General features: G+C 45.2%; 5 protein-coding genes, 1 long non-coding RNA gene and 2 other non-coding genes across 22 annotated transcripts in view; 3 read left to right on the forward strand and 5 right to left on the reverse strand.

Moving 5' to 3' along the window:
- Positions 1-5,120: 5,120 nt before the first annotated feature.
- Ddrgk1 (DDRGK domain containing 1) lies at positions 5,121-17,257 on the reverse strand. Its single transcript, XM_052723022.1, has 9 exons — positions 17,149-17,257; positions 15,961-16,167; positions 14,689-14,801; positions 14,393-14,494; positions 10,928-11,050; positions 10,543-10,581; positions 6,460-6,516; positions 5,908-5,956; positions 5,121-5,558 (listed from the first exon to the last, which is right to left on the reverse strand). Exons 1-9 carry the CDS (start codon positions 17,237-17,239, stop codon positions 5,392-5,394), a joined length of 948 nt encoding a protein of 315 aa, XP_052578982.1. The 5' UTR covers positions 17,240-17,257; the 3' UTR covers positions 5,121-5,391.
- Itpa (inosine triphosphatase) lies at positions 17,196-33,462 on the forward strand. Of its 4 annotated transcripts, none has more exons than XM_052723023.1 (9): positions 17,196-17,309; positions 21,784-21,841; positions 21,935-21,999; positions 22,696-22,769; positions 24,449-24,480; positions 26,087-26,202; positions 27,328-27,381; positions 31,485-31,561; positions 32,838-33,462. In XM_052723023.1, the coding sequence occupies exons 1-9, from the start codon at positions 17,196-17,198 to the stop codon at positions 32,944-32,946; spliced, it is 699 nt and encodes a 232-aa protein (XP_052578983.1). In that variant the 3' UTR covers positions 32,947-33,462. The 4 variants fall into 4 exon arrangements, with proteins under 4 accessions (XP_052578983.1, XP_052578985.1, XP_052578984.1 ...); XM_052723024.1 differs by lacking the exon at positions 17,196-17,309 and adding an exon at positions 20,486-20,618; XM_052723025.1 differs by lacking the exon at positions 27,328-27,381.
- Positions 33,463-36,887: 3,425 nt separating this feature from the next.
- On the reverse strand, positions 36,888-60,078 carry Slc4a11 (solute carrier family 4 member 11). Of its 7 annotated transcripts, XM_052724539.1 has the most exons (20): positions 51,965-52,217; positions 50,782-50,844; positions 47,090-47,254; positions 46,955-47,004; positions 46,470-46,701; positions 46,308-46,389; positions 45,734-45,857; positions 40,810-41,010; positions 40,641-40,734; positions 40,422-40,547; positions 40,229-40,342; positions 40,011-40,143; positions 39,679-39,752; positions 38,784-39,042; positions 38,492-38,598; positions 38,235-38,403; positions 37,976-38,149; positions 37,605-37,800; positions 37,363-37,532; positions 36,888-37,254 (listed from the first exon to the last, which is right to left on the reverse strand). In XM_052724539.1, the coding sequence occupies exons 2-20, from the start codon at positions 50,825-50,827 to the stop codon at positions 37,185-37,187; spliced, it is 2,586 nt and encodes an 861-aa protein (XP_052580499.1). In that variant the 5' UTR covers positions 50,828-50,844; positions 51,965-52,217; the 3' UTR covers positions 36,888-37,184. The 7 variants fall into 7 exon arrangements, with proteins under 7 accessions (XP_052580499.1, XP_052580498.1, XP_052580496.1 ...); XM_052724538.1 differs by lacking the exon at positions 51,965-52,217 and adding an exon at positions 53,291-60,078 and having other exon boundaries at positions 36,888-37,532; XM_052724536.1 differs by having other exon boundaries at positions 36,888-37,532; positions 51,965-52,240.
- A 127-nt stretch (positions 60,079-60,205) lies between these two features.
- Dnaaf9 (dynein axonemal assembly factor 9) lies at positions 60,206-203,267 on the reverse strand. 3 transcript variants are annotated; one of them, XM_052724534.1, is made up of 37 exons: positions 203,093-203,267; positions 187,298-187,377; positions 186,107-186,226; positions 180,845-180,969; positions 179,410-179,506; positions 177,571-177,677; positions 172,987-173,064; positions 168,809-168,907; positions 166,332-166,387; positions 164,802-164,937; positions 156,701-156,782; positions 155,664-155,700; positions 143,747-143,831; positions 142,546-142,622; positions 139,369-139,413; positions 138,689-138,734; positions 130,655-130,769; positions 128,089-128,159; positions 126,237-126,287; positions 124,954-125,041; positions 108,901-109,004; positions 101,828-101,974; positions 100,004-100,092; positions 98,959-99,057; positions 97,977-98,094; positions 95,333-95,421; positions 94,166-94,324; positions 88,816-88,941; positions 86,922-86,959; positions 76,505-76,640; positions 73,794-73,880; positions 67,992-68,098; positions 67,574-67,657; positions 66,183-66,385; positions 64,776-64,841; positions 63,678-63,771; positions 60,206-63,147 (listed from the first exon to the last, which is right to left on the reverse strand). In XM_052724534.1, the coding sequence occupies exons 1-37, from the start codon at positions 203,173-203,175 to the stop codon at positions 63,035-63,037; spliced, it is 3,537 nt and encodes a 1,178-aa protein (XP_052580494.1). In that variant the 5' UTR covers positions 203,176-203,267; the 3' UTR covers positions 60,206-63,034. The 3 variants fall into 3 exon arrangements, with proteins under 3 accessions (XP_052580494.1, XP_052580493.1, XP_052580495.1); XM_052724533.1 differs by having other exon boundaries at positions 143,747-143,834; XM_052724535.1 differs by having other exon boundaries at positions 67,583-67,657; positions 143,747-143,834; positions 203,093-203,266.
- Positions 203,268-204,985: 1,718 nt separating this feature from the next.
- LOC128102763 (U1 spliceosomal RNA) lies at positions 204,986-205,150 on the reverse strand. The gene has a single exon (XR_008215524.1). It is a non-coding gene; the product is annotated as a U1 spliceosomal RNA (small nuclear RNA).
- Positions 205,151-246,016: 40,866 nt separating this feature from the next.
- On the forward strand, positions 246,017-246,178 carry LOC128102786 (U1 spliceosomal RNA). Its single transcript, XR_008215541.1, has one exon. It is a non-coding gene; the product is annotated as a U1 spliceosomal RNA (small nuclear RNA).
- A 19,957-nt stretch (positions 246,179-266,135) lies between these two features.
- On the reverse strand, positions 266,136-269,974 carry LOC128101893 (uncharacterized). Its single transcript, XR_008215218.1, has 2 exons — positions 269,806-269,974; positions 266,136-269,217 (listed from the first exon to the last, which is right to left on the reverse strand). It is a non-coding gene; the product is annotated as an uncharacterized LOC128101893 (long non-coding RNA).
- Positions 269,975-270,029: 55 nt separating this feature from the next.
- Positions 270,030-287,160, forward strand: part of Atrn (attractin) — a 150,002-nt gene continuing 132,871 nt past the window's right edge. For 3 of the 4 annotated variants that reach the window (XM_052725495.1, XM_052725497.1, XM_052725498.1), the window contains exon 1: positions 270,030-270,573. In XM_052725495.1, the coding sequence (XP_052581455.1) occupies positions 270,053-270,573 (521 nt within the window). In that variant the 5' untranslated portion in view covers positions 270,030-270,052. Of the gene's footprint in view, positions 270,574-278,697; positions 278,907-287,160 lie in introns of those variants that run through there. The other variant, XM_052725496.1, reaches the window with a different exon arrangement.

Genomic DNA, 287,160 nt, shown 5'->3' on the forward strand with positions numbered 1-287,160 from the left:
GTCTGTCTGTTGGGTCTGCTGACTGACAACAAGAATGTAGAGCTCTCAACTACTGCTTCAGAACCTGCCTGCCTGCTGCCATGCTCTCCTTTATGATAATGGACTCACCCTCCGACACTGTAAGCGAGACCCCAATCAAATGCTTTCTTTTATACAAATTGCCTTGCTCGTGTATCTCTTCACACAGCAATATAAAAGTGACAAGAGAGCCAGTATGATCTACATAGTGAGTTCCAGGGAAGCCTGGGTTAGACAGACAGAATGAAAACAAGTAAACAAATAGGCCCGAGAATGTACCTTAGTACAATGCTTGCCTGCATGCAGGAGTCTTTGGGTTCAATCCCTAGCACCACATAGACTAGACATGGTAACTAACACATGCCTATAATCCCAGTACTCTCATGGAAACAGAAGGATCAAGGTCATCCTCAGTTATAAGCAAGTTCAGGGCCAGCCTAGGCCATAAGAGATCCTGTCTCAAAAAACAAACAGGGCTGAAGAAATGGCTTAGTGGTTAAGAGAGTTTCCTGTTCTTCTGGAGGACCTAGGTTTAGTTCCTAGCTCATACACTGGGTGACTCCATGGATACTTGCAACCATATGATGCACAACCACACATACAATAAATCTTTAAACAAACAAAAAAACAGGGCTGGAGAGATGGCTCAGTAGTTAGGAGCACTACTAGTCTTGAAGATGTCCTGAGTTCAGTTCCCAGCACCTATATCTAGCAGTCATAGCTGCCTGAAACTCCAGCTCCAGGGGCCACTGCTGGCCTCCGTAAGTACCCGTACACACACACACACACACACACACGCACGCACGCACGCACGCACGCACGCACGCACGCACGCACGCACACACACACACACACGCCATTACAATTGCCAGCCAATGTAGTAGCTCAAGCCTTCAATCCCAACACTCAGAAGGCTGAGTACATGCATTTGGTTATATTGGTAGAGTACCTGTTTAGTATACAGAAGGAACCAAGTTTGATATGAATCACCAAAACAAACAAAAACCAACCAATCAGACATACATACACACAAACACCCAGTTATGCACAATACTTAACACTTACCTAGATACTCACTCTTGGCCCTGTACTCAATGTGAAAGAAACAAGGCTCTTTAAGACTCTTTTTATTTCTTTCTCTCTCATTTTTAGGTGCTGGGGATAAAATGTAGGGTCTTACATTAAAGTACTCTAATACTGAATTTACATTTCCACATCTACAGGTTCAAAGATCTGTTCATGGAGCCAGGCATAGTAGTATATAACTGAAATCTCAGGGTTTGTAAGGTGGAGACAGGAGCATTAAGAGTTCAAGGCCACCTTAGGCTGAATCTTAGTAAGATCCTGTTTAAAATAAACAAAAATTAGATTTGTTGATGAGCTGTAAAATCAAACCACCATTGGTGTGCTGAAAACTTAGCTACCACTGGCAATGAAATACAATAGACAAAAAGCATTATGCACCAGAATATAGTAAGTGATGTACTGTGAAATGTTTGCTTCAGCTGCCTACAAGAAGATATGCATGTGTTACATAAGGCCCTATCTAGAAACAGAACAAGTGTTTAAAATATTTATATAGTCATATTGATGGGAGGGGGGCATTTAGGGTTAGGGAGAAACCTGGAGCCAGATAAACCCCCAAGAAGTCACAGGATGACCCCAGCTAAGACTCCCAGCAATAGTGGAGAGGGAACCTAAATTGGCCATCTACTCTAATCACATTGGTGACTACCCTAATTGTCATCAGAGAGCCTTTATCCAGTAACTGATGGAAGCAGATGCAGAGATCCACAGCCAAGCACTGGGTTGAGCTCTGGGAGTCTTGCTGAAGAAAAAGTGGAGGGATTTTATGAGCCAGGGGGGTCATGACAGGGGAACCCAGAGACAGTTGACTTGAGTTCATGGGAGCTCATGGACTCTGAACCAACAGTTAGGGAGCTTGCATAGGCCCTCTGCATGTGTATGACAGTTGTGTTAACTTGGTCTCTTTGTAAGGTTCCTAGCAGTGGGATCAGGACCTGTCTCTGGTGTTTAACTGGCTTTTGGGAACCTGTTCCCTATGCTGAATTACCTCATAGCCTTGATGCAAGGGTAAGAGCTCAGTCCTGCCTCAACTTGATGTACCAGGCTTTGTTCAAGCCCATAGGAGGCCTGCCCCTTTCTGAATGGAGATGGAGGAGTGGATGGGGGGGTGGGTAGATGAGAAGTGGGGGGGGGGGGTGGAGGGCAGGATGGGAGGAGAGGAAGGGAAACTGTGGTTGGTATGTAAAATGAAAGAGAAAAATGTTATTTAAATAAAATAATGAAAAAAATTATATATGAACTTTTTGTGTATGGTGCTAGAAATCAAACATGAGATTCTATATGAGATGTATCTACAGCCCTAATAATTTTTAATTAAAATCTTAGAAATCTTTAACACTTAATGTTTAAAAAATTCTAAGTTGCTTATCCTAGCTGTCCTGAAACTCACAGAGATCCAATTGCCTCTGCTGCCAGAGTGTGAGACTAAAGGTATGTGCTACCGGCCCACCTTATCCTTCAGGTTTTAACTAAGTAGTTGTGAAAACAATCTATACATGTTTAGCAAAACATTAGCTACTTATTTGGTGAACTGTTCATTTAGTAAGTTTAGCAAAACATTAGCTACTTATTATTTGGTGAACTGTTCATTTAGTAAGTTTATTACATTAACAGACTAAGTACTAAATAATGAACACATAATGCACAAAAGATCATATGCCTTTAGGAGCTGGAGAGATGACTCAGTGGTTAAGAGCACTGGCTGCTCTTCCAGACAGCCTGGGCTTGATTCCTAGCATCCAAATGGCGGCTCCTGTTTGTAACTCCAGTTCTAGGGGATCCAACACTTTTTTCTGGTTCCATGGGCACAACATGTATGTGGTATGCAGACAACACACACACACACACACACACACACACACACACACACACACACACACACACACACACAGTTATAGGCTTTTCTTTTTACACCAAGTCTTTGGAACATCAGGAATTAAAGGCTGGGGCCAGGAGTGTGGCAGTGCATGCCTATAATGCCAGCACTTGGGAAGCTGAGTCCACAGTATCCTAAATTTGAAGCCAGCATGGGCTACATAAGACTCTGCCACCACCACCACCACCACCACCACCCAAAAAAAATTTTTTTAGAAGATGTCAAAGAGCTGGGCGGTGGTGGCGCATGCCTTTAATCCTAACACTTGGGAGGGAGAGGCAGGTGGATCTCTGTGAGTTCGAGGCCAGCCTGGTCTACAGAGCAAGTTCCAGGACAGCCAGGGGTATGCAGAGAAAACCCGTCTTGAAAACAAAACAAAAACAAACAAAACAAGAAAATGTCAAAGATGTGCTTTCATCCTACTTCAGGCCTTGGGGCTTGGTCCGGAGAATGGCTTAGCAGTGCCAGAGCTGTATCTTGCCACCTAGACACAGATGCTAAGGATGGGTTAGATGGAGGTAGGGTACTGGAGGGGCTGTCTTGGTCTAAGAAGCCTCTCTTTCTGGAGATTTGATTTTTTTGTTATTTGTGTGTGTGTAAGTGAATGTGGCTGAATGTGTGCCATGGAGCATGTGTGGGGGTCAGAGGCCAACTTTCTGGAACAGGTCTCAATTGCCACTTGCTGAGGCAGTCTTCCTTGTTTCTGCTGTTATGCTGCATATTCCAGGCTAGCAGCCCCCCAGTTTCTGGGCTCTGCTACCATCTCACTGCAGGAATCCTGGGATTACAGATGCGTGGTAACATAACTAGCTTTGCATGTGGTGTTAGGGATGGAACCTGGGTCAACAGGCTTGCATGGATAGTGCTTTTACCTGCTGAACCATCTCCCCTGCCTCCACTGTGGAGTCCACATCTTCTGGGCTTTCAGCCTCGCTGCCCTTTGCGAGCTCCTGCTGATGTACTCTGATGGTATCAAGATTCTGCCTTAACTGGCCTTGGGTGTAGTCAAGGAGGAGAGTATTGAGAACCCTCAGGTTGTTCTAATGTGTAACTAGGAATGGTAACCACTGATGAGCTGACTCTGTCAACTATGCCTCTCCTACCCTACCTCTTATGGTGGCCATCTGTATTTCCTCCTCCCTTACTGAGACTAGGTTATAGTTGCCCTCACCAACAATGGACGCAGCCCTTTATTCACTGACTAGAAGTGCCTACTGTCTCAACAAACAAACAAACGAAGGAGGTTCTACATGGTAGTGTATGCCTTTAATTCTAGTACTTGGGAAGTAGAATCTGGCAGATTCCTGTGAGTTCAAGGCCAGCTTGGTCTATACAATGAGCTCCAAGCCAGCTAGTGAGATCTTGTGTAGGCATGCATGCACGCACGCACGCACACACCAAAGCAACAAACAAGAGTCTAGAGAAGAGGTGGTTCAAAGGTGAGGAGTAGTGGCTACTCTTCCAGAGTACTCAGCATCTACATGGCAGCTCACAGCCCTTTATAACTCCAGTACCAAGGGATCTGATGCCCTCTTCTGGACTCTGCAGGCATGCACATGGTACACACAAATCCACACAGACAAAAACACCCATACACATAAAATAAAGTAATTTAAAAATGTGTCACATCCTCAGCACAGTATGATGGCCACTCCATACAGAGCCCACGGGAACCAGAGCAAATGACCCTCTAAGAGAATCGCATCTTCCATCCCACACCCACTTCTGAGCATATGTTCCTCATATCCTCCAGTGGGTGGAATCACTCATATCACTTGGATTCAGGGCTGAGTTCATGTGATGTGCTGTCAGAACAATTACATCCAGCCCAAATGGGCCTTCTTCTTCCTCTCCCTGCCTCGAAGGAGCTAACCAATCTTTCTTCCAGAGACCTCCCTTTAAGAGGATACACAGTGAGATCTATGCTTCCAGGTCTCTATCCTTGGCATTTCTCATTAACTCTTCTCCCCAGGGCTCTAGACTCTACTCAGAACTCCTGGGTCTGTAAATAAAATGGTGAGACTTCCTTCATCAACTAGAGGAGATATAGCCTGAGAGACTCTCCTATATGCATTTTTCTCTTTACAAAAATCCAGGGAGCTGAGCTGGCAGGGCACAAAAAAATACAGTAAATGTGTAATAGGTTTTTTGTTTGTTTTTATGAAATCACGAATGGGACTTCTGCCACCTTATAAGGGACCTCTCACCTCTAAGACACATCCTGAGGTCTAGATTTCACTGCTTATCTGAGACGGCAGGCCAGGCCTTCTACACCAAGCCACAAGAAGCTCAGCAGTGCTCACAGGCCTTTAATCCACAACTTTCTGGTCATATTTCATCCCTGCCCCAAGATGGCAGGTAAGGACGGTGATGTACGTAGGCCACATGATAGAGTCAAGTAGGGGCTGGAGTCAGACTGAAGCCTGGGCAGGAAGGTCCTGGCCCCAGGAGATGAGGGAGTTGCTGGCCTGGGCAAGCTCAGTGATGGACACCCGGCCCCGCTGTCTGATGAAATTGGCCACGGCAGCCAGCTCCTCTGGGGTGATGTAGATGAACTTGCCCCGGTCGTCAATCACACCTGTGGGGACATGCACGTTGTAGGACTGAGTCCTCCGGGGCTTTCCCTACCTAACCTGAAAATGCCATTTATTCCTGTCAGCTCTCCTGTCAGCCTGGCCCTTCCTAGGTCTATCAAATCCCATGTAGGTGAGTCACACAATGCTTTTTTCATATTCCTCATTCCATACTTAGACCAGGGCTTCTATATGTCATCCTTATAACCAAGTCCAGTTCCTCAGTGTCCCTCATCACATATCCCTCCCAACCTGGAGAGGCCACGTGGCCTTTGGAAGAAGTCCCGCAGCCTTCGGTGGTCACACACTCCCCTAGGCCAGGGCTGTATACACAGGATTGATTCTCATTCTCACCTGTTAGCGTCCCCTCGCTGAGGAGGTCTTGGATGCGGTTTATGGTGTCCTAGGAGGAAAACAAGTCTCAGAGTTTGTCTTGTGGCCCCCACGCCCACAGCCCCATTGCCCCTCTACTACTACAGTCCCATTTCCCCCCCTCTCTCTATCATGCTTGTCCCCTGGCTGTGACCATGCTTCCCTTTAGTGGGGACTCTTGGGTGGAGGGGCTCTGTCTGATGCTAGGATCTGCCAGCTCTCTTCAAGGTGGAAAAGAAATAGTGGAGATGTCTGGCTGCAAAATAACCTGTTTACAAGAGGTAACTGGATCTGGGCTGCTTCGGTCACAGGGAGGCTGAAGTATGGCATTTAAACTTTCTTTTTCTTTCCTGTTCTTGTCATCTCTGTAGAAATGCAGGATTCCAGGAATGCCAAGAAATTCTTACACCCTGTTCACTCCTGGTTGAGACAGCCTGGAGGAGCACCACAACTTACCAGATTCAGGCCAGCCCCTACTTGCCACACAGACCTTTTAGCTATATTCTACATTCTAACCCATGTTCCAGGGCTTACCTGAGTCCTCAGACCCATATGGAAAGCCAGATCTTCTAAAAGCACAACCTTGGACTGCTACAGATAAAAGGAAGAAGAGGGATGAGGCTGAGACCATGTGGCCAGCTCTAAGCCAGTAAGATGCACTGTCTTTAAAAACAAGGTCGATACATTCCAGGACAGGCTCCAAAGCTACACAGAGAAACCGTCTAGAAAAAGCAACCAACCAAACCAAACCAAACCAACCAAACAAACAAAAAAAAAAAACAAGGTCAATGGCACCTAAGAAATGACACCCAAAGCTGTCTTCCAGCTTCTACATGCATACACACATCATTTTTTTTTTTTTTTTTTTTTTTTTTTTTTTTTTTTTTTTTTTTTTAGTTTTTTTGAGACAAGCTTCTCTATGTAGCCCTGACTGTCCTGGAACTTGCTCTGTAGACAAGGCTGGCCTCGAACTCAGAGATCCACCTGCCTCTGCCTCACAGTGCTGGGATTAAAGGTGTGCACTACCACTCCCCCGGCACACATCATTTTTTTAAACTAACATTTTAAAATTATTTAGTGTGTGTGTGTGTGTGTGTGTGTGTGTGTGTGTGTGTGCGACAACACACATGTAGGACAGAGGTCAGTGCTCAGAAGTTGGTTCTCTCCATTCACCATGTGAGTCCCAGGGACTGAACTCAGATCTTGAGGTCTGACAGCGAGTGCCTTTACCTGCTGAGCCATCTTGCCAGCCCAAACTTTGGTCTTTTTTTTTTTTTTTTTCCCCCTGGTTTTTCAAGACAAGGTTTCTCTGTGTAGTTTTGGTGCCTGTCCTGGATCTCCCTCTGTAGACCAGAGGCTGGCCTTGAACTTACAGAGATCCACCTGGCTCTGCCTCCCGAGTGCTGAGATTAAAGGCGTGCACCACCACCACCTGGCGGGTCCTTTTGTTTTTAAGCTCTTAAAAATAAAAAGTGGTTACCTAAGTCAGGTGTTGTGGCACATGCCTGTAATCCCAGTACTTCGAAGTTAGAGGCAGGAAGGTCAGTTCAAGACCATTTCTGGCCAAGTACTGAGTTTAAGGCCTGTCTGAGCTACAAGACTCCATTTCGAAAAAGAAAACCAAACCAAACCAAACTTCTTATCTAGACCTGTATTTGCCAAGGACCTGCCAGACAAGGCATTGAGAAGGTGCAGAGATGGGGCTGGAGAGATGCTCAGTGGTTTAGAGCACTTGTACTCTTGCAGAGGACCCAGGTTTGATTCCTCACACCCACATGGTGACTCACAACCATCCATAACTAGTTCCACAGAACTCCAGGAGCACGGGCATTCATGCAGGCAAAAACATTCACATACATTAAAAAAAAAGGGGGGGGGCAGAGTTGAAGGAATAGTAAACAAGAGAGACAGTTCCTACCCCTGAGCTAAAAGCCTGTCTGGTGAACAGAAGTAAACAGAAAAGGAAAGGAAAGATAGCAGGCCTGAGGTCTTTCATAAGGGCCCATGGAAACTCACTCCTCTTTTGTGTTTCCCATCCCTTTAGACTAGATCTCCATAGTCCTGACATGTCTACACTTCTTTTCACTCATCCTCCTCATACTGTCCAAGGCCTACCCCTCTCTCACCTGGAATGGCCAAATAATCATCACTAGGGCTGGCAAGATGGCTGTCAGTCAAGAGCTTGTGTGCTTCCAAGGACTGGAGCCCAATCCCCAGAACTCACACAGAGAAGCTGGGCCTGACTGGAAGTGGCAGTGCGTGCACTCAGGCAGAGGCAGAGGCAGAGGCAGATGGATCTCCAGAGTTCAAGTCTACATAGTGAGAACTTGTCTAAAAAATAAACAGCTGGGTGTGGTGACATTGTGCACTTGGAACCTCAGTGCTGGAAAGGCAGAGACAGGTAGATTACTGGGCTCACCGGCCAGCCAGTGTAGCCTGCTTGGTGAGTTCCAGGCCAGTGAGAGACTGTACATCACCCCTCTCCTTGGATAAAAAAAAAGGTAGACAGTACCTGTGGAACAAACAATACCCAAAGTCCCCCAAATAGGTGCATATCTACGTACACACACCAGCACACAGGAGCACCCACACAAACACACCAAGTAACCATATTAACGGTGGAAGAAGTGCCAGGTTTCATGTGCTGATCTCACATCCTCAGGAGAAACTTGATCCCAGCAGCTCAGTCAGGAGTCACAGCTGGGTCTACACATGCATCTGCCCCCACCTTTACCACATATAGCATATGCTTTGAGAGAGGGCGGTCCTTTGCATTTCCGTGAAATCTTCCACAGCAAATGAGCTGGGGGAGTAATGACATGGTGGCGCCTCCTCAGCTACATATGGCATGTGACTTGTTGGAATGGCAAACCGTATATGCAAGCAGGGATGCGGGGTGGGGGTGGGAGGGTTGGGAAGGATACAATCAAGAGGCAGTTGGACCAGGGATTGGACAAACACAAGGTGATCTAGCCAGCAATTTCTACCTATAAATCAGACCAGGCACTAGGTTCTCAGTAGCAGCTTGGAGCAGGACCATCGTCATCTCCTGTGGTGCCTGGTTTCTGAGGATCTGGCCTAAGGGTACTACTAGTGTCAAAAGTGTATTTGAACAAACAGATATACTAGTCATGGCAGAAAGTGGAACAGACGTCCTTAGTGTTCACATGAAGGGAGCTGTGTGCAGAAACCTTCCAGTTCTGAAATTCTGTCTACAGGGCCTGACCCCTTGGAGTGAGGAAGAGGGTGGATGGAATGAATTTCACAAGTCCACTTCCTTCCTCAAGATGGTAGCTCCAAGAGAATAAGCCAGCACAGGCTGAACAAATTCCTAAGCTCCAAGAGTTTGGAGAACATCAAGAATGGAACCTCACCAGGTGGTGGTGGCTGATGCCTTTAATTCCAGCACTCAGGAGACAGAGGCAGGCAGATCTCTGGGTTTAAGGCCAACCTGGTCTACAGAGTGAGTTCCAGTACAGCAAGAGCTAAACAGAGAAATCGTCTCAAAAACAAAACAAAACAAAAAGGAACCTTCAGGGAGCCACGAAAGCAAGAGCCAAACCTACCTGGAAACTTCCTTCTGGCCTCTGCAGAAAAGAGGGCAACATTGAAGCTGACCTCTAGATCCACCTGGGAGGCCACGTGAAGGAAGCGCCGCTTCCCGATGTGTAGGTAGGGACAGCAAGCTCTCAACAACAGTGGGACAGTGTGACAAACTTTGCCCAGGGCAGTGTGCCAGGGCAGAATGCGGGCTTCATCAAGGGGGAATGCTCACAAGCTAAGGGAAAAGGACCCTCTGGGAGATGCTATCCATTCTCCTCTTTAGGGATCGTGGGCCCCAGACATGTGCCCAGCCCCTCACTGCTGCTGGGAGACATCTAAACCCTGCTCTCTTTTAGGAGAGGTGGGGGAGGATTACGCAAGCCCCAGCTTCTTGGCAGCCCCTGATACCTCCCCCACCATCGCCCCCGCTCCCTCTGCACTTCTTCCCTCAGCTGCCTCTGCACCTCTGAGCTGCACTTGAAAACCTCTCCCCTTCTCGCATCCTTTGTGGGAGAGAAGTTGCTTAGCAGCAAAGCAGATCAGGATGTGCTTATGCAACCCAGAGCAGCATCAGGGCAGCCTGTGAAGTGGCTATGGATGATGGAGGGACACTGCTAACTGTCCTAGGTTACAATGCAAACACCATCCTATTTCCTCCTGAAGGCCCGAGTTCCCAGGCAGGACCACAGAGCACAGGACCTCTGTTCCAATTCAGTGGCACCTCGGTGCGACAGAACTGACAGCAAACACATGTGAATTGACTTCAAAACATGATGACTCATTGAGCGTGGGGTCTGAAGAGCAGAGGAACTGTCAAACCAAGAATTAGGAAGCCATCAGAGGCTTGAGCCTCCCACACAGACCACTGTCCTTCCCCACCTTCTGGGTCTGAAGGGAAGGGACTTTCCTAGCCAAGAACCAGTCGCTCAACCTTTCTGAACCCCATGCCCATTCCGGTCCAGGATTGAATGAAACAGCCCCTGCTTGGTCCTGAGAACACATACAAAGCACACATAGACACTTATGCACACTCACATGGCAGGAGAAGATTCCAGAGTTCTCTGAGCCGCTTACCTTGATGTAATTGATGAATTCTGTCAGGAAGCTGTGAGTCTAGAGGGAAGAGAAAGCAGTGAGCATCACCCCTGGCTCACACACAGGGTTGTGTGCCCGGCCCTAACTATCTCTACTCCCTGCTCACCTGCATGCTGCCTGCTTGCAGCCTGTTTTGTGTTCTCACCCATCACCTGCTTTCATGAGGGGTAGAGCCTCCCAGACTAAGGGACGACAGGACAACGTTCTCTGCTGAGACCAAGGCTACAGTCACAAGGGCCTACACTTACAGGCACCCAACCTGCTTCTCGGTACACAGCCAGAAGTGTCTAAGATGGTGTGGATAGCCTTGGAGAGAACACATGCTATCCCTGTGGCACAGGTTTCCCAGGAGTGGTGGGCCCACCTGCTCCTCGGTCATGGTCTCGCTGACACCTTCCTCCTCTACCACGAAGGCTTCCTTCAGTTTCAGGTACTCCTCATGCTCCCGCCGGGCCTGCTCCTCCCGAGCCTTTCTCTCTTCCTCCTCCTGGGGACACAGAGAACGAAGAGGCAGGTATTTGGGGCAGCTGCCCACTCACATCTGTTCTGGTCTCTGCTGTCTCTGCAGGACACAAGCACATACAATCCAGAGACAGTGCTAAGTCAAGACTCTCGCCCTTTGGTCTCAAGCTAAACAACGGGCAGGCTCTCCTCACCAGCCCTATCAGCCCAGAAATGCTGCTCAGGCCCTGCCCCTGTCCCCACACTCAGGAGATAATGCAGGAAAAATATCCTGAAAACACTGCCACAACTTCTCCCTGGTCATGTCCAGACACAAACAAAGAGCAGATTCTACTTCCTACTGCCCATGCACACAGCCAGTCCACTCTACTCTGGCTTCTGAATCACTCGAGTGGGCAGCCTCACCTGAAGAACCAACATGACTGCCTCGACGGACGTGGGCAGGCCCACCTTCCAGCAGCAGCCCAGATAAAAAGGGCATGTCAGAAGAGACTATCTTGCCTTTTGCTCATCTCGTCTCTTTGTTCACCTCCCTATTGCCCATGGAGGCCAAAAGTGGACATCAGAACCTCTTGAGTTGGGGTAACCAGTGTTTGTGTGCCACTTGATAAGGGTACTGGGATCCAAACTCTGGTCCTCCAACAGAGCAGTAAACACCCTTACCCACTGACCCTTCGATCTAGAGCCGACTCTCCACCTTCTAAATGCAGCAGAGCAGTGATTTATTTCCAAACAAGTATGAGGAGATGGGGAAGAAATACTAAAAGCATGCAGTAATAACTCAACGGTGGAGCACTTCCCTGGAGTGCACCGGCCATGTTCAGTACTCAGTACTGGAAAAAGAACAAAACCTAACCCCCCTAACCACAAGACAGACACCAGTCATTCCGGCACTCCAAAGGCGGAGGTAAGCAGAGTACCACAAGTTCGAGGACAACTCTCTGTGCTATACAGAGTTGAGGCCTGCCTTTACATGGTAAGACCATGTCTCAAAAACAAAACAAACAAAAATAACAACCTCCCCAAAACCCCCAAAACAAATTAATTGATTAAAAATAAAAATCCGGTTGGAGAGATGGCTCAACAGTTAAGAGCACTGGTTGCTCTTTCACAGGACTTAGGTTTGGTTGTCAGCACCCATACGGTGGCCCTTTTTTTTTTTAATCTAAAAGACAAATAAATAAACTAAAAATAAAAATCAGTCAATCCAAATCAAGGTACAATCTACAAGTACTTTCCCAGTACCCTTCAAAGCTATCAAGAGGATAAACAAAGAAAACCCGACAATCAAATCCCACAGAGGCCTAAGAACACATGATAAGTAAATGAAATACAGCACGTTAGATATGACCCTGCAAAAAAAAACCCCCAAAAAACAAAACAAACAAACAAACAGACAAAAAACCCCTTAGGTTGGACAGGATGGCTCAGTGGTTAGGAGCAGTGGCTGCTCTTCCAGAGGACCTAGGTTTGATTCCCAGCACCCACATGGTAGCTCACAACATTCTGTAACTACAGTCCAAAGGAATCTGATGCCCTCTTCTAGCCTTCAAGAAATACACAGGCAAAACACCATATACATAAAATAAAATAGGGAAAAAATTAAAAAACAACAAAAAAAATACTAGGGCTGGAATATATATAGCTCAGTTGGTAGTGTCTTTGCCCAGCAAACATGAAGCCCTGGGTTCAATTTCCATCTGAAGCATGGTGCATGCCTCTCCTCTCAGGGCTTGGGAAGTAGAAACAGGAGGAAAGGATATCCTTGGCTACACAGCAAGTTCGAGGCCAGCCTGTTGCCTCAAAAAACCAAAAGGAAGAAAAAAAATCTGAATAAAGTGTGACACTTAAGGGTGTGTTACTATTGCTTTGAGAAATGTCCCAGGATCTTACAGTGATGGGGGGCTGCTGAGGAACCTCAAACAGGGAGAAAGCCAGAACACTGAAGGGACATCAGGCATGACCACTGCTCAAAGGTAAAGAACTTCCGGGTGGTGGCGGTGGCGCCTGCCTTTAATCCCAGCACTTGGGAGGCAGAGCCAGGCTGTCTCTGTGAGTTTGAGGCCAGCCTGGTCTACAGAGCGAGATCCAGGACAGGCACCAAAACTACACAGAGAAACCCTGTCTCGAAAAAACAAAAACAAACAAAAAAGGTGAAGAACTTTCTCTACTTATGCCTCCCACTGCCACTCCTCCATGGCCAGGTTTCCTCCAGACACACAGAGTTCTAGAACAGAGCCAGCCAGAGCCCTCTTGTTTTATGTACCCTACATGTTTGCGCTTTCCCCTTTCTTGGAAACCAGGATCTAGAATAATCTGGCAGACAAGGAGCCATTCACCACCTTTCTACGTGGCTCCAGTGCTCCAAGCACCACTCCTGTGCCAGGCCCTTGACGGACTGCGGATAACCGCAAGGTCCCTGAGACCTAGAACTGCCCTGTGTCTCCATCTCCTTTTCTCTTTGGTGCTTTCTCTGTCCAGATGCTTTGACTACGTTCAATGTTCCTCAAATGTTCAGTCCTTTAAGTAGCTCATAGTCACAAGAATCCCCAGCTCTGGGCTGGAGAGGTTGCTCAGCAGTTAAGAGCATTGGTCACTCTTCCAGAGGACCTGGGTTCCAATCCCAGAACCCACATGGTAACTTACAGCCAATTGTAACTCCAGTGCTAACGTCCTCTTCTGGCCTCTATGGGCACCAGGCACACACATAGTGACAGGGTGAACAGACATACATGCAGGCAAAACACCCATACGTATAAAGCTTGTTTTGTTTGTTTTTCTGAGACAGGGTCTCTTTATTTAGTCCTGGCTGTCCTGGAACTCAGATATCTGCCTGCCTCTGACTGGCAAGTGCTGGGCTGGTCATGTACCACCATGCTTGGCTTTTTTTTTTTTTTTTAACCCCCATACATATAAAATGAAAAAAAAAAAAAAAAAAAGAGCCAGGCATAATGTACATACCTTTAGTCCCAGCACCCAGGAGGCAGAAGCAGGTGGATCTCTGAGTTTGAGGTCAGCCTGGTCTCCAGAGTGAGTTCCAGGACAACCAGGACTATACAGAGAGACCCTGTCTTGAAAACAACAAAGACCCTGAGTTCAAACCCACAGTGCTTCCACAGGTGAGGCCAGGGGAAAGAATAAACCAGGGCAGGCCCTTGTGCTGGATCCACAGCCCATCTTCTGTTTTGGAGACAGGAGGCAGCTAGTTAATCCAAGTTGACCTTGAACTCAAGGATCTCCAGCCTCAGCTTCTCAAGTGCTGGGATTACAGGTGTGAGCCACCACCACACCCAGTGCCATGGGGAACTACCTAGGAGAAGGCTAGGTAATGATGGGTCAGCCCACACCGTGTCTGAGTCAATCTCACCTTCTGCTCTTCCTTCAGGCGAAGCCGCTCCTCCTCCTTCTTCCATTCGGCCTCACGCTGGGACTCTAGGCGTTTCCGTTCCTCACGTTCAGCCTCCTCTGCCTGGAGAGAAGTTTCTATAGGTACGGCTCCCCTTCCTCTGGCTAGTCTGCCCACCCCCATGCCAGGATATAGGCTAAGACTGCAGGAGACAAAGCCAGGTGGGCAGCAAATGAACCCCAAGGGCAGTCTGTCACGGGAACTAAAGGTTGGGCCCTTTCCCACCCTCGGGAGCTATGCCCGGTCCTCTCGCTTGCCTCACGCTGGGCTTTTCGGGCCTGTTTTTCCTCTAGCTTCCGTAGTTTCTTGGCTCCAATTTTCCCTGTTGGGTGAGCTTCTGCTGGCTTCTCAGCGCCTTCTTCCTCCTGGGCTGGGTATGGTCAGACAAAAACAATTTAAGTCCCAGACGGAAAAAGACACCCCAATCACCTTCCTCAAGGGATGGATTGGCGGGGATGGAGTGCGGTTTCTACCTTCCTCTGCCTTTCAGAAACATCTACCATAAATGTGCATGCACACACAAGTGTGGGTGTGAGAACATACGCATAGGTACTTGGGGAGTTGGAAGGCCATGGCGACAAATGAGACTTTAGATACTGCACAGCTGTAAGAAGATGTCAACACCTGAATGTTTGTGGACTGCAGGTGCCTGTACCTGCAGAGGTCCCTGATTTCTGTCTCTGTGCCAATCCTTCTAGGGAAGGATGGCCTTGTGGGTAAATGTATTCCAACCATAAATTCAACACCTTCCATGTTCCAGTTAGGAACTGATGGGCTCCTTCAACTAGGATTCTCCGTTTATCTTAACAGAGCCAGACTGAAAAAGTAACCCCAACCTCAGGACTGTTCCAGAGCCAGCTGAAAATTAATAATACTTTGATGCCTAAACCTCGGAGTATATGACCAAAATTTGAGACAGGAAGGATGGTGAAGAGAAGGTCTCTTTGCTGTTGGCGTGTGCTGCTTTTGAAATAGGTATACAACCCAGGTTGGCCTGAAACTTGCCATGCTCCTGCCTCCATCTTCTGAGTGCAGGAATTATAAGTATGCACCACACATCCACTAAAGGGCTCTTTTTAAGCCAAAGGGGCTAATAATACCAAGGCAAAAGTCAAATCAAGGCAAAAGTCCCAAATTCGCCTAAATTCTGAGTAAGGTCTAGCAACCTCTTCTTCATACTGAAGCTAGACTTCAAGTACCAGAGAGGAGACACTCTTTCCCATAATCCTAAGGACTTTGTGAGACTCCCAGTAGCTAGCATACGGACGTACATGTCAACAGAAACGTCTCTATTTCCAAGCATTTATTCTAGGGTTACAGATAATCCCATTGAACCAAGACTGTCCAATGGAGTAGGGATTGGGCTAAGAAATGCTGACTTTGAGGACCAAAGTCCAGGCCCAAGACTCTGGTTCCACCACTAAATGTCCTCCTTACACTGTGGATTCATGCTCCTTGCCCTTATCTAGTCTGAGGGACTCATTAACCCCTTCAATACAGCCTCCTCTCCCCAGGCTGGGCCCTCTCACCTGGAACAACAGCTTCATCCTCGTTCTCATCCACTTCTGCCCAGGCCGCTTGCTGGGCTCGACGCTGGGCCTGTAGACGGCTGCCCAAGTCCCTCCGACGCCGGGGCCGGCCTCCAGTTCTCTGCTCCTCAGACTCCCGGGGCCATGGCTGGGCTACCTGGCCTGCTCCTGCCCGCTCTTCCTCAGTGTGCAGCGGTTCTCCACCAGCTTCGGGGAGGGAGGGACCACAACACGGTCAGGGAGGCCATCCTCTCGATAGTGGAGGAAAAGCATCTTGGGAGTCTCATCCTCTGCTCAATCCTTCCAGACTGTTGCTGCCCATAGCACACTGTTCCAACTTCGGTCGGTCAAGGCCTTTATTACTCATGCTTTGGTCTGATGCTATAAGCTTATTCCTCAGTTCCTACCCGTCTTAACACCTTTATTTCCTATACACTCACTCCCCTCCCCTTTGCGGGAGACCTGTTAGGATACTCTAACCCTGAGGTTTACAGATCTCACTCGATGCGCACTGCAAGACTGCATTTACTTCTTGCTTGATACTATGCTATAATTTTATAGGGTACTCCGACCAGGGAGCACATTTCACAGTCAGGGGCTGAATCTCCCCTCCCTGGAAGATTTGTCGGCTATCAGCTTGACCTCAGCTTCTCTCTCTTCTGTCCCTGGAGCACAGGAGCTCGGAAGTAGCTTATGGGGGTCTGGCATCAGAGACATACAGAAACTTCCTAAGTATACATGAAGTGTTAGTAAGGAAGACTGCTTTGTGCCAGGCCAATGACATGGCCTTCTGATCCTGGTGGAGGGGAGGCCAAGCAGCATGGGTGCCTGCCCCCTTTGGCGGGGAGGGAGATGCCTTCAGAGCTTCCTGAGGCTGCCTCGCCCTCCAATTCCTAGTAGGCAGAACACACTGGGCAGGAGTAGAAAACCTGCTGCCTCTCCTATTGGTGCAAGAGCAGAACGGCTGGCTTGGTTCCCGGGTAAGAGCGCCTAACCCTGGGCTCCGCACTGGTTGCGAGTGCATCCACATGCGCGTGCGCAGAGCTGTCGGCGGCCCGCGCACGAGCTCCTCGTCAGCACAGCGCGGCCCGTCAGGGCATGCGCACGGGCGGCGACGCCACGGCCTACCAAAGCCCCGGAACCCTGAGAAACGGACTCCTCCGGCCCGGGGACGGCGGCACCTCCTACCTGCTGCCGCCCGACCCCGGCTGCGAGTCAGGAAGAGGATAAGGCCGATGAGCAGGACCGCCGCCGCCACGTACACCCAGGGCCCCAGCATGACGGCAGACAGCCTCGCCGGGAAGCCGGCGCGCCCGCGGGACCCGGATCGCCAGGCCCCGCCCACTCCCGTACGCCCGCCCAGCCGCACGCCGTGCTCCGCCCCCGCCCCGGGGTGACCAGGGCCTCGGTTAACCCGCGGGTCCCGGCTGCCACGCGTGCCGGTCACCCCAGCGCTCGGGAAGTGGAAACCCGGAGACCAGCGTTTCAGGGTCGTCTTTGGCTATATAGCGACAGGGAGGCCAGTCTGGGGTTAAGAGCACTGGCTGCTCTTCCAGAAGGTCCGGGTTCGGATCGCAGCACCCACACTTTCTGTGATGTCAATTCCAGGGGATCGGATGCCCTCTTCAGAGCTCCTCGAGCATCAAGCACGCACGTTGTACACAGACATACATGCCTGCAAAACACTCAGGCACACAAACCCTTAAAGAAAGAAAGTGGGGGTGGGTAGATGGGCATCAGTTAAGCGGGATTGTAGGTTGGTAGTAGGCCCTTAGTTTGATCTTGAGCATTGAAAAAAGGCAACATGAGTGTTAATATCTTACTAATACTGTAGTTTAGGCATCTATTGCGTTATTTTCTGTAAGTTTTGCATATTTTGTCATTTCTTTTTCAAATGTTGATAAACCTAGAGCCTTCCAGGTGTTCGGCAAGTGCTGTTTTAGTAAGCTGGATCTCTAGTACCTACATTCTTTGTATTTGGAGATTTAAACCCATGTTCTCATTCAGGCGAAGGCTCTGCTGTGAACTTTTCTCTCAGCCCAGGCCCTACATTAGTTGTTTTGTTTTGTTCTGAGACCGGGTCTCTGGTAGCCTAGGTTGACCTCAGACCTGCTGTGTAGGAAAGGATGACTTGGAACTCCTGATCCTTTTACTTCATCCTCCCTAGTGCTTGGGTTAGCTGGGATGACAGGTATGCACCCTGATGCCCAGATGCTCTCCCATTTTTTTGTTTGTTTGTGGGTAGGTTGTTTTTTTTTGAGACAGTCTCATTTTATAGCTCTGCCTAGCCTATAACTCACTCTATAGTCAAGGCTAACCTCAAACTCACAGGGATCTGCCTGCCTCTGCCTCAGCTGTAATTAAAGGCATGTGCCACCACAGACCTGGCAGGCTCCTGCATTTTTTGACCAATACTACTTTACTTTGTGTGTATGTGAGTGTAGTATATATGTGGACCAGGTACTAGAGGAGGTCAGAAGAGGAACCAACCCAGATCCTCTGCAAGAGCAGTAAGCACTCTTAACCACTGAACTATCCCTCCAGCTCACATTTTAAAATTAATTAAAAAAAAAGTAAAATTGGCAGGATGGATGTAATAAAAATAGATGTTGATAATTATTGAGAGTTGGTTTGTGGGTGTTAAGGGTTCATAATAATTTCCTAGGTTTTTTGTAAGTTTGAAAAACAAGTATTTTGGCACATATTTTTATATTTCTGTCTATAACTGCTGAAGAAATACTTGCGTTTCTAACTACTGATTTAAAGTAATAACACAACCTGGTGTGTCGGGCTAATGATCTGGTCATTGCTGATGCAGTTACTGCTTGAAGATCAGACAGTGCAGAGGTTCCAGGCAGAGGTATCAGTTGAGAACCTCACCTGACTCCAGCTTCATTGTGTGTCTGTCTGTCCTTTCTTCATTCCTTTACCACCCTCACCAGGGGCCTAGGACCCAAGCTGCTTGGGATGTGGTTGTCTGGGATTATTGAATGAACTGACCACACTACACGGTATTTATCAGTGCTTATATCCAAATCTGTGACAAGCTCCTAGCCAGAGGCTGGAGCTGAGGCATTTAACATTCAAGAAGTCACCTTGGCTTTTAAAACCTCCTCTGCTCCTCCACCTTCCTGAGGATTCCCATTGGCTTCACGGAAGAGAAGACAAGTACCATATAGGGAGGGCTGCATACTCAACCCAGCCTTTCCCAGTCAACTCTAATAAGCCACAAGTCTGCCTCCCCACTGTGCAACTGAGGAAAGATTTTTGGAGAACATAGCTGTGGCTATTCTGCGAGGACAGTTCTAGGGTTTAAAAAAAAAAATCATTAGTGGCTGGGCATGTGGCTCAGTGGTACAGTGCTTGCCTAAGTTCAATAAGCCCCCAAGTTGCATTTATAGCAACATACAAATACCCAAGACTATAAGAGACCGATACTATTAAGGTAAACAACCAGGCCTGATTAGGATTCCATTATTTGTGTACTTCTGGGGTCCAAAACCAGGACCATGTCCATGCTATGCAAATGTTCTACCATTGAGCTACAGCCTTGACACAATATACAGCCCAGGCTAGCTTTGAACTCATGATCTTCCTGGTTTAGTTTCAGAGTGCTGGGATTACAAGTGTGCACCGCTTTGTCTAGCTAGCATCCCGAACTTCTTTTTTTAAAAGAAGTGTGTGTCTGTTTGCTGTACATGTATGCCTTCGGAGGCCAGAGGAAGGCAATGGATCCCCTGGAACTGGGGTTACAGACAACTGTCACGTGGGTGCTGGGAACAGAACCCTGAAAGAGCAGTCTGTGCTCTTACCCGCTGGGCCATCTCACCAGCCTGAATGTAATTACAACTTGTAGAGAACCTAGGTTTGGTTCCCAACGTCCACATCAGACAGCTCAAAACCACTTGTAACTCAAGGTTACAGGGATGTGACACCCTCTTCTGGCTTCAGTGGACTCAAATACACATGTGGTAGGGCTAATAGGGGCGTTCTAATTTCCTTGCTGTGTTCCCAATGCAGAGACTGGGCTGAAAGAAATGTCCCTGGAGAAGGGATGGAGTTTGATAAGCAGGACAAGAGAAAAGGAGTTGAAACACTAGCTCCCAAGCCTAAGAGATGGGTAAATGGCTTGGTTACGCTGTTTTAAGTTCGCAGTGAAGTAGATGGAGCTAGCCGGGGAGATGTGGGGCTGAAGGTAAAGTTAGGACAGAAACCCAGGCTTGGAGCCCTTGTCTAGGAGATAGTTTTCCATGACAGAGTTGAGGTTGCGAGGGGCGCACACCGCCCAGGACACAGGGCTAAGTTGGTCATGGCGCGGCTTCTCGGCTCCCCCTCGTCTTAGCCCGAGGGATCCGTGGCACAGGATCCCGGCGCTGAATGACCTCTCCTGCGGGCAGCGCGTCCCTAGCGCCTTGCGCAGCAGTTCTGCGGGAATCTCATCGGCCGCGGCCGCCACCTCGCGGTTGCAGGCAGCCGCAGCCTAAGCCGTGCTTTGGGTTTCAGGTAGGGCCGGAAGTCGGGCTATCTACTTCCGCCTCCAGCGTTCCCCGCATAGAGCTTCCGGGCATTCCCGGCCGTCACCAGCCCATGCAATGGCCGCTTCTTTGGCGGGGAAGAAGATCGTGTTTGTGACGGGAAACGCAAAGAAGCTGGAGGAGGTGTCGTGGGGTGTGGGGACCCTCTAGAAGGCGGGTGGAGATAGGGCTGCAGGGCTTTCCTCACCAGGGAAGCCCGGGAGGGGTGAGGAACACCGGGAGTTGGACCTTTGGGGAACGTGGGTTAGCCCCAGTGTGGACAGGCTGGGCTTGGGGAGAGATCTCCGTGGAGTGCGGCGCCTTGAGGATTTAAGGTTTTGGGTTTTGTTTTTTTTTTAATTTTGAGATTTATTTATTATGTATTCAGTGTTCTGCCTGCATGTGTGCCTGCAGGCCATAAGAGGGCGTCACATAGTTGTGAGCCACCATGTGATTGTTAGGAATTGAACTCAGGATTTCCAGAAGAATAGCCAGTGTTCTTAACCCTTGAGCCATCTTTCCAGCCCGATTCAGGAGTTGTTTATTATTATTATTGTTATTATTATTATTATTATTATTATTATTATTATTATTATTATTATTATTTTGGGGCCCTGTAGTCCAGGTTAGCCTGACCCAGCTGTGTAGCCAGGATTGACCTTGTTCTTGACCTTCCTGTCTCCCAGGGTCTGGGTCTACCTGCATGCCCCACCACACCCGTTTTGGGATGAGCTGATAAAGTCAGCAGACTATGAGAGCTAGAGTGGTGGCATCTGTGACAAAGATCGCCCCCTAAGTCCTAAGTTCTGACATCTCTCTGCCGCAAAAGTGATGGCAAACAGGAAGTGTGTGGGGTTGATCCAGACTGAGTAGTTCACACTCCACTGTGGTCCATCTTAGGCACTTCCCATATCTGAAATGTGTAATACCTCATAAGATTCATGACTGACCACAGCATAATAAAAGGCAGGTTAACAAACGAAAAACACAAGTTTGTCAAAGCTTTACACAGCTTTTAGAATGAAGACCCAAAGACTCGTTTTCTTCTGACTGTAGGTGCCTTGGATCTAACCCAAGACTTACAGAATTGCTGTCACTGTCCTACTTCTGAACTATACTCCTAGCCTGAGAAAGCTGTTTTCCTGCCTAAATTTGATGAAGCATGACTATAGAAAAAATTTGATAAGCTCTAGAGGACTGATGGGAACATTACCCAACAAGAAAGTGGAGGACACCTCACATAGTAATAGGGAATTAGTGGGGAATTGTTAGCAAACCGTGTGACAGATGTTCTTTCATTTTGGAACAGGTCATTCAGATTCTAGGAGATAAGTTTCCATGCACTTTGGTGGCACAGAAAATTGACCGTATGTTTCTGTTTTAATTTTTTAAAAGTAGTTTGATTTAACTGTCTTGCTGTGTCCTGACTCTGTACATCTGTATATCTTTCCACTGACCAGTGCCTGAGTATCAGGGAGAGCCGGATGAAATTTCCATACAGAAGTGTCGGGAGGCCGCTCGCCAGGTACTTAACCATTGTGGTCCCCCAGTCAGTCTTCTTGTGGGCTTCCAGGGCCTGTGCCTTGTGGGAACAGGCGGAGTATAAAATAGTTTGTTGGGACACTGCCTCTTGTATTCCAACGCTTGCCTCTCTGATTCTTTTTTTTTTTTTTTAATTTATTTATTATGTACACAGAAGAGGGTGCCAGATCTCATTACAGATGGTTGTGAGCCACCACGTGGGTGCTGGGAATTGAACTCAGGACCTCTGGAAGAGCAGTCGGTGCTCTTAACCTCTTAGCCATCTCTCCAGCCCCGCTTCTCTGATTCTTAGTTCTATACATTCAGCCATACATGTTCCCTATACAGATCTACCCCACCCCAACCCTGTACTCACACAGTTTACAGAACTGGGAAGGAACACATGGAATCCGGCTTCCAGCTGATTTCTATACTCTCAGTTTACAGAACTGGGAAGGAACACATGGAATCCGGCTTCCAGCTGATTTCCAGCACTTCATTGCTCTGAGCTGAGCCAGTGCTCTGACGTCCACATTTCTAAGCTGAAGACAAAGAGCTGAGTTGTGTGGCTCTTGATGGATCTATACCCACAGCTCTCGCCCTCTGCTTGTTGTGGTCTAGGCCCCAGCCTGAGCAGACGCAGGGTTGGGAATGAAGCCTACCTCTGATAGAGTCTCAGGGTTGTATGTTTGTGTTACAGGTGCAGGGTCCTGTACTGGTGGAGGATACCTGTCTGTGCTTTAATGCCCTCGGCGGGCTCCCTGGCCCCTACATGTGAGTACTCTACTACACCTCCACCCCGCAGGGCCCCATCCACAAAACTACCGGAATAGTAAAATGATTAGTTATATGACGTTATGGGTCATTCACTATCTTGGCATCAATACCAAGGAAGGATTACAACTATCAAAGGTAGGACTGAAGATGGCTCAGTAGTGAAGAGTGCTTGCTGCTTTTCCACTGACCCAGGTTTGATTCTCAGCACCTAAATCAGGCAGCTTACAACTGCCTGTAACTTCAGCTTCATAGACTCTGATGCCTCTTGCCTTTGTGGGTACCTGCACTCACATACACACACCACACACACACATACACATGATTAAAAATAACAAATCTTTTTTTTTTTTTTTTTTTGTTTTTGTTTTTGTTTTTCGAGACAAGGTTTCTCTGTGTAGCTTTGCGCCTTTCCTGGGACTCACTTGGTAGTCCAGGCTGGCCTCGAACTCACAGAGATCCGCCTGGCTCTGCCTCCCGAGTGCTGGGATTAAAGGCATGCGCCACCACCGCCCGGCAAAAATAACAAATCTTAAGAACAAGAAAAGAAAGAGCTGGGCATAGAGGCACACGCCTTTAATCCCAGCACCTAGGAGGCAGAGACAGGCAGCTCTCTATGAGTTTGAGGCCAGCCTGGTTCACTTAGTGAGTTCCAAGCCAGCTGGAGCTATATAGTGAGACCCTGTGTCAAATAATTTAGGGGGCTGGAGAAAGGACTCAACCCTTAAGAGTGCTTGTTGCTCAGTCATGAGGACTGGAATTTACATGCCAGCATCCACATTCAACTTAGAGCTCCAAGGGATCCAAGAGGTACCTGTACATACGTTGTGCATATACATTCACATAGATATGTGTGCACATACACATAAATAAATCTTAAAAAAGAGGGGCTAGAGAGATGGCTTAGCTGTTAAGAGCACTAGCTGCTCTTGAAGAGGACCTGGGTTCAATTTCCATCACCCACATGGTATCTCACAACCTTCTGAAGCTACCTTTCCAAGTAGCCTGACCTCTTCTGCCCTCTGCAGGCACCAGGCACACATGTGGTGCATATACATGTATGTGGGCAAAACACTGATATATGTAAAATAATCCTGGTCAAAGCACAACAGGTGGGTGAGGATGTAGTGCACTTGTTAGAGTGTTTGCCTTTATTGTGTAATAAAGCCCCGCGTTCAACCCTGTCCCTGCGTGCACCAGGTGAGCAGGCATGGTATAGTGCACGCTCACAATTCCAGCTCTTGCAAGATGGGAGACAGAAGGAGCGAAAGTTCTGGGTCATCCTTGGCTACATAAGGAGTTCCTTATGTAGCAGGAAGGGGTAGCCTTCCCGCTACAGCCTCGGTATTTGCCTCGTCCCCACTGGGGTGCTTGCCTTCCTTTGCATACCGAGCCTTGTGTCTGCTGCCTGTTTAGCTCCATTTCCTCCTGTTAGACCCCTCTTTCTCTTTCTCTTCCCTTTCCTTCTGCCTCCCTTGCTCTCCCCTCTTCTCTTTCTCTCTGCTGCTGAGCTGTACTCCCAGCCTTTGGGTTGTTGTCTTAATTTTGACTTGAGACGTTCTTTTTCATTTCTCTGGCATTTGGGAGCTCTGGTCCCTATGGGTGTAGGCCAGAGCAGGTGATAGGAAGGTAAGTCTGCTCTTGTTCTTGGTACTGACTCTCCTTTCCTTCTTTTGCAGAAAATGGTTCCTAGAGAAGCTAAAGCCTGAAGGTATGTGTCCCTGTTGTCTCTTCCCATGGGCCTTTTGGAATTGAGCCTGGGAGGAGTCCCCACTTAGTCATGGCTGCCCTAGGCCGTCGGCCTCCACTTTCATCTCCGTTGGCGCACTGGTTAACAGCTTTCCCTGTGGTCCAGAAGGCACTGTGGTGGAGAGCTGGGGATCGGTAATGAAAGCTTTGAATCTGAGGGACCAAGGGGTTAGTTGATTCTGTTGTCAAGGGGTTTGACCTTAATGACTGTAGTTCTTTGCTTCAGCCATGGGGCCATAGTTGATTCTGGTTGTCAAGGGGTTTGACCTTTATGACTGTTTGTAGTTCTTTGCTTTAGCCATTGCCTAGCCTGGTCTTCAGGGAGGGAGCTACCTCTTCTAGGTCCAGGAATCTATCTTTTCACTCAGGAGTGTGTGCCAGAATGTTCCCTCTTTAGGTTTTGGGGTTTTATTTGTTGTTGTTTTGTTTGTTCTTCAAGACAGCGTTTCTCTGTGGAGCCTTGGCTATTCTAGAACTCAGTCTGTAGACCAGGCTGGCCTTGAAATCATAGATCTGTCTGCCTCTGCCTCCCAAGTGCTGGGGTTAAAGGTGTGAACCACCACCACCTGGACCTCTTTTGTTTTTTGTTTTTTTTTTTAAAAAAAGCACTTGAAACCAGGCACAGTAGTGTATTCCTGTAATCTCAGCACAGGAGGCTGAGGCAGGAGGATCCCGAGTTCAAGACCAGCCTCGGCCACACACAAGACCCTGTCTCAAAAAAACTAAATGGTCTGGAGAGATGGCTCGGCAGTTAAGTGTGCTTGTTGCCCTTTCAGAGGTCCCAAGTTTGGTTCTCAGCATCTACAAGGCTGCTTACAGCTGTCCATAACTATAGTTCTAGAGGATCTGGCATCTTCTGGCCTCCGTGGGCACTAGTGCACATGCATGTGGCCAAAACACTTATATATGTAAAAATAAGTAGATCCTTAAACACAAAAGCCATTTTACTTTTTGGAGCAATCTTGTGTCAGCAAAGTATATAGGTACATGCCTGTGATCCCAGCACTAGGGAGGCTGTGGAGTCCAGCCTGGGCTACAAAGCAGGATTCTGAATTAAAATGGTAGTCTAGGCCTCTAATCCTGAGAGCTGTAAACAGAAGGATCAGAAGTTCATCCTCAGCTGTATAGTCAGTTAAAGGCTAGCCTGGACTACCTGAGATCCTGGGAGTGTATCACAGTTAGTAGAATGTTTGCCTGGCGTACATAAAGTTCTGGATTCAGTCCCTAGGGCCACATAAACCAAGTGTGGTGGTGCATATCTGCAATCCCAGCATTCACTGGGTGGAGGCAGAAGGAGCTTATGTTCCAGTACAGCCTGGGTTACAAAGTGAGGTCTAGGCCAAGCTGGGCTACATGACACTTTGATCTCAACAAAGAACCTTGTTTTAGTTTGTGTCAGAACCCAAAGAGAGGCTTCAGGTCCCTCTTGGGGACTAGAATGCAGCCCTTGCAGCCTCTCACTCCAACATAATCCAATCTGGAGAATCCTTCCACACCCTTGGGCTTCTGGAGTAGGGTGGGGACTGGACAGCGTAGATTCACTGAACCCTCTCTAAATCTTTCTGCAGGTCTCCACCAGCTCCTGGCCGGCTTTGAGGACAAATCAGCCTACGCACTGTGCACATTTGCTCTCAGCACTGGGGACCCAAGCCAGCCAGTCCTCCTGTTCAGGGGCCAGACCTCGGTACGTACCCACCCGAACAATTCTGCAGGTCACCAGAGGACTCTGTGGCTTAAATAAATGGCTGCAATATGCTGAGGAATGAAAGAAGATGGTAGAGGTAGCGGGAGCTTTGGGGCACTCTGCTTGCTGGGAGATACCGCAATTAGGAAAAGGCCAGTCCCCAAACCTATGTGACCCTAGCCTTACACACGCGGATCTTGCCAGAGTAGGTCCTGGTAAGATGCAGGTGCACAAACTAAAGGGAACTACTGTCCTCAAAGCCAGAGCTACAGGCCAGCTTGCTGAGATGGCCTTGTTCCTCTGCCAGGACAGAGTCTCCTCCCCACTCAGGGTTTTGAGAAAGTCTCATTTATCCCAGGTTGGCCTTGAACTTGCTGTGTGGCCAGGATGGACCTTGAACTTCAGATCCTACTGCCTCTATCTCCAAGTGGGCATTGTAGTCCTGTGTCAGCATACCCACTCTGCAGTGGACCCCCACCCCTTGTTGTTTTGTTTTTGTTTTCTTTGAGACCAGGTCTCTATTATGTAGCTATCAATATCCTGGAACTCACTATGTAGATCAGGATAGCCTCAAAACTCACAGAGACCCACCTCTGCCTCCCAAGTAGTCGTATGCCACCACACCTGGCCTACAGCTTCTCGTGGTTGTCTTCCAGCCTTTCTGAATTTTCTTGTTCACCCAAAATTGTAATGTTTGTTTTGTGGTGGTGGGATGGAAGTCAGAACTTTTACGTGCTGTGCAAGTGTTCTACCATGGAACTACTTCTCCATCTCAGAATTTCAGTTCTTCATTTCTCTGCCAGTGGCTCTTCAGCACCTCCTGAAGTTGCCTGTCAGACCTGAGGTGTAGTTGCTTTTCTGAGCATCCACCAGACCACCCTTAAAGCTGATCAGGATAGTCTGCCTTCTAGCATACACTGTCCCTCCAGCCGAGATAAAACCTAGTTCCCCAGATTGACTGTATATAGATGCTTTGTGTTATTTTGTTCAGTTAACTGTTTTGGATAATAGTAAAACAAAAACAAAACACAGACACAACATAAAGCCATCTTTTTTCTTTTCTTTTTTTTTTTAATTGTGTGTATGTGTGTATGTCTGCATGTGGGTATGTGCACATGAATACAGGTGTCCAAGGAGGCTGGAAGCATCAGATCCCCTGGAGCTGGAGTTACAGATGATGTGAGCTGTCAGATGTGGGTGCTGGGAACTGAGCTCTGGTCTTTGGAAGAGCAGCAAGTGCTCTTAACCACTGAGTCATCTCTCCAGCCCCACAATGCATCTTAACTGTCGTTCAGTGTACTGTTAAGTGTATTTGCGTTTACAAGGACTACAGAGATTTTTGTCCTTTAAGTCTGAAACCACCCATTTTAACAAGCCGCTTCTTCACTCAGATGCTACCGTTTTACTTCACACTTCTAAGAGTGTGACTACTTTACTGTTTTTATTTTTTATTTTATGTGTGTATGGATATCTTGTCTGCCTGTATATTTGTTCACAGCATGTAACATGGTGCCCATCAAAGCCAGGGACAGCATCGGATCCCTTGGAACTGCCGTGTGTGTGTGTGTGTGTGTGTGTGTGTGTGTGTGTGTGTGCGCGCGCGCGCGCTGGAAATTGAACCCAGGTTCTCGGCAAAAGCAGCCAGTTTTTTTTTTTTGTTGTTTTGTTTTTGAGACAGGGTTTCTCTATGTAGCCCTGACTGTCCTGGAACTTTCTGTAGACCAGGCTGGCCTTGAACTCATAGAGTTTCGCCTGCCTCTGCCTCCCGAGTGCTGGAATTAGAGGTGTGCACCACTGTCTGGCCTCCCCCCTTAGTTTTTTGTTTTTGTTTATTTTTGAGACCGGGTCTCACTGTGTGGCCCTGGCTGGCCTGCCTCAGCCTCCTGAGTACCAGGATTCTCAGGTGCTCACCACCACACCCCGACTTCAGTGTTTGCTTTTTGTGTGACTGATTTAGTTCACTTAGCAAGACATTCTCAAGGTTTGCCTGTGTTGTAGCACAGCAGAGTTTTGAGAGTTTTAAAGGCTGAACATTTTGTTTTATATACTCTATTCTCTTTTTCTTTCTTGTTTTTTCTTTCGGTTTTGAGTTAGGTTGGCCTCTAACTTACTGTGTAGTTGAGGATATCTTTGAGTTCTGATCCCTTGCCTTCTCTTGCCAAGAGCTGGGAGTACATGTCCCTCCCCTGTTCTACATTTTCTTCATTAGTTTCTCTGTTGACAACCTTCAGGATCTTGTGAATAATACTGCTGTGACCCAGGAGTGCGGAGGAGTCAAGAGCCTGTTTTCAGCTCTTTTGGTTACACATGTAGTGAGTGGTAGGAGGCCGGTTTGTTTCACAGCCCAGTTAGATTGTTCGCAGTGAGTTGTGCTGCCTGTGGCTTTCCCAGAAGTCTCCAGTTGGCCACTTCCTGCAGTGACTAAGTAGCAGCTGCCTTAGACCGGCTGGTACTGCCGTCCCTCCCTCTCTGGTCCTGCTGACCAGCTCCCGGTCTCCTTGAGGTGGTCTCGTTTCTCCATCCTGTTCTGTTCTCCGGGTGGGCTCGTTGTCTTTGGTGTGCTTGTTACACACTGTCAGGTGGCATGGGAACAGCATTGTCCTTGTAGTAGCCATTTGCCTTAAGACATCCGTTGTAGGAGGAGGAGTCTGGGTTTGCTGGGACCTCAGGCTGAGAGTGTGGACGGCTGTAGTGAGGCTCCGAGTCCTTCAGTCGTTGGCTTTGGTCACATAGCTCCCCACTAGCAGAAGCATAATTTCCCTTTGGCACTGTGTAACTTGGCGTTTATTTCTGTGTTTAACCTACATTATTTATAACCGTCCTTGTCACTGTCCTGTGCCTTCTTCTCCCCCAACATACCAGGTGCTAGCATGTGGAGCCAGTTCCTCTACACACTAGGCAGGCACTCTATCCCTGGCCTCTATTCCCAGCTCCTCCTTTTTTGTTGGTTTTTGTCTTGAAACAGGGTCTTGCTGTTGCCTGTGCTGGTCACAAACTCACCATGTAGCCCAGATTGGCTTTGAATTTGGAGTACTCTGTCTCAGCCTGGGAGCTGGGATTACAGGAGTGTGCCTGGGATTACACCTGCTTTAGTGTGTCTGGCTTTGTCTGGAGTGTAGTGGTGGTGTACTGCCCGGGTCTCCTGCTAACCTAGCTCTCCCCTTGAGCTTCATCCCTGATCCAGAGCAGACCTGGTATTGATAACATGGCATTTCATGACACTGCTTGTCATCGTTGTGACATTTTCACGGTTGTATGTGTGCCCTTCCCCCTTTCTTTTCATCAGGCTCACTGTGTAGCCCTGGCTGGCCTGGAACTTACTATGTAGACCAGGCTGGCCTTGAATTCACAGAGATCTGCCTGCGCCTGCCTCCTAAATGTTGGGGTTAAAGGTATGTGCCACCTTGCCCTGCTAAGCTAGTTGCTCAGACCATTCTCAACCTTATAGCTGAGGATGACCTTGAACGTCTAGTCTCTACCTCCAAGTGCCTTATGCATACTGGGGAGCACAGCAGTACCTAGCCATGGCCTCAGTTCTGCCCTCTATTGTAAGAAATACCATGAACAGGGCTGGAGAGATGGCTCAGAGGTTAAGAGCACTGCTTGTTCTTCCAGGGGTCCTGAGTTCAATCCCCAGCAACTACATGGTGGCTCACAACCATCTGTGATGAGATCTGGTGCCCTCTTCTGGCCTGCAGAGATATGTGCAGACAGAACACTGTATACATAATAAATAAATCTTTAAAAAAAAAAAAGAAAAAGAAATACCATGAACAGTTCAGGACCCTTACCTTCCTATCAGGAGCAAATTTTCTAAAATTTTTATTTATTATTAGTGTGTATGTGTGTGTGTGTTGCATGCATTGTATGCATATCATGTTGCATGTGTGGAGGTCAGAGGTTGCCTTTTAGGAGTTGGCTCTCGTAGCTACCTTGGGATCTAGGGAGTGAAATCAAGTAGTCAGTGCAACAAGCACTTACCTACCTGCTGAGCCACCTTTCCAGCCCCATGTTTTCTGTCACATTTTCAAAGCTGGCCCAGCTTTTCTTCGGTGAGGTTACGGTTTATCAGAACTACAGAAAGAAGGTCATCGCAGTGGTATCGGTAGGCTAGTCAAATGCAAAGTTCCTCCTCCCAAGCCTGCTCTGTGTCCTTTGCTGTGTATCTGTGTGCACATGCATGAACGTGTGGAGGCCAGGGTACAACCTCAGGGTGCTGTCCGTCTTGTGGTATTGGTTTTTTGTTTGTTTACGAGTTCTCACTGTGTAGACTGAGCTAACCTTGAACTCATAGAGAGCCACCTGCCTCTGCCTCTTGAGTCCATCTTGGTTGTTTGGTTTCTCAAGACAGGGTTTCTCTGTGTAGCCCTGGCTGTCTTTGACTCACTCTGTGGTACAGGCTGGCCTCGAACTCACAAGAATCAGTCTGCCTCTACCTCCCAAGTGCTGGGATTAAAGGTGTGCACCACCAGCCGGGCGGTGGTGGCGCACGCCTTTAATCCCAGCACTCGGGAGGCAGAGCCAGGCGGATCTCTGTGAGTTCGAGGCCAGCCTGGGCTACCAAGTGAGTTCCAGGAAAGGCGCAAAGCTACACAGAGAAACCCTGTCTCGAAAAACCAAAAAAAAAAAAAAAAAAAAGGTGTGCACCACCATGCCTGGCCCATCTTGTTTTTTGAAACAGTCTCCACTGGCCTGACTTGCTAAGTAGACTAGGTTGTTTACCTTCCCCTGGGTTACAGGCGCTACACCACTCTACATGGCTTATTTAAAGTTGGTTTTTGTTTTTGTTTTTGTTTTAATGTCGGTTCTGGGAATTGAACTCAGGTCCTCATAATTATAAGACAAGAGACTCACCAGCTGAGCCATCTCCCTAGCCTCCTGGTTTTTTTAAGACAGAATCTTGCTATGTAGCCCTGACTGGCCTGGTAACGGAGCAGTCCTCCTGCCTCAGCCTCCTTAGTGTGCCCATTACAGGCTGTCCCACCCTACCCAGCTATTGCTCTAACCTTACTTACTGAGGTGCCAACAGAAGTTTATAGGAACTGTGGGTCCTTTGTACTGTTAAACATTTTGAGTAATTCAGGTTTAGTCAGATTCGCAACTAAACAAACTCACTCTGGTCCAGTACATCTCCAGTTACACACCTGCCCTCCCTGTTACACACCTGCCCTCCCCGTTACACACCTGCCCTCCCTGTTACACACCTGCCCTCCCTGTTACACACCTGCCCTCCCCGTTACACACCTGCCCTCCCTGTTACACACCTGCCCTCCCTGTTACAGGGCCAGATCGTGAAGCCACGAGGCTGCCGGGACTTTGGCTGGGACCCCTGCTTTCAGCCTGATGGATATGAGCAAACGTAAGGAGCCCAAACTTCCTCCCTGGAGCGTGGGCTTGGGTGGGCACCCTGCCCATGTGCAGTCATGCGGATATGGTAAGGCAAGCTTTGTTCCAGCTGAAGCCATTTCCGCTGAATGGACACAAGGAATCCAGGTGGCCTAGTCCATGGCAGGGCAACACAGATATCCTAGGTCGTGCTCCTAGCTCACTTGGCCGTCTTATGGCCAGTGGCTCCCATCCTCTGGCCCTGCCTATCAAGATGCATAAACCTTGTGGTTTTGTGGGCTGACACTAGCTCCATCTGGGCTGGAAAATGCATACTTTTGTAGCTGCTGTTAGACATGAGAAACCCACACAGTAGTATATGTTCTTAGCACTTCACATTGACAGCACCCTTTTATTTGTGAATATTTGTACATTGTCATTGCTGGATCAGGCTTTCCAGACTGTAGCTCCCCTGCCCAGCACCTCACAGGCCTGAAGCAGCCCTGGTCAGCCCGTCCTTGGGTGTCAGGAGTGTCCTCTGATGTGCTGTCTGCTTGGGCGGTCACAGAGCACTTGGAATTTAGTTAGATGAGGAGCTGAGTTTATTTTTGTTCTGTTTATTTATTTTGTGTTAATGGGTGCTTTGCCTGTATGCCTATCTGTACACCAGATAACTATACTGGCCAGAGGTCAGAAGAGTCTGTCGGGTTCAAGGGACTAAGCCATCTCTCCAGCCCCATTTGTATTCGGTTGTAATTAACTTAGCCACACGTAGCTAGTTCTGAAGCCTAAAGGCAGGGTGTGACCTCTCACCTGTCTAGTAGTGTCCTCACACTGACAAAATTGGCCCCTGGCCAGCTGCCTGGCTCTGCAGCCCACAGTGCTGTTTGATCTGTCAGACTCCATTGCTTCCACCAGACACCTCTACCTCATTCTTGTCCACACTTCCCTTAAGAACTTACGGACACACTAGAGCGATTTCAGCTTCTCTCCAAGCCCATGACTGGGCGTTTCTATCTTACAGAGGAATTTAAAACTGTTTGGTCTACCAGGCTGAGGACCAGGTGGCCCATTGCCTGCTTTCCTGGCTCTCTCATTGTGGAAGGTCATTTGCTTGGGCTCAGACATGGAGTACTGGGGGCCTGACTGCCCCTTGCCTGTGCACAGGCTCTCAGTATGTTTTTTACCTACAGGGACCCCCTCCCCTGCAAACAGAATCATTGGGCTTGGGGCTCCAGGGTGGCAATGGGGTGCCCAGCCTCCTGATTTCTGGATTCTCTGTTTTCTGAACTGCTTCTCTTTCCTCTTAGGTATGCAGAGATGCCAAAGGCTGAGAAGAACACCATTTCTCATCGATTCCGGGCCTTGTTCAAGCTGCAAGAGTACTTTAGTGTGACTGCTGGGGCTGGTGGCCACTAGGGTCGTGGGTGTGGGGAGGATAGTGCAGAACTCCCCAGGAGGCAGGCACTCCTGGCTAGTGTTTCTCTGGGTTGCGCTTTACCAGGGCATCCAGGCACATCAGCAGCCAGGTCCGGAAGGGCAGTTTGCTTTGCACAGGGGAGCTCTGGGCCAGTTGATACTAAACTCTGGCCCTTTGGGATTCAAGAGTTGCCTGTGGCCTGGCATAGTGGTGCACACCTTTAGTCCCAGAATTTGAGAGGCAGAGGCAGACAGATCTCTGTGAGTTCAAGGCCAGCCTGGTTTACATAGTGAGTTCCGGGACAGCCAGAGCTGCATAGTGAGATGCTGTCTCAAAAACAAAACAAACAATAAAGCAGAGTTGCTCTTGCAGCCTCTGGGATCCTGAGAGAACTTTGGGTGTCACACCTCTTAGCTTGAGGGTTGGCAAAGAAACATACAGCCTTTGATTTTAGAATGCAGCAAATGTAAATTCTTGAAGGCATGTTTCCAAAATAAATGGTATATTTGTTTTGAGCCTTGTCTGTCTCTTGAGTTCCTTTGACAGGTGGGAAGCCATCTTGATGGATGGTCAGAGGGGTAGTTCTGTACAGAGGATGCTCACCTGCCTGGATAGCTGGCATACTACTCCTCTCCTTGAGTTCTTGTTCTTGTGAATCGTGGGCTGTCCTCTTGTCTATGTCAAGGTCATGCTGGGGATAGGGGCTAGGAGGCAGCAGAGTGTATGTTTTGCCATTATAGGTTGACAGATGACCTGAGTTCAATCCCAGAGCCATGTGTGGAGAGAACTGACTCTCACAGGTTGTTCTCTGACCTCTATGTATGCCATAGAGTGAACCTTGCCTCCACATACACAGATAAGTGCTAAAGGTCCTCTGTCCTCAGAAGCCTGACAGGAATCCTGTTTAAGCTGCCTTGTTCCATCATGTGCATCCCCTCTCCCCAAGACATTCCCTGGGAGACACTTGAGGGTCAGTGCCTGCCTTGCAGTTCCTGAAGTTGTTTCTTGAGGAAGGGTATGTTCAGGGACATGAGAGGAGAAAGCAGGTTTCTGTGTCCCGGGCACTTCTGGGGGTATTCTCTCTAGTTTTTGGCCCCCAGACTCGGCAAGGTGGCCTGGGGTTCAGCCATTATGATAAAGGCATTTCTCCTGACCCCAGGCAGGGCATGTGGGTGAGTAGAGGACACCATTCTTCCCCACCTGTCCCGCTTGCCTGTCCCAGCACACTGGCTCCAACATGGAGTACTGGGGGCCTCTCTGCCCCTTGCCTATGTTCTGGATGTGGCTTTCTCTTCAGGGAATGCCCAAGCTACTGAGGAAGTCGCCCCTCCCGACTTGAGTTGCAGATTGGATGGATAGGTGGGTGTAAGGGCAACCTGGTGTTTGCTGCACAGCTCCTTCCTGAATCTCCCCCATTTTATTTGACCCATCCCTGTAAACAGCTGTGGAGAACATACTGTACCCGACAGACACACACACACACACACACACAAGCAAAATTACACCTCGGTCTACCCCTGCAACTATGGTGTTGCCGCGCTCTCCCTAGCATGCCAGCCTGTTGACTCGCCAGGTCAAGTCCAAGGTGGGATTCCTTTTGTCTCCCATTTCCAGTTTTTTTCCCTTTTCAATATGGTGGGCAAACACGGGGCCTCCAGCATGCGAGGCCTTCTGCAGAGCCGCAAGCCCGGCTCTGCCGAGAGGTCTGAATCTCTTGCCGTTCCTCGTATACCTTTCCTCCTCTTGCTGGTGTGCTGGACCTGCGTGTCTTAGTATGGAGGGGTCTTCTGTTTTCTCTGGGGTGTCACCCGGCATTAGCTTTTGTATTTATTTTGTGGTGCTGGGAACCAAACCCGGGGCCTTGCACAAGTCAGATAGCTAACACTCAGCCCTGGTTTGTCCACAGTTGGGGCAGTGCCCTCTCTCAGAGGTGACAACACAAAGATGGGTACTTGGGGGGACAGAATGACAGCAGACTTTAAAGTGCATCACCCAGAGTTAGCTCCCCACTTCCTCATTTTGAGACGTCAGTTCAGGACTTCACACCATCACTCTGTCCATTCTCTCTAGAAAGGGTGTGTTACACAGAGATAACACAACTCACTGACAGGCATATGAGTGCACCCGAAGGAGCCACCATGGAGGTGTCAAGGCCAGGTGTTGCTGTGGGATTTGTGGGAGGGAACTGTATGGCTGGGTCAGGCACAGTGATGCCTGCCAAGGTGACTGGGAGAGATATGCAATCACCTGTGTCTGAAAATGCTAACGAGCACACAAAAGGTCAAACTAGACGCTCCTAAGAGCCATAGGAGGTTAACTGAGAACCCCAGTGCTAGGAGTAGGTTACCTCCCACAGAAGCCCTTGAGGCCCCTAAAACAAAAAAGGTTTTTGCCACAGTTGCTGGTTGCCTTCCAGAACTTAATGACAAGACCCAGTTGCTGGAGAAATAAAGCTAGGACTGGGCTAAAGTGTCCCCTCCCTGAGAGCTAGATCCCGTAGTGCTGGAAGTTTCTGCTGAGGATGCTGAGGAGAATTAAGCCTCAGTCCTGCTCAGCTGTGGATCCTGCATGCTTCGTGATGGAAGTGCCAGGCAAGATGCGCTGGTGCATGGAGTGCACGAGGATGGAACCAGCTTTCTGATTGGACTGGAGGCCCGCTTCACAGGGAGGAAATTCACATCTGGATAGAACCAGCTTTCTGATTGGACTGGAGGCCCGCTTCACAGGGAGGAAATTCACATCTGGATAGAACCAGCTTTCTGATTGGACTGGAGGCCCGCTTCACAGGGAGGAAATTCACATCCGGCACAGGCAACCGTGACTAGGGAAGTCCTAGGCTCCCGTGGAGAGCACGTGCTCTCGACTGGAAAGGTGCTGGCCCATGAGTTTCCTACCACCATTTGGACAGTCTTCTGTTCCTGCTTTTGTCAAGACTTGCCAACAGCTGTGTTCCAGAGACAGAGGAATGACCGAAGGGCACAAGGGTTCGGTACTTTGGAGAATAGTCAGGCATCTCTGTCATACCCCCAGCACTGCCCCAGGCTCAGGGACTCTCGAAGAAGGAATGTAAGGGCTGGAGGAAGACGTGGCGAGTACTCTGTGACTGTCCTCCAGGCCCAACAACTGCTAAGAGAGATCAGTTCACCACTTGGAAAAGATCATCCCAGCTGGGCTTGTTGACTGTTAACAGCCTCCCAGAGAGGTGCAGGGATCTGGAGACCCTCACCCGAGTATCCAGCACCCTCTACCACTCATACCCAACTTCACCCTAAGACGTAGCCTGGGCTAGGGGTGGAGTATACGCAGGAGGGACTAGTGGAGAGAGGCTCCATCGGTGACTCTGGGAAAGTCATCATCCCTGCTAGGTAAAGACTTCCCATATGGCCTTTGAGGGGGAGCACCCCACTCTAAGTAACCCCTCACCTAGTCTCTGTAAGGAAGAACAATAAACTGTCGTTGGGACCTTAGGGAAAGGGGTAGGAGTGGCTTAGTCTCCCCCGGGAAGGAATTTTAGCAACAATGCCAAGTGATTAAGCTGGAAGTATGGCATCTTCTTCCTCCATCAGACTAATCAGCCCGTCGCCCAGTTCTCTCCAAATCACACACTGGCACGTACAGGGCGCCCTGTCCTCGCCCCTAGCCATATCCTGAAGCCACTCTGTTCACCACACCGCACCCTGCTGTACCCAAACCCTGTCTCCTCTGGGTCTTTGTTCCCAGAAAACATCCCTTGCAGGAGCCTCTCAACAGGATGACACAAAAGTCTACTTTGTCTGCGTCTCACAGTTGGGCTGGTGGAGATGACGGCATATAGATGGTACTCAACAAACATCGGCCTTTTATTCTCCTCCCAGGGGGCGTGTTTTCTGTCCCCAAGTCTGGGAGAGCAGCAAAGATGGAGGTAGCATGTTGGAGCACAGAAACAAGACTTTGATTGCATAGAAACAAGACTTTTATTCACTAATGTGCACACAGCAAGTTCCTTATACAATCAAGGAAATGGGCTCTCTCCTGGGCATCAACTCTTTTATCAAAAGAAAATCTACTTTTCTTAGCTCCACCCTGGCAATGTCCCTGACCCTAAACTAAAGGTTAATGGGGTGAGCACACACCACTGGAAACCACAATGCCCCGGGGCTTTAGGCCACAATGAGGACGGGCCAGAGCCACAGGCGGCTCACACCTCCCCTTGCACTGCCACAGAGCAGGCCTGAAAGGATGGGGAAGGTGGCCCTGGTCAGGGTCTGTGCTCAGCATCCATGACATCCAAGTACTTGGCTTCAATGATTCGGGGTAGCAGATTGTAACTGCAGAACAGAGGGAGAGGCAAACTGAGTGGTAGATGGTCATAGCAGGTACCCACTGAGCCCAGCAGCGGGCTGCACCCTCCTGACAGCCACCCAGCCTGGTCATACCGGATCGGAATCATGGCAATCATGATGAGAGGGAAGACCATCTTCATGTAGGGCAGGGAGCTCATGCCGAAGGCACAGAGCAGCAGCAGCTGCAGAATCTGCAGGCCTGTGAAGTAGTGGATCTTCCTTTGGGGCACTCTCCGGACGTAGTGTGTGGGTGGGTATGATGTCTGTGGGCAGCAGCAACCAGGAAGTCAGGGGTGGCTGTGTTCCCACACCCTCTCCCGGGCCCTGGCACCTACCTGCTCCTTGAGCAGCAGGGCCACACGAGAGAAGAGCTGGTTGCCATCCAGGGAGGTGAGCGCAATGTAGAGGAAGAGCCCATAGAGCACAGGCTTGGGGATCCACTGCAGGGGGAAGGGCAGCAGCAGCAGCGAGAGACCCACCAGGACACTGGCGCCCAGCGCGGTCAGCCGGGTCTCCTTAACATTCACTATCCTGCGGGGCCGGAGCACAGGGCTACGTGTGGGTCTAGCTAGGGCGCTACTGCCTCTGAGCCCTTATCTCTAAGCCACATCCTTTCCTACGTCACATGGAGCCCAAGGTTGTCCCCCTCTGACCTTCAGGTCTACCTGGCGCTTGCCCTAGGACCCCAGGGACCACTCATACTCACGTTTCATAAATGTGCCCATTTTCCACACGTTCCTCCACTAAGGCCAGTGCCCGCACATGCAGCGGGGAGTGGGGGTAGGCGGCGTGGATCCAGGGTAGCCCGAATAGAGACAGCCCCGTATTGATGATGGCGAGTAACAGGAGGTCCCAGTGATAGGCAGTGCCCTTCACCAGCCTGACAGAGACGGGCACACATGGACAGAGTCCTGTTGGCTGTCAGAAGTCCGGGACCCTGCCCCTCCTCCCACAGCCCCCAGTACCTGTTCTCTGGTGCATTGACCAGGGCAGCCACCAGGTTCTGCTCAATGAAGAAAAGCAAGGAGAGCAGGAAACCAAGACCCATGGCGCTGCTGATGGCCTTGAAGGACAGAGAGCGGATCTGTGCCATCTCAAAGAGGCTCTCGCTGGGGTTGTATCTGAACTTGCTCACTGCAATAGGGGACAGGCTTGGCCCACTGTTCCCAGGGAGCGAGGCCATGCCATGCCACCCCCAGCTCCTCCGCCCGTTCCAACTCACTCTCAATGTCCTGGAAGCCATAGGAACTGATGAGGGAGAAGGCGAGCACGGCGATGGGCAGGGCACAGTCAGACAGGGTCTCACGCACACATGGGTGCAGGTAGGGGCTGGAGACGATGGGTGCATCAGCGGGGCCGGGGGGGTGCTGGCTGGCCCGTGCCTCCCACCCGGGGGCCCCCTCGTTTCTTTTCAGGGGGTCCTGAGCTAGAGTCTGTATAACCTAGGCGGCTTCAAACTGGAGATCCTCCTGCCTCTGCCTCCCAAGTACTGGGATCCAAAGGTGCCCCCTTACCTTTTCTTGAACTGGTAGAGGGTGTAGCCTAGCCAGAGTGTGCCCAGCATGATGAGGAGGCTGAGGACTGCCGTGGCCTGGCCCGAGTGTGTGCTGCTGGGGCTGCTGGCTGTGGCCATCTCTATGGTGCTGTCCCAGAGGCTGGTGTTGGGCGCACTGTGGAGGCTGGTGTTGGGGCTTCTGCCAACGCCCAACAAGCTTGCCAAGGATGAAGTTCTTTTTGTGTGGTAGTGGTGACCATAGTAGTACTTCCAGAAGACTGTGGGACGAGCCAACAGGCCTAAGCCATCTGGGATCTGGGAGGTTGGAGCCTAGCTTCCTTATTGATATAGGGTGGAGGGGTGTCCTAAGGGAGGTGGGGATACTGAAGGGAAGGAAAGGGGCCATAATGGGAGAGAGCTTCTAAGGGGAAACAAGGGGAATAGGAGAGAGCTCTGGCCTTCTCAGTCAACCAGGAACCGCCTGTCCGTCCGTCCGTCCGTCCGTCTGTCTACCCTTTGTCTCCCAAGTCTGCTACTGCCTCTGCTGTAGCTGACACCGTGCCCTGCCTGGCCCAGTGCCTCTGTCCCCTCTCTGGCTTTGCCTGGAGAAGCTCTTCCCCTTCATCACCGCATGGTGCTGCTGCTGTGCCAGCCACAGCTCCTCCAGCACCTCTGCCACAGGAAGAACAGCCTTAGCTGGACACCTCCTCCTCTGCCCTGTCAAGCACAGTTGAGAGCCCTCCCACCCCAAGCAGGCCCCTCTCTGGGTCTGCACTCAGTTTTGTTTTGTTTTGTTTTTGAGATAGGGTCTCACGATACAGCCTTAGCTGTCCTCAAACTCAGAGATCCGCCTGCCTCTGCCTCCCGAGTGATAGGATTAAAGGTGTGTGCCGCCACACCTGACTTGTACTCACTTTTGACCATGCCCTTGACGGCATCCAGCACAAACGTGATGGAAATGAAGAGGGCAATGATTTCCTCTGTTGACCTGCAAAGAGGTGATATGCCTCAAGATGTGTGTGTGTGTGTGTGTGTGTGTGTGTGTGTGTGTGTGTGCATTGGGGGGCAGTATTTAAAGAAAAGGTTTCCCTGAGCTCTTGTATGGACCATCGCCATCAAAGAGTGCTCCCCCACTCTCAATAAGTCCACCTTGGCCTACGGAGAGCACACTATCTATTCTGGGGTTATAAGGCCTTGGCATGAGGCTGACCCACACCCCCAGACACTGCAGCCCAGGACTAGTCACCTCTTAAAGAGATTCATAAGCAGGCTGAGGTTGAGGAAGGCATAAAGCGCGAGGAAGAAACTGTTCCACAGGCCCGTCCATGCATAGAAGGAGTTGAAGTCCAGGTTGTAGTCATCGCAGATGACTCGGATCACTGCAGACAAGGGGCAGGATGTGCAGTCAGGGCTGGGATGGGCTCCAGGGCCTTGGCACCATCTCCCATTTCAACCCCACTGTACCCTGGATGTAGATGGCCAGGGGCGCGGTTGTCAGCAGTATTACCAGTGGCTGCCCAGAGAAGAGTGCATACAAGAGGCCTCCGATGCTCTGCCCAGCTATGGTCTTCTGCACATCTGTGGAGGTGGTAAGTTCAGGGGTCACCCCAGCCCAGGGTCCTGCCTGGCACATCCCTACTGCCCCCGAGCCCCTCACCGATGGCTCCGTTCGTGTTCTCATCATTGAGGGATCCAAAAGCAATCGTTGGCAGGAGGCAGGCAAAATAGAGGAAAAGCGTGGTGGTGACGTATTTGCCCACAGTCTTGCCTTTCCCGATGAGGCCTAGGAATGCAGGACAGACAGCATTTGCTGCAGACGCAGGACACGCGCACTGGCCTCATGGCCTGAAAGGCTGAGGTCTGGCTGGGCACCTACCATCGGTGAAGTCCAGTGGGTACACCGGGAACCTGTGCATGATGTCCACCCAGATGCCCTTTCCAAAAGGGAAAAAGTCCTTGCACTTGGGGGGCTGGGAGAAAGGGCAGAATGTGTTAGTTCTGGTTGACCCGCGCCCCTGCCACCACACCCCACCTCTATTCTGTACCTGATGGTGTTTGTGAGTATGGAGGGAGCTCATGCTGTGGCCCTTGGCTCTTGGCATCATGGTGAGCAGCTGTCTTTGGTGCACCAGAGCCTCCTTGAATTCCTCCTCTGTGCGGGTCTTGAGGAGCTTCTGGCGGAAGGTGATGTCCGAGAACATGGTGGCAAAGGTGCGTGCCACCTCCATCGCAGTCTTGGTGCTTTTCTGGGAACAGAAGGGGGTACGGTTACACCCCCAGCTCCGGTAGCAGGGGAAAGCCTGTCTTTGCCGAGTGCCATCACGCACAGGCAACCGGCAGCAGGTCCTGTTTCCCTAAGCTCAGACATGGATGCACCTTGCCACTATTCCTACTGGGAGCTGCTGTGGATCTCATGGTTTCCTTTTTCCTTTTTACCTTTTTTTTTTTTTTTTTTTTTTTTTTTTTTTTTTTTTAAAGATTTATTTATTTATTATGTACACAGAAGAGGGTACCAGATCTCATTACAGATGGTTGTAAGCCACCATATGGGTGCTGGGAATTGAACTCAGGACCTCAGGACCTCTGGAAGAACAGTCGGTGCTCTTAACCTCTGAGCCATCTCTCCAGCCCCTTTTTACCTTTTTTATTTGGTTTTTCCAGACAGGGTTTCTCTGTGCATAGCCCTGCCTGTCCTGGATCTCACTCTGTAGACCAGGCTGGCTTCAAACTCACAGAGATCCACCTGGCTCTGCCTCCCGAGTTCTGGGACCAAAGGTGTGCACCACTACTGCCTGGCTCCATTTTAACATTTTAAAATAATTTATTTATTCATATCTTATGTGCATTGGTGTTTTGCCTGCATGTATGCCTGTGTGGAGGTGTCAGATCCTCTGCAACTGGAGTTACAGACAGTTATAAGCTGCCATGTGGGTGCTGGAAGAGCAGTCAGTGCTCTTAACCACTGAACCATCTCTCCAGCTAGTGTTTTTCTTTCTTGTTTGTTTGTTTGAGATAAGGTCACATTCTGTAGACCAGGCTGGTCTAGAACTATGGCATTCTTCCTACCTCAGCTTCCCAAGTCTTGGGGTTACAGACCAGTCACCATGCCTGGCTTAGTATTTTTCTTCGAACTGAGACATTAACATTGTCCTGAGCAAGAAAAGGGTTTGAGCACAAACATGAAACCACATGGAGCAAAACTGCCAAGGGCCGTGGGTGTATACAGCAGGTGACAACTAGCGTTTGACAAGTCGACCCACCAGACATAAAACTCCCTGATGGGGAGCCCCACCTGGCAAAGTCGTGGGGTCACTGGCTGTGGAAACTGGTTGTTTTCTGTCTGTGACTTTCTCAGGTGCACCATTAGACCTCCCTATAAGAACGGCTGTGGGCTTCCTTCCACAGTCCATTGGCTGTGTGTTTTACATCTTTGGGCATACGTATAGCTGTGGATGATCAGGTTAGGAGTTCTGTGTAAGCTGTATTAATTCTGATGTATAGAAATAATACCAGGATATTCTTCTTCACTGACACAGGAAAGTAACACTATTCTCAGTCTCAAAGACAGCTAATTTTAGACTTCAGAACAAATTCAAAACAGACTAAACTGTCCTTGCAGAAAATACACAAAGACTAATTCCCAGGTTTTGTTTATTGCTAAAGCAAGGCCAGGCTGTTTACACTGAGATATAGCTCCCTGCAGCAGCTCTCTTTCTGCCATGGACCCCGACGGCTCAAGGTTCAGCCAATTGTTTACTGTCTGGGACCCCTCACCAACTTAGAGCTGCGTGCATGGGTCAGTGTGACATAACCAGCCTAAGAGAAGCTACGTGACTTATCTTGTGTATTGAGAATGGGTAGGGCCCTGAAAACGTAACTTACAATTGTCCAGAGTTTGGCTGTGGGAGAGCAGCGGTGGTGTGGAGAGATGGCTGTGTAGAACTGCTGCAGAATGTGAGTGAAGTGTGTGTGTGTGTGTGTGTGTGTGTGTGTGTGTGTGTGTGTGTGTGTGTATTGCTGAGTGAGAGATGAAGAAGAATCATGAGAGAAGTGTGAGGAAGTGAGTGGGGGAAAGAGTGAGTAAAGAGTGAGTGCATAATGTAAAAGAAGGCGTGTGAGTGAGTGTGAGAGAGAGCTGTGTGAAAGAGCTGCTGCTACACAGAGGAGCTGTGCCCGGGAACTGTAGAAAGCGCTGTATGGTGACAGAGCTGTGTAAATGAGATGTTTAGCTGTGGCTGGGTGGAGATTTGTAGCCGTGTGGAGACAAAGAAGATGAAGCTGTATAGAAAAGAGATGTAGAAGAGAAATGTATGTAAAAGAAAGATGTGTAGCCATGTGAAAAATACATACGTATGTAAAGATATGTAGCTGTGTGGAAAGAGTCAGAGACCATTCTTTTTTTTTTTGTTTTTCGAGACAGGGTTTCTCTGTGTAGCTTTGCGCCTTTCCTGGAACTCGCTTTGGAGACCAGGCTGGCCTCGAACTCACAGAGATCCGCCTGGCTCTGCCTCCCGAGTGCTGGGATTAAAGGCGTGCGCCACCACCGCCCGGCCAGAGACCATTCTTAAGTTGAAGTAAAAGAGAACGTTATCATCAGAAAGCGTGTGTTTCCTTATTTCCCCCTCAGATAGAAAAGGTCTAGCCCTCCGATACATAAGAAGTTTTCCTAAACCCTGGCTGCCTCCGTGGATTTTCTTGCATTACCCTGGAGGCGGCCTTGGAGCAGGCTCTCCATAAGGTTACCGATACAAAACACATTCCTGATGTCTGTTGGCTTGTCTGACGTTGAAAGGGGATCCAGGCCCATCACACCTTATTCTCTTACCTGACCATGGTCAAATGTTAGGAGTTAGATATGAAGTGTCCCCCTAAAGACAGTTGACCCCCAGCTGATGGGTCTAATCATGGGGAGGTAACTGGGTTCTGAGGGCTCCGACCTCATTGATGGATTCATGCACTGACATTAAAATTTCATGGCATTACTGAGAAGGGGTGGAAACGAGAATGTGGGCCTTGGTCTGAGGAAGCAGGTTGTTGGGAAGTGCTCCTTAGAAGAGGGAATCATTTCCCAGGACCTTTCCCCCACTTTTGGGGAGATGCTGGGGACCAAGCTCGGAGCCTCATGTATGCTCTGGCAGCCTGCTGCCGCTGAGCCGTAGACACAGTCTCTCCTCGTTCCCTCTGCCTTTTGGTTGCCATGAGGTCATCAGCTCTGTTCCCTCATCATAGCACTTCCCATCACGACATTCTGCTCTGCTCCAAAGCCGTGGAGCCGGCCGCGGACTGAAACCCTGAGCTGAAGTAGACCTTCTCTCCTTCAAGTCGTGTCTCTGAATTCTCAGACTCAGGGCAGCAGCCCAAGCTGCGCCTACTGGGTGTTCCTGAGCAGGAACTCCACGCTGGGTGCAGCCTGACTTGCCTCAAGTGATACGGGTACTAAGGCTATTGCCCCTTCCAGCTGTTCTGGCCACACTGCCGGCTGCCACTCCCTCTAACTCATGATGCGCAGCATATCTATAAGACTACTGGCAGGGAAGTAGTACCCAGAGAATCCGGAGAAGGTATCCCGCACCAGAGTCAGGCAGTTATCAAAAAGCTAACGAGCCGGGCGGTGGTGGCGCACGCCTTTAATCCCAGCACTCGGGAGGCAGAGCCAGGCGGATCTCTGTGAGTTCGAGGCCAGCCTGGGCTACCAAGTGAGTTCCAGGAAAGGCGCAAAGCTACACAGAGAAACCCTGTCTCGAAAAACCAAAAAAAAAAAAAAAAAAAAAAAAAAGCTAACGAAAAGGGATGTTGTGGAGAAGGCCTGTAAAACCAGCACTGGGAAGGCAGAAGGATACAGAGTTCAAGGCCAGCCACCAGTCTGTTTTAAAGAACTAAAGGAGGGTAGAGGTGTGGGTCAGTGATAGAGCACCTGCCCTCATGTGTACATGAGGGCCCTGGGGTCCATCCCCAGCCTTGGGGACAAACAGTGCAGTAGCTAATGAAAGCTTAAATATTAAGGCCCTTCCACAGCTTTGGGCAGAGAATTACAGTTCCCTATTCAGGATTTTAAACCTTTTGCCTTATTGAGAAAACTCCTAGACTGGACCAGCTACAGCTTCCATAAAAGCAGGGTATCCAGCCCGGGTGGTGGTGGTAGCGCACACCTTTAATCCCAGCACTCGGGAGGCAGAGGCAGACCTCCATGAGTTTGAGGCCAGGCTAGTCTACAGAGCAAGTTCCAGGAGAGCCAAGGTTACACAGAGAAACCCTGTCTCAAAAAACAAAACACACACACACACACACACACACACACACACACACACACACACACACAAAAAAAAAAAAAAAAAGAACAGCAAACAAACAAACAAAAAACCAAAAAGAGCGAGGTATCCTTGCCCAGGTAGCATAAGGCCCAAGGAGCGCAGCGGGTCCTTGTCCAGCAAATCATGAAGGAGGAATACCGGTGGGAAGGCAGCCAAAGAATGGCCCAACGCAGCCGGGCGGTGGTGGTGCACGCCTTTAATCCCAGCACTCGGGAGGCAGAGCCAGGCGGATCTCTGTGAGTTCGAGGCCAGCCTGGGCTACCGAGTGAGTTTCAGGAAAGGCGCAAAGCTACACAGAGGAAACCCTGTCTCAAAAAAACCAAAACCAAAACCAAAACCAACCAACCAAACAAACAAAAAATGGCCCAATGCACGTAGTCATTATATTGGGACTTGAATCCACAGCCTTGGACATGCTGAGTCCACGCCTTGCCACCACCAATCTACCCTGCCAGCCGCCTGAATTTGGCATTGTAAAAAAGCATTTCTTTTCAGTAAGAAAGCCAACTTTTTGAGCATTTCCAGGGAAATTTCAGATGCACAGGGACTTGGCAAAAGCATCTCTAATAAACATCGGATAGAGAGGAAGAGCAGGGATGAGAAGCCAGGAGAGATGTTTCCAAGGTAACGGCAGGGCAACCTGGAGCCCGACACTCACCATCTTGGGCGGGGCCAGCACCAGAATGACAAAGCGGACCTCACAGGAGTTCTCCCCCCAGTTCTGTGGTCGAACCAGGCGGCTGATGCACACATGCCTCTTCTGCAGGGCCTTCATGGTGCAGCTGGGTGACAGAGGAGAGGAAAAGGACAGCTGCCACCCTCAGGTGCGGAGGCTGCCGCCACCCTGCGGAGCCTGCAACGGAGGCTACCAGGGGAAAACAAAAAGACCGCATGGGGGCTGGAGAGATGGCTTGGCCGTAAAGAGCACTGGCTGCTCTCGCAGGGGAGCAGAGTTCAAGTCCCAGCATCCACCTGGTAGCTAATAGCACATCAGGAACTCTGGTGTCTGTGGCATGGATGTGGTGCTCATATATACATGGACACACAATACCCACACACATTTAAAAAAAAAAAAAAAACAAGATCAACTAGGACAGAGTGCCTCTATCCTCTTGTCCCAAACTGGAGGTGCCACCACAGTTGTGTTACTTGTCTCTGCAGGGACATGAGACACCTGGCTAGCGCCAGGGTAACGGCAGGGGACCAGGTGTGGGGGTAGGATGGTAACTCACATGATGCAGAGCCATGACTGCTGGTACTGTACCCCTCTGACAGTGGCGGTGACTCCCTGGATGGTGTCTGACAGCAGGTGGACTAAGGACGGAGGAAGGGACACAGGAGAGTCAGCTGCCCCAGCCACACTGTCACGTGCCAGGGCAGGGAGAGGGCCTCACCTTTACTCTCCATGGGGGCCCCCGCGTCTGTAAAGAGCTTGGCCATGAGCAGGTCCAGGTCACAGTCAGGTTCCGCGTGGTTGGGGTCCTGGGCGAAGCGGTTCAGCATGGTCCGAAGCACGTCATCCAGGGAGGTAGCTGTCTCGTTCAGGATGATGCTGGCCTGGGCCAAGAAGCCATCCAGGTCCCGGTGTGCACGGACCTCCTCCTCAAAGTTCTTTAACTTCAGATACTGTAGGGATGCCAAGTGCAGACCACACAGCCTCTGAGTTAGACCATTGTCTCTCTTGCCCCCACATGCCCTCCATAATGGTCTATGAATGTCCCTGCCCACCAGGAACAATATATCTAGGAGAGAAGGTTCGGGCTTGGGCTAGTATGAGAGGAATGCCCAGGAACATGGGGACAGCGTGGCAGATATAGAGGAATCAGCTCTCTTAAACCCTACCTGGAGACCCAGCACAGCCCTGCAGGATGGGCCTCACCTTGCGGGAGGTGTGTAGGAGCACACAGCCACCAGCTGCAGCTTCTAAGTCTAGAGGAACGGGAAGAAAGCTCAGGATGCTGCCCCAGCTCTTCAGGGCTCCTTAGCAGCGCAGGGCCACCTCAAGTCCCCATACCAGATTTGGAGGGCTGCACCTCGAGGTTGACATTGACAAAAAACCGGATGCTCTCGCCAGACACGATGGAGGAGTTGACGGTGTCAAAGACCTCGTCCCCCAGGCTGTCTTCCCGAACTTCAGGGGTATCATCCGTGTCATTCCTGAAGTAGCCCAGAGCTGCCGCTGTCACCGGGAGAGACCATCTATCAGTGCTACACATCATAAGGTAGGTTCTAAGTCCCCGGCATGGGTACTTCTGCTCCATCTCCTGAGTGCATCCCTGATGGTAAGAGGCCTTCCACCAGTCAAGGAGAGAGCTTTGGTTAACAGAAGCAGAAATGCTGGTCCTGCCTGGCCCAGACAGCCGGCACACAGAGCTGAAGGCCCTGCCCAGTGATCTTCTGTACCATTTTTCAGCTCCCCCCTCCCCCGCCCGAGACAAGGTTTCTCCATTTTTTCAGCTTTTTTTTTTTTTTTTTTTTTTTTTTTTGGTTTTTCGAGACAGGGTTTCTCTGTGTAGCTTTGCGCCTCTCCTGGAACTCACTCGGTAGCCCAGGCTGGCCTCGAACTCACAGAGATCCGCCTGGCTCTGCCTCCCGAGTGCTGGGATTAAAGGCGTGCGCCACCACCGCCCGGCTCATTTTTTCAGCTTTAAGAACCAGGGCTCTGCTGTAACTGTATCATTCTGACCCTTCAGCTTAAATTTAATCCTAGCATTTGGCAAACAGAGGCAGACAGATCTCTGTGAGTTCAAGGGCAGCCTGGTCTACATGTAGAGTTGGAGGCCAGCACATGCCTATAATGTAGAACTCAGGAGGCTGAGGCAGAAACATCAAGAGTTTAAGGCTAGCTTGGGCTACACAATGAGGCCCAGTCTAAACAGGAAAACAAAACCAACAAACAAAAACAACTTTAAGGCAACGCCGCACACCTTTAATCCCAGAACTCAGGAGACAGAGGCAGGCAGATCTCTGTGAGTTCAAGGCCAGCCTGGTCTACAGAGCGAGTTCCAAGACAGCCAGGGCTGTTACACAAAGAAACCCTGTTGCAAAAAAACCAAACCAAACAAACAAACACATCCAACTTTGAGCAAGTGGCTCATTCCTGTAGAGCCCAGCACTTGGAAAACTGAGGCAGAAAGACTGCATGAGTTCCAGGCCAACCTGGGCTACATTTCAAAATATAAAAAAGTGGGGCTTATGAGATGGGTCAGTGGTTAAGCACATGCTGCTTAGTCACGAGAACAGGAGTTCAGATCCTGATCCGACACCAGTGCTGGGTAGCTCACAAACGCTTCTAACTGCAGCTCCAAGGGACCCGACATTGTCTTCTAGCCTCATACACATAAGCACTTACACAAACACACGCTCAAATAAAAAGTCTGTATTGCCGTGCGGAGGGCAGTGGTGGCACACACCTTTAACCCCACCACTCAGGAGGCAGCAGGCAGGTGGTCTACGGAGTGAGTTCCAGGACAGCCAGGGCTACAAAGCGAAACTCTGTCTTGAAAAACCATGTACTGAACGTGTGTGTGTCTGTGTGTGTGTGTGTGTCTGTGTGTGTGTGTGTCTGTGTGTGTGTGTGTGTGTGTGTGTGTGTGTGAAAAATAAACAAAAGACTGCTTTCTTTCAGAGTTCTCAGGCTGAGAACCCCAGGGAAGGTGAAGTTGCTACAGATCCAAATGACCCGCGCTCCCACCCCACCCCTGCCTCACTGGTACAGGGCTTCCAGTCTCTCCTCCCAGGGAGGGCAGGTGAGACTGAGGGAAGAGCATCAAGGCTGAGACTCAGTTCAGCAGTTGAAAATACCCAGGAGGCAAGAAAGCCTGCGAACCAGCCAGAAGATAGAAGGTCTCCTTAGTCGGGTTCCCACCACGCCCCTTCCAAACTGCAGCAGGAACTCCTGAGCACAGGAGTTGCAGTCACTCCTGCAGGCTTCCACCACCCTAACATGCAAATGTCTCTTTTCCCTGCAGCCCTGAAAAAATCACAGCCTGAGCCAGCCTGTTATCCTTCCTCTAGGCCAGTCTCAGACTCTCTCCATCTCTCCCTGGGCCAGATAGCTAGGGCCATAGGCATGCCCACTCTTGTTCTATAAGCTAGCTAAGTGTCTCTCCCTTCAGGGCCGTCCTCAGGCTCATTTGGCACGCTCTTCCTAGAGCTCGACCTCTTTGTCAGCCCAGCCAGAATCTCTCTCAGACCGACCTGTAGCTCCACATTTGGGGACACTTTTAGGAAAGAGGCCTTTGTAAGCCAGACCCCACTAGCCACTGACAAACACCTGCACAGGGACAGGGACAGGGACAGGTCAGTGGCATGTCCACACCTGCCAGCCAGTGACTTACCCTGACTCACTTCCACTCCTGCCCTTCAGCTTCCTTTGCACATCCCAGGCCTTGTACCTCGATATCCTGAGCTCACGACCTGATGATCACCCCACCCCATCTCCAGGCCGGGGACTACGGAGCCAAAAAATCATCCTCCTTGCCTTTACTGTGGAGGACATGGTAAACACCCTCCTTAATGCAAGCCTGCCTTATTTAAAACTACTTGGGCTGGGGAGGAGAGCCAGGTAGCACAGCCCTGTTAAAGAGCCAAGAGGATCCAAAGTTCAGTTATCCTCAGCTACATGGTGAGCCAGAGGCCAGCCTGGGCTACATGAGACCCACCAGCCAGGCTCAGTTTTGTTTCTGCAGCCATTCTCAATCCAGTATTTCCTTCTCTACCTGGAGCTCTATCTTTTCTTAGCCTTGGCTCGCCGACCCCTTAGGTCTTTGCAGGTTACCACGCCATTCTCCAGAGCATAGCTACAAAGCTCAGCTGCCAGCCAGCACCTCGACACAATGAGTCCTCCTGCCCTGGGCACCTGGGTGAAAACACGTCACCAGGATGCCTAAACACTGTACCACTGAACAACACAGGAGAGCTGGGGATGCAGCCCAGTGTGTGTAGAGTATGTGCCTAATGTGTGAAACCCAGAGTTCAAGCCCCAGTACCCTATAAACCCGGCCTGGAGGTGAAAGCTTGTAATCTTTTTGTTTGTTTGTTTGTTTTTCGAGACAGGGTTTTCTATGTGTAGTTTTGGTGCCTGTCCTGGCTCTAGTTCTGTAGACCAGGCTGGCCTCGAACTCACAGAGATCCTCCTGGCTCTGCCTCCTGAGTGCTGCGATCAAAGGCGTGCGCCACCACTGTCCAGCCGGTAATGGGAAACTCAAGCTCATATTTGGCTACATAGGGAGTTTTAGGCCAACCTAGGCTACGTGTGATTTTTTTTTTCTCGTACAAAACCAAATTAAAAAACAAAACAAAACACAAAGAAACCTTGGGCAGACACAGATAGGCAGCATGGACCCAAATGCAGGGAAGAAGCTGGAGCAGTTGAAGCAGGGAAAACTGCAGCCTCTCTCTCCGGGGTTAAATGGGGACAGTCAAAGCGTGCATAGCATGTAGTCTAGCCTAAAGCTGGCCAGACACGCAGGGCCCCGGAACAGGGGACCACAGGAGAAAACAGCAAATGGTGTGGCTAGCCATCTGCCCACCCAGGACTTCAGCACGCCTATCAGCTGCCCACCCAGCAAGCCACACAGCCTCCAGAAGGGCGCTAACCACTCCACGGGGCTACACAAGTGGCTTCTGCCGCGTACTTGTTGGCAGACGAATGGGTTGAGTTCCCTAGAGAGTTCTGATCATGGAAGCTTTCTAGATACACACCTGAGAAGTATTCACTGGAGTCCTCAAGGTGTCCATTCTGTGACATGGCCAAAGGACAGTCTTCTACAAGGAAAGCCAAAGAATTGACACCAGCCCCATGGACCACCCCCGGACAGTCTCCTGTACCCTCTTCAACTCAGCCCACCCCACCCCTGCTGACTCCTTATCCTTCCTAGGAACGCATATCAGGCCAAGAGGCAGGGGTCCGAGTACTACGGAGGGGACCCTGCAGTATCTGGGGAGGCCAGTCTTCATTTAGGGTGCTAATCCCTTAGTCCGTCTACTAGGGACTGACTAGGTATGTGAAGGGCGCGAAGGGTGCTTTCTCAGGTCATTTCATCACTAAATCGTCATCAGTACTCAGCTCATTAACCCGAGCATCTCTGACTGAACCGAATCCAGACAGCTCTGGAAGGAAGCAGCTAGAACCCGCCACGCCCAGCACTTTGGGGTGAGGGAGTGTCCATGAGCCTCTCCTCAGATCTGCCCTGGTCCCAGAGGCCACACATGCCCATCTCCGGAGCAATTTTCCCGTCCTCCCCAATCGTCAGGGGGTCCGCCTGGGGGACCGACCCAGCAACTGCCTCCATCCCATGGCGTCACCGTGGTCCTGGGCCGCCAAAGAGGAGCCATTGACCCAGAAAGAAGGGGCGGAGTGGGTATGCAGAACACACTGAGGTTTGAGGTACTATCCGGATGTTTGTGCGAGGAAGGACTCACTGGAGGGGCCGCATACGAGAAAGGGACGTGGTCCACACTCGCGGACCCTGAGAATGAGGGGATGGGCAGGATTCGGAGGCACTAGGGGAGGTAGCGGAGGAGAACAAACCACACCCAGGAGCAGGTGAGCCGCCGGCCAAACCCGGCTCTGGTGGGTGACTCCAGGCGGTGGCGCGCACTCGCAAGCGCCGCCCTGCCCACTTCCTAGTTCCCCACCCTCCGCGTCGCCGGTTACGTTATCTTTCATTCAAGCACTGAAGGTGTGTCTAGACGGCGAACGCAGAACAAGTAACAACGGGATGCCCACGGCGTGCCCGGCCGCCCCTTGCCGCGAGCACCGGGGACCCGGGCCGCCTTCGGTGGAACCCTGCCGCCGGAGGCGCGAAGCCGGCACAGCCTCTCGGACCCCCGGGTCTGCGCTGGAACACACGCCTGCCTGGTGGCCGCGGCCCGGGCTTCTCACCCGGGACTCCGCCGTTCCGGGCGTTCCGGGCGGGCTCGCGGAGGGGAGCCGGTGACACGGTCGCGAGCCGCGCCGCGGTCCTAACCGTGCGGCGGAAGGCCGCTTCCAGCCGAGGTCGCGCCCTCACCCGCGAGGTCTGCTCCCGATCGGTGGCGGCTCGCGTGCGCAGGCCCAGGCGTCGTGGAGCGCGGGCCCGGGAGGGACTCGCAAGCGTCGGAGCAGCCCCCACCGCACTACTCGATCGCGCCCCGAAGGTCCCCGCGCGTCCGCTTTAAAAGCGTGGCGGGACTCCGCCCCCACCTTCGCCCAGCGCCACTGCCAGCCACGCCCGCGGGCTTCAGAGCCGCCCCAACCCGCCCTTGCCGCGCCCCCCGCCGCCAGGGCGGTCCCCAACCCCCGCCCACGCTGCTTTGTGCACTTGCCCGTGGGCTAGCGCCCTAAGCCGCCCCCGCTCCTCCTGCCGGCGCCCGCCCTGGGTTCCTCATCCCTCTCTCAGGTTAAGTAAGAGGCGGCCTGGTCTCTGGAGAGCGGGTTGTGGTGAGTTCTGGCAAGTACGAGGAGCACCTCTTTTCCCTCACCCCACTCCAGCCCCCCACCACCCCCGCCCGAATCTTCGTGGCTTGCAAGTAAGTGATTCTACGGTACGAGGCCTGACTCTGGAGCACACACCTAAGCAAAGCACCATTCTCCAGCCACCCCTCTGCCCCTCCGCGATAGGCTCAGCACAGCGTTCTCATAAATGTCGCTCTACCGTGAAAGGGGGCATGCAGGGCAGGGAGGCATTTGGAGTGTTGCGGGGATTTGTATATTGATAGGTATGATGAGCCAGGCTGGTATTAGGAGCGAAAGTGTGGAGGGCATGGAAGTCTCCACTTCTCACACGCACGCTATTCCAGGATCCCCCGCTCCCAGAACCCCGATGACTCAGGGAGAGCCTCATGCTGCTTTTGTTGGGGTGAAGCAAGCCCTGGGAGGAGAAGCCGCAGGCCATGTCGCTCCACCTATCCATAGGACCTCCTCTGGGTATCTTCTCACTGGAGCTCCAGCCCTATAGACGCTCGCTCGTGGAGTTGCAGGATGGGGGTTCAGGAAAGCTGAAGAACCAACCAGGTAGGATGGCAGGCCCGGGGCCTGGATCCATCTTTCACCCCAGGCACTCTCTCCCAATACCTGGTTGTTCTAATCCTGCTATTCCAGGAAACCTCTGGAGACTGGAGGGGGAACAACTTCCCCAACTCTCCTGAGGAGAAAGGGACGCATTGCCCCCGTGCATGCCTGTGACCCCCTCTGCACCTGACTCTGATTCAGAGAAACTGAGGCTCTGACCTTTCCCGCTTCAGCCTGAGGCCGTGTGTCAAGACCGGTTTCCTTAAGGCTTTCCCACCTGCCCTCTGATGAGCAGACCCGAGGCTGTGGACAAACAGATGCTAAAGTCTTCCTGCCTTTGCCTCACTGGGTGATGATATGAGCAGGCAGGCTGAGGGACCCCAAAATACGCACACACATTCTCATACCCCGCCCCAGCCTCTGACGTCACTGCGTTCTAGGCAGTGTCTAATGACTTTCCAAGCACCTTAAGCTCTGCCTGCCCGTTGCCACTTTTAGAATCTGGGGTGAGAAGCAACCATTTAGTATTTCATTAGAAAAAAATAAAACCAACCAGGCAGCGGTGGGGCTCACCTTTAACCCCAGCACTTGGGAGGCAGGGGCAGGCAGATTTCTCTGAGTTTGAGGCCAGCCTGGTCTACAGAAGTGAGTGGACAGCCAGGGCTACACAGAGAAACCCTGTCTCAAAAAACCACAATAAACCAACAAAGACAGATGTGGTAGCACATGCCTTTAATCCCAGCACTCGGGAGGCAGAGGCAGGCGGATCTCTCTAAGTTTGAGGCCAGCCTGGTCTACAGAGCAAGTTCCAGGCCAGCCAGAACTACATAGTGAGATCTTATCTTTAAAAAAACAAACAAACAGGGGGCTAGAGAGATGGCTCAGTGGGTAAGAGCACTGATTGTTGTTCTTCTAGAGGACCCAGGTTCAATTCCCAGCACCCACGTGGCAGTTCACAACTGTCTGTAACTCCAGGTCCAGGGGTCCTGCTTCATTCATACCAATCAATGCACATAAAATAAAGCTAAATTATAAAACAACAACAACAAAAATAACAAACAAACCAAAACCAACAAAGCATAAGGGTGGAGAGACTGCTCACTAGTTAAGAACACTTACTGCTCTTGTAGGGGGCCTGGGTTTGGTTCTCAGCACCCACATGGTGGCTCACGACTACTTGTAACACCACTTCTGATGCCTGTACCCCAGGCAAAGGCAGAGGCAGAAGGATTAGCAAGTTTAGGATCATCTTTACCTACACAGAGTCTGGCACCATCCTGACCTCTAGAGGCACACACAGCGCATGTATGTAATATGCAGGCAACACATTTATACACATAAAATAAAAATAGGTCAAAAAATACAATGTGACTCGGCAGGTAGAGGCTCTTGCCAAGCCTAACAACTTGAATTCAATCCCAGGAGCCCACACGTGGAAGGACGGAGCCTACTCTCTCAAGTCGCCCTTGACCCTCCACATGCCCCCTGGCACATGCGTCTCTCCAAAGAATAAAGAGCTTTCATAAATAAGGGGGGGGGGGACAGCTTCGAGAAGGCTCGTTGTGTAGAGGGGCTTGCCATGCAAGCCTGGTGACCTGGGGTCAGTCCCTGGAGCCCACGTAGAGGTGTGTGTGGGGGGACTGACTCGAGAACTGCCTTCTGAGACAGGCACGCAGCTCCTTCAAACCACAAAGTCACCGAACTCCCAATCAGATCCAGGAGCACATGCTGCCTTTTCAAAACAGCTTGAATTGGGCCCATTTGCAGCTCCAGCCATGTCTACTCTGTGGCCGTCTACCCAGCATGCTCCTGTCCCTCTGTCAGCCACTTTTCCTTCTGGTGGCTTCCCTCACTGGTGGCCTGGGGAAGTGGGGCTGTTCTACAAGCCGGCTGCAGCCGGTCCCCAGCCTCATCCTACACCACCTGCTCCTGGGGATGTTACTCTACCTGCAGGGACTGCCACAGACCCTCCACCATGACCGGCTCCTTCCTGCCTCGAAGCCTCAGGAGCTTTGACATGACCCATTCACTCTTCAAGCCTCAGAGACTTTTCGTTCATCTTACCTCCTCAAGTTAAACTCCTGCCTTCCCTGGCAGACTCTCTTGGTCCCTGGGTGGGAACACTGCCATTCATTCTTTCTACCTGTTGTCTGGTTCCATCTCCCTGGCTACATGTGAGCACCTGACAGCAGGTCTGTATGTTTGTCCTGCAAGGGCACAGCGTGGGAATAAAAGATGCGTAATGAACTGATGTTTTGAATACCCGTCAGTGTCTCCCTATATGCATATTCAGTCTCATGTTGGGCTTTTATGTCTAAATGGCTTGTTAGGGAAAGAGTCTAAACAAAGATGAAGCCAGTTCTGGCCTACACCTGTCATACCTGGTGGTATTTCAAGCCAATGATTCCTTCACTTCCACTTAGGTACAGCTTGCCAGCTGTACCCCAGGCAGAGGCAGAAGGATAAGCAAGTTTAGGATCATCTTTACCTACACAGAGTCTGGCACCATCCCGAAATACGTGAAACCCTGTCTCAGAAACAGTGTCGGCAGGCATGGAGGCACAGGCCTTTAATCCCAGCACTCAGGGAGGCAGAGGCAGGTGGATCTCTGAGTTCGAGGCCAGCCTGGTCTACAGAGTGAGTTCCAGGACAGCCAGGGCCACACAGAGAAACCCTGTCTTGAAAAAACAAACAAGAACTAAAATAAACAGAAACAAAAATGTTAAAGTGGAGATTTGTGTGTGTGCGTGAGGGGGATTTGTGGATGTGCACTTACAAAGACAGGCACTTATGTGGACAGTGACAAGCACGGAGGCCAGAGGTCAACCTTGCCTGTTGAAACTGAAGTGCTGTCTACCTTGCCTTTGAGAAAGGTCTCTTATTGGTACCTGAGGTCACCAGTTAAGCTAGGGTGCTTAGCTGGTCAGAATCTGGCTGCCTCCACTTCCCAGTCAACAGTGGGTTACCAGTCCAAGATAGGATTTGTTTTTTACGTGGGTGCTCTGGAGAGAACCTGGTCCCCCGTGCTTGCAAAGCAAACGTATTACCGGCTGACCTGTCTGTCTCCCCAGTCCCCGGAAATGAGTCTTTTCAGCTAGAAAATTCCATGAAGATTTCGTCTCAAACGGAAAGTCTGCCTTATCAATCCATCTTTCCTTTTTCCTGTGGTCCTGTTTCTCTATTATTTGTACATTCACCCGGGCATGAAACTTCAGAGATGCAATTTCTCAAAACGTGAAACAATGAGAAGGAAAAACTTCAGCTTCTTTACTGACACAGGAAAAGCAGCAGTCACTGTGGGGTAGCACACTCAGACTGTCAGCTTGGTTCTTTTCCCCTTTGCGGATTTTCACTTACAGGATGAAATATAAAAATCTCTGCGCCTCACACCATCTGTTTTAAGCCGATCTGATCAATTTAGCAATTCAGAGAGTCCTTGAAGAGGGAGAGGAGAATAACTTGTTGATCAACACATTTATTTTTCTTCAGATTTTTGGAGGATGAAACATGTCTGGCATTGTTTCAGAACATAGTGTTTTTTTCCATTTGGGCTTTTTCCACTTTTACCTTCAAGTCATCCCCTTGGCTTTATCTGGTCACTGTCTTGTCATCAACGGTCCCTGCAAAATGGCTCTGTTTGGTACACTTGTTACCACCCCCCACCTGGAGCAGCAGAGGCCCCTGCCTCCCCCAGATAAGTCTGTTTTAAAGGGAAAAAGATTGTCCAGTAGGCTCCCCCAGGACACTGGTGCACTGGGTGTACAAGTGAATTACAAAGTCAAGTAGTGGTGGCCTTTTCTCTATTTGTGGGGTGGTGGTGAATTGTTTGACCCAGGCCTATAAGACCCTGGCAGGCTGGAACTCGCTATCTAGATGAAACTGGCCTTCAACTCAGAGATCCACTTACTTGTGCCTCCCAAGTGCTGGAATTAAAGGCATGTGCCACCATGCCTGGCTAATTTTAATGTGCAGAATACTAACAATTATTTTTGTATTTATTGCGTGTGTTTGCCTACATGTGTATCTCCACCATGTTGATGCCTGGTGCCTGTAGAAATGAGAAGAGAGCGTTGGATCCCCTGGGACTGGTTAGATGCTTGTGAGCCATCATGTTGGTGCTGGGATTTGAACCTGGGTCTTCTGCAAGAGCAACAAGTGCTCTTAACCACTGAACCATCTCTAACAGTCCTCGCTATTATGTTTTGAGACAGGGTCTCACGTGGCCCAGATTGGTTTTAAACTCTGTGCTGTGGAGGATAACCTTGAAGTCCTGGTCTACCTTCCTCTGCCACCCAAGTGCTGGGATTACAAGTGTGTGCCACTATACCCTATTTATTCAGTGTTAAGGGTGGGACCCAGGACTTCTTGCATGCTAGGCTAGTACTCTTATCAACTAAGCTGCAACCCTAGCCTGAGAATTATTTTTTGATGTGTCTGTGCTCATGTGCATGCATGTGTGTGCAGGCCAGTTGGAGAACGTTTCTTTCCCGCCCAACAGTTCCCAAGTAACTGACATGGAGGCTGAATATTAAGTATAAACCCTCGGCCAATAGCGCGGGCTTGTTACTAGCGAACTCTTACATTTAAATTAACTCATATTTCTCATCTATGCTTTGCCAGGTGGCTTGGTACCTTCTCTCAGTACGGCATGCTCATCTTGCTTCTCTTCATCTGTTCAAGACACCTCAGCTCTGCCCTTCTTCCCATCATTCTCCATTTGTCTCTCTCACCTAACCTTACTCTGCCTGGCTCTAGGCCAGTCAGCTTCTTTAGTAAACCAATCACCGTGACGTACATTCAGAGTGTAAGAGAATACCCCACACAGGCCAGGGGACCGCCTTCCTCTGTCAAGTTCATCAGTGCCGAGCCCGATAGTCTCTTACCTCCTGGAACTTGCCAAGTCGGCTAGGCTGGCTGACTGGCTGGCTCCATCTCCCAGAGCTGGTGTTCTAAGCACGTGCCACGACACCCAGATTTAATTCTTTTATTTTTTATGTCTTTTGAGTGTTTTGTCTGCATGTGTATCTGTGCATCACTTGTGTGGCTGGTGCCTGTGGATGCCAGAAGGAGGTGTTGGATCTCCTGGAACTGGAGTTACAAATGGTTGAGAGCTGCTATGTGGGTGCTGGGGATCAAATCCAGGTTCTCTGGAACGGGAGCCATCTCTCCCTAATACTCTAGATGGCCGAAGAGCCACCTCTTCGGCCCAGATTTTAAAACTTGAGTTCTGGGGATCAAACGGAGGTCCTTAGACTAAGCCATTCTGAGAGTTTCATACAATGTATTTTATTATATTCTCCCCCCTTCCCCTCCTACTCACCCGACTTTATGTTCTCTCACTTGAAAAACGAAAATGAAAACAGAAAGCACACACGTCTTGTGCAATGACTTGTCTGGTCTGCTAACTCCTCCCGCCATAGTGTAGTAAAGACAAAGGCTCATACAGCCAAGGCTGACCTCAAACTCCTGACCCTCCGGCCCTGTTACTTGGATTACAGGTGTGTACCACCCTGTCTAGCTTTAGAATGTTTTTAAAGTTTTCCTTTCCTTGGTCAGAAGTCATTATAATCATCAGCACAATGAAAAAAACAAACAAAAACCCCTTGCTTTCCTAATAACTTGTACTAGAAAAGACTATCAGAAAACAATGTTTATGAAAATCACTCGGGTGTATCTGACTCATAATTAAGCTTTGAAGTGGCTTACTGGAGATGTGCAATGGTGGCCTAGAAGCAAGCCCTGACACTTACGTTCCTTCCCACCCAATCTTCCTGGAACTTGGGCCTCTAGTCTGCAAGATGTGAGGCAGGAGACTTGGGGGCACGGTTACTGCTGTGACCCTTTCCCCCGCTCTACCAGACTTTCCGTGTGCTGTGGCATTAAACTCCCAAGCCCTCTGCTACAGCCCTCTGCACCGCTTTAGAAAGCCAGCCCTTAGCTCTTCTTTGGGCCATCGCCCAAAGCTGCCCCCGGGGCACTTTCCTTTGCCTCAGGTCCTGTGGGTATGACAGGAAGCAGTAGCTGTAAGGAGCAGACTGCCTGGAGAGCTGTCCCTCTACGGTCAGCTCTTTTCCCTTGGGGATGAGAGGGCAGATGAGAGCCATGGGAGGCCGGGGCCATGTGGTCCCAACCCCATGCCAGTTCCTGGTGTTCCTCTAGTGCTGCCAGTACTTGGGCCAACTTTGGAAGCTCTTTAGAGTCTGTGCTTCCACGGCCCCACTCCAGAGGCTCTTCCAGACTCAACGAGATGAGGCCAGTGTCCCTACTGCTGTGCCAGTTACTCTGCCTGTTGGTGACTTAGGGGCTCGAATTGAGAAAGTGAGAGTGAGGGGCAAGCCCACAGAGCTTGTAAAGGGAGCTGATCAACCTGTGAAGGCACTGTTGGTCAGGGTTGGGTGAATAAGCATGATGACACATGCCTATAAACCTACTACTTATGAGAACAGAACAATAAGGAGTTCTAGGCCAGCCTCTGTTACATAGCAAGTTTGAGGCCGGCCTGGGCTACAGGACATCCTATTTCAAAGAAAAGAACAGGGCTGGAGAGATGGCTCAGCGGTTAAGAGCACTGGCTGCTCTTCCAAAGGTCCTGAGTTCAATTCCCAGCAACCACATGGTGGCTCACAACAATCTGTAATGAGATCTGGTGCCCTCTTCTGGCGGGCAGACATGGGGGCAGAACAGTGTATACATAATAAATAAATAAATGTTAAAGAAAAGAAAAAAAGAGAGAAAAGAACAACAAAAAGGAGGGTGGAGGGCCTGGGGGTGTAGATGATTGATGGAGCCATGTGCCCAGCGTGATCCACCCTGAGCCTTGCAAAAAAACAAAGCAGGAGGTGGAGAGGCGTGGGCAGGGAGCCCTTGGGAGGTGGGGGTGGGCACTTTTCTTTGGGACAGTCAGTTTTGTGGACCTCGTCTCCAGTTCCTGGGGCTCCTCAAGTGTATAAGGGTGGGTGACTGTGTGATGTGAGTTTTACCCTCTGTGGGGATTCCAAGTGTGAGCTTCAAGGGCTCTTCTCAGCAGTCCTAGCCAGGAACATCCCAGCCAGACTGAGAAAGTCTCCATCCAGTTCCCAGGGCTCCACCCTCCAAAGCCATATCAGGGACATGGGGACAGGCAGGGACAGAGGCAACTTATTGAGTGAGTTTATTGGTCCTTAGCGTTATATCTTAATCTCCAAGGGAAATTCACAGACACAACTGCAGATAAAAACATGTAAAATAATATAAAAATAAATTGAAGGCTACTTTTATATATTTACTGAATTAAGTAGTGTAATAAATACTATAATAAGCAAAAAGCTTCAATCACACAATTCAGTTTCACTGAAGTTATAGTAGTGTTTGTAAATATGAATTTTAAAATTTAAGTTACAAATATTAAAGCATTGAAAAACTAGTATAAAAGTGAATTTTGGCACGTAAGCGAGCTCTTCCATTAGTATTCGACCACGGACAATGAGAAAGCCGCTTCCCACCTAATTTTTTGAGGTACAGCTATCCAACTAGTCAGCAGCATGGCTGGAATACTTACAGTTACAGTCTGTGAGTTGAACTCTTCCCTTTTGAGAAGCCAGAGCTTATTACTGTGCAAAAATTCTCCAAAATCCTAACAGGATTTAGGAGGGACATTTGTATTGATCACAGCCTAAAGGGCTAGTACCCAGGCCTCAGGTCAAAAGCCTGAGGGCTTGGTGGGGCTAACTTGCCTCCAGTATTTGCTTCCTCCCTCCAGTCAAGAAGGGGAGCTCCCACATGAAAACAAACAACCCATAACCTCAGTGACCTCACCACTCTCACACTCACTCCGGTGATCAAACTGAAGCTGCTAACAGGAACGCTGGTAGAAAGCATGTAAGCCCCTGGAGGACTCTGCCTGTCCTGGAAACTGATCCCTACAATCCCTGCTGGGTCCCCTGATACCTATCCACGTCCAAGATTAGAGGCTGCAGCAGTATCATGGCTCTCCTCTGGAGATAGCCTCAGAGCACACTCTTGGACCCAGATGAATCAAGGGGATGCTGAATTCCACAGTCAAAGTCAAGAGACGGCAGGTTGTAGGGAGCAGCACAGGAGAAGCATGGTCCCCTGCTAGTCCTCAAAGAACTCACAGTGTGTGGTTGCTGGGCCCCTCCAGACTCCCAGTAGGCTAGGGAGTATCTAACTGGAGGCTTCAGCTAGCTTTGCCTTCTTGGGGCAAAGAACTTCTGAATGTTCTGCCTTTTCTTCAAAACCACAGTTTTATATTCAAGTTGAGGTAATCAGTTTTCCCTCGTAAGAGGAATGGGGCAGTGGGGCAGGCTGGTGAAAGCACATTTCTATGGACAATGGTCAGAAACCAAGTTCACCACATAGCGTGGCCCCAACCCCTCTTTAAAAACGCTTTTGCGCAGCAGCCAGACTGCCAGGCCAGAGCAGCCAGAGCTCTTGATCTAGAGCTTCCACTGAAAACTTCACAGTAACCCTGCAGGAAATGAAATGGCCTGTGGTTCCCCCCGCCCCCCAAAGGAAATGAAATAGCTTTGTGGTCCCCCTTTCCCTTTATAAGGCTGCTAGCTCAAATTTTAGTTTTTAAAAAGAGCTTGGTGAAGATAAAGGAGCTGTAGTAACTCATTGCTTATTAATCAATTGCACTTAAGATCTATGCTACTGAACCCCAGCCAGAAGTCAGGGATTTCCGGACTGGAGCTCAACAGGAGGGCCCTGTCACCAGTGTATCTTGGAGCTGGGATTGGAGCGTATGTGCCTTTCTCACGAGCTTTTCTTAATGCAAGATTTTTTATCCAATGATACTTGTAATTTGCTTTGTTTGGCTTCAATTTTTTTCATAATACAAGTATATTTTATTGACAAGCCTTGATTATTACTTTGCTTTTTGCACCAAGAGCTCCATTACCAGGCACTCGACCCCATGTGCTCCATCCACCTCACCTCTCCACTGTGCCAGGGCCCTTCCTCAAAAGCCTCTCTACATTACAGAACACGATGCTGGCTTCACCTATGTGCTTCTTCCTAAGGCATGCAAAAAGTCCATGAAACTCAGAAAACACGTATAGCCCAAGCAGCAGAGGCACTCAAGTCCTAGTAGACATCACCTTTAGTGAACTTAGGAAGGTCAGTCTTGGGATGCAAATTAGTTTACCTCTGCTGTATGGTCCAATTAAAAAAAAAAAACCACTGGAGGGGATTCTAATTTGGACATCTGAATTCTTGAAATTCCTGGTCCTCAGGAACCAAGTAAACAAATCCAGGGGCAGTTTCAGGGGAGGTTTTCTGAAATGTATTGCCTTCCATGACGGGGGTGAGGAGGCTGGGTGTCAGAGACCAACAGCCTTCCGCCAAATGATTAGACCTTGGGCCCAAGACAACCAGTTGCAGGATATTCACCTTGACCGGGAGGTGAGGCACTGCCAGGGCTTGGGCAGCAGGCCTGCTCTTGTCTCTGAATTAGAGACCAAAGTGATGCTACCGGGGAGCTCTAGGACCAGGCCCATGGGAATGCTGCTGCTATTAACTCAGGAGCCTCACACTTCCAGAAAGCATCCGATCATGCTTCCATTCATCCCACAAAAGTTCTCTCATCCAGAAAGCATTGTGGATCTCTGCCTGGCCACTGTTTAGGCAACCAGAGGTCCTTTGAATCCCAGCACATCTACTGTGCAAGCCAAAGGCTTCTTTCTCCTCAGCCTCCCATGGTGTTCAGCAGTCCAAGGGAGAGTCTTTATCAGACACCGGAGCTGCTGGCCCACAGGGAGGTGCCAGCTGCTCCTCCTGTGCACAGCCCCACTCAGTGGTACACACAATGCCTTGCAGGATGCAGAGCGAAGAGAGAACAAAGACAACATGTACTATGGCAGGCACAGGCCAGGGAGGACAGAGACAGCCCCTTCAGGAGGGGCCTCAGGAAAGATGGACACCCATTCATTCATTCATCTCTGGTGGGCACAGGCCCAGCTTTCTTTAGGGCTTCTGTTCAAAGAGGTCACGGTACTCCTGCTGCTCCAGCTCGCGGTTGTACCTCTCGATCTCCCGATTGGCCTCCTCCACATAATCATTCATGAACTGGTCCATGACTGGTACCTGGTTAAGGAGGTGAGCCTGGAAGACAGGAAGAAGCACTTCTCCTAGCGGGACCTGGCGGTAGGTGAGGCATAGGGAACCAGAGTATCTAACACAGAGCATCCCAGCTACAATGAGGGGAACAGGCATCATCAAGGGCTAGAGCCAAGCTCTTGGGTTTTATCGGCACGCTGACGCTTGCTAGTCTTGCATTTCATCCTGCCCATCTCTTCACACATGGACTGCTGTAACAGGCCATCTTCACTTTGTATGTCATGACCCCGTTGTTAGCCAAGCTTCCTTCCAACCCCACTTCATGGTGTGGAACAGTACAACTGCTCAATAAAGGGCAAATCTAATGCCAACAACTTTAAAAGGACAGCACAGATGGTTCCTGTGGGATTTGTCCCTGCGAACTCCCCCAGTCTACAGACCCTGCCTGCACCTAGGGCTTGCTGTGCTGGTCCTAGCAGATACCCACTTTACAGGAGAGGCTTGCATCTCCCAGATTTTCACACTGGGACCAAACTGTTTCCAAGGATACGTGGGTGAAAATCGGTCTTGTCCCCAAAAAAGTTAACAAACTGGGTGCCATTGTAAAAGTAGCCTGCAGGTAGGGGATCCAAGTGGCGTTTCACCTGTTGGAAAAGAATCCTGTTGAATTATCTGACAACTTTTTATCATTTATTCATTCAAAACAAATAAACAGAGCTGGGCATCGTGGCCCACACCTTTAATCTCAGCACCCTGAAAGCAGAGGTATGTGGATCTCTAGGAGTCTAAGGCTAGCCTGGTCTACATAGTGAGTTCCAGGCCAGCTAACTAACTGCATAGGTAGCTCAGTAGAGTACCAGCTGTTCTTTCAGAGGATCCAGGTTCAATTCCAAGCACCCACATGGTGGTAGTTCACAACCATCTGTAACTCCAGTTCAGGATCTGACACCCTCTTCTGGCTTCTACAAGCACCAGGTATGATGCACAAACATTGGGACTAGTGATGGCCTATTATGGGGCTTGAGGAAGAGGCTTAGGGGTCAGTCTGCTATGAGTAACGCTCACCCAGGAAATCTCATTTTGACCTTAGGATCCCATAGCCTTCCCATGAACAGCTGTCTACATGGCTTTCTTCTGAGCCTCAGCTGACTTCTGTGTGATATATCTTTTTAAAAAAATAATTTATTTAAGTTTATCTTATGTGCATTGGTGTGAAGGTGTCAGATCCCCTGGAATTGGAGTTACAGACAGTTGTGAGCTGCCATGTGGGTGCTAGGAACTGAACTCAGGACCTCTGGATGAGCAGCCAGTGCTCTTAACCCCTGGGCCATCTCTCCAGCCCCCTGTGTGATATATCTTAAGCAGAGATCTTGTAGAACTACTTGAGCAGGGTGAGCAGGCCAGGCCTCCCATTATCCAGTCCTCTTACAGGTACCAGATCTCTTCCATCTCATCGACAGGTCACAGCACACGTGGCCACTCCATTTACTGAAGCTACAGGGTTAGCTTCTTGACCAGCTTCCCTTTGTGTCCCGAGAGAAGCAAGAATGCCAGGACATCCCACAAATAGTCCCTTACCCTAGGAACCCAAGACAGCACTACAGATCTAGGACAAGCCAGGGAGGGGAAGCTAGGGCAGGCCACTCACATGGATGTTCTTGATCTCCTGCTGGGTCAGCATTCCCCTGGTTTTCAGAGCTTTCCTCTGAGGCTTCTATGCAGACGTAGAGAAAACATACATTTCAACAGAGCTGAGGGAGCACCAGGGTAGCTGAAGGCTCAAAGGAGTTTGGGGGCAGGTTACATGTCAAAGATCCCAGAAGAGGGAAGAGCATATGAACCAGCTTTCGTAGACATGCTATCTTGCTTGTCTACTCCCCTGAGGAAACTACTTTCCCACCACAGAGCCCTGCAAGACAGCTGGGAACAAATGGTAGAGAGCCCAGTGCTTTGCAAATGGGCACAATCCTGCCTCTTGTCAGAGTCTTTTTTGTTTTGTTGTTGTTTGAGACAGGCTTTCTTGTGTAGCTTTGGAGCTTTTCCTGGATCTCACTCTGTATCCCAGGCTGGCCTCAAACTCACAGAGTTCCGCCTGCCTCTGCCTCCTGAGTGCTGGGATTAAAGGCGTGCGCCACCACCCGGTTCTTTTGCCAGATTCTTATGCTTAAGCCACAACGACAGAAAATGGAAGCCTGAGGTTTCACAGTCTAGTAACATTTAAGACCTTATCCAAAGCAGGGAGTGGTGACACACACCTGTGGTCCCTGCACTTGGGAGGTTTAAAGCAGGAGGATTAAAAATGTGAAGCCAGCCTGGCCTACACAGTGAGATCCACCTAACCACCTCAGTCAAAACACCCAACCTCCTAAAAAACACCTCCTTAAAACAAAAGCAAAATCAAAAACAAAAGAATTTACCCACATGAGGCAGCTCACAGCTTCTAGAAGACTATCATCAATGGACAAGACCCAGGACCCCAGGTAACTACTCCTGGACTTCCAGGACGAGGCAGACCACTGAGACCGCCTGCACTTAGGACCACGGCTTCTGGGCTGGAGGGATGCTCGGCAGCACCGAGCACATTCTTCCAGTGGACCTGGGGTTGACTCCAGCACCCACAGTTATCTGTATCTCCAGTTCCAGGGGATCTGACCTCTTCTGGCCCCCACAGGCACCAAGCATGCATGTGGTGCAGACATATATGCAAGCAAAACACCCATATACGTAAAATAAAATCAAAAGTACACAGGGCCAGGCCTTTAATCTCAGCACTCCAGAGGCTGGAGGATCTCTGTGAGTTCAAGGCCAGTCTGGTCTACATAGTTCTAGGATAGCCAGGGTTACACAGAGACCCTGTTCAGAAAAACAAATAAAAAAACCCTAAACACAGAGCACAGTACTGCCACATCTGCCTGGAGCTTGCCCCACAGGCTGCTTCTTAATCCCCAAATGTCCCTATGAGGTGTAGACCAGTGGGTGTCCGGAGGCGGCCAGGGTCAATGGAGTGTGCAGGTCGTATGTATCTGGGTTCAGCTATGTTGGCTTTGCGAGTCACCTGCTTAGCTGACTGTCGGAGCCAGTCTTTGAGGCTGTCTTCCTTCAGGGAGCAGCCAATGAACACAAGGTAGCATTCTGGCTGCCCACTGTCTTGAGGTGTGCTTCTTGAGTTGGGGGGTGGAGTGGGTCCCTCCAAAACCGGCATAATGCTCAAGGAATTGGTCAAAGTGTTGTGGCAGACCTCCATGGTCTTTTCAGAATCTGCACAGAGAACACATTTGTCCCTGAGACCAAATCCCAAAAGACTGCTACACTGTAACAGTGTTGGCAGGTTGACAGATTCCTAGAACTGACATGATGGGTAGTGGCAAGTTGGAAAGGATGAAGTAGGAGTTATGGCTTGGTTGGTGTGGGCGATGAGACACACACTGTTAATGGGGCAGAAGGACACAGCAGGAAGAAGAGGCTTGTAGGCAGGATAAGCTGGCCATCCCCATGGCGTCTGCAAGGCTGTAGGAGAGGCAGCTGCACTGACAGGAAAGCCCAGGAAAGCAGCAACACTCCCCACCCCCCACCCCGGGCTGAATGCAGCGTCTGCCTGTGACACCCAGGACTAAGCACCACCCAGCAGCCTGAGGAAGGAGGCTGGGGAGGTGGCTGATGCTCTTCTAGAGAACCTGGGTTTGAGTCTCAGCACCCACACAGTGACTCACACCACCTGTAACTCCAGGTGCAGGGGATCAAATGGGCACCAGGCACACATGTGGTACACACATACATGTGGGCAAAACATCCATCAATGTAAATAGAACAGATTTATAAAAGAATGGAAGAAAGCAGGGACACACTTTAGCTGGGCTTCAGAGGCCTTGTCCTACAGCCCAATCTTCGGACTCTTGTGGAGGAGCTATATACTGCTCACTGGAGCTCCCTGCTCCAAGATTTAATGGCACCCAGCAGGATCCCATCATCCCTTCAGCTGTAACAAACTGCTGTGGTTCTTCTTTTCTGCCTCTGGACTTTGACAAATGCTGCTCTTTTTCCTTGGCCTTTGCTCCTCTTCCTCAACAGTGAGCTGATGTGTTTGAGGTCCTTTCTGACCTCCGTCCTCAGAAAATCAACGGGGTTATGAGGGTTCCAGGGGTCTAAGGCTTACTAAACAAAAGGGAAGAAAACTCAAGAGTTCCAAGACTTTGACCAGATTGGGAGCTCTGGTTTTGTCAAGTCTGGGAGGAGGGCTAGGAAGAGGCCATGGATGACTCAAGGGTACGGGGTGGAGGTCTTTAGAATGTGGCAATCAAGGAGATGTGGAGAGTAGCCCAGGGGCAGAGGGCAGATTCTCCACTGTAGAAGAGAGGACTGGGCCAGTTGGTTCTTGGAGCAGAGCAGTGCCAGAGAAGCTAAGAGCTCCTACCACAAGCCGTGAGTGCCCAAGCTACCAAGACTCACCCCATTTACCTGAAAACTTCACTTTGCCAAGGATGTGGTAGATATTTCCAGAGAAGGGACTTGGCTTGATGGAAGACTGAATTGCTGGTGGAGGAAAAGGATAGAATGTCAGCTACCTGGACGCAGAGGCCAAGCTTAGGCCAACATAGCTGGACAGGTCAGGGTCAGGAGAAGGGCTCAAGGTTCAGAGCTGCCATCTCCATCTCCTCCCGCCCAGGGCCTCTGCCATTATTCCCTCGGAGTGATCAAAGTGTGGCCACACACGGTCAGAACTGGGGACGCTGGGCTCATCAACCCCTACCTGCTTTTGATCCTGACAGTATGGAGAAGCGAAGACACCATGGATGATGACTGAAATGGGACCACAGGGAGGGCAACCCTTTCACTGGGGTTGAACCATGTCCTAGCCACGGCTCACCTTTACACTTGGTCACAAAGCGGGTTTTCTCCAGAGGTCGGTCAAACCACACGCAGATCTGAACCATTAGTGGAAAGACGGATCCGGAATCAAATTTACCTTCATACCTAAAAGTATTTTTTTTTAATGTAAGAACAAGTAATTTTTTTAAATTCTTTGACAGATTCATGTATATATACAATAAGCTGTAGTCCCCTTTGCCCCATCTCATCCATTCAGTGTTTGGGGGTTCACTGTTATATTCTATCTTGGGATGAACTGTCCATCATTTGTTTAATCCTCTCACTAATACACTATTTTGTTTACAGTATATTTTTCTTTTTTTCTACATGAGCTAGGGTCTTATCTATACTAGGTTGGTCTCAGATTTGCTATGTAACCGAGGATGACCTTAAATTTCTGATCCTCTGGGCGTCCATCTCTTAATTCAGGGACTAAAAGCATGGAACACCACACCTAGTTTACATGGTGCTAGAGGCTGATTGCTGTGTTTGTTTTTCGAGACAGGGTTTCTCTGTGTAGCCCTGGCTGTCCTGGAACTCTAGCTCTGTAGACCAAGTTGGCTTCTAATTCAGAGATCCTCCTGCCTCTGCCTCCTGAGTGCTGGGATTAAAGGCGTGCACCACCACTGTTCGGCTAAAGCAGTTTCCAATGTGTATACCTCTGCTTTACTGTGAGACTGGAAAGCATGCTGGCTCCTTGGGGCAAGCCCTTCCTGAGAACACAGGTCTAACTACTCTAGACTAGCAGGAGCCAAGGGCCTGAGGACTCCCTCAGACCCACTGACACCAGGAGTCCTTCCAAAGCCAGCAGGAGCCACTCCTACCCCATTCCCAGCTTTGGACTGGAGAGTCACCTGCTTCAGCTTCCAAACCAGCTGAATTACTTTCAACACTCCAAACATGCCCATCTCACAGTGGTTCTCTGGAAGGGACTAAGGAGATGGGATGCCACTGCTGTGTTTCTGTTTCTTAGATTTTCAGCTCAGCAGTCACACTGCTTGTCACAGACCCATTAAGAACAGGGCTAAACTCAGAGCATTAATTGTGTGTGTGTGTGTGTGTGGGTGTGTGTGTGCGTGCATTTGCCACAGTGTACACATGGAGGTCAGAGGACAGCTTGCAGGAGTTGGTTTTCTTCTTCCACTGTGAGGGACTCAGGGACTGAACTCAGGCCACAGGGCTTGGTGGCAAGTTTCTTTAACCACTGAGCCATTTTGCTAGCCCTTTAAAAAGTTTGTTTTTTAAGACAGGGTTTCACTAAACAGCCCTGGCTGTCCTGCAGATTGCTGTGTAAATCAGGCTGGTCTCTAACTTACAGATCTACCTGTCTCTGCCTCTCAGTACTGAGATCACAGGCTCTCACCACTGTGCTCTGTCTCCTTGTGAAGTTTTGTGAGACAGAGTTTCATGGAGCCCATGAGAGTGAACTGGAACTTACTATGTAGCCAAGGATAATCCTGAACTCCTAATCCTCCTGCCTCTACCTCTGATTACTGGGATAAGTGTGCCACCATGCCTTACTTGGAATAGGTTTTTCTCTTTCTTGCTTAAAAAAAAAGATTTATTTTTATTCTATATGTACATGTATTTTGCCTGAATGTGTGCATTTGTATCATATGCACTCTGGAACTGGAGGTTACAGAGAGCTTTGAACTGTACCACATGGGTGCTGGGAATCGAAACAGGGTTCTCTTCAAGAGAGGCAAGTACTCTTCACCATTGAGCCACCTCTCCAGCTCCCTAGACTTTTCTTATTTTTCCTTTTTTTGGTTTTTGTTTTTTGAGACAGGGTTTCTTTGTATAGCCTTGGCTGTCCTAGAACTAGCTCTGTAGACCAGACTGGCCTCAAACTCAGAGATCCACCTGCTTCTGCTTTCCAAGTGCTAGGATTAAAAGCATGCACAACCACCAACTTGCTTAGACTTCTCTTTAAAAGTAAAAATATCATTTATTTTGTGAATATATGGGGGAGGTACATTCCATGCATGGATATAAAGGTCAGAGGACAACTTGTGGGTGGTTTCTCTCCTTCTACACGTGGGTCACTGGCTTGGTGGCAAGTATCTTTACCTGCTGACCCATCTCAACAGCCCAGCCTTTTCTTAAGTATGTAATTATGCTTCCCAACTGTCACATTAGGCCTTGCTAGGTCTTCTAGTCTATTGTATTTTTATATTCATTTCCTTTATTATTTTTGAATTCTGGAGACAGTACTTCTATATAGTATAGGCTGGCTTACTCAAACTCCCCATCCACCTGCATCTGTTTCCTGCAGGCTCCAATTACAGGCATGTGCTATCACACTGTTTAGTGCTGCAGTATTGAGTTTATAGTCAGAAGTATTTCATTCTTGAAGTTTCTTTAAAGTTATATGTTGATGCATTTGCACAGTGAACGTGTCCCCTCGCTATGTAAAATAGTTATTTGAAGACTATGGGCTTCTCTGATATTTGAATCTATCTGGGAATTTGTAGGGACACGGGGGAAAAAAGCAGCATTTCTATCCTAAGAAGAAATTATTCCACTAGGGAATGTGGAAGTGGAGCTGGTAAGAACAGAGGGATATGGGAGGGAGATGGCTAAGATCTGCTATGATGTCCTTAAATCAAAGCCAGCTCATTCTGAGGCGGAGCCTGGCCCAGGTGGGAAGGAAGGGAGAACAGTAACTGTCATCCTGTGAAAGGCGCCATGTCCCAGGTCCCAGTCCCTTAGTGTGAAGACAAAAGGGAAGGCATGAAGGTAGCTCCCAAGGACTGGGGTTCGAACTTCGCCATCCTGTCTGCTTTTTTTTTCTTCTTTTCTTTTGGTTTTTTTTTTTTTTTTTTTTTTTTTTTTGAGGCAGGGTTTCTCTGTGTAGTCCTGGCTGTCCTGGATCTCACTCTGTAGAGATCAAACTCACAGAGATCCACCTGCCTCTGCCTCCTGAGTGCTGGGATTAAAGGTGAGTACCACTATCACCCAGCTTCTTTCTTTCTTTAATTTACAATTTTTCTTTCTTTAATTTTCTTTTTGAAACAGGATCTCATGTAGTATAGGTTGGCCTCAAACCTGATATGGAGCTGAGGAAGACCTTGAGGCTCTGATCCTCCTTCACAGATTTATGGCAAATACACCACATCCGGTCTTAGTGGCGCTGGGGCTAGAACACAGAGCTTCATGTATGCTAGGCAAAACTCTACCAACGGAGCTGCGCCCCAGCCCCTACTACTTGCTTCCTTTTAGCTAAGACATAATTATTTTGTTTAAGCACAAGGACACACCCACTATTTAAGGAAGTATGATCAGAGCTTTCTTCTAAGAATATAGCTGAAAACCTCTAATTTTTACACAACAACCTGAGGTTATATATATTTTGAGACAGGGTCTTTCTGGCTTAGAACTCGGAGTGATTCTCCTACCTCAGTCTCCGAAATGCTAGGATTACAGACTTGGGCAAGCAACTAAACCCAGACCCTAAACTGAATTTTTTTAAGTCATTTTGTTTTGCTTTTATAGCATAGTGCAATCAGTTTTTAAATTCATGTAAATAATCAGTGGTAGAGGGGATTGTGTGGAGGATGACTAAGGTGCCTAGAAGAAGTCAGGTTAATTCTGGCTAAGCGTGAACAATGTCTTCTAGTAAACTTTTCTTCTAAACCTACAGGAAGGAAGTAATCATTGGATGTAGGGATAAATGCTTCCAGGACTCCAGAAAATAGGTTCTGGGGTGAGAGAAATTGCTCATTGTGTAAAGTACTTGCCACATAAGTGTAAGAACACAAGTTTAGATCACCAGCACGCATGTGAACCAGATGTGTTGGCATGTGCCTGCAGCCCCAGTGCTGGGGAGAAGATAGGTAAATTCTAAGGGCTTGCTGGCCAGCTGATGTAGCCAAACATCAGCTCTAGGTTCAGAGAGACATTGTCTCAAAACACAGAGAGGGACAGGGGAAGACACCTGAAATTGACAGCTGGTTTCCACATGCTCACACACAGTCAAGTGCACATGCATGCACACACGCACACACACAAAGAGAGAGAGAGAGAGAGAGAGAGAGAGAGAGAGAGAGAGAGAGAGAGAGAGAGAAGGAGGAGGAGGAGGAGGAGGAGGAGGAGGAGGAGAAGGAGGAGGAGAAGAAGAAGAAAGGGAGGGAGGGAGCGAGGAAGGGAGGGAAGAAGGAAGGGTCTTAGAGCTAGATATGGTAGCTCAGGCCTTAATTCTGGCACTCAGGAGGCTGAAACAAGAAGATTGTGAGTTCAAGGCCAGGTACATAGTGAGATCCTGTCTTAAAACAACAACAAGAAGCAGCCTGGCACAGTGGGCCAGCCTGTAACCCAGCACTTGGGATGAAGGCAGGAGGAGAGCAGGGAAAGGTCGTGGAGATACGGGGCTGTCTTGAAAGTAGGCTCTGGACTCGGACAACCTGGGTCTGAAATCCAGCTCTTTCAGTCACTAGCTTTAACTTGGACAGGTCACTGGACTTCTGCCTCTGTCATCTGTAAATGTGAACAATGGTGGCATTTATTATGTGTTATGCTGATACGAAATAAAAAATCCGAGACAGGCAAGTTCTGAAGCAGCACTGCACGGCAGAGCTTCCTGCCATCATGGGTGTGCTGGCTCTGTGTTGCCAGTCCTGTGGCTGACAGGCACAGGCAGCCACAGTTAGCTCTAAACTTGTTTGAGTTTTATTAATTTATATTAACATTATACTCAGAAGCTGTGTGGCTAGTCGAAAGCAGTCTTAAAACAATGCCTAGCCCCAGGGCTAGCTCAGGTGATGATGGTATTAGAGTAAGATTACGGTGGACTTGGCAGATCTCTTTTCTTCTCTTTGTGGAGAGGTTCTTGAGCTGGGAAATGGCTGCAGAGAATGGTTCATGATCTCATTAGCAGAAGCCTACCTACTCTAGACGGCTGACTATCTACTCTAGACGGCTGACTACCTACTCTAGACGGCTGACTACCTACTCTAGACGGCTGACTACCTACTCTAGACGGCTGACTACCTAGTCTAGACGGCTGACTACCTACTCTAGACGGCTGACTACCTAGTCTAGACGGCTGACTACCTACTCTAGACGGCTGACTACCTACTCTAGACGGCTGACTACCTAGTCTAGACGGCTGACTACCTACTCTAGAGGGCTGACTACCTACTCTAGACGGCTGACTACCTACTCTAGAGGGCTGACTACCTACTCGAGACGGCTGACTACCTACTCGAGACGGCTGACTACCTACTCGAGACAGCTGACTACCTACTCTAGACGGCTGACTACCTACTCTAGAGGGCTGACTACCTACTCGAGACGGCTGACTACCTACTCGAGACGGCTGACTACCTACTCTAGACGGCTGACTACCTACTCTAGACGGCTGACTACCTACTCTAGACGGCTGACTACCTACTCTAGACGGCTGACTACCTACTCTAGACGGCTGACTACCTACTCTAGACGGCTGACTACCTACTCTAGACGGCTGACTACCTACTCTAGACGGCTGACTACCTACTCTAGAGGGCTGACTACCTACTCTAGACTGCAATTTTTTACCTGGGGAATCTAAGCCTTCGTGCTGTGCCACCAAGAACCACTGTACTTGGTGCCTGCAGGATGACCCCTGAATTGCAATGTTCAGAGAGGCTCAGAATGTGGAGCACTGGCTCTTGGCAAGGCTATCAGGGCAGGGCAGTTTATTCCAATTAACACATCTGACTCTTGTGAATCATATATGGTATTGTCATTTCTGCTCTTTCTTCGCTGTAGATGTGGCTCACATTTCCTTTTCAAGCTACTATTCAGTAATGATACTTGCCAGCCCGGAAACATTAAGTATCGAGAACGTAGCATCTGGGGACTTGAAAAACTGTTTTCTGAGAGAATCAGCTCAATGTCTTCATTCCTATAAAAACACAGAGAAGCAGAGAAGACACAGGTTAATTAGGATTGTCAATGTTAACCTCTCCACACATGCATGCATTTTTTTTCTTGACAAAGAATATGAATATTGGTTGTATGTGTAACAGTTCATTTCTAAATACTTCAATATGTATCTTCTAAGAATAGTTTCTCATAGGCAGAGACAGACAGATTTCTGTGAGTTTGGTCTATATAGTGAGTTTCAGACCATTTAGGGCTACATAGAGAGCCTGTTTCACAACAAACAAAACAAAACAAAAACTGCCCAAAAAACAAAACAAAAAACAAAACAAAACTTTCTCTTACAGGACCATAATATACTTTTTTTTTTGAGACAGGGTTTCTCTGTGTAGTTTTAGAGCCTGTCCTGGAACTCATTCTGTAGCCCAGGCTGGCCTCGAACTCACAGAGATTCACCCGCTTCAGATGGGATGAAAGGTGTGTGCCACCACCACCCGCCTCACAATATACTATTACACCTGAGGAATCTAGTACTATGATCAGCAGTGGTAAATGTAGAATATCAGGTCCGACCCAGGACTCACTGCATCAGAAACTTTCACCTCTGCTTTCTCAAGGGCTGGGATTACAGACATGTACCACCAAGCCTGGTTGATCTGGTGACATCGATCAGTACCTAGGTGATGTTGTCTTCACTGACTCACAGCAGGGAGGTGCATGCTATCAGAGTGTCCCATTACTGTTTTTGCTGTTTAATCATTTGGTCAGCACAGTGCCTGCCAGATCTTAAGACTGTAAAGGTGGGGGCGGGGCTGGAGAGTTGATTCCCAGCACCTGTTATCCTTGCAGAGGACCGGAGTTTGATTCCAGGATTCCATGGTGGCTTACAATCATCCACAGTTTTTGTTCCAGGGGATTTGATGCCCTGCTCTGATCTTCCCAGGCACCAGGCAAGCACATGGCACACAGTCATGTCTCCAGCCCTCCATTTATGTCGGTGTGTGTAACCAGGGACTGGATGCAGGGTGTTGCACCTGCTAACAAGCATGGGCCACTACACCCAGCCTTTCATATGGGTGCTGAGGATCAACCCGAGGTCCTCATGCTTATATGGCAAGTACTTTACTGACTGAACTATTTCCCTGATAACAAAACAATATTTTTTTTACATTTATTTTTTGTGAATGTACATGTGAAGTTGACCTCTGGCTTCCACACACATGCCCACAGAGATGCACTTCCCCAGTGCTATTTAAAGGCATGTGTACATGTGAGGCCATGGTATGTGTGTCGACGATGTCAGAGGACAGCTGTAGGAGGCAGCTCTCTCATTTACAATGTGGACTCCAGGGTCAAACTCAGACTCTCCTGCTCGGTGGCAAGTGCTCTTCCTGCTGAGCCATCTTGCCTGCCCCTCAGCTGGTTTTTGTTTTTTTGTTTGTTTTTTTGGTTTTTGAGACAGGATTGATTTCTCTGTGTAACAGTCTTCACTGTCCTGAAACTCTCTTTGTAGACTAGGCTGGCCTCGAACTCACAGAGATCCACTTGCCTCTGCCTCCCAAGTGCTTGGATCAAAGGCGTGCGCCACCATCGCCCGGCTGGTTTTTGTTTTTAAGACAAGGTTCTAGGTAAGTAGCCCAGATTGGTTTGAACTTGAACTCATCTTGGCTTCCCAAATGTCAGGGATTCAGAATGCACATCATGTCCAGCAATTTTTTTTAAATACAAAAGGTATTTACATGGTTTAAAAAACTGAAACTATATAAAATACTGTATTCCTTTGAGTCTGCAGCAGAGCAAATCAAATCATTACATAATGAGCACTTTGCTTTTTTACAAATTCTCTATTATTAGTTTGCAGTCTGGACCAAGACCATGAAGTAAAGTGAGCATTTTTCTCTATTCTCTATGCCATCTCTCTCACATCTTAACACACGGACCGTTGAAGACAGTCCTGACTTCTATTATTCAAAGTGTGAGAAAGAATCTGTCAAAACAAAGTAACAAAGTGTCTCAAAACATTATAGGATAGTGATAAATGGGGTCCTCTTGATGACTTTATTTCAGAAAGGTGTGGTGGTTGACTTTAACCCCAGAGCCTAGTAAGCAGAGCTAGGTGGGTCTCTCTGAGTTCTAAGCAAGCCAGAGACGCAAAGTGGGACCCTACATCAAACAAAAACAGCATTTTACAGGGCTAGAGACATGGAACAGCAGTGAAGAGGACGAGCTGTTCTTCCAGAGGACCCTGGTTTAATTCCCAGCACCCAAAAGATAGGTCACAATATCAGTAACTCTAGTTCCAGGGGATCTGACACTCTCTTCTGGACCCTGTGGGCACCAGGCATGCATGTGGTATGTGGTATACAGACATACACACAGGCAAAACACCTACAAACATTTAAAAAAGTAGCAGTTATTATTTTTTCATGTGTGTGTGTGTGTGTGTGTGTGTGTGTGTGTGTGTGTGTGTGTGTGTGTGTGTATGTGTACATCACACATGCATGTGGAGGTGAGAGGGCACCTTACAGTAACCAGTTCTTTCCTTCCACCATGTGTGTCTGAGATACAGCGGGAAGACCCTGGGAGCCAGCCAGGTGCGGAACCGGAAAGAGGCTGGGCACACAGAGCGGAGTCTGCACAAGTTACCTTGTAACCATCCCATTTTCTGCAAGAATGAAGGCTGCACTAGGGTTGGCAGCCCTGATGAGGGCCTGCAGCTGAACAAGGAGAGGGTGCCTCTGCTCCATCGTGTGACTGGTAAACACCACATTATTCACGAAGCCTGAAGAAGAAAACCAAAACGTATCAGCCTTCAGAGTCTTGACTGGGGCTGCAGGCTCACACAAATGTGGGCCTTTGCCGCTCCTACTGACTACCTCGGCCACCATTCTTTTTCCCCTTCTAGGAACTGCCACATCTTAAGAGTGAATGCTTAGCTGCTTTACCTCCTAATCTCATATATTTTTTTTTTAAAGATTTATTTATTTATTATGTATACAGTGTTCTGTCTGCACATATCCCTGCAGGCCAGAAGAGGGCACCAGATCTCATTACAGATGGTTGTGAGCCACCATGTGGTTGCTGGGAATTGAACTCAGGACCTTTGGAAGAGCAAGCAGTGCTCTTAACCTCTGAGCCATCTCTCCAGCCCTTGTTTTGTTTTTGAGACAGGGTTTCACATTGTAGCTCTGGCTGGCCTGGAACTTACTATAGATCAGAATGGACTTCACCTTGTGGTGATCTTCCTGCTTCTGCCTCCTGAATGCTGTGATTATAGATGTGTGCCACGTGGCTGGCTTTTTGCTTTTTGAGACATGGTTTTACTAAGATGCAGCCTACGCTTGCTGGAAATCATTATGTAGCCCAGTGTGGCCATGAATTCACAACAATCCTCCTGACTCAGGATCCTACATATTGGGATTATATCTTGAGCCACTAAGTCTAACTGCTATTCTCTTTTTCACCCTCTCAACATTTATTATGTGCATTCGTACATGCACTGTAAAAACTGGCATGAGTTGGCTCTCTCCTTCCACCATGTGGGGACAGAAATTGAATTCAGGTCACCTAGGACTGGTAGAAGCAACCTTGACCACTAAGTCATCTCACAGGCCCCCAAACTAATGTAGCTTCTCCTAACTCAATTTTCTGGTTGTTACTTGGAGTTCTTTTGTTTGTTTGTTTGTTTTTGGAGACAGGGTTTCTCCGTGTAGCTTTGTGCCTTTCCTAGATCTCACTCTGTAGTCCAGGCTGGCCTCGAACTCACAGAGATCCACCTGCCTCTGCCTCCTGTGTGCTGGGATTAAAGGCATGCACCACCACCGCCTGGCTTACTTGGAGTTCTTGATCAAAGAGCTTTTCCGCATCCCTTACATTTAACCTAATCAGAAACTGGTGCCATCTGCCTTCAGCAGCTCAAGCCACAGCCATTTATTACCACCAAGCAGTCACTACACATTAGGTGCTGACAACTATATTCTCAGAGTTACACAATTCCAAGATCAGTGTTGACACAGATGTTCATACAGTGACATGGTAAAAAAAAGGGAGCCCATGTAAGGATCTGTAGAATGGGAAATAATGACAACATTCCACAACTTTATAAAGATGTAAAATTCACAAAACTATGGAGAATTTAGTAATCAGCAAAGTTATTACCTATTCTAGCATAACTATACTTCAAAATTCAAACCTATTTTTACAGTTATAAATATAGTTTATAAAGTTTTTATTGATATAGACTATTTTTGCTATAACATTAATGCTTTTTGGGAGGTGGGGTCAGGGTCTAGCCCAGGACATCCTAAAACTCAGAATGTAACTAAGGATGACCTTCAAGTTCTGATCCTCCTGCCTCTACCTCTTAAGTTCTGGATTATAGGCATGCACTGGTTTATGGGGTGTTAGAGATCAAACCCAGGACTTCAAGCATGCTAATCAAGCATGCTACCAACTGAAACAAATCTAGAACCTCTTCAATTGCATTTTTTGTTATTCAGTGAAATTATTATTTTGGTTTTCGAGACAGGGTTTCTCTGTGTAGTCTTGGCTGTCCTCGAATGTTCTATGCAGATTAAGTTGGCCTTAGGTTTATAAGAGATCTGTCAGCTATTCAATAATTTTTATTTATATTGTATTGTGAAAATTTCAAATAGGGGGCTGGAGAGATGTCTCAGTGGTTGAAATCATTTGCTGTTCTTGAACAGGACCCAGGTTTGGTTCCCAGCACCCATGACGGCTCACAACCATTAGCAGACAAGCACATGGTGCACAAACATACACACATGCAGGCAAAACACTCACAGAATAAAATAAAATGAAAACCATTCAAATAGGTACCAAACTATAAAATTATAGCCCTATCCTCTGGTTTTAAGAGTTATCAAGGGCCGGGTGGTGGCGGCGACGGCGGCAGCGGCAGCGGCGCACGCCTTTAATCCCAGCACTCGGGAGGCAGAGGCAGGAGGATCTCTGTGAGTTTGAGGCCAGCCTGGGCTACCAAGTGAGTTCCAGGAAAGGTGCAAAGCTACACAGAGAAACCCTGTCTCGAAAAACAAAACAAAAAAAAAACCAAAAACAAACAAAAAAAGAGTTATCAAGGGGCTGGAGAGATGGCTCAGAGGTTAAGGGCACTGGCCGCTCTTCCAGAGGTCCCAAGTTCAATTCCCAGCAACTACATGGCGACTCACAACCATCTGTAATGAGATCTGGTGCCCTCTTCTGGCCGGCAGGGATACATGCAGACAGATCACTGTGTACATAATAAATAAATCTTACAAAAAAAAATTATCAATACTAGCTGGGCATGGTGGTGCAAGCCTTTAATCCCAGCACTCAGGAGGCAGAGGCGGTGGATCTCTGAGTTTGAGGCCAGCCTGGTCTACAGAGTGAGTTCTGGGACAGCCAGGGCTCCACAGAGAAATCATGTGTGTGTGTGTGTGTGTGTGTGTGTGTGTGTGTGTGAGAGAGAGAGAGACAGAGAGAGACAGAGATAGAGACAGAGAGAGACAGAGAGAGAGAGGAGAGAGGAGAGAGAGATTATCAATACTTAGCTAATCATATTTTATCTATCTATACTTTACCCTTGCCCATCTCTTGCCCCTCCCTCTACTGTGGTGAGCTGATGAAGTCCTGAGTGAATGTGTCAGTGACAAGAACATGGCCATGCCAAGAATCCCAATGCCTCAGACCCAAGAGAATGGCAGGCCTTCTGTGGGTTAGGTTCAGAGGAATGGCAAAGTCTTCCTCTGGCCCAAGTATGGTTGTTACAAAAGATTAGTCATTAACTAAAACCAGTTGACTGCAGCCTCAAACTGCTTCTCTACAGTGCTCCTTCAAAGGTTAGCCAACCCACCTCCTCCTCCAGCTGTATACAATAAAAAATTATCTAAAACCAGTTGACTGCAGCCTCAAACTGCTTCTCTACAGTGTTCCTTCAAAGGTTAGCCAGCCCTCCTCCCCTCCAGCTGTATACAATAAAAGAGCTGAGTCTCTTGGCTACTAGTGCATCTGCGCCAGAACTCATGGCCACCTAACCCCAGCTTTTCTGTATGTTTATCTGCTCTTTCTTTATTCTCTCGTTACCCAAGTCAGGATTCTAAGACACAGGTGCCCAAGTCTTGGTGCCTACTGGATGATTTTTTGAAGTCGATCTCATAAATCTAAATATTTCATCCAAAAATATTTCACCGTGTATCTCTGAATAGGACTCCTAAAAAATGGCTAACGGTAAAAATAATAAACTAAAAAATAAACATAAAATATCCAGTCTATGTGTAAATTTCTGCTTCAAGAATATTTTGCTTTTTATATTTTAAAAAGACTTCTTTAACTTACATGCATGAATATTTCATCTGCATGCTTGTATGTGTACTATGTGCATGTCTGGTGCCGGCAGAGGTTGGAAAAGGGTGTTGGATTCCTTGGTCCTGGAGTTTCAGATGATCGTGAGCCACCATGTAGGTGCTGGAAATCCAACCCAAGTCCTCCAGAGCAGCGCCGACCCCCCTACCCTGCCCACAGGGTTTTTCTGTGTAGCCCTGACTGACTGTCCTAGAACTCACTCTGCTGGCCTCGAACTCACAGATCCACCTGCCTCTGTCTCCTGCGTGCTGGGATTAAAGGCATGTGACACTACCATCAGGCTCGCAGCCAGGACTCTTAACTGCTGACAGTATCACAAGACAATGAGAAAAAGGCTCACAGGAAGTTTTCTGTAATATGTATACAGCCAAAGACTATCAAGAATTAGGGCTCACTTACCCTAGGACTGAGCACAAACCTGCTTCTTAACCTTTAGGTTCTGAGACACTAGTCCTGTTCTTAGTATCTGTTAGTGCAAACTCAGGTTGGCTTTGAACTTGCTCTATAGTTGAGGTTAACTTTGAAATCCTCTTCCTTCCACCTATGAAGTGAAGGGGCTATAGGTATGCACTGCCATACCTATTGTTTCATCCATTTTATTTTAATTATTTAGTTGGTTTTTTTTTTTTTTTTTTTTTTTTTTTTTTTTTTTTGGTTTTTCGAGACAGGGTTTCTCTGTGTAGCTTTGCGCCTTTCCTGGAACTCGCTTTGGAGACCAGGCTGGCCTCGAACTCACAGAGATCCGCCTGGCTCTGCCTCCCGAGTGCTAGGATTAAAGGCGTGCGCCACCACCGCCCGGCTTTATTTGGTTTTTTGAGACAGGGTTTCACTTTGTAGCCCTGGCTAGCCTAGAACTATCATCACTCTGTAGACCAGGTTGGCCTTGAACTTACAGAGATCTGCCTGTCTCTGCCTCCCAAGTGCTACGATTAAAGCATGTGCCACCATGCCTGGTTTTATTTTATTTATTATTTATTTTTGGTTTTATAAGACAGAGTTTCTCTGTGTAGACCTGGCTGTCCTGGAATTTGCTCTGTAGACCAGGCTGGCCTCGAACTCACAGAGATCTGCCTGCCTCTGCCTCCTGAGTGCTGGGACTAAAGGTGTGTGCCACCACCTCTCAGCTTTCCGGTTCTATATTTTTTATTTAATTTATCTATCTATCTATCTATCTATCTATCTATCTATCTATCTATCTATCTATCTATCTATCTATCTATCTATTTTTGGTTTTTTCGAGACAGGGTTTCCTCTGTGTAGTTTTGTGCCTTTCCTGGAACTCACTCTGTAGCCCAGGCTGGCCTCAAACTCACAGAGATCCACCTGCCTCTGTCTCTCGAGTGCTGGGATTAAAGGCATGCGCCACCACTGCCCGGCTGGGAGGAGGTCTTAAATACAGGCTTACAGCACAATGGGAGAACCCGGGAGGGCAGAAGTTCCCTACCGATGTTTTACAATCTTGCATCTAAGCTGTTAATGCCCATTATGCAGGATACACAGACAAGGATTTTTCCTTAAGCATTCAGGAGGGTGGAACCCGGCAGGGAATTAGCATAGGGAGGATATCAAGGTGAAGGTCAGCAAGCAAGGCAACAGTTACCCAAAACGGGGACCAGGGCCCTACAGGTCCCCCTTTTACTAAAAAATGAGCTTCTGACTTAGGTTGCAGGTCACCTTACCCGTCATAGAGACGCCTGTCTGGTTCTATATTTTTAAAGATTTTTATTTATGTGTATTCCCCTACATGAATTAATGTGTACCATGTGTATGTATTCAGGAGCCCAAAAGAAGCCAGATGTTAGATCCCTTGGAACTGGAGTTATAGGAGGTTGGAAATAACCATGCAGGTTCTGGGAACTGAACCTGGTCCCTCTATAAGAGCAGTAAGTGCTAGTAACTGGTGAGTCATTTCTCTGGCCTTTCTTTTAACTTTTAAATTTATGTGTATGTGTGTTTGTTTGTATTTCATGTGTGCAGTGCTCATGGAAGCCAGAAGGTGTTTATCTGGGGAGTTACAGATGGTTGTGAGCCAGCACCAAATAGATGCTGGGAGCCAAACTTGGGTCCTGTGGAAGAGCAGCAAGTGCTCTTACCCACTGAGCCATCTCTTCAGCCTGTTTCTTTTATTTTAAAAGGTTCACATTCCAAAGGCTACTCATACTCCCTTTCCATCCCAAACCTTTCATGTTAAGATAGACTTTCCCCTGCCAGTTCTAAGGAATGAGGGTGCACTGGGGGTACCTGTGTGTTGACACTTCATTTGGAAGGTCACTATGGAGGTTGCAGAGGAACATCAAGGGCTGGCCCAGAAAGCCTGATGCCAGATCCCCACACCTTGGTGCAGCCACAGGAAGCCACTGGAGCCTTTGGAAACAGAGTAGGTCGAGGTCATAAGGCCATGCCCAAAATGTGGCACCACAGGCAAGCAGATGGAATCCCTGAAGTCTTAGACATTCCAGGACTGGCAGACAAGGGAGCCAGACCCTGTAAGGTGACTGTGAGGTTACCATGGGCAGAAGAAAAGAACAATATGGTGGATCTTGTAGTAAGGAGCTAGGAAAAGCTAGGAGAGATCTACAGAGGCCTAGAGACTATGATATTTCCTTAGCCAAAAGGGCAAGTCCAACTAGTACAAACCTGCCCTTCTCAGCAGTGAATACCAGGGTCACAGGCACAGTCCTGGCCTGCCCCTTTTCCTGCCCAGGTTGTGGGGTTCAGTTAGATGAACCCCATCTGAAATATTCTGCTTGCTATACATGTACTGTATGGACATGTAGGGGTAGGAGTCTAGGTCAGGAACTGGGTACAGAAAAAGGGCTTCACTCCACAGCAAGAGAGCCAAGGATTAGCTCCAGCATTCCTCAGCCCAGCTATGTAAACTGCCACCTGCCAAGAGGAAATGCCATCTGCAGGGCAAGAGGAGCCACTGTCTGGCACACAGGCCAACAAGCCATAGTGAGGAGGAGTTCCACCTTACTGGGGTCAGGAGTTTCTTTCTGCTCTGTATCAAAAGTGAACGCCAAGACTGACCAAAGTTACAAGCGGGGCTATAGGCAGGCAGTCTAGCCTGACCTGTTCCCAAGAACAGAGAAACATCTTTGCTGTCTGGCTACCCCAGACTAGGCTAAAGACATTCAGCAGCCCAGGAATAAACGAAACTACCTTCTTTTCTCTATATACACTTCCAAACGCAGGGAGTTAAAACACCTTCACTTTGCTTTAAGTCAGTATTATAATGAGCCTTGCTAAACATAATATGAGCCTCTGCTATCATTAAATGTGCAGAACAGTAAGAAAAGAAACTGTTCCCTATCACCCAGGTTTATATAAGACATATCACCTCAGACTACAATACAATCCTTTTATCACTGTAAAATGGTCCCTGGTTGTTGGGGCTGGGGGAGAACCTGGGAGCCTGAGTCACGAACAGGAGCAAAGAGGTAATAAGCTCCTTCAGGACATGAAGTACTTGTCTCCTGGTGGCAGATCTCACTTCCAAGACAGCCACTGAATCAATAACGAGAAGGGAGACATGCGTTTTTTGTTTTTGTTTTTAATCTCCTGCCCATCCAAGGTGAGCCAAACCAGCTAGGTCAGAGTCCTGAAGGCCCAGACACAAATGGAAGATAATTTACCAAGGCACTAAAACTCCTGAGTTCCTTGACACATAATTTGGGTTGTGTGGCATGCACGCCTTTAATCCAGCACTAGGGAGGCAGAGGCAGGTGGATCTTCGTGAGGTAAGCTTGGTGTCTACAAACTAAGTTCTTGGTAGCCAGGGATACACAGAGCCTGCCTCAAAAATAAATAAATAAACAAACAAATAAATAACCCCCCCCCAAAACCCCCAAACAAACCAAAAAACCAACTTATGACCATAATGTCATCTGCCCACATGGTAGCAAGTACAAACTCTGAGACAAATTGCCTTTGAACAATGTACTGGAAGGGATCACTACTGAAATGTATTACCAAGTGCCCAAGGGAATCCAGCCTGCCTGCCTCATCCTGGAAGGATGGACACTAAAGGGGTTTTCTGGCTGAGATACCGGCCCAGAGCTGTTCCAGATTCACGGATGATGAAGACAGATCATTTCCTCAAGACTCTCTGCCTGGGGAACCTACCATCCGTGCTTATGCTTCACAAAGCAAAAGGGGCAGGTGCTGAGGGGACAGTGTCACGGAGGTGGCTCCACACTGACAAGAAGGAAGGGTCAAGGAAGGTCAGCACATCTCTGTAGGTTCATCTGTTTTGTGTTTGCTTCTTAGTTTATTTTCCAAGACAGGGTTTCTCTGTGTAGCTCTGGCTGTCCTGGAACTCACTTTGTAGACCAGGCTGGCCTCAAATTCAGAGATCTGCCTGCCTCTGCCTCCTGAGTGCTGGGATTAAAGGCGTGCGCCACCACTGGCCTGGTGGTTTTGTTTATTTTTTGAGATGTGATCTAACTCTGTAGCTAAGCCTGGAACTTGTGATAATTCTCCTGCTCCAGCCTCCCGAGTGCTTGGATTGTTAAGTGTAAGCCACCAAGTCCAGTTCTGTAAGCAAGTACTACCAGCCAAGCAAACACTTCCTCTATTTCCTTAGAAGTTATCACTGTCTGAATCAGTCACCATTGCCCAACTGTTAGCTCTAGAATCTTTCAGACTTCCTCTATCAAGACTAGTGGCCTTTTCAGCCCCCAGGCTTATTTTCTATTTTTCAGCAAATAATTCAGAAACAAATGAACAAAAACTTAAAAAACAATAACAACAACAAACCAAAACCAAGATCCCAGGGTCTTGCCTAGCGATGGAGTTGCACACCTTCAATCCCAGCATTCAGGAGGCAGAATTCTATGAATTCAAGGACAGCCTACAGAGCAAGTCCCACGACAACTAGGGCTACACAGAGAAACTGTATCTGTCTCAAAAAGCCAAAAAAGAAAAAGAAAAAGAGAGAGAGAGAGAAAGCGACAGACAGACAGACAGACAGACAGTAAGGGGTCTCAGCCAGGTGTAGTGGTACACTCCTTTAATGCCAGCACTTAGTAGGCAGAGGCAGGAGGGTCTCTGTGAATTCCAGGCCAGCCAGGGCTACAGCAATACCCTGTGCCAAACGCCTACACCCCTCCACCCCACCCCACCCCCACACGCACAGGCACACACAGAAGACAATCTCACTATGCAACCCAGATGTTCCCACTACTAGATGACAGAAATGGCAATTCTTTGTTTTTTCAGACAGGGTCTCACTATATAGTCCCGGATTGGCCTGGGACTTACTATGTCTGGCTTCTACACAGATTCACTTGCTTTACTAACTAAGATTTGACTTTGGTTCTGACCTATCTATTCAGACATTCATGTTGAGGTCACTGGTGCCCTTCACACTTGCAAAACTAATGATTTTTATTTGTTTGTTTTGTTTTTTAAATCATCCTTGAGGTCTCTGCAACATTAAACAAACATAACTGATTTTTCTGTCTTTGATATTTGAAATACTGTTAATTCCTATTTCATCTTTCAGTCTCCAGGATTTTCCAATCCCCTTCACATCTCTGGCCTTCTAACCTTTTCAACTCCACATCTGGATTTTGACTATCTGTCCCAGCCTTTGTCTTTGATTATGGCTTTGAAGCCTAGATACCAAGGATCAGAAAGCCTCCCATTCCAGTGTCTCTCTTGTGCTTTCTTTTTTTGGGGGGCAGGGGTTTGAGACAGTTTTTCTATCAAACAGTCCTGGCTGTCCTGGAACTCACTCTGTATCTCTTGTGCTTTCTATTCAAGGACAGCTATCTTCAGCTTTTCTAATCCTCTACACTAGAAAACAAGCATTCTGAGTATCTCTTTTCCAACTTAGGCCCGACAACTAGTTTGTCAACAGATCCTACCAACCCAACCTCCACAAAACCTAAATCTACTTGGACTACGCATTAGGGATGAACCCAGACAACCTTCATTCCACCCTGCTGATGCTGAAGGCAGGCATGACAGCTTATACTAACCTGGCACTTGGATCAGGAGTTCAAGGCTAGCCTGTGCTACATAGTGACTTAGTGACTTGAAGCCAGGTTGGACTACATGAGATTCTGTCTCAAAAAAGCAAGGGGACTGCTACTCCTACTCCCTCGTCTACCAAGTTCGACAAGACTTGAGTCCTCGGCCTCATGCTGGGCAGCAGCCAGCTCAGCTGTTTGCCAAGACAGTTCTGGGGTGTTGTTTTTGTTGTCCCTGTGGACCGGCAATGGGATCAGCAGGGCACAAGCATGCTGAGGACACCAAGCTGTTTTCCCCTATCAGATACTTGCTTGCTGTGGTGATTCAGGAAGCTCACCTCCCTAAGTATATGCCCAGTCAGCTCCCCACTCCCCCACGCACCTCCCCTGATAGCACTGAGCATCTCAGCACCACTGCAGGAATTTATAATTTATTCTGGATCTCCAGGACCCCTAATGACCTTGCTGATCCAGAGGTTCCATTTACTGTTCATCAGCAGCAAGGCCAGGGCAGGGGTGCTGCTGCTGTGGGAACTACAGCATCAAAAGAAAAGCTCCTGAGGATGTGTCTACCCAGCAGGACACAAGGAAGTTGTCAAAGTTTTCCTTGGACCAATTTTGTATTGTATTGTAGATTCCAGAAAGGTAACAGCACAGAGAAAAGCCTACTGTATCTGAACAGAATGTGATGGGCATATAAACAGGAAGTAAAACATACTGCTTACCTTGTGAACACTGGTCAAGACATTTAGGAAAGAGAAATCTAAGGAGAAAAAAAAATGTATTTCAAAACCATTTATTTCAGAGTCATCATTACTTCCCACAAAAGCATAAAGCTGACCGATAATTAGTCAGGTGGTCCTGAGCATTGAGACCTATAGTTATCCAAGACATTCATAGTTTTGCACCGAAGTTCATGATCCACAGAAATTCCTACATGGCAGCCGGGTAGTAGTGGCACACTTTTTTTTTTTTTTTTTCGAGACAGGGTTTCTCTGTAGCTTTGGAGCCTGTCCTGGACTAGCTCTGTAGACCAGGCTGGCCTCGAACTCACAGAGATCCATCTGCCTCTGCCTCCCGAGTGCTGGGATTACAGGTGTGCGCCACCACCGCCCGGCCCAGTGGCACACTTTTAATCCCAGCTCTTGGGAGGCAGAGACAGGAGGATCTCTCTGAGTTCGAGGCCAGCCTGGTCTACAGAGTGTGTTCCATGGCAGCCAGGGCTACACAGAGAAACCTTGTCCCGAAAATAAAAAAAATTAAAAAAAAAAAAGATAATTAAAATAAGAAAAAAATTAAAATTCCCAACTATTATAATGCTCCTTTTAGAGAAGCAGCTACCACTAATGAGTTTCCTCAAGTTCCCATAAGTATGAACAACATAAAGCAGTTAGACATGATTTTGCTGTTATCTATTAAGATGAGGGGAGTAGGTGGAGGGTTAGTAGGTAGGCTGAGCATCTTGCCCAAGGCATTCCACACAGTGGGCCTGAGGCAAGGTCTAGGTCTGTCTGGGTCCATGGAGCTCCATGGTTCCCAGATCAGCAAGTTAGATGCTTAGGAGCACAAGCTTCATTCTTTAATTAATTTTATAAAATAGCTGGACAAATACCATGTGAACCAAATTTGGTAACTCCTACTTTAGGCTGTGAATCCAGTTCCCTTCCTGACTCTCATAATTTAAGATTCCTAGGAAGAACTCTCATGTGCTACCAATAAGACCAAAAGACCAGGAACAAAGAGAGGGCTAGCCATACCAGAGGCTTTGACTTCAGAGTGTGTGTGATTATATAAGCCACTGAATCACCTGCTGCATAGCATATACATTCCTGGAAGCGTCTGTGTCTCTAAGTGCCTGTGACTTTGGGTGCAATCACTTAGGCCCTTCTTGGGCCCTGCCTCCTTTCTCACTGAAGCCCATGTCAATTCACAAAGATTTCCCACAAGGCATCACACCCTATCACAAGGCTGGACACGAAACCTCTGACATGGGAAGGGGCCAATAATGCTGATGTCAAAACTGGAGGAGACAAGTATTTAGAACACATGGACTTGTATGTTGCCTTAGTTACCTTTCCATTGCTGTGATAAACCAAGGCAAATCATTAAAAAAAAAAGTGTTTAATTGGCAAATGGCCTTAGAGGGCTAGAGTCCATGATGGAGGAACAAAGGTAAAGTGGCAGGAACAGCTGAGAGCTTGATCCAAAAGTACATATTGATATAAAACTAGGAGGCAGAGGTAAATTACTAGAAGGCAGAGTACTGTGAATCACTCTAGTATTTTGAAATCTCAAAGTCAGTGACACACTTCCTCCAACAAGGCCACACCTCCTAATCTATCCCAAACAGTTCCATCAACTGGGGACCAGGCATTCTAAGATATGAGCCTGTGGCAGGCCATTCTAATTCAAACCACCACAGGTGGTGGTTTATCCTGCTCTGCGCCTTTTTAGGACTTCATACAAATCAGAGTCATGGGGTACTTACTGCGTACACCATGGGCTGTGTTCCACAAACCAAACATGTGTAAAAGCCTGTCTCATTCTAGTGGGGAGGGAAAATGACTACAGTTCTCTTCAACACCACATCGTGGGCTGGAGGTGGTCCTAAGTGTCTACCTGTGCTCCATGTAGCAGCTCAGGGGTTCCACACACACTGTGACTGCACCAATGGTGAAGTAGGACTTGACATTTGGGTCTGGGTGAGTCTGCAGGGCCTGCACAACGTCAACGATATCTGTGTAACTAAAGGGAGAAAACACATGGTTAGCTTCCTGGTTGGGGCTAGAGAACAGGAGAACAGGGGAGCACTGAGTGGCTGAGTGGACGAGGGCTGAAGACCCAAAGCGGAAGGCTGTCCCAGAGTTCCTTGGTGGTACCTCACTTTATGATCCAGAGCCCCTAAAATCCACAGCGTGCTTCTTCATCCCCAAGTTCTTTTGGTTCCCCTAAAGGGGAAGAGTGGGTGGAAGAGCCAACCTACTCTGGAGATAAGAAGTGACTGTGTTTTCTGGTCAGAACTCAGGGGCTCCTGCCAGACTCTGTTTTCATTAGTTCTTTCCTCTCCCTCCCATCTCACAAGGTCATCAGATCTGTCAAATACCATTTCTAGGCCCATCTTCTGCCTGGAACTCCCTCCAATCTTATTTACAGAACCAGTCTGATGTCTTCACTTAGGAGCGAATGTGTTTGTAATCCAAACCCTCGAGCTGGTTCCTCCCAGGTTCCTGTTATTCTAAGCCCAGGGGACTTCACTCTTTCAGACACTGGGCCAAAAGATCCGTGTCCTCTTTGACTCCACTTTTCTCTTACCCTTCAGCATACGCCTGAAAAGATCACTGCTCACACTCCCACTGGGTCCAGAGTGCACCGTACTTTACCTAGGCCACCCCAATGGCCGCCCAGCTGCCCCCCTACTTTTGTCCTGCCTCACTGCCAACTGTTCTCAACACAGAAGCCAGAGGGATCTGCTAAGCCCTTTGACAGATCACATTACTGCTCTGCTCAAAACTGGTTTCTGTCTCAGTGCAGAAGCCGAGCCCCTTACTGTGGGCCAGGCAGCCCTGTGCCATCTGACCTCTCACAGCGCAGGGGGAATGGCATTACTTCTCCTATCCCTTCCCCTAATCCAAGCACTTTGGCCTCCTGGGTCCTCTCTGGACATGCCGGGCATACTTCTACATTTGTACTCTGCTCCCTCAGGCTGGGATGCTCTTTTCCTCTGGTATCTGCCTGACTGGCTGGCTTCCTTCTGGTCTCTGCTCAGGTGGCACTCGGTTGGTTTTTGTGGTGCTGGGGATCGAACTCACAGAGTGTTGCACATGCTAGTTGAATACTGAACCACTGAGCTATGTCAGCTGGCACATTATGGAGACATCTTGGGTCTTCACATACTGCAGTAATGGTCATGCTCCTTTGGACACCTGTATCCCCTCCCCCAGTTTGTCTGCAAAGCACTGACTGTCAGCCACAGTCTCTCCTTGTTCCTTTGTTTTCTCTGTGTGCATCTTTGGTCCCATCTTCCCTCATTTATCTGCTCACTGTCTCTGCAATAAAGTGGCTGTTCAGTGCTACAGCTTCTGAAGCCTAAAGCAATACAGATCAATAAAGGGGACATTCGACCTCCAGCAGACCCTGGGATGACTCTGAGGGGCCTCTTCACCTCACAGGGGACAGTCCTGTCCCAAGGGACCCAGACTATTACCAAAAGTCTATGGAGGGAAGTCAGACCCGAGGGCATCTGGCAGATCAGAGGACCTGCGTCTGTGTGGGCCTATGGAAGAGCAGTGGGAGGTGGGGGAGTGGGTGCAACCTGTCCGAGCTGTGTCCCGAGTTCCTACACGCGACTCACCTGTAAAAAGGCCCTTGGGTTGTCCCAGATTAGAACATCATCCTCGGTCCTGCCCAGCCATCAGAGCTGCAGGGCAGACAGGGTGTGCTAAGTTCTAGTTTCTCACGGGCGTCGGGCAGCTCCAGGGGTGTTTACTTACTTATTTATTTTTATTTTATATAGGCTCTCACTATGTAGCCCTATGGTGGCTTGGAACTTGCTACCTAGAACAGGCTGCCCTCCAACTTGTGGAATCCTGCCCCAGCCTCCAAAGTGCAAGGATCCCCAGCCTGGTCACTCTGCCTGGCTTGCTCAGTGAGCACTACCTAGGCTGTACTCTGGCTTCTCTACCGGGGCATCTGTGTGTCTATTTCTAGTGCAGTGCTTGGGTAGGCCTGGGTGCAGGGGAGCCCTACACACTGCAGGCTCTCAGAGCAGCACCTTTGAAAATAAAGGATTTCTGATGGGGAAGAACCCCTGTGAGTTCAGGGCTAGTCTAGCATGGGCAAGGTAACAAGTGGGTGGTTAACCAAGGCAATGGAGCAAGGCCTGTCTTTTTTTTTTTTTTCAAGATATATTTATTTTATGTCAAGATGTAAAACTTCTGAAAAAGAAGAGCCTTTTATAACCACATCTATTTCCCTTCTGCCTACCCTATCCCTAAAAGCTTGGGAACTACAAGTCTGATTCTTAAGATTAAAAGAGCACTCTAGGACCTGGGGTGAGGTCTAGCTCAGTTGCTAGAGTGGAAGCCACAGGTTCAATTCCCAGCTTGTATAAACTGGGCATAGAGACACATGCCTGTAATGCCAGCATTTGAGATGCAGACCAAAGTTCACAGTCATCCTCAGCTACACAGTAAAGCTGGCCCATGAGAAATGAGACCCTGTCTCAAACACAAAACAAAAAATAAAAACCCTTTAATTCCATTTTTGAAACAACCGTTTTATTCAATGTCAAAGCTCAATGCTACTTTCTCTGAGATGGAAAACAGGTAGAAACAAGCCTCCCTGGAGACTAAAGAAAACTCTACCCTACATATCACAAGTTCTTCTCCAAAGACATGCTGATGGGGGCGGGGGAGCTGGGGAGATGGCTCATCATCTAAGAGTGCTTGCTGCTCTTCCACAGGTCCTGAGTTTGAGTCTTAGAACTTACACTGCGCAGCTCACAGCCATCTGTAACTCCAGCTCCAGAGGATCTGAGCCCTTCCCTGGCCTCTGTGAGCACTAGTATACACATGACATACACAGATACAAAAATGATATACACATAAAAAAAACCCAAAAACCAGGACTGGAGAGATGGCTCAGAGGTTAAGTGCACTTGCTGATCTTACAGAAAATGTGGGTTCAGTTCCCAACACTACATGGTAGCTTAAGATTGTCTCTAACTCCAGTTCCAGGGGGATCTGACACCGTCTTCTGGTCCGCATGTGGACACTGCATGTACATGGTATACGTATATACACAGAAGCAAAACACTCATACTCATCAAAAAAAAAAATCTTAAAAAACATCAGAGATATACTGATGAAAATAGAAGCTGGATTTGAAAACAAGCCAAGTGTTATGGTGAATATCTGCAATCCAAGCACTCTGTTGGCTGAAGCAGGATGATCACAAGTTCAAGGTCAGCCTGGACTACATAGTAAGATGAAAGAGGGAGGGAATTCTTTCGTTTTTTAAGATTTATTTCTTTATTATGTATACAGTGTTCTGTCTGCATGTTTCCTTACACTGCAGAAGAGGGCATCAGCTCTTACTATATAGATGGTTATAAGCCACCATGTGACTGCTGGGAATTGAACTCAGGACTTCTGGAAGAGCAGTCAATGCTCTTAACCTCTGAGCCATCTCTCCAGCTTAGGAATTCTTGATATGAAGAGCCCTTGGCATCTTCCTTTACCAACAACCTCAATGTCTAGTGTCAAGGAGTTGTATAAACTATAAAGCAGGTAACTGTATGTTATCTGTTGGCTCTAAAAAAAAAATGGGTCAAATCTATAAGTGCCTTAGTAAAGAGCAACAGCATTTAGCTGTTTTTGTTTTTTTGTTTTTTTTGAGACAGACTCTCATATAATCCAGGTTGGCCTCAAATTCCTATAACCAAAGGTCGATCTTTCTGCTTCCATCTCCTAAGTGCTAGAATTATAAATGTGAGCCATCATGGCTGGGCTTAGCCATTATTCTACCTATTGGTGTCCTTCATACCCTGTGGTGAATATTGGGTGAATGCTGGGTCTATGCTGCATGAGCTGGTTCTAACAGCAGACCAGAAGCAGCTAAATATCCAATGTTTTTACAGACTTGTAGAGTCAGAGATAAGGAATCAATAACATTCTCTAAAATAATGGATCATGGAAATGACCTTGGCTGTGTATACTGACAAGCTGGCAAGTTCTCTTCCAGGTCCCCACTCCCAGTGACTCTCAGTTCTGGCAAGGGCAGAACAGACGGTGGTGATGCTGGGCTGACCCACTCCTCTGACTAGCAGAAGCAACAGAAAACCTCAAGAAAACAAGTGGCTTCAAGGCCCAATTCTCCCTCTGACAAGCCCATGGCCTAAAGGGCTGACAGAAGGGAAATGAGACGGGGTCAGACTGCAACAAGGTCCATCAGTGCAGGAAGGTCCCAAGGGGCACACTGCCAGTGGACCACCATCTGAGCTCCTTCCACGTCCCATCATTACAGCCAGGAGTCCAAACAGAGCTTTGGATCTGCGCCTATTCTTAACTGGAAACACTATTATTGTGAGAACAGCACAAAACTTCTTTATAACCATAACACCAGAAACAAGCCCAGTCCCTGTTCTGTTCTTTTCTGGGCCCTGATGATAAAGGTCCAGGTGCAAGGCGTTCCTCCATGGAAGGCCGGTGAACAGGAGTGGCCAGAGCAGTGGCATAGACTCTGCCAAACCTCCCTTCTCAGCTGGGGAGATGGCTCAGTGGGTAAAGCATCTGCTCTGCAAACATGAGGATGTGAGTCGGAATCCCCAGCGCACAGGTGAAAAGAAAAGCAAGACATGGCTGTGCCCACCTGAACCCCAGTGCTGCGGGAGACGGAGACAGGAGCTGCCAGCCTAGCTCCAGTGTCGGTGACAGATACTGACTCAAAGGAGTAAGACAGACAGACAGACAGCAAGGATACAAGAAGCAAAAACATCCTATGTCCTCTTCTGGCTCCATGGGTGATGAGTACACAGGACACACATTCATACATACACATCTACATCACACACACACACACACACACACACACACACACACACACACACACACACACGCACACGCACGGGCAGGAATCTACCTTTCCTCTGACAATAATGGTACTTATAGGGACTTCAGAATAAGGCAGATGAGGCTCCCATACCTAGATGGCAAGGTTTAAAGACTATTCTCAATCACTCTATGAATTACTGTAGAATCTTTACCAGATTCTCTAATTCCTCACCTCTTGGACATACTACAATATGGAAGCCAAAATCAAAGCATGTGTAGCTATCAGTTACCCTCAGCCACAGTATGGCAACAGCATCCTGGCCTTTCTGAGGAGTATCGATAGCATTAGGGCACAGATAAAGTAACAATAATGACAAGGTCCCCGTCCTCACTTCTATCGCCAAGTCTCCATCACTCACCCTTGTAACACCACCAGCAGTCTGGTCTTCTTGCGGATGTAGGCTGACTGTCGGGCAGAGCGGTTCTGTTGGGCCTCCAGGGCACTGGAAAGGTATTTTTGGAAGTGGGCAGCATGGAAACATTCAGAGCTGTCCATGATTTGGCGGTATACCATCCATCTGGAAACAGCAAAGGTAATCTTAGCATAACGCTACATATGGCCTGGTCTTGGGAAGCTCAGTTGTGGATTTAAATACGACCAGTACTCTCAAAGACATGCTGCTATCTATGGAGAGAAAGCTATTGTAGCATCACAGAAAAAGACAGCAGTCTCTAGCTGGGTTAGAAGCCCACTATCCCAAAACCAAGATCCTTGGATCTTTTTTAGGAAATCTCCGTCCACCAGGAAAAAAGACAGGTAATGTATAATCAGAAGGCCTCAGCAGTGAGAAAGACTTCTGACCTGAGTGATTTCCTGAACAAAATAGCTTCAGTTTCATGCTTGGTAAAACTAGTAGGAAATGGGTAAGGTAAAAAATTCAGAATGTTTTAGAGCAAGAGCCAGGAATGGTGGCACATGCCAGTAATGCCAGCATTCAAGAAGCGAAGCAGAGAACTTCAATGAATTTGAGGCCACCATCTCAGAGAGACAGAGGCATGGGTGGGGAGAGGGAGCAGGAGAGGAAGAAAGAGAGAGGAGAAACAGAGGAGGGGGAGGGAGAAGAGGGAGGAGAAAGAAGGAGATAGGGAGGGGGAGGAAATGGGGAGGGAGTGGAGAGGGGGGAGGGAGACACACACACATACACACACACACACACACAAGCTGGGTGTAGTGGCTCATGCCTGTAACATAGCACTTGGAAGGTAGAGGCAGAAGGGTCAAGAGCTCAAGGTCATCCTCAGCTACAGCTACAGCAAATTCAAGGCAAGCCTGAACTATAGGAGACTCTACCTCCCAAATAAAAAGAATGTTTATAGGACAAAATCACTAGATGTGAGGATCTGGTTAACCTGTCAACACTTACTAAACAAGGCACTAAGCACACTGTATCAACCGAGGAGGTGATAGATGACTGTTGTGCCAACAATGTCACACCAAGTGGCAGCACATGAATAACGTTCCCCTATACCAGGGCAGCTGGGCACACAATCTCTTTCCCCAAAGCCAAAGCAGAAACCGCACTAACCTGCCGTACTCCTTATGCAGAGTGACCAGGAAAGCACAGAGCTTGCTAGCGTGACAGCCAGGGAGACCAGTTACAATGCTGATGATGACCTACATGAAAGAAAAGAAACGTCTCATGGGTTTCCAGTTCAACTAGGGACACTGTAAGAGGTCAAGACAACCAGTCTTCAGAGCAAGGCTTTGTGGGTTTGAAGTTCAGCACCACTTTTCACTAGCTCCTTGATCCAGAGTGAATGACGAAGTCTACTGTTCTGGGTAGGGTTTTCTTTTTTTTTTGGGGGGGGGGGGGTTTGTCAACCTGACAGGAGCTAAAGTCAATGGGAAGAGGTATCTCAATGAAGAAAGTGCCTCCATCGGACTGGCCTGTAGGCAGGTCTGTGGGACCTTTTTTTGATTGCAATCAATAGAAGGCCCAGCTGCTGGGAGTGCCCCATCCCTGGGCAGGTGGGCCAGGGTTCCATAAGGAAGCAGGCTGAGCAGGCATGAGAGCAAGGCAGGAAGCAGCACCCCTGTGGCCTCTGCTTCAGCTCCTGCCTCCAGGTTCCTGCCCTGACTTCCCTCGGTGACAGAGTGTGACTTGAGAGCTGTAAGCTGAAATAAGCCCTTTCCTCCCAAGTTGTTTTTGGTCATGGTGTTTTACTGCAGCACTAGAAACTAAGCTAAGACCTACTTACCTTACAGGGTAGGTGTGAAGATTCATGAAGTTCACTTATGTAAATAGTAAATAAATTTCTATGGAGCACTTCTAACTGTATCACTTGAAAGAGTAAGCATTTGGAGAGACTAACTTGCTTAAGACCACAGACCTCTACTTAAGGAGACACTCAGGGATATTACATGTTACGTTTTTAGGAAGCAGAAAGGCAGTCTGGGAATAGAACGTCCCAGCTATACTGGTGTGGAAGCTGGTGAGCAGAGGAGCTAGACTGAAGATGTTTCTGTGGGGCTGCCTGTGTCTCCCAAGACATGCTGTCTGTGGTGAGACACAACTCCCGGGCATGATAAGCTCTCTGAAAGCCTCTCTTGGAGGAAAAGAGGAATCATTCCGACGGCCCTAACTGCATTACAGCAGCACACAAAACTAGGTCCCCTCAGGTAGACAGTCTAAGGCCATTTACAGGATTTACTGAACGAGGAAGAGTAGCAGAGGAGGACAAGAATCATGCGACCACAGAAGGGTTATTACAACGACAAGGCCCAGGAAGGCCTGGCTACAGGAGAAAAAGGTTTACTCTATAGCCCAAGCTGGCCTAGAGCTCTATGCTACCCAGGGTGGTTTCAAAGCTGCTGTGATCCTCCTGCCTCAGTCTCCTGAACATTGGACACAGGCCATCATACCTGGCTGTATGTTTTATTTCACAACATGTGAGACCCCTCAAGATAGGCCCAGACATAGATAACGGACACTAATGCTAAGCCTAGAGACACTCAGCGGCAGCTGGTCACAGAAGCACAGAGACAGCTGTTGATCTCTTCTTTTGTGGAAACCCAAGCTCTCCTTCCATCCTGTGACCAAGGCTGCTCTACTCTGTCCCTTTCTGCTCCCTGCAGAGTACAAATGTAACTCACATTGTCTTCATTCTCCTACCCTAGCTGTCCCCATCTGCTTCCCTACTCCTCGGTGCCACTTCTCAGTCCTTTAAATCATACAAACACACTCAAATATTCTCTCTCTCTCTCTCTCTCTCTCTCTCTCTCTCTCTTTCTTTCTTTCCTTCTCTTTCTTCCTTCCTTTCTTTCTTTCTTTTTTTTTTTTAAGCAAAATTAGAGTTTATAAAGAAAAGACTTGAACAGATTTAACACAAATGGAAAGAAAGAGAACCGTCTACGGTATACATCTAAGATCATGGGTGTGGACCCTTCCTTCCTTCTTCCTTTCTAATTTATGTATTTAGGTGTTTTGACTGCATGAGTGTCTGCACACCGTGTGTATGCAGTGCTCTTGGAAGCAGAATCCCCTGGAACTGAAGTTATAACCACCGTGAGTGGTGGTGCTGGGAATTGAACCCAGCTGCTCTGGAAGAGACCAGCTTCCAAATGCTGAGCTGTCTCTCCAGCCCCAGATGTGGGCTTCTTAAGAGCCACTCAGCCAGGTACTCTTACTTAGAGGTCAGTACTATGGCACCTTTTAAGTAAAATATCACAAGGTAGGCATTTATTTTATTCTATTTGCATCGTGCTATCTCCTTTAGTAGATGGGCATGTTTTAGACTTCCACAGAAACAAACTATGATATACAGCTTCCAAAGGGATGGTGGACAGAGTCAAGTGGAGAGAAACCTGAGGCAGGGGCACATTAAGGTCTATTCTGGGGAAGAAAATGCCTAAAGTATCACCTCACCCTAGTGACTGTAACATGGGCAGCCTTCCTTCGATTAACAGCACGTGTCATCAACTGCTAGGTTAAGTCATTGTCACAACCAGAAAGAAGTGACAGCCTGAGAACACACAGCAAAAGTTTAAAAGACCTGGAGAAGCAAGACGTCAGAGTTGGTCAGTGTCGTGGGAGTCTGGCCTGTCATTCTACAAAGAGGGTTCATGAATATCGTTATCAGTATTCAAGGAGGTGAGCACACTTATAAAAGGACTCCATCTGTGCTCCTGTGAACTGTTGTAAATTCTCAGCACATTTGGCCAACCTCTACCTTGTCACTTTCTAATCCATGAGCAGGGTTGATTTCAGCTTGCTGCAGCAGGTCTGGAAGATGGGTCCGCATCACAGGCTCCTGACCAACGCTGCTGATAGCAAAATGCTGGAGAAACCTAGAAAAACAGAGACAATTGTCATATTAATGTCACCAGCCTTGCTTGATCTCTCCAGTCACATTAGTGATTTCTTACCCAAGTGCTAGTAAGCCTTGAAGAGATTCTTTCTAGGCCAGGTGGTGGTAGCGCTCACCTTTAATCCCAGCTCTCAGGAGGCAGAGATCCCTGAGTTTGAGGCCAGCCTGGACTACAGATCAAATTCTAGGACAGCCAGGGTTACACAGTGAAACCCTGTCACAAAAAAACAAACAAAAACCAAAAAGAGAGAGAGAGAGAGAGAGAGAGAGAGAGAGAGAGAGAGAGAGAGAGAGATGGTTCAGTGGTTAAGAGCATTGACTGCTCTTCCAGAGGACCTGGGTTCAATTCCCAGCACCCACATGGCAGCTAACAACTGTCTGTAACTCCAAGATCTGATACCCTCACACAGACTTACATGCAGGCAAAATACCAATGCACATAAAATAAAAATAAATTTAAAAATTAAATTGAGGCCGGGTGGTGGTGGTGGTGGCGGCGGCGGCGGCGGCGGCGGCGGTGGTGCCGCCACACGCCTTTAATCCCAGCACTCGGGAGGCAGAGGCAGGTGGATCTCTGTGAGTTCGAGGCCAGCCTGGTCTACAGAGCGAGATCCAGGACAGGCACCAAAGCTACACAGAGAAACCCTGTCTCGGGAAAAAAAAAATTAAATTGAAAGAGAGAGATTCTTTTATGATATGAAAGTGTATATGGCATATCACTACTACCCTTCTCAGATCTGTAAGAAGCTTTAAATAAAGGAGCTCAGGAAGGACTAATACTCAGGTCTCTGACATTTCAAAAGCTGCAACAGTAAACATCTGCAGCCAGATGCACAGAACTCACCACTCCAACTCTGGGAGTTTGGCTGAGAGCAGCTTCGGAGAGCTCCACTCCTCTGCAGGATGGCTCAGGGCACTGAAGAGCTTCTGTGCACTGGAGTGCCTACAACACCAAAGGCTCACATTAGTGTTGCACCTCCCACAGCAAAGGCACTTTACACAACTAGTTCTGAGGCTTCTAAGCCAGAGACCTTAACAGAGCCAATACTTCCAAAATAGGCACCCCACAGACGTAAACAAAATATGGTACCAGTGCATGACAACTGGTATGCCCACAGAAGAAGGTTGGCCTCTTTTTTTTTTTTTTTTTTTTAACGATCTCAGGTTTTAATTCTTAGCTGTAGTGGTTTGAATGAGATGTCCCCCATAAGTCATGGGCATTTGAATACTTAGCCCCCGGCTGGAGGCTGTTTGGGGAGAATAGGCAAGGGTGGTCTTCCTGGAGGAGGTACGTCTTTGCTCTCTCTGCATCCTGTCTGTGATTTGAGATGTGTGAGCTATCACCTGTTGCTCCAGTCATCAGCTGCCTCCACTTCAACATCATGGACTCCTTAGCCCAAACAAATTCTTCTTTCTATAAACTGCCTTGGTCATGTGTTTTATCACAGTAGCAGAAACCTAGATAAAACAGCAGTGAATTTCCCCCTTCCCCTCTACTCTCCCCAGAGTCTCATGTAGCCCAGGCTAGCCTCTAACTTGTTATATAGCTGAGTATGATTTTGAACTTCTGATCCTCCTGCCTCTATCTCCCAAGTACTGGGATTATAGGAATATACCACCATGCCCGGTTTATGCTAGGATGGGATCAAACCCATCTTGCATGCTAGGCAAGTGCTCTTCGAACTGAGCCACATCCCCAGCTTGGATTTCATCTGTCTGGCTGTTTCCCCAAGTACACCCGCTACCTGCATGCTGGCAACAAGGACATGACTATTGGCCCTTTCAGAAGCAAAGACCCCTCGGCATTATGTAACGTGAGTCACCCTGCAGAGAAAGCACACTCACAAAGAGTTGGGAATTGAGCACAAACACTGGAGAGAACCACTTACAGCCTCTTTTGTTCCACAGATAATCCATCTTCCTGGATCACTTTTAAAGAAAGCCCTGAGTTATCCTGCTGTTGCCAGGAGGAGAAGACCTAAACAAAACAGAATTTAAACAAAGAACACTTTAAACCCAACAACAGGATACGGAATCCACATGGGATCTGATGACTGTTGAAAATCAACACTGTCAGTGGAGAGAAAAACATCATCACAAACAAGTATGCTTCAAAATTGAGGCCGGAAAGCAATTTTGTTCAGGGTTTTTCAGAGCCAGAAATGCCTCTTTGGGTTCCTGTCCTCAGAGACTGTGACCTTCCAGAGGTCAAAAAGCCTGGAAGAAGGTGTCAGGAACACTGTTCTGACTTCAAGAGCATGTTCCTCCCTGGTGACAGGAGCACAAGGCAGTGGTGGCCTCAAAAGAAACTGCTGCTTAGAGGGACAGCTGAAGGGATTCCAGAGGCTGTGTCTAGGGGCAGGAAGGCCAGCAGGAAAGGCTGTGCTTAGAGGAGGCAGACTGTGTTGAGAACCCTTCAGAGACAGTCCTCCTTCCTGTTCCTCTGTAGTCTATGACTCATCGTGAAGAAGGGGCCCTGCTTGGAAGCTGCCGCCACCACCACAGCCTTCCAAGAACTTCTGCCAGTCGTGATGCTAGACTAGCCATTATTCAGCTTTGGCTACTGGGTGGTCTCTAAGCGCATCACACAATTCATCCCTCCCCACCTTTAGAAACAGGGTCTCATATAGCCCAAGATGGCCTCATACTCACTATGTACTCACTATGTAGCTGAGGTTAATCTCAGAAATCCTGATCTTCCTGCCTTTACCTGTAAGTGCTGGAATCATAAGCATGTTATACTACACCTTGTGGGGCCACAGAATTCTTGGTAAGTTCCTTCCACCACAGAATATGAACTGAGTATGTATAGTAAGCTTATTATCCTGCAGGGCCCTTTGCAAAGGCAAGAAGGGAATTGCAATCCATAGGGAAGGACAGCATGGGGTGGGATAGAGCTCTAGCCCAGTATGTAGGCTTGTTATTTAATCAAATAGCTAAAAAGGAAATAGATTTAATTGGGGCTTAAGAGGGGACAAGCAGATTTCATTTCTGTAGGCTCCCACCACTCAAACACCAAAGAGATTATTAAAACACTTATCAACTATGCTCTCATTCTCTGTCTTCTCAACAGTGTTTTTAATCTTTTTGTTGTTATTCATGCTTTTAGAAGAGTATCTTATATAGCCCAGGCTAACCTTGAACTTCTGATCGTCCTGCCTCCCCTCCTAGGTACTATGATTACAGGTTTTCACTACCACACCTGGCTTGACTCTCACTTGACTCACACCACTATTAGTTCTTTCTAATTAAAAAAAAAAATTAGTTTTTATTTGTATAGGTGTTTGCCTGTGTGTTTGGTACCACATGTGTACACTGCCCTCAGAGGCCAGAAAAAGGCATTGGAAGCCCCAGAACTGGAGTTACAGATGGTTGTGAGCCACCATGTGGGTGCTGAGAATCAGTCCTTTGCAAGAGTAGCCAGTGCTCTTCACCACTGAGTCATCTCTTCAGGGCCCCCAATCCCCACGTTTCTTTGAGAAAGGGTCTTATCATGTGGCTTTATGCGTCTTGGAATTCACTACAGAGACCAGGCTGGCCTCAAACTCACAAGAGATCCACCCGCCTCTGCCTCCCAAGTGTTGGGATTAAAGGACTAAGCCACCACACCTGACTTTACATTACCATTAGTTTGTTATAAAACAGTATCTTACTATTTACGTTGCTAAGGGAAAAGAAAGTGGTTATTTTGATAAGTTGATAACTAATGTTACCTCTGAGTAAAATGCTTGATATATCTTTGACTTGGGGAAAAGAGCAATCATCAGAAAATTGCTTGGTCCATGGAACTGAACTGGGAGATGAGGAAGTAGAGAGCCTCTGAAGTCGATGAGCAGGGCGGCCACTATGCTGGTGGAATCCTAGAGGGAGAGAGGAGCATCAGAAGAGGATCCAGCTGCAGGACTTCAGTCCCACCAGTGCCAGCACACACAGGACCGATTGCTTGTCAAGTACTTCCACAGAAAACGGTTACTGAATTTAATCACAACCATGCTCTCCAGCTCCTAGCTACAGGAGATATTGGCACTCTTTATTATTATTATTATTTTTTATTTTTGGTGGGGACATGGTCTCACCAAAGGCCAAGCTAGCCTTGAACCCACAATCCTCCTGCCTCAGTTTCCCAAACAGCTGGGATCAGAGGCATGTTTTGTCATACTGACTTAGATATATATTTTCCCAAAGTGAAAATGTCATCTCAAAATTCCTTCTAAGGTACTGTTTTAGGGAGGATGGGGGGAGATTTGAGACATGGTCTCATGAAGTCCAGGTTGAACTCAGTTCACTGAATTTCTGATGGTCCTGTTTCTAGTTCTCTGGCTGGGATTAAGGCTTGTGTCATCATTTTCCCCCGGTAAGGTGTTAATTTCTTATCATATATAGGATTTCTGTCATCTGGTGGGTTGTTTTTCATTCTTTTCAGAGTCTCCTCTGATGTGCAGAAGCTTTTAAAATTTATCTTTACTTTTTGGAAAGGGTTTTGCTATAGAGCCTAGACTGGCCTGGAACTCATGGTGAGTCCCTTGCTTTAGCCTCTCAAGAGCTGGGATTGCAGGCATATGCCATCATACTCAGGTAGCATACTTATTTTTAAAAATCATGTGAGCCAGTGAGATGGCTCAGCTGGTAAAAGCGTGTGCTGCCAAGCTTGATAAGCGGAGCTCAATCCCTGGAGGTCTTCATGGAGGAGGGAAAGGATCAAGTCCCACAAGCCTTTCTCTGACTTCCACACATACCCCACATTAAACCCCACCCCCGGGAAATAAATACAAATGTAACTAAAATCATCGTGTGTATGTGTGTGTGGGTGCATGCACACCACAGTGCACATCTGGAGACTAGAGACGGCGGCTCCGGGGAGCTGGTTCTCCCCACCATGAGGTATGGTCTAGTCATCAGGCTTGCACCGCAAATGCTTTTATTTATAAGTCATCATCAAGAAAACGTAATGGTTTTTAAGATTTATGTATTTCCTTTATTTGTGTTTTGCTTGCATCTATGTCTGTACACCACATGAGTGTCTGGTGTCTAAGGAGGTCAGAAGACAGCCTTACACCCCCTAGAACTAGAGTAAAGTGATGGATGGTTGAAAGTCACCATGTGGCTCTTAACCACTGAGCCATTCTCCAGCCTCCAGAAACCTTTATTTATTTATTTTTTAAAATTTTATTTATTTATTTATTTATTTTTTCCCAGAGCTGAGGACCGAACCCAGGGCCTTGAGCTGGCTAGGCAAGCACTCTACCACTGAGCTAAATCCCCAACCCCCAGAAAGCTTTATTTTGATGAAATTCAATTTGTGCAGTTATTCTTCTGATGTCTGTGCTTTTGGGGTACTACACAAGGAATCAGCAACAAATCCAGTGTCATGAAGCTTCTTCCCTGCTGTGTCTTCTAAGAGTTTTATTGTTCCAGCTTTCATATTTAGGATTTTGATACATTTTGAGTAATCATTTTTGTACTTAGTATAAGGGTCCAACTTCCTTTTTCTGGTGTGTGGATATAGGGCTTCTCTAATATCATTTGCTGAAAAGACTATGCTTAGGGCTGGAGATAGTTCAGTGGTTAGGAGCACTTCCAGAGGACCTGAGCTCCATTCCCAGTACCTACTTTGTAGCTCAAACCATTTGCAACTCCAGTTCCAGGGGATTCAAATCTTCTGGCCTCTGTAGGCATCAGGCACACATGTGGTGCACAGACATACATGTACACAAAACACACATACACATAAACAAATACATAAATGTTTTTTTTTTTTTTAAGATTATACTTTCCTCAATAGACCATTGTGAGTTTCAGGCCAGCCAAGGCCACACAGACAGACCTTGTATCAAAAAATGAAGCAAAGAAAAGAGAATAGAAGAAAAAGAAGGGAGGATTTGAGTTTGGAGTCTTGGAACCTACACAACAAATGCCTTGGAAGGCTCAGATCCTTGGAGCCAGCTGCTAGCAAGGTGATCTGTATCAATGAGTTCTGGCTGTGATTAAGATACCCTGCCTCAAAAGATTAAGGAGGGCCCAGCCTTTAATCCCAACATGCAGGAGGCAGCAGCAGAGAGGCAGAGGCAGCCGGATCTCTGTGAGTTTGTGGTCAACACAGTTCCAGGACAGCCAGGGCTACATGGTGAATAAGAGAAGAGGAAAGAACTGAACAAGACACTTGCTATAGACCTCAGGCTTCCACATGCATGCCCATGCACATCTGCATATACCCATGTACCCATACATACACACACACAAAAAGAAGAAAAACTAGTTCTAAAATAAATGTTTATTGAGTTTGACTGCTTAATGGTTGGTCTGTTTCTTTAAAAAATTATTTAATGGAGTGGGGTGCGGTGAGGCATTCCTTTAATACCAGCACCCTGGTGGCCAAGGCAGGCTGACCTTTGTGAGTTAAAGGACAGCCTGGTCTACATAAAGGTGCAGCCCACCCTGAGCTACACAGTGCAACCTGGTCTCAAAAACACGGAAACAAACTCAGTTTAAGGTTAAAGTAACCTAACAGTGTGGTACAGTAAAACAGAACAGAGTCTAGATTATGCCATTACATATGTAGTCTAATTTTTTTTTCTTTTGAGACAGGGTAGTCCTGGTTGACCTAGAACTCACTACAGAGACCAGACTGTGCTTGAACTAGAGTGCTGAGATTAAAGGCCCATGCCACCATACCCAGCCTCAGGCTGGGCAAGTACTTCAACCACTCAGCCATTCTAGCCCTTCTTTAGAACTCTTTGTTTGTTTAGTTTTGAAACATATGTGAGAGACAAATTTTAAGTTTTAATTACAATGCCTTAGAGACCCATGGAAAAAAAATGGCTCTGATCTGCAAGCCCCTTGCCCAAAGACAGATAGTTCCTGAAATGCTGGAGGCTGTTGTTTATGGGAGATAACAAGCCAGCCACATGTTTTCACCCTCCTAACCAAGTTTGTCTGACCCATCTGCACCAGATGTGCTTGCTCACATGTGGGCGGGAGGTTCACAGGCAGGAAATATGTCAAGATATATGCTTGTCCCTGATTGGAAATGCAATGAATTATGGGTTTTCCTTCTTAAGCCCTTGCCATTCTTGATTCTGGGCCATTTCCCAGAAACCCAAGTATGGACCTGGCCAGAGTCCATCCACCTGGCCAGTACTTAATTAAGCGTGCTTCAATTTTGAACTTAAACTATGGTAGTGATCTTACTCTCAACCAGTGGAATTAATATTTTCTGGAGGCCCCAGCGAGATTCAGACCACCCGCCTAAATTCTGAAGCTAGATGTGATGTGACTAACTGCTTCAAGCTCTTACCACTGTAACTTTCCTACCACAATGAACTGTAACCTGTAACTCCTTTCTTTGCTAAGCTGCTTTTTGTCAGGTATTTGTTACAATAACAGAAATGAAACACAAGGTCTCTCTTTATATAACCCTGGAACCCTGGAACCATGGAACTTCCTACATGGACTAGGCTGGCCTCAAACTTGTAGCCTCTGCTCCTGAGTGCTGGGTTATAGGCATTCACCACAACATCTAGAGCTCTTAAATATTTCCTAAGCTTAGAAAGTCTGCCCCTAGAGATTAATGTACATTTATTTTTATATCTTTTCTACTTATGAAATTTTAAAATATTTAATTTGGGGCTGGAGAGACGTTCAGGGAGTAAAAGCACTTGTCCACAGCCTGATAACCTGAATTTAATCCCAGGACTCACGGTGGAAGGAAGGACTGACTCCCGAAGACTGTCCTCAGACCTCCATGTGTGCACTGTGGGTTATGAGTGCCTTTCCCCTACCAGTAATAAAGCTGAAACTATTTAAATCTATTAGACATCTGTTTTGATTAAAAAGAGATTTATCATTTTTTTTATTCCATGTATGTGTGCATGTCTGCATGTGAGTGCAGTTATCAGGAGAAGCCAGAACAGAGGTTGAATCCTCTTGGAGTCTGAGTTAAAGGTAGTTGTGAATGGCTCAATATGGATACTTTGTTCCATGAAAGAGCAGCAAGTGCTTTTAATCACTGAGCCATCTCTTCAGACCCTCCTCTGAATTTTTTTTAATGGGGTAAGAATTGACTTCCACAGTCAATTCTTCCATAGTACTGCACACCTTTAATCCCAGCACTGGGGAGGCAGAGATAGGAAGATCTCTGTGAGATTTGAGGCCAACCTGGTCTACATAATGAGGTCCAGGACAGTCAAGGCTATGTAGAAAGACCCTGTCTCAAACAAAATAAAAACAAAACAATCTTCCCCCAAATTAGCTAATTTTGCTATCCCAACACTGTTTTTTCATTTCCTTCCTTCCTTTCTTTCTCTTTTTTGATTTTTTGAGACAGGGTTTCTCTGTGTAGCTTTGGAGCCTGTCCTGGAACTCACTCTTTAGACCAGGCTGGCCTTGAACTCACAGAGATCCACCTGCCTCTGCCTCCCAAGTACTGGGATTAAAGGTGTATACAACCCCAAACCTGAGCTTTGTTTCTTTATTCTTTTTGTCTGTTTGTTTTTAAAGATTTTTCTTTATTAATGTTTTGTCTGCATATATGTATATGTACCACATGTGTGCCTGGTGTTCATGGAGGTCAGAAGACATTAGATCTCCAGTGAGTTATGATGGTTATAAGCTGACATGTGGGTGCTGGGGACTGAACCCCGGTCCTCTACAAGTGCTCTTACCTGCTCAGCCATCTCTCTGAACCCATTTGCTTGTTTTTTTGTTTTGTTTGGTTTGGTTTTTGGTTTTTCGAGACAGGGTTTCTCTGTGTAGCTTTGGAGCCTGTCCTGGAACTTGCTCGGTAGACCAGGCTGGCCTCCAACTCATGATGATCCTCCTTCCTCTGCATCCTGAGTGCTGGGATTAAAGGCATGTGCCACTACCACCTGGCTATACCCATTTCTTTACTCTTAAAACAAATTTTTTTTTTTAGATTTATTTATTTATTATGTATACAGAAGAGGGCGCGAGATCTCATTACAGATGGTCGTGAGCTACCATGTGGTTGCTGGGAATTGAACTCAGGACCTCTGGAAGAGCATTCGGTACTCTTAACCTCTGAGCCATCTCTCCAGCCCTCTTAAAACAAATTTTTAAAATTTTATTCATGTGCATGTCTGAATATCTGCCATGTGTTCACGGTGTCAGAATCCCTAGAGGTGGAGTTACAGGTGGTTGTGAGCTGTCATGGTTGTGAGCTGACATGGGTACTGGGAAACAAACTCGGGTCCTCTGGAAGAGCTGTGAATGCTCTTAACCACTGAGCCACCTTGCCAGCCTCTTGAGCAGTTTCTTTTTAACTTTCTTTTTAATGTATTCTTTGTCTTTCACATCATGCATCTCCATCCCATTCATTTCCCTATCCCTTTGTATCCGCCCTCTGTCCTTGCAATCTCCCCCATAAAATAAAATAAAATTTAAGAGAAAAAAAAGAAAAGAAAAATCCATCTCGTCATGGAAGCTGTAGTGTGACACAGTGAGTCCCACGCTCACAACTTCTGGGCTGGCCCACCCACACCTCTGCCAATGGGGTTGCTGAGTATTGTTTCTTAAATGACTCGTACTTTCTTTCTTTATGTTAGATGACTATTTCTTTTTTATTTTTATTTTTGTTGTTGTTGTTTTGAAGACAGGGTTTCTGAGTAGTCCTGGTTGTCCTGAAACTCACACTGTAAAGCAGGCTGGTCTCAAACTCAAGAGATCCACTTGCCTTTGCCTCCCAAATGCTGTGTGTGATTAAAGGCATGTGCTACCACTGCCTAGTTGATGTTAGAAGGCTATTTATAAGAGCTAACATCAAAACTCTTGGGATGGAAAGATGGCTCAGTGATTGAACAGTGTTTGCTGTGCTTCCAGAGAATCCTAGTTCAGTTCCCTACAACCCATGTTAGACAGTTTATTACCATCTGTAATTCTAGCACCAAGGGATCCAATGCCCTCTCCTGGCTTTCATAGGCAACTGCACTCATGTGCACATACCCACATACAGCCACATTAATTCTTAAAAATTAAAAAAAACCAAAACCCTCTCTTATCGAATAAGGCCATCCAATCTGCCTAGCTGATGTGCCCACATTTCTGAACAGCTTTTAGGACAGTGGATTTCTGCTGAAAAACGGTTGGATCTGCTGAGCCATCTAGCCAAATCACTTCACTCCACCTCTGTTCTAGCTGCCAAACAGCCTTTGAGGCTGAGACCAGACAAAGTGGAAGGCCCACCCTGTACTCCACTGTTGCACTGAGAGAGACTGGCTATGCTCTGGCCAGTGAGCACAGGATGAGGGAAACTCAGACCCACCACCTTCTCCCTAAGGGGAAGAGTAATACTGGTGTAGACTGGTAAACAATGATGGTTCTTAGGGGACCATGTTTGTAAAGATAAGAGGTTAAACTTGAGTGTGTGAGAGGGAGGTATTAAACTCTCATGGAGAAAGTGAGCAATATTTACCTTTTGCTGCACATACAATTCTTTCCTGTTTATGGGATATGTTAGAGTCCCATCAATACCACAGGATGAACCTTCCAGTTCTGAAGTGTGAGCCTTGGGCTTATGTGAGGAGCCACTTGAGGTCTTTTTTAGCTATTTTCTACTGTCTTTAGGATGACTGACTTGGGCATGGGGCTGGCTCTTCTGACCCAGGCCTTATTAGCAAAGCATAGAAGTGTTCTGAGAGTATGCAGGCCTCGTCACCCTGCTGGCCTGCTTCAATGGCTTCTGTGGTTCCTGACATCCTGTCACATGGTAATGGAGAAGGGAAAATGAAATGTATTTTAGAGCATCAAAGCCAGGGGTTGAAAAACCACATACCCCATCATAGAAGGAAATAGAATTCATGTGATCCTTGGAAATGATGATACTTCCATGATGACGGTGAGAAAACAGAAGGCCGCCAGAGAAGAAATGCACATTGCCTAGAAGAAAAAGAGTGCTGGTCAGAGCTGGAGTGATAGATTCTTGGGCCAGATTTCAGTGTCTTTCTTCTTCTTCTTCTTCTTCTTCTTCTTTTTTTTTTTTTTCCAGAGCTGAGGATCGAACCCAGGGCCTTGCGCTTAGCTAGGCAAGCGCTCTACCACTGAGCTAAATCCCCAACCCCCCAGTGTCCTTCTTGAAGGTACTAGAGAGATGATGTGACCTTCCTGGAAGGAAAGGAGATATTCTAAAGAGAGACACTTATGCCCCAACTATTGGAACAATGGATCCCAAAGAATTAAAATTTCCCAAGTAATCTCATGCTGGGCAAGAAAAAGTCTGCAGTACTGACACCAGTCAGAGAAGGAAACTGCCTCCCAGGAAGAGATTTCACACACTCTGAGAACTTATCCAGCAGGCAGGCTAGACCAGAGCTGAGACAATGGTAAACCCATGACAAGTGGGATAGCACTGTGATCAGGACTGTCAATCAAGCACTCTTTTGCCTTCTCTAGTTACCTTCTATTTATCTTCTCTTTTTGTTCTTTGAGGCAGGGTTCCTCTGTGTAGCCCTTGCTGTCCTGGAATTCTATGTAGACTAGGTTGGCCTTGAACTCAGAGATCCAACCTGCCTCTGTCTCCCAAGTGCTGTGATTAAAGGCATGTGCCACAATGTCTGGTTTCTTGTTCACTATTTAAACCTAAACCTCGGGATCAAAATGTAGCTCAATCCTCAGTGCCTCATAAAACTGGATGTAGTGTTGGTCCATGCCTATAATCCCAGGACTCAGAAGGCAAAAGCAGAATGATTAGGGAGTTCAACATCATCTTTGGCTATACAGTAAACAGAGGCCAGCTTGGACCACATAATAAATGAAAAGACAACTAAACTAGTAAGTTTAAAAAACAGCGCTCTCTCTCTCTCTCTCTCTCTCTCTCTCTCTCTCTCTCTCTCTCTCTCCCCCCTTTCCTCCCTCCCCCGCCCTCTAACAAAACCAATGAAACAGAAAACCAAAATACCACCTTGAACAGAACCAGGAACATAGACTTGGGCATCACTGTACTCCATGATTTGTCCCTTTTTCTAATGAGACCATATGGGATCCATCTCTATTCTCTGCTTTTTGCTACTACCTGTCTCTTTAATTGGTGTGTTGGGGTAGGTGGCCTAGCCTGGCTTGTGTGGTAGCTTGCTGTGTCCTTGAGAGCAAGGGAAAGAAAAAAAAAATGAGGACATTGAATATGAATGAACCTGACCTATCGCTCCTGCAACCCACTCCCTGATTAGCAAGAGACCTTAAAAGGACAGAGAGGCTGCTATATAGTTTATTCTCTCCCAAAATGCTTATGGGAGACCTTGCTACATTCCCAAGTGGCTATCCCTTCCTCCACATCTGGGTCATCTTTTTTTTGTTGTTGTTTTTTTCTCTGTGTAGCTTTGCACCTTTCCTGGAACTCACTTGGTGGCCCAGGCTGGCCTCGAACTCACAGAGATCTGCCTGCCTCTGCCTCCGGAGTGCTGGGATTAAAGGCATATGCCACCACTGCCTGGCCCTGGGTCATCTTTAAAATATCACCTTTATTGGTTATTTAAACAACCAATAAAATTGTAAGTTCAATTACATAGGAGACTGTAAGAAATATTTTTAAAAAAATCAGGCTTTTTATTATACACTGTAAAACCCTTATGGAAAGGGATTCAAATCTTTTTATCTTTCCCTGGTAAGGTCAAATGTTTTAATCCTCCAACCGGGTAAAGTCTTTGTTTAGGGTTAGACAAAGGCCTGCTGCATTTTCAGAACCTAAGTCACTTCAATGTCGGACTCCTCCCCCTTTCCTTCATTTCTCTTCCGATGACTCGTTAAAAATTAGCCAATCTCCAGCAGTTAACTCTGCAGCTCACACACAATTGAGCCTGTACAATAATGAGTATTCAGAGATGGGTAATACCTGGGGGGCGCTCACCAACCTAAGACAGAGCGCCTGTGTGGCCTGGGCAGGCGTCTCCATGATGGGTAAGGTGACCTGCTGACGTCCCACGCAACCTAAGTCAGAAGCTCATTTTTTAGTAAAAGGGGGACCTGTAGGGCCCTGGCCATTTTGGGTAACTGTTGCTTTGCTTGCTGACCTTGACCTTGATATCCTCCCTATGCTAATTCCCTGCTGGGTTCCACCCTCCTGAATGCTTAAGGGAAGCTCCCTGTCTGTGTATCCTGCATAATGGGGGTTAACAGCTTAGATGCAAGATTGTAAAACATCGGTAGCAAACTTCTGCCCTCTGGGAATCTCCCACTGTGCTGTAAGCCTGTATTTAAGACCTCCTCCCTCTTTCAATAAAAGGCATTCAGCATTAAAAAAATAAATAAAATAAAATAAAATCCTTTATAAGACTAAAAAAAAAAAATTAGCCAATCTCAAAAGGCTCTGAGGTTAGTCTTTTGAGACATACCACCTGTGTTAGAATAAAAAGCAAGCAACGTCCTGTCCCAGTGTGTGGCTAGCCTGGTTTGGGCTACTTACTTTGTGTGACACCCAGAATATTTTTTGCTTCTGGCAGAAACAAAGAAGCAAGCCACAGGAAAGCACTGTTTCACTGAATTTGTTGCTGAATCCCCATTCCACCCCCTGTAAGACTCTGAATGACATGGTCAGGATAACTCGGAGCTGTTTTCTGAAGATGTCCTGACTCCTCACTGGGGCTGCAGAGACCAGGCTTTCACCCAATGACTCCAGTAGCAGTAACTGGACACCACTATCGGGTATACTTATGTAACTGCATGCTGATCCTTCTGCTGGGGGAGGCTCAGATAACCTGCAGAGCCTCAAATGGAGAAAGGAAGCACATAAGAGCTCAAACAGAGAAGAAGCACATACAGTTTCTGCAGAAGGATGCGGAAAAAAAGAGTGACTGTGGCAGCTCAGAAAACGCCTATAATTCCTGCATTCTGGAGCTGCGGTAGGAGGACTGCCAGGCGTTTAAGGCTAGCCTGGGCAACATATGAGTACAAAGCTAGCTAGGGCTACATAGAACGATGTCTCTGAAAAACCGAAAGGAAAAAAAAAAACCCAAAACAACAAGCATACAAACTGTCAGTTGATGTGGAGAAGCAACATTCACAGTCCCTTACTGGGCATCTTCAGAGGATAGATCTTAAAATAATTTGATATATCTGCTCCATTTGTGAAAAAAAAAATTAAAAAATCTCCCTCACCTTGTAAAATCTGTATGCAAATCTTTTAATCTCCACCACCTGGTAAAATTTCCTTACACAAAGCTCCCTCCGCATTCCCAGAACTTGATAGAACTTGTCCCCTCCCCCTTTTCTATCATTTCCTTTGTGCTGATTTCTTTTAAATTAGCCAATCTTGAAAGACTGTGAGGTTGGATTCCAGCCAATCAGAAGACACAGTGACCACCTGTGTTAGAATAACAACCAAGTATGCTTCCTGTTAGGTCTCAAACCCTGGACAAGCCTCACTCAGTACCTGTGGCTCCTCCCAGTACTCCTTCCCCCTTCCGGACCCTAAACCTCTCCCTCCCAGGACTGGACACCCACTTCCCTTCCCCCAGCCTGATCTATAACTCAGCCATTCTGGCTAGCCTGGGCTGCCTCTCTCGGTTGGTGGCTGCTCTCTTGCTTTACCTCTCCTCATGGTCTGGGTTAGTCCACTAGCCGTGTTCAGCAGGGGCTCTTCCTCCATCTCCACACTCTAGGAGGAGTCATGGCTTTCTTTAGCTCATTTTTTTCACTTACTTCCTAGCCCAGTTTGGTTCTGTACATCCTTTTTACAAAAAGATATTGCCTTGCCAAGTTGTTTTTGCTTTCTTTGTGTGGTCCTTTATGCTACCTTGGGATTAGTCTCTGTTTCTAACGCATTGGTGAGCTCATAAATTCTCTTTGTCCAGGTTTGGCAGGAGTTAGCTCAACCCTAAAGAGATCATATTGCTCATCTAAGGCCCAAGAAGACATAATGGGTACAGTTATTTTACAAGACCTAATAGATGCTTTTTTCCCCTCTTTTCCTTTCTTTTGTTTTTAGATTTATTTTATTTGATGTGTATGACTATTTTGCCTTCATGGCTGTATGTGTACCACATGCATGCTAGTGCCCACAGACGTCAGAAGGGAGGGTCAAATATCCTAGACCTGGGTTACAGATGGTTATAAGCCATCATGTGGGTGGTTATTGCTCTAGTCCCTGGAAACTTTCTTTTTGAATTTTTTCTTTTATTTTTATTTGATGTGTATGAGTGCTTGCCTGTATGTATGTGTGTACACCACATGTGTGCAGTGGCTGAGGAAGCCAGAAGAGGGTGTTAGATGCCCTGGGACTGGAGTTACAGATGACTGTGAATGTGGGTGCTGAGAATTGAACCCAAGTCCTCTTTGATATTTCAGTAGACTAAAGTAGAAGAGACAAATTATTAGATACTGATTTATTGACTTATTTAGTGATTTACTTAAAGCATTACTTGCACTGCTCATTTCCAAGCATGACTTCATTTGTTACCTAGAACAGAGTGACCTAGAGAAATAGCTGAAACAGTGGGTCACTGCCCTTAACAACCTGACCACAAAAGCTTCAAGCTGACACCAGTCAACTAATACATACACCTTAAGAAAAGAAAACAACAACAACAAAACAAGGATTCCAACTCAGGTAAGGCAAAATTCCTGTCTTATGAATGAAGCTTTAAGTAAGACCGAGACGTCAGGTGTGGCGGCACACACCTTTAATTCCAGCACTCAGGAAGCAGAGGCAGGGGGTTCTCTTGTGAGTTCTAGGTCAGCCTGGTCTAGAGAAGTGAGTACTAGGTCAGCTAGGACTACCTAGTGAGGCTCTGTCTCAACAAAAGAAAACAAAACAAAACGCCTAACCGAACAAAAGAGTCAGATGAAAGCGTAAGGTAAAGAGACAATGATTGGTGACTGAGCTACAGCAACAGCCCCTCATCGGCAGGGCCTTTGGGGGCCACTGTGCCGGGGCCTGCCCAAGTCAATGGTTATAATCATATTCTATATGTTCAAGAATCTGGAGGAACTACATTTGCTGGGTATATGAAGGATAATTTTTAAAAGATTCAAAATGAACTTTTAGAGATGAAAAATACAGAAATACATACCAGGAAAGATCAGTGGCATTATGCAAGGCACAAGAAAAGAATGTCAGAGTTCAAACCTCTGGGTTCCACAAACTAGTTCAGGTGGAGAATAGCCGGGCAGTGGTGGCACACGTCTTTAATCCCAGCACTTGGAAGGCAGAGGCAGGCGGATCTCTGTGAGTTCGAGGCCAACCTGGGCTACAGAGTGAGTTCCAGGAAAGGCGCAAAGCTACACAGAGAAACCCTGTCTTGAGAAAAAAAAAAAGAGGGAGAGAGAGAGAGAGAATAGCTTTGAAAACAAAGGCCGTGCTGCTACAAAAGGAGAGAGACCGAGTGACTGGGCCTGCAGTGGTCACATCTGTTCTTAAGACACAGACAAACTTTCTGGTCATCACTCTGTGATAAACACAGGCTAACAGCCATTTAGATAGTATTTACATGGCACCAAATGACCTAGAGATGATTTCAAGTACAGGAGCTGTTTACAGTACAGAAGTTGTATGCAGGTACGATCCACTTTATTTACGGCACTTAAGCTTCAACAGATTTTGATGAAGATAGAGGTTTTCTTTTTTTTGGGGGGGGCATGTTTCAAGACAGAGTTTCTCTGTGTAACAGCTCTGGCTGTCCTGGAACTCTCTTTGTAGACCAGGCTGGCCTCAAACTCACAGAGATCTGCCTGCCTCTACCTCCAGAGTGCTAGGATTAAAGGCGTATACCATCACACCTGGCTAGAACACAGAGGGTTCTAGAACCAATACATGAGATGGAAAAATGGACAGACACAGAAACAGGTACTATATGTTGTATGACATGTGGTGTGTGCACCACCACCGCCAGGCTTTCTGTACCTTCACAGTAAGCCTACTCTTCGAAAGTGTTTGCTTTTGGAGACAGTATTCTACTCTCAGGGGAGTACTGGAGATCAAGCTTGGTAGGCCAGACACTAATCCAGCAGAGGAGAACACCTTACCCCCACTACTACCTTGAATTTGCAAACATTTCCAATGAAAGAATAGAGTAATTAAAAAATATCAACAAAACACCAGATATACAAGTACCAATGCCAAAACACAAGAAACAGAAAAACCAAGGCCAAAGGACCCCTCCAAAATTACTAATCCTGGTAATGAAGGAACTGGATGAAACTTCTAAGAATCCAAAAGACTGATTAAAAATATGTTCAAAGAAATCAAAGTGAAAACAAATGAACTCCTGAATAAATTCAAAGAAAACACAAATAAAGCTGAATGAAATAAATAAAATCAATATAGTATAGGAACATGGAACTCAATCAAAAGAAATACTGAAAAAAATCAAATTAAAAATGAAAAATTCAGGCAGAGCCAGGCGGATCTCTGTGAGTTCGAGGCCAGCCTGGGCTACCAAGTGAGTTCCAGGAAAGGCGCAAAGCTACACAGAGAAACCCTGTCTCAAAAAACAAAACAAAAAAAAAAAAAAAAAAATGAAAAATTCACTGGGTGAAGTGGCGCACACCTTTATTCCCAGCACTAGAGAAGCAGAGGCAGGCAGATCTCTGTGAGTTCGAGGCCAGCCTGGCCTACAAAGAAAGTTCCAGGACAGTCAGGGATGTTATACAGAGAAACCCTGTTTCAAAAAACAAAACAAAACAAACAAAAAAGAAAAATTCAGTAATTCAAACAAAAAAATTCTATGGAAAGTCTTGGCAGTAGAGTGAATCAAGAGAATGATGGGAAATCAGGACTTGAAAACAAGATGAAGAGATTGAGACATAAATAAAGACCAATTAATTAGAAAGCATAATCCTCACGGTGAGGCAGAGACTGTAGGATCTCTGTGAGTTTAAGGCCAGTGTGGTCTACATTGTGAGTTTCAGGCTGGCCAGGGCTACATAGTGAGACTCTGTCACAAAAAATGAAAACAAACCCAAAATTAACCAACAACCAAACCCCAGGAGAATGAGATCCAGAGAGCTAACTCTTCCTTTACAGCCCTTTGTGTACACAAGAGAGGCCGTTTTTGGCATAAGGAGCCAAGAAAAGCAGCCTCAAAACAACCCACCACCTGTACTTTGCTTTTGGACTTCCTAGCCTCTAGGATTATTATTTAAGTTACTCAGTCTAGAATGTAGTAGAAATCTAACTTAAGACAATGTGGTATTTTCTCAAGGACAAACTGAATAATGGCACAGAACAGAGGGGCCAAATAAATAGACTTGACTTATAAGAACCACTGGCACTTGCAGATCAGTGGGGAAAGAATCTTTTAGTCAAAGATTGTTGTTGGGACAGGTGCTTATATCTCTTTATTTTAAATTGGCCTCTTATCACATACCACTTTCAAAGGTCAATCCAAGCAGAAAAAAAGACTTCAGAGTTAGAGGAAGGTCTAAAGGAAACTCAGAAATGAGCTATAGGAGGATTTCTGGCGGTTAGATGAAAGCCAGCATTCCTCAGGAACTTATGAAGCTGGTTTCCCTCTACCAAAAGGAGCCATTACCCTTACCTCTGGCAGAAGGGGCAAATGTCTACCTGTGGTGCCTATCAGCACATCAAAGTGCACGCTGGCCTCCAGGCTTCCTCAGCATCACAAGGACCTGGTACACATTTCAAAGTCCACAACAGCATCCTAGCCCTTCTCACCTCCTTCCTACCCTAAACTCCCTCCAGCTCCAGGCCTTCCCTTCCAGCTACTCACTGTCCTTATTACCCTGCTATTCTCATTATGCTTTCTCTCTGCTCGGCTCCTGCTTCTCTCACTGTGTTTTCTCTGTTCTCTGTGCCCTGCTATTCTCTCTCTCACAGATAGCCCTGGCCATGTCCAGTCTGCTGTCCACGTTCAGTCTACTTCTTTTTCTCTCTGCTTTGGACTTTTCTAGATGCCTCTGGCTGTTCTCTCTCTCCCTCCCTCCCTCCCTCCCTCCCTCCCTCTCTCTCTCTCTGTCTCTGTCTCTCTGTCTCTCTCTCTGTCTCTCTCTCTCTGTCTCTCTCTCTCTCTGTCTCTCTGTCTCTGTCTCTCTCTCTCTCTCTCTCTCTCTCTCTCTCTCTCTCTCTCTCTCTCAAATCTACAATAAAAACTTTCACTTTAACCACACAATGGAATGGTCATATCCTCAGTTTATAAACTTAGGAGACTTTAACATGAAGTCAGTCTGCCTCTGCCTCCCTCTCCTCTGGAAAAGGTTATGTAGAGGTAGCCCAGGTTGTTCCAGAACTCATAATCGTTTATCATAGCCTCCAAACTGCTACAATCACAGGTGTGCACAACTATATCTATTTAAAACTTTTTCTGCTTTCAAAAATATTATGAATAGGCCTAGGGATGTAGCTCAGTGGTAGAGCACTTATATGCAGAACACTCTGGGTTTAATCCCAATATACAAAACAAAAAAAATGCCATAAATAAAAATCAAAGATGGTGGTATAGCTTACCACTTGCCAATCATTAGCAAGGCTCTGGGTTCAATCCCTAGCACCCTCTTTCCTCCCTCTAAAGGGAAAAATTAGTCCAGCTAAAAAGTGTCATTTAAAAAAAAAAAATAGCCGGGCAGTGGTGGCACATGCCTTTAATCCCAGCACTCAGGAGGCAGGTGGATCTCTGTGAGTTCGAGGCCATCCTGGTGTACAGAGTGAGATCCAGGACAGGCACTAAAACGACACAGAGAAATCCTGTCTTGAAACAAACAAACAAACAAACAAAAAACCCAAAAGCCAAAAAATAAAGATATACCACAAGGTTAAAAAAATATTACCAAATATAATCTGACAAAAAATTAGTCCTCCAAATCTATAAATAATTCCTAAAAGTAAGCAAGGAATTTCTAAAAGAAACTGAAGACACAAGCACAGCCAATGAGAATGTAGTCAATGCTCACTAACAATCAGAGACACACAAAGTTACTGACAGTACAGCACAACATTCACCCCGAACGCCAGAACTCTGCACCCTACTCATCAAAGCATGCCTTGGTACAAGCTCTCCAAGAACAGTCTAGTCTCTTGGATGAAGGTTGTGTGGGCAACATCCTAATCCCCACATCTTGCTGCTCTGTATCAAATTCTGGAGAGATTGGGATTTCTGTAACTAAAAAGAGGCATGTAAGAATTCTAAGAACTGGCCAGTCATGGTGGTTCACACCTTTAATCCCAGCACCAGGGAGGCAGACTCTGTGAGTTCAAGGCCAGCTACCACCACCACTCCCCACCCTGCCACAAAAACTCCCCACTGTACTGCTGCAATAGTAACAAACAAAAGAAACCTATAAACAAAACAAAGGATCATCAAAAATAAAAACGAGGAGCTGGAAAGATGGCTCAGAGGTTAGGAACACTTTCAGAGAACTTGAGTTCAACTTCCAGTACCCACATGTCAGCTCACAACATTGGTAACTCCAGTTCCAGAGGATCTGATACCTTTTTCCAGCCTCCCTGGGCATTAGGCATCCACATGGTGCACAGACATACATGTAGCCAAACATTTATACACATAAAATAAAAATGTAATGCCTTATTTACATATGAAGGAGTACTTGGAGCTATGAAAATCAATGAACTATATGAATACAACTGTGACAGGTGAAAGTTTTAAATCTAAATTGAGTCACTTTATATCAACCCTTCCAAAAGGTAAATAATGTCAAATTATGAAGGAAGGACTTTTACACCTGACTGCTTGGTAGTGGCTATCACAGAAGAGTGCCAGAACCTGAGCTCCTAGAGTCCACTGCAACCTTAATAAAAAGTCCTTCTAAAAGGAATCTACCCAGCAACTGTCTGTTCGACCTTGAACTGACACCAGTTTGTGATTAATCATCAACGCCACAGCTGGCTTCAGAATATCTGATGTAATCTTCCTCATTTTTGTCTTTAAACATGTTCCCTTGTCTCAGCCTCCTTGGACACCCTAGCAGTCTGCTGTGCCAGCACATCACTGTGACAGCAAGTTCTGCTATTCTCACTGCTGTGCTGTTCCCAGATAACACAATCTGGACAAACTATAGAAGCATAACACCAAACCCAAAAGCAAGCTCCAGGTCAGCACACACAGTGTGATTTTATTTGGGTTAAGTTAAAAACAGAACATGTTTAAGGATATGGGTCTATGAGTCTAAAGCAAGTTTTAAGGATTAGGTACTGGGCAGCCTGCCTGGCCAAGGATAGCAGGGCCAGAAGACAAGGGCACATGAAGGACAGAGTGAAGGGAAAGCTGAATAGCAAGCAGCCTCAGGACAGTAAAAGCCCCTGGCTAGGGAAGGGAGGAAGTACTGGAGCTGGAAGCAGCTCCTGGGGAGGACGTGCTATTCTCAGTCCTAAGTACTCTGGAGGGAAGTCATCTGGCGGAACTGCTGTCTAGATCTGGTGTCCTGCAGATGCTGCTCCAACTCAGACCACAACCATAGGCGAGTGTTCCCCTTCAACAGAGCTCAGGATTTGACCAATCACGATGAGGAGCTCAAGATAAATACTGTTAGGGATGGAGACACACCAATTTCAAACTCATCCTCTTCCAATTAGAGGCAGATTTTAAGACACTAACAACATTTGAGTATCAAGGCCTTTCATCTTTGCAATTCCCCCCTGCAAAGCCTGAGAAAAGCCCTAGGCACTTTGTGTTATTTTCCTTTAAGAGAGCCTCCTCTAGCAGGATAGAAGTATATGCCTATGATCTCCTGAGGCATCTCAAGTAACAGAGTGTGTTCAAGGCCAGTCTGGGAAACTTGGCAGGACCCTGTATCAAAGTAAAAATCAGCAGTACTACAAACCAGGGCACACAGCTTAGTGAAGGGGTTCCTGCCTAGCACTGTAAGGCTTTTCGGGTCAAGCTCTATACCACAAAGGGGTAGTCTTAAATGGCACCAATCTAAAGCTCAGTTAAGCCCTTAATTTTAACATGGTAACATGCTTAATACACAGAGTAGGGAGACTTGTTAACATTTTCTGCTTCTATAGATTGTTCTGCAGCATGAACTGTGTAAACTTAGGTAAATGTGAAATGGAAGTTTTTTAGGGGGGAAGGAAGGCTGAAAGAGGACTTCACTATCCAGCCTTGGCTTGAATTTACTATGTGAACAGGTTAGCCCTGAAATGGTGACCCTCTTACCTCAATTTTCCAAGTGTTGGGAGCACAAGAGTGTGGGATTACAAACATATGCCACCATACCCAGTTTAGGTTTAAGATCTGAAAATGATGTGACCGGGTTGGGGAGTGGCTCAGTGGTGGAGTGTTTGCCTAGATACAGAAGAACTAGAGTTGTGTAGAACATAAACAATGTGACTAATAAGGACCCAGAAATTTCTAGTTGTGCTCTTCATTCTTAGGCAGAGACTAGATACATTAAATCTTGTTGGGTAACACGATACAATGCAAAATCAGTTTTCTAATAAGGCTCTTTGCTGAGAAGGTACAAACTAATTTTGGCACATATCCCTATGAATATTAAAAATGGATCAAATATGACATTAAACAACACCTCTCTATTACATCTATAGCTTGCTTTGAAAACACTACACAAGGCCTGGAGATGTAGTTCAGCTGGAAGACTGGTTGTCTAGCATACATGAAACCTTTGGGTCACAGCATGGTGGCACATACCTACATCCCAGTTCTTGGGAAATAAATGTAAGAGGGGCAGCAGTTCACTCATTCTTAGCTATATAGCAAGTATGAGGCCAGTCTGGGCTAAGTAAGACACTGTTTCAAAAAACCCAGCAGAGCAGAAATAGGTGGATATCTGTGAATTTGAAGCCAGCCTGGGCTACACAGTGAGTTCCAGATGAGCCAAGAATACATAATGAGTCCCTGTCCCCCAAAACAAAACAAAAAAAAAACAAAACGACCCAGGGCTTGGGAAGTAGTTGAGTGATATAAAGCTTGCCCAGCGTTCATAGAGCTTTGGGTTCAACCTCACCCCACCCCCAATCAAAACAACATGTTATACAATGTGAGTGTAGTAGCACACATCTGTATCATCAACATGTGGGAGGCAAAGGTAGGAAGACCTCTAGTTTGAGACCACCCTGGGAGACAGGAGACCCTCTTTCAAACCCAAACAACCCCAATACTCCCTAGACATGATCTTGCTCCAAGGTTAGCACTATAGTCACATGACATGACTTCCACAATGCCCCTGACTCCCAGGGCTTCAGCAACAGGACTTGGAGGAGCAGAAATGAAGGGCACAGCACAACTCCCCAGCATTCACAGGTTGAAACCACAGCTCTGTGGGCTTTGTCTTCTGTGTGAACGGGAATGATGAACCAATGATCTAAGAACAGGGAGAGGAATTTGCCACCAGCTAAAATATTTTCACTAAGAACAAACCATCCAGAAAGAGGATTTGCTTTGTAGAGCTGAGGAATTTGTGAGGTCAAAGTTCAAACTCCACAGAAACGCTATCTGTATCCAACAGCAAAGAACAGGACACACAAGAAAATGTTATCTGTGGGGCTGGGGTCACAGCTCAGTAGCATAGCATTTGCCTAGCGTGCATGAGGTCAGATCCCCAGCCAATCTGTCTATCTCCCAGACACCCCCCCCCCCCCCCGCCCGCCAGAGAGAGAGAGAGAGAGAGAGAGAGAGAGAGAGAGAGAGAGAGAGAGACAGACAGACAGACAGACAGACAGACAGACACACACACACTCTTATTCTGAGGAAACCAAAAAGGAGCAGGGAAATGAATTCCATGAAATCCACTTAAGACCAGTATGTTTTCAAGAATTTTTCCATCAGCAAAAACACAGCCCACACTGAAAGGACAGACTATGAAAATGAAAGAAGGATGCCGAACTCCCAGAATGCCACTGGCATGAAGCAGGTGCACGAAACGATGAAGCTACAAAGTAAGGTCTGCCTTCTGTGGAAAATGGAAGGCTGAGAGACTGTGGCCCAGAGTGAAATGTAGAGCTCTGAAGGCTGGGATGGCAAGATGGCTCAGTGGTAAAGGAGGTTGCTGCCAAGTCTGATAATTTGAATATAATCTCCAGAACCTATGTGGTGGATGGAGAGAACTGACCCCCCTAAGGTGTCCTCTGACCAGCAATGAACGCTGTGGCATGTGCACAGTCATGCACACACACACAACAAATGTTCAAAGCCAGAGAGTCCTGGGACCCAAGGGGGCAGAGTTGAGACACATGGGGAATTATTTCTAGGTCCTCAGTCCTAAGGAAGGAACCACAGAGGTGTGGGGAAAAGAGCCTAGAAGGAAAAACTAACAGCTCAGAGGGCAGAGCTGAGAACCACAAGGAACAATCCTCAGGTCTTGACAATAATCAAAGACCTAGAATTTGACCACCTGACTAGACACCCCCACACCCGTGTAGTGGGTACTAAACCAAGGCAGCTGAACTCAGAGCATGCTGGGCAAGCACTATGTCACTGAGCGACATCCCAAGAATTATTTTATTTTATGTATATGGAGTTTGGTCTCTCTGTACGTCAGTGCACCATATGTGCGCCGTGAATACCCTTGGAGGCCAGAAGAGGGCATGAGACCCCTGGGAACTGGAATTACAGACAGTTGGGAGCCACTACGTGGGTGGTGGAAATTGAACCCAGGTCCTCTAGAAGAGTGGCCACCGAGCCATCTCTCTTGCCCTTACTTTTATTGAGACGGAGTTTCACTAAGTTGCTCAGGGGCTAGTCAGGAACTTGAGACCCTCTTGCCTCACCCTCCTAAGGCTGAGATTAAAGGCGTGGACCACTAGACTCGGCTTGCTTGTCCAGCTAGACTTTAAGGCTGCTTTAGGTTGGTGACCTCTTCTCCCTGATCAACCCTCCCTCCTCTGAACCTGAAGTGCAGGTTATCCCTGACTAGTTCTGTCTTGTCTACTGGGAGAGCAAGGAACAAGTAGTTAGTTCTTCAGTTTCATAAATCCACAAAGAAAACCTGCATTTCAGACCTGTACTTGACTACCGTCTTGATCCTGATCTATACACGGCTCAGGTGTGTCCAGCCTGTTCCCACTGCAGCACAACTGCTATCTGTAAAGGCCATACCTGAGAACCATACAATCAAGTCCCTGGAGCCCATGAAATGTGCAAAAAGAAAAGTCTCAATGTTTGCACTAACTTCATGAGTCTGTGTTGGGCTATGTTCACAGCTCTCCTGTGTCACATGATGCCCCATGCACCACAGGCTGGACATGGCTAGATCTGTTCTGTTTTTAAAAAATAAGGTTTTTCGGCCTGGCAGTGGTGGCAAGTGCCTTTAACCCCAGCACTCGGGAGGCAGAGGCAGGCAGATCTCTGTGAGTTTGAGACCAGCCTGGTCTACAAAGTGAGTTCCAGGACAGTCAGGGCTGTTACACAGAGAAATTCTGCCTCAGAAAAACTAACTAACTAACTAACTAACTAACTAACTAACTAACTAACCAACCAACTAACTAAATAAGGTTTTTGATTGTTTTTTTTTTTTTTTTCTCTCTCTCTGTCTTGTTTTCTATACAGGGTTTCTCTGTGTAGTTCTGGCTGCCCTGGAACTCACTCTGCAGACCAGGATGGCCTCAAACTCAGAGATCTACCTGCCTCTGTCTCCCTTGGATTAAAGGTGTGTGCTACCAACCACCTAGCTAAGGATTTATTTCATTTTTATTTATGTCTATGTGTCAGTATGTGCATCTGAGCACAGGAGCCCTTGGAGGCCAAAGGTACTGGATTTCTCTGGAGTTAGAAGGGGTTGTGAGTCATCTGACATGGGTACTGGGAATAGAACTTGGGTCCTCTGTAAGAGCAGTAAAGCACTCTTAACTGCTGAGCCATCTCTCCAGTCCCTGGAGATGATCTTGATGATGGGATTTGGAATATCTGAGCCCACGATATTTAAGACATTAACTGTTGCCATAAAGGGGTGAGATGCTTGCAAGGGTGACTATATTTTGCATAAAGAAAATAGTGTGAATCACAGAAGCTGGAGGGCACACTGATGCGAGAAAGATTCAACACAAAGTCCACTATTGTTGTGGAGGGTCCAAGGGAGGGTCTGAGTCCAGTCTCCACCTACCAGGAGGCATAAAATGGGGGCTTCATCCTATAAACAAAAGGAAGTGGTGGACCAACAATTTAGATAGACTCTTCCCCCAGAGCCTCTAGAAATGAGAATCAGGTCTGGTTGATCTTTGATTTGGGCCTCATTACACCTTGAACTACACAAGCCTGCCTGGTGTTCTTCTAAGACGATTTGATTAATAGTCCTGTAGGGTATCAAACTCACTGTGTAGTCCAGGCTGCCTTTAACACATGGTCAGAGCTCATGCCTCCGCCCCCATCCCCATACTAGGATTACACTCATGTGCCACTTGGTCCTGTTTGCCTAGGCTTTTGACTTGCAAAACTTGGAGTTAATAATGAGGCGTGTTATTATTTTTTTTCTTCTTCAAGACAGGGTTTCTCTATGTAGCTCTGGCTGTCCTGGAACTCACTCTGTAGACCAGGATGGCCTCGAACTCACAGAGATCCACCTGTCTCTGCCTCCTCAATGCTGGGATTAAAGGTATTAAAGGTGAGCACCACCACTGCTCAGCAAGGTGCTGTTTTAAAACATGAAATCAGTAACAGTTTGTGACACAGGAGAAAACTGTAGGTCTGTGGCTCTATGCTGGAAGAGCTGCCACTCTGGCCACCCCGAGAACAAAGCAATGGCAGCAGAAAGCGGGCCACGTGCAGTTCTGGTACAGACCCATGCTCGTGAAGCCAGCACAAGCTTCCTTATCTATAAAGTAGTCGAGCCAAAGGGAAACGGCTCAGGCAAACACTTCCATGCCAGCACATCTTTTCAGAGAGCAGGTGTATTGTTAACCACAACACTGTGCTAACGCCTGCAAACAAGGGACTGGGACACAGCCAAGAACACAGTCACAGCTGCTTACCTTCCTCAGGCCTGGACTGTGGACTGTTGGAATAAAGATACGCTCCTTTTCCTCCTGTTAGCAATGTGCCCAAGAAACACTCGTCCCCCTTTAAAAACATTAGCAACAAAAATCTGGTGATTTACAGCATAAAAACTCACAGAATCACAGCTCTTATCCATTTAGTCAGTTAAAAGGTGAGTCAGATTTGAATATACCAAACATATACCATGTGCTTTGGCATCACCTGGCGTATTACCAACATTGTGAGGGTTTTTTTTTTTGTGACAAAGTCTCACTGTAGTCCAGGCTGGCCTGGAACTTGCAGTGATCCTCCTGCCTGAGCTTCCTGACTATAGTGACGATAGGTGTGTACTGCCTATCACACCTGGCTTCTGTACCCTCCTTGTGGTGGTCTTGTTCCAGTTGACTGATGTCTGTGTAAAAGAAGTCACCTTCTCTTTGGCCTAACACCTTACCATCTCAGCTTCTGTGTAGGTCAATTTGGATCTGCTTCTAATAGTGCTCAGGACAGGTTGGGGGAGATTAGACAGCTCCATGGTAGGGGTGCTTGCCTAGACTGCTCAAGGCTTTGGATCTGATCCTGCATGCTGACTTAAAAAATATACAGGGAGATTTTTAAAAACACTAAAAGTCTAGGTAGAATCCTTCACTTTGGCCTCTGTAAGCATTTTCTTCCCTCAGAGGCCTAACAGGAAGTGGAAAATGCTAACAGGAATCGAAGACGAAAAGTACAAACTCTTTTTTGCTTAGCAGTTAAGAGGAGATATTTTTAAAAAATAATTAAAAAAACTTTATGTATTATGTGAGTGTTTTGTCTACATGTATGTTTGTGTACCATATGTATGCTTGGTGCCCTTGGAGGCCAGCAGAGGGCATAGGATTCCCTGGGAGTTGTTATAGATGGTTGTGAGCCACCCTGTGCCTTCTGAAGAGCAGCCAGTGCCCTTGACTGCTGAGCTCCAGCCCCGAGGTGAAGTATTTTATCATCACAAATTGCTTACATTTGAGCCATCTTACAGAAATATTTACTTCACGTACACGAGTGCTTTGCCTGTATGCACGTATGTGTACCACCTGTGTATCTGGTACCCAGGGAGGCCAGAAGAGGCACAGAATCCCTTGGAAGCGGAGTATGAACAATTATGACACCACGTGGGTGCTGGGAACCCAACCCAGGTCCTCTGCAAGAGCGGCAAGTGGTCTTAACTGCTGAGCCATCTCTCCAGCCCCCATCTCATGTTAATAATGATGCAATCACTGGGAGCAAAAATGCTGCTTACCCTTGTTGCTTGCAGGGTTTTCTCAGACAATTTTATTTCATTTTCTTCTACCTGTATCCAATGGAAATGAAGAATTTTCAATTTAGTGCTTCAAGGATAGAACCCTGCTGTTTCTCCCTAGGTGTTCTTCTACCACATCCAATCCTCTCAGGCCCTCACATACTGGCAAAGATGCTGCTGGTCATCAGACCTCAGGCATGGGGCCAAGGTGGATTTTCCTGCTAGAGCCTCAGGCCCAGCTAATGAGCCTCAGATACATGGAGAGGAAGCATAATCTCCACTTGCATTTCACAGTAGAGAGAAAACCACTGCATAACGAGTGGGAACATACTGAAGTATTTCCAGAGTGTACTGTAAGGCAGGGTCTCTCTAGGTAGCCCCAGCTGGTCTGGAACTATGTAGACCAGACTAGCTTCAAACTCTTAAGAGTTCTGCCTGCCTCTGCCTAGTGAGTGTTGGGATTAAAGGTGTGTGCCTGGCCAGAGTGCACCTTATTTAGACATACATGCTAGAGTATGACACTTTGTTCTCCCCTATCTACATCAGAACTGCAGAAACAGATTCTAAAATAGGTACCAAGACACTGTCTTTTAAAGGCAGGCCTTACTCAGTCCAGGTAGCTCTAGAATTCACTATGTAATGCTATACAATCCTGGTGAGCCTCAGACCTGTAATCCTCTGGCTCCAGCCTTCAGGGGTGGGCTGACAAGTATGTACTACCATGCCTGTTCATGGTATGTAAACTGTGTGTGTGTGTTGTGTTTAATCTCAAATGACTTAGATTTAATTACTAGAAGCAAACTATATGTAGAGCTTTCAATAAATAAGAGTTATATGGCTGGATAGCAGTTGTGCACGCCTTTCATCCCAGCACTTGGGAGGCAGAGATAGGCGGAACTCTATGAGTTTGAGGCCAACCTGGTCTACAGAGCAAGTTCCAGGACAGAGTTATATGTCAGTGCCCTCTGCAAACTGAGACTTCCCTTCAACCTGGTCCTTTTCTAACAAAGATATCTGCGGTCCTCCTGAATACAGTTCAGGAAAAGGAAACTGTAGGTTGTGTGTGTTGAAGTCAACTAACCTACCACTCACTCCTGGCCAGCATTTGGAATTTTGCTTTACAAGCTTGTCTCTGGTCACTGTCCTTATTTTTGTGGTCTGAGATGCTGTCATCAAGGAATTCATGTATCCCTACAGTACTTAACTGTTAAATACAGATTCCCTGCTGACACATTTTCTATGTCCCAAAACACTCTTCTGGGAGTGGTGTAGAGCACTGTAGCCCTAGCATTGGAAAGGTGGAGGCAGGAGGATCAAGGCATCCCTGGCTATAGAGTGAGAGTTTGTGGCCAGCCTGAATTACATGAGATTGGCCTAAAACAAAACAAAACAAACAAACACCAAACCAAAACAACCACAAAACCGAACTATATTTCAGACCAAGCCTCCTCAAAGAAAATGGGACTTTTCTACATGTAGAGAGGCACTTAAAAAATAGAAAAAATAGCAGCAATCCCTCTGACCAAAGAAGGAATCAACTTCTCAGTCTGTGAGACCCTGGACAGGCAGAGGTGTTGGTGATGGTGTTGAAGAGTTGGAACTAGTCCCTGGCTATCAGCCTAAGCTCAAGTGTTCTCATCTACAACGGGAGGGCGTTAATGTCTTCTCACAAACAACTTTGTTCCCTTTTTTGAATGTTTCTAAGACTATGAGTGGGTTCTATTCCTAAATAAAAGCTAGATCACAATCTGACAGCCCTCCAGGGACTCCAGAAAGAGGTTCCTCCTTAAATCTCTGCCCCAGAGTTTTCTTGGTTTAGGTCCACTGTGACTAGCGAGTGCATGATACTAACCAGCCAGGAACAGAATCTGGGGATGGCAGCTGTCAGGACAATGTAGCTGGTTTCTGGGGTAATAGTGCCACCTGTAGGAAGACCAAAGACATGCCAGTTATGCCTAGCCACCTCAGTCCACCTTGCAGGCCTACTCTGAAAGAAAGGGCTCCTGTTAGCATTGAGTCTGGTGCCCCCGCCCCCACACACGGAGCTACCCCATCTGGAGATAGGGAGACTAACAAGATGATTGTGAAAGGTTGCTGAGTATCTTCAGAATGCAGTGAGTGTAAATGAGTAATCATGAATTAGTCCTTTCTACCTTTTTTTTTTTTTTTTTTTTTTTTTTTGGTTTTTCGAGACAGGGTTTCTCTGTGTAGCTTTGCGCCTTTCCTGGATCTTGCGCTGTAGACCAGGCTGGCCTCGAACTCACAGAAATCCGCCTGGCTCTACCTCCCGAGTGCTGGGATTAAAGGCGTGCGCCACCACCGCCCGGCCCTTTCTACCTTTTTTTATCAAAAAGTACAGGTATTATATATACCCAGTAAAGCTACATCTACCATTACCAGGTTGCTAGCAAAGCTGGAAGGCAAGAGCCATCTGAACCCTTTGACATGACACAGAGCTATGGGATTTGGAGTTTGCCCTGCAGGGTTTGATCTTGCTTCGGTTTAGTACTTCCTCACTGTGCCCTGATTCTTCCTTTATGCAATGGTAATGTATATTCTGTGCTACTGTATGTTGGAAGTATGTAATTTGCTTTTTGATTTTATAGGACCTTACAATTAAAGAGATTTCCTTGAGCTGGGCCGTGGTGGCACACGCCTTTAATACCAGCATTCAGGAGGGGGGGGGAGGGAGGGAGGGGGGGGGGGGAGGGAGGGAGGGAGGGAGGGAGGGAGAGAGAGAGAGAGAGAGAGAGAGAGAGAGAGAGAGAGAGAGAGATTTCCTTGAGTCTGAGAAGAGACTTTGAAATTGGACTTTTTTTTTTTTGGTTTTTCGAGACAGGGTCTCTCTGTGTAGCTTTGCGCCTTTCCTGGAACTCACTTGGTAGTCCAGGCTGGCCTCGAACTCACAGAGATCCGCCTGGCTCTGCCTCCCGAGTGCTGGGATTAAAGGCGTGCGCCACCACCGCCCGGCTGAAATTGGACTTTTAAGTAGTGCTGAAACTGAAAGACTACGAGGACTTTTGGAGTTGGACTGAATGCATTTTTTTTTTTTTTTGAGACAGGGTTTCTCTGTAGCTTTAGAGCCTGTCCTGGACTAGCTCTGTAGACCAGGCTGGCCTCGAACTCACAGAGATCTGCCTGCCTCTGCCTCCCGAATGCTGAGATTATAGGCGTGCGCCACCCACCACCCGGCTTAGACTGAATGCATTTTGATATGGCCAAAAGTCTATGGGGGCCAGGAAGCAAAATGCTGTGGTTTGAGAATAGCCCCCATAGGCTCATATGTTTGAATACTCGGCCCCTAGTTGGTGGAACTGTCACAGCAATGCTCCAGTCACAGCTATGCTGCACAGTCACAGCAATGCTGCACAATCACAGCTATGCTGCAGTCACAGCAATGCTGCAGTCACAGCAATGCTGCAGTCACAGCTATGCGCACATGCGGTGAGCTGCTCTACAATGAAGAGCATGAACAGTTTGACAGTGTGGTGAGAACAAGATGGACGGCAGAATTAGGGAGAGGGTGGAAAGCTGGGGCTAAAGGATAAAAGACCAGAAAGATCAGTTAAGAAAAACCGCAGGTCCTGATAACTGGAAAAGCTCCAGAGAGCTGGCAAGTGTTTAAGGCTAAAGTCTCAGACACCCCAGGCTTGGGAGCTGTGACAATGGCAACTGTAACAGCAGAGGAATTCTGACCCCTTGGCCCACCAGGTGCTCTACCACCGCTGCAAGGGGCTAAGAAACCCCAATTTTCTAAGTCTACCTAGGAGACGACACTTGCAGAGTGCAGGGTCCTACTTTCCTGGCTTCTGAAATTGCTGCTCACACTTGGGAGAACTGGAGTTCTGCTACCCAAGGCCTGTAATGAGGGCTCTTCCACTGGAGAAGGCCTTTGGGGCTGGGGCTGCTGCTGCTGCTGCTGCGGCTGCTGCGGTCAAACACTAAGATTTACAAAAGCTGCCGAAGCACTTGATGGACTCTTATGCAGCCATGACTTCTGTTAAGGCAGAACCACGGCTGGTTAACTGGTGACAGTACCGGCATCACACTTTATCATCCTTTATAGTTTTCCTTTTGACCAACATAAGGAGTAATAAGTGGTATCTAACTTTTACCTTATAAATTGTTTCCTCTTGACCATTATTCAGGCTTCATATCTTCATATACGTGAATCAATCTGCCTTATTTTTTTGTTTTCTACTTTTGTGAATAGTCTGTATTTTTTTGCCCATGCAACTACTGAATAGCATATTTTTTCTTATTAATTTATAAGTAATATTCACTAATTAGAATATATACCATTTGCTTTTGTAAGTAGTTTAACATATCCATCAGTTTATGTCATCTTTGGTTTAATTTATCGTTTATTTTATAAAACCTTTCTCAAGGTTCGCTTTCCAGACACCACACACACTTACCCTTTTCTTTAACCAGGATCCGAGACGTCAAAAATGACTCTGAGAAGACCACAGATCCCAAGCATCCTCCTCCTCCTCCCAGCAAGTCGGGAATGTCATAGACAGTCATACTAGCCTGTGTCAGGGAGAAGCAGGGCCAGAGCCATTATCAACCTGGCATTTCAGGGGGAGAGCCACAAGAAACAGACCAGACTACTGCTGTTCGGCACACGGCAGAGGTGCTGACAATCTGAGGATCTATGCTGAAACCACCGGGAACTGAGAAACGCCTTCAGGCTTTCCACCAGGTGATCTTTGACTTGAGACTGCACAGGCTGGAAGGACAGTAACTTTATGTTCCTATAAATTCCCTCAGATTGTCATCCTCCTAAGGAACAACAAGGTCTTTCTTCTTTTCTTTTTAAACTTAAAAATGTTTTTTATGTGTCTGCTGTGTGTGCGCAGGTACCTACAGAAGCCAGAAGAGGGTGTCGGATCCCCTGGAACTGGAGTTACAGATAGTCGTGAGCCACCGCACATAAGGGCTGTGAACTGAATCTGGGTCCTCTGCAAGAGCAGTCAGTGCTCTTGACTGCTGAGCCATCTCTCCAGCCCCACAGCCTTCTCTTTCTTTCCTTTTTTTGTTTTTGTTTTTCGAGACAGGGTTTCTCTTGTGTAGTTTTGGTACCTGTCCTGGAACTCGCTCTGTAGCCCAGGCTGGCCTCAAACTCACAGAGATCCGCCTGTCTATGCCTCTCAAGTGCTGGGACTAAAGGTGTGTGCCACCACCGCCTGGCTTTTTTTTTTTAAAGATTTATTTATTTCTGTATATGATGCTCTATTTGCACATATGCCTGCATGACAAGAAGAGGGCATCCAATCTCATTGTAGATGGTTGTGAGCCACCAAGAGTTGCTGGGAATTTAACTCGGGTCGTCTGGAAGAGTAGACAGTGCTCTTAACCACTGAGCCATCTCTTCCTTCTTGATAATGACCGGCTACAGCCTATAGAGTCAGAGGTGTTTCTCCCAGGCTTTGGAACTCCCATTCACTTCACTCTCATAGTATCACACTTTCAACAATCCTGTGGTTTAGGCTTCAGTTCTCTCTCAGCGAGGCAGGAAAGGTGCTGGTGAAGGTATTTATTACGTTGGTATACACGTCTGTCTCCATGGGTATTTATGAGTGCAGCACAGCTGCAAATGATCATTCCAACACAGCAGAGCCTCCTGCCCTCTTAGCCATGACTGGACTCACTATGATTTCAGTTAGGCACGGCCAACAGTGGAGGAAAAGTATGAAATGGTCAACTCCAGAAATGAGCAATGCATGGATTTTAAACTGTATTCCATTCTGGACAGAATGATTACATTTGATGCTGTCTCACTCCACCTTGCTTAGGATATGAATCATCCCTTTCTCCACAGCACTCACAGTGCATACACTACTTATCTGTTAGTCCACAGCCATCTGAGTTATCAGATTGACTTGTCATAGTGTCATAGTCAAGTAGGTTTTTTGTTTTTAGCAGAGCTAAAAAAATATTTTAACACAGATTGAGGCACGAGGGTTAAAAGGGAAAGAGGGGCACTCAGAAAGAAAAGTCAGACATATAAGCAGATCTCTGTGAGTTCAAGGTCAGCCTGGTCTACTTAGGAAGTTCTAGGCTAGCCAGTAGTAGATAATGGGCTTCTCTAGAGTTGCCAATTCTAATTTACTTAAAAATTGACCCTGCACTGGTTGTGGTAGTACATGACTTTAATTCCAGCACTGGGGAGTCAAAGACATGACGATCTCCGTAAGTTCAAGGCCAGCCTGGTCGACAGAGCTAGTTCCTCACTATGTCCTGATTCCTCCCTTTGAGAATAATAATGTATATTATGTGGCATTGTATGTTAGAAGTATGTGTGGTGGTTTGAAAGAAAATGGCTCCCAAAGGGACTGGCACAATTGGGAGGTGTGGTTTTGTTGGAGTAGGTATGGTCCCGTTGGAGGAAGTGTGACACTTTGAAGGCAGGCTTTGAGGTCTCCTATATGGCCAAAATACCACCCAGTGTCTCAGACCACTTTCTGTTGCCTGCAAGCCAAGATGTAGGGTACTCCACTACTACTCCAAAACCATACCTGCCTGCACACTGCCATGTCCCACCATGATGATAATGGACTAAACCTCTGAAAATGTAAGTAAGCCACTCCAATTAAATGTTTTTTCCTTCCTAAGAAGTTGCTGTGGTCATGGTGTCTCTTCACAGCAATAGAAATCCTAAGACAGTATGTAATTTGCTTTATTTTACAGGAGGTTCAATTAAGAGATCGCCTTGAGTCTCAGAAGAGGTTCTGGCTTTTAAAGTCTTGAGACTAAAAGGCTATGGTGGTTTTTGAAGCTGAACTAAATGTATATTATGATATGGCTGTGAGACTACTACAGGGACTGAGGCGTTCTTCATCCTCGCAGACATCTGAAGACTTGGTCCCAGTTGGCGATTGTTTGGGGAGGACCAGGAGGTGTGGCCTTGTTGGAAAGTATGTCACTGAGGGCAGACTTTGAATTTCAGAAGACTTGTGCCATTTCCAGTTAGCTCTTTCCGGTTCCTGTTTGTGGACTGAGATGTGAGCTCTCAGCTGCGGTTCTGTGGCTGCCCTGCTGCCCTGCTCCCCACCATGATGCTGGTGGGGTGGACTATTATTCACCCAAACTCTTCCTTCTGTAAGCAGCCTTGCCCATAGTGTTTTACCACAGCAACAGAAACCCTAACTGAGACACTCACTAAAGTGGACACTTGCTTTTATGGCTAGGGTGGCTTGGCCAGAGACCTCTTGAGATCTACCTGGCTTCGTGCTCCCAATGCTGGAGTTACAGAGACATGAAGCCATGTCTGGCTTTTCCCACAGGTGTTGGGGATTCCAATTCAGGCCTGCTAGCAGAGCAAGCACTCCTAAACACTGGGCCACCATCTTCCCGGCAACTCTTCATTTGTTGATTCTTTAATTAATACCTCCCTTCTTATCTTACCTTTCTTCCCTCCCTCCCCATTCCTCCTTCACTTCACGACTTAAATATTGATACGTTAATCTATTACTTATGTTTCCACAGCAGCAGCCTGCCTCTGCCGCCAAGGCAGTTACGTCATCACCTGGCGCCAGGTGCCTTTCCACCACCAGCTATGCGACATGTGCGCCCCTTAAGAGTGCCGCCAGGCTAGCTCGCGCTCTTTACCTCTCCTGTCTCTTTTGCTTCTAACTCCTCTCTTTGCTGTCTCTTTCCCGTTTCGTCCTCTTTCCTCTTCTTCCTCTTGTCTGTCTGTCTGTCTGCCTGCCTGCTCTCTTATGTCCAGGCTCCGACATGGCCTTTTCACTCTTCCACTCTCTCCCCCTCCCCCAATAAGCCTCTTGCACTAATTCTGTTGCACGTGTTGTGTCTGCCCATCGAAAGGTACCCACCTCACCTCATCTTTTTATTTATCATTACAATATACATTATATTTTCTTCACCCCAGTCTCCAAACCTCATAGGGGACATGTAGTGGTTTGAAAGAAAATGGTCCCCAAAGGGAGTGGCACTATAGGAGGTGTGGCTTTAAAGTAGGTGTGGCCTTGTTGTGTGTCACTGTGGAGATGGGCCCTGAGGTCTCATATGCTCAATCTACACCCAGTGTGGGACACAGTTTACTTTCTGTTACCTGCAGATCAAGATGTAGAACTCTCAGCTCCTTCTCCAGCACCATGTCTGTCTGCATTCAGCCTTTGCTTCCCACCATGAAGAGAATGGCCTGAACCTCTGAAACTGTATGCCACCCCAATTAAATGTTTTCTTTATAAGAGTTGCTGTGGTCATAGTGTTGTTTCACAGCAATAGAAACCCTAAGATAGAAGTTGGTACCAGGGACTGGGGAGTTGCTGTGATAATCTTGACTATATTTTTGTTTGAAGGAACATGGACCTTGGGACTGTGGATTAGAAAAGCAGTTAAGGGCCATACTAGTAGGTACATGGAAGACAGTGGTGCTAAGTGTGATTTGAACTGTGGGGCCTGGATCAAGAGTTTCAGAAATGTTGCCTAGAGATTGTTCTTGTGATATTTTGGTGAAGAATGCGGCTTTATTTTTTTTTTTTTTTTGCCCTTGTGGGAAGAGTCTGCCTGAGGCTAAAGTGAAGAGTTTTGGATTAATTCCATTTTCAGAAGAAATCTCATAACAGCCTAGTATAGACTCTGTTGTGTGGTTACTAATGTTAACTCTAATGAAGATATATAATGAAAAGGAACAAGCTGAACAAGAAAAAATATTTGAGGAGAAAAGGAGCACCAGAAAGTGGAATGGAGCCAAGTACTGTATTCAAGGAAATAAAAGAGATAAAAGAGATTAAGAAATGGAATAAAGGGAGTGGTGACCTCAGGGCAAGATCCCACCCAGCTAAGTTGCCAATTTATAAAAATGAATTAAAGAAAAGCTTAGAGCAGGGTGTGGTGGTGCACACCTTTAATTCTAGCACACCTTAAAAATAAAATTTCTTTTCTTTTTTTTCTTTTTTTCTTTTTGGTTTTTCGAGACAGGGTTTCTCTGTGTAGCTTTGCGCCTTTTCCTGGAACTCACTTGATAGCCCAGGCTGGCCTCGAACTCACAGAGCTCCGCCTGGCTCTGCCTCCTGAAAATTTCTATAATGACATCTGGTGCCCTCTCCTGGTGTGCAGGCAGAACACTGTATACACAGTAGTAAATAAATCTTTAAAAATAAAATTTCTGAAGAAACTAGGAATAAACAGCCTCTGCCTCCCATATGGTAGGATTAAATTTACAAGATACACAATAGTGTGTGTGTGTTTGTGTGTGAGAAATGAACATGCTGGGAAGGAAATTAGGAAAAGTATCTCTCGTAATAGCTTTAAAAAAGAAATAACCGCCGGGCGGTGGTGGCGCACGCCTTTAATCCCAGCACTCGGGAGGCAGAGGCAGGCGGATCTCTGTGAGTTCGAGGACAGCCTGGGCTACCAAGTGAGTTCCAGGAAAGGCGCAAAGCTACACAGAAAAACTCTGTCTCGAAAAACCAAAAAAAAAAAAAAAAAAAAGAAATAACCTAACCAAGGAAGTGAAAGACTTCTACAAGAAATACAGTAAGATGCTGAAAAAAGAAATTAAATAGAGACACTAGCTGACTAGACTATGGGAAGACCTGTGCAAATGCTACTAAAAATAACTACAGATTCGCCATAAAAACTCTGATGACCGGGGTTGGGGATTTAGCTCAGTGGTAGAGCGCTTGCCTAGCAAGCCCAAGACCCTGGGTTCAGCCCTCAGCTCCTGGGGGGGTGGGGGTGGGGGGGGGTGGGGGGGTGTTGGGGGGGTGTTGGGGGGGTGGGGACTCTGATGACAGGCCTGTGGATTTAGCTCAGTGGTAAAATGCTTGCCTAGCAAGCACAAGGCCCTGGGGTCAGTCTCTGGTGACAGGAAGAAAAATCACAGTGACATTCTTTTTTGTTTTTCGAGATAGGGTTTCTCCGTGTAGCCCAGGCTGTCCTGGAATTCACAGACATCTGCCTGCCTCTGCCTGAGCCACCATTGCCCAGCGACAATGACATTCTTCACAAAACTAGAAAAACTAGGACAGAGCAATGGCCAGGCGTTTTAGTTTGGTTTCTGTTGCTATGAAAACACCAAGACCAAAGCAACTTAGGAAGGAAGGGTTGATTTGGCTTACAGGTCAGTCCACCATCAAGAAAAGCCAGCGCAGGAACTGATGCAGGGAACATGGAGGAACGCTGCTTACGGCTTACCTTCCCTGATTTGCTCAGACTGCTTTCTTACACAATCAAGGACCACCTGCCTGAGGCTGGTACCACCCACAGAGGCTAGGCTTCTTCTCCATCAATTATCAACATCCCAGACATGTCCACAAGCCAATCTGATGGAGGCAATTCCTCACCTGAAGGTCCCTCTTCCCAGGGATCTCTAGTTTGTGTCAAGTTGACAAAAACTAACCAATACATTGCCAGCGTGAGGAGCTGTGTTCAAATTCCCAGCAGCCACATAAAAAGCAAGTGCTGGGGCGGGCATAGAGAGAGGAGCAGAGCCAGGGCCTGCTGACCCCAGCTTAGATCCAGGTTTCTGAGACCCTGTCTCAAAAGAACCTAGTAAAGAGCAGTAGAGCAGGGCGTGTACCGTCTTCCTCCGCCCTCTGCACGTACCCTCTTAAAAGGAACTGCTGAATTCTTGATCTTCTTTCTGATTCCATCTGATAAATGCTGGGATTACAGGCTTGCGCTTGTGTGCCCAGTTTAGGTGGTGCTGGGTCTCAAACTCAGGCCCTGGTACACGTATGCAGTATGGTGCAGTACGCTGTCCAGGCTGGCCTTTATCTTATGGACTCAAGGAATCCTCTGCCTCAGCCTCCCAAGTAGCTGGCTGACATTATAAAGCACCGTGTCTGGCTTTGAATGAATTAAGTAACATAAAAGAATTGATTCTAATTTATTGCCAATCACTTCTTATTGTACCAAGCACCTTAACAAACACCACACAAAAGTCTAAGAGAAGTCAGGGGTTAGAGGTCAGCAAGGAAATAAGGTGTTATCAACCAAATATCTGGGGCTGGACAGACGGTACAGCAGTTAAGAGCACTGGCTGCTCTTCTGGAGGACCTGGGTTTTATTCCAAGCTTCCACATGGCTGCTCAGGCAGTCTGTAACTCCAATCCCAAGGGATCAACACCCTCTTCTGGCCTCAGTGGGTACTGCATATATGTGGTGTACAGATAGAGGTCAGGCAAAACACCCGAAATAAAAACAAAACTAGTATAAAAAATAAAAAATGAAGCATTTCCAGTGTCTCAAATGATTAAAAAAACAAAAGATATGGTCTCACTATGTATCCTGGGCTTGCCTGGAATCACTATGTAGACAAGGTTGGCCTTGAACTCACAGAGATTCAACTGTCTGTCTCCTGAGTGCTAGGATTAAAGGTGTGCACCATCATATCTGGCAGCATTTCCCAATACATAGTTGAGACTTTCACAAAGGGACCACACACAGTATAAACAGTCATTACTCACAACTTTCAAACTATTCTTGTGTTAAGAACTCTGAAGTGCTTTCCTACCGGGGATGGGGATATCTTTTTATTATTACTTTTTGGGGAGAGAGGATGCATTTGTAACAAGTCATCTGCAGCTACCCCACTCAGCTACAGATGACCACAGCTTTCTGGAATTAAGAAAGTGCACATACATACTACAACCTGAATCTCAGTTTTAATCTAGAGACCTTGGCTTATGACTGAAAATAGCCTATAAATTCTAACTTCTTCAGGACATGCCACTTTACCCTAATGACCAATATTTCAATATATTTCTATATTTTATTTATTTTTGTTTTTTCAGGCAGGGTTTCACCATGTACTCCTAGCTGGTCTGGAACTCTCTATGCAGATCAGACTGGCCTCAAACTCACAGAGATCTGCCTGCCTCTGCCTTTGGAGTGCTGGAATTAAAGGCGGCACTACCACGCCTGGCTCGGTTTATTTTTAAATCATTCCATTGCCCCAGCAGAGGATACGGAAAATTCTGCTCTGACTACCTGACTTCATGAGACACAAGGGCACCTGTGGGCTGTTGTTTAATTCCCCTGGTTCCTGTGACGGCGGCCAGTGCAGATCTTATAGTGAAAAGAAGCCCTTGAAAGGCTGGAGAGATGGCTTAGCCATTAGGATATGTGCTGCTCTTCCAGAAGGCCTGAGTTCGGTTCCCAGCACCAACACTGGGCAGCTCACCACTTCCTGTAACTCCAGCTCCAGAGGATCTGATGCCCTCTTCTGGTCTCCACTGGTTACCAGGACACATGTGGCATACACACAAGTAAAAATAAAATCTTAAAAAACAGGGAAAAAAAAGGAACCATTGAAAACTTGTTTGTTGTGCTCTGTTCCCATTTCCACACAAGGTTCTCAAAATCTCAGCTGCCCGTAGAACTTCTCCTCAGCCATTTACTTGCAACAAATCCTTTGCAGATGACCCTCTATAGCCATTCCAGCTAGCTGACTCTTAAGAGTTCTGCTAATTGCTTACCGTTTTCACAAAGGATAAGCTATCTTCATTATCCAGAGGCACAATTCTAGAAGAAAGAGACAGTAGAGAAAAACATTAAAACATTATGGTTTCTGTTTGTTTTAAAACAGGGCCTCATGTAGCCCAGGCTGGCTTCAAACTCACTATGCAGCTGAGGAGTGGAGGCAGGAACACAGACGCTTAGGGCTAGCCTGGGTTATATGAGACCCCCGTCTCAACAAAGAACAAAACAACAAACACTGGGTTACATGTACAAAGAATTAACACTGGAAAGAATAATATCAGTACCTGACCCCAGCCTCTTAACTTCCCATGAGACCAAAATTGGGTACAGGGACCCAGACAAGCACAGCAAGTGTAGGTCCAAGTCTGGAATGGCACCCCTCCCAGAGTGGAATGTGCTAAGACCAGTAACTGTAGCAGCTATAAGGTCTTTCTCTCAAATACGGGCATATGTAGCCCAGGCTGGCATTACACTTTCCAGGTATTGGAGGATGACCATGAACTTATAATCTTGCCTTTCCTGAGTTATCTCACTGGCCCTCAGGTCTCAAAAACTCGATCCTCCTGCCTCTGCCTCCTGAGTGTTGCTGAGGTTCCAGGCATGTACCCCAAATGGACAGCCTCTTCTCTTTGTCCTTACATTTCCCCATGAAAGGAGTCACCATGATTGCACCTACCTTCCCTGGTTATTCACAGCATGAATATGAAAAGCCACCTTGGAGCTATAGACCAGAAAGGGAACAAAACAGAAGTCAAGACTCTTGTTCAGCACTGGGTCAGAATCCTCTGAAATTCTTGCTTCTTCAGTGTATCTTCCCTAGACTGTCAAGGCCACTAAATCAAGTGATGTCATACCGTCTTATGTTGTTGTTGGTTGTTTTTAGGCAGGGTCTTACTATGTAGCTCTGGCTATCCTAGAACTCACTATGTAGACCAGACTAGCCTCGAACTCATAGAGATCCTCCTGCTTCTGCATCCCAAGTTCTGGGATTAAAGGCGTGTGCCACTACAGCTCAGAATCATCCTTGCTTAGTTATTTTAGATGTCTTCCTCAAGGTCCCATGACATCACCAGGTATGGAACCAGGATCTTATTTCATTCATGGCCCTGTGTCTGTGCTGGTTCTCAAGTCTGCCTCAACTCTTGGCTATGCACAGGCACAATACCCAATGCAGACTGACTGGGAATGGTCCTCTCCTGGCCCTGGGCTTCTGTTCTTCAGTGTCTACAGATGACTTGAATCTTCATCCTCTTTAGTACTCTTGGGTCAACTTGCCAACCCTGTTCTTTACCCAAGCAGAAGGTACTTTTGCTATTCAAAGTCCTCTGCTATGAAGCCACAGCAGGGTCAAGCCTTCAGAACTGAAGGAGAACTTTCCTGTTTTCCCTCTGGGAGACAAGGGTCTTTCTGAGACAGTCTCACTGTGTAACCTTGGCTGGCCTAGAACCTGCTCTGTAGATCAGGCTGGCCTCAAATGTGCAGTGATGCTCCTGCCTCTGCCTCCTGAGTGCTGAGATTACAGACACGTGCCACCATGCTCAGCCTTGGTTTACTCTTTCTGTAAACTTTTTTTTAAACATTTATTTTATGTATGTATGTATGTATGTATGTATGTGTCTATACTATCTTACACTTGTAGAGGTCAGAGGACAACTTGCAGGAGTTAGTTCTCTCCATCCACCATGTGGGCTCTGGGAACTGAATTCAGGTCATCAGGATTGGCAGTGAGTGATCTTACCTGGTAAGTCATCTTGCCAACTCAAGAAAGTTTTAAAATTGCATGTGCATATATAAGCTTAATTTCATGTCTTAGCAAGAGCTAGTCAATAACACATGAGCTTCCTGTGTCTACTAATTGCTCCCTCTTCCTTCCTCTCCTAAGGGAAGATATGCTAATGTGATGAACTTAGGGACCTCAGTGAAGCGATCCTGGTGGAGGGAAGCAGTTATGATTTCAGACTGAAGACTAGCCTGGGAGACTTTCTTTTTGCTCAGTGATTTCTCCTTCTGCTTCCTCTAGCTAGGATGGTTCATTCTGGCCCCAGAAACTTTACAGGTGGCATCGGCAAGAGCTGGAGGAACAGGAGGAACTGAATGACTGTCAGCCTGTGGTAACAGAGAAGGCCTCACTACCACAGCAACTAAGATTACTTGTCCAATCCCTCTACAAAGTGAGTGCTCTAAAATCAGCTGTGGAAGGCTCCCTTCACTTGAATCAGCACAGCTGGGAAGTAAAGGGGCTCTCCACTAAGGCCTTAAGGACAGAGGTTACAGGGCAGCACTGTAGACAAGGGATTCCTCTATCTCTCCCTTTTCACAGCCAGGACCTCTGGGAAGAGAGACCTGTAACAAGATGAAGGCCTTGTACCAGAGTTCCGGCTCTTCCTTCCACTCAGGGAGCTGCAGCCATACACCAGAGTTCTTCCTATATGTCAGTCAACTAACCTATCTACCAAATGTTCCTTTTTTACTACTCAGGACCCCAGATGTTAAAAAAAAAAAAAAAAAAAGCCGGGCAGTGGTGGCGCACGCCTTTAATCCCAGCACTCGGGAGGCAGAGCCAGGCGGATCTCTGTGAGTTTGAGGCCAGCCTGGGCTACCAAGTGAGTCCCAGGAAAGGCGCAAAGCTACACAGAGAAACCCTGTCTCAAAAAAACAAAACAAAACAAACAAACAAAAAAAAAACACGTGGGGCATGCAGGAACAGGCAGTAGGGCAGAGCACACCCAGAAGTATTCTTTGTCTTTTGTATTTTTTTTTTTTTTTTTTTTTTTTTTTGGTTTTTCGAGACAGGGTTTCTCTGTGTAGCTTTGCGCCTTCCCTGGAACTCACTTGGTAGCCCAGACTGGCCTCGAACTCACAGAGATCCGCCTGGCTCTGCCTCCCGAGTGCTGGGATTAAAGGCGTGCGCCACCACCGCCCGGCGTCTTTTGTATTTTTAAAGATAGGGTGTCTTAGTATTATGTAGCTCTGACTTGCCATGTGGATCAGGCTGGCTCTAACTCACAGAGATCCACCTGCTTCTGCCTCTGAAGTGCTGGGATTAAAGGTGTGCGCCACCATGCTGGGCTAGAAGTACTCTTAAATAAACTTTCCAGTATTGTTCTTTGTATAAAACTGCACACACACAAAAAAAATGGTCCTCTTGTGGGATGGAGGGTGGAGTGGACTGAGTTCAAGAAAATTCTGCTATGGACAGAGACAGCACAGAGCTGTAGAGGGGCATGCTGGGAGATGTGATAGGTGAACAAGGAGCCAGACTCCCTGCCACCTGAAGGGCAGGTGAGCTCCAGAGCAAGTCTCTCTCTCTCTCTCTCTCTCTCTCTCTCTCTCTCTCTCTCTCTCTCTCTCTCTCTCTCTCTCTTTTTCTTTGAGACAGGGTTTCTCTGTGTAGCCCTGGCTATCCTGGAACTCACTCTGTAGACCAGGCTGGCCTTGAACTCACAGAGATCTGCCTGCCTTTGCCTCCTGAGTGCGGGGATTAAAGGTGTGTGCCACCATCACCCGGCAGTAAGTCTCTTTTCATTAGTGATTATCTTCATGTGCCTAAATCTCCTGTCTCTCCCAACTCTACCTTTGAGGTTCCCCTGCTTTCACCTACTTATCTCTGGGACCAGGAACCACAGTTCTAATATGAATCTGCCTCACATTCTAGTTTCAAAACCTAGGTATGACTCTTCCTGATAAAGCTTTTCCATCCTGATCATGAATGATTTTCCCTCATCCTATTATTTTACTGGAACATTTCTCAAAAGGAGAGAAGGATGGAATATAAATTATAAGGGACAAGGGGGTCTTTAATTTTTTCTTAATTCTCATAAAAAATACATAAAAATTATCAGCTACAGCTTACCGTAGATCTGCTTTGAATGAAACCAATTCAGTGAATACTAGTTCAGATTCCAGAGTATGCTCTGCTACCTCCTTGGCCTGTAAAAGCAGCAACAAAACAATTAGCTTTCAAGCAGCCAAAGTATCTCTATCACTGACAGGAAAGGCCCTTCTCAAAGGTGGCCAGTGCCCTTCCCTTCTATGTGACTACTTTGTATACCTCAAAAGATTAAAGTGAAAGCATCAGTTATGGGGACAGGTGCCTGCTGGACTCACAGGAAACTGTGCTTAGGCAGGGCGCACTGGCATCTGATCTGCTGGAGAGATGGAAGCAGCCAGTTAGGCAGCTGGAGTGCTTGCTATTCGAGCACTGGCAACGTGCTATCTTGTCCCTTCTCCCTGGCTCTGGGGAGGGACCAACACCCTCAGTTTCTGCTAGACATTAAAAATATTCAAATAACTCAAGCTATAGATGATCAGTTAGGGAAAAAAACGATGTGAGAACGCATATTGAAGGACATCTCATGGATCTGCAGAGGCTTTCTACTATGCAGCAGCTAAAAGAGCTGAGGAAACCCACATCATTACCAGGATTCAAGTTCAGTAGGAAGGGGATGCCAAGGGGCTGTGACTACAGCTACAGTCCCTCTGAGATCTACATCATACACAACCGTTCCACTGTCAACTGGCTTCCTTCAGGAAAAGTCCTACTGGCTTTGGAAGGCATCAAGCCGTCTCTTCTCACCTTACTGGGTCAGATTGAGGAATCCAACTCAGCAGGGCAGGTTAACCGCAAAACAGCAAGGGAGAAAACGGTCAGAGAGCAAGTGTATGCAGGCCTGCCTAAGAAAGGGAGTCAGATGTCCTAGTCCATACTGGGTTTTAAACGCTCGATTAGGAGAAACAACTACACAGCTCAAAATAAGCTTTACCAGCTTCATTACAATTCAGTGGAATAACCTTTTGTTTTTCTTTGACTTCTCAAAGTGTCCTGTCTATTAACCAAACAATGACTTTTCTTTAACACAAACAGGTGTTTATAAAGGCTCATAAAATAACAGCAGCATGGCCACAGGCAGCAGCAGCTCAAGTGCTATCGGCTTATCTACCAAGGCCCTAACTCACACAAAAGTGAGTACTGCAAGGCGTCCAAAGAACCAAACGGTGAGGGTGATTTACATTATATAATAACTTCCAAAACAGAAATATGGTACTCAAATTACCTTTGCCAGACTGCAAGTTTTAGCATAACATGCAATGGCAGCCAAAACAGCCTCAATAACAGCAGCATATATCTGGGATAAGAGCCTACTTTAAAAACAAAAAATAATGGTTAATAGAGTATCACAAAGTCTCATAAAAAACTGTATGCCTGGGGCAGAAGAGATGGCTCAGTAGTTAAGAGCACTGGCTGCTCTTCCAAGAGGACCAGGGTTCAATTCCCAGCATCAGCACAGCAGCTCAAACTGTCTGTAACTACAGTTCCAGGGGATCAGATGTCATTTTCTCGACTTCAAAGGCACTGCACACACATGGCACACAACACAGAAACAGACAGAACACTTACCCACATAAAATAAATTTTAAAAATATTCTTTAAGAAAAGTTCTATGCCCATAAACGGTGGTTCATAAGGATCTTTTAAAAAAGATGGGGTCTTGTATGTAAGGCAGGCCTCAAACTATCTTCTCGCCTTCCAAACTGCTGGTATTACAGGCATAAAGCACCATGCCTGCCTCCCGAGAAATCAACTTTTTGTTTGTTCGTTTTTTTCGAGACAGGGTTTCTCTGTGTAGTTTTGGTCCCTGTCCTGGATCTCGCTCTATAGACCAGGCTGGCTTTGAACTCACAGAGATCCCCCTGTCTCTGCCTCCTGAGTGCTGGGATTAAAGGCATGTGCCACCACTGCCCAGTGAGAAATCAACTTTTAATAATGGTTTTAAATAAACCAAGAAAAGTATCAAAATGGAACTAACTGAAAAACGGAATTCTAAACTCATGTCAAAACAGACTCTCAACTTTAACTCACAGCTCCTTACACCAGGTACTGGCAACTGAACCTGGGTCCTCTGGAAGAGCAGCCAGTGCTCTTAACCACTAAACTATCTCTCCAGACTGTGTTTTTGTTTTCATTTTGTCAGGGTCTTACTATATATCCCTGACTGGTGTAGAATTCACAATGCAGACCAGGTTGGCCTCAAACTTGCGGGATCTTCCTGACCCTATGTCCAAAGTGCTGAGATTATAGGTGTGCTACAACGTCCAGCTTCTGGGTTATTAATTTGTTATTTATTGTGTCATATGTAGTAGTATTTGTTCTGCCCATGACCTTGGGCTATACAGACCAAAGGAAGCGGTACTTCCTGCCATTGTAAGTGACCTAGATAAGAGGTTGGAGAAGAGTCACATGGAGAGGTGGATTGGATCCTGGTCAGATCAAAGGACGACTCCTGCTGTCTACTCCGCTCTGTAATTGTGAGTGTATTTCCTCAATTTATATCTTAATAAATTCTGTTACCCATTTAATAGACTCACATGGATTGAATCGTAATAGTCTGTACATCTTTTTTATACTTATCTACCCAGAGTCTTAAACTTCTCTTGGGGAAAAAAAAAGGATTGTTGGGCTAGAGAGATGGCTCAGCAGTTAAGAGCACTTGTTGCTCTGACCGAGGACCTGGGCTTGATTCCCAGCACCTACATGGTGTCTCACAACCATCTGTAATTCCAGTTCTAGGGGAGCTGAGGGATCCTTCTATTTCCACAAGTACCAGGTATATATGAGGTACACATATATACATTCAGGCAAAACACTTACATACATAAAATAAAAAAAAATTAAATAGAAAAAGGTTGGCTGAGCGGAAAAAGTTTAAGAAGCCCCACTTAAACAAAAAAAGGAACTTTAAACTTTTTAAAAGTCATGTATTTATTTGCTATACTCTACTCTTGTTTAATTTTTTTTTTTTTTTTTTGAAGTCTTACCTCACCACGTAGCCCTAGGCGGTTTGGAACTCACTATATAGACCAGGTTGGCCTTAAACTCACAGAGATCCACCAGTCTCTGCCTCAAGTGCTGGGATTCCAAGTAAGCTTTACTACGCCCAACTAAATCTTCTCAAAAAGAACAGCAACAACAATGGGTTGGACAGACGGCTCTGGAATTAAGAGTACACACTGCTCTTACAGAGGCCCTGAACTTCCTCTCCAGCACTCATGTTAGATGCCTCACAACCACCGGGAACTCCAGCTCCAAGAGGCTCTGACATCTCTGGCCTCCTTGGGTATCTGTACTCATGTGCACATACTCACACAGACACACAAATAAACCTAATTAAAAATGATTTAAAAAAGTCTTTAAAAATAAAGGAAAATAAAATAAAAAAACTAGTTAGCTCAACAGTAAAAGAGCAACTTTCCCTATTTGTGAGCAAACAAGAAAATTGATAGACTCCCCCCCCCCCCCCCCCCCCCCCCCCCCGCCATACTGGGAGCAAGAACAACTCCTCAGACACAGAGATTCCTGTGGACTGATACAGACGTAAGGTCTTTCCAGAAACACCACCACACTCCTCCCTGTCTTCTCCCCACTAGACGTGCTGAAGGTCTGCCGCCACTATCAACTCAGGATGGGAATGTCAGGTGGTCAGCAAAGTAAAGGGTGAGTTGAAAATAAACAGGGGCAGGCCACTCCCCAAGTAGCTTGTCTGGTTAAGGATGCCCAGGCTCTTCTCGATTAGGACAACTGTAGAGAAAAGGGGCCCATCCATCAGACCCTGAAAGGAAAGAGAACTCGCCTAACGAGGAATTAACAGGACCTCACAGAGAATACATGCATTGAAATCTGTGAGACTCTTCTACAGGGTAGAAGGGAGAAGAGTTTGACATCTGGGTTACTGTCTCTCCAAGCAGAACCGCTGTCTACGGCCACAGACTCACAGCAAACCTGAACTTGACTCTCATCTTGGTGCCACGCTGCACTGCCATCTCCTTCAATTCCTGTCTCACACCTCCACTTTACAGGTCATAAATCAGAGTTGAAGAAGAAAAAGGAACAGATTAGTCCAAGTAACAAAATGACAAGCCAGGCTTGGAAGTGCACGCCTTTAATCCCAGCACTGAGGAGGCAGAGGCAGGCCAATCTCTGAGTTTGAGGTCAGCCTGGTCTACAGAGTGAGTTCCAGGCCAGTCACAGCTACAGAGTAAGCCCCTGTAGGACATGCTAAAGAGACACAGGCAGGAAGACCACCAGTTGAGGCTAGCACAGACAACACATTTTGGGCTGGAGAGATTGCTGAGTGGTTAAGAACACCTACAGCTCTTGTAGAGAACCTGGATTGGATTCCCAGCACTCAGGTAAGGCAGCTCACAACCACCAAGGGATCCAACACACTCTTCTGGCTTCCTTGAGCACTGAACTCATGCGCGCTTGCACGCGCGTGCGCGCACACACACACACACACACACTTAAAATGAGAAAGAAATGGCAACTCCACACATATCAGTACCTCCTGGTCGTTAGCCAGGCCAGAGCAGAGGGTATGGTGGTAGGAAGGGGCCTGGCAGGTACACTAACAATGAGTTTGTCCACTTCTGGGTGAGATTAGAAAGATTTCTACACACCATGACACTTGAGAGAATGATTTATGTTTTCTGTTGTTATTGTTTTGTTTTTAAGGCAAGGGATCATAAGCCCCAAGGCAGTCCTAAAGTTGTTATGTAGCCAGGACTGATTCGAACCATCTGGAACCTCCTTGAATGCAATATATGGAGGAGATATAGGTGTGTGCTACCAAACTGGATGGGGTAAAGTTATATAAAGACTAAACTTCAAGACACAAAGATACCCCCATCACTACCTTGGTTCAAATATCACTCAATTCACCACTGGCTAAGTACCCCCCTCCCCTCTGCACTTCCATCTAATACTAGCTACTCTGCTTTACTTAGCCTGCCCAGAACTTTAGACAAACCTTCAATACAGAAACCAATACCTGACTACTAAGCCACTTAACCGCCCGTTCAGTGTTAGTGTCACCTTCACCAGGATCCCACAAAGTCCAGGTCCCCACTAGCACTGTGATCTGGAATATCTGACATGGCTCTAACTACCCCTTAATATTATTCCTGGATGCAAGGTACCAATGAATTTGGTTTTGGCAAATATCAAATGGACCAGAATGAGGATTCTAGGCAGTGGCTAAGCACAGAGGGCATAAAAAAAAATGGAAAAAAGGGTCACCTTGCTACTAAAGTGAAAGAAATGTATGAAAAAAGGAAAATCTGATATATACATTATGGTTAACATAACATAAAATCTAAACACACAATCTTTTGCTCCGCCAGATTTAATCACGTCTGTAGGTGCTCCAGAGGCCAGAAGAAGGCACAAGATCTCCTAGATCTAGAGCTACAGGTAGTTGTGATGAATGGCGATGACTTGTCCTGACTCTATCTGCCTAGACACTCATCAGCCTTCCATCCCCTCCACATCCACATCTGCCTTGGTAACGGTTTTGGGACTGACCGTGGCCCTGACCATGGTCCAGCAGTACTAACCAGAATAGCTGATGTTTGTGCAGGCTAAAACATAAACTAAACTAACAGGAAGTGTAGTCAGCACTCACTGTCGTGTGGGGTCTGGAAAATACTGCTAAGCTTGCAGAAAGATGTTGCTCTGAGCCCTCTCAAACACTGATGTAATTGTGGGGTTTATTTTTAAAAATGCTGTACCCCAGGCTGGAGAGAAGACTCAGCGGTTAAGGCTCTTTGAGAGGACCTGAGTTCAAATCCCAGCACCCACTTGGCACCTCACAGCCATCTATATGGGATCTGATGCCCTCTTATGGTGGGCAGGCATACATGCAAACAGAGCACTCATACAAAAAACCTCATAAAAAACAAAAAACAAACCCAACCAAAAATGCTGTACCCCTGAGCTTTGGCCCCAACAGACTCTGAGGAATAAGCTATCTTTGACTGCCAGCTTATAAAAGAACTCATATACTTTTAATTGGCTTAATTAGCATAGTTGTCAATAACTATCTCTAGTGGCTCATTTAAGTGAGCAGCCTGACATGGGTGCTGGGAGTTAATGCTGGTCCTCCATGACAGCAGTATGCTCTCTTAACCACCGAGCTATCTATCTCTTCAGCCCCTAAAAACACAACCTGTCTTAGGTACACAGGAAGATATACTGCATTTAAGATATTAAAGATAATGCCAGAGAGAATTATGGATGGTCTATTTTCCTTTCTCTATTTTCATATTTTCTGTATTGATTATATAATTTGTATTATATTTTCCTAGACAGGGACTCACTCTGTACTTGGGGCAATTCACCTACTTCATCCTCCTTAGTAATGAGATTGCAGATGTGAACCGCCACACTTGGCTCCCCCGCCACAATAAAAGGCAGACTAAACTAGGAATGGTTGGCTCACACTTGTAATTCCAACACCCAGGAGACACAGGCAGGAGAGACCTCAGCAAATTCCAGACCAGTCTGGGCCATACAAGACCCTTGTAATAGTTAATATTATCACCTTGACAGGAACTAGACTCACCTAGGAGAAAAGTTTTGGGCATGTCTGTAACAGATTATCATTAGATTAGATTAGGTTACCTCTGATGACTAACCTAAATGTGGGCTTTACCACCTATGCTCACAAGGCAGCCATCTTCTTTGTTTCCTGACTGGGTGCAATAAGATCAGCTACTTCATGTTCTTCCTGCCATGAAGCCTTTGCTATGACAGACTGCACATTTGAACTATGAGCAGGAATAAATCCTTCTTCCTTTAACTTAGCTTCATGGGGTTTATTCATCATCATCATCATCACTGTATGTATATGTGTGATATGTGTGTTACAGGGTGAGGAGTATGCATGTGCCACAGCACATGTTTAGAGGACAACTGCTATGGGATGGTCTTTCTGTATGCTGTGAATATGTGTTGCTCTCATTGGTTGATAAATAAAGCTGTTTTGACCTATAGTCAGGCAGAATTAGGGCAGGGTCGAGCAGAGGCCAGCCAGCCAGCCAGCCAGCTGCCCAGGAAGCAAGATGTGTAGAAAATGAGGTAAGAAGCCACAAACCTCATGGCAAAGCATAGATAAGAAATATGGGTTAATTTAAGTGTAAGAGCTAGTTAGTAATAAACCTGAGCTACTGGCCAAGCATTTATAATATTAAGCCTCTGAGTGGTTATTCAGGAACTGGTAGGCAGGAGGAAACTGTCTGCACTCCACATAAAGCTTGAGAAAGCTTTAAAAAAATGGGTTCTAGAACACCTAAGTGGAGCCAAGAACAGCTTACTAGTTGCATCTTTCATGCTGGCCACAGTATAGAGACGCTGTGGCATGTGGGCTTGAGCTAAGTGTGGCTGGTTCATGGCAAGAGGGCTTGGGCTATAGCATGGCCTTTTCCCGAGGTGGTACACAGAGGTGTTTCCAAGCCACGCACCTGCGTGGCAGATTTAGCTTTTGCTCATACAAAGGGTTAAAGAGACACAATAGAAACAGATTCAAACAAAAAGGCCTCTAAATGGGTCACAGTATGTTTGAAAAATGTGCATAGGCTTAAGAAAAAGGGTATAGTCATAAAAAATGAATAGTTTAAAAACAGTAGTCTTTAAAGAGAGAAGTAAAGTAATATAAAACAGAATAAGCCATGTTGAAATGGAAACACACAGGGAGTCTGGACTCTGTGTAGTGTTGTGCTGATTCTGAATGTTTTAAATGCTAACAAGCAAACAGCTGCTGAGAGACATGGGACTGACAGAGGGACCGATAAGATACACCAGCCTAGATATTTTAAGAATGCCTTAACTAAAACAGTAGTCAAAAAGTATATTTGTAAAATGGAGCTTAAAAGATGCACTGCTTTGGAGAAGTGGTTTTGCTTTTGTTTCCACAGGAAACAAGAGGCTGTGGATTCATTCCAGGTTAAGATAAACCAGATTTAATCAAGGGACCTTCTGAACCTTGACAGGTGATATCTATCAACAAAGGTTATAGCTGGTCTTCCCAGGACTTGGCCATTATCTCAAATTTTCTCAGGGTTCCCATAAGATTAGCAGCACCCCCAATCAGCAGGAAGTAGTCTAGAGAACTATGCCCAAATTCTCAAAATATTGTTTATAAATGTTTGTTTTCATTTAAAGGGGGTTGGTTAAAAATTGTTAATGGTCACAGTCAATCTCTTTCTAAAGAAGAAAGGGGGATATGACATAAAAATGATGGGGTAAAGGGTAGATTATTATGATGAAAAAAGAAGGGTAGATTATTGAAACAACTTTAATCCAAAAAGCAATTGTTAATCTCAAAAAATTTTACATTGGTATGGATTTTAGTTTATTGATACAAATTTAAAGTTAATTTTGTTATACTGTATGTGTGTGTGTGTGTGTGTGTGTGTGTGTGTGTGTGTGTGTGTATTTGTTTTTTCGAGACAGGGTTTCTCTGTGTAGCTTTGTGCCTTTCCTGGAACTCACTCTGTAGCCCAGGCTGGCCTTGAACTCACAGAGATCTGCCTGCCTCTGCCTCCCGAGTGCTGGAATTAAAGGTGTGCACCACTACCACCCAGTGCCTATATGTATATTTCTACTCTTGTTTAAGATATTATATTTATGCAGCTCATTTAAAAATGTAATGTATAATTAAAAATTAGATTAATAGTCATTTATAATAGTCAAATTTATAGCCATATTAGTTAGGTTTTCTAGGTATACAAAGATATATTTCAATTACATAGGTAATCTTCAAACATTTCAAAGACCTACAGAATATGGCATTTAAAATGTTTTAAGAACTTGCCGGGCGGTGGTGGCGCACGCCTTTAATCCCAGCACTCGGGAGGCAGAGGCAGGTGGATCTCTGTGAGTTCGAGGCCAGCCTGGGCTACCAAGTGAGTTCCAGGAAAGGTGCAAAGCTACACAGAGAAACCCTGTCTCAAAAAAAAAAAAAGTTTTAAGAACTTAAGACTTTTCACAACAGTGAGGAATGTCTGCTCCTGGCAGCACCAATTACTTCAAAGAGGATGATGGGCATCGCAGAAACTCCTTATGAGTTTGCTTTCAATGTGGCAAGAAACTGCTCTTGCCTGTGCTGTGGATGTCTTTCTGTATGCTGTGAATACATGTTGCTCTGATTGGTTGATAAATAAAATGCTGATTGGCCAGTAGCCAGGCAGGAAGTATAGGCAGGATAAGCAGACAAGGAGAATTCTGGGAAGAGGAAGGCTGAGTGAGGGAAGACACCAGCTTGCCATCCAGGGAGCAGCATGTAATGACACATAGGTAAAGCCACAGAACATGTGGCAACATACAGATTAACAATAATGGGCTGAGTTTAAGTGTAAGAGCTAGTCAGTAGTTAGCCTGAGCTAATGGCAAAGCAGTTTTAATTAATATAAGCCTCTGTGTGTTTACTTGGGTCTGAGCGGCTGCGAAGTGGGCAGGACACAGGAAAACTTCAGCTACAAAGCCTGGACTGCTTGAAACTGGACATGCAGGACCCATAGGAAAGTGACCCCTGAACTTTGCCAACACGAAGTGGGGATGCTCCTTCAGGGTTCCTGCTTCAAAGAAGAAACTGCCAGACATTTTGTAACACACAGAGAAAAGTGACTGATTAACTTTGCCAATATAGGTGGGATATAGTCCTTCATATTTCCTGATTCACTGAAGTCTGCCAGAGACTCTAGGCCTATACGCTAAAGATAGATGCCCCAATGTTACAGAAGAATTTTGGGGGACTGTCCAGATGTCAGATGTCTCTGTCATTTGTAGAGTTTTGGAAGTTGCTTGCAATGTACTTCCTGTTTACTCAGGTAATATTATATACTTTGGGGGTCTTTAATAGAGTTGAAGACTTTTTAGTTATAATTATAGATTTTCTGAGTTATGATAAAAGGTAAATTAGATATGAGACTTTAGACTTACAAAGACAGGATGGATGATAGAATATTTTCTTTAATTTTGCCAAATACAAATATACTAGATATTGTAACTGTAATTCTTGCTTAATAACTGTTTTGTTATATGTAATTTTACTATGTGAAAATGAAAACCTTCCTTTTTGATTAGACAGAAAGGGGGAAATGCTGTGGGGTAGTCTTTCTGTATGCTGTGAATATGTTGCTCTCACTGGTTGATAAATAAAGCTGCTTTGGCTTATAGCCAGGCAGAATAAGGCTGGGTAGGAAAGCCAAATGGAGATACAAGGAGAAGGGCGGGGTAGAGCAGCCAGCTACTGAGGAAGCAAGACGTGTAGAAAATAAGGTACCGAGCCATGAACCTCGTGGCATAGCATAGATAAGAAATATGGGTTAAGCCGGGCGGTGGTGGCGCACGCCTTTAATCCCAGCACTCGGGAGGCAGAGGCAGGCGGATCTCTGTGAGTTTGAGGCCAGCCTGGTCTACAGCGCGAGATCCAGGAAAGGTGCAAAGCTACACAGAGAAACCCTGTCTCGAAAAACCAAAAAAAAAAAAAAAAAAAAAAAAAAAAAAAATATGGGTTAATTTAAGTGTAAGAGATAATAATAAGCCTGAGCTACCGCTGAGCATTTATAAGTACTATTAAGCCTCTGAGTGGTTATTTAGGAACTGATGGGTGGGCAGGAACATCTGCTTACAGACAACTTTTGGTAGTTATGTCCTTTCACCTTCCTGAGGCAGGGTCTTTCTGATTGTTCCTGCTGCTCTGTGTATGCTCTGCTTGTTGGCCCATGATCCTCTAGGCACTTCCTCTGTCTCTGCCTCCTATCTTGACACAGGACTACTGGAATTACAGAGGCAAGCCATGGCATCCAGATTTTTGTGGGTTCTGGGAATAGAATTCAGGTCACTCAGCTTGCTCAAAAAGTGCTTTTAACCTGTTAAGTCATTGCTGGCCTTTTTTCTTTTAATTTAAAAAACATTTACTTATTGATTTGTATATGGGAGGGTGTGCAGCCTGCACCCATGTTGTATAGCAATATGAAATAGTCAGTCCTAGAGAGAATGCTCATAAACTCAGGGAATTCTATTTTTAAATTTTATTCTCTTTATTTTTTTGGTTTTTTTATTTTTTTGGCTTTTTGAGACAGAGTTTCTCTGTGTAGCCCTGGCTATCCTGGAGCTCAGTCTCTACACCAGGTTGGCCTTGAACCCAGAGATCCACCTGCCTCTGCATCTGAGTCCTGGGATTAAAGGCCACGCCCAGCAAGACAGGAAATTCTAAAGAAAAGTTGATGAAGACTCAGAGAGTAAACAAATTGTTAAGTCCCTGAAACTGACCAGTGCACAAGGCCTCTCCATCTCCAGGGTTATGCGTCCTCAGGGCTGCTGAGGAGACTCTCCAATCTGTTGAGCTTTATCACCCAGGCTGGAGTGGGCTGTCAGTGACCCAGCTGTAGCTGCCTAGGAGTCATTCACGCTTCTATAAGTAATTTCAATAAACAAACTAGCTTACCAAGTCGAACTTTTGTGGTAAAGCGAGTAGATGTTTATTTGTGTCTCCCCAGGAACAGTGTCACACAACAGGGCACCATACGCATGTAAAGGTCAGAGAACAACTCAAGAGAGTTGGTTCTCTCCTCTCTGGATTCCAGGGACTACAGGCTTGGCAGTGAGCACTCTTACTTGCTGAGCTATCTTGTTCCCTCTCTCTTTTTAATTTTTATGTTTTGGCCAGGTATTTTATCATGGTGATAAGGAAAGTGACTAATACAACCCTGTCTCAAGAAAAAGAAATGTCGTGAGCAGAAAGTCATGTACAGGAAGCAGACTGTCACACGCAGTAAGCAATGTCATGGGTAGTACCTCATGACTGTTGGTGCAGAAGCTTCACTATGACCAATGCGTGGTCTTTGAGGGCTTGTTTGGAGAGTCTAAAAGGGGAGTGCAATACTTGTGCTCCCTGGACTGATTACCACTCCCTTCCAACTGGAGAGGGAAGTCTTCATTTTGTAGAGTACATAGCCTTTATAGGAAGGGGGATGGCACTGTCTAACCAGGCAGATTAACCAAAGCAACCCTGAAGAGACAGGAGGATCTCTGTGTTTTCGAGGCCAGCCTGGGCTACAGAGTGAGTTCCAGGAAGGTGCAAAGCTACAAAGAGAAACCCTGTCTTGAAAAACCAAAAAACAAACAAAAAACAAAACAAAAAACCCCACCAAAAAACGCCCAAAGCAACTCTGATATTCAACAGGAATGCTACAGTCAGATTATCCTCATACACAGAAACCTAGTTCATTTTGCATTGTGTTGGAGCCCACTAGGTTTCCTACTGGCTGTACCCAGCAGGACTGCCTAAGAGGTTGACTGGACCACGGGCCTGGGTACCAGGTAACTGTAACTAGCAAGGTGGAGGTCTTTTGCTCCACCCCTTGGTATTGTTATAAACATACCTTTGGAATAAAGTTCTGGGCTGGTGGATAAGGATCCAGGCCCACTTGAGTCTATCCTGTTTTCTCTGTTTCTCTCCTCTCTATTTCTAACTAAGTCTCTTATCCTTCATTCCTCAAGAGTTCCTGGGGTAAATAAGTGTGGGGGCTGGTCCACCACAGCAGTGATCTATAGACAACTATTTGTGGCCAATCCCTGCTGGCCTTTGAAAGAAGTGGTTTAGAACTCACAGTTATGGTGGGCACTCAGATGAAGAGGATACCTTTGTTCCTCCTTTATGTAAAGGGAGGGAAGTCAATACTAAGTAGGGCCTCTCTAAAGTTACACAGATGATATTTAGAACACAGCTTTGTTCTACAAGCCTGAATGTCAAGTCCAGAGGAAATACTCTTCAGACCAGATGAGATAACAGATTTTCCCAAGGAATTGCAGAGTGTTTTGTTTTGGGAAAAAACTCAATTAAACATGTTTTACTGTGTATGAAACGTATGAAAGGAAGTTCTCTCATACAAATGTATGGCCGCACACACAGGAAGTCTGGGAGGCGGTCCAGAGGGAGGAGCAGATGGCAAAGCTGGCAAAGTCCTCTGGCCTAGGTTCCAGCTGAGAGGTTCTGGGGCCTGACTGGAAAACGCACAGCAATGTCTCCTCACTAGCAGGCATCCTGATCACTGCTCACCTCAAGGGGAAGCGGGAGAGCCACAGAGAGAAATCATTTTCGAGAGGAGGAATAAAGCTAGCACAGGACTTACATTTGTCCAGTTGTCCTGGGCAGCTTGTCGCCGTCACCTGGAAAGGGAAATGTTTCCTTTGAAGCTGAATACAGCATCTGCACAGTGGGCCAGGGCGTTTCCCAGTATTTAAGTTAAACACAACATCTGCACGGACAACAGGGGGCCATGGTGGCGTTTCCCAGTATTTAAGTTAAACACGACATCTGCACAGACAACAGTGGGCCAGGGCGGCGTTTCCCAGTATTTAAGTTAAACACGACATCTGCACAGACAACAGTGGGCCAGGGCGGCGTTTCCCAGTATTTAAGTTAAACACAACATCTGCACGGACAACAGTGGGCCATGGCGGCGTTTCCCAGTATTTTCCTGGACTTTTACTCCCGGACCGTTTTTCGACTCACTCCACAGAATCTTAGACTCTGGGATGTTTGGAATCTTAGAAAAAATGAACTCTGAGGTGCTGCTTCCCCTCCCCTGTATTTCCTAACCTACCCTGAGTAATTTTTCTTTCTAGTGTCCTGATTTCTGTATTAGTGGCTTCTGATGTTCTGACCTTTGGGAGGCAATGCTGGGAGCCGCACTCAATTCAAAAGTTGTCCCCATGTCTCTCTGGATACCTGAAGCTTCAGAGTACCCTAGCAAGCAAGGTCCGTGTGCTCAGCCAGCCTTCCTGAAGGACATGGTCGCAGGATCTCAGCTATGGGGTGTCCTATCACGGCCAATTCTCCCTCTTCTCACAAAAGCAATTAGGCAGACTTCAGCCATGTTATCCAAAGTCGCCCACATCCCCTGCTATCTTCAACTAAGCTTCAGTAATCTTGGCCTTTCTTCTGACACTGAGCGCAGGGCACACATGGCTAGACCCCAAACTATAGGATGAACCAATGGTTTCTCTCCTAAAACGAATTTTGTGAAGAATGAGTGAGACGCATCAATTCTCAAGTTGCAATCAGGGAGGGGGTCAAGGCCCACAAGATGTATTTTGCATAAAATAGTAAATTATGTGTTAACTTCTCCTTCATAGGAGGAAACATTAGGTATTTACGGGGACTTACCCAAGTAAGGAACATGAGTAGCGCCAAAAAAGTACGTCCTTGAACACGCCAGAGGTCCCTTTGGTGAGACACACTGAGCGACCTGAGTATCAGAGGGAAAGGAAGATGAATGTATTAGGAGCTGGTGAGTTGGCTCAGTGAGTAACCACGCTCACTGCACAAGCCCGGCCATGGGACTTCCTTCCCCAGACCCATGCAGAGATGAAAAGAGAGAACAGACTACACAAGGTTGTCCTCTGGCCTCCACTCAGGTGCCGAGGCACATGCACGTCCCTGTCCCACTTCATGAACACACACACAATAATCCCACTTTTAAAAAGGAGCAAACTTGGCCGGGCAGTGTTGGCGCACACCTTTAATCCCAGCACTCGGGAAGCAGAGCCAGGCGGATCTCTATGAGTTCAAGGCCAGCCTGGTCTACAGAGTGAGATCCAGGACAGGCTCCAAAGCTACACAGAGAAACCCTGTCTCGAACCCGCCCCCCCCCCCCCCCCCCCCCCCGCAACCCCCCCCAAAAAGGAAACTTAGACATGTGATGCTGGAGAAACAAAAAACAAATAGTTAATGGAATAAAATTTATTTAACTGAAACTGATTTAATTTTTGAAGACAAAGAATACTTAATTTGATTTAAACAACAGTATTATGTATTCATTTTAATTTTGATTTTATTTATATTTATTTATTTGTGCAAGAGGTGCATACGGGTATACTATAGTGAAATTCAGAAAACAATTTTTAGAGGTTGGTTTTCTTCTTTTACCACATGAATTCAGGGGTGTCCTGGTTAGCTTTAACTGTCAGTCTGACACAGCCTAAAGTCACCTGGGCAGAGTGTCTCAACTGAGGGACTGCACAGATTAGATTGGCCTGTGGGGCAAGTCTGTGGGGGAACCACTAGTAGACAGAAGAGAGTCCATCCCACTGTGGTCTTAGGCTGTATAAGAAAGCTAGCTAAGCACGTGAGGAGATCAGCCAGCAGTGCTCTCCAGAGTCTCCACTTCAACTTCCGGCTTGAGTTCCTGTCCCAGCTTCACTTAATGATGAACTGTGATCTCAAAGTATAAGTCAAATAAATCCTTTCCCTCTCTAAATTGCTTTGGTCAGTGTTTTTGTTTGTTTTTGAGACAGGGTTTCTCTGTGTAGCCCTGCCTGTCCTGGAACTTGCTCTATAGATCAGGCTGACCTCGAACTGAGAGATTGCCTGCCTCTGCCTCCCAAGTTCTGGGATTAAAGGCTTGGTCAGTGTTTTTTGTTTTTTAAATAAAGATTTACTTTTATTATTTACTAATTGTGCATGTGTATCTTATATATGTGAGAGTATGTATGCATGAGTGCAGTACCTTAGGAAGCCAGAAGCCAGAGGCCTAGGAACTCCTGGAACTACAATTACAGGCAGTGTCTTTATGTCTCCATGTGGGTGCTGGGAATCCAACTCAGGTCCTCTGGAAGAGCAGCCAGTGTCTTAACCACTGAGCCATCTCTCCAGCCTACTGCTCAGTGTTTTATCACAACAGAAAGGAAAATAGAATACAGGGATCGAACTTGGATCGTCAGGCTGGGCAGCAGTCGACTTGAGCTGCTAAGCCCTATCATTAGCCCTCCGTGTTCACTGTTGTTTTCCCCACTTTGGCTACACTGTGAGGTTGCTGTTGGGTAGTCAGCCCAGGATATTAATGAATTTACACCTCATGAGGAAAAAGCAGGCAACATATTTGGGTCTGGGCTGTCATTATCATTCAGCCCAGAGAATTCACATGGCCCACATGACACAGGGACATAAGGGGACAGATACAAATTCCCAACTTCCTTTGAACTTCATCTCTGCATGTTTGGGGCTGGAGAGATGGCTCAGTGGTTAAGAGCATTGGCTGCTATTCCAGAAGACAGGGGTTCAATTCTCAGCACCCACATGGACAGCTCACAACCATCTGTAACTCCAGTTGCAGGGGATCTGATGCCCTCTTCTGGCCTGGCCTCTGTAGGCACCAGGTAGGGAAATGGTACACAGATACACATGCATGCAAAACATCCATACAAATGAAAAAAAAGAGAGAGAGAGAGAAATTTATATTCATCAAGTGTTCCTAAGGTATCAAACACAAAATGCAAAAATGCTGTCTTTAAAAACAAAGATGGGGCTGCAGAGATGGCCCAGTTACGGCATTTGTTCTTCCAGAAGAGACAGCTTTGGTTTCCAGAACACACACACAGTGGCTCACGAGCATCTCTGCAGGCACCAGTCACAGATGGTACACACGCAGGAAAAACATTCATATACACAAAATAAAATAGATCTAAAAGAACAAATTTAAAAAAAACAAAACTAAAGGAGGGCTAGGAAGCTATCTCAGCAGGTAAAGGTGCCTGTGTGTAAGCCTGACAACTTACACTGTCAGATGCACTGGACCCACATGGTGGAAGTCAGAACCTATTCCCATGAATGCACACACACACTAAAATAAATAAATAAAAATGTAAACAAATAAAAATCATAAAGGAATGCTGGTGTGGTGGTCTGTGTCTATGATCTTGGGAGGGTTCAGGGTCATCTTCAGCCACATACTGAGTTCAAGGTCAGTCTAGGCTACATGAGACCTTGTCTCAAATGACAAACCAAAAACAAACAAATAAATCAATGATGAAAGAATGGAAATTAGGACACTATAGAAAACAGCTAAGTGTTTACAAGTATTCCCTCTTTCCGTTTTAGTCTAAGGAAGCCACAGCAGACACCGACATTTTTCTTTACTCTCTTCATGGGCATGGACGCTCTGCTTGCAGGTGTGTCTGTCTGTGCACCACTTGTGCATTCAGTGCCCATGGAGGCCACCTGTGGGCATCGGATCCCCAAGAACCAGAGTTATAGACAGTTGGGAACCACCTGCTAGAAACTGAACCTGGGTCCTCTGGAGAACAGCCAGTACTCTTAACTAAAAAGCCATCTCTCCAGCCCCACAAGGCATTTTTCTGCAATGACAACAGAATTTTGTTATTGAACATGAAACTGCTTTTGTTGTGAGTCTGCACATTTTATGTGGCACTTGTTAATTTTTAAATCACCCACAGGTGGCACAGAAGCGGATTAGAGTTAGAATAGACCTACTTTTTGCTCATTGTTTTTTCTCTTTACATTTTAACTTTAGAGGCTTTTAAAAAAAGATTTATTTATTTATTATGTATGCAGGGTTCTGCTTGCATGTATACAGAGCTCATTACAGATGGTTATGAGCCACCATGTGGTTCCTGAGAATTGAACTCAGGACTTCTGGAAGAGCAGTCAGTGCTTTTAACCTTTGAGCCATCTCTCTAGGCCCCAAGCCTTTATTATTTTAATCACATTTATTTTCTGTGTTTGTGTGTGCAAGTGTGTGCATGTATGTGTACACATGCCAGGACATTGTGTGGGGAATCAGTTCTCTCCTTCTATCCTATGGGTTCCAAGGATTGAACTCAGGTTGCCTAGCCTCCCATTCCACCCCCGGCACTGAGCCATCTCATCAGCCTGGGAAATGATCTATCTTCAAGGTCAAGAATGAGTTCCTTGGTATGTCTAGTCTAGCATCAAACACATTTCTCATTTGTGTTACAATGTTTCTGATTTCTAGCATTTCCTTTTGATTCTTTCTTAGAGTTTCTAATTCTCTGCTTACTCATCTATTCTTAAATATCGTCCACTTTTTGCATTGGAGTCTTAACTATTAATTATGTTTATTTTAAATTCTCTCTCCAGGTCTAGGGCTATAGCTCAAAGATGGAACAGTTGCTTAATATTCTTAAGACACTGGGCTCCATCTTATACTGCAAATAACAATAATAAAAAGTTATATTTGAACATTTATAAAAATGAGTCCTATCTGATTTTGAAGGCTATATTACCATCCCCCCCCCCCTTGAGACAAGAATGTTGCTATGCTGTTCAAGCTAGCCTTGAACTGTGATTTTCCTTCCCCAACCTCCTGAGTGATGGGACTACAGACATCTGCCAACAGACCTGACTTTTCTTTAGAAATAATATAATGTAATTGCTTTTCACCCACTATTTTTTCCTTGCAACTTGCTGTTGAAGCTAGACACAATAACTCAAGCAATAGGGCCTGAGATAAGCAAGCCTTTAGTGCAAGACTGGATGTTAATCTGGCTGAGTGTTGAGTTGTGTGTAGTATTTTTTTGTAGCTCCAAGTACCATGGGCTCCATATTCTTGTAGCCCTGTATGTCTGTGTCTTTGAGTTTCCTAGGAACTTCTTGGTGATCTGCTGCTCAGATACAGCAGATCTGTTGGGGTGGTGCTAAGAGAATGGGGAGGGGCTATTCTCTAACCTTATGATTAAGTCTCAGTATTTGGGTGTGCTTGTAACCTTCACGAGAGCTTTTAACTTTTTCTCCCCTGCGTCTCAGGAAGGCGAGAGTGTGATAAGGTTAGGGGAATGCCTTTCTTCTAAGTGGAATGGGACTTTGGTAAAATCTTTTATTTTGGAGAGGAGGCCTATATTACTACTTTTCTCGTATTATAAATGACTTTATCCACCTGCCTCATCGTCCACGAGGATTTTTTTCTTGGCTCTTTACTATTAGAGCCTGTCAGGGTTCTAGAAATTAAACCCATGAAAATGTGGCACTCCTCCTAAGACTGCATACCCTGTAAGTTTCTCACCCATACTAAGTCCGCATTCAGATGCCAGGATTTCATCACAATTTCCACTTGACGGGGACTAAATGTGGCTCTTTGGTTTCACCTGTCTTCCAGAGTCCAGAGTGGCAGTTTCAATGGATCCAAGAATAGTTTTTTTTGTTTTGTTTTGTTTTTGTTTTTGTTTTTTACTGGAGCTGAGGACCGAACCCAGGGCCTTACGCTTGCTAGGCAAGCGTTCTACCACTGAGCTAAATCCCCAACCCAAGAATAGTTTTGTTTTTTTTTTTTAACACTTCAGAGTCATAATTCTTTTAATTAATTAATTAATTTATTTATTTTATTTATTTATTTTTAAAGATTTATTTCTTTATTATGTATACAGTGTTCTGCCTGCAGGCCAGAAGAGGACACCAGATCCCATTACAGATGGTTGTGAGCCACCATGTGGTTGCTGGGAATTGAACTCAGGACCTCTGGAAGAACAGCCAGGGCTCTTAACCTCTGAGTCATCTCTCCAGCCCCTTAATTTATTTTTACTTTATGTGTATGAGTATTTTGTATGATGAATGTCTTGTACCACTTGCGTGCCTTGTGACTAAAGGTTCAAACATAAGATTCACTGGAACGAGAGTTACAGATGGTTGTAAGCCACCACGTGGGTGCTGGGAATCAAACCTGGGTCCTTTGGAAGAGTAGCCAGTTCTCTTAACCATGAGCCATCTCTCCAGCCCAGAAAGTCATGATTCTTGATTGGCCCTCAGAGACTCTGCCCAAAAGAGAGGCTGGCTGGGTGATGTCAAAGCCATGGTGACACTTGGCCTCCTCCGAAACTACGCTGAAGAGGGTTAAGGTGGAACAGCATCTCATTCTCTCCAGTCTGTGAGGGAGTGTGTCTAGGCTCTTCCCACATCCTTTCAGGGCAGGGGTGGGGATGATACTTTTCTGTGGTATTGCATAGAAGTTTTTATCCACAAGTTTTGGTTTTATGAGACTATGTCTTCTTGTTCTCTGGACAGATGTGAGCATTTCCCAGTAGCCAGTATATATATTACAGAGAAAATTTAACCACTACATCACGGTTTTGGTTCTGAACTTAATAGCCTGTCTGCCTCTTTCTCTTCACATTTCAGAGTCAAATGTTCAGAGAATTTAGTTAAACTTAGAGGGTAAAGGGAAAAGTATAGCTATCCTGCACCACCACCACCCTTTTTAAAATGGGATATACATGGAAATAGAATACACAAGTCATCCTGTCTTCTCTATTTGGATTTAACACATGAGGTCAACAGTTTTTAGAGACGCCTCTCCTCTGGCATTTTCTATATATTCCAACAATTCTGGAGATTAAAATGGGGTGTCCTAATTTCATCTCCTTTGTATGTCTAAAAGCCAGTTGGGGAAGGAAAAGATTCATGTGGCTTATACTTCCAGGTCACAGTCTACCACTGAAGGAAGTCAAGGCAAGAACCTGAAGCAGAAACAGAAGAGAGACAATGCTTGCAGGCTTGGTCACAGGCTCATGCTTAACTGACTTTCTTATACAGCTCAAGATCGCCCCTTACGCCAGGAATTGGTACTGCCACAGTGGGCTGGGTTCTCCTATATCAATTAACAAGACAATCCCTTAAATGTCCATATGTCTGATAAAAAGAGCTACTTACTCAATGGAGACTCCATTTTTGAGTGATTGTATGTTGTATCAAGTTGACAGTTAATGCTAACTGAGACCACGGGACAGCAAAATTCTACAGCACATGCATTCTGGTAGTCCTCTAACCCAAGCTAGCTTGGAGGTGGCCCAAGGCTTCAAGCTTTCAGCCCAAAAATGCTACCATACTCACTTGGGTCTATGGTGATATTTTATTTGTACTGAAATGTGATTTTATTTGTATGTTAATAAATAAAATTGCCTGGGAGTCAGAGCTAATAGTAAGCCATAGTGGAGCTGGGCGTTCGTGGTGCACGCCTTTAATCCCAGCACTTGGTAGGGAGAACTAGGTAGATCTCTGTGTGTTCAAGGATACAGCCAGCATTGGAGACACATGCCTTTAATCTCAATACCAACCATAGAAGACCTGGAGGTCTGTACAGACAGGCAGTGACGAGTCAGTCATGTGGTTGGGTTTACAACCAATGACAAGGCAGAACAGGAAGTCTATATAAAGACAAACAGACAGGAAGTAGGTCTCTTTTCAGAGAGGTCTCTTGCGGAGAGGTAAGACAGCAGCAGCAGTGAAGGGTAAGGTTTTTAATCTCAGCTCTTAGCTATCGCTCTGACCTCTTGGCTTTCATCTCTGAATCGGCTCTGTGTTTCTTATTTAATAAGACGGTTGGTTACATCTACATGGGTCTTGTGTTCTCAAAATCCTAATTAAAACTAACTATACCTACCATTCTAGCTTTCCTAATTTCCTGCAACATTTTAAAAAAATACTTTGTTAGAAACATTTGAAAATACTTAACATTCTCCTAAGACAGCTCAGACTTGGACAATCATTAGAGCCCCTATTCAAGTGTAATGTTCCCCTTATTTGTGTGCGCGTATGAGAGAGGGGGGAGGGGTTTGTACATGTTCCTATACGTGAGTGCAGGCATAAACATGCCATGGTGTGTGTGTTTAAATAACCTTGAGGTGTTGGTCTCTGCTTTTCTATCTTGTTTGAAACAGGCTGCTGCATACACAGGCTAGTTTGCTAACCCTCAAGCTTTGGAGTCTCCTGTTCCTGCCTCCCACCTTCCGACAGGGGCATGCTGGGATCACACATAGTTGACCACCATGTCAAGCTTTTATGTGGGCTTTGGTGATCTAAACACTAAGCCATCTCCTTGGCCCCTGACACTTCTTCTTCTTCTTTTTTTTTTTTTTGAGACAGGATTTCTCAGTCCAGGCTGTCCTGGATGTCCTAAAATTTGCTTTATAGACCAGGCTGGCCTCGAACTCACAAAGATCTACCTGCCTCTGCCTCCCAAGTACTGGGATTAAAGGCATGTGCCGCCACCACCCTTTTTAAAGAATATAGCAAACAATACACCATCATGTAATAAAGAACAATCAGAGGTTGGTTGGGTGGGCTCAGTAGATAAAAGCCTAATGACCAGAGTTCAACCCCTGGAACCCATGTGACGACAGAAGGAAAGAACTGGCTCCCTAAAATCTGTCCTCTGGCTTCCACACATGTGTTGTGATACATGTGACCCTCTCCCCTCTGCAAATCACACACACACACACACACACACACACACACACACACACACACACACACACATAAACAGATGTTTTCAAATTCACACCCACTACTTATTAAGATATATTTTGTGAGTTATTAATTTCTTCTTTTCACTGTAAAAACAACTTCAAATTCAGGATTAAGTCAACATAATAACTGAAAAAGGTTCCTTTTGGCCAGCAGCTCTTCCTTGTTATTAGATAGTAAAATTAATTAAGTAGCAGACAGTCTGGCCACTCACCATGTGCTTGGCAAAGCTCCCCGCAGGACCAGTGTTGCGCACCAGGTGGCCCTCAGAAGGGAAGTTAAAGCTGCCAGCGCTCAGGTTGTCTCGTGTCGAGTGGTTACCAAAGAGAACGAAGGGCTGTCGATGAGGGCTGGAGCAGCAAGGCACAACGTAATCAGACAAAGTCCCACAACGGGATCGCAGGCTTTCTGAGTGCTGTGACCACAGGACAGACGGGCAAAGGCTAATCTACTTAATGTCCCCAGCTGGCTTGGAAGGGGTGTCAGATGTCTCTGGCTCTTCCTAGCGACCCCTGGGGATCAGGCCCTCAGGAGAGAACTACACTCCTGCTAAGTTTATGCCTTCCTACTAGACCTCCTGTTTGAGGAACCAGTTCCTAGAGTCAGCTATCAAACAAGGGCAGCGCCCCTGATTTTCTATAAGGCAAAATTATAACAGAAACACAGCTTTTAAGGAGTCATAGTGGTTGGACTACTCAGATCCAATAGACAACAGAGCAGCTACCAGCTTCTAAGTACCTTTCAGGAGTGCAGGAAGAGGAGGAGAAGAAGGATGCTACGATGATACCCTATCACACCACCTCCCCATGTGCCTACTGCCAGTCCCGTCTTCCTTCACCTCTGACAAGACTCCCACTTCCTCCTCATTCTGAAGGTGTTTTAGCCAATCCCTTCAGACAGTTTAGTCAGAGAACTTTCCCAAGAGCACCAAGGGAATTTCCCATGTAGCACTTAGAAAAGCAAATGCACATGACTCCTTTTTCTTCTGGAACTGAGTTCAAGCTAAGTTACACTTTAAACAGAAATGGTTTGGTTTGTCTGTGAGACTGGACTGGACTTAGGGGAAGACTGAGGATCTCTCTGTCTCCTCTACCCACCAGAGAAAACTGCTGACATGAGAAAGGTGCAGAAGGAAATGCCCAGAAACCCGCACCACCCCAGCCTTCGCAAGGAGCTGGGCGCTTAGCTTGATTCATCTTACCCCCCTCAAAATAATGCTGCTTACCCACAGATCCAGGGAGGCTACCTAGCAGGGGGACCCTAGGATGACTGTGGCTTATAATAAGTTGGTTTTACTCAATCACTGGGCAAGCCTCAGTCAAACAGTTCACTATTAGGATAAGAATTTGTACTGTATCAAGCTGATAATAGAAAAAATAAATAAATAAAAATGAAAAATTTTAAATAAATAAATAAATAAACAAAAAGGCAAAAAAAAAAAAAAAATGCTGCTCCCTGCCTGCAGCTGGATACTGTTTCATTTTGCTTTCCTGAGCTAGGGATGGAATAAAAATTCCTTTCTTTTAGATTGAAGTAGATTATATTTTAAAAGCCATTTTAACAAATGATTACAGAAAAATAAAGCAAATACAAAAGCACAAAGCACCAAGACAAATGAATCACAACTAAGAATGTCTTACGCTGTAACTGGAGTCAGCTCACACTCTGAACTTAGATACCCCCCATATTCAGCACCCCCGTTTTCAACTCTGTATCACCTGCACTTCCTTTCCAGGAAACGTACCTGTTTTCAGTAATGTGGCTGGAGATCATTCCATGACTGAAGTAGCTTCTGAATGGCTAAAAAAGAAGCCAACATCTGATGTAAGACAACAGCTTTGAAAACACCAAAACTTCCCACATATGTGTACATGTGCATTCACATGCCAGGAGAATGAGTAGTATGTAACAGAAAGACGAATGTGTACAGAGTATAAGAACACAGAAAGATAATGTGGTAGATAAAATCATGAATTTGGGATATAGCAATGAAACAAAACATAGTGAAGAAAATAGAAAAAGACTGCAAAAGGCAAAGAAAAACAAAAGCAAAACCATTCGAATACATAGTGTTTAATTACAGAAAGGAACCCTGACCAATCAGCATCTACAGTTAAACCACTAATCTTACCTGGCCTCTTCTCTTCTGCTAAAGTCCCTGTGTTCCAAAAACTTTAAACACAAATATAACAGCTAATTTAAATCACTAATCAGGGATTAAAGAACACAGAAGTATAATGATAAACTTTTCCTAGGAAACAAAAGCTAATTTTTTTTTTTTTTTTTTTGTTTTTCAAGACAGGGTTTCTCTGTGTAGTTTTGGTGCCTGTCCTGGATCTTGCTCTGTAGACCAGGCTGGCCTCAAACTCAGAGGTCCACTTGGCTCTGCCTCCTGAGTGCTGAGATTAAAGGCATGCACCACCACCACCCCGCTTAAATTATAATTTCAAAAAACACGAATAGAAAAAAAGAGAGAGAGAGAAATCTTACATGTTGCCAGAGGAGAAAAGACCTATATCCACAGGAACAAAAATTGAGACAAAAAACCTAATCATCAGAAACAATGTGAATAAGCAGGTAATGGAGCAACATCATTCACACACTGAAAGGGAAAAAAAAAAATTAACCTAGAATCTATACATGGCAAAAAAATAACTTTCAGAAATGAAGTTGAAGCTGGGAGTGGTGGTACTTATCTATGGTAGTTTGAATAAGAATGGCGTCCATAGACTCATATATTTGAATACTTGGTCCCCAGTTAGTATAAGAAGAATTAGGAGGTATGTCACTGGGGTGGGCTTGGAGGTTTCAAAACCCCACACCATTCCCAGTGTCTCTCTGCCTCTTGCCTGTGGATCAGATGCGAGTTCGCGCTGCTGCTGCTGCTGCTGCTGCGCTCTGCCTGCTACCATGCTCCCACCTGTGGTGGTCATGGACCCACCCTCTAGAACTGTTAAGCCCCAAAAACTTTCTTCTGTAAGTTGCCTTGGTCAAGGTGTTTTCTCATGGCAACAGTATGATAACTAAGACATTATCTAGTATCCCAGCACTTGCAAGGTTGAAGCAGCAAGCCAGTGAGTTCAAGGTCAGCCTTGACTACATAGTGAGATCCTATCTCCAAACAAAAAACAATGGGAAAAAATTCTGTTTCCCTATTCTGTTCCCCTTTAGCTACTGAAGTTGAAAGGATTCATCATCATAAGACTTAATTACAGAAAAAGTTAAAGGACACTCTTAGAGGAAGACAGAAAACTGGATCCACACAGAGGAATGCAGAGCACCAGAGAAAAGTGAAAACAAATAGGTAAGATTCTTTCCTAATTATTAAGGTCTTCAAGAAAAATAGCAGCAGTGTATAACATTACAGTGAGTGTGTATGAGTGAGTGAGTGTGTGTGTGTGTGTGTGTGTGTGTGTGTGTGTGTGTGTGTGTGTGTAATATCAGATCAACTCCTGATGGTCAAGTAGGGGGGCTTGTTCTGGGCTACCATGGTTCACTGAAGAATGGAGCAGTGACAGTTTAAGCCCAAGCTAGGCTCAAAAGCAAGCTCAAGATAGCTCTTCTGATTTCTTTCTGTTGAACAGTGTTTGTGACTGTTCCATTCCCTGGTTTTCCAAATAGACAGTTCACTTTAGTCATGAGCTGTGCCTTAACTTAAACCAGGTAGTTAGTTACTCACTACCAACGAAGGCTTGGAAAGATAGCATGGCACTCATGATTACCAAGAGGCTTAGCTGGTATTCAGAGGTACAGAATTACTAACTAGCACTCAACATAACTACTGGTCGGGGACGCCATCACACTGAAAGGTGAATATCCTTCTAATAGAGAAGCTGTCACAAGAAAAAAAAAATTGGGGGGGCGTAGGGGATTGAAACCAGGGCCTTGAACATACTGTGCAAATAATCTACCTCTGAACTACACTCCCAGTTCCAAAACGTTTTTTTTAACAGGCAAGGGAGGGTATTTCTTTTATGACATATCATTTATAGAAATGATAACCAAAACAAACCTCTACGGTGGTGTATCCTGAAAAAAATTTAATAAGCCAGGCATGGTGGTTCATGCCTTTTACCCTAGCACTTGGGAGGGAAGAGGTGGGTGGATTGTTAAGTTGCAGGACAGCCAGGGCTACATAGTGAGACCCTGTCTCAATAATAAAATAACAACAACAAAAAATTAACCAATTTTTCTTTTTCTTTATGATTTTCACTTACATACCTCACCCGCCTGAGATTCTGAAAGTTCCAGCAGGAAAGGGATTTCTGTGTCAAAATTAGCAAAGAAGCTTGTCCACTGATGCTCAAACACCACCAAGTCCTATTTAAAAAGAAACAAACAAACAAAAAAAACCCAGAGTGTCATATGAGAGGTCCATTAGAGAACAGGAATCACGAACTTATCTGAAATACCAGGCTGTTCTATGTGGTTATTTATTATCATTGAAAAGAAAATGTCCAGGAAAAGAATATCTATGCAGACAAAGTGGGTCAGCAGTACTTATCTGAGGATTGAGGATAGACACTGACTGCACATGGACACAGATAACTTTCTGGGTTGATAAAAATGTTCTCTATTTTAATTTGTTATTGTTTTAGACAGTGCTTTACTATGAAGCACTGGCCTGGAGCTCTCTATGTAGACCAAACTGGCCCGCCTCTTCCTCCCAAGTGCTGGGATTAAAGATGCCTAGCCTTAACCAAAAAAAAAAAAAAAAAATCGGCCGGGCGGTGGTGGCGCACGCCTTTAATCCCAGCGCTCGGGAGGCAGAGCCAGGCGGATCTCTGTGAGTTTGAGGCCAGCCTGGGCTACCAAGTGAGTTCCAGGAAAGGCGCAAAGCTACACAGAGAAACCCTGTCTCAAAAAAACCAAAAAAAAAAAAAAAAAAAAGGTGCCTAGCCTTCACTAGAATTCCTTGCTTACTGCTATCTATCTTTCTATCCATCCACCTAAGCTATGTCTATACACATGTATAAGATGCACATACATATATTTATAAAATTCTCAATAATCACAATGTGGAATTTTGGGGGAGGATTGGAATTTGTTTTGAGATAGCATCTTAGTATGTAGCCCAGGCTGACCTCAAGCTCATTATCCTCCTGCCTCAGCCTCTTGTGTACTGGTATTAGAGGCCTATGCCAACATTCCTCACTAGATATTTTGGTTAATGACAGACCAAACATATGATAGCATATACTATATAAGGGGCTTTATCATTTAGGTTTATGTTATCATACTCTATAATGCTTACTCAATGACAAAACTGCCTCAAAATACATTTTTCCATATCCACATTCTTTTTATATTTCTTAAAGATTTATTTATTTTTATTTTTGTGTATGAATGTTTTGCTTCCATGTATGTATATGCATCATGTATGTGCCTGGTGCCCATAGAGGTCAGAAGAGGTCCTCAGCTCCCCTCGAACTGGAGTTACAGATGGTTGTGAGCCAAGCGGGTGCTGGGTACCTACCTGGGCCCTCTGTAAGAAGAGTAAGCCTTAACCACTGAGCCATCTGTCCAGCCTTCAAATCCTATGTATTGCATACACTCACACCCACACAACGGAGGAAGCTCTGCCTGCTAAAGAGGCCTAGAATCGGACCACACCAGTCACAGTGAGCATCCCTAACATTCAGTGTGCTGCTGAAATACGGTTTCCCATTCAAAGTAGCCAGCAGTTGGAGAAAAGATCAATTCTATGTCTAGGTCAGGAATTTGCAAAATACGACATGGAACATCATACAGTAACTGGCGAGGAAATGCCAAGGGTATGGGCTACAGGGTTCAAAAGATGTGTGAGCCACTACCCAAAGACAAAACAACATGGGCGCCACCCAAGGCCAGTCCTGGATCACCTCATCTACAGACTTCCTAGCTGTTTCTTCTCATGCTTTTACATTAAAATGAATTTCCTACTAAATTCAAATATTTTAAGGGTAAGACTGACCTTTAACTAGCTCTCAAACTGTACTGTACCATTTTAGTATAATTCGCTTATAAAATATGACCTGTCTTAAACAAAAATCTAAAATGCAAAAGAATTCACCTAGAAAACGATATGCTTCTGCTATTTCCTATATCTTTTTCAATTGTTTATTTTAGATTTCCAATATGTCTGTGGTCTACTTTAACTGGAGAAAATGTTTTTAGAGAAAATTATTCCCCTTATCAAGATTTTACACTGAAGTGAGGCAATAACTTTTTGATAATTATTAATTTCTTTTGTTGTTTTCTTTTGTTTTTTTGAGATAGGATCTTGGATTACCTTAAATCATTGATCCTCCTGCCTCAGCCTCCTACATGCTAGGATTAGAGGTATGTACCACTATGCACAGCTGTTAATTTCCTTGTGTCAATTATTTCACTTATTCTGTTTTGTTTTTGGAGACAGGGTCCCAGCTAACTGGAATCTCACTATCTAGACCAGGCTGGACTTGAATTTCCAAAGACCATCCTGCCCTTCTCTCCAAGTGTGGGATTACAGGTATGTGTCTGTCACATACCCAGCTCCATTGCCTATATATATTTTAATTTTATGTGTATGAGCAGTTTTATCTACATGAAATTAAATGCACTGGCTGCCTGCCTTGTACCTGCAGAGGCCAGAAGAAGGTGTCATATCCCCTGGAACGAGAGCTACTGACAGTTTCGAGCTGTCATGTAGATGATGGGAGTTGATTTGAACCCACGTCTGCTTTAAGGATATCAAGTGCTCTTAACAACTGAACCATCCCCCATTGCCCATATTTTGAAAATTGTACTTTTTTTGTACTCTTTTTCCTCCCCCCTCCTTCTGTCTCTCTCTCTTTCCCCCCTTTCCCTCCTCGCCCCCCCCCCCCCACTTTCTTAGAGACAGGGTTTTTCTTTGTAGCCTTGGCTGTCCTAGAACTTGTTCTGTAGACAAGGCTGGCCTTGAACTCACAGAGATCTGTCTGCCTCTGCCTCCCAAGTGCTGGGATTAAATGCATGTGCAAACATGCCCAGCTTGCTTTACTGTTCTTTTGTTTTTTTTGTTTTTCTTTTGTTGTTTTTAGTTTTTGCAATGAAGAAATCCAAACCAGCCCAAATCTTACTTTTTATCTGTTTATGGCTGCCAAAGCATTTACTGCTTTTTGGTTTGTGTTTGACAAGGAGGGAAGGGGCTATGTTTCAGTACTGAACAATCTGGGGAAAGGATCTCTAGGACATGAGATTGTCTGGAACTCACTCTGAGACCAGCTGGCCTCAAACTCAGAGATTCACCTGTCTCTGCCTCCCAAGTGCCAGTATTAAAGGCTGTCATGCTGGCTATCTTTTTCAATACATAGGCGAGAAGGACAAAGACAGATTCTAATTTTCTTTGCATACCCTCCAAGTAGATCAGTCTTAGTTAATCTTTTCTTTTGTTTTTATTTACTGATCATTTAAAAAAAAACAACAGAAAACAATCTACTCTACCCTATTCTAAATGGTTAGTACAAATTATAAGTGACAGATCTCAGAGGATTCTGGCAAACGATGAGCATTTATTTATTTATTTTATAGGTTAGAAGACAACTTTGTGGGATTGGTTATCTCCTTCTCTGTGGATTTCAGGGACCAAACACAGGTCATCAGGCTTGGCAACAAGTGCTCCTACAGGCTGAGTCATCTCATTGGCCCCATAACAAGATTTTGTTTGTTTATTTCTTTTGAGACAGGATCTCACTGTGTAGTCCTAGTTAATCTGGAACTCTATGTAGCCAGGGCTAGCCTTGAACTCACAGAGCTCCACCATCCTGTGCTTCCAGAGTACTGGGATTAAAGGCATGTGCTACCACACCAAGATGAACAATTAATGACTGAAGAGCTGGCAAATTCCAGTCTAGGGTGGGACACACTTCTGTAAACAAGACAGCTGTAGAACACAGACACACCCAGTTTAAGCACTGTCTTGAATAGCTTTTGTGCTACAATGATATTGCTGAGCTGTTGCAAGGACCTAGGCAGGATGTTAAAATATTACTATCTAGCAAACAGGACAAGTTTGCCACTTCTGGTCCAAACCTTCATCTCTTTAAGCAATTTGTCATCTTAGTTTTTCATGCTACAAAAGACAACTTTTACACTGTTTTATTAAAGCCCAGCACATCCACCCCCTCCCCCTGAAAACAAAAAACAAAACAACTTCATGTGAAACTAGCTGTCTCACCAGGCAGGAGGCCTAGGCTTTCCTCAGAGTGGAAGAGGAAGCCTCCTTCTCCCCGGTTTTCTACCTTGCAGGAGTCTAGCACAATCTAGGAAGAGGTGCTCTGCTCTTTGATAAAGCAAACTAAGATATACCTTGCATTTCCCCAAATTAAATACCTTTGGTGGGTATTGGACACGGCTAGGATAATGAACATAGTTATGTTAAATACGTTTTGGCTCCTTACTTCTGAAAGCATATTCTCCAGAGACATAGGGTCCATCTTGCTGTAGACATTCCACAGACTCAAACTTATATCCTGTAACTGCAACAAAGGGAAAACAATGAAACAATTAAGTCAAATCACTAGACAGCCAATTACTTCTGATTTTCTGATATTCAAAAATTACTATCTTGGTATAAATGGTGTTACTAGAATAATAAACCAAAATTGTATTAATTATATTATTGATGATATTGTGTTATTTATAAATTATTAATTTTGTTAACTGTATTTATTATTAAAACAAGGCTTTATTAACTCCATTAGAATAAACCAAAATTTTATTAATATGTTAGACCCTATACAAATTAGTAAATATTTTCTCATTCAAAGAAATTATTTTCAGAATCTTTAGTATATCATCTGATTACATTCAATGACGGTACATACACATTTATACATATATACACATGCTATGTTTTTTATTTATCACTTTAATTAAAATAATACAAGCTTGTGATTTAAAATCAAACAGTACAAAAAGCTTATAATAAAAAATCTGACTCCTCTATTTGAACCTTCTGGAAAGCCCATTAGTCTCACTCAAAAACAGCTACTTAAGAGTTTGTTGTTGCTGTTGTTATTTATGTCTATATATTGACATATGTTCCTTTCACGATCAATTTAGAAGTTAAATATTAACTTATGCAAAGATGCAGGTCTTCTCTATCATCCCACCCCACACTTCTTCTCTATACCACCTTCTTGGGTACATCATTAGCTGTTTATAGCATCACACAAATATTATCACACAAATTACCACACAAATATTAGGTAAAGTACATTTCTACCCTCATCAGGTGTACTAACTGCTCCATTTTCATCACTAGCATAATCTTTGCTTGTCTGCTTTTTTTTGAGACAGGGTCTCATTCTGGTGAGCTCTGGCTGGCCTAGGGCTTGCTTTGTAGCCTGCCTGGCCTTGGCTTCATAGTTCTACTTGTCTCTACCAACTGAGCGCTGAGATTAGCAATTCAATCCTAAAGTGTGTTTTGTTTTTTGTTTTTGTTTTGTTTTTTCGAGACAGGGTTTCTCTGTGTAGCTTTGTGCCTGTCCTGGAACTCTCTCTGTAGACCAGACTGACCTCGAACTCACAGAGATCCGCCTGCCTCTGCCTCCGGAGTGCTGGGATTAAAGGCGTGCGCCACCACTGCCCGGCTTTCAATCCTAAAGTTGAACAGTCCCTCCCAGTCTGCTTACTCCAGGACTTCCCCGACATGCCACTACTGTTATCTCCTTGCCTGCGCAGACACTCCTGCGCAGTACAATGCATGCAGCATCCCTAGCCTCTGTGCAGCACCTTCCTTTTGCACTTCTTCTCTCAAAGCCAAATGTTTGGGGGCAGGAGAAGACAAAAATCACCTCTGAGATCCAAGTAATCCATAGAGTTTTCCTCACCTACTGACTTCAGGATGTGAAGAGAATAGACTCTTCAAGAGCATGCTGATCTATGTTAGCATCCTAGATGCTCTGCTCTTTGGTACTCTGAGGAATTCTGACTTGTTTTATTTTGTTTTTCAAGATAAAGTCTCTCTATGTAGCCAAGACTAAGGAGAACTTGCTGTTATAGTTTGAATATGAAATATGCTGAACTTATGTCAGTAGGTGATGGTGATGTTTCAGAGGTGGTGGAAACTTGAGGAGGTGAGGTCTATGAGGAAGGAAATATGGTCACTAGGGACATGCTTTTGAAGGTACACCTGGCTTCCAGTCCCTTCCTCATCTCTGCTTCTGTGTACCATGAGCTGATCAGCCACTGCCACATGGTCCCATTGCCATGATGTTCTCCTTCACCATGGGCCAAGGATTCTGAATTGAAATTTATGGAAACTCAGGCCCAAAGTCTTCCTCCTTTGATAGTTTCTGTCAATCAGATATTTTGTTACAGTGATGCAATGTCTAACTATCACACCTGCAACCCTCCTGCCTCAGACTCCCAACTCTTGGGATTACAGACATATACCACCATGTACAATTTGCTAAATCTTTTTCTTGTGGTTTTGTTTTGTTTTTTTGAGATAGGGTCTCATGTAGTCCATACCAGCTTGGAACTCTACACAGCCAAGGATGGATGACCCTGAATTTCTGATCCTCCAACTTCCACCATCTCCTGAGTGCAACCACACCCAGTTCCATGCTTTGCGCATGCTAAGCAAGCACTCTACTAACTTAATTACACGCCAGCCTTGGATCCTTTTCTTTAGTATTATTTGACCTTTCAACTGAAGATTTTATGTTTGTTCATATATAAGTAAACAAATGTTCCTTGTTTACTCTCATTTTTATTTAGTATTTGCTGATCGTATCTTTTCTTCAGGGAGCTGGTCACTGTAAATTTAACATTGCCAGGCCACAGTTTCAGCCCCTTACCAGTAAGAAGGAAACTAGAGCCAAGGAAGTTCAACCAAAAGAACCTTTTTCCTGGTGCTTCAAGGAAGGAAAAGTTCTCTATAACCATGACTCAGTTTAGCTCAACCTAAAAGCCAAGAAAAAGCTATGGTGGGCCTGGCTTCCTTCCTCAGGCTGGCACTTACCATATCAGGAATGCAGGTTCTCTGAACTGATGGCTTTCTTTTGGGTATGGCCATGCACTAAGTTAAGCTGTAAGTAGCTGAAACTCTCCTCTCAAAGAGGCATAAGCCAGTCATCAGGCCATCAGAGCTGGGAAAGGACACTGGGAAATAGGAACTACAGAACAAACTGTTCTATACATTAAGTAACTGAGAAAGGCAGGATAAGAAAAAAAAAAAACAAGCCGGGCAGTGGTGGCGCACGCCTTTAATCCCAGCACTCGGGAGGCAGAGCCAGGCGGATCTCTGTGAGTTCGAGGCCAGCCTGGTCTCCAAAGCGAGTTCCAGGAAAGGCGCAAAGCTACACAGAGAAACCCTGTCTCGAAAAACCAAAAAAAAAAAAAAAAAACTAAGATTGTGGGACAGAGGGAGGTGTGCATGGGGTAATGAGATGGAGGCAAAAGAGGAACACCTGGAAAAATAAAAGTGAGCAGTTACATGTTAGGTGTGGTGGCACATGCCTGTAACTGGGAGGTTGAAGCAGGAGGATCCTGAATGAGGGCAGCCTAGGTTACACAGTGAGACCCTGTCTCAACCCTGTCTCAACACACACACACACGCACGCACGCACGCACGCACGCACGCATGAGACAGGATCTTGCTATGTAATCCAAGCAGGCATGGAACTAGTGATCTTCCTGCCTTGGCCTCCTGATGGCTGGATTACAGACATGCACCATGTTTGGCTAAGACAGGGATATTAAGATTTATAGTCTTATATGATAATCACTATTTCCTCCACATGGCCCATCCCACCCCTGAAGGCACAATTCAAAATACAGATCTACATTCACCCTTCCAAGTTTTTTGAGGGGAGTGTCTTCCCTTGTAAATATGACTTCACAGTATGAAGTATCTAAGGCAAGAGCCATAAAGCCTGTCTCACTTGGACTGTATCAATGGTGTGGCACTTCTTAATGTCACATAGACACAGCCCAGGTTAGGATACAGGCTCTAAGCCTGACCATCTAGGCCTGGCCCCAGCCCTGTCCCTCACTCACTAGCTCTGTGTCTTTGGGTAAATTGGGTTAATCCCTCTGTTAGAGAAACATAAAACAGTACCTACCCCAGAGGGTCACTATACAAATTAAATTACTTTATATGATATACCTGAAATATAGAAGGCACTCTAAATAGTTCAGACAATTAAATAAAAACAAACATAACCAGCTGAGCAGTGGTGGCACATGCCTTTGATCCCAGCACTCGGTAGGCAGAGGCAGGCAGATCTTTTGAGTTTAAGACCAGCTTGATCTACAAAGTCAGTTCCAGGACAGCTAGGGCTACACAGAGCCCCCTCTCTCTCACAAAAAGATAAAACAAACATAACCATTATTGTAAAATGGTTTCCTTTCTGTCTACTGTGGCCAAATTCCCTTCAAGTTCCTTTTGAATTTGTGGACATTTCAAGGGCAACTCCCAAAGCCTTATTTTCACATTGTAACTATAGTAATTCTAACTTGACAGAAGGTGAAGTCCACAGATAACCTTAGAGAGGGTGGTGTCCTTCTAGGCAAGTCCCCAAACACTTCCTTAGGTTGTTATTCCTTTCACTTGCTTTTAAAGGTACTATTCAACAAGATGTCCCCATTTCTAACATGACAATGCTTCCCCTCCCTGGTTTTCTATTGGGTCAGGTCACATCAGTTGGGGTCCCCTGGAGCCAAATAGATGCCTTCAGTCACCAGGCCACATTCCCTAACCTGTACTATGGATGAGTCAATTTCCAGACTCACTTTCACCCATTAATCTATCTCCAAGATGCAAGAAATACAGAAATAAAAATCTTTGTGCACAGGCAATCTCTTTCAAAGCCAGGCATGATGACACTTGTAATCCCAGCAACTGGGAGGCAGAGGCAGGTAGATTTCTTATGAGTTCCAGGCCAGACATAGTAAGATCTTGGCTTTTGTTTTTTGTTTTTTTAATGCATGTTCACTTTATGATAAAAATCAAACATACTAGTTTTCATACATACCTCGTATTTCATGGTAAAAAATCCATCGCCTCCAATGCCTTCAAGTGCAAAGGCCTGTACAATTGGCCACTTCTCCACCACAAACATATCAAATATCTGTAAGTGACCTAGGGAAATCACACACACCAACACATATCAAACTCCATCCTGGACAACAGTTTGAACCCATTTTCATGCTGTTAGGCAGGCATCATTTCTTACAAATATACTAGGACTTCCTTGAGCAAAGTAAGTATGAACAGATAAGAGGGTTAGATATTGAAACTACAAATATAATGTGAAATTCAAGGAAAATTAAAATCACAAGCAAGTAACATAAATTCAGACTTCTCTATAACACATGTTCACATTTTGGTTTTCTTAAAAAAAAAAAAAAAAAAAAAAGTAAGCCAGGCAGTGGTGGTGCATGTCTTTAATCCTAGTGCTTGGGAGGCAGAGGCAGGTGGATCTCTGTGAGTTCAAGGCCAGCCTGGTCTACAGCGTGAGCTCAAGGCCAGCTGGAGCTACACAGAGAAATCCTGTCTAGAACCCACCCCCTCCAAAAAAAACAAAATAAATAAATAAACAGTACTCTATTGCAAGTGATTTGCACCATTTAGTGAGTATATTTATTAACAGACCTAAGTTCTCTCTGAAGAAACAGCCAATTAGATTCCTCAAGAGGAAACTACTAAATTAAATCAAAAAGGTTTTTTTTGACAGGTATAATGGAATTTGCCTTTAACCTGGGAGACAGAGGCAGGTGGATCTCTGGAGTTTGAAGCCAGCCTGGTCTACATAGCTAGTCCTAGGCAAGGGGTAGCTACACAGTGAGACCCTGTATCAAAACAAAACAAAACAAAAATGAGTGTCCTTTTTATAACAACAGTTTCAATGTTCAGTGTTTTTTTCTTCCTACAATATTAGCACTAATAAACTTATTGACTTCCCCCCTGTATTCCATGTCCTGTACACATTTTTGTTTGCTTGTTTGAGAGAGGGTCTCTATGTAGCCTTAGCTGGCCTGGAATCCACTATCTGGACCATACTCGCTTCATACTTATGGACAGCCACCTACTTCTGACTCCCAAATGCTTGGATTAAAGGTTAAAGGTATGTGCTAACACACCTGGCACAAAGATTTATTTTATTTATTTATTTTTTAATTTTTATTTATTTATTTATTTATTTATTTATTTGGTTTTTCAAGACAGGGTTTCTCTGTGTAGCTTTGGAGCCTGTCCTGGAACTCACTCTGTAGCCCAGGATGGCCTCGAACTCACAGAGATCCGCCTGCCTCTGCCTCCCAAGTGCTGGGATTAAAGGCGTGCGCCACCACCGCCTGGCGATTTATTTTATTTTAATTATGTGTATGTATATGTGTGGGTACCCATGGAGTCAGATACCCTGGAACTGGAGTTCCAAGTAGCTGTGAGCTGCCTGATATGGCTGCTGAGAACCAAACTCAGGTCCTCTGAAAGACCAGGACATGCCCTTAGCCATCTTTCTAGCCTCATAAGCAAACTTTTTAAATTACTATTCAAATTACAATTTCCTATTATGAAGATGCATCATATCTATACTCTAAGTAATAATGATACAGACTAGATGTTAATTGTGCTAATTCCCTTATCAGTTCTCCTTGACCACAGGTAGCTTGGTATATTACTGTGGTAACTTCATGGTTATGAACAGGAGTTTGTAAAGGAGTGTCCCTACATTTCATTCTGGTTGATTCTTTGCCTTAGTGAAAATGGGTTAAGCGGTTTTCCAGCCAAATATCTACCATGAAAGAGGTAGGCGCATTCAACCCACATACCACCCAAGCAAGTTTCTTAAATGGCTTGGTCAGATACTCACCTTGAGAGCTGTAAGGAATACCAATTCTACTGCAGTCTCGAACCATGTCCACAAAGCTGGAAATCTTAAATTCTTCTGCTGCTTCCTCATCTTCATACTAAAAAGGGAAATTAAAGGAAGATGAGCTTTGACGAGCTACATCATTCAAAGTTCCGCAGTATTGCTGTATGTTCTCAGGGGCTATCTTAAACGGCAGCTAGGGAGGACAGGCTTCTAAAGCCAGCTATCCTATTTTTTGGTCAAAGGCAGTCTCCATTTCTTTGTCTCAGAAACAAAAACAACTCATAATGGATGACTGAGACCTAAATGGAAGAGATAAACTTGTTCCTCCAAGTGTCCCCAATAATCACATGGAAAGGAAAGGGTTTTTTTTTTTTTGTTTTAATACTAAAGGACATTTCAGTACTAAAATTAAGGAAAGTGCTTAATTACCAAAGATGTGGGGGTTTGTTTGTTTGTTTTCGTTCTTTTTTTCTCCCCCTCCCTTTTGGTTTTTTAGAAACAGGGTTTCTCTGTGTAGCTTTGGAGTCTGTCCTGGAACTCACTCTGTAGCCCAGGCTGATCTTGAACTCACAGAGATCTGCCTGCCTCTGCCTCCTGCATGCTGGGATTAAAGGCGTGCACCACCACTGCTTGGCTGAAAGTTCTTAATCAATGCTGGGTGGAAACTGCCATAACATTATAGGCAGAAAAATCCCAATTTTCTTTCTAGTCATATTTTTCAAAAGGACCCAAAGGGAAATAGAAATAGACACCAAGAAACCCAGACATAAATGTCACAAAGCTTAAGAAATTCCTAAGCACTGCAGGCATGTGTAGTCTTTTGACACTGTTTTTTTGTTTTGTTTTGTTTTTTTCTGGAGCTGAGGACTGAACCCAGCGCTCTACCACTGAGCTAAATCCCCAACCCCATCTTTTGACACTGTTATCCAACCTTGTCATCTATAAAGTTTAGACTCACTCAGAAATTGCATAATCAAGTTACATTGAATATAATCTGCTGGGCTGGTAGAGCATGCCTTTAATCCCAGCACTTGGGAGGCAGGGGCCAGCACATCTCTGAGTTCCAGGCCAGTCACGGCTACACAGTGAGACTCTGTCTCAAACAAAAGAATAAATAAAGTAAGATCCCATAACTATTTAAATAAGCCACAACTCTGGCTGAGTGACATCTGCAGCTACTCTTGCTTGCGGCAGCCCTCAGGCTGGAAGTTGGAAAAGCCTGCACGGGGCAGTCCCAGGAGGCCACAGAAATCCAGTGTGAAAGCTTCTATCTCTGCCAGGTAAACAACTAAAAGCCTCATGGCGTATAGCTTTCTACTTGATATTCACTTCTGTGTGAGCACACTCGGCCCCTGAACCTGTAATGTTTGGAGCTTCTGTTCCAAAGCGGCACTTTCCTGACTGAAGTACTTGGCCCGTCTTTCCTCCTCACCTCATTTTCCGTCATGCAGTGGAAATGCAGGTTTCTCCAATGTGCTACATAAGGCAAAAGGTATCGATAGTTGACCGGGTTACAGTACAGATGGACACTATCTGATTTAATCAATATAATCACATCTGCAGGGGAAAAAAAGCAAAACACAAAATTGTCAAAGGCTTTCCCTCAGACAGTGTCTGCCCAGAAAATAGTACCTCTACTAAAGCCAGGATTGTAGTACAGCAATTCAAGGCTGCATGGCCAGGCCCTGGGTTCATTTCTAGTATAACAAACAAACGAATATAACCCCCAAGCCAAAACATATAGCTATTTCAGAAACAATGTAACAAAAGTCTAAATGTGTAATTATTTAACCAAGCACTGTCAGGTGTGGACAGTACAGGTTTTCTAGTTCCTATGACGGCCTCCTAGATATGACAGAGTAAGCCCAAAATAGGCAAAAGATCAGGCTTCGTTTCCTGAAACAGTGTACTTTCTACAAAGCTCAACAGAGTCAGAGCTGTGGTGCCGATCTTGGCTATGTTACCTATTTTACTGATTAACTGAGGACAGAGTGGTTGCATTACTGAAGATTGAGTCTAGAACTATCCACATGCCAGGCAAGCACTCTGATACACTTAAATTGCCTCAGTTAGCCTTGAACTCAATTCTTAGCCTAGGGAGGCCTTGAACCACACTCCTGCCTCAGCTTCCCAAGAAGTAGTGATTTCAGGACTGTGCCACCAGGCCTCGCTTCTTTTTCAGATTATTTAGCCCTGGCTAATTCACTGTGTAGACCAGGCTGGTCTTGAATTTACAGCATTCCTCCTGCCTCCTAAATGCTGAGATTACAGATATGCATCACCACACCTGGCTTCACAATATGCTTCAATGAGGAGATAAGTATCAAATGGAAATAACATGGCCACTGAGTCAAGAAACAGCACCAACCAGGACCAATGGCAGGGACTCCACACTAAAACCAGTGTCTAAATCCCTGGCCAGAGGCTCATTTGGCTCCAGGCAATTGTGAGCCTGGACACAGTCTGTCAGTCTTAGGAAAGGTTACTGTGTATAGCAGTGAACTCTACACAGGAAAGGCTGGGGGGAAGGAAATACAGGCAAGTGACAGAGCTTCTGGAAGCAAACCAACAGATTATAGACTTACAACTGCCATCAACATTGGTAGATCAAATAAATAAAGAAATCCCAAGGGTGCAAAGAAAACCAGGCAGATTCAAGAGCCATGAGGGAGGGTAATGGAATGGGGCAGAAACACTAAAGTGGCCTGGGCAAGGAAAATGACAGGGTAATGGAATGGGGCAGAAATACTAAAGTGGCCTAGGCAAGGGAAATGAAAGCAGCCTTAATTCCACAAGAAAAGCAGGCTTCATTCAATGGCTCCCCCGACGGCAGTGCCACCAGACAGACCTCTCTCAAATAAGACCAAACTAGGAACTGCTGGAAGTGAGAAAAGTGCAAAGAGATGAAACAACCCCCACCCCCCTCGTGTCTCAGTCCTGGGTTCCCTCACATCCCACAGCCCCCGGAGCCCTGTCCTAAATCAACTGTAGACTACCCGCTAAGGGAGCAATTTTAGGACTCTTGAAAAAGTGGGGGCACGCACTATACACTACACATACTATACATCGAAGTGTAACCTTACAGATTCAGGATCAAAAAACAAATGTATCCTAACAACTGCTAAATCTAATTACAAATTTCATACTCTCAATAGACTGATAGTCAACAGAGCAAACAGTCAGATAAAAGAAGAAAATATGGCCAGGTGTGGGGGCTTTAATCATTTAATCCAAGCAATGGGGAGGCAGAGGTAGGAGGATCTCTGTGAGTTCAAGGCCAGCATGGTCTACATACACAGTGAATTCCAGGAAGGCCAGACTCTATCTCAAAAGGAAGAGGAGGAGGAGGAGGAGGAGGAGGAGGAGGAGGAGGAGGAAGAGGAGGAGGAATGAAATTGGAAGCTGGGCATTATGGCACATGCTTATGATCCCAGCACAAGTTCAAGGATGCCACCCTGATTTAAATAGAGTGGCTGATATAAAAAAAAAACAGGCCGGGCGGTGGTGGCGCACGCCTTTAATCCCAGCACTCGGGAGGCAGAGCCAGGCGGATCTCTGTGAGTTCGAGGCCAGCCTGGTCTCCAAAGTGAGTTCCAGGAAAGGCGCAAAGCTACACAGAGAAACCCTGTCTCAAAAAACAAAACAAAACAAAAAAAAAAAAAAAAAAAACCCAGAACCAAAACCAAAGGGCAGCAGCAGCAGAATGATAAGAAGCAGGAGGACAAGGAAGAGGAGGAAAGGACAGAGGGTGATAGGGTTGTCCAGATATGGTGGCACAAACTTTTAATCACCGAATTCTGTGAGTTCAAGGCCAGCATAGTCTACATAGCTTGTTCCAGGATGGTCAGAGCTACATAAAGAGAACCTGTCAAATAATAATAATAATAAATGTAGAATTATGTAAAATGTTTTTAAAAATGCCTTTTTTCTCAAAGTTAAAGGTAGAAGCATGCTAGTTGTGGTGGCCCGTGCCTTTATTTCTAGCACTTAGGAAACAGACAGGAAGATCTCTGAGTTTGATGTCAGTGTGGACTACATAACAAGTTCCAGGGCAGCCAGGACTACATAGTGAAGCTCTGCTTCAAAAATTAAAAAAAAAAAAAAAAAATAGAAGCATAGATCTGCTGATTTTAGCTTTCCAACAATGTGGATTTAAAATGGCTTTATTAAGCCAGGCAGTGGTGGTGCACACTTTAATCCCAGCACTGAGGAGGCAGAGGCAGGCAGATCTCTATGAGTTTGAGGCCAGCCTGGGCTACAGAGTGAGTTCCAGGACAGGCTCCAAAGCTACACAGAGAAACCCTGTCTCGAAAAACCAAAAAAAAAAAAAAAAGGGGGGGGGGGGGAGGGAGAAAGAAAAAGGAAAAAAAAGCACTTCTTTGGTAGTTCAGCCCTTTCCTTAATTTTAGTCCTGAAATGTCCCATGCAACAACGGGTGCAGTGAAATGTGCAGGGTAGCAAGCACAAGTTTCCAAAATAAATTATTTTCAAAACACTACAGGTAAGGAAAGATTTTAGTTTATACTTGCGATTTTCATCTTATTTGATGTGTGTGGGTGTCTGCTTGCATGTGCGTCTGTGTATCCCTTGTGTGCCTGGTGCATGAGAGAGGCCAGAAGAGGGCATGAATCTGAAGGGAGGAGGAGGGACATATGAAGGTCCAGAGCAGCGGTTCTCAACCTTCCTCACGCTAAGACCTTTACCACAGTTCCTCATGTTGTGGCGAACACCAAGCATAAAATTATTTTCATTGCCACTTCATAACTGTAATTTTGCTACTGTTATGAATAGTAAATATTTTTTGAAGACAGAGGTTTGCCAAAGGGTCGTGACCCACAGGTTGAGAACGACTGGTTTAGAGGCAAGAAAGGGAAGGGAAAATGTTGTAATTTTATTTTATTATTTTTTTCATAAGATAATTTTATTTTACTATCCAAAATTAAAAAGAACTGATGAGATGACAGCGGTGCCTCATGCGTCTAGCACCCAGGAGGCTGCGGACCTGAAGCCAGCCTGAGTACAGTGAGAGCAGACCTCAGACAAAAGATGAAGGGAGGAAGGAAGAGGGAGGAAGATTAATGTTAGTCTTCTTTTTCTGTACTCGGAACAGGAAGGACAGCTTTAATTAACTATATGGATAAACAGTATTAGGGACTTTACCATGGTAGAATTTTCAAAGACTCTACCACTCAGAACTATTGACAGTCAGATAATTCTTCATCATGTAATTGGGGATTTCTTATGCATTTTGAGATGTTTAGCAGCATCCCTGGCATCCACTAGAGGCCAGTAGTACCAGGGACCGAACCATGGCCACCAAAAATGTCTTCAGCCATTGCTAAATGTCCCCCAAGGGACAAACCTGCCCCCAGCTGAGAACCACTATGTTCAAGTGAGATCATCTGACATCAAATGCTTGCTTTCATGCCCTCCCCAGCTGCCTTGCAAAGGTGCCCTGTCTCTTGTCCAGTTTTACTTGTTTGCTGTACGGCTCCTGACTCATCCTGCAGACAATTTATAATGCTGAGTATATGATATCAGAGATGGCTCCTGGGCAACAGCCCACAGCAGCATCAACACACGCAGTGTCTCCAAGCCAGAGAAGGCAAACTGCAGGCAGAAAGCCCGCATTGTATTAAAGTCACACAAAAACAATTCCCAAAGACGGCTGGACAATAGGCCCTTGTTCCTCAGCTAATGATCCACATACAATCTTCTTCCTCACAAGAGCAGCTTACAAGAGCAACTCACTCATCCTTGCCTCAAAGCTCAAAGTGCTTTCACTGGGCAACAGCACACAATCTGACCCTTCAGTGAAAAGAAGCAGGGGCAATCCTAAGAAAAACTAGTACACTGCCAAGAGATAATGCCAAATGCTGATGTCTGCTTTTGGTCTCAAAGATGACTTAGTCAGTAAACGTATTCCGGAAACCGCTTGTTGATAGTCTGTTATGCAGTGTGTGATCAACAGAATATATTACTTAATAAGTCAATTAGGAAATGCATTTTTTCACTATTAAAAAGACAAAATCGTATCAGTTGTTAATCCTAGCTACATGGGAAGCTGAGGCCCGAGGGTTGCCAATTTCAAAACTATTAGGACACCACACATCATTCAAACAGTAAAACAAAATAAGGCAAGGATTTACTAGAGCACTGGACTATTTAAAATTCGACCACATTTTCCCATTAAAAGATCATGAATGGGGTGCTGGGTGTTTATCTTTAATCCTAGCACTAGGAAGGCAGAGGCAGGTAGATCTCAGAGTTCAAGGCCAGGCTGGTCTATACAGTGAGTTTCAAGCCATTTAAAGCTACATGAGACTCTTGTCTTCAATAAACAAACAACAAAAAAACAAAACCACAAAAACAGAAACAGAAACAAAAGATCATAAATTGGGGACTGGAGAGATGGCTTAGCAGTTAAAAGTACTTGCGACTCTTCCAGAGGACCTGGGTTTTATTCCAAACACCTGAATGATAGCTCACAACCATCAGTAACTCCAGTTCCAGGGGATCCAATGTCCTCTGCTGGCCTCTGAGGACACCAAGCACACATATGGTGCACATACATACATGCAAGCAAAACATACATACAATACATTAAAATTAAAACAATTATTTAAAAAGATTATGAATTAAGGATCCAAAGAAATAAACCACTCTACCATTTGCCAATATAACATAGACTTACCATCTAGAATTTCTTCAGAAAATCCCGTTTTCTCAAAATCAGTGGTGTTCTGACTGTATAAACCAAACAGAAGGTAATTTGCCAGCTCTCTGCAGCCTTCATTGTACCTGCTGTCAATCCCTGCAAGGCAAAGATGGCTGTCACTAGCTGTCACATACCATAGACCACAGTAAGCGCCAATGATTTACCCAGTTAGTAAAGCCCCTATGGCCAGAGGCAGTTCAAACAAGTTTTCAGCTAAAACTAAATAAACAACCCTCAAGAAAGAAACAGGCTGAAGCATAAGGCACCTTCCTTGGATCTCAAGATCTACATAGACGGGAGAAATTAAACAAAGATTACTAAGGCTGTTGATTTCTGAAAAGCATTTTTTTTTCTTTCAGTTTTTAGTTTACATGTATGGGTGTTTGGCCCACATGTATGTGTGTGTACCATGTATGCCTGGTACCCAATGAGGCCAGAAGAGCACCCTCTGTAATCCGTGAGATCCCCTAAAATTGGAACTACAGATAGTTGTGAGTCACCATGTAGGTCCTTTGGAAGAACATGAAGTGCTCTTAACTACTGAGCCACCTCCAACCACATAAAAAAGCAATTCTTAAGAGTGGAAAGAAGCAGAAAATATGGTCTTCTACTGATTTACTAAAGATCTTGGAATACTTTCAGTTAGCCCAAGAACAGATCTCAAAGAGATCTTTATGAAAAATGTGTGATCAAACAAGAGCAAGTTAAGGTGGTTTGAAGAAGAAGAAGAGGACAAGAAGGTGGAAAAATCAACACTAACCCTTCTTCTTCACAAGCGGGTGTAGTGTAGTGATATGTTCCTGCAGATGACCTCACTAAGGTTAGTCTAGAGAGGTTTGACCAGAGACAAAAGGAAATTAAATGACCCAGTTTTTACTACTGCCTCTCACTGTCTGAGGCATCCAGGACTACAGACTGGGCAGGATGGCAGGGGCAGGGGCATGCAGGGACTGTCTATATGATTTTTAAAAGGACGGGTTGCATACAGCAGGAGCTCCAAGAATGGTAGGAGCTCCTTAGGTCACTGACATCTCTCTTAATATAAAAGGAGCCGATTTCACTGGGATGAAAACTGGGAAGACACTAGCCTACGATGTACCTTACATGACAGCATTATTAGAATACAAACCACTGCTGCTGTGAGTCCCACCTTATCAGAGCACTGACCTAGGATGCAGAGAATCCCATCAGGTTGAGACTTGCTGCTCTGTGTCAGGATGCTCTGAACCTGGCGGAGTCGGCTGCAGCTGCAACAGAACACAGTTTCCTGAGTGAAGCAGTGCAGGAAAGTCCCTAAACGGCACACGCAAGAGGAATGGTTTTGTTAGGTATGGAAAGTGGCTCTAGTCTCTTTCATCAGAACCATACCCTTCTCTTCCACTTTCTGGACAAGATGATTATGTGTAAGTGGTCTAGACTATCTGGACTACTGATTATGAACTAGACTGTCAGTGGCTCTTGGGTTCAGTGAAGGATGACACCAAGGCCCCATTCACAATCAATCAGGAAATGATTCCAAGAATTTCCAATATCTTTTGACTTTTGCTGGTTCTGAAAGAAAAGTTTGCATGCTGACTCAGCCTAATTTTAGTCTTTATCAGTCTGTCTCAAAAGCAACAAACAAAAACAAAAATTGATATAAAAGGCTCAATAAACTAAGCTCCAATTCATCCACATGACTATCCTTACAGAGTCTCAGCACAGGAGAAACACTCAATTTCTAGAGAGCTATTACTTCTTTGGCAGAAGGACACTCCTTGCATCCAGGCAAAGTGTAAGGAGACGTGTATCTTAAACAATACAATCTCTATGGACACTACTGCCTTCCTATCTCCCTCAGTAACCCCAAAGATGAGGACCCAATGTTATGGTCAAGCCTGATCCTTCACCACCTCCAGGTCTAACCCCCCCACGCCCAATTAACATTTTTAAGTGTTAATTAATCATTAATCATTAATCATTAGGGATGCAAACTAAAATTACTCTGAGATTCCATTTTAACGGCTGTCATCAAGAAAACAAATGACAAGTGGTGACAAGCATGTGGGGAAACAGCCCCCTATCTACTAGTTGGTAGGGATATCTGTATGGTAGGGGTATAAACTGCACAGATGCTATGGGGAACGATGTGTGGAGGTTTCTCAAAAAGCTAGAATTAGAACTACCATATGGCCTAGCTATAACACTCCTGAGCATATACCCAAAGGACTTCACATCCTACAACAGAAATACTTGCACATCTATGTTTATTGCTGTCTATTCAAAATAGCTAGGAAATGCAATCAGTTTAGATGTCCATCAACTGATGGATTATGAAAATGTGAGACATATACACATCAGAATTTTATTCAGCTATAAAGAAAAATGAAATTAAAATTTCAGGAAAACAGATGGAGCTGGAAAATATTACAGTGAGATAATCTAAGCCCAGAAAGACACATACTGCATGTTCTCTATTATATGCAGTTCTAGCTTTGAGTTTTCTTTTCCTTTTAAAAATGTTAATTATGGCCGGGTGGTGGTGGCACATGCCTTTAATCCCAGCACTCGGGAGGCAGGGGCAGGCAGATCTCTGTGAGTTCGAGGCCAGCCTGGGCTACAGAGTGAGTTCCAGGAAAGGCGCAAAGCTACACAGAGAAACCCTGTCTCTGGAAAAGAAAACCTGTTAATTATGTGTGTATGCATGCAGGTGCCCACAGAGGTCAGAGGCATAGGATCCCCCTGGAGTTGAAGATAGTTGTGAACAACTCAATGGTGGTGCTGGGAACTGAACTCGGGCCCTCTGCAAGAGAGCCACTGCTCCAGGCCCTAGCCAGAAAGGGTGAGAGAAGGAGGGCAAGGAGCTTCAATTGAGGGAGGGGTGGAAGAAAACAGGAGCTATGAAGGAAGAGGGGGAAATATTGGCAGTTAAAGGTTTAAGTAGGTTGGAGATAGGGGTTTGAGGGAAAGGAAAGGAGTAGGGGTGGGTTAACCAAAACTAAGGATTTATAAAAAAAACCCTCATGGAAACCCACTAACTATGTCATTTTAAAATAAGACTTAAGGGGCTGGAGAAATGGCAGTATTTAAGAGCACTTGTTGCTCTTCCAGAGAACCAGAGTTCAGTTCCCAAGACCCAGGTCCAGAACCCAGCACACATTTTGGCAACTTACATCTGTTTGGAACTCCACTTCCAGGGGATCCAATGCCCTCTTCTGGCTTCCTGAGGCACTTGTACATACATGGCACACACACCCCCATCCCACCCCCACACAATATGACTTAAAATGAGTTGAATGGAGGCACCCTGCAAGGATGGACAATGCTGTTCCCAGAAGACATGGGCTATTAAATGAAAATTCCAGTACCAGGCACGGGATACTACCCTATAAGTTATTGATCAGGGAGGCTCCAGAGGCTCCCAAAACAAGACAGACTATTACCACTCCTCTTGGTTGCCCACCAGAAACAGAGAGTAAAGAGCTGGAGAGATGGCTCAGTATTAAGAGCACTGGCTGCTCTTCTGGGGATCTGGGTTCAATGCCCAGCACCCACATAGTGGCTCACAATCATCTATAACTCCAGTTCAGAGGATCTGACACACTGTTCTTGCCTCCATGAACACCAGGCACACATGTGACGCATAGAAATGCCTACAGACAAAACACACACATGGAAAATTTCAAAGACTATATTGCAGGCTGGGCATAGTGGTACAGGCCTTTAATTCCAGCACTTTGTAGGCAAAGGTAGGTATATTTCCATAAGTTCAGGGTTAGCTTGGTCTACATAGTGAGTTCCAGACTTACCAGGACTCACAGTGAGAGATTCTCATTCTCTCTCTCTGTAGAAAAAAAAAAAAAAACCAAACTACTGCAGAAGACATCACACATTTTCACTGCATGACAGAGAAACATATCTGGAACTGACTAGAGAATTCTCTCCTGGGATTAAAGGTGGCGCACACCTTTAATCCCAGCATTCGGAGAGGCAGAGGCAGGTAGATCTCTGTGAGTTCAAGGCCAGCCTGGACTACAGAGTAAGTTCCAGGAAAGGCACAAAGCTACACAGAGAAACCCTGTCTCAAACAACAACAACAACAACAAAAACCAAACCAAACAAACAAAAAAACGAGAATTCTCTCCCTGATGGTCAGCTTCCATAGTGCTGGAATGTGCTATACAGGCTGCTAGAGGAGAAAGACATCTGTGGTCATACCCAACACTGGACCCTGCAGGCTATAATAACGGTCTGCCAGGCAAGATGTGCCCACTGGTATAATAATGTCATGAATGTTATGGTTTCACTAACCAGCTTATGGTTGGATTTGAGGCCTGCAGCACAGAAGGAAATTCATAAACCCTTGGCTGGGGTGGTATTGGGAACTAGGGGAAAACTAGTACTACTGCTTTTTGAATGCATGTCGTCACTGAACTGCTTCCTAAATATTCACGTTCACTCTTACAGCCATGCTCCCCCAAATCTTGCTCAGAGAAGCTCCTTTCTGCAGTGGGTAGCGGTTACTGCAGAAGCTCCTTTCTGCAGTGGGTAGCCGTTACTGCAGAAGCTCCTTTCTGCAGTGGGTAGCGGTTCCTGCAGAAGCTCCCAACTGGTCAAATGCTGAGAGTAAAACAGGTGCCTGTGAGTTACTAAATGGGGCACTCATAGAACCCCACCACCACCCCAACAGGGCTTAGTGACCATCACAGAAGCAGAGGGAAAAAGACTAAGAGCTGGAGGACAGGGAGCGGGACTGTGAAGTGCTGTCTTCCAGACAGGACACAACCCCGGCCCTCATGAACTCACAGTGTGTGTGGATAACCGCAAGATCAAGCCAGCCAAATGTCTTTTTTTTTTTATTTTTTTCGAGACAGGGTTTCTCTGTGTAGCTTTGGTGCCTGTCCTGGAACTCACTCTGTAGACCAGGCTGGACGAACTCACAAAGATCCGCCTGCCTCTGCCTCCCGAGAGCCGGGATTAAAGGCGTGTGCCATCACCGCACGGTCAAATGTCTTGTATTTCTTTCTTTCTTTTTTTTCTTGAGACAAGGTTTCTCTGTGTAGCCCTAGCTGTCCTAGAACTTGCAGAGATCCACCTGTCTCTGTCTCCCAAGTGCTGGGATTAAAGGTGTGCACCACCACTGCCCAGATCCAGTCAAATTTCAACATGGCTGGGAAAAGGGCTCATGAGTCCCCATCCCTAGCTCAGGAGCTATTGGCAGTTGATGGCTGCTAGGGGAGAGAAAGTCATGTTTACCTGGGGATGTGGTTACCCAGCACAGTACAAAGTATCAATTCTCCTGAAATTAACATGCAGGTTTAACACAATTCCAATCAAATGCCAAGAATTTTATGGATACAGAAAGGTTTGTTCTAAAATATATGGAGGCGACAGAGTTCTAGGCCAGCCAGGGCTACACAGTGAGACCTGTTTCAAAAATAAAGAAAGAAATCCATGTGGTAGGCTTCGTGAGTATTCATCATACTATCCTTTCACTTCTTCCATAGTTTTATAATAAAAATAGAGGCTATGAGGAAAGAGTCGTATGGAATAACAAGATTTTAGAAGCAACAGTGTAGAAATGTCAAGATATTTTAATATGAAATAAGCTCCTTTCCCTAAAAGATGGCGCCTACCTGCCCCTGCATGTTTTCTATTTTAATGCAGGACTGATCTTGCAGTCACTTCCCCACCGGAAAGACTTTGCAAGTTGGATCTTTGGCCCATTTTCTATTCAGGCCAGTATGCTGACTGACTGCCAAGGTTACCAAGAGCCTTGGTTTACAAACTTATAACCAGCCGCTGACAAAAAGCATGACCAGATCATGTGACCAAGAAACAAAAAGTGTTTCCCTGGCAACTGCTGTTGAAAGCCAAGACAATACTGAAAATAGGAGATTTTTTTCCTACTTGTATCCTGTCCAGTCCAAGTAAAGTAGGAGCACATAAATGTAAAGGGTGTCTTTTTTCCTTAAGTAGAACATTTTCCTGATCAGTGTTTTTTATCAAATAGGTAAAACTAAATTCAGATTTTTCCACCTTTGCACATTTTCTTGCTTCTCAAATTTAATCTTTAACCAGAATATAGCCGACTTGTCACTGAACCATGAAGCATTTCAGTTACTTTTATTTACTTTTAACTAAAAGCAAAAAAAATCCCCAATGAGTTCAAAGAAAAGCACAGTCACTCTATCCCTACCCAGCACCCAGAATTAATCAGTCAACATCTAGGCATATCTGTGCTTTATTCATATTAGTGCTTTTTGAAACTATATGTGTAAAAATACTAGTTTTCTGTCCTTTCATATAGAAAATTTATATAAAACTAAAGTTTTCATTGATCCTTATAGCCAAAGGTCATATATATGATAGTTTGTTACATGTTGACATGAATACACCCCAAATTCCACAGTAACACTGCCATGTAGCTCACAGTACCTGAGCAAGGCTGGGACATCCTGGATAGGTCTGTGTTTGCTCACAACTTACAGAGTTTCACCTTTAGAAGTCATGTAGAAGACATGTAGTGGGTGTGCTGGCCAGTTTTATGTCAACTTAATATAAGCTAGAGTCATTGGAAAGGGAGGGAGCCTCAACTAAGAAAATACCCCCATAAGACCAGGCTGTAGGCAAGTATTTTCTTAATTAGTGATTGACGTGGGAGGGTCCAGCCCATTGTGGGTGAAACCAACCCTGGTCTGGTGGTCCTGAGGGTCATAAAAAAGCAGCTTATGGAGGAGCAAGCGAGTAAGCAGCACTCCTCCATGGCCTCTGCATCGGCTCCTGCCTCTACGTTCCTGCCCCTCATGAGTTCCTGTGCTGACTTCCTTCAAAAATGAACAGTGATGTGGAAGCAAAAGCCAAGTAAACCCATTCCTCGCCAAGCAGCTTTTAGTCATGGTGTTTCAACACAGCAACAGTAACGCTAATACAAACAAGGGTAAAGGCTCTTGCCACCAAACCTGGGTTTGATAGGCAGGACCCACAGGGTGAAAAAAAGCACAGATTCTCCCAAGTTGTCCTCTGACCACCATACACGCACCTGGAAAGCATGCCCCCACCCAACCAAATAAGTACGTAATAGATAAATGTAAAACAAAAACAAAAACAAAAAACCCACAAAACAACAACAAAAAACTCACGGAAAAGCTGAGGATACAGCTCAATGGTAGAACATTTGCCTGGCTCTGGGTACACTCCCTAGTGCGAAAATATTCATATTCTCTCACACCCCCCCCCCTCTCTCTCTCTCTCTCTCTCTCTCTCTCTCTCTCTCTCTCTCTCTCTCTCTCTCTCCAATGCTTCCAGACTGGTAATATAGTCCAATGGTGAAGCACTTATCTAATGTGTGACATCCTGGGTCCAATCTCTAAAAGAAGAAGGCTGCCTCCACACTATTATTTATTCCTGGGTTTTCCCTGGGTTTGGAAATAGTGTGGGCATGAGAGATGACAACTCAATTGTTACCAATGGGCACACAGCAGAGGACTGGCTCAAAAACAGGAGTGGAGCCCTTGGCATTCTCAGGTTCACAGTTGCTGGGCAAGCTCTTGGAGGGTGAAGAGAACCAGAGACTGCCATTATGGCTGCAGAAAGCACAGTGGCAGCAACCTGGCTATCAACTCCCAGCCAGTGTAGAGCAGACACCCGCAGAGAGCCAGCCTGCACTTGTGTTCTTGTGAGGAGCGCGTCACACGAGCAGAGACCTTCTTTCAAAGGCACAAGAAGCCCATGCAGGATCTCCTTCTACTCACTAGTTTCTCTATCACTTCACCACTTAAACTAGAAAAGATGCTGCAAGCTCTCTAAACCAGTGTCTCATGTGAAACGGCAGGAAAAAGACACTGAACGAAGGGCATGTCTTCCCGTTTTTGTTTTTCATGAAATTCTAATCAGTCAGCAGCCTTGGACAATCTTTCACACAGGTTTGGCTTTTTTTCTGGAAGCTTCAGTTCACAAGTGATACTGTTTGTGTATGCCCGGTGTGTGCAGGTGCCTGTGGAGGCCAGAAGAGAGCACCAGATCCCTTGGAGCTGGAGTTACAGGCATTTGTGACAAGCTGGCGTGGGTGCTGTATCCAAACTCTTTGCACGAACAGCAAGTCCCCACAGAGCCACCTCTCCAGGCCCTCAGTTCGCAGGTAAGCCTTTACTAGAAGTGTTCTGAAAACAGCAACAATATAGGAAATGACCGATTCTTTAATAAAATTACTGTTAGCTTAACTGACAGCAGTGTGGAGGGAAGTAAGTTGAACCTGGGAGGTCAATTAAAAGTCAGTGACAGGTGCACACCTGTAACCTCAGCAATTGGGAGGTATAGGTGGGAGGGTCAGGACTTCCAGGTCACCCTTGTGTTGTAAGACACTATTCCTGGGAAGACCAATAAATGTCTACTCATCCCAGATTTGGAACTTAGGATAGACCAAAGTAAGGGAACCATCCAAGTCCAAGTCGGTGAACCAGTGAGTTTTATTGGGGCTCCTGACAGGAGCAGAAATGACTCAAAGACAGCCCATCACCAAAGCTGTCAGTGTGGGCGCCAGCTCACACAAACTGGACACCTGGAGCTCACTGCACAGCCTGCAGGCAGCTCAGCAGGTCAGAGTGACTCGCTCTGGGAGCTCAGCTGCCCTGAGCCTTCTAGGCAGCTCTGGTGATCCCCATCTCTTCCAGGTGGACTGGCTGCTCTGAGAGATCAAATCATATTTAAAAGTAGAATAAATAATACTGCTGGGGACACAGCTCAATGGCAGAGTCCTTGCCTAGCAATCCCAAAGCCCTGGGATTAGTCTCAAGCATTGGTCTGACTGTCAGTGCCATTAAAAAGAAAGAAAGAAACAAACAAACATGGCATCTAGGTATGGACATATATGAATGTTCAATGAATAATTCTTTCAACTTTTCTGTACTTTTGAAATTCTTCATATCACAACGTTAGAGGGAACCACAGTAGGAATAGTAAAAGCCGCCATATATGAATTAACCTTAATTAATAGACTCAGGTCTTGATTAGAATGAGGCAGGGTGACGAGACCTGGCCTTTACCATAAAGCTCCTACCATTTACTTCCCTTGTCAAAATTAAGAACCTTGAAGGAAAGGCAGAGGCAGGCATGTGGCAAGGCCATAAATACCATTTCCACTGATGTCCTACACTGGTGATTGTTGTAGAATATTTAAGGTGAGTTACTTTTGTTTATGTTGCATTTGTTTAACTCTGTGAAGCTGTGTTACTGTGCCTGTCTAAAACACCTGATGGTCTAATAAAGAGCTGAAAGGCCAATAGCGAGGCAGGAGAGAGAAATAGGCGGGGCTGGCAGGCAGAAAGAAATAGGAGAAATCTGGGAAAGAGTAGAAGTAGCCAGAGAAGGAGGAGGACTTCAGGGGCCAGTCACCCAACTACACAGCAAGCCACGGAGTAAGACTTACAGAAGTAAGAGAACTGGAAACGCACAGAGGCAAAAGGTAGACAGGATAATTTAAGTTAAGGAAAGCTGGCAAGAAACAAACCAAGCTAAGGCTGGGCTTTCATAAGTCATAATAGGCCTCCGTGCGTGATTTATTTGGGAGCTGAGTGGCAGGTTCCCCAAAAGAGTAAAAAACACCAACAACAGGTGACAGGTAAGACAAAGTTAATACTGCTATTGTCATGATCAAACATGGTTAACCACTAACCATAAAATTACTCAAACTGATACACATATGGTATGACTAAAGAACATGCTACTGTCATGTAACTATGTGGTAATTTTACTTTTCTCCAGGTACCTCCACTGTGGTGGTTTGAATAAGAATAGCCCCCATAGACTCATGTATTTAAATGCTCAGGGAGTGGCACTCTTTGTTGGAGTTGGTATGGCCTTGTGAGAGGAAGTGTGTCACTGGTGTGGATCTTGGGGTTTCAAATGCTCAAGCCAGGTCCCGTGTCTCTTCTCTTCCTGCTGCCTGAGGATTTGGATGTAGAACTATAAGCTACCTCTCCAAGCACCATGTCTTCCTGTGTGCCAGCATGCTTCCTACCATGATGACTGGACTAAACTAATGCTTTTCTTAATTAGAATTGCTGTGGTCATGGTGTCTCTTCACAGCAACAGAACACTGACTAAGACACCACCTCCACACAGCCACAACATTCCAGTGCAATATAATCCTCACTCTACATAGTTATCTCACAGCGGGAGAATCAAAGAGCTGTTGACAGTACTCATTTTCCCTTTCATTAAGAATACACCCATTTTACCTAGGTTAGCAACAGGTCTGGGAAAACTCTTGTAAGGGAACTGACTCAACTAAGAGGACTACTCCTCCTTCCCTCCTCTTACCATGAAGACTTCCCGCTAATGTCACCAAACAAAGCACAGAAGCAGCCTGGCTCCTTGATAACTTTACACCAGAAAAGGCCTATCCTCCTCTGGAGGATATCTTTTGCAACAGAGAATAAATGCTCAAGTCATTTTTGCTAAGAGTCTCTTACTAGCTACTGAATGTAGTTCCTGATAGACCACCTGATTTAAAATGGTTAAAAACTAATGCTCAACTCAAACATGTCTATACAAATTTCATGAATTTGTATTAATAAATGGTAAATTCAGTCAGGCAGTGATGGTGCACACCTTTAATCCCAGCACTCAGGGGAACAGGCAGGAAGATCTCTGTGAGTTCGAGGCCAGTCTGGTCTACAGAGTGAGTTCCAGGACAGTTAGGGCTACAGAGAAACCTTGTCTTGAAAAACCAAACCAAAACAACAACAAGATGCTAAATTCAAGAATTCCATAAAATGAGTCATCGCCAACAGAAAATGCTATCCAGAGGTCTGCTCACTGTATTCTGATATTTTCCACGCTGTTCCTTCTTCTCTTTGGCTGACTGTGAGCACGTCTCTCGCTTCCTGCTCTTTGTAAAATCAGTTCCACAAGTATTCATTCAAGAAGCACCTACAATTATCCCCCTCACATCTTTAACTGCTTTATCGAATTCAAATGTAATGTGGAATCCTAGATTAGATCTTAGAATAGAGAAAGTTCATTTGGGGAAATAAAGTCTAGAGTACTAAACTCCAGGTAAATGAAAGTTTACTAATTAAACTAAAGTGTTACACCAACACTGATGCCTTCATTGCAATAAATGCACCATGGTTCTGTTCTGCAGTTCATCTATAAATCTAACATTATTTCAAAATTGAAGTTTTTTAAAAGCATCCTAAGGGCCCAATGAGATGACTCAGTGGGTAAAGGTACTAGCCGCTAAGTCTGACAAGCTGAGCCAGAGTCCCCAAGCTCCATACGGTGGAAGGAGAGCACCTACTCCCTCAAGGTGTTCCCTGATTGCCATACCATAAACACCAACATGTACACACACACACACACACACACACACACACACACACACACACACTGAAAAATGTTAGAATATTGAGTAAAACAAGATGTGGTGGCACACACCTTCAATCCCAACACCCCAGCCACAGAGGTAAGTGGATCTATCTCTGTGAGTTTGAAACCAGTCTGGTCTGCAAAGCAAGTTCCAGGTCAGCCAAGGCTACATAGTGATGCCCTGTCTCAGAAATAAATAAAAATAACAAATAAACTGCCTTTTCTTCAAACTAGGGCTTTAAATCAAAGGTACCAGTTTTATATACTCAAACTATAATGCCTTATTCTTTTATTTTTTTTATTTTGGTTTTTGTTTTTTTTGTTTTTGTTTTGTTTTGTTTTGTTTCTCAAGACAGCGTTTCTCTGTGTAGCTTTGGAGCTTGTCCTGGATCTCGCTCTGTAGACCAGGTTGGCCTCGAACTCACAGAGATCCGCCTGGCTCTGCCTCCCGAGTGCTGGGATTAAAGGCGTGCGCCGCCTCCGCCCGGCCCCTTATTCTTATTTTGACTTTTTTCTATTGCCGTATTCACTTATTTGTGTGTGCTGTATACTGCAGATGCTGGCATGAATATCTCATGGTGTGTGTGCATGCAGGTGAGGAACTGGGTTCCTCTGTCCACCATGTGGGTTCTAGGGATCCAACTCAGGTCCTCAGGCTTGGTGGCAAGCACCTTTGTTGCTGAGCTCTCTCTCCAGACCCTTTGAAAATAAATTTCAGGACAAAACCAACAGTTTAGGTTGTGTAACATCTCTCATATTTGACCCCTGTAGAGAAGAGCACCAAAGCTAGGCGACACTGTGCACTAGGGATGTCACAGAACTAAAGACACCCAGCAAGCACACTGTCACCCCAGACCTAAGTGCAAAGGCAAACAGTGAGGACGCTACCTCTGGGCAGAAGCAAAGCTACAAACAAACAGTTGTGCTTCCCCTAGAATCACACTAAGCCCTCCCAGCCAGAATCCAAGCAGCTGTTTGAGGATTTTTGAAGGGTTTTTGTTGTTACTTGTTACCTCAGCCAGGGTCTGAGGTAGCCCAGAGTGACCTTGAACTGAATATACAACCCAAGTTCTTGAACCTCTGAGGTTCCTAAAAGAGACTTTTCTGCAAAAAAAAAATTTTGAAGTAGGACAGTATATTTCAGCAAGATCTCCACTAATTCCTTAGTATTAGTTGAGATAAGTTAGGTTATACTTTGGTTAAGGAAAAATTCTAGGGCCAGAGAGATGGTTCAGTGGGTAAAGGTGTTTGCTGCTAAGCCTTGTCGACCTGAGTTCAATCCCAGGGACCTAAGGATCTACACAGTAGGATACTCCAGATAAGCTGTTCTCGGATCTACACACACACACACACACACACACACACACACACACACACACACGTAATTTCTTAAAAAAAAATTTTGAAGAGGGGCAATGGTGGCACACACCATCTCTGTGAGTTTACAGCCAGCCTGGTCTACAAAGCAAGTTCTAAGACAGCCAGGACTGTTACACAGAGAAACCTGTTCTCAAAAAAACAAAACAAAACAGAACTTTTTTTTTTTTTAAGACAAAGTCTCATTACACAGCCCTCACTGGTCTGAAACATGCTATATAGACCAGGCTGGTCCCAAAATCATAGAGATCTGCCTGCCTCTGTCTCCCAAATGCTGGGTTTAAAGGAGTATATCAACCACCCTAGGCCAAAAAATTTTTTATTCAGGCTGGAGAGATGGCTTAGCAGTTAAGAACGCTTGATGCTCTTGCAGGGGACTTCGGCTTGATTCTCAGCACCAACATGGTGGTTCAGAACCATTTCAGTTCAGAACTGAACTCAAGTTTCAGGGGATCCAATGCCCTCCTTCGACCTCTGCAGACACCACCAAGCATGCATATGGTGCATGGACATACACAGGCAGGCAAAACATTAACACATAAAATTTTTAAAAAATCTAATAAAGGGGTTGGAGAGATGACTCAGTGGTTAAGAACACTGACTGCTCTTCCAGAGGATCTGGGTTCAATTCTCACCACCCACATGTCAGCTCACAAATGGCTGTAATTCCAGTTCCAGGGGATCCAACACCCACGGCAAAACACCAATGCACATAGAATAAAAATAAATTAATTAAAAAATCTAATAAAAAATTAAAAATATTTTTTTTAAAATTCCCAAACCCCAGTGATATTTAACTTCTTTCTCATGCTCACTCTGGATCCCAAAGTGATGGAGGAGCGGCCATTTGGAGCAATAACAGCCACCACAGCAGAAGGAAAGAGAGTAACAAATTACACTGTGGAAGCTCTTACTGAAAAGGACTACAGTGTTATTTTTATGCACATTTCACTAACCAAGAGCTAAGAGCTGAGAACTCAAGCCAATTTGGAAGGGGAGAACAACTCTAATTCTACATGCTTGGGGGACAGAAACCAAAATTATCTTACAGACAGCATGATGACTATCATGATCTTAGAAAAGAGGCTCTAATTCTGAGGAACAATATTTTCACTTCTGGTCTCCATTCCCCATCTGTGAGAACGGGCTCTCTTATAGAAGAGAACCATGCACTCCTAAGTGCTATCTATGACCCCTAGGAATGTGACTTCACTAGTTAAGCCAGCCTCTTTCATCACTTGGGAAAGAGAGGGAGAGAGCAACAAAGAAACCAAACTCGAAGAAAGAAACCAAATGCAGCTGCCAAAAAAGTGTCGAGATGAAACTTGATAGAAACCCTCAAAACGTCAAGAGTCAAGGGGAAAGCCAGGCATGGTGCAAAGGCCTGAAATCTCGGCACTTAGGAGGCTGAGGCAGGAGGATCAACCAAGTTCAAAGCCAGCCTGAGCAACAGAATAAGACTTAATTCAGAAACACTAGGGAAAATAAGGAAATAAGAAAAGCATGTTTAACTACAGGGAGGTGGAGAAATAAGGGGACCCTTCACCAAAATTTCTTTACCAAAGGCCAGATGTTAAACTATGCACTGTCTGAAGTCAAGTTTCAGTCAAACCACTTTATGCAAAGTTCAGTTTAGGTATGATTAATAAAGTCAGCCAACGTGTGTGCATTTTTAAATACGCATGTATGTGTGTATGTTCGTCTGTGTGAGTGTTCGTCTGTGTGAGTGTTCATCTGTGTGAGTGTATGCTGCATGCCTGCCAGTGCCTGTGAGTGTCCAAGTCTTGCCATCAAGACTGATGACATGAGTGGGATCCGAGACCAGCATGATGGAAGGAAAGAATCAACTCCGAAAAGTTGTCCCCCGACTGCCACATGTGCTGTCACACTTACACACACACACACACACACACACACACACACACACACACACACACACATATCTTTGGTTAAGCAAATAAAAATGTGAAGCTGGAAAGGTGATGGCCCACCCATTAAGAACACGTACTGCTCTTGTAGAGAACCTGAGATGAAGTCCTAGCACCCATGTCTGGCAACTTACAACTGCCTGTAACTCCAGTTCCAGGAGATCCAACACTTTTACTCACTGGGCACCTGCACTCACCTGCACATTCCCACAGACAAACACAGTATACTCATCCTTAAAAATAAACCTAAACTGAAATATTTTAAAATGCAATTATTTTAAAAATTCAAATAAAGGTTACTGAGCTTGTCATGGGGATACAGTTCAGAGGAAGAGCACTTGGCTGCCATTTACAAGGCCCCGGGTTTCATCTCCAGCACCACACCAAACAAACGTGGCACTTGGACACTCACAGACAGGCATGCACCCCTTCAGACAGCCTAGATTTATTGGATGGGTGCTCCAAGGTTAAAAGCATCCTGTTCAATATGCATACAACATTCAAACACTTTCAAACAGTGAGACTATCTGGCAGAAGCACCGAGAGAGAGTGGAGACTGTGTCCATAAGCAGCTAACCACTACACACTGCGAAGAATTCTTGAGGGGCAGAGAAATTCACAGTGTCAAAGTGGAAGCAAACCAGGACTCCTGAATGCATTGTTTCATTACTATCTAATCGCTTCCTTCTTCTTTCATGTCTTAAGTCATCCAATAAACACACTGCCAGAATGTGTGAAGGAATCCTGGGATATCAAAGGAGAGAATTAGTTTTGGGACTTGCAGAATGGCTCCGTGGGTAAAGGCACTTGCTGCCAAGCCTGAGTGAGTCCAATCCTGGAGACTCATAGGAGGAAGAGGAGAAAAGACTCCAGGCAAGTTGTCCTCTCACCTTCATACTCTCACTGTGGCATGCACCAGACACACAGACACACAGACACACAGACACACGAAAAGAAATGGAATTTAAAAATAAAAAGTTTTTTACTCTTCATAGATTTGATCCAATTAAAACAAACAACACCCCCTAAATAAAAAATAACAATAAAAAAAAACTCTACAGAAAACAAGGCTGGATGTGATACAGCACTTGTCTAGCGTAAGCAATGCCCTGGGATCTGACCCTCAACACTGGAGGGGAACGCTCATACATGCACACAGAACATTAAAATACCCAAACAAGAACACAGAAAAAGCAGGTCAGGCATGGTGGCACAAGCCTTTAATGCCAACATTCGGGAGGCAGAGGCAGGTGGGCCAGCCTGGTCTACAGAGTGAAGGAAGGCCCGCCTCAATTAAAAAAAAAAAAGGCAGAATATAGGAAAAGCCATTCTAACATATTAGTTGACAACCCCCTTTCAAGGGGACAATAACATGTTTGCTTTGCCAAATGGCTGCAAGTACGCACACAAAAAGCCTCTTCTAGTTTAATGACAGCTTAGCAGAGCCCAAACCTCAGCGACTCTCCCTTCCCTTTCTTATAGGTCCTACTGCAACACCTCCACCACGCCAACCTCCACGTTTCGCTGGCAGCCAGCCCCATACCAGCTCGGTCACAAACAATGCCCAGACTATCAAGGTCAGCCCCAAAGACAGAAAGCAGAAATCGGAAACAGATCTTCCGTACAGAAAAGGGCAGGACGGCCCTCCCTAATATCAACTCCCCTCCCCATACACCGGCACTCCTGGGGCACTCCTGGATTCTATCAGGGACCTGGTGTCAGCCGCTTTGGTGGGGGGGGGGGGGGGGGGAGGGGTCCCGAGCCTTCTTTCCCTATCCATCCAGGCTTTTTTTTTTCCCCTCCTGCGCCCCCAATGACCTTCACGTCCCTGCAACGGGCGCTCCCCAGGGTGGAGGGGGCATGGGATGCAGTAGCCAGGGACAGGTGAGGGGAGACGCTGCCGATGTGCATGCAGGGAGCCGGGAACTCTATCACCGAGCTGCGGTCTGGGGTAAAGGCTCTGGACACCTAGGAGCACAGGGGGTCCTGCGGCAGAGTTCCTGGGGCGCCACTCGCGTGAAGACAGGGCCTCTAGCGGTGGGCTGTCTGTGGGAAAGCTTCCAGGGGAGACCAGTCCGTGGGGTGGGGATGTCACAATGGGGTCTTCCCAGGAACCGCGGTGGGGTGTCGAGCCACAGCCACAGCACGGTCCCTCCGGAAGGCCGCCGTCCCCCGGCAAACGTTCTTCAGGGAGCCGTTTCAAACAATCCTCCGCAAGGAAGCCATATCAGACCACGCCCTGCCGCCCGAGGCGTAGCCGCTGCACGGCGCATCCCCGGCCACCCTCGGCGGCTTCGACCCGGCGTACCTGACGGAGGCCGCCCCACGGCCAGCGGTGCCAGCGAAGCGCGCGCGGGGCAGCCTCGGCTGCTGTGGGGCGAACGAGTCCATGGAGGCTGGCTGCGGAGGACCACGGGGCCGCGGAGGGTCGCTGGGGCCGGCACCGCAGCGGGCTAGCGGCAGGGCGGAGCGAGGGCGCGCCGAGGGGGCGGGGCAGGCGCGCGCGGGCACGTGGGGGGGGGCGGGGCGCGAGCGCGCGCAGCCGGGGCCGTCCGGGAGCGTCGGGCAGAACGCTTGGACGTGCCGCTTCTGGTCCAGACCGATGCGGGGCGCGGGGCGCGGGCCGCAGGACGCGGGTTCCAGGACCACACACTTCCGAGCCCTATCAGGTCGTGCAGCGTCCCGGGGATTCAGTGGGAACCGCAGCCATATTCGCGGACGCGCCCGGGGCGGGGACTCGCACCAGCTCCGCCCCTCCTCGCCCGGCGGTGCTGGGGTACTTCAGGTCTGTCGGGACCTGGCATTTTATCCCTGGGTCTTTTGAACACCTAGCTTCCTGTCTGCAGTTGCCTGCTTCTCGTCAGTTGCACACCCACCTTTGAAACATTCGGCCCCTTAGCGATGCGTCCTGTTCAGGGCACTGGCGTCAGAGGGCTCACAGTATCCCAGGAGATCCCTCCCTGTGCAGTTCAGATCCTAGTTAGAATTGTTTCCAGCTGCGGTCAGTGGACCAGAAAGTCTCACAGAGCCCAGGTCTCTTCCTGAATAAAGTGGAGGGATGCCCACATCCTTCATCTACAGGGCCTATTTAATGATTACGTCCAGCCCGTGTCCTGAATTCATCTTGTCATAGTAAATTTTAACAACCCGGGACTTTTTCCTGCCACAGTGATCAGCGTTTGAATCATTTATAAATAGTGCTGGCTGAAAAAATAAAACCCTCGTTCCGCTCATAAAGATTTTAACAATCCCCAACGTGTCTCCTGCAGGTTTAACGGAAAGATCAAAATAAGAGGGAAATAAAAGTATTTTTATATTAAAAAAAAGAAAAGAAAATTTGCCTCCAGACCCAAATCGTGAACGTGTAACCATTGTTTAAAGGTAACCAACACAGTCTCTGAAAAATCAGCCAATCAGAGACAGCCTCTCTTCAGGGGCTTCCAAATCAGCCAGTTATCAACAGCTTCTGAAAGCCAGCTAATCATTAACAGTAGCCCAATCAGCAGCTCAATGACTGGGCTCCGGAATGAAAGAGCGGTTCTCAGCCGCTTTGTTCCACAGACCGCAGTAACAGCCTTTAGTCTGTAAATTGCTAAACGGTCAATTTATTGAAACACCACAACCCCCTACAGACCCAAACGCTATATACATCTTTGGCTTTGTTCAGAGTCTGCTTTGAGAAATCAGCTTTCCTTTGCAAGCAAATGTGATATTCACCCCGCCCCCTTTGATAGGTTTTATGTAGCCTAGGCTGGCCTTGAACCACTGAGCCTCTAGCTTCAGCCTCCTAAATACTGACATTACAGGTCTGCATCATCATACAGCTGGAAGGCTGATATAATTTGTAGCATAGACCAAAATTGTGTGCCATTGGACGTTTGACTAATGTCGTGGTATGCATATAGCACATCTTGTTTATTCATTTATCAGGTAATTGAATAATGGGTTATTTCCAAGTTTTCTGTGCCTTAGCTTGATGCCAGTATGAACAGATGTCGACAAGTTTTTGTGAAGACTTTTTTTTCTTCTATATGTAGTATACTCCTCAAAGTAGACTGCTTGATCATACAGAATCTCTATGTTTAATAATTTGAGGCGGTTCTAAACAGTTTTAGAGAAAAGCTACTTTTATATTAACATTAGCAAGGTATGAGGATTCCAATTCTTCCACATGTTCCCAAACATTTTTTTTCTTTTTAAACAGGGGAGAGCGCGAACGCAGTCCCCCACTACCACAAATTATGCAGTCGGAGTTTCCCGCATTTGGGGAAATCGCAGGGGTCAGCACATCCGGAGTGCAATGGATAAGCCTTGTCCTGGGAAAACCACCTTAGTGATCATGGTATCTCCCCTGCCAGGTAAGTATGTGTTCCCAAACATTTAATGTCTATCTTTTGGATTATAGTCATCTTACTGGACATGAGGTAGTAGGTTTGTTATAGTCATCTTTTCATGTGATATTGGAAATAGTGTGAACAAGAATTCCTGGAAAGAATCCGTGTCTGCAAGACTAATTGAAAACTACAGTGATGTGGAGAGGTTGGAATGTTGTAGGTCCAGATGCTAATTACCTTATCTTGGGCTAGCTTTGGTCCCTAGAGTAGCCATTTCTTGCCCACCTTTGTGTCAGAACTAACATTCTGTGACTAATAGATTAAAACCTTTGGAATATATTGATTTTAGCAGACTACTAGCTTCTGCTAACCCAAAAGCTAAGAATGTCTTAGGCATTGTGGCACATACCTTTAATCTCAGCACTCTGAAGGCAGAGGCAGGCAGATCTTTATATGAGTTCAAGACCAGCCTGGTCTACATAGTTCCAAGACAGACAGGGCTATGTAGAGAGACTGAGACTGTGTCTCAAAACAAAACACACACACACACACACACACACACACACACACACACACACACACACAATCTAAAACCCAAACCAAAAAACAGCTAAGAATGTCATCAGTTAGCATCTTAGGCCTATAAAAAAAGCTTACCCCATCTTGTTGTACCTGCCTCTCTGATGTACCCACCAATGCATTTCAAACTTGCCTTGTTTTGTTTTGTTTTTGTTTTTGTTTTTTTTACTTTCTTTGTTCTGTAAAACTATAAAAACTTCATGAAACTGCTTCCAGCTGGGTGGTAGTAGCGCACGCCTTTAATCCCAGCACTCAGGAAGCAGAGACAGGTGGATCTCTGTGAGTTTGAGGCCAGCCTGGTCTACAGAGTGAGTTCCAGGAAAGGCTCCAAAGCTACACAGAGAAACCCTGTCTAAAAAACAAACAAACGAACAAACAAAAAACTTCATGAAACTGCTTCTATGTTGAAACAGACTTTGGGGTAACCCGAATCTATGTTCAGCTCCAGTTTTCTGGAGCCATGGTCACTCAAAAATGGCTCCAGAATGAACAATGGGCTACCAAGTTACCATGCAAACTGAGTCATGCCCATTATGAGCTGGCTATTATCAGACTCACAAAGCCATAAAGTAGGGCATACACAACAGCAATCCAACCAATATCAAATGGAAGTGCTATAGATGTGATCGGGCCCAAGCTGGGTCCTGAAGGCACAAGCAAGTTATGTGAAGAAGTTGCCCAAATGCCTATGGTTTCTACTCCTGTTACAAGGCCTTCTGTTTCCAAACGTACCTATGGCCTCAGGAGGTGTGCCTACGATCAATTGACTGAGGAAGACAAGACCAGGGCCTGGTTTACTGATAGTGCTGCATGCTATGCAGGCACCACCCAGAAATGGACAGGTGGAGCATTACAGTTCCATTCTAGGAAACCCTAAAAGACACTGGCAAAGGGAAATCTTCACAGTGGGCAGAACTCTGGGCAGTACACATGGTCATACATTTTGCTTGGAAGGAGAAATGGCAGATGTGCCATCGTTTACTGATTCATGGGCTTTAGCCAATGGATTGTCTAGATGGTCAGGGATGTGGAAAGAACATGATTAGAAAACTGATGAGAAAGACATCTGTGGAAGAAGTATTTGGATGGCTCTCTCCAAATGGGCAAAGTATGTGAAGATAATTGTGTCCCATGAATTTTTTTTTTGACAGGGTTTCTCTGTGTATCCCTGTGTATCTGAAAATCTCTCTGTAGACCAGGCTGGCCTCGAACTCACAGAGATCCACCTGCCTCTGCCTCCTAAGTACTGGGATTAAAGGCATGTGCCACCGTGCCCAAATAATTGTGTCCCATAAATGCTCATCAGACGGTGACACTAAAGAGTTCAGTAATCAAGTAGAAAGGATGACTGGTTCTGTGGACAGTCAGACTCTCTCCAGCCACTCCTGTCATTGTCCAAAAGGCAGTCCAAATATCCAGAAATGAGCTCAACCTGGATTAGAGGAGGATTTCTGGCAGTTAGATAAAAGCCAGCATCCCTCAGGAACTTGTGAAACTGGTTCTCATCTGCCAGAAGGAGTCAATTCCCTTCCCTCTGGCAGAACAGACATATGGCTCCATTGACATATACCTGTAACTGTGTATCCAAACTCTTGCTGGCCTCCAGGCTCCCTCAGTGTCACAAGTACCTGCTATACATTTCAAAGTCCACACTAGTGTCCTAGCTCTTCTCACCTCCCCAGGCTTCCCTCCTCCCAAATACCCTTTTGTTTTCCTTATAATGGCAAAGTGTGTGGTCCCGTGTCCACCCCGCCCCAAATTCTCACTATGCTTTCTCTGTTCTCCATTCCTTGCTTGTTCTTCCTTCTCTCACAGAGAGCCCTAGCCATCCCCAGTCTTTCGGTCATATTCAGTCTACTTCCTTCTCTGCTTTGGACTCTTCCAGATGCCTCTGGCTGTTCTCTCATATCTACAATAAAAATCTTAACCATATCATGGAGTGGTCATGTCAGCGTTTCTTTACTGTGCCTCCTCAAATACATCTGGTGCCAAAACACAGTAGGGGCCCAAATGGACCTCTTTCCCAGGGGCCCAGCCTGTCCTAACTGAACAAAGCCGTCGATTTGACTAGATCATTTGTTTCTGCCAGCTTCTGCCACCCACATATTTGACTCCAAATTTTAGAGTCCACCTCTGCAGCCGCTTCCCCACCTGCTCTCATCACTCATCTCATCTACTGTGTCTGGTAAGTGCTTCCTTGGAGCGGCCTGCTCCGTCTCTGTCTCCCTCACTTCCTGGAGTCTACTGCTAATACAAAAGTCATGCCTTTCTCATCCCACCTGGCCCAGGAGCAAAGTGGCCATCATGGGAGAGATGGAGGCTATGCATAAGTTCAACAATATGGACTTCCTCTCACCAAGGCTGGCCTGGCTACGGCTGCTGCTGAGTATCAAGTCTGCCAGCAGCAAAGACTAAAAAGAGTCTCTGATATGGAACCATTGCCCTGGGTGACCAGCTAGTGACCTACTAGGCAGGTTGACTACATTGGACCACTTCCTTTATGGGAAGGTCAATCCATGCTTTGTCCTTTCTATAATAGATACTTATTCTAGTCATGAATTGCCTTTCCTGTATGTAATGCTTCTGCTAGAACTCCATCCATGTACTTATAAAATGTCGTATCCATAGCCATGGTATTCCACATAGCATTTCTTCTGACCATAGAGCTCACTTCACAGCCAGAGATGTGGGCAATGGGCCTATGCTCATGGAATCTACTGGTCTTACCATGTTACCACCGTCCTGAAACAGCTGACTTGATAGAACGGTGGAGTGGCCTTTGAAGACATAGTTACAGTGCCAATTAGATCAGCCTTTTGAAGACATAATTACAGTGCCAATTAGGTGGCAGTATCCTGGAGTGTGGAGGCAGGGTTCTCCAGTAGGCAGGATATGCTTTGAATCAGCATCCAATATGTAGTACAGTTTCTCTTATAGCTGGCATTCACTAGTTCAAGAACCAAGGGTTGGAAATGGGAATGGTTCCACTCACTATCACCCCTACTCATTTGCTAGGGAAATTTTCACTTCCTGTTCCCTCAACCTTAAGTTCTACTGACCTAGAAGTTCTGGTTCCAGAGGAGTGAGTGTTCCTGCCTGGAGACACAGCAAACATTCCATTGACCTGGAAGCTCAGACTTCCTTCTGGACATTTTGAGCTTCTAATGCCCTTAAACCAACAGGCTAAGAAAGGAATAACAGTGTTAGGAGGGGTGATTGATCCAGACTACCAGGGGGAGATTGGATTGCTTCTTCACTATGGAAGTAAAGGTTATGTCTGGAGTACAGGAGATCCTTTAGGGTGTCTCTTGGTGTTACCACGTCCTATGATTAAAACCAATGGGGAACTACAACAGCCTAATCCAGGAAGGATGATAAAGGACCAAGGCACTCTAGGGTTGAAGATATGTGTCACTCTTGCAGGAAAAGACCTGGAACCTGCTGAGGTGCTTGCTGAGGGTGGAGGAATTATAGAATAAGTACTAGAGGAAGGTAGCTATAAATATTAGCTAAGGCCACATGACCAGTTACAGAAACAAGGATTGTAATTGATATGTTTCTGTAACATTTCATTAAGAAAATGCATATATACACAGATATTTGTGTTTTCTTTTCTCTATTATCATGTAATATAACATCAATTGAGAGAATACTGGAGATTGTGTTGTAAAATCTCTATTATATTTAGAAGACTGAGCATTTCTCAAGAGACTTTGTCAATTTAAAAATGTATGATGTGTTTGTGGTTATAGGTAGGATAGTTATATCATGTTATGTGGGATTATAAACTAGTTATTGTTTTCTTTTTTCTTCTTTTTTTTTCTTTTCTTTCTTTCTTTTTTTTTTTTTTTTTTTTTTTTGAGACAGGATTTCTCTGTATAGGCCTGGCTGTCCTGGAACTCGCCTTGTAGACCAGGCTGGCCTCCAACTCACCGAGATCTGCCTGGCTTTGCCTCCCGAGTGCTAGGATTAAAGGCATGTGCCATTACTGCCCAGCCAAATGTATTTTAATAGCAAACTTACAAGAACATTCTGTGCTACAGACTACAGACATTAAAAACATATACTTGGGCCTGGAGAGATGGCTCAGTGGTTTAGAACACTTGTTATTTTTCCAGAGGACCTGGGTTGGATTCCCAGTACCTGTAAGGTAGCTCAAAACCCTCTGTAATTCCACTTTCAGGGGTCCAATGCCCTCTTCTGGCCTCCACAATGGCACATCTGTTGTGTACAGATACACAACAGGTAAAACACCATTGTTGCATAAATCCTAATTGGTCTTATAATAAAAACCCGGAGCCAGATAATGGGGTAAATGCTGAAAGATCAGAGAGACAAAGGAACAAGCCACTAGAGAAACTTCTCACCACTACCGAATCCTCAGGCCAAAAGGGAGGCTAGATCCTGTCTCCATGAATCCTCAGACTGAATGCCCCTGAGATCTCTCTCAGCCAAAAGGGTGCGGAACTTCTGTCTCGTCTTGTCTTATATTCCTTTCTCTGCTCAGCCATATCACTTCCTGTTTCAACCTTCCTAGTGCTGGGATTAAAGGCGTGTGACTCCCAAATACTGGTAGCAAAGGCATGAGACCTCAAGTGCTAGGATTAAAGGTGTGTGCCACCACTGCCTGACCTCCATGGCTAACTCTGTGGCTGGCTCTGCCCTCTGATCTTCAGACAAGCTTTATTTGTTAAGGGTGCAAACAAAATATCACCACACACCATACACATAAAATAAGCTTTAAGAAATTACATTTATGGGGTTGGAGAGATAGTGGTTAAGAGCACTGGCTACTTTTTCAGAGGACCAGGGGTCAATTCCCAACACCCACATGGCAGCTCACAACCCTCTGTAATTCCAGTTCTAGGGCATCTAACATCCTCTTTCTGGTATCTACTGACACCAGGCATGCAATTGGTGCACAGACATCCATGTAACCCAAACACTCATATATATACGATAAAAATTAATAATTTTTTAATTAAAAAATAAGAAAGAATCTCCTTGCTAATGCTTGGCTCTATTTCACCACTTTATACAATCCTGGATCTCATGATGAAAGAATAGTCCTGCCTATGGTCCAGATCTGTGTTTCTATATCAATTAACATAATAAAGATAATTTCTCAGAGGCAAACCCAGAGGCCCCTCTCTCAGATGATTTTAGATTCTGTCAGGTTGACAACACAACCATCAGAGCTCCTTAGCAATCTTAATAACTCCCCTTTTATGGTCAAATGCATTCAAGAACATACTTTGGAACTAGAGGCAGTGGGAAACCAGCCTACACTGGTTTTGGGTGCATGCACAATGAGGCAAACTGTGTCCCCTGAGTGAACTTTTAGGGAACATTACCTGAAATCATGCCTGCACATGATTGGGCATATATAAGATTACAATCAAATGCATCATGAGAAAGAACGTGCACAGCAAACAAAGGCTTATGAAATCCAAGCCTGTCAATCAAGACGAAAAGCTACCCATACTCTGCCCCTGGCAACCACCTCCTCATGTTGGGCCTACAAAAAGATGTCCCAGGAAATAACGAGGGCATTGAAGCTCAGATAGCTCCCTGTTTTCTTAGAGCATAGCTGTCCTGCACTTTTCAATTTGCTTAAGAGGAGGTTTTAAAAGTGTGTGTGTGTGGCCAGTGAGATGGCTCAGTGGGTAAAAACACCTGCAGAACTAGCCTGACAACCTGAGTTTGATCCCCAGAACCCACATAAAGGTGTAGAGAGCGCCAACGCAACCAAGTTGTTTGACCTCGACATGCACACCACAGTAATGCACTCCCCACATACATCATACACATGCATGCATGCACACACACTGATGATAATAAGATGAAAATAAGAAAGATGTATGTGGCTTGCCTTGTCTCTTACTGTTCTCTGTCATGTTAGGAGCACATCACAGTCGTTGCTGGTCTTAGAATGAGGGGGCTTGTGAGATGGATTTGAACAGCATCTGTGGCCTGGAATTGAGATCAGTAGATTCCAATTAAAAACAGAAGAATTACAAAACTAAGAGTTTGGCCAGATAGGGTGGCACACACTTTTAATCCCAGCATACAGAAGGCAGGGACAATTTCTGTGGATTGAGACCAGCCTGGTCGACATACTGAAACCCTGTCCCCCCAAAACAAACAAAACTTAAGAATTCAAAGCTATGGGTAAAAATTTGAAGCTTGTGATAAGAGAATTTTGAGACGTACTAAATTAAGTTATAGGTCAGAGAATAGAGGGAGGAAAGAGATGAGATGATCATTTTAACTCAGAACTCAAGTTAAAAGAACAGAAGAAGGGAAAAAGACAGGAAGGGAGGGAGGGAGGGAGGGAAGGAAGGAAGGGAGGTGTTTTGCATTCCTTTATACTAAAGATTACCCTCACACTAAGACTTAGTCCCCCTTCCTCTGCCTCTCAAGCGATGGGATTGCAGGCACATAGCAACACATCCAAATAATGTACTGTCCTTTCTTGATACAGATGTGTGTTAGTACTTAGGCATTCTGGCAACAAATGATTTAATCCACTGATGGATGTACAGCTTAATAGCTACTGCAAAGTGGAGGAAAGTGACCAAGTTGCAGAAAGTAGTTCATTTGGGGACATGTCTTTTAACGTAACTTTTTAAAAATTATTTAACATAATTTCTTTATTGAATCTTTGGGAATTTCACATCATGCATCCTAATTCCACTCACTTCCATATCCTCCCTCTCAACCCTGCAGCGCCCCCCTAAAAGAAAAGAAAACAAAACAAGCAAACAAACACAAAAACAAAAAACAAAACAAAACAAACAAAAACCTCTTCATTCCTCCATTTTCCCCACCTCTCCAACACTTCTTCATTGGTTCTAGTGGCATTGGGAGCCTTGGCGTGTCATACAGTAGACCCTTCTGTTCAATCAGCTTTAATTGCAAATCTTCATTACAATGAATTATTGGTCTGGTTCAAGGCCTCTGGTTTCTGGTACACCATCATCACTGGATCCTTACTGAAACTCCAAAACTACTCTAGAGTACCCTGAGGCCATCCCAAATCATAGAACTCCTTTGGATATCATTCCACAGAACCAGTGCCTTCCCCAGCTCCAGCAGGTCCTAAATGGGATGGATGGTAGGGTGGGCCAACCCAAGGTCTAGCTGTGGGCCTGGGTGGTAGCTGAGCTGGTCAGTCTGGGCCACCGGGGCTGCTCCCTCAGGCAAGGGGTGGAGCTAGCTCCCCTACACCCATACCATCAGGGTCAGTCCCGTGTGTGCCCCCCCCACTGTCCCGTGCACCCACCCATGGTGAGGGGTAGGACTATCTCTCCTGAGTGCAGAGGGCCAGCTCTCCCGTGAGGGTCGGTCGGGGCCAGCTCTCTTTGCTGCAGTGTCCAGGGAGGGTCAGGGCCAGCTTTCTCAGAGCCAGCAAAGGGCGGGGCTGGCTCAGCATGGCCGTCTGATTTCATCATGCATGGTTCCTTTGACCTCCTGAGGTGACAGGGGCCACAGACATGAACAGAGACCCCAGCTGCAGCAGGACCATGGACCCAGACATGGATCTTGGCAGCAGCTTAGGCCTGGATCACACCATGGCCCCAGATGGCAGCACAGGCCACCCAGATCAGTGTGGCTGCAGCAGCAGCATGGCTCTTGGACACCTACAAGGCCATCGCTGGCAGCCCAGACACTGGGTATCCTAGTGGCCTTTGGTGGCAACGTGGGCCATGGATAGCCACTCAGACCCCGGCTGTGGTAGGACCATTGCCCCAGACATGGCCATTGTTAGCAGCTCAGGCCTGGATGGCCCTAGGTGGCAGGAAACCCTCCATGTCAGCCTGCTTCCCACTGCCTTCACTTCTTCCATGAACCACTCTGCTTCTCTTTCTCTCCCATTTCTCCACCACGAACTTGCTCGTCATAATGGGACCCGGGTCTTGAGGACCCAGCCTAGCCTGTGGGTGGCTTGCACCCGCCTGACTTAATGTAATATTTTGCTATGGCCCCTTCTCTCCCACTCTCTCTGCTTCCCAGGCACCTTGAGGTGAGCAGCTTTGCTCCACTGCGTGTTCTCTCTCTCTCTCACCCATGATGAGGTTCTTTTTCACCAGAGACCCACAAGCAATGGAGCCAGATGAAAAATTTTTTTTTCTTTTACTTTGTTTCTTCAGCTATTTTGTCACAGGGGCGGAATACTGACATGGAGGCCATGTGGTAGTCTATCTTTAGTCTACCAAAGAAGCAGCAACCATTTTCTTCTTTTTTTAACTTTTTATTTATTCTGTATGTCTTTCACATCCTGTCTGCATATCATGTCTCCTAATCTCCCTCCTCCCAAAAAATAAAAACAAAATAAAATTTAAGAGAAAAAGGGGAGGGGGAAGAAGAAAGAGAGAATCTCATCATGGAAGCTGCAGTGTGACACAGTGAGTCACACAGTATATGTCCATACATTTGTTTGTTTGTTTGTTTTTTTCGAGACAGGGTTTCTCTGTGTAGTTTTGGTGCCTGTCCTGGATCTCGGGCTGTAGCCCAGGCTGGCCTCGAACTCAGAGGTCTGCCTGGCTCTGCCTCCCGAGTGCTGGGATTAAAGGCATGTGCCACCACCGCCCAGCAGTATCCATACATTTTTACATGCAGGCGTTTATCTCAAAGAATCATTGGTCTCTACTACACCATCAATGTTGGGCCCTCACTGGGACTCTTCCTGGATATCCTATTGCCCTGTGTCACAGAGATCCTGCAGCCCTGGGTCTGCAGGACCAACCCTCCCCCAAATTCCCCCCAGGTCACAGATGGAGTGGATGTTGGGATGGGCCAACACATAACCCTGGTTCTGGGCCTGGGTAGTTGCAGGGTTAGTCAGGCTGCCAGCTCTTCCTTGCTGTGGGATGTTCTGTACGGCAAATATGTTAATAAATAAAACACTGATGGGCCAGTAGCCAGACAGGAAGTATAGGCGGGCCTAACAGAGAGGAGAATTAAGGGAACAGGAAGGGAAGGAGGAGACTGCCTGCAGCCACTGCTAGGACAAGGAAGATGTAAGGTACCAGTAAGCCATGAGCCATGTGGCAAAGTATAGATTAATAGAAATGGGCTGAATATAAGAGTGAGAGCTAGACAATGATAGGCCTGAGCTAATGGCCAAGCAGTTTAAATAATGTAAGAGTCTGTGTGTTTATTTTATAAATGTTGTAAGGGACTGCCGGGGCTTGGCAGGACCCGGAGAGAAAACTCCAGCTACACTTCCTTGTCCTCACACCAGTGTGAGCTCTACGCATTGCCCTGGTAGTTCATGCCTTGCAGCAATGAGCAAGGGACAGGGCCAGTTCTCCTGTTTTCACATCCGAAGGGTTGGTTCTCCCACACCTTCAGGGCCAGGTCTGCTGTGTTGCCCAGGAAAGGTGTAGGGGCCACTCTCCTGAGTGCTGCAGCTGATAAGGGACAGGAACAGCTCTCCTACTCTTATGTCCTCAGGGCCAGCTCTTCCATCTGCCTCAGGTGTTGGATGGGTAGGTAGTCAGACATCTCTCCACTCATGCTGCCATGTGACATAATGAGCGATGGGGACAGTTCTTCCATGCTCACTACTTTGGCGCTGGCTCACCCACACCTCCACCAACAGGGTCAGTGCTACTGTGCTGCCCAGGCGAGATGTGGGGTCCAATTTCCCAAGTGCTGAAGCTGGTAAGGGGGAGGTCAGCTCCCTCCCTCACCACAGGTGCCAGGGGCAAAGGAGGAGGGAAAAACCATATTTAAATACTGTGTGTGTGTCTACACACATACAATCTGTGTGTAGATGCCCTTGAGGCCGTAAGGGCTTAGATCTTCTGGATCTGGAATTACAGACAGTTGCGAATCCCTGATATAGGTCCTGGGAACCAAATTCTGGTCCTCTGAAAGAGCAAGTACTCTTAACTGCTAAGCCATCTCTCCAGCCCTCCCTTTGTTTTCAGAGACCACTTAGGCTCAAAAGTTTGGTTTAGGGACACTGAGATGGCTCAGTGGGTAAAGGTGATTGCTATCAAGCCTGACAAAGTTTAATTCCTGGAACCTATTCGGCTGGAACAGCTCACCTCTGCAAAAGCCCCCATTTTTCGCTCTCTCTCCAAATCCCGCCTTCTCAGAGAATCTCCAGCAGAGACTGTCAAGAAGCCCAGTTCTGCATTCTTGGTCTTGGTGGCTCCTCCCCTGAAACTGCCAGCTGCCCAATCCCGGCCTAAAGCGTTATAAATGGGCACAAACCCAGCTTGTGGTGGACACATCCTCACCCCATGCCTATAGGGGATTTAAGCTCCCCTCTTTAGATTGGCCATGTGAGTTTTCTCCTGCCCCCTTCCCCCACCTCAGTATCTGGGGGCTGGAGGGTTACCTGGTAGTTGCTTTACGCAGAATATACCTGGTCTTTTACTTTTTAATTCAGCTTGATCTGGTTCTCTGTGTCAGTGGAGAAACCTATTATCAGGGTACAGAAAATCTATTAGGACCCACATGGTAGAAGGAGAGAATGGATTCCCACAGGTTGTTCTCTGACTCCCCCATGCGCGCGCGCGCGCACACACACACACACACACACACACACACACACACACACACGATAGATAGATAGATAGATAGATAGATAGATAGATAGATAGATAGATAGATGATAGATAGACAGATAGACAAATAAATGAATAAATAAATGTATGTAATAACATTTCAGTATGGTTTGTCCTGGAGCTGTATGTCAGTAGAAGAGCACTTGACTAGTACACATGATGCCCTGGGTTCTACTTGGAGCACCACACAAGCCACAACTGTGTTCTAAGTGACCATGTTTTGTGATTATCCACGATGTAGGAGAAGCATGCCTAACAGTCTTTAAAGGACAAATATTCAGGTTCTTGGGTTCCTGTACCATCTCATTCTTTTATCTAGATGACTGAAAGCAGGTTGATTGTTTGATTGATTATTGATTGATAGTCTGTCACCTTCCTGCTGACACTGATATTTTGTGAGATCCTTTCTTTCTTCACTGAACTGTATCTGATGACTTAGCTTTTTATAGCTTCTTTCCCCCTTGTGGACTTCAGTCTTTGTCCTACCTACCCTAGCCCTGTCCATGTTGCTCAGTCTACTCAGTGGCCCCGCCACTGCATTACAAACCTACTGGACCTCAGGAACTTTGCTCCACCCCAGGCCCCTGAGAATGATGGCAGGAATCCAATTGAGGGTGTATCATTGCTTGGCCAATCAGCACATTGATTTTCCGGACTTCACTTGGGGCTGACTTACAGGTGACCTCCTTCCAGAATCTCGAGTCTGGATTGGAGCAGAGGCATGTTGCCCTTGAATTGGCTGTCAAATTCTCCAACTGCCTCTCCTCCAGAATTCAGTCTAGAACAAAGAAACTTGGGTCCATGTGTCCCGAGTCCTTTTTCAGCCACCTCTGTTCAGTTGGAACCTCCAGCTTACTCCTGCATGATTCTGAAAGCCCCATTCCTGTCTCTGTCTCCGAACCTCACCCTCTCAGAGAGTCTCCAACAAAGGAAAGTTGCCAAAAGGCCCAGTTCCGCATTCCTGGTGACTATTACAGCTTCCTTCCCTGTTGCCACCAGCAGCCCAAGTCCTCGTCTAAGTGCTCAGCTTTTGACCACACTTGGGTACTAACCCAGCTTGTGACTGACACATCATCACCCTTGCCTACTACCTATAAAGTCTTCCTGCTTTTGTTTGTGTGCGTGGCTTCTCCAGCCTTGATCTCTGGGACTGGAGATCCCACTCAGGAGTTGCTTTGCTCAAATAAACCTGTTGTTATACTTTTCAATTCAGCTTGATCTGACTTACTGTGTTGGTGGAGAAACTTATGATGGGGGGGGGGGGAGGCAGAAACCTATTAACCTCTACCCACTTTCTCTCTCCATTATATTTTTGGACAAAGGCTTGAAATTTTTGAAAACATGTTCTGGAAGAAATGATGCAAACTGAGCTAGATAAAACTGGTGGAGAGCTTGCCTACCATGTTCAAGGTCCTGAGTTGGACCCCAGCATTTCAAAATAAATAAACCATAAATATATAGGTTCATATAAAAAGAGATAACTCATTAATCAAGAGCACTTACTGCTCTTGCAGAGGACCTGGGTTCAATTTCCAGCACCCACATGGAAGCTCACAATCATCTGTAATTCCATTCCAGAGGATCTAATAGCTTCTTCTGGCCTCTGCAGGTATGAGAATGCACATGGTGTATATGCATACATGCAAGCAAAACATACACGTACAAATAAAAGCATCTTTTGTGTGTGTGTGTCTTTTTTTTAATGATTTATTTTAAATTTATTTTATGTGCACTGGTGTGAAGGTGGCAGAATCCCTGGAACTGGAGTTACAGAGCTGCCATGTGGGTGCTGGGAATTGAACCTGGGTCCTTTGGAAGAGCAGCCGGTGCTCTTAACCACTGAGCCCATAAAAACGTCTTAAAGTAGAACTAACACTAATGAGAGAAAAGAAATGCTCCCATTTGATAGCTCTTCATATGTTATATGACAGATTAAGGGATTCAGAAAAGTATTTCTCTAAAAATAATTCCTTGCTTTAGGATCTAATGATTTTCAATAAAACTTAATTTTGGGGTTGGGCATATGGTTTAGTAGTTGAGCACTTGCCTGGTATACCTATGGCCCTACCTTCAATTCTTTTTCTTTTTTTATGCCATGTATTTATTTATTATGTATACAGTATTCTGCCTGCATGTTTGCCTGCACTCCAGAAGAGGGCACCAGATCTCATTATAGATGGTTATGAGCCACCATGCGGTTGCTGGGAATTGAACTCATGACCTCTGGAAGAACAGCCAGTGCTCTTAACCTCTGAGCCATCACTCCAGCCTCTAGCTTCAATTCTTATATCTATAAAAATAAACAAGCAAACAAACCCCTCAAATTTGAATGTCCACACTGAAGAAATTTCTCTGATCTTCTTTGATATGTGGACATTTCACTTGGTACCCTTTCAACAGGATCCACGAATCCCTGTAGACATGGAGGTAAGCTAGAAGAACAAGTGTGGTCAGCAAAGAACCTCTACCTGGCGGTTTTTAGAGTCTGCCTCCGATACACAGGGACATGGCCCTACCACGGTAGCCTGCATTTGATGACCAAATCAGGTGGAAAGGGCTAATTGTTTGGGGTCAGTTTGCAACACACTCATGGACACTTGTCATTCAAAAGCTCCTTGCTGGGCTGGAAAAGGAATCATACTATGAATTACCCAAATTCCTCTCCACAGTTTGGCTTCTGCTCCCTCCTTTTCCATTACCCATGTGCTGCACTCCTCAAATGTCTCAGTACTTGATTCAGAGAACTCAATATGTGGCATGGATACTTTGGAGTGGACATAAATGTCCTTATATAGACAATGAACTCTTTTTTTTTTTTTTTTGAAAGTTTTTTTTGTTTGTTTGGGGTTTTTTTGTTTTTTGTTTTTTGTTTTTTTTCGAGACAGGGTTTCTCTGTGTAGCTTTGGGCCTTTCCTGGAACTCACTCTGTAGCCCAGGCTGGCCTCGAACTCACAGAGATCTGCCTGCCTCTGTCTCCTGAGTGTGTAGCTAGAGTTTTCCTGCCTGGCCCACAGTCAGGACAAACTCTCTCACCTGCCAGTCCCACAGCCACTCAGACCCAACCAAGTAAACACAGAGACTTATATTGCTTACAAACTGTATGGCCGTGGCAGGCTTCTTGCTAACTGTTCTTACAGCTTAAATTAATCCATTTCTATTAATCTATACCTTGCCACATGGCTCGTGGCTTACCGGCATCTTCACATGGTGTTTCTCATCATGGCGGCTGGCAGTGTCTCTCTGACTCAGCCTTCCACTTCCCAGCTCTATTCTCCTCCTTGTCCTGCCTATACTTCCTGCCTGGCCACTGGTCAATCAGTGATTTATTTATTGACCAATCAGCAACACATTTGACATACAGACCATCCCACAGCATGAGTGCTGGGATTAAAGGTGTGCACCACCACCGCCCGGCGACAATGAACTCTTATTCAGCCTCAAAAAGAAAGGAAATTCTGTCTGTTACTCTGAGTGGCTGTGAAGAAATAAAAAAGTTCATAATCTAAGGCAAGAAAGATTAGTGTAGTCACAGTTTCAGAGGTGTGGTGGACTGACTTGCAGGGTGGATGCAGCAAAGCAGTAAGAAGAAGAGGCATGGCAAGCTGCAGCTCCCCAGGACACGTCTCCAATTACCTACTTCCTTTAACCGTCCCGTCATCCACAGCTCCATTACCTCTAAATAGGTCATTCAAATTTTGAGTCACTCTCATAGTTGTTTCTCATTCCGACCAAAGTGATAGGAATAACTGTTACATTGTGACCATATGACAACACGGATGAGCTTTTTGGACACTGTGCTAAGTGAAACAAACCTGCCAGAAAAGTACAAATAGAATGTATTTGTACAAATATAATATAAATGCTGTAGTTAAGGTTGGATGTGTGTGTGTGTATGTGTGTTAATGTACTTGTGAGTGTGGGTCTATGCAAGTGTGCCTTCAGTTGCATATGGGTGCAAGTGTAGGTGGAAGCCCAAGGTTGACGTTGGGTATCCTTCCCCAACTGCTCTTGATTTATTTTACTTATTTTTTAAATGAGCTGGTGATGTCTATATATTTTATTTATTTACTCGTGTGTGTGTGTGTGCGTGTGTGTGTGTGTGTGTGTGTGTGTGTGTGTGTGTGTGTGTGTGTGTGAGACATAATACAAGAACGCAAGGAGGGCAGAGGAGAGGTCTTGGGAACCAAATTCCTGTCCTATGGAAGAAAAGTACATGTTCTTAACCACCAAGCCCACTCTCCAGCCCCTTTATTTTATTTTTTTTTAAACTTGTGTGTGCATGTGTGTGCTCACATGTGAACAAGTGCCATGTGTGTATGCCATGTGTGTGCAAGTGCCCATGGAGACCAGAAGAGGGTGAAGGATCCTCTGGAACTGGAGTTACAGGCGGTTGTAAATCTCCTCTGACTTTGTACCTGGGTTCCAGGGGTCCAAACTCAGGTCTTTGTGCTTCTGTAGAAGGCACTTAACCAACTGTCACAAAGATTTTTTTTAAGACAGGGTTTTGCTGGGCCTGGTAGCATCTTTCTTTATTCTCAGTACTCAAGGGGCAGAGGTTTGCTGGGCCTGGTGGCATCTTTCTTTATTCTCAGTACTCAAGGGGCAGAGGCAGAGGCAGGCAGATCTGTTTCAAGTGGGCCTGTGTCTAGCAAGGAATACATAATCTGCTCACACTGTTGAGAGCCAGGAATACATAAGAATTCCCCTCTGTTACCATTATTGAGGCCTCCAGCCTCCAGAACAGATGTTACCCAGTTCTTAGCCTCTCCAGTGTGAAGACAGTCATTGCTGGACAGCCCAGCTGTCACACACACTGATCTAATAATGCTGTCTGTGACATATATGTGCTATTGTTTCTGACCCACGAGCGAATCCTGACTAACCCACCATGATATATTAGCAGCAGCCTTACTCATCTGGCTTTTTCTTCTTAAGAAAACAAATTTAGGCTGGACATGGTGGTGCCTGCCTTTATTACCAGCACTTTGGAGGCAATGGGTAGTGGATTTCTGTGAGTTCCAGACCAGCTAGGACTACAGAGTGAGACCCTGTGTCAAAGGAAAAAAAAAAAAAAGAAGAAGAAGAAAAAGAAAAAAGAAAGAAAATGTTTACTCATATAGAATACATAGATATTCAGAAATACATATAGAAAACAGTAGTCATGCCAGGCTTAGTGGCGCACGCCTTTAATCCTAGCATTTGGGAGGCAGAGGCAGGTGGATCTCTGTGAGTTCAAGGCCAGCCTGGTCTACAGAGAGAGTTCCAGAATAGGCTCCAAATCTACACAGAGAAACCCTGTCTCAAAAAAACCAAAAGAAAAGAAAACAGTAGTCATGAAGTAACGGGACCTGCCTTTACTGATTCTTTTGATTGTATTTTCTCTTGCTCATCACAGCCCCAGGAACAACAGGCTAATTATATTACATAGCAGAGATGTGAAGGTGAGACGTGCAGGCTTGCGGAAGTACACATTATGACATTTGCGCAGTGATGCAATCCTCTAGTGACACATTTCAAAGGCTGTATCCCTGCCACTAAATGAACCATGCTGATACAAGTGAAAGGCTAGGTGGGACAGCTTAGACAGCTGAGGGGAGCAGGAGTCTCCAAGGTCAATTTCTCAAAACCCCGGGGAAGGAGAAGACCTTGTTCGAAGAACAGTAGGAAGTGAGGGTGAAGGAGACATTGAACTCTAATTCTACTGTCTCCCTCTTTTCTTTAGCAGATATTCTAGCCACAGGCTCCTGTCTTGGCTTGTGGAATACCCTCTGTGTCCTAAAATTCAAAGATATTAAGTGGGTTGATGAGAGAGCTCCAGGGCAAGTTGGATAACGGGGAGGGTAGTTGGAAGGACAATTCTGGTAAGAGCATGCTGACTTGGCCATCTTGACTTGGCAAACAAATCTGAACACATTTCTCACTTTTAGAGAGAGAGGAGCTACTACGTAAACAGTTACACAAAGAAAGCCATGGTGAGATGCTGGAATGGAGTCCAAGGTGGCCTCTCATTTTTTTTTTTTTTTTTTTTTTTTTTTTTTTTTTTTTTTTGGTTTTTCGAGACAGGGTTTCTGTGTAGCTTTGTGCCTTTCCTGGAACTCGCTTTGGAGACCAGGCTGGTCTCAAACTCACAGAGATCCACCTGGCTCTGCCTCCCGAGTACTGGGATTAAAGGCGTGCGCCACCACCGCCCGGCTGTGGTCTCTCATTTTAAAATTACTTTATTACTTTACCTATTTTGTGTTTGTGTGTAGGCATGTGCCAGGGCATGTGGCGGTCAGAAGATGGCTTGTGAGTCAGTTCTCTCCTTCTACCATGTTGGTGCTGTGGGATGTCTTTCTGTATGCTGTGAATATGGGTTGCTCTGATGGGTTGATAAAGAAAGCCGTTTGGCCTATGGCCAGTCGGGTAATAGCTAGGTGGGAAATTGAAGAGAGAGAGAGGAAGAAGAAAGGCAGAGGGGAGAGATGCCACCATCAGGAGGAGAAGCAAGATGTGAAAATACCGGTAAGCCACAGTCACATGGCAACTTATAGATTAATAGAAATGGGTCAAGTTCTAAGAGCTAGCTAGCAAGAAGCCTGCGATAGGCCATGCAATTGGTAATTAATATTAAGCCTCCGAATGATTATTTTATAAGCAGCTGTGGGACTGTGGGGCCAGGCGAGACTGGAGAAACCTTCTGCCTACAGTTCTGGGCATCCAACTCAAGTTGTCAAGTTTGGTGGAAGTACCTCTATCCACTGAACCATCTCTCTGGCCCTGGGATCATAATTGAGGAAGATGGCCTCACAGTATATTTCAACAGCTTCAACTTGGAGCAACCGTCTACTGGAAACACTTCACAAAGACATACAGAATGGAGTAGAGGCTGTGCTCATCTTTTTGTGTGTACCAGAGGCCCAACAGGTGGTCTTTTCCAGAGGGACAATGGAAGACTTTGAGAAAAACTACCGAGAAAACAACTGGCCCCAAGCATTTTGGGTAAAAACTTATAACCAATTTCTGTTATATTCACCTGACAATGACATTTCCCAAATTTCACAAGGGGCCCTTTATGAAATGTAGAAGGAACCTTCTCTGGATTCTCAGGAGAAAAAATATATATAATCTCCCAGGCTCTCCCTAGTGCTACTTATATCTACTAAAACTAAAAAAAAAAAAATTGATGTTAACCCTTTAGGGGTTAACTGGAAAAAAAATTGATGTTAATCTAAAGGGTTAACATGAAGAATGATTCCAAGACCTGTGTGGTGATACACATCTGTAATCCTGGTCCTTGAGAGATAGGGGTAAGAGAATCAGTAGTTTAAAGTCATTCTAGACATTTAGTGAATTTAAGGCCAGCCTGTATTACATGAAGCACTATCCATTAAGATAAAGAAACAAATAAATAAACAAACAAACAAAACCCAAAAAACAAAACCCAAAGGTCCATATCCACCAAGTAAGTACAGCTAGAAATTGAAAGTCTACTCCTCTGAGATAGAAGAACAATACCAGTGGGCTGGAGAGGTGGTCAGGGTTAAGAACACTGGCTGCTTATGACCTGGATTTGTTTATTTCTTTTGGTTAGGTCAAGGGTCTGTCAATCTTGTTTATCTTCTGGAAGAACCAGCTTTTAGATTCATTGATTTTTTTTTTAATTTTGTTTCTAATTTATGCTCTGATTTTGATTATTTCTTGTTGTCAACTGGGTTTTAGTTTATTTTGTTCTTGTTTTCCCAAATTTTTGAGTTTGTATTATTAGGTCATTTATCTATAGTTTTTCTGATTTTTTTTTAAAAAATTCATTTGTTTATTATGTATACAGTGTTCTGCCTGTATGCATGCCTGCAGGCCAGAAGAGGGCACCAGATCTCATTATAGATGGTTGTGAGCCACCATGTGGGTGCTAGAAATTGAGCTCAGGACCTAAGGAAGAGCAGCCAGTGCTCTTAACCTCTAAGCCATCTCTCCAGGCCCCCTGATTTTTTTTTTTTAACTGTAGGCACTTAGAGCTACAAATTTCCCTTGTAGGAAAGCTTTCAATGTGTCCCAGAAGTTTTGTTGTGTTTTCATTTTCACTGAGTTCCAGGAAATTTTTTATTTCTTTCTTGATTTTCTTTGATCTATTCATCATTCAGTCATGAGTTATTTAATATTCACGAGTTTATGTGATTACTAGAGATTTGTTGTCAATTTTAAATTTTATTGCATTGTGATCAGATGGTACACACAGAGTTATTTCAATCTTTTTGAATTTGTAAAGATTTATTTTGTGTCCCAAGACGTGTTTTATTTTAGAATGGCTTTTGTATGCGGCTGAGTATAATGTGTATTTTTTGGTGTTTGGGTAGAATATTCTGTACGTATCTGTTACATCCATTTAATGTATGGTGTCATTTTCCCCTTTTATTCTATTATTTTTGAGAGTATAATATAATTACATCATTTCTCTCTTCCCTGTACTCCCTTTAAATTCTCTTATATATCCACTCCTTGCTCTCTTTCAAATTCATGGCCTCTTTTTCCATTAATTGGTTTTGCACATATATGTCTATACATCTATAGTCCTGCATGGAACTGGCTCAGTCTGTATAATGTTACTGTTTTCAGGGCTGACCACTGATGTGGATGTGCTCTTCCTGGGGAAGACTATTTCTTCCACTCTCAGCGTTCCTCAGTTGCTCTAGTTCTTTGTGTAGGGTTGAGGCCTCATGGCCTTCCTATCATTCACATTGGCATGACTACTTTTGTCCTTGTTCATGTTTAGCCGGTCATGTTTATGAGCTTTTATGGGTGCAGTTTCTAACATTCCTAGGTAACAATCTCACAGCAAACTACCTATTTGCTCTTAACAATCTTTCTTACAACTCTCCCCAGTGTTCCCTGAGCCTCAGGTATGGGAATTGTTTTGTAGATGTATCTTTTGGGACTGGACTCCACAACTCTGCATTTTGACTGGTTGTGGTTTTCTGTAATGGACTCTGTTGAAAGAGAAGTTTCTGTAGATGAATTTCTAAACAGTCTTAGTAAATAAGAAACACAGAGCCAAATACAGAGGAAATAGCCAAAGAGATCAGAGCAATAGCCACGACTAGCTTTAGCTTACCACCAGCAGTAGCTTCCACAGAGAGAGTTTCTTCCTGCCTGACTTGTGTTTTTATTGCCTTTCTGTTCTGCCTTCTCATTGGCTCTGAGCCCAGCCACATGACTTCCTCATCACTGCCTGTCTATACAGACCTCCAGGTCTCTATGGTTGGTACTGGGATTAAAGGCTCATGTCACCACGCTCGGCTGTGTCCTTGATCACACTACCTGCCATGTGATCGGATTAAGAGTGTGTGCTACCACCGCCAACTTCTGCTTAATGGCTATTTGACCCCTGATCTCCAGGCAACTTTATTTATTAACATACAAATAAAATATCACATTTCATCACAAAATATCACCTCACGTTTTCTTGATGAGGACTTAGGACTATACTTACCCATGAATATACAGACACATAGTTAGAATGTAGTTAGGGATTATGCTGGTTTAATAAAGTAGTGGTAGTTATAGGTTCTCCCTCAGGATCTTATCAGCCCTAGGTAATTGTCTAGGTTTCCAATACCAGGCATGATTTCTCTCATGTTGAATGGGTCTTAAGTCCAATTAGCGAGATATTAGTTGCTGCTAAGTATGCATGCCACTACTGAACTCTTAGGGTTATTGGGTCATGTTGGTTGCTGCTGTGGTTCCTAGGCATCATAGCTGGGTGGGACGGTAGGTTTCTTCCTTCCTTTGGAAGAGTGCATGGTATCTTCTAGTCCTCAAGGAGGAGGCATTCGGGTCAGTCACAGCTTAGGGGCCTCTGAGCCCTGTGTCTGAAATGCAATGTGTCTTCAGCAATAGTGACTTCCACCTCTTGGGGGTAACCAAGGGCAATAGCAATAGGCTGTATGTTTGGGGAGCCTCTTGGACAACCCTGAGCAACAACCCAAAAGAGGGCTTCTCATGCTTGATTTTGGGGTTTTGGTTAGCTGGTCTTTCACTCTTAGATGCAGCATTGTCAGTCCACAAGATAAAACTTCACTTAAGCTCTATTTGTGCACAGACTTATTGTACTGTAGTTCTTTTTAGGTAAATAGTTAATAGTATGATTCCTTATGACTTTTTCCAGACATCCTTACTTTCACTTTGTCCTCCTTCATTCTTCATCTGTATTTATCTCCCTCTCCATCCCTAATTAGAGCCTTTCTATGCTCCATTCCCCCCATCAGATCACTGGTACCCAGCTATTCCCCTCTCTGTTGCTCCCCTATAAGCTAGCTCTTATAACTAAACCCAGCCCATTTCTATTCATCTATATGTCGCCACGTGTTCCATGGCTTTACTGTAGGAGCAGTGCCACAGCAAAGGACCATGTTGTGTTGCCGAGTGGAATCTTGTCCTTGGGCTGCCTGGAGGCTGGAACCGCAACTGCCCAGCACTGAGGGCAGAGTGGTGTGCAGCAGCCTGGAGCTCAAGCGGGCCCTGCCCCTAGACATGCTGCCTGGCTGCACATCACCCTCTCAGCAGCAGCAGAATACTAGAGATGAATAGTGGTTCGTTTCCTGGATTGAGTTTCCCGGAGGGACTTCCGTGGTTCATGCTGCCGCTGGAGACCATGTTGGTGTCTGTGGTCTGTGCTGCTGATGGAGACCAGGCTGAGGTCCGTGTTTGTGTTGATGTCCACCAACCATGCTGCCACAGGAAACCACTGGGAAGTCCATGAGCTGTGCTGCCACTGGCTTATAAGCAAGAAAGCTTCTTTTGCAGCGGTGTTGATGACTGAAGACTCACAACTGAGAACGGGAGACACCGAAGGCTTCTGTGACAACCTCCTCCCCCCTCAAAAGAAACAGTCTAGACAGGGAGCTGTTGAAGAGATCCCTTAAAAATTGTGATAAAGATGCAGAAGTGTAGCTCTTCACAGTTGATGGCTTCTGGTCGTGTGTGGGGGAAGGACTCAGTTTTCTTTAAAGGACAGCCACTGGGGGTTTAACCATGCTCCAATGAGTATATGGGCAACACAAATTGGACTTGATAGGTTTTTTGTTTGTATTGGTTGGTTTGGTGTCCCCCCCCCCCCCCCCGCTCTTTTTTTGAGGGGGAGAGGGAGGACACAAGCATGGGAGGGTGGACCAGGGAGGAATAGGAAGTGAGTATGATGGGGTGCATTGTATGAAATTCCTAAATAATGAATAAAAATATTATGTTGGGGAAAAAAGTAAATCCATGCTATGTGAAAAAATAAACACACACACACACACACACACACACACACACACACACACACAGATCTAATGGAACAAAATATTCAGACCAACAGCTCTGCAACTTTATACTCATAGGAACTTATGTAAAGAGAGCCCATTAAAGGGGAGATAAAATTCCTGGTTTTTTTTTTCTTTTTTTTAAATGGGAGAGAGAGACAGAGGGAGAAATTTTTCTGCTGGGCACATTGTAAGTTCCTCAAGGTGTGAGTGGCCAGGCCCTGCTCCCCAGACTACTCTAAGGGCTATAATGGCTGAATCTAGCCTCTCAGGATGCAGGCAGTCAAGCTCTGCCCTTTTGTAAAAACAAAACAAAACAAAACAAAACAAAACCTCAAAATCAGGCCACAGAATCCCACAAATCCCTGAGCTCAAAACCCACCAATCCCTGAGCTTGCCCCAATGTCAGGCCACAGAATCCCACCAACCCCCACGCTTGCCCCAAGATCAGGACACAAAATCCCACCAATCCTTGGCCTCCCTGGAAAGCTCCGCCCCCCCCCAAGAAACCCTATATAAAGCCCGCCTCCTGCTCAGTTCTTTGCTGCTTCTCAACCCTTTTGAAGCTCCCTTTGGTGTCTTCCCCAATAATTGTCTTGAGGGAGGTTTGTTGTGCAGTGTGACTTTGTGGTATTCTTGGGCTCCCGACTGCCAGGATATCTTTCTCCTCAGAGCTGTAACACACACACACACATCTCAGCAGGTCTGGGTAGAGTAGGTCAGATATATTCTGCAGCCACTTGGCTTCTACACCAGCCACTCACCTTTGGCTCTCCCAGGCAATCTGACTGGAAGTCAAAGCCCTCCAGCCCCATGGCCTCCTGGCCCTGTGGCCCTTTTCTACCATGCACATGCAAAGAGAGGCTTCTGCATCACGTGAGTTCTGAGGAAAGGCCGGCGGGCCCCATTGCTGCAGCATGAGCTGGCTTGGCTACCCCAGAGCTTAGGTTTTTGTTTTCCCTCATAGCAGTAATAACTCAGTATGGATTGATCAATGGTGCCTTCGCAGGTGAAAATGAAAACAAGCCCAGTGTCTGATACAAAAACAGTTGCAACCTGGCCATAAAGCACTTAAGCCAATGCTGTTTAAATTTCCTGAGGTATTGTTCAATCAGTATATGGATGACATTTTCTTCTCCTGCTCATCTACTCAGTTCGTAAATGAGTACTTAACTTTCAAGGTAAATAAACTAATAGACAAAATTTTAAATTCTGGTCATATTGCACTTGGACTGACCAGTTAGGTTAGTCCAACCAAAATATTTCCCACTCATGTGACCAAATATTTGCCTGTCACTACTAAGGATTTGGCTCTGCTCTTTAAGTTGCTTTCTGAAAACTCTTGGTTAAATTTTACAAAAATATGTATCACTTGAAGCAAAGCGGGTTATTAGCTTATTAAATAATATGCTGCTAAAGCAGTGGCTCATAGAATTAATCCCTTACTGATAAAGAGCCTACAGAAATTATTGTTCCACTAAATAAAATGCAGGCTGATTATGTGTTCTACCTTGTTAATAATTGGCAGATTGCATTAGCATGTTACAGAGGTCCTGTTGTTTTTATGTCTGCTTAGTGGCCACACCTGAAGCGACTGATTTTAACTACCATCTGCACCCCATGGCTTGCAGTCAGCATTCTGCTGCCCAGACTGAGGCCTGGCAGGATTTCTGTCCTGCCACAGCCACCAAATGTTGTTTTTATCTAAGTTGTTCTGTTTACCAATAAAGACTTGGGAATCAGATGTTGGGGTGAAAACTTGCTAGATCAGAGAAGCCGAGAAGCAACCAGCTGACCTTCCTTTTTCACTTTATAGGAGAATGCTTTTTCTGCTGCCCCAAGGATTCTTCCCTAGAGGAGACACAGTCTAAAGTATATGCTAAATGAAAAGATCTAAAAATGAATCAATGCAAAGAACCTGATGTTAACATGGGGGTGAGGAAATGAACAAAGTCCCAGATGGCCCCTGACCACCAGGCCAGTGAAACATGTGAAGGTAGATGACAAACCAGCCCACCAAGAGATATCCGGAGAGAGAGAGCAAGCTGATAACCTGGGGAGGCAGCAAGACTCTAACTCAGTGGTTCTCAACCTGTCTTGACCCCCACAGGAAACCCTTATCTACAAAAATATTTACATTATGATTCATAACAACAGCAAATACAGTTATGAAGTAGCAATGAAATACTTTTATGGTTGGGGGTCACCACAACATAAGGAACTAACTATATTAAAGGATCGCAGCATAGGAGGTTGAGAACCACTGCTCTAACTCATCAAGCTGAGACTTTGGTGAAACCGCAAGGATACGATACTATTGACCCAAAAATGATGCTGTTATGCTTACTGGCTGTATTGCACATTAACTCTCAGACTGTCAATGCAGTATGCAAATGCCTTTTGTCAGAGTATGGGATAAAAGGCACATCTGTTATAGGAGACAATATGGTATTGTTTTGCTATGCCAAGGATTGTTTTTATTCTTTAGGACCAGTTGTCTGGACAAAAGGTATACAAATATTTGGTCACATGAATGGGGAATATTTTGGTTGAACTAATCTAACTGATCAGTCCAAATGCGGTAATATGGAAGTGCTCTCTAGAAAGTTCTGATAGCAGAAACTGTAGTTGTATGAAGATGAAAAGGGGAATACTTTATGAATTGATTACCAAAGTTGATATTATTGTACCTAGAATAAAGCTATCTCTTTCTAGTGGTTTAGAAAATAACCTCTGGCTTAATTTGGCACATGGCAGTCAACAAGAATCTTTTTGTTTGTTTGTTTGAGATAGAGTTTCTCTGTGTAGTTTTGATGCCTGTCCTGGATCTCGCTCTGTAGACCAGGCTGGCCTCAAACTCACAGAGATCTGCCTGGCTCTGCCTCCCAAGTGCTGGGATTAAAGATGTGCGCTGCCACCACCCAGCAAGAATCTTTTTGTATCAGAGATGACCTGTCTATTCTTGGGCTCTTCAAATGAAATTTATATGGCATAGGAGTCATTTATAAATAGTATGTACAAATAACAGGGGACAATATAGAACCCATCTATACCTGTATTCATAGGGCTTCCTCTGATATTCCTGTCAAAGGCATTTTTCTGTCATTGTTTATGCTTTAAATGTACTTACATTTTCTTGCAATTATACCTCTACACCCTTCCCTTTGGTAAATAACTAACTGCCTTTGTAATGGACCTTTTTTTTTTTTAAAAAAGATTTATTTATTTATTTATTTATTTATTATGTATACAGTGTTCTGTCTGCATGTATGCCTGCTGGCCAGAAAAGGGCACCAGATCTCATTACAGGTGGTTGAGAGCCACCATGTGGTTGCTAGGAATTGAACTCAGGACCTTTGGAAGAGCAGCCAATGCCCTTAACCACTGAGCCATCTCTCCAGCCTGGAATGGACCATTTTTATTATTTATTTATTTATTTATTTAATGTTTTGTGGAAATGCTACTTATATTGCCCTTCCTGTAGGTTATAAATACTTCTGTGGGGTAGGCCGTATTACACCTATTTTGCTCAGCAAATCTTTGTAATCAATCAGTAGAAATAAAAGAGCACTCCCTAAGAATTGTGATATTATTTGCATGTATTGGAGCCTGTAATGGTTGCAGCCACAATAGCTTTTTTATTGCCTATCCCAGGAATAGTTACTGGAATACAAGGCAACGTCTTGAGAATGGTCTGTTTGATTAGTAAAGCTACTAATATTACAGCAAATGTATTATCAGAAATCAACCAAGAGAAGGGTGAATTGAGGACCACGGTTTTACAATACAAAGCTACCACAGATTATTTGTTGCTCAAGTATAATCTTGGTTGTCAACAACTTCCTGGCATATATTGCTTTACTGTGTCACATTTCCCACATGCTATTGATGGTCAAATTAATGAGTTGCATAGAGATAGATAAAATCTCTTAAGCGACCTTTGAATGGTCATTATGGTTAAGATGGATTTCCTGTTTCCTTGGTCCTCTGTTAGCTATTCTTATAATTCTCCTATGCTTGCCATATTAATTAGACTAGCCATGGAGACAATGCATTCAACCATGGCCCTATGACAGCTGCTATTTTTCTTTTAAAAATTAAAAAGGGAGATGTAGAAGCACAGCTCACAGAAAGCATTAGAAAACCCAGAATTGTTAAACACGCAGGCATTTTTCTATAAGGGAAGGAAATGACTGTCTGTTCACCCAGAAGGCTGGAGTTTACAGCTTGATTGTGATAATTGTCATGTGGAAACATTTTCCCAATGTTTTACTGTATTTAAATGTGTAAGGAAAATAATAAATGGCTTGGTCAGACTCTAGAAGCCTTTGGCCCAGCACCAGGTAAAGTGGTGCTGACCCAAGTTTATTCTTAACCTCACCCAGATCGTTTCCCTGCCAACCATGATGCCTGCAGGGACCTCAACAGGTTATTGGGTATTTCAATCCCATCTTCACTTCAGATGGAGTCCTCTTCAAGGTTTATATCTCCTGATGGAATCCATTCTCAGGTCCTGGATTATCTTCCTCATTTCCGTCAGCCTTCGGTTTGTGTTTTCTTGGGCATCACTCAGGTCTTTATTCTCCTTAAGCTCTTTCTCTGCGATTTCATTGAGCTGTTTCTTTGTGTCTTCTTTAAACCCTCTGAATTCTTCAAAGAGGTTTATGATTGTTCTTTTTAAGTTCTGTGTGCTAAGGTTCATATATGTATTCTCATTGGCAAACATTTCTACAGGACTTGTAGGGTTTGGAGAGGAGATAGTGGCTTGATGCTTCCTACGGTTTGTATTTCTGCAATGAGATCTGGGCATGTGGACTTCTTGTGTTACTTCTGTGTCTGGCTAGAACCTGGACAAGGTTATGCAGGATCCGGCTGGGTGGGGTGGTTGGATGCTTCAAGTTAACAAACAAACATTAAATGGAAAGGAATGATCAAAACCACAAGGCTAAACAGAACAGGCAGGAAGACAAGACAAGTAATATGAAGAATAAGTATTTTTTTTTGTTTTTGTTTTTCCGAGACATAAACAGAACAGGCAGGAAGACAAGTAATATGAAGAATAAGTTTTTTTTTTTTTTTTCCCGAGACAGGGTTTCTCTGTGTAGCTTTGCGCCTTTCCTGGATCTCGCTCTCTAGACCAGGCTGGCCTCGAACTCACAGAGATCCGCCTGGCTCTGCCTCCCGAGTGCTGGGATTAAAGGCGTGCGCCACCACCGCCCTGCTGAAGAATAGGTATTTTAAATTTGGCTTTGGTTGTACACACCTGTGATCCCAGCATTCAAGGGACTGGGGCAGGAGAATTATGAATTTGAAGCCAGATAGGGCTACACAGTGAGTTACAGGTTAAAAAAAAAAAAGTAAGTAAATAAATAATAAAATAGTTTTGATATTTTTTTCCTGACATAGGAAGAAAAGAGAAAATTATTCCTAACTGGAAAAAATGGCAAAATTATAATCGCCTGATTCCAGAGTTCATGAACTCTGAATAAAAATGGAACCTTGTACACTGGAATTTACCCAGGTTACACATTCAGGAGGAGTGAAATTCCATTGCCACAGTCTATTAATTAATGTGCAGTGACTGAAGTGGCAGGTTTACAGCTCTATAAAGTTACAGTTCAACTTTAGGAATTAAAGGTCCTATGATTTTTATAGTCTTATGGTATAGTTAGAGGACAGGATTTTATTGTCCCATCGAAGGTTAGCTAGCCTTGAGTCATATCTAGAAAATGCCCTTGGAATTCCTTCCATTAACTCCAGTCCACATTTGTTTGCACAGCTCTGAGCTCAATTTGCACAGCCCTGAGCTCAGTTTTCCTTTGTTCAAACCAACCAGCTTCTTTTGGCCCTGATTACTCCTTCCTGTAAGAGTTACATATGTTTTGATAAACATTCATAATCTCACCTGATAATTTTGATTTATCTTTAGAAAATTTTAGTAACTTAATTAAAAACAATTTTTAGTTTATGTGTATGGATGTTTTGCCTTCCTGTATGTCTCTGTACCACTTGCATGCCTGGTGACCATGGAGGGTGGAAGAGGGTGTCCAATCCCTTGGAACTGAAGTTACAAACAGTTGTGAGCCACAACGTGGGTCCTGGGAATAGAACTTCTGAAAAGCAGCAGCTCTTAACCAGTGTGCTATTTCCGCAGCCCCAGAACTCTGGATCCAGCATTGCTTTCAGTTTTCTGAGTTTTACCAAGAGATGAAGATACGTCAATAAAAGGGAAACCATGGATTTGTGCTATTGGGGGTATTCTAAAAAGGCTCAGAAATACAACATAGCTGTAATATCAGACATGCATGCTGGCTAGGCAACTGGAAGACATAGTTGAACTGTTTGGCCCTTCTCTACCTGGGCAGAAAACTAGAGTTTTCCATCGGGGGAGATTTGACCCCCAAACTCTAGACTTAGGGAGCAGCTGAGAACGAGACCCTAGTGGATAGTGGGGAACTGAGTGAATTTACATTTTGAATAGAAACCTTGGTATTAGATCGCAGCTCAGAGCTAGAAAAATATATCTTTATCTAGCACCTACCCCCTTCTACTTATAAACCTCAGGCAAAAGCTCTGAGGAGACTTATTTAGAAAAACTGACCAAAATAGATTCAGAAACTAACATTGGTAGGTTGTGAGACGGCTCACTGGTAAAGGTATGTTCCATCAAGCCTGATGACTTGAGCTCTGTCCCTGGGAAGGGTACAGCAGAAGAACTGACTGCTGCCACTAATATTGGGAGGTGATCCACTCAATCAATTGCCTGTTCCTTATCCATCTCACAAGACCACAATGAATAAACTCCACCCAGAGACACAAAGCTCCCATTCATAGCTTTGAACAGAGTTATGAACAGAGGCTATGGGTCATCAGACAGCTGAGCAATGCTGGTAACATGAAAAATCAAAGGGACCCAAGCAAACATAATGTGGTAGTTAGAATGAAAAGGGCCCCATAGGCTCATAGGGACTGGCACTGTTGAGAGGTGTGGCCTTGTTCGAGTAGGTGTGATATTGTTGGAGGAAGTTTGTCACTAGGGGTGGGCTTTGAAGTTTCAGAAGCTCAAGCAAGGCTTAGTGTCTCAATGTCTCTTCCTGCTGCCCCGGGATCTGGATATAGAACTGTCAGCTACCTCTTTAGTACCATGTCTGCCTGCATGCCTCCATGCTTCCTGCAATGGCAACAATGGACTAAACCTCTGTACTGTAAGCCAGCCCCAAATTAAATGTCTTCCTTTATAAGAGTTGCCGTGGTCATAGTGTCTTTTAACAGCAATAAAACCCTAACTAATATACACAATAAAGGAACCCAGAGGAACAGGCAATGATGAGGAAAAGAAGAAAAAAGGAGCATTTTTAAAATGTCTATAATTATTTCCCACAGAGATTAGAGAAGATTCTGCATCTATGAAACAAGATCAGAATGGTCGGTGTAAGGGGAGACACAGCCATAGATATGTTAACAGAATTTTTGGGAAGCACCAACTGGGATGCTGCCATATTATCAGGGAAATTGGGGTCCCCACTCAGGATTCTTGGTCTCATTAATAAAGGAACTTAAGAATGGTCTGAGAAGGAACCTTAGGGACAATTGTATTGGGGTTTAAAAGAAAAATCCCAGGGCGGGCAAGCTGTAAATCTGAACTGAATGGAGGAGGGCAGTGGAGACAGGAGGAGGAAAATGTGCCCTTGGTAAACAGCCCCATGGCAGAGGCATGGGGATAGCTACAGAGAGTGAGAATGCCCAGAGTGCTGGGAACTCATAACCAGGATAAGGCCAGTCCTCGAAGAAAAAGAGAAAAAAGAAAAGGGAAAAGACACACTTAGGCAGATTTAGTCCATGAGCAACTGCACTGAGGTCAGTTTCTCTAACTCTTCTGTTTTGGGTAGCTTGGAATGTTAGGTCTCCACCCAAGGCCAGAGGTAGACTCCATTCTTTTGACCAGGAGGAAATAGCTTTCTCTTAATGAGCCTCAAGAGAACCCTGATCAAAGTTACTGTAACATTCCCCAATCTGAAGAGGTAACCCTAACATCATTTAAGAGATGAGCTGAAATTTGGAAATGAAAAGAATGTATTCCTATCATGAAAACTTAGAGATCCAGTTCTAAAGCTGTTCACCCGCAGGGATTAGTGTCTGGGCTGGAGTTTCTGCTGCACCCTCACAACAGCCTCATTCAGGAGGTAAAGAGCCAGTGGTCCCCTTCTGGCGTTCTTGACTGGAAAAAAACAATCGCATTCCTGATGGCTGCTTTATGTTCCCATTTCCTGTTGTCATCGTATATAAATGTGCGACAGATTTAGATACAGATGTAAATACAAATATGGCTAGGTAGCGATAGAAGCTTGGTGTGGTGGTACAAGCATTTGGAGGTGGATTTAGGGCAATCAGACATTCAGGGCTAACCTCAGTGACATAGTGAGTTTGAGGCCCACCTGGGTTATGTGAGACCATGACAAGAACAAGAACCAACAAACAAAAAAAGAGATAGAGATCTCCAAAGAATATAAAAAGGGTTTTTGAAAATTATAGCAGAAAAAATTTAAAATATAAAGTTAAATTTGAGCAGGGTCTGGTGTTGTGTATCTTTAATCCCCTCTCTTGTGGGGCAGAAGCAGACAGTTCTCTGTGAGTTTGAGGTCAGCCTGGTCTACAGAACCAGTTCCAGGTCAGTAGTGATACATAGAAAAGCGTAATACATATTCTCTTTTTTAAAAATTTTATGTATGAGTGCTTTATCTGCATGTACAACTTTATGCCAGAAGAGGCATAGATGGTTGTGAACCACCATGTGGTTGCTGGGAATTGAACTTAGGACCTCTGGAAGAGAAGCCAGTGCTCTTAACTCCTGAGCCATCTCTCCAGCCCACATAGTCTACCTCTTCCAAAGGCATCAGGTTGCAGAATAATATAAGGCATTATATTATATATTATATTATATTTATATTATATTATTTTATATTATATTATATTATATTATATTATATTATATTATATTATATTATATTATATTATATTATTAGGCAGGAAAATCTTAGCTCCTGTGTTGGTCAAACCTCTAATATATTTTCCCCGCTTTGGTCTTTTTTAAGCTTATCAGTACCTGTAACCTAGAGTCCATTAAACAGAAAACTATAAAAACCAGACATCTAGGGGAACTCAGAAAACGTTGGTATCAGGTTGTTGCCCCCACCCTACTTTGTCTGTCTTTCTGGTTGAAAAGTAAAAATAAAAGCAAAAGTCTCCAGCTCATTGGAGCAGAAACAAAAGCAGCCCACAGACATAAGGCAACGGAGTCCCAAGAGCACAAAGACTATCCTGTCTCATTTAGAGGAGGTGAGCTTGGAGACCCAGTAGAGCTTCTATCTCCAGTCTTCTTCCTGAGCTACACAGCTGCCTCTCTTTTGCTGTGAAGAGACACCATGACCACGGCAACTCTTGTAAGGAAAACATTTAATTGTGGTGGCTCACTTACAGTTTCAGAGGTTTAGTCCATTATCATCATGGCAGCTCTTAGGCATACATGTGCTGGCTACATTTTGATCAGAAGGCAACAGGAAGTGGACTGTGTCACTTGGTGTAGCCTGAGCATAGGAGAACTCAAAGCCCGGCCCCACTGTGATACATTTCCTCCAACAAGACCATACTTACTCCAACAAAGTCACACATCCTAATAGTGCCACCCTCTATGAGTTTATGGGGGCCAATTATTTTCAAACTACCACAGCATTTAATTTAATTTTGACTTATTTATTTATTTATTTATTTATTTATTTATTTATTTATTTATTATGTATATAGTATTCTGCCTACATGTGTCCTTGCAGACCAGAAGAGGGCACCAGATCTCATTACAGATGGTTGTGAGCCACCATATGGTTGCTGGGAATTGAACTCAGGTCCTCTGGAAGAGCAGCCAGTGCTCTTAACCGCTGAGCCATCTCTCCAGCCCCTAATTTTGACTTTTAAAGGAGCCCATAGATGAAAGACTTGAACTTTTCAAAGAGATTGAATATTTTAAAGAGACAAAAATTTAATGTGTTTGAATTTGTAAAGACTATGGGACTTTTAAAATTATTTATGATTTTAATGTGAGATCTTGGGGTGAATAAGAAATGAAAGGTTGTGGCTTAATAGTGATGTGTTTGTGTGTCAAGCTGACAAGGGGCCAGTTGTACTGGCTGGTTTTGTGTGTCAACTTGACACAAGCTAGAGTTATCAGAGATGAAGGAGCCTCAGTTGAGGAAGTGCCTCCATGAGATCCAGCTGTAAGGCACTTTCTCAATTAGTGATCAATGTGGGGAGCCCCGTCCATTGTCGGTAGTGCCACCCCCTGTGCTGGTGGCCCTGGGTTCTATAAGAAAGCAGGATGAGCAAGCCAAGGGAAGCAGAGCCTCCATGGCCTCTGCATCAGCTCCGGCCTCCAGGTTCCAACCCTGCTTGAGTTCCTGACTTCCTCCAGTGATGGACTATGATCCAGAAGTGTAAGCCAAATAAACCCTTTCCTCCCCAAGTTGCTTTTTGGTCATGGTGTTTCATCATAGCAATAGAAACTCTAACTCAGACAAACACTATGTTCTATTTCCCCTTCTTTGGAAGATCTTTTCCTGTTCCCTGCTTTCTGGATATTCTAACTGAAACACACATATCTAAAGCTTAAAAGCTATCATTGACATATAAGAGAAAACATGCAATGTCTGTCTTTTTTACTTTTTTCATCCTTTTAATCCTAAATTTGTGTCTGTCCCTGATTGTAAGATTTGTTTCTTGGAAGTAGCAGAAAGATGGGTCCTGTTTTCTAATCTAGTCTGTTAGTCTGTGACTTTTTTTGAGAAATTGAGACCATTAATGTTAATGGTTATTATAGAGCAATGTTTATTAATCCCTGTTATTTTGTTGTGGTGGTGTTGTATAATTATAATTTTTATTTTTTTTTACCTCTTTTCATGAACTGTTCTGGGATTATTTATTCCTTGTGTCTTCTTTGGAGTGGTTAACCTCTTCAGACTGAAGTTTTCCTTGTAGTGCCTTTTGTAGAGCTAGATTGGTGGACAGAAATTGCTTAAATTTGTTTTCATCATGAAATGCTTTTCTTCATCCTTTGTGATAGATAGTTTTGCTTGGTATAGTAGTCTGGGCTGCCATCTGTGGTCTTTCAGAACTTGTAGAATACCTTTCTGGTCTTTCTGGTTTTCAGAGTCTCCATTGAAAAAGCATGCGTTTTTCTAATAGTCCTGCCTTTATATGTGACTTGGTCTTTTTTCCCTTGTAAAGCTTTCAATATCTTCTCTTTGTTCTGTATATTTTAGTGTTTTGATTATTTCTTGTCATGGGGAGTTTCTTTTCTGGTCTTGTTGATTTGGTGTTCTATATGCCTCTTGCGTCTTGATAGGTATCTCTTTCTTTATACAGAGAAATTTTCATCTATGATTTTATTAAAAATATTTCTCTGCCTTTGTCCTTGGTTTCTTCTCCTTCCTCTTTACCTATTATTCATAGGTTAGTGCTGTGGGATGTTTTGTATGGCAAATGTGTTGCTCTGATTGGTCAATAAATAAATCACTGATTGGCCCGTGGCCAGGCAGGAAGTATAGGCGGGACAAGGAGGAGAATAAAGCTGGGAAGTGGAAGGCTGAGTCAGAGAGACACTGCCAGCCGCCATGATGACAAACAGCATGTGAAGATGCCAGTAAGCCACGAGTCATGTGGCAAGGTATAGATAAATGGAAATGGATTAATTTAAGCTGTAAGAACAGTTAGCAAGAAGCCTGCCACGGCCATACAGTTTGTAACCAATATAAGTCTCTGTGTTTACTTGGTCGGGTCTGAGCGGCTGTGGGACTGGCAGGTGAGAGAGATTTGTCCCATTGTGGGCCAGGCAGGAAAACTCTAGCTACAGGTTTGGTCTTTTCATAGTGTCCCAGATTTACTGGATGTTTTGTGCTTGAGATTTTTGTAGATTTAACGTTTTCTTTGACTGATATATACATTTTTCCTATGTTGTCTTCAGGACCTGAAATTATCTCTTTCACTTTTTTTCAATATATTAGTCTTACCTCTAACCTTTTTGTTTGACTTCCTGAGTTCTTCAGTTAGAGTTTTATTTCAGTTTGGCTTTTCTTTTGTGATTATATTTCTTTTTTCTGTTTTTTTTTTTTTTTTTTTTTTTTTTGGACGGGGATTCTCTGTGTAGTCTTGGCTGTACTGGAACTCACTCTGAGAACCAGGTTGGCCTCAGACTCACAGAGATCTGCCTGCCCCTGCCTCCTTAGTGCTGGGATTAAAGCCATGCATTACCATTGCCCAGCTAGTGATTCTATTTCTTTGTTGAAATCTATTTTCATATCTTACACTGTTTCCATTATTTCAATATTCAACTTTTTTTTGTGTTTTCATGATCTTCATTGAAACATTTATTCGCATCCTCTTTTTTTTTTTTAAAGATTTATTAATTTATTATGTATACAGTGTTCTGTTTGCATGTATCCCTGCAGGCCAGAAGAGGGAGTCAGATCTCATTACAGATGGTTGTGAGCCACCATATGGGTGCTGGGAATTGAACTCAGGACCTCTGGAAGAACAGCCAGTGCTCCAGCCCTATTCGCATCCTCTTTAAGGTCCTTGAATATATTCACAATTGCACTTTTGAAGTCCTTGTCTTGTGCTTCAGCTAAATTGTTTTTCTCAGGGCCTATTTCAAAAGAGTTGCTGGTTTCTGGAGGAAGCATATTGTTTGGGCTATTCGTGCTTGTTTTTGTGATGGGATACAGGCATCTGGAGTTATAACATTTGTGGTATTTCATGATATGGATATCTGGTCTAACCTTTGTTGGTTAGGTATTCAGTTCTTTGGTTGCTGTTACTCAACTCTGATAGGTTGTGCTTGGTTTACAGTATTGGGGCCACTCTGGGTTTTAGGCTTCAGATGCCCACTGGTCCCAGATCTGAAGTTTTGTTTGGAGTTCTGGGTTCAGACTCCAAGCAGTCCCTGATGGGTATAGCAGGTGGGTGCATGATAGGCTAGCTGGAGGAGTGTGGTTGTCTGGATGTCTCTCTTTTTTTTTTTTTTTTTCTTTTTTTTGGTTTTTCGAGACAGGGTTTCTCTGTGTAGCTTTGCGCCTTTCCTGGAACTCACTTGGTAGCCCAGCCTGGCCTCGAACTCACAGAGATCCACCTGGCTCTGCCTCCCAAGTGCTGGGATTAAAGGCGTGCGCCAACACCGCCCGGCTAGATGTCTCTTAATGAGACTCTGTTGTGGAATATTAAAGATGTGTTACATTCATTTATGCCGTGGAATATTTTTCTAATGATGCAAAGATGTGTTGCATTCTTTGATGTTGCATTTGTTTAACTCTGTGAAGCTGTGTTCCTGTGCCTGTCTAAAACACCTGCTTGGTCTAATAAAGAGCTGAATGGCCAATAGCTAGGCAGGAGAAAGGATAGGTGAGGCTGGCATTCAGAGAGAATAAATAGAAAAAGAGAAGATGGGGTTGAGAAAAGGAAAAGGAGAGAGAACACCGGGGCCAGCCACCCAGCTACACAGCAAGCCACAGAGTAAGAAGTAAAGAAAGGTATATAGAATAGAGAAAGATAAAAGCCCAGAGCCAAAAGGTAAATGGGATCATTTAAGTTAATAAAAACTGGCTAGAAACAAGTCAAGCTAAGGCCCCACATTCATAAGTAAGAATAAGCCTCTATGTATTTATTTGAGAGCTGGGTAGCAGGACCCCAAAAGAATAAAGAGCAACAATAACAACAAAACTAATACCTACAAGGCTCTGGATGTTTCTTAATTAAAACTTGGAGTCTGGCCCCACAAATACTGGCAGAGACAGAACTAGGGGTACCCTGAGTCTGGCCATGAATGGAGGTGAGTCTGAAGGGAATAGAGATGGACTACGAGAAGGAGCTAAGGCATGCAGCTGAGACCAGACTAGGGATAGCGTTGAAAGACCAGAATGGAAGAGGAGGAGGAGGAAGAGAAGGGCACAGCTAGCATACTTGTACCCCAGACAAATGTGGGTGCTATTTGTCTAGTAGAGGCAGTTCTGCAGGGTGTCACAAAGGACTGGAAACGGGCTAGGAGAAGTGACAGCCTAGGAGGGCATTCAGGAAGAACTAGAGGGACTCTGAGTCTGTATCTTGAGGATTAGTCTCAAGGGCATGGAAGTGGGCTAGGAGGAAGGGCTGAAGCTGGTGGCAGTGGCAGGTCTAAGTCTAGAGTGGCAGGTTTAGGGAAAACAGAATGGAGGAGGGAAGGAGAGCACAAGAAGGCTACCTGGGTTCCAACCAAATCGAATATTTTTGTTTTGTTTTGTTTTTTGTTTTTCGAGACAGGGTTTCTCTGTGTAGCTTTGTGCCTTTCCTGGAACTCACTTGGTAGTCCAGGCTGGCCTCGAACTCACAGAGATCCGCCTGGCTCTGCCTTCCGAGTGCTGGGATTAAAGGCATGCGCCACCACCACCCGGCTCTTTTGTTTTTTTAAGACAGGTTTTCTCTGTGTAACCCTGGCTGTCCTGGAACTCACTCTGTAGACCAGGTTGGTCTTCAACTCAGAGATCCACTTACCTCTGCCTCCTGAGTGCTAGGATTCAAGGCATTCCCCATCACTGCCCAGCTCAAGTTGAATTTCTTTACATTGGAGATAGACATGCTTTTTCCTGGAGTCCATATCAATACCTTAAAAGATTAGTTGTGCCGGGGTCTTCTGTCTTCCCTTGAGTCAAAACCATCTTTGTATTGTATATCTTAGAAACAGGAACTAAAATAGAATTTTGGCAGTCCTTGAGTTATTGGAGTGCTCTTGGGAACATAAAAAGAATCGAGGGACAGGACAGGAAAAGCTGAAGGACTACCTACATCCAGCAACAGGGAGGGGTCACAGCTCTGTGTTATCTGCAGCAGTTTGAGGGGTCCTTGGCTTCCACAAAGGAATTTCAGAATGAGCCGGTATGAAGCAGAGTTCATTGAAGAAAGGTGCTTAGGAAAAGAATAAGGCAGCCCTGAGAGCATAAGTGTGGCCTTCTCAGAGAAGAGTCTTCACAGCAGCCATGTGACCATTTTAGTGGCTCTCAGTTACATCTTACAGATGCTAAGGAACTGTTGAGACTATAGGGCAGCCTTGGAGGTTCCTTGGATGGGTTTATAATCTGAGGAAGTGAAATCAAGAGCCATTGAGGTTCCACAAGGGGGCTAGGAAATAGCTTTTATTGTAAATGGGATTTCTGATGAGATTTATAGTTGGGGAAAGAGAAAGGCCTTCAACAAATGTGGTTTGTTTGTTCGTTTTTTTTGACACAGGATCTTTCTGTATAGCCCTGACTGGCTCAGAACACACTTTGTAGACCAGGCTGGCCTTGAACTCAGAGAAGGTTGGCCTATTTCTGCCACCAGAGTGCAGGGATTAAAGGCATGTGCAAATTGATGTAGAAGAAACTCAAAGTAATAGAACTGATGTTATAAAGGATGTGTTACTAGATTTCCTTAGGTGACATTGAGTCACACAAAGTAGAATTTAGCTAAGGGAGCACTGCTCTCAAAATTCTCCCAAAATAAGTAGTATGCTAACCAGAGATAAATGAAATTTATGATGTTAGGATGTAAACGTTTGTTTACAGTATTCACTAGCCATTAGAACATGCCTCTAGACAGGCAGCTCAAGGGGCAATGCAGGGTTCCCAGGCTGCCAGAAGCCCACCCATTGTCTTCTTTAGATATATTTTTTGTTGTGTTGGTTTTTTTTTTTCTTTTTCAAGACAAAGTCTTACTATGTAGCTCTGGCGGTCCTAGAACTTACTATGTAAACCAGGCTGGCCTTGAACTCAGAAATCTGCCTGCCTCTGCCTCTTGAGTCCCAGTTCTCTTCTTGAGAAAAGCATAATTCTGCCGCATAGGCAAGATTACGCTGGTTGACAACTATTTGAAAAAACAAAAACAAAACTCTGGTATACTTTAGAAATAATTCTGGCAATATCTTTGATATGTAAATCTCCCATCTGTCCCAGTAGCTAAACTTGCAGTCTCTTGTCTCTGGTTAAACTGTTCAGAATGTAACCTGGGGCTAGAACCGAAAGAGATTAAAGGTTGACAGCATATGTGGAATGCACAAGCCTGAGGTGTACATAAGTTAGTAAACCTTCTATTTAAGGCTGACTCCTTTTTGAGCATTAGCCAGAGCCAGACAAATGCTATAAAAGAGTTTTTCCATTATTAATCTAAGTGTATAGAGTCATTTCTCACTGGGAAGGCATATTATTTCTGTAACACCAACATGGCCACAATGTTCTTAATTGTGCTGGAATTCTTTTTGAGTTGGCAAGAGGCTTCCTCCAGGCTTGAGAGTGAGGATTCCTTTCTCTTCCCATGCTCTCATACTTCTGTCTCCCTGGCTTGCCTCCCAGGTGTCTGTATAAGGTAGTGATTTCACTTAACTGCCATTTATACACAGAAGAGGGATTTTGGAGTCATGTCGGAATTCTTTTTTTCTTTTCTCCTTCTTCTCCTTCTTCTTCTCCTTCTTCTTCTTCTTCTTCTTCTTCTTCTTCTTCTTCTTCTTCTTCTTCTTCTTCTTCTTCTTCTTCTTTCTCCTTCTCCTTCTCCTTCTCCTTCTCCTTCTCCTTCTTCTTCTTTGAGATAAGATTTCTCTGTGTAGTTTTGAAGCCTGCTCTGGAACTCACTCTGTAGACCACATTGGCCTCGAACTCACAGAGGTCCACCTGCCTCCCACATGCTGGGATTAAAGGCATGTACCACCACCACCCAGTGGAATTTCTATTTTTAATTGCCTTTTTAGAATTACATGTAGGACTAGAGATTTAGCTCAGTGGATAAGAGCACTTATTGCTCTTGCAGAGGACCCAGGTTCAATTCCCAGCAGTCACATGGCCGCTCACAACTATCTGTAACTCCAGGTTATCTGACCTTCAAGGATGCTAGGCATGTATGTGGTGCATTTGCATACATGCAGGCAAAACACTCATTCACATAAAATAATAAAATAAATAAATCTTTAAAAACTTAGACTTATATTTATTTCTTTATTTTGTATGTGTATGTGTGTGAGCGTGAGCATGTGTGTGGCATAGCATGTGTGTGGAGGTCAGAGGAGAACTTATAGGAGTCAGTTCTTACCTCCCACCATGTGGTCCTTAGGATTGAACTCAGATCAACAGGCTTGGCAGCAAGTGCCTTAACCCGCTAACCCATCCCACAGGCCCCTTACTTCAACATTCTGAATGTTGTTAAATAAAGGCAAATGAATTCCTGTATAAATTGTATCTCAGAGCAATTGAATAACTTGATGTGGATATGCCATTCTTTAAACAACAACTCCAACTAATTCCAAAAATTACAAGTTCTATAAGTAAAGCGAAACAATCCTTCTAGAATAGCACCTTTTCTGGTGATAGACATGGTTGTGTTAGCACTGGTCTATACGGTAGGCACAATAACTAGAAAGCACTGGAAATGTGCCTAGGATCATTGAGGAACTGAACTTAAATGTTTTTTGAGGTGCTGGGGAACAAAGCTACCTCTTGCATGATAGACAAGTATTTTTTTTTTTTAATCACTGAGCTGTACCCCAGTCACCTGAATTTGAAACATTGTAAGTTTCTTTAAGTTTCAGTAACCACACAGGTGCACGGCAGAGTCCTCCTTTATTGGATGATACAGATCTATGATGATTATCTTTGCTGCTGAAAACATTTGATGAAAGACTGACAGGAAACTTTATAGTGGACGGATCAGAATGACTATCCAGGAACTTATTTTATTTTCCATGAACTTCTGACAAGAGGTTACAAAGAAATATTGCCTCTTTAAAATTTATTTGGTTTTATAGTTAGTGCACAAAGCTATGGATTTTATTATGGCTCGCTCTTTCTTTCTTTCTTTCTTTCTTTCTTCCTTCCTTTCTTTCTTTTTTTCTTTCAGACAGGGTTTCTCTGTGTAGACTGGCTACCCTAGAACTCACTCTATAGACTTAGAGATCTGCCTGCTTTTGCCTCCTGTGTGCTGGAATTAAAGGCATGCACCACCATTGGCCATCCTCCTCATTATGGCATTTATACACATAATTTTTGTGTTGATCTTCTTTTTCTACTCCCTTCCCATGTCCTGCTGCCTTCCTGCTCACTCCCTCCTCCCCACAGGGGGTTTCTGCTTTCATATCACATCTATTCTACTGCTCGTTCTCACCACCAGTGTTTTTTTTTATTCCCCTTCCTAAGACCACTTTTGCTTTTCTCATGGTCTTTGTCTTTCTAGTTTCATGACCTATAAATCTCATGTGTACACATACATAAAAATTAAAATCTATGGCATGTATATCATAGAGACTCATGGTGATTGCTTTTCTGAGTTTGGGTTCTTTAATATAATAATTTCAAAATCCATCAATGTTCTTGAAAATTTATGACTTTGTTCTTCTTTATGACTGAATAAAATTCTATTGTGTATACTTATCTGGCAGGGGAGAACCCATGATTCTTGAAGGTGGTTATCCATTGGGAGGTTCATTCATTATACTCTAGATGTGATGACCCCTGTGACTTCCTCAAATAAGAAACTTAAATGCATAATTTGTGGTAGTGGAGGACTGAGTTCATACTCTCCCCTGAAAAAAATTGTTTTTAAAGTTCTATTGTGTATCTGTACCATATTTGCATTTTCCATTTATCTGTTGATGAACATCTAGACTTGTTCCATTTCCTTCATATTGTAAACAGCACAGCAATAAACATGGATATGCAAATATTTCTATGGTAGAATTTAGAGAGTCATCTTTTACTTGTAATCTAATTTTTAAATTTTTCTTTTTTTTTTTGGTTTTTTCGAGACAGGGTTTCTCTGTGTAGCTTTGCGCCTTTCCTGGAACTCACTTTGGAGACCAGGCTGGCCTCGAACTCACAGAGATCCTCCTGCCTCTGCCTCCCGAGTGCTGGGATTAAAGACGTGCGCCACCACCGCCTGGTTTAAATTTTTCTTAATGATTCATGTATTATTCTACTTTCACTAAGGAGATCAACGTGAAAAAAAATTTTCCCTCTAGTTTTCTTTTATTGAAAATAGTCTTTTAACCTTTAGTGTCTAGGTTTACATTTATTCATCCATTCATTTTTAAAATATAATAAAAACTATCACACTGAAGGTGGATAAGACAAACCAACAGAAGGAAAAGAGCCCAAGAGAAGGCACAAGAATCAGAGACCTACTCATTTGCAAAGTCAGTAATCCAATAAAAACACTAAACTGGAAGCCATAATATTAGCACAGAGGACCTGGTGACACCTGTACAGGACCTTTGCATGCTACTTCAGTCTCTGTGAGTTCTTGCGGGTTCTGCTCATGTTGAGTTAGAGGGCCTTGTTTTCTTGGTGTCCTCCAGACCCTACGGCTCTTACATTCTTCCCACCTCCTCTTCCACAGAGTTCCTTGAGCTCTGAGGAGACAGATTTGATGGAGACATCCCATTTAGGGATGAGTGTTCAAAGGTCTCTTTCTTCGTTCTATATGTTTAGTGTTTTGATTATTATGTGGCAAGGGGACTTTCTTTTCTGGTCCAGTCTATTTGGTGTTCTGTATGCTTCTTGTACCTTGATAGGCATTTCCTTCTTTAGGTTAAGAAAATTCTGATTTCTTCTGATTTTGTTGAAAATATTTTCTGTGCCTTTGACCCATGTTTCTTTTCCTTCCTCTATTCCTACTATTCTTAGATTCGGTCTTTTCATAGTGTCCCAGATTTCATGGATATTTTGTGCCTGGAGTTCTTTAGATTTAACATTTTTGACCAATGTATCCATTTCTTCTATTGTGTCTTCAATGCCTGAGATTCTCTCTTCCATCTCTTTTATTCTTCCTCTGTGGTTCCTGTTCGAGTTCCTAAATTTTCACTTCCAGATTTCCCCAAGTTTTTGTTTTCTTTATTGATTCTACTTCCATTTTCAGGTCTTGAACTGTTTCATTCATTTCCTTCCACTGTTTGTGTTTTTATAGGTTTCTTTAAGTGATTTATTCATTTCCTCTGTAAGGATGTATTAGTCAGAGTTGTCTGGACTCACAGAACTTATGGAATGAATCTCTCTCTCTCTCTCTCTCTCTCTCTCTCTCTCTATATATATATATATATATATATATATGTGTGTGTGTGTGTGTGTGTGTGTGTGTGTGTGTGTGTGTGTGTGTGTACATACATATATGTGGGAATTTATTGGAATGACTTACAGGCTGCAGTCCAGCTAATCTAACAATGGCTAGCTGTGAATGGAAAGTCCCACAAGGCTGGGTATCTCAGCTGGTCTTCTGTTTATGATGGAATCACAAAGAAATAGGCCCCAAAGCCAGAGAAGGAATGGATGTGCTAGCAAGGCAAGGGCAAGCAGGTAAAGAATAAGAGCTTCCTTCTTCCATGTCCTTATAGGCTTCTATATAGGTTTCTAGCATGAGGTGTGGTCCAGATTAAAGGTGTGTCTTCCCACCTCGAGATCTGGATCAAAAGCTTGTGTCTTTATGATCCAGATCATAGGTATGACTTCCTACCTCAAAGGTCCAGACTAGAAGGGGATTCACTCACTTCAAACCAAGTAGAAAAACTCTCACAGGTGTGGCCTCCATTTCTGGATTGTAGTTCATTCCAGATATAGTCAAGTTGACAACCAAGAATAGCCATCACAAAGGACCTCTATCATATCCATAAAGGCTGTCTTGAGGTCTTTTATTCGTGCTTCAAATATGTTGGCGTATTCAGGACCTGTTGTGGTAGGGTTGCTGGGCTCAAACATATCCCAGATACATTGTCCTGGCTGTTTTTTATTGTGTTTTTATGCTGGCGTCCAGGCATCTGGGATTGGGAAAACTGTAAATCTAGGTACTGATAACTGGATTTATCTTTGTTGGGTGGGTGTTTTGTCCCTTGGTTTCCTCTCTAGTTCTTAGGAGAGTATGGTGGCTGTGTGTTGCTTGTAGGAAAATCTTTTGGAGTCTTGATGTGGGTAGCCCCTGGAGCTTCCAGGCAAAATGTGTTCCTGGGACATGAGACTTAGAAATGGGGGTGGGCTGTGGGCAGTGGAGGGGCTTTGCAGGAGAGCAGGGTGTGCCACCAGAATCTGCTTAGTCAGTCCCCTGGGAATGGGAGCAGGTAGAGGAGGCACAGCAGAAGGTCTGCTATAGAGCTAGGGGTGAGACTGGGGAGTGGACTTGGAGGAATCCAGAGAAAGGTAAGGATCTCCGTTTAGCCTACCTGCTTCCCTAGCAGGAAGGGCCTGTGGGTTCCCAGGGAGTGCCTGCTGGGGTTGGGGGTGGGATAAAGCAAGTGGGGGCAGGGAGGTGATGAGGGGAAGGTCCGTGGGATCTATAGGAGAAGGGAGCAGGGGGAAGGGAAGGTTCAGCAGGTGTTCTGTCACAGAGCTTAGGATGAGACTGGGGGATTTGACTAGGAGGAACAGAAGCTCTGGAGGGTGAAGGTCTGCAGTTAGCCCACTTGCTTCCCTGGTAGGAAGGGCCTGTGTGCTCACAGGGAGTGCCTGCTGGAGTTGGGGGGTGGGATAAAGCAGAGAGTGGGGGGAGAGATGTTAGGAGAGGAAGATCTGTGGGGTTCACGAGAGATGAGGTGAGGGTGAGGCTACAGCAGGTGTTCTGCTACAGAGGTGGGGGTGAGTTGGAGGACTAGACTTGGAGGAGGCAACGACCTGCCCTGCAGTTAGCCGAACTATGTCCCTGGCAGGAGTGGCCTGTGGATTCTCAATGCGTGCCTGCTGCTTCTCTGGCCAGAGTGATTTGGGTATATGCTCGTGAGTGGGCATTTATCACGAGACCCATGGTAATTCTACTTTTAGTTTTTTAAGAGATCACCAGAGTGACGTCCACACTGGTTGTATCCATTTACACTCCCGCCAGCCGCATGCAAGCATCGTTCTTTCCCCACATCGTCACCAGCATTTGCTGTCATTTGTTTATTCCTTAAAATAAATTTACATACAGGAAATGAAAAACTGAGTTCTGATCTCTGAAGTCCAAGGTGCCTTATATCCCCTGGGCCTGACAAGGGCTGGGGATTCTGATACCCTGTGCTTGAAAGCTGTAATACTTGCTGCCCCTGTAGGGCTCAGGGTGCTTTTAGCTGATGTCTGTGTGAGTTGTAACAGTAGAAGGTGCCATCTGCTACTCCTAGCTGCTGTCTGCTCCCTCCTACTGGAAGGTAGGGATTGGACTAGCTGCCGGGCGCTGGGACCACCAGCAGCTCAAAGCTCAGAGCAGTAAGCCTTCCTTCCACCTGAGCGCCTAGAGCAGCAAGTCTCTGGCCTCTAAAGCTTGGAGAAATGAGCCTCTGGCTCTCACGACTTCTAATTGTAAACTTCTGGGTCTGACAATACAACTCCTAGAATGTGGCAGTCAAGGGTCCGTGAGTGAGAGCACCGGAAGAGCTTCTCTTCACGGACTTATAATTTTTACCTGTTTAGATAGAGCAAAAGGGCCCAAACCAGTCTGAATATTCTTAGAAACCGTCCAATTTGTAAAGGACAGATGGAAGTGAACTTGAATCAGACCATGGTCATGTCCTGTTTGTAGATGTCCACTAACTTTTTGTTGTTTTTAATTAAAATATATATATATATATATATATATATATATATATATATATATATATATATAGAGAGAGAGAGAGAGAGAGAGAGAGACAGACAGACAGACAGACAGACAGACAGACAGACAGACAGGATTTCTCTAGTAGGTGACTCTAGCTATCCTGGAACTCGCTATGTGGACCAGGCTAACTTTGAACTCACAGAAATCCACCTGCCTCTGTCTCCCAAGTGCTGCTAACATTTTATTTAAAAATTTGTATGTATATAGATGTTTTGCTTGCATGTATGTCTGTGCATCATATATATGCTTGGTGCACATGGAAGCTGGAAGAGATCATCAGATCCCCTGAAACTGGAGTTACAGATAGTTATGAACCACCATGTAGATTCTGGGAATCAAAGTCAGGTCTTCTGCAAGATCAGTGAGTGCTCTTAACTGCCAAGCCATCTCTCTACAGCCCTACTACCCTTTTAAATTGTCCCTCATTTTAAGAGGTGGTACTGAATGTGTGTGTGGTTCTTTTTTTTTTTTTTTTTTTTTTTGCGGGGGAGACTCATTTTTAATGAATACTATGATGGTTAATCTTTGTTGTCAACTTGGCTGGGCTTGGAATCATTTGGGAGACACACTTCTGGGCATGTCTCTGAGGGGTATCCAAAGAGATTGAACTGCAGAGGGAAGACCCACCCTGAATGTAAGTGACAGCATCCCATGGGATGGGGGCTCAAACTGCATATGAGCTTCGAAAGGAGCAAGTGAGTTGAGCACTAGCGTTCACCTCTTTGCTTCCTAGCTGTGGGCGAGATGTGACCATCTCTCTCACGCTCTTACTCCTACCGTGACAGGCTGTGCCTTCAAACTGCGAGCCCCAAGAAGCCCTTCCTTCCTTAGGTTGCTTCTGTCACAATGAAAAGCAGCTACTATAAATATTATGTCTTTGAAGTGCTCTGTGTCATCAAAGTGGACTAGATCATAAAAGCCTTGACGTTTTTTGCCTGCTCTCTGTTGAATTCGCTCTGGGAGAAGGGTACACTAGGAACTCTAAAGAGAATTCCTCATGGTGAGAAACTGATGTCACTTGTCCATAGCTTATCAGTGACACGTGTGAGCAAGTCAGGCTTTTGGATGGCTGTAGCTCACACTGACGAGTTGACTGTGGCCCTGACACACCAGGGCCAAACCACTCATCTAGATCACCCCTGAAAGTCTGTCCACAGAAACAGTCAGAGAATAAAGGCTTATTACTGATTTAATTAGCTAAAATAAGCTCATTTTTAAAGCAGGGTGTGGAGTTTGTTGTGGGGTATTCACCAGAGAAGACTGCTCAGACAGGGGTTTTAAGCCAACAAGAAAGTCTTTATTAGCTGGCTGGTCCCAGTGTAGCCCTGAGCTTTTCTCAGGGTGAGCTTCTGAGCACAAAAGCCATGTTCTGGGTTGACACACCTCAGTTAACAAGAACAGTTAGCCAGAAGTGGAACTACAGAAACCAAAAAGCAAGATTAGTACATTTAGAGACTTTCTCAGAACTGTGGGCTTTGATGGATTAGGTCTTTGTTTTCATTTGGCAGGTGGTGCTGTCTACATGCCAAGTTTTATGGTCTGAGTGGTACTTCCATCATGGAGTCAGCTGTGCTAAGGACTGGAGTGTAGCTAGAGTTTTTCTGCCTGGCCCACAGTCAGGACAAATCTCTCTCTCCCGCCAGTCCCACAGCCGCTCAGACCCAACCAAGTAAACACAGAGACTTATATTGCTTACAAACTGTATGGCCATGGCAGACTTCTTGCTAACTGTTCTTACAGCTTAAATTAATCCATTTCCATTAATCTATACCTTGCCATATGGCTCATGGCTTACCGGCATCTTCACATGCTGCTTGTCCTCGTGGCGGCTGGCAGTGTCTCTGACTCAGCCTTCTACTTCCCAGCTTTATTCTCCTCCTTGTCCCGCCCACACTTCCTCCTGCCTGACTACTGGCCAATCAGTGATTTATTTATTGACCAATCAGCAACACACTTGACATACAGACCATCCCACAGCACTGGAGGCCTACTAAAGTCTGGAGCCCTGTTACAGAGCTTCTTCTTTTTTTCTTTCTTCTTCCTTTTTCTTTTTTTTCAAAGCTAGAGACAGAATGTGAGGTCTCATGTATACCCTGTATAGTGCTCTACCAGTGAACTGCAACTTTTCTTTGTATTTCATTCCTCCTTTGTTTGCTATTGCATATTTCTGAAATTTTCTATGATGTAGTAGGTAGCCATTCCAGCTTTGATCTGGAAGTTCCAACCCCCATTGGGCTTCGGTAACTGTCATGCCTACAAGGCGGGGCCAAGAGAGGACCCTGAAGACCTGAGATCTGGATGCACCGGCTCTCTTGGTTCCTGGACCCTGGACGCTGGAGGTAGACGGAGCAGAGTTCTCCAGAGAACACCACCGGACTGCGCCACGTCTTTCCCAGACCCTGTTACCTATCCCTTCACTTGTGAGTTACCCCACAAAATAAGCCTCCCTTTTAACTATGTGGAGTTGCCTTAATAATTTCACCAATATCATGACACAAATTAAATATTGGATTCCTATATTGCATAATTATCTAAATAATTTCCAGCTAGGTTAAAGTTTAGAATACCTAATGAATTATCTTATTTTGTCCCTCATTACAGGAAAGGAATTCTCATTATGGGACTTTGGTTTTCTGCAGTGCTAGAGATTGAATTTAGGGCCTGACATATGCTACCACTGAACCACACCCCCCTCATTTAAAAAGATTTTTTTATTTTTTTAAGCTATGTATATATGTATATGTCTGTGTCTATGTGTATGTGCATGTGAGTGTGGATGTCTGGGGAGTCCTGACAAGGGCATTGGATCCCTTGGAGTTGGAGTTACAGGCAGTTGTGACCTGCTGGGCATGGATTCAGGGACCCAAACTTGGGTCCTCTACAAGGCAGTACATACTTTTGGCCTCTAAGTCATTTCTCCAGCCCCCTCCCTACCTTCTTTCTTGAGACAGGATCTCACTATATAACCCGGGCTGGCCTTAAAATTGCAACTGATCCTCTTATATAGTTCTGAGTATCTGGGATTATCTGGTAAATTGTACACTCTCTCTTTTCTTCCTTTTCCTTGGAATACGATCTCACTAGGCAACTCTGGCTGAAACTTGCTATGTAGAATGTGCTGGCCTCTAATGGAGATCTGTGGTGATATTGTGTTCCCCAAAATATTGTGTACCCTAATAAACTTATCTGGGGTCAGAGAACAGAACAGCCACTAGATATAGAGGCCAGAAAATGGTGGCACACACGCCTTTAATCCTATCACTTGGGAGGCAGAGATCCATCTGGATTTCTGAGTTTAAAGCCACACTGGAAACAGCCAGGCATGGTGACTCATGCCTTTAATCCCCACAAAGTGAGCCTTTAATCCCAGGAAGTGAGGGCAGAAAGCAGAAAGGTATATAAGGCCTGAGGACCAGGAACTAGAGACTGGTTAAGCTTTCAGGCTTTCAGCAGAACAGTTCAGCTGAGATCCATTTGGATGAGGACTCAGAGGCTTCCAGTCTGAGGAAACAGGATCAGCTGAGGAATTGGCAAGGTGAGATGACTGGGGCTTGTTCTGCTTCTCTGATCTTCCAGCATTCACCCTAATACCCAGCTCTGGATTTGTTTTTATTAATAAGACTCTTTAAGATTCATGCTACAGAGATCATCTTGCCACTGCCTCCAGAGAGCTAGGATTAAAGGCATATGCCACTATACCCACCAAGAAAGGAATTCTTAAACAAGGAACGGAAAACCAGAGATCATAAATACCTTCATTTTAAAAATGACTATTACGTGATGAACCTCAATCTGAGAAGTTATATTGTCTCCACATATAATGAATAAAAAATAGTACCTGAGTATAGAAGTAACTACTAAAATCAACAAGAAAACATAACCCAATAAGAAAATGAGTCCGTGATATGAATGTACAATACACAGAAGAGAGATCCAAATAACCAATAAGCCAATAAAAGATTGATTGACCAGAAGCAGGGCATGGTGCCACATTCCTGTAGTTCCAGCTACTCAAGTTGCTGAGGCAGGAAGGCAAGTGAGCTTAGGGTTTCAGGGTTAGACTAGGCAACAGTACAAGAGTCAATTTATTTGTTTATGTGTTTCGGTGTTTTATCTCCATGCATCACCATTTGCAAGCCTTGTGCTCATGGAGGCCAGAAAAGGGCATTAGATCCCCTGTAACTCCAGTTACAGGTGGTTGTGAGCTCCATGTGGGTGCTGGGAACCAAACCTGGGTCCTCTGCAAGAGAGCTAGTACTCTTAACCACTGAGCATCTCTCCAGCCTCATTTTTTTTCCTTTTGAGACAGGGTTTCATGTAGCCCAGACTAGCTTCCAACACAATAGGTAGTGGAAGATGACCTTGAACTTCTGATCCTCCTATGTCTACCTCTGAAATACTGAGATAAGAGGTATTCACCATGTTGTTAAATTCCTTCCCAGGGGGAGAGGTAATCAACATCTACTCCTTTTCCTAAGGTCCCAACAATGAGGCATGATTCCACCAAAGTTCACTCTGGGGAAACAATAAATTTATTGGACTTTCTTATAGAGCATAGGCTGGGGATTAGTTGCAGGGATGTGTGTGTTCCTCCCCCAGTAGGCTGCACCTCCAAAACTTTACTTAGAACGAATGGATGGGGGCCTTCCTGTAACCACATACATAGAGCCTCCTCCCCTAGTCTTTCCAGGCCTATATATTCTTGTCCTTCCCAGAGGCCACTTGCAATTAGGGCACAGTTGCATATGACAGGTGGCACAGGTGGTAGGAAGCAGCTGGATACTCAAGGGAGGGTCACATGACCTTCCCCACCCCTCCATGAGGGGGTATAACAGTCAACAGGCCCAGCTGGGATAACTGTTTTCCAAGAAGGTGCAGCTGAACTATTCAAGATGGTGGTTGCTTGGCTTGGAGGGCAGTCACTGAGGACACACCACCACACCCAGTTTATGTGTGCTGGATATTGAACTTTAGGGTGTATGTTAGGTAAATTCTATACCAACTGAGCTATCTCTGCACCCCCTAAGAGCCAATGTTTTTAAAAAAGAATTAAAAGTAAAAAAAAAAAATCACTGTACAGAATCTGAATCTCTCTGAGTTAGGCCCCACAGTGACCAACATCCTAGTTTCTAGTGGCCTCAACAATGACTAACTGGAGTTGACATATAAATATAGCTACAGTACCTTCAGATTCAACCTGAATCAGAATAATTCAGAACAAAAATGGCATGTGTATTGAACTTACACAGGTTTTAAATCATTATTATTCTTCAGCAACTAGCTGTCTTTGTTTATTTTATATTCTTTTGTATTGGAATCTTGCTTTGTTGCCCAGGCTGGCCTTGAACTCCTGAGCTCAAGTGACCATCCTGGTACAGCCTTCTGAGCGCTGGTGTTACAGGCATGTGCTACCATGTCATTTTATGAGAGATCTGTGAATCCAAAGATTTTTATGTCTGAGGGTGTATCCTTGTAGCCCCAAACTCCAGCTCCCTCTCCTTTCTGAGTCCCACACCATTTCCCAGAGATTCTCTCCTGGATTTGAGCTCTAATGTTTACAAGGGTAACTGGTTTGATATTGTACCCTGTGGCTGCTGTGGGATGGTCTGTATGTCAAGTGTGTTGCTGATTGGTCAATAAATAAATCACTGATTGGCCAGTGGCCAGGCAGGAAGTATAGGCGGGACAAGGAGGAGAATAAAGCTGGGAAGTAGAAGGCTGAGTCAGAGACACTGCCAGCCACCATGATGACAAACAGCATGTGAAGATGCTAGTAAGCCACAAGCCATGTGACAAGGTATAGATTAATGGAAATGGATTAATTTAAGCTGTAAGAACAGTTAGCAAGAAGCCTGCCACGGCCATACAGTTTGTAACCAATATAAGTCTCTGTGTTTACTTGGTCAGGTCTGAGCAGCTGTGGGACTGGCAGGTGACAGAGATTTGTCCTGACCGTGGGCCAGGCAGGAAAACTCTAGCTACAAATGGTGCCCAACGTGGTGGCAAGAGTTTCCACCTAAAAACTGAGAAAAAAGATTCTAAAACGGAGCTAAAAACAGTTCCTAATTATCTCTGTCAAATGAGCGGCAGCTGCCGGTTTGAGCTACTTGTGGGTTCCTAGCATGCACGCTTGACCTGCCGCCATATGGTGGGAATGAGGCCTCTGCAAGTGGCACATTGAGCTGCATGGTGGATTTAGCCTTTGCGAGTACAAAACAAAAAAAAAAAAAAAGAGGTTTTTGGACTACACACTGCTTGGATAAAAGCATAGACCCACGATAGCTCCCAGAGCTGGTGGAAAACGTACTACCGCCATGTTGGGAAACTGAGGTGTGTAGCTAGAGTTTTCCTGCCTGGCCCACGGTCAGGGCAAATCTCTCTCACCCGCCAGTCCCACAGCCACTCAGACCCAACCAAGTAAACACAGAGACTTATATTGCTTACAAACTGTATGACCGTGGCAGGCTTCTTGCTAACTGTTCTTACAGCTTAAATTAATCCATTTCCATTAATCTATACCTTGCCACATGGCTCGTGGCTTACCAGCATCTTCACATGCTGGTTGTCATGTGGCTGGCAGTGTCTCTCTGACTCAGCCTTCCACTTCCCAGCTTTATTCTCCTCCTTGTCCTGCCTACACTTCCTGCCTAGCCAATGGCCAATCAGTGTTTTATTTATTGACTAATTAGCAACACATTTGCCATACAGATCATCCCACAGCGGAGGTGGGCAGAGCCAGCAACCACAGCTGCTGCAGTTTAAAGCAATAGATTCACAATAAGACAGATTCAGATGTAATAGTTTACAATGTGTGTAAAATATACATAGGCTTGAAAGAGACAAAAAAGGTGATATATACAGTTATAGAAACAAATACATAGTTTTAAAAAATAAAGTCTTTATAGAGACAGTAAAATTAATATAAAAAATAAGCCACGTGAAGATGAAAATACACAGAGAATCTGGATTGTGTTGTCTTTGGGATTTTTAACTGTAGAAAAACATTTGATTGTAAAAGATGTTGAGTTAAACCAATATGTATATTTTAAAGGTATCTTGATTTCAAAATTTGGATATAAGGATATGTTGCTTTGGAAAAGAGACTCTGCTTTTGTTCCCACAGAAAGCCAAAGGCTATGGATTTGTTCCAGGTTAAGATACATCAGGTTTGACCAGCCAAGACCCCCTGAAAGGTCTCCGATGACACCATGGCCCAGATGATCCAACATCCAGAATGGTTTGAAGGCAACTGGCTCAGACAATACAGTCTCATGGACTATTCCATAATCCTAAAATTTTCTTTGTGTCCCCATAAGATACAGCGCCCCCCTCCAGCAGGAAGTAGTAAGAGAAGCTACGCCCAAATTCCCAAATTATATGTAATTTTACTTTGTTAAGGTTAAAACCTTCCTTTTTGAAAAAAAAAGAAAAAAGAAAAGGGGAAGTGCTGTGGGATGGTCTGTATGTCAAGTGTGTTGCTGATTGGTCAATAAATAAAACACTGATTGGCCAGTAGTTAGGCAGGAAGTATAGGCGGGACAAGGAGGAGAATAAAGCTGGGAAGTGGAAGGCTGAGTCAGAGAGACACTGCCAGCTGCCACGATGACAAACAGCATGTGAAGATGCCAGTAAGCCACGAGCCATGTGGCAAGGTATAGATTAATGGAAATGGATTAATTTAAGCTGTAAGAACAGTTAGCAAGAAGCCTGCCACGGCCATACAGTTTGTAACCAATATAAGTCTCTGTGTTTACTTGGTCGGGTCTGAGCGGCTGTGGGACTGGCGGGAGAGAGAGATTTGTCCTGACTGTGACCCAGGCAGGAAAACTCTAGCTACATGTGGCCATTGCCTTCCCTTCCCACATTATTTCTGAATTGCACTAATTGCTCCCTGGAACCACACACAGCACATGCTATACTTGAATCCTTGCCTCTGGACTCCTTTCTGGGAGAACCTATACTAATATCAGATCTATCTGGCTTCCATGCCAGCATGGATAAAACCTGAACCCTGATGACTGTGGGAACTTTTCAGAAGAGAGAAAAGTGCATACAAAGACAGACCAGATGATAGGCACATATTTCCAAACTGCCCAAGCCCTAGACTCTGCTCATAGACCTTCCAGACATCTGCTTTCTTTTAGTCCTCAATGAACATTGTGTACAATTGGCACCTTCAGCCTTTTGATTTTTATTTCTGAGATTGTAATCAAATTATATCATTTCCCCCTTCCCTTTCCTCCCTCCAAACACCTTCAGTCTTGACGTGCCTGGGTTCATAGCTAAACTCTGCCTCATTCCCAGCCTTCTCCTCCCTCCCCAGGGTCTCACTGTGTAGCTGGTCTGGAACTTTTTATGTAAATCACAGAGATCTGCCTTTTTCTGCCTTCTGAGTGGTGGGATGAAATGCCCATGCTACTCCATACTCGGCACATGGCACTGTGGTAAGAGTGGGGGTGGAGAAGGACAATGGTGTGGACCCCTGGTGAGGGCACTGGACACACTGTAGGGTGTGCCAAGTGTGTAACTGATCTGGAAAGTAGAATTTGCTTCAGGGGACAGAAGAGGCGGGAGCTGCTGCATAGCAACAGAATATGCATAGGGGACCCTAGGAGACCCGGGGCTATAAACAAAGTTTATGATTTCAGGAACATGGCCTGGGCAGTGTGAAGGGCATGAGGGCATGAAAGACCACTGCTAATGCACATGGCTTCCCAACTATGGCGCCCCTACCTTCACTGCAGCCTGGGCGCACAGCTTTTTAACTTTTAAAGGAATGTCAAATAACTTATGGACTGTTTTTGAAAAAGCAGCACAATATTTAATTGATTGGTAGCTAGCTGTAACTTGGATTATGTGATCTTTTCAAGCTTTTATTTCTGTAGTGGATCTTAACCAATAGGCCGAGAAGCGATTCTAGCTTCTATTTCTGACCAACTTGCTTGATTTTCCTTTTCTTACTTAATGAGATAGAAACCATTGGTAGGGGCTATATAGTCACACACCACATAATAGACACATCTGTCATATACCACAGTGGCCTCACAGATTATAGCACTTCAGTGATGGTGTTGCCATTTCAGTTGGTTAAGTACGGTTCATGATGTTTGCACAGTGACAAAAATGACATTAACAGCACATTGCTCAGAACATAGCCTGTAGTTAAGCATCATAGTCTGTAGCATGATCAACTCCTATTTCTTTCATTAGTGATTAGAACACTTACTTGTGCTTATTAGGAAGAAATCCAGTGCCTCCCTTTTGAGGTCCTCTCTTTTCTACTGAACTGCCCAATAAACTTGACATTTATTCCATTAAAAATAGACAGTTCAGCTTCCAACTAAGTCAGCCAAACCATGGTTATGCGGACTTGTGAAAAGCAGGGCATGTAGAGGAGATGCTGACGGAGGAGAGATTTCCTATGTGCACTGAGACAGTATTGGTAAATGCGCAAAGGTGGCAAGTGAAGTGCATTGCTCATACTGGCCTTAAAATAATATTCTACAACATTTCCTCCTTTTTGTCTAAATAAAAAGAAAGGTTTTAACTTTAACATAGTAAAACTATACACAACAAAAACAGCAAGTCAGAATTAATTTACAATTTTTAGTCCATTTATTTTTAGCAAATTCAGAGAAAACACTCCCATCATTCATCCCATCTTAGTGACTCCAAAGTTTTGTACCTAATTTACTTTCTACCATAACTAAGAAAAACAGAAACTCTAATTACTTAGACTAACTCCATCAAAGATCCCAGAAGGAATTAATATTACATAACAAAAGAGCCATCTTGCTGCCTGGACAGTCAAAGTTCCTTTGTGACGTTGGGGCATCCATCTTCAGTCTACAGGCCTAGAGTATCTGCAGACTTCAGTGGAGCAGGAAATTTGGAGGACTGTCCTGCCTTGTATTGGCAAAGTTCATCAGTCGCTTTCCTCTGTGTCCTGCAGAATATCTGGCAGACTCTTCTGTGAAGCAGGAATTTTGAAGGACTGTTCTGCCTTGTTTTGGCAAAGTTCAGCAGTCTTTTTCCTACAAGTCCTACATGTCCAGTCTATACAGCACATTGTCAGCAATCAAAGGCAAGAGCACTTTCTTTGCCCAGTGGCTAAACTTGCCACAATGAAAGCAAACTCCATAAGGAGTTTCTTCAATCTCCATCATATCTGGAATAAATTGGTGCTGCCAGGAGCAGATGTGTCTCACTGTCATGAAAAACTTTAGGTTAACAAAACATTTTAAATGCCATATTCTGTAGGTCTTTGAAGTATTTGAAGACTGTATATCTAAAATATATCTCTATGTGATCCTGAAAGCATACCTAACATATCTACAAATTTGATTGTTAGAAATGACTAGCTACTAACCTGTGTTTCTTGATTTTCCTGAATAATTTATAACAATAGCTTGTTGTAGAATATTATTTTAATGTGTATTACTTTTGTTTATGTTACATTTGTTTAACTCTGTGAAGCTGTGTTACTGTGCCTGTCTAAAATACCTGATGGTATAATAAAGAGCTGAACAGCTAATAGTGAGGCAGGAGAAAGGATAGGTGAGGCTGGCAGGCAGAGAGAATATATAGGAGAAATCTTGGGAAAAAAAAAGAAGTAGCCAGAGAAAGAGGAGGACTCCACTGGCCAGCCACCCAGCTACACAACAAGCCACAGAGTAAGAGTAAGATTTACAGAAGTAAGAGAATGGGAAAAGCCCAGAGGCAAAAGTTAGACAGGATAATTTAAGTTAAAGGAAGCTGGCAAGAAACCAACCAAGCTAAGGCTGAGCATTCATAAGTAAGAATAAGCCTCTGTGTGTAATTTATTTTGGAGCTGGGTGGTGAGGCCCCACCCCCTCAAAAGAGCAAAAGCAAACAAAAACAATAGCTTTCAAAAACTAGAATTTTACCTTACATTTTTAAATGAATACCTTAAACAAGAGTAGAAACATATATACATTATGCTGTAACAAAAATAACCTTAAACTTGTATGAGTATACAAAAATCCTTTAAACAAGAATAGAAGCATATATACAGTGTTAACAAAAATAACTTTAAATTTGTATCAATATACTATATTCCCCTAAATGATAACAAACATCAATAACCTATCAAATAACCAACAGACTTCCACAACCCAACTCTTGGGAATGTGGATGTCGTGTTCTCCAAAATGTTTCCTGCTGTCTGTGGATGAAGTATCTTTAGGGTCCCTGAGAAAATTTGAGATAATGGCCAAGTCCTGGGAAGACCAAATATAAGCTTTGTTGATAGATATTACCTGCCAAGACTCAAGAGGTCTCCTTAAATCAAACCTGATCCACATTAACCTGGAAAGAATCCATAGCCTTTTGTTTCCTTGGAAACAAAAGCAAAACCTCTTCTCCAAAGCATTTTTTTTTTTTTTTTTGGTTTTTCGAGACAGGGTTTCTCTGTGTAGCTTTGCGCCTTTCCTGGAACTCACTTGGTAGTCCAGGCTGGCCTCGAACTCACAGAGATCCGCCTGGCTCTGCCTCCCGAGTGCTGGGATTAAAGGCGTGCGCCACCACCGCCCGGCCCTCTCCAAAGCATTTTTGATTTCCATTTGACAAATATATTTTTTGACTTCCATTTTAAAGTTAAGGTAGCCCTAAAGTATCTAGGTTGGCTCAATCCTGCAGTCCTGCTCACAAATCCCATATCTCCCAGCAGCTATCTCTTGCCTATCAGTCATCAAAAAAATTCAAAATCAACACAATACTATACAGGATTCAGACTCTCTGTGTATTTCCCATCTCTGCAGGGCTTTTTTTTTTCTTTTACTGTCTCTTTAAAGATTTTACTTGTTATTTTTAATCTATTTATTTCCTTTCATGACTGTCTATACTTTTCTTTCCTTTTCTTTTCTTTTCCTTTGTTAAACACTGGAACCTATTTAGAAGTTCTTCCATCTGGACCTCTTTTATTGTGTATCTTTTAGCCTTTTTTGTCTGCATGAGCAAAAAATGGCTAAGCGGTGAGGCTAAGACCTCCATACATCTTTGCTGGCTTCTTGGCTTGGGAAAGCCAAGCAAGCTTAAAGCTCACAGCGCGATCAGAAGTGCATGATCGAGAACTGCATTAAATTTTCCTAGATATGGATGCCAGCACCTGCACTGCCACAAGCGGCTTTTACTTAGCTTGCCATTTTTATTTAGAGCTGAGAGCTGAACAGCAGCACCTCTTAAAGGAGCTGTGTCTTTTTTCTTTCTTTCTTTTTTTTTTCAGCTTTCTCAGGACCTACATGGAAATTCGGCCCACACTGGTATGCCAAAATGTTGTTGGTTATTTTTGCTCTTTTACTCTTTGTTCTTTGGATCTTTGTCTTTTGGGGGCCCGCCACCCAGCTCCCCAATAAATCACACAGGAAGGCTTATTCTTAATTATAAATGCCAGGCCTTAGCTTGGCTTGTTTCTTGTCAGCTTTTCTTAACCTAAATTAACCCACCTACCTTTTGCCTCTGGGTTTTTACCTTTTTCTATTTCTGTATATTTTTCTTTCTTACTCTATGGCTGGCTGGGTGGCTGGCCCCTGGTGTCCTCCTCTCCTTGTTCTCTTGCTCTTTTCTTTTCCTCCCAGATTTCTTCTTCTTTTTATCCTCTCTGTCTGCCAGCCCATCTATCCTTCCTCCTGCCTCACTATTGGCCGTTCAGCTCTTTATTAGACCATCAGGTGCTTTAGGCAGGCACAATAACACAGCTCCACAGAGTTAAACAAATGCAACATAAACAAAAGTAACACACCTTAAAATAATATTCTACAACAAACTGACCCTCTGAAAGTGTAAGCAACTCCCCCCCCCCCAATTAAGTATTTTCCTTTATAGTAGTTGCCTTGGTCATGGTGTCTCTTCACAACAATAGAACACTAACTAAGACACCTGAGTTAAATTCCTAGACTGAAAGAGGGCATGTGATGGAACTCAGTGGAACACTTGGCACTCACCTACTATGTACAAAGTACTATGTTTAATCTCCATTACTGAAAAAAAAAGGCAGAGTTTTGTAATAGCTGGCTACAGGGGCTCATGTCTCTAACCCAGAACTTGGGAGGCTGAGGAAGAGGATCACCACAAGTTTGAGGCCAGCCTGGGCCACAGAGAAAGACCTTGTCTTGAAAAAGCAAAAACCAAACACACTCAAATTCCCAGACTCAAACTAGAAACTTTCCAACTGTCTACCAGCAAGAGAATAAATTAACAATTAGTCATAAAATTGTATATATTCTCACACAAAAGAATATGACAAAGAAATAATTGACCTGCTAAATAAAAGAATATGGCTGGATATCTCAAATATAATGGTGAGCATTATAATGAAAGAAGCAAGGCATAAGTGCATTATGTAGAATTCTGCTTATACAGAGTAAAAACAACAACAACATGGTAAAGTGAATCTATGCTGTAGGAAGTCAGAAGAGTGGGTCCCTTGTGGGGTCGTGACAGGAAGCAGGCTGGAGGGGTCCTGATAATGTCCTGATTCCTTATCTGAGTTCTGGTTATTTGGGTATGTTTACTTGGGGGGTTTTCATGGTTGTATGTGTATGAGTGCTTTACTTTGTTATATTTATGCTATACTTTAGTACAGAGTTTTTTTTTTTTTTTTGGTTTTTCGAGACAGGGTTTCTCTGTGTAGCTTTGCGCCTTTCCTGGAACTCACTTGGTAGCCCAGGCTGGCCTCAAACTCACAGAGATCCGCCTGGCTCTGCCTCCCGAGTGCTGGGATTAAAGGCGTGCGCCACCACCGCCCGGCCTAGTACAGAGTTTTAAAAAGCACACTGTATAAGTTATTTGTAGTTGAGCCATTCTAGTGGGCTCTTGTCCAAGGACAACTTCTTTTCTTTCTTATTTTACAAATTGACTTTGTAAAATATTTTCATTAATTTAAATCCATGAGCAGTGTAGGATCACATGGATTTTGTGTCCAGTGGCCTTTGCAGGCAGGTTGCTTTGGAATTTAGCACTGACTCCATGGGCCTCATCTTAGTTACTGTTCTGTTTGTGAAAGGATACCATGACTGAGGTGGCTTATAAAAGAAAGTATTTAATTGGGGGCTGGCTTACAGTTTTAGAGGGCAAGTCCTTGAATATCATGGCAGGGAGTGTGGCAGCAGTCAGGAAGGCATGTTCCTGGAGTCATATCTAAGACCTTATTACACCTGACAGGAAAGTTGCAGGCAGAGACAGAGACTGGGCCTGATGTGGGCTTTTAAAACCTCAAAGTCCACCCCCAGTGACACACTTCCTTCAACAAGGCCTCACCTCCTAATCCTTCTTAAATACTCTACCAATTGAACCAAACATCCAAATGTATGAGCCTGTGGGGGCCTGAATTTCCTTTCCCCAGATTACTCTGATTTTGTTTGATTCTCCTCCAGGAGTCACTGAGTCTGAGTTTCTTCTTCTTCTCCTTCCTTCCCCTTCTTTCTTCTTCTTCTTCCTCCTCCTCCTTCTTCTTCCTCTTCCTCCTTCTCCTGGTTTTTTTTTTTTTTTTTTTTTGCTTTATATACATATGCATCTGTCCTAATTAGAATTCAGGTTCATCTTGAACATGAACTCCTTCACTTTAAGAAGAGCCATGTTGGCCGGGCGGTGGTGGCGCACGCCTTTAATCCCAGCACTCGGGAGGCAGAGCCAGGTGGATCTCTGTGAGTTCGAGGCCAGCCTGGACTACCAAGTGAGTTCCAGGAAAGACGCAAAGCTACACAGAGAAACCCTGTCTCGAAAAAGAAAAAAAAAAAAAAAAAAACAACAACAAAAAAAAAAAAGAAGAGCCATGTTTTCTCTTTGGTTCTGAAGACCTCTCTTATAGCCAGTAAGGCCTCCACAGGTGTTGGGAAGCACACAGCAAGAAGGTCCTTGCTCCACAGATCTCCAGAGTAACCAGGAATGTTAAGCACACAGGATGTCTTTCCAATGGGAAAGATGTAAAAACCTGTTCTTCCATCCAGAAAGCTGGGAATTAGAAGTGATTAATAGCCTGGTGATCTGTGTTACCTGTTGGGCCAGGCCATATCAAGCTCCTACAACCAGGACTGGAGGTGGCTAGTAATCTAAATGACTCTTACAGCCTGGGGCTCCCCAAAGCTCTCACAACCAGGACCAGAGATGGCTTATAGCCCAAATGACCTCTACCCTATCTGTGTGATTACAACCAGGTCAGCTTTCCCTAGGCTCTTAAGCTAGTATAGGTAGCTTATCTCTAGAAGCTATCTTCTTGGAAGAAATGACAGACCCTGAGTTGAGTTTTGATGTAATTATGCCTCCATGTGCACCAGGGAGTGTATTACACCAGGTGCACATTATACAGTGTTTAAATCTGTTGTGGAAAACCACCTGCCATCAGACTCCCTGAAGTCTTGATGCAGGTTGATGAAGTCCATCTGAACTGAGTTTTCATTCTCATCTCTTCACAGTTCACTTCCTTGTCTGGACACCCAAGGGGTCCCCCCCACATCACCAAGATGACGAAAAGACTGGGGACTCCTGATATTATATTCCACTCTATGGACATACTTAGTAAACTACCTCTCCTTTAACAATGTTGCTGTTTTTGTGATGTCTCTTGTATATGCAGGAGAAACCCCTTGTTCTGTATTGTAGCGATTTGGAGGAGGGGCATGAGTCCTGCTCATCCAATAGAAATTTCAACTCTATACTTGGGCTGTACCTCAATGGCAGGCTGCTTATGCAGCATACCCAAGATCCTGGGTTTAGTTCCTAGCACCACAAAACAAATGAATACAGAAAGAAGGAAATGGCAAATCCTCTGACTTTAAATTGATAATCTGAAAACCAAGTGAGCCCTTGAGTATATCTAAAGGCCATTTCCTATACTTTTGTAGTCCAGTGGGAGCTCTGCTAACAGCTCAGAGGCTGACCCCAAGTTCACAGACTAAGACTAAGGTCTTCTGAAAATGTTTCTCTTTCTCTCTCTCTCTCTCTCTCTCTCTCTCTCTCTCTCTCTCTCTCTCTCTCTCTCTCCCCTCTCTCTCTCAGACAAGGCTTCTCTGCGTAGCTTTGGAGCCTGTCCTGGAACTTGCTATGTAGACCAGGCTGGCCTTGAACTCAGGGAGATCCACCTACCTCTGCCTCCCAAGTGCTGGGATTTAAGGTGAGCGCCACCACTGCCCAGCTGGAAATGCTTCTTTAGCATCTACTAAACACTAGCTGGAACCTTACATCTTTAAATGGACTCATTCCTCATATGGGAAACCCAATGGAGCTTCCAACAGAGCCTCATTACTATCTAGAACCCTCCCAGTGTGCATTTTTCTAAGCTTTCAGGATCAGCCTCTTTCACAGGCCACATGGCACCTACTGGTTAGCTGTTGGGTGAAATCATGACATTTATAGTCAGAGAATCAGCAGTCTTACATAAACTAAAATATAAGGTGATGTTTGGAATACTAAAATATACTGATGTTTTAAATAGTGCCTAAAGCAGTCTGGTGATGCTTGGGAAAAGCCAGATTGCCAATCAGATAGCTCTTACTAGGGTAACAATTAAGCCTTGCTTCACAGTAGACATACAACAACTATGTTATTATCACTCCTACCAAATTTTCTTAACTGGTTCTTATTGTTAGTGTTGTCTCCTTAATGAGATAGGGGCAGGCTGTCCCTCCATTACTTCAAAGTAGATTTAACTCTAGCACAGTTCACATTCCAAGGTTCTCTAAGGGATCAGGCTGAAGCTCAGCTCCAATAAGACCATAACCTTGCTCAGCTCCCCTTCCTGAGTTTTCTCCCTTTACTGTGCTTCTTATGATAGCATTCTCTCAATAAACCATTTCTTCAAATGATGCTTCAGGCTCCAGTTTTTGAGAAATTGTCTTAGTCTATTTTCTATTGCCATTAACAATATCTGAAATAGGAAAATTATAAGGAAAAGGTTGATTTTTGGCCTCTGGGGATGCCCAAGACTATGATGTAGTGAGAACCTTGTGGCGTTTCAACCCACAGTGGAAAGAAGTAGGCAAGTGAGCTCATGCAGAGAGAAGCAAGAGAAACCCAAGGAAGCTGAACTCACTGTATAACAACCTGCTCTCCTGGAAACTAATCCAGTGTCAGGAGAGTTAAGAACCCAGGTGGCAGAGGCATTAATTAACCCGTCTGTGTAAGCACTGCTCATAGATCATGTGGTGGTTTGAGTGAGAATGGCCCTGTCTTAGTGCCTGCTCTATTGCTGTGAAGAAACATCATGACCAAACAACTTATAGAAGAAAGCACTTAATTGGAGCTTAATTACAGTTTCAGAGGGTGAGTCCATTATCATCATGGCAAGAAGCATGGTGGCAGGCAGGCAGACATGGCACTGGAGCAGTAGCTAAGCACTTACATCCTGATCTACAGGCAGAGGTAGAGAGAGCATGAGACTGGGTCTGGCATGGGCTTTTGGAAATTAGAGCTCCCCCCCCCCCCAATAACACACATTATCCAACAAGGCCACAGCTTCTAACCCTTTCCAAACAGCCTTACGAAGGACACCACAGAGGAAAGGGGGGAAAAAAAAGGAAATGAACAAACTTGAAAACTAGACTCCAGTGTTAGAGCTTTTGGAGGGCTGGAGTGAGGCTGGAGTGAGGCTGGAGTGAGGCTGGGATGAGGCTGTTGTCTAGCTCAGCTCCACCTGGCTTGCAGGGGACGAGGGGGGAAGGTCAGGACCTGAGCTTGGCTCTGGCACAGTGATGGGAGCATGTTCTAGAATCTTAGAATTCTGTACTCTGAGGTTAATCAGAGAGGTTTCACAGGTGCATTCGGGGTTTTCTTTGTTTCCCAGAACCAGATGCCCAAATTCTGAAGTATCTGCATAGGCATGCACTCTGCATAGTCCAAGAGTTGTGAGGCAAAGCTCTAAGTAACCTCTCTAAAGCAGGGCTAAAACAGCAATGAGTTTATCCCTGGAATAGGCAATGGTAGGAAAGATTTGTCCCTTATTTATTTATTTATTTATTTATTTATTTTTGTTTTTCAAGGCAGGGTTTCTCTGTGTAGTCCTGGTTGTCCTGGAACTTGCTGTGTAGGATCAGGCTGGCCTCGAACTCAGAGCTATACCTGCCTGTCTCTGCCTCTCGAGTGCTGGGATTAAAGCCATGTCCCACCACCACCCAGCTGGATTTGCTCCTATTTTAGATAATGTAGACACGATGAACAATCTTGTCAACTTGACTGCATCTGGGATCAGCTAAAACATTTTTTTTTTAAAGACAGGATTTGTTTGTGTAGCCCTCACTGTCTAGGAACTCACTCTTTAGACCATGCTGGACTTGAACTCACAGAGATCCATCTACCTCTGCCTCCTGAGCACTGGGATTAAAGGCCTATGCCACTACCACCCATCTGTGAAGAACTGTCTTAATCAGATTATTGGAAGCAAAAAGACTCACCCTAAATCTGGGCAGCACCTCCTCATGGCAGCTGAGATAACAGGACAAAGAAGAAGGAAACTTTCCTTTTGCCTGCTTACCCTTACTCTCGGTGGCAAGTTCATCTATCCTGTTTCTGTGGCATTAACTCACCAATATTAGAACTGTCTTCTTTAGAATTCCAGTGTAGACTGAAGATCAGCAGCTCTCAAGGAATCCTCTAGGAATCCAGCAGCAAACTGGGACTGCTGAGTCCAGCCTTGTGGATGGAGCAACTACCAGACTCTCATCCTTTCTAGTGTGAGACAGCCGTTGTTGGACTACTTGGACTGCATCCTGTAAGCCAACCTAACAAATCTCATATATATATAATATATATGTTATATATATTTATATATGCATATATATTCATTCTATCAGTTCTGTTCCTTTAGAGAACCCTGACTCATACAGTGGAACAACACAGATGGCTAAAACACCCCAGACGGCTTCTTCACGCAATGACTGACCTTCCAATTAGGAAGGGCTCACCAGGTTCATGTCCTGGGGTCTTTCCTCTCCATGTGGCCTCTGCATGAATCTTTCCAAGGTGGAAGAGCAGGAGCATCTCAGGAAAACAGAAACCCAAAAACTAACAAACAACAAAAAGTTAAGGTTAGAGCTGGAACTGATACAGTATGTCTTCTCCACATTCTTGTCTGGCTCAATGGAGTCAAGGGTCGGGTGTGGATTCCAGGGTAGAGGACCATACAAGGTTATGCTGTTGGGAAGCATGCATCATTGGGAGAGGGAGAGGCCCTGAAGTTAGCAAGAAGGGCTCTGGAGCTGATAGGCAAACTGAAAGTGCTTCAGGTAATTCTGGGCTGTTCTTTCTTCAGAGAATATGAGTACGTCGTGGGGTACAAGACAACTTCAAACTTCTCCCGTATTATTAAGGTGTACAGAGACCTGGTTTGCCACCGGTTCAATCTGCTATCAAGGGAGGCCTGGATGTGTGTGCATTCCGTCTGTTACACATTTATTCAAATGCCAAGTTCTTAACACACGTGCCATTTCGTTATCCCTATTTCAGAAACTCGAATGCAGTACTACTTCTGCAGGGTCGCAGCTAGCACACCACAACCACACCTTTAGGCAGCCTTTTTGGCCCTGTCTCTCACCAAGATGTTGTTGGGGCAACGGGCTGATGGGCAGGAGGCGTCCAAAGGGTAACACTTACCGCAGTCACCTTGTCTAGCAGAGCCAGGCAGCCGCGGGAGGGAAGCACTGGTTATCTCGCGGTGGCGCGATGTGAAAAGCAAGGAGCCTCCGCGGCCCGGGAGGTGTTCAGCCGCTCCAAGATCCTGGGACAGATCCAGTTCTGCCACTGCACAAGCGGGAGGACCGCGGCCCTGGCCCCGCCCCCCCCGACCCCCGCGCGCCAGCCCCGCCCCCGCCCGCCGCGCCGCCAGAGCCCCGCCCTGGGTATGGACCGGCCCGGCCACCGTCTCCCGGCCCCGCCCAGCACGGCCAGGCGAAGCGGAGCCGGCGTGCGGGGTGTGTATGTGTTCGCTGGGCGCCGGCTCAGCCCCAGGAAGATGGTGGCGGCGGCGGCGGCGGCGGCGGCGACTGAGGCGCTGCTGAGGGGGAGCACGGCGGCGACAGCGGCGCCCGCGGGCAGCAAGGTCGAGCAGCACCGACTCTGCGCCGCGACTGGGGCCTGGAGGCCGGGGCCGCGCGCCGGGTTGTGTCTCCCGTGGGTGCTGTCGCGGGCGCTGCCCTCGCCGCTGCTGCTGCCGCTGCTCTTTTCGCTACTGCTGCTGCCGCTGCCCCGGGAGGCCGAGGCCGCGGCGGTGGCGGCGGCGGTGTCAGGCTCGGCCGCAGCCGAGGCCAAGGAATGTGACCGGCCGTGTGTCAACGGCGGCCGCTGCAACCCTGGCACTGGCCAGTGCGTCTGCCCCGCGGGCTGGGTGGGCGAGCAATGCCAGCACTGCGGGGGCCGCTTCAGGTGAGTGCGGGGGGCTGGGGGGGGGGGTGCAGGCCCAGCCAGACGTTCCAGGCCCCAGGCAGGTGCGGGACATGAAATCGGTAGGGTAGGGCTTGCCCCACTGTGTCTGATGGTCGCTTGCCTCCTGGGAGGAATGTTCATTTGTGGCCTTGGGGTCTTCCTGTGGTGGAAAGCTGAGAAGGAATGGGAACACTCTGGAGGCATTTGTTGCTGTGGGTTAGATTTGGGTCTTGAAGAGTATAAAAGCCGGCCCCGAAAACGGGTCTGTTTAAGATAAACGAGGTATCAAGGAAAAGGTGAGTGAGCCAGTTCTTCAGCACTACCTTTGATCATCCCAAGAGATTGGAGATGTAAGTACCTCGAAGAAGCACAGCCATGGAAGTGACGCGTTGGATGGAAATAGAAGGGTAGGGTTGGATTGTGAGATTTTAGGATAGAAGTACCAGTGATTGTCATTCAAAGGAAAGTGAGGAAACTAGTTTTTGGGTCCTCACTGTTGGGGGCATATTGGAACGGACTGTCTAGAGAGGAGATTCCTGTTAGCCCTGGATTCTCCATCACATGCAGTTACGAGTTGGCCTGGTTTGAGGCAGAACCTCTCGAAGAGATCACTTATTAACTAATTAGCATTTATCTGTGACTTGCTTCTGTTGTGAAAGGATTTCTGGATAATGCACACAAGTAGGTCGATTAGCCAGAGTTTGGTGTGGTCCACAAGAAGTTAGGAATACAGCAAGGGGAAGTGTAGGTACACAGAATCCCAGGTTATAAGAACTACAGGGTCACCCATATCTTTGGCAGATATTTGTTGACTGTTCCCCGTTTGACATGGGAGAGTGAGGATGTGGTGAACATGACAAATAGGGCTCTTGCTCCAATTGATCTTATGTTCTAGTGAGGGATGACAGGCAGTTGACAAGTAAATAGGCTAAGGGAATGACGAAGGTGATTTCAGATAGTAGCTATCAACAAAATACAAACAGGTGGTCTTCCAGGATTCTGACCAGCTTAGATGTTTGATCTGAGACCCGGAAGGGGCACAGGAGCACCTCTGGAAATGAAGGGGCAGAGAGTGTGTGACTGACTAGGAGTAAGCAGTGAAGATATAGAGGAGGAAGTGACATTGAATTTGGGCCTTTGAGCATAAGTAGAATTTGCAGATGTGCAGCTGGGGAAAAGATTTCCAGTTAGAAAGAAAGATGCAGACAAAGTGGTGGAGGCCAGAAGAGGGAGTTTTGCTGGTGCCCCTGTAAAGGGAGTTGTGAGGGAGAAGTTTGGAATGTTAAGTTATTGATTGATAATGTCAGATCTTCTAGGGGACTCAGAACAGTGACAAGATAAGCTCTTCAGTTTTATGAATGGAGAAACCAAGTAACTTCGGGGTCAGTATTTTGTGAGCTGGTCTTACAGTTTAGAATATTGTGATTTATGAATCTTGTTAATCTGCACATAATAATAAGTAAGTGCTTCTTTTTTAGGCTGTGAGATGTAACAGTAAGCAAGACAGATCCAATGTTGTTCTTGGGGAACTTCTAGTTTGGGGATAAAAATACCGTAATGGAGCTGGAGTGATGGCTCAGTAGTTAAGAGCACTTGTTGCTCTTGCAGAGGACCTGGGTTTGGTTCCCAGCATTCACACAGTGGTTCATGACAATATGTAACTCTAGTTCCGGGGGAATCTGACCCCTTCTGACCTCCAAGTGCACCAGGCACACATGCAGGCAAAACACTTATACACAAAATAAAAATAATTCTTTTTTTCCCCCCACTGAGACAGGGTTTCTCTGTGTAGCCTTGCCTGTCCTGGAACTCTCTTTGTAGACCAGGCTAGCCTCGAACTCTAGATCCACCTGCCTCTGCCTCCCGAATGCTAGGATTAAAGACATGCACCACCACCGCCTGTCTGAAATAAATGATTCTTAAAAGTTATTTAACTAGCCGGGCGGTGGTGGCTCACGCCTTTAATCCCAGCACTCGGGAGGCAGAGGCAGGCGGATCTTTGTGAGTTCAAGGCCAGCCTGGTCTAGAGAGTGAGATCCAGGAAAGACACAAAGCTACACAGAGAAACCCTATCTCGAAAAACCAAAAAAAAAGTTCTTTAACTTTATTTTAAATCCAGTAATCAGTCTGTTGTAATTTTGCATGTCTGTGGAGGTGAAACAGCAACAGAAGCTAACTTGGTTCAAAGTGAGACTAAGATTCATCTTTCTGTTGAGATGTTCCTGAGGGCTGATGTTGAAGGGCCCAGATGGAGAATGAGTGGTACCATGACAGGTTGGAGAGAGTGACCAGAGCAGAGAGAGCAAGACTGGAGGGAGGGGTCTGTGCCATTCCAAGTAGAGGTAGGAAGTGAATTTAGAATTTTGAACATTCACCCAAGAGTGATGGAATGCAACAGGTCACTCTGTTTTCATTATAGACTTAGAGATTGCAGCCAGAACAGGAATAGCCTTGAAAGTCAGTTGACTTTAGATGGTTCCAAGATCAATGGATGGAGGGATCTTCAAATTGTGAAAATCTAGGATACTCTGGTAGACACAGAGTGGGATCGTCTGTATTGTATTGTTTGGAGTAGGTGGGTTTATGCTGGGCATTAGAAGTCATGGGCAGCAGATAGAGACTGTTGGTGTAGGTCAGAGACAGTGGTAATGGAGGCATGGTAGATATTTGTGGTGCTGGAGAGAAAATGGTTAGATCTTTCTTTCAGACTGCTTTGTTCTTGGAAGAGAGAGTGATGGTGAGGGGAAAAGTAGATCTTATTTTGTGTGGTTGAGTGTGGTTGAGTGATATCATTTACATGACACAGGGACACAGGAAGGCTGAGGTAAGCTTAGTTTTATACACACTGAGTTTGGGCTGCTTACAAGGCATGTGCTGGCACATGTAAGTGTTGGTTGGGGTCATCTACCTGTAAAAGGGATTGCCAGGGAGAGAGAAAGATCTGAATGTCTACATGACCAGGTCAGAGGAGAGCCTTTTAAACAGAGGGCAGGCACTCCTGCTGATGCCTCAGATGCCCTAATATGTTGGTGACTGTTCCGGACCTTCCCTTGGAGCTTGTTCTTCTTGCCGTCAGTGCGCTTTCCTGGGCAAACAATTATGACCGCCTCTGATAACACTATTACAGTAAATGGCTTCTGGAATGTTTAAAAGAACAAAAGGTCAGGAGTGGTGGCACGCACCTGTAATCCCAGAACTTGGGAGGTAGAAGCAGAAAGATCAGAAATTCAAAGTCAGCCTGGGCGATCTGGGCTACAGAGCAAGTTGGAGGCCAGTCTGGCCCTTTATGAATCCGATTCCAAAAAAAAAAAAGTCAGAGAGTTGCCTCAGTGGTTGGAAGTCCTGGCTGATGACCTCTTCTTACCTCTGTGGGTCCTAGGATAAAATAAATCTAAAGCTTTAAAAATATACGTGCATATGTGTTCTCACAGGGTAATCGCAGCTCTTGGGAAGCCGAGGCAGGAGGAAAAGTTCAAGGCCAGCTTCAGCTACATAGTAGTTCAAGAGTAATGCGGGCCTACTTGAGATTGTTGCAGGAATTAAAAATAAATAAGGAAATACACAAAAGGAAGAGGAAGTTACAGTCTTTTAGTTGAATGATTTTTCTTTGAGGGTGAGTAAAGAGTTAAATGTTGCTTTGAGTACAGTAATATGCATCCTGGTTTAACTTACCTCTTTTTCTTTTCTTTCTTTTTTTAAAATTAAACTGAGGCATTGAGTGGACACGTGTTTGACTTAGTTCTGATTTTCAGTGTAGTGCTGGGTCTTGAATCCAGAGCCTCATGTGTGCTGGGTAAGCCATTTACCACGGGCTACATTCCACTGCCACCATTCTGATTAGAAGGGCATCAAGTCAAGGGGTCTGCTTTAATTTTGTGTGCCGACGGACGTGTGTGTGTGTGTGTGTGTGTGTGTGTGTGTGTGTGTGTGTGTGTCTGTGTGTGTGCGCGCGCGTGCGCCACACTCGAGTTGTATATACACGAGAAGATTGCTGTATGGAGGTCAGAAGGTAACTTGGGTTCTGGGGATTGATCTCAAGTTGTCAGGCTTGTGTGTGTCAAGTGCTTCTACTCACTGAACCATCTTGCTGGCCTAGGTTTTAAGACTTACTTATGTAAGTCCTGTGTTAGAAGACTATGTAGGTCTTTTTTGTTATTTGAAAGAAATGTAGAATAATGAAGTGTTAAATTTCACTAACACTATCACTGAGTTCATATTGTGTGCCTGATTTAGGCAAGGATGTAGCACTTTATACTCAGGAAACTCAGTTGTGGTATAAAATTTGAATTATTTTATGTATATGGTAAGTCACTTTTTTTCCTAAGTGAAAGATGATTGGTTATAGAGAATAAGTTAATGGTATTAGTTCAATAAAAAAGCTATAGATGGGTAGTTATTAAGGTAATATACTTTCATTTTTATGTGAATCCTCATAATTCAGTGATCTTTTTTTTCTGTTTGTGACATTACTATTGAAAAATTTCTTGGCTGAATAAATATGCCTCTTAATTTAGAGGTTAAATATATTAAATGTGTTTGTGAAATTAACATACATTTAATTCTTTAAGTTCCTTCTGTACAAAACTGTTGGAAGATGAAAGAACGTAACTTAGTGAGTTGGGGCTGTGTAATTGCCTGCATTAAGACATACCTTCTGAGGAAGAAAAAGAATTTATTGGCATTTATTTTGTGTCATTGTATACTGTAACAGTAGTGATTGTCACAGCAGCATCTCCCTCCATTTCAATTATTTCTTCACATTTTCCCCCTCAGGCATTGTGCCTTTAAAATGCCTTTTAGAAATTACCCCTTTTAATTCTTAGTATTCCCACTTCATAGGTAGGTAAGCTGAGTTTAAAGTGGGCTTTAAAAAAAGATTGCTTGTGTATTAGTGCAGGTTGTTTATATACAGGTGCACATTCCTGTCTAGAGGTCAGAAGACAATTTTATGGAATTGGTTTTCTTTCCACGTAGGATCCGGAGGTCAAACTCAGGTTGGCAGGGTTGTTGTCAAGTGCCTTCCCTTTCTAAGCTATTTCACCAACCCTGAAGTGTTCTTGGTTTTTTGTTTGTTTTGTTTTTGCCTTTTTCCATGCTGGGAATGGAACTCAGGGCCTTTTACATGCCTGATGTGTGTTACCACCAAGCTACACCAAAGTACAAAGCTTGCGGATTTATTGAATAACTTGCCCAAGGCCACAGAACTTGTGTGAAATTGGAATTTGAACTTAGGCCTTGAGTGATTCTGAAATCCTGCTGTCTGCGATACCATTTGGCCTTTCATTTTTGTCTGAGTCCAGTTACCTTTTGATCCTTCTTTGGAAGGACTGTCTATCCCAGCAAACGCTTTGAAAAACAAAGGAAGCAAAATAGATCTTTATAATAGAAAAGATAGCATAAAAACATCTTACTTACTAGAAGTTGGCTGCTGGTCCAAGGACACAAATGCCCTTCTAACAAGAGAGAGGGAATTCTGAAAATAAAATTTGAAGGAAATGGCAAGTTTGGTGTTTTTTTTGTAATACTTATTAGGTAATTCTTGGTATTAATCCAAAGCCCTAACTTTATGCTCATGGACCCAACTTAGTTTTTTATATTTCTTGTTTAATGCTGTATTTTCAGAGTTTGGAAGAGTGCTTGGGGCTGAGATTTTCCTGTACATGGCTTTATTTGTTGGGTAGGTCTGGTACTGGCCTGGTACAGCTTGACATGTTGTCTAGGCTGGTCTCAAACTTACAGCCATCCTCATGGTTTGACCTTGCAGGTGCTGAGAATGTAGGTGTGAGTTACCATGCCTAGCTTCTTTATAACATATTTCTTAGGATTCTAATAAAAGTCATTTTATCCATATGACTGATATGTCTGTCTTTGGTCTTCTGTTTCTCCTGAGCCTCTCTATCTTCTGTCGTTTCCTGGCATCTTTATTGGGATGTTTTGCTGACAGCTTCTCCTGAGCTGAGCCTAACACCAAACTTCATATCCTCATTGAAAATAAAACTTTCTCTCTTTCTCCCTCCCTCCTTCCCTTTCCCTCCCTCTGTCCCTCTCTCCTTCCCTCCCTTTCAGTTTCAGGTCCTAGTTTAGCCAAGGAAAGCCCCAAACTTAGGAGGCTTGGGGCTCTTGACACCTGTCTAAAGTTTGATTAGTCTGCTCCTCCCTGTCTGTCTGCTTCTAGAGCACCTGGCCCCTGACCTTACTGCTGACCTCTGTGCTGCAGCCTAAATAACTGGTCTCCCAGACCTGTGACCATCCCACGTGTCTCCTAGAAATCTAGAGATGTGTCATTGTCAGACTCTGAAAACTGTCTCTTTTTTGCAGGGTCTCGCTCTGTAGTCCAGGAGAGTCCTGAATTCACTGTGACCCTCCTGCCTCAGCTTCCCGAGTGTTGGGATTCTAGGCATGAGCCCCCGTGGCTGGCAGAACACTCTTTTAAAGCCCTTCTTTTGGAAGTAAAGGCACTTGTAGCCTGACAATCCGAGCTTGATCCACAGAACCCAACAGGGGAAGGAGAGGCCCAGTGCTGAAAGTGGGCAGTGTGGCACACACGGGAGCCTCTTCCCCAGAAAAGGAACAAAAATTCTCAAAAGAACCAAGCAAGACTCCTCTTATCTGCAGAATGGCCTTGAGCATCAGGCTCCCATTCCTTTATACACGTCCCCTTTTCCAGTCAAATCTTTCTACTTTTTGTTTTGTTTTAGGTTTTTTGTTTTTGGTCTCTGCTGAATCCCATGTTTTTGCCCTCCCTTTATAACCTCCCCTCCCCCAGTGAGTTAAAATCATAACTCAATTTTCAGTGGCTTTTCCAGGCTGTCTTTGGACTTCCTGTGTAGCCTAGGATGGCCTTAATCTGCTAGTCCTCCTGCCTGCGCCTCCAAAGTACTGGGATTATAGGGATATGCCAGACCTTATCTTCAGTTCCTTCAAAAATTTTAAATTCTTTAATTTTTGAGACAGGGTATCACTGTATAACCCTGGCTGGTCTGGAACTCACTGTGTAGACCAGGCTGACTTCAATCACAGATTGTGCTGGGATTAAAGGTGTGTGACTATGACTGGTGTATCTTTGATTCTTTATAGAAGTAGTCAGTTCTCCTGACAGCATTACTTTCTTTTAAGATACACCATCAACCTGTTCAATTCATAGATTACCTTATGAATGATTGTTATGTGTTAGATAATGTGCTCTACTGTGAGAATATGAGGTTGAGAATTAGGTCTTGCTTTTCCCTCAGAGAGCCCAGAATTCTAAGTGGGAGATAGCTGTGGAAATAGCCAGTTAGAACTTCAAGACAGAAATACAGGCAGTAAACGATGCTGGACTAGTTGTGTTAGAAAGACGTCGTTTTTTCAGGGCTCTAATAGAAGGCATCACAGAGGAGAGGACCTTGGGCAAATCTAAGAGGTTGAGTGTGATTGGCCCTTGGAGGGGGAAAGACATTACAGAAGGAATCAGCAGTTTTTGCACAGGCAAAGCATGGATTATCATACTGAGTGCCTTGATTTCCTAGTATGTTATTGAACCACACACTGCTGGCTTATCACAACGGATTTCCTCATAGTTCTGGAGGCTACATGTCTGAAATGAGGTAAAAATAGTGCACGCCTGCCTCTTAAGACTGGAGGGAATATGTTCCATGCCTTTGTCTTAGCTTCCGGAGTATCAGCAATCTTTGCCATTTCTTGGCAGTCTACATGGTACTGTTACACAGAATCTCTTCCCTTGTGGACATAGTCACACTGGTTGTACATATATGACCTTTTTCCTAATCTGAACGTATCTGCGAAGTCCCAAAAGTCACATTCATGGTGAGGGGTTAGGGCTTCAACAGATATGTTTGTAGGACACAGTCAACCCACAACAGTTAATGGAACAGGAACATGAATGGATATTGTTGACGAGGCCAGTGTTTGCATGTGCTGAGGGTGGGGAGTTGGAAGGAAAGGAGACTGGAAGGTGACTGGCATGGCTTTTTGTTAACAGCCTGCAGCTTCAGGGTGTGTCCTTGACTGAGGATATACCCACCATCAAGGCACTCCAATTTTTGGCTGTAGTGACTGTTTGGAGACAGGCATGTGATTTAAGCTGTCTAATCAAAGGGAATCTCAGTACTGGCTGGGGACTTCTCTTCTGTGGTAGTTATGAAGGAGAGGCTTTGTCTTCTTTCTGTGGTGACCGGTTGTAGAATGTTACAGCTAATGTTGCTGTTTGGAGAGGAGTTCACCCTAGATGAGGTGAATGCCAGAAGTGGGAGGATGCAGAAGAGAAGATGCTTTAGACCGACTTCCTGCATCTGTGCCAGGCCCCTCCTGAAGTCACCTTCCGAGTTTGTGAGGTACCACAGGTTTTCTTTTTCTTCAGCCCTAGAGTTGCTGTCTTGTCACTTACAGTTGAAACTTTCTGCTATGGCAAGTTTCATCGGGAGGGAGGGCGGGCTAGCCAAGTAGGGTCACTCAGCTCCCGATACTGTGACACATTACCCTAGACTACTTCTGTTAAAGGTCCCCAAGAGGGCCACATAGTTTTACTTACTATAGTTAGAGGCAGGACTATAAATAGACAGAGGGGGATCAGTATATTTGTGATCAAACCGTTTTTAATTAAATACAGAAGTGGCTGTGGTTGAACAGGAATTTTGCATTAATTTTTGGTTTTAATATGAGCTTGTTTCCAGAAGTAAAATGAAGCTGCAGTTGTACTTTGTGAAATGTTTGTATCTGAATATTTAGCAGCCACTGAGATGAAACTGGTTTCCTACTTAAATAGAACTTTACTATTTTATGTGATTTTGTTTTCAAGTGCAGTTTGACAAAAGTGACTTCCGTCTATGGCTTCTCTACTGTTCAGCATTCTTGCATTGTGACTTCCTTTTCTTTTCCCTTCCTTACACTTTCAAACTAGTCCTAAATGTACAGGAACATTGACTTGACATTTTCTTCTTTTTAGAAGTGCTTTTCTTCTTCTTAGGAGTGCTTTCTTGTACTTTTTTTCTTACGTTATTTATGCCTTATCTCTTTCATTGCTTTTCTTTTTTCCCTTTTTCCTTTTCTCTATTCCTTTCTCCATTTCTTCTGAGACTTAGAGTTGTGTAGCTCAGGCTGTCCATGAACTCTCATCTTTCTGTGAGAGCCAGCCTTCTGAGGCTGGTGTCACAGGCATGCACCACTGTACTGGGGCATTAACTGCTTTTCTTTTATCACTTGAGATCATAGTTTGATTTTAACCTTTCAATTTTTAATTCAAATTTTCAGATTTTTTTTCTGTCCTTCAAGTTACATTTGAATGAACATTAGGTCTGACTATGTATTTGCATATTTACTTGTTTAAAATTCTTTAGTTTTTCATTTACAGAAATTAATTTTAGTCATGGCTGAATTGTGTATTTTATTTTATTTGAAATGAACAGCATATGGTAGTTATTAAGTGAATGAAATTTTGTTTCATACCTCTTGGTCTTTTTTGTATTCTTTTTTAAGGAGATTTTATTTTTGGCAGTAGTTTACTCAGCCACAGCCTTTCTAAATTATCATCTTTCCTAGGCATGCTCTCCCTAACACGTTGGGCTTGCCCACATTTTGGGCTTCCTTGCTCTTCCTTTAAAGCCTCCCTCCCTCCCTCCCTCTTTCCGGCCATGTGTGTCCTGTTATCCCCTCCCCCACATCCATTTGCCTTTTCTGCAGGGCCTCTCTCCTGCTCCTCCATTGTCCTCCTCTGGGCAGTGCTGAGATTTATAGCTTGCCACTCTGAGTTTTTTCTTTTAAACTCAAATAAAATTGTCCTGGAGCTTAAAATTTATTATTATGATGATGATGATGATGATGATGGTGATGATGATGATGATGATGTGTGTGTAAGAGTTTGTGCACATATGCATGGGTGCCCAAGGAAGTCAGAGAGGTTAGATCCCTTAGAGCTGGAGTTGCAGATAGTTGTGAGCCATCTGACGTGGGTGCTGGGATTCGAACTGTTGGCAAGAGCCATCTTGCAGTGCCATTTCTCCAGTCTCTGTTTTGTAATCGTGTTTTGTATTTTTGTTGTTTTGAGGCAGGATCTTACTGTGTAGTTCTGGCTGACCTATAACTTTATATGTAGACCAGGCTGGACTTGAACTCACAGAAATCTCTTGCCTCTGCCTTCTGAGTGCTGGGATTAAAGGTGTGCAGCACCCCCCATCACTCCCCACCCCCAACTGAAATGGTGTCACTCTGTAGCTCAGCTGCTCTTGAACTCTGTGTATAGGCTAGACCAGCTTGCAGTACTGTGATAACAGGCATGCACCATAAACCTTGTAAAGGTAATTTTTTAAAATAAAGATCATAATTGTGATGGATAGTTTTGTATCACCTCGACACAAACTAGAGCCATCTAGGAAGAGGAAACCTCATTTGAGAAAATGCTCCTAAGGCTGGAGAGATGGCTCAGCCATTAAGGCTAGGCTCACAACCAAAAATAGAAAATGCTCTTGTCTTAGTTACTTTTCTATTCCTGTGAAGAGACACCATGATTAGGGTAAAATAAAGCTTATGAAAGAAAGCATCTAATTGGGGGCTTGCTTATCGTTTCAGGTGGTGAGTCCATGACTATCATGGCAGGAAGTGTGATGGCAATCATGCACATAGGCATGGCACTGGAGCAGTGTCTGAGAGCTTACATCTGATTCACGAGGAGGAGGCAGAGAGAGAAAGACTAGGACTGGTGTGGGCTTTAAAACCTCACAGCTCATGCCCAGTGCCACACCTCCCGCCCAATGCCACACCTCCTTCAACAAGGCCACACCTCTTAATTCTTCCCAAACAGTTCCATTGTCTGGGAACTAAACTTTCAAATGTGTGAGCCTATGGGGGCCATTCCCCCACCCCCCACCCCAGACAGGGTTTCTCAGTGTAGTTTTGGGGCCTGTCCTGGATCTGGCTCTGTAGCCCAGGCTGGCCTCAGATTTACAGAGATCCACCTGGCTCTGCCTTCCGAGTACTGGGATTAAAGGCTTGTGCCACCACCACCCAGCTGGGGGCCATTCTTACTCAAACCACCCCAGTCCCCAACCAGCTCAGCCTGTGGGCAAGCCTGTGGTGCATTTTCTTGACTGAGGATTGTTGTGGGAGAGCCCCGTTTTCTGTGGATAGTGCCGCTCAGGGATTGATGATCCTGGGTGCTCACAGATCCAAGGCTGAGCAGGCCATGAGGAGCAAGCCAGCAAACAGCACTCCTTCATGGCCTATGCATTAATTTCTGCCTCCAGGTTCCTGCTCTGACTTCTCTTAGTGATGGAATGTGATGTGGAACTATAAGCTTAAATAAACTCTTTTCTCCCCAAATTGCTTTGAGTCATGGTGTTTTATCACAGCACTCAAGACCCTAAGACAATACTATAGAAGTTTTTTTTTTTTGGTTTTGTTTTTTTTTTTTTGGTGGAGAGGGGTTTGAAAATTTAATCTAGGGCCTTGCACATGCTTAGACAAGTACTCTGCCATTGAGGTACACCCCCAGTCTACAATGTACATTTTAAAGCTTATAATGATATAAAAGAAAATTGATTTTTAGTCTTTAAAAATGTTTTTCATGTTTAATGTGCTTTCAGTTATATAAAGAAAAACAAGATTTATAGTTAATTTAAAATGACATTTAATTTAAGATCAAATTTGGTCTGGTGTCATAGGCCTATCTATAATCCCAGATACTTGGGGCCTAAGGTAGAAATATCACAAGTTCAAGGGTTTCCTGTCTACAAAGTGAGTTCAAGGCAGGCAGGCCTAAGTGACTTCAAGAGGAGGGTGTGACTGTGTGGGCACATGAGGTTCTCTCTCTCTCAAGCTTGAGGTGGAAAGGGGTTGGAGCTCAGGAGTCGTGTTGCATGCATAGCATGTGCCCTCCCTAGGTTTGATCCCCAGTGCCACAAAGATTTTTTATAGATTAAATATATATTAATATTTATAATATATTGAAAATAATATATTTATATTAATATAAAAATATTGAATTTAGCCCTGTCTCGAAAAACAAAAAAAATGAATTTGACTTTTTTCTATTAAAAATAGGTAATTTTCCTGTTGTAATTGCTTTAAAAATTATCTATAGAATTTTTTTTGCTTTAACTTACATGATAGTTTTCAAGTATTTGTAAGCATTTTTCTGCAGAATAGCACATTTCCAATTTAAATTTTCCTCACTTTTCCCTATAAATGAAAAGACCAAGCCAGCTGTAATTGTCACTTTTTTACTGTAGCATCGTACATGACTGAAGTGTAAGATCACAGCCATGAAATTGGCATAATACAGTGCATCAACTTTATTTACCCATTTAAAATTTATTTATTTATTTATTTTCATTTTATGTCTATGATGTTCTCTTTGCATGTATGTGCACCATGTGCATGCGGTGCTGTTGGAAACTGGGAGAAAGTATTAGATCCCTTGGAACAGTTGTGAGCTGCCATGTATATGCTGCAAATCAAACTCAGGTCCTCTGGAAGAGCAGCTAGTGCTCTTAACCACCAAGCCACCTCTCCAGTCCCATTTTTTTTTTTTTTTAATGACATTGTCTCATATTTTCCATGCTATTCTCAGCTGAAGCTATGTGGCCAAAGATGATGTTGAACATCTGATCCTTCTCTTTCCCACCTTCTGAGTTCTGAGACTGGAATGCCATTGCATCTGATTTTTTGTGATATTGGGGACTGAACCTAGGGTTTTGTGCATGCTAAGCAAGCTATATCCCCAGCCCTCTGACCTACATCCTCAGTCCTCACCAGGTTTACTTGCAGCATGTCTATATTTACCTCATACAATTTTATTTTACTGTGTTTCAGTGTTTAAAGATATTTTATTTAGCATCCTATCATGTTTCTCTAAAATAAGGATTTATTTACAAGTAAAAAAAATATGAATGAAATTGTTTTCCTGTGGCCATCAGGCTCTAGGTTGAAGATTTTCTTTTCTTTTGAATTAACCAACCACTATCGTTACTTTGTATACAATTGAGTAAATCATGCAAATGAAATATGTTTTATTTGTTTGTTGTGCCTGCTGCCTGCCTGCCTCGTCCCTCCCTCCCTCCCTCCCTCCCTCCGTCCCTCCCTCCTCCCTCTCTCTTTTCTTTCCTTCCTTCCTTCCTTCCTTCCTTCCTTCCTTCCTTCCTTCCTTCCTTCCTTCCTTCCTTCCTTCCTTCCTTCCTCTCTCTCTCTTTCTTTCTTTCTCTTTCTCTCTCCCTCTTTCTTGTTTTTGAGACTATGTAGCTCTGGCTGTCTTGGAACTCACAATTGTAGACCAGCCTGGCCTTAAACTCACAAAGATCCACCTGCCTCTGCCTCCTGAGAGCTGGGATTAAAGGCATGTGACATCATGTTCAGCTATTTTTATTTTTTAAAGATTTTTTTTGTTTATGAATAAGTATGTACTTATGGGAACTGTGTGGATGCCCTTGGAGGCCAGAAGAGAGGGTGTTGGATCCTCTGGAACTGGAGTTGTAAGCCCATTGTGAGCCACCTGATGTTAATGCTGGGAACCAAACTTGGATCTTACGGGAGACAGTTTCCCTCCAGAGTTTCTCCATAAGTGGCATAATCAACTTACTGGTTTATATCTTGCTTTCCTCTCTGTCATTACTGAGTAATGTATCTTGGAGATCTTTTTTCTACCAGCACTTACTTATATATTTAAAAAATTGTAATGTCTATTTATTTGGTGGGGGGGTGGGGGTGCTGTATGCTTGTTTGGAGGTCAGAGGACAATTTTTGGGAATTGGTTCTCTCCTTCCTTTGTGTGGGTTATGGGGATCCACCTCAGGTTGTCAGGCATGGTGACAAGTACCTTTACTTGCTGAGTCGTCTTGCTGGCCCTAGTAGATACTTTTTGAAAGGAGGTCATTTAAGATTCCATTGTATGCCTTAATTATTTAAAAGTGTTATGTTGAGGTAGTGATGTCCATCTGTAATCTTGGCATTGGGAGGCGGAAGTGGGAAAATCTAGTTTTAAGTCAGCCTGGGTCACATGAAACTCCCTCCCTTTCTCCTGCCTTCCGTTTTTGGGTCCTGGTTTGCATATGTGTATGTGTGAACTTTTGTGTGCATGTGTGAGTGCCTGTGCTTGTGTGTATGAATACTTTGTGTGCATCCGCTGAAGTCAGAAGGCGTGGGCAATCTTCTCTGTTACTTTTTACCTATTCCTTTGAGTCAAGATTTCTCTGCACACCCAGCTCTTGTTCCCTCAGTTAGGCTGGATTACAGCGAGATTGCATGCTCCTGTCTCTGCCTCTTGTGGCTGAGGTTATAGGGTGTGCAGGATGCCTGGCTTGTTACATGGTCCGAGACGCAAACTCCAGTCCTCATGATTGCATAGCAAGACCGCTTAACCACTGAGCTATCTTTCCAACCCCAATGAGATCCCCTTCATTCCTTCCCCTCGCCCCCTCCAATCTTCCTTCTTTCTTTTTCCTTTGAAACAGGATCTCACTACATATCCTTGGCTGGCCTGGAACTTGCTGTGTAGACCAGCATGACTTTGAATTTGTAGAGATCTGCCTGCCTCTGCCTCTGGAGTGTTGAAATTAAAGGTGTGTGCCACCACACTGGGCTCTAGACCTTTTCTTAAAGCAAAAACAAATCTTGCTTAGACGTGCAAACATCATTTTATATACTTGTGGGTTTTTTTTTTAGAATTAAGTTCTCAGATGTGAAATTATTATTGCACCAGAGGATATGTGCATCTAAAATTTTGTTGCATATTGCCAATAGCTTCCTGCACAGAGATTGTCCCAGATTTATTACTAGCGTCAATGAAATTTGTCTTAAGTTTTATGATATCTTTTGCTTTTTTGTGATGCTGGGAATTGAAATTAGAGCATCATGCACACTAAGAAAGTGTTCCTTAACAGCTAACTGCACAGACAGAAAGTTTAACTTTAATTGTGTTCAAGTTTCAATTCAGTTTCCTATATGGCTGATTGTTTTTGTCTCATATTTGGAGTTCTCTTTCTGTAGCAACCTTGTACAGATCTTTACTTTTTCACATTCTGATTGTCCACTTGTAATGCATTTCTATGAATTGTTTGTTTTGATGCCCTTACCTAGTAGTGATAAAGTGTGTTATAAAAGATAAGCAGTTGTCTCAGTTCTATTTCTGTATTAGTATGCTTTTCTCCTCAAAGTTTTGAAATAGACTCTGTCATAGAACACTTCAAATTTTCCTTGCTTGTTCTTAGGGTTTTTGTCTCCTAATTTCAATAACTGATACTGAGATTAGCCCAGGGAAATTTGTTGTCTTTATCTAAGATATTATCATCATTATTTCCGAGACAGGGTTTTTCTGTGTACCCCTGGATAGATCCTCCAGTCTCTGCCTCTTGAGTGCTGGGATTAAAGGCAGGTACCACCACTTCCCGGCAAGTTCTATTTTATTTAATTATGTGTGTATGGGTATTTGCATGTACATGCAGGTGCCCATGGAACCCAGAAGCAATGGATCTGGAGTTACAGGCAGTTGTGAGCCGTTCTATATGGGTGCTTGGACTTTGATACGCTCTTAGCCATTGGGCCATCTTTCCATCCCCTGTCTTCTTTATGAAAGAGGTTTAAGAAGACTTTTAGAAGGATATTTTATGTGTTGATTTATTCAGGACTCATATATATATATATATATACATATATATATATATATATATACACACACACACACACACACACACACACACACACACACACACACATATATATCTTGAATTATAGGCTGATGTTGTTGTGGTGTTCAATCATTTATTTGTGAGTATGTGGATGTGTATGCATGAGAGCATGCATGTGCTGTGGTGCATGTTGGAGGTCAGCAGACAGCTTTGCAGAGTTGCCTTTTCTTTTTCCACCATGTGGGTCCTGGGGATTGTAAGGCTTGGAGGGAAGTGCCTTTACGTGATGAGCCATCTAACCAGCATCACTTACTTATTTTTGAGACAGGATTGTACTATATAGCCTGTAGATGTTTATTGCTATACTGAGTTTATGTATGTATATATGTATGGATGGATATATGGATATGTATGTGTGAGTGTGTACATGCTTGTGTGTGAGTATGAGTGCTTATATATGTGGGTGGAGGCCAGAAGAAGGCATGGGGGTATCTCCTCTATCACCCTTTGCCTATTCCGTTGAAGCAGGATCTACTGTCTGCTGCCTTTGGAACTGAGGTTGCAGCTTTGTGAGCATGCCTGGCTTGCTAGGTAGGGCTGGGATCAGAACTCATGATTGTGAAGCAGCTACTCTTAATGCTGAGCCATCTCTCCAGCTACCACTTTTTTCTCCTTCTTCTCTTCCTCCTCCTCCTCCTCCTTCTTCTTCTTCAAGCATGTTTTGGCTTTTATTGTCTCATGGTGTTTCCGTATAGATTTTAGAAACATCTTGGCAATTTGTGGCAGGAATATTGAGAATGTGGTCAGGACAGTGAACCTAATCTATAGTTCAGTTTGAAGAGAATTGGAAGCCTTTATAATGTCAAGTCTTCCAAACCATGAACATACCCCTTCCCTTTTGTACTGAGGATAGAACCCAGGGTCTGTACATACGAGGCAGGCTCTCTAGAATTGAACCATATTTCCAGCCCCAACT

This window comes from Peromyscus californicus, unplaced genomic scaffold (assembly GCF_007827085.1).
Source record: "Peromyscus californicus insignis strain IS unplaced genomic scaffold, ASM782708v3 Scaffold_7__1_contigs__length_154581171, whole genome shotgun sequence".
Taxonomy (NCBI): Eukaryota; Metazoa; Chordata; class Mammalia; order Rodentia; family Cricetidae; genus Peromyscus; species Peromyscus californicus.

What these genes read in the sequence shown, in the direction of transcription:
- Itpa (XM_052723023.1), top strand. Translation starts at nt 17,196, where the DNA reads ATGAGCAGGACCGCCGCCGCCACGTACACCCAGGGCCCCAGCATGACG. An exon ending in GTCGGGAGGCCGCTCGCCAG is followed by an intron (nt 22,000 to 22,695) that starts GTACTTAACCAT and finishes TTTGTGTTACAG; the next exon opens with GTGCAGGGTCCTGTACTGGT. An exon ending in GGGCTCCCTGGCCCCTACAT is followed by an intron (nt 22,770 to 24,448) that starts GTGAGTACTCTA and finishes CTTCTTTTGCAG; the next exon opens with AAAATGGTTCCTAGAGAAGC.
- Ddrgk1 (XM_052723022.1), bottom strand. Translation starts at nt 17,239, where the DNA reads ATGCTGGGGCCCTGGGTGTACGTGGCGGCGGCGGTCCTGCTCATCGGC. An exon ending in CCGGGGTCGGGCGGCAGCAG is followed by an intron (nt 16,168 to 17,148) that starts GTAGGAGGTGCC and finishes CCCTCCCCGAAG; the next exon opens with CTGGTGGAGAACCGCTGCAC. An exon ending in ATATGGGTCTGAGGACTCAG is followed by an intron (nt 5,957 to 6,459) that starts GTAAGCCCTGGA and finishes TTTTCCTCCTAG; the next exon opens with GACACCATAAACCGCATCCA.
- Slc4a11 (XM_052724538.1), bottom strand. Translation starts at nt 50,827, where the DNA reads ATGTCACAGAATGGACACCTTGAGGACTCCAGTGAATACTTCTCAG. An exon ending in CTCCAGTGAATACTTCTCAG is followed by an intron (nt 47,255 to 50,781) that starts GTGTGTATCTAG and finishes TCCCGGTGACAG; the next exon opens with CGGCAGCTCTGGGCTACTTC. An exon ending in GGCCCCCATGGAGAGTAAAG is followed by an intron (nt 46,390 to 46,469) that starts GTGAGGCCCTCT and finishes CTCCGTCCTTAG; the next exon opens with TCCACCTGCTGTCAGACACC.
- Dnaaf9 (XM_052724533.1), bottom strand. Translation starts at nt 203,175, where the DNA reads ATGGACTCGTTCGCCCCACAGCAGCCGAGGCTGCCCCGCGCGCGCTTC. An exon ending in TTTTTACCATGAAATACGAG is followed by an intron (nt 173,065 to 177,570) that starts GTATGTATGAAA and finishes CCTTTGTTGCAG; the next exon opens with TTACAGGATATAAGTTTGAG. An exon ending in TCCGACAGTCAGCTAAGCAG is followed by an intron (nt 64,842 to 66,182) that starts GTGACTCGCAAA and finishes ACGTCTGCATAG; the next exon opens with AAGCCTCAGAGGAAAGCTCT.